The 249,259-nt window shown below is 38.2% G+C and overlaps 1 protein-coding gene and 3 pseudogenes across 4 annotated transcripts; 1 reads left to right on the top strand and 3 right to left on the bottom strand.

Moving 5' to 3' along the window:
- Window positions 1–10,765: 10,765 nt before the first annotated feature.
- UGGT1 (UDP-glucose glycoprotein glucosyltransferase 1) lies at window positions 10,766–195,412 on the top strand. Of its 4 annotated transcripts, XM_045825842.1 has the most exons (42): window positions 10,802–10,862; window positions 11,281–11,349; window positions 16,318–16,453; window positions 31,014–31,096; window positions 33,495–33,625; window positions 44,119–44,231; window positions 48,185–48,359; window positions 53,681–53,777; window positions 55,369–55,447; window positions 58,088–58,188; window positions 64,689–64,788; window positions 65,813–65,873; window positions 83,488–83,579; window positions 85,178–85,328; window positions 87,374–87,493; window positions 91,147–91,232; window positions 95,226–95,361; window positions 97,313–97,444; window positions 124,920–125,084; window positions 133,195–133,315; window positions 135,879–135,977; window positions 136,801–136,824; window positions 137,320–137,414; window positions 139,221–139,427; window positions 140,427–140,558; window positions 141,293–141,423; window positions 149,850–149,945; window positions 155,813–155,915; window positions 156,708–156,787; window positions 158,001–158,190; window positions 171,479–171,637; window positions 172,151–172,236; window positions 177,505–177,589; window positions 178,875–178,963; window positions 179,471–179,575; window positions 180,858–180,942; window positions 182,150–182,332; window positions 183,755–183,915; window positions 185,011–185,125; window positions 188,693–188,809; window positions 189,169–189,337; window positions 191,064–195,412. In XM_045825842.1, exons 3-42 carry the CDS (start codon window positions 16,332–16,334, stop codon window positions 191,087–191,089), a joined length of 4,602 nt encoding a protein of 1,533 aa, XP_045681798.1. In that variant the 5' UTR covers window positions 10,802–10,862; window positions 11,281–11,349; window positions 16,318–16,331; the 3' UTR covers window positions 191,090–195,412. The 4 variants fall into 4 exon arrangements, with proteins under 4 accessions (XP_045681799.1, XP_045681800.1, XP_045681801.1 ...); XM_045825843.1 differs by lacking the exon at window positions 11,281–11,349 and having other exon boundaries at window positions 10,766–10,862; XM_045825844.1 differs by lacking the exon at window positions 11,281–11,349 and having other exon boundaries at window positions 10,783–10,855.
- LOC123810299 lies at window positions 104,414–120,645 on the bottom strand (annotated as a pseudogene).
- On the bottom strand, window positions 130,853–131,717 carry LOC123810274 (annotated as a pseudogene).
- LOC123810300 lies at window positions 174,107–175,945 on the bottom strand (annotated as a pseudogene).
- Window positions 195,413–249,259: the final 53,847 nt, after the last annotated feature.

Below are 249,259 nucleotides of genomic sequence, written 5' to 3' on the forward strand. Positions count from 1 at the left end.
CAAAATATCAGGAAGTACAGAAACAAACAAATGACAAAAGAGTCATCTAAAATGGGGAGACAAAAAAACAACCTGCAGTCAAAAGGAATGGAAGACTCCCCACTAAAAGAGCTAAAAGAAATGAAGATAAGCAAACTATCAGATATAGAATTCAAAATAATGGTTATAAAGATGCTCAAGGAACTCACAGACAACTACATGAAACTGAGTGAGAACTACAACATTATGAAAAAGGAAATAGAAATTATAAACATAACCAGGAAGTAATGAACAACAAAATCACTGAAAGAAAAAAAATACTAGAAGGATTTACAAGCAGGCTGAATAAAGCAGAAGATCAAGTCAGTGAGCCAGAAGACAGGGTAGAAAAACCACACAGAAAGATCAAGAAGGGGAAATGAGACTGAGAAAAAATGAAGAGATGGTAAGGGAACAGCAAGACAGAATGAAATGTAATAATATCCATATAATAGGGATACAGAAGGAAAAGAAGAGCAAGGGCTAGAGAACATGTTTGAGAAAGTAATGATGGAAAACTTCCATGATTGGATGAGAGGAAAAATCACACAAATCCAGGAAACATGGAGAGTCCCAATCAAGAGGAACTCAAAGAGGCCTACTTCAAGATGCATCATGATTAAAAGGGGAAAATTCCAAGACAAAGACAGAATCTCAAAGGCAGCAAGGGAGAAACAGGAAGTAACATACAAGGGAGCCTGGATAACACTAGCAGCTGAATTCTTAATGGAAAGGCTCCAAACAAGAGGAGAATGGCAAGAAATACTCCAAGTATTGAAAACCAAAGGCCTGCAACCAAACCTACTTTATCTAGCAAGGTTCCCACTTAAAAAGGGAGGCCAAATAAGGAGTTTCTCAGTCAAAAAAAGTCTAAAAGAATACACCTCCTCCAAACCAGCTCTGCAAGAGATGCTAAAGGGAATCCTTTAAGAAGAGGAAGAGAGAGAGAGAGAGAGAGAGAGAGAGAGAGAGATGGAGGGAGGGAGGGAGAGAGGGAGGGAGGGAGGGAGGGAGGGAGAGAGGGAGGGAGGGAGAGAGGAACACAGGTACAAAAAATGGCAGTGAATAAGTACCTATCAATAATAACCTTACATGTAAATGGATTAAATGCTCTAATCAAAACACATAGAATAACTGAATGTATAAGAAATCATGACCCACACATATACAGCCTACAAGAGACCCATCTCAGAAGAAAAGACCTACACAGACTGAAACTGAAGGGCTGGAAACAAATATTCCAAGAAAATGGACAGGGGGAAAAAAGGAAAGCCAGGATAGCAATGCTCATACCAGACAAAATAAACTTTGAAAACAGGTTCATAAAAAGAGACCCAGAAGGTCACTTCATAATACTCAAGGGAAGAACCCATCAAGAAAACATAAACATTGTAAATATGTATGCACCCAACATAGGAGCACCCAAATACATAAAAAAAATCTTGAAGGACTTCAAGAAAGATATAAACAGCAACACAATTATAGTAGGGGACTTCAACACCTCACTGTCAAAAGTGGATAGATCTTCCAAACAATATATTAACAAAAATATTGTGGCATTGAACAATGTCACAGATCAAAGGAACTTAACTGATATATATAGAGCCTTTTATACCAAAGAAGCAAAATATGCATTATTTTCAAATTCACATGGAACATTTTCAAAGATAGACCACATGATTGGACACAAAACAAGCCTCAACAAATTCAAGAAAATTGAAATCATATCAAGCATTTTCTCCAACCACGAGGGACTGAAACTAGAAACCACCCTCAAGGAAAAAATTAAAAAATATTCAAACTCATGGAGATTGAATACATGCTATTAAACAATGAATGGGTCAAGAATGAGATCAAGGAAGAAATAAAATACTTTCTGGAAACAAATCAAAATGAACTCACAATAACGCAAAACTTATGGGACATAGAGAAGGCAGTCCTGAGAGGGAAGTTCATAATGATACAGGCCTACCTAAAATAGATAGAAAGATTTCAAATAAACAACCTAACTCTACATCTACAAAACTGGAGGAACAACAGCAAAGACAGCCTAGAGCAAGTAGAAGGAAGGAAATAACCAAGATCAGAGCATAATTAAACAACATAGATGCTAAAAGCACAATTCTAAGAACCAATAAATCCAGGAGCTGGTTCTTTGAAGAAATAAATAAAATCAACAAGCTTTTGAGCAGACTCATTAAGAAAAAAAGAGAGAACACCCAAATAAACACAATCAGAAATGAAAGAGGAGAGATTACAACTGATACCACAGAAATACAAATGATTGTAAGAAATTACAACAACAAACTATATGCCAAGAAATTTGAAAGCCTAGGTAAGGTGGACAAATTTCTAGAAAAATATAATCTTCCAAAGCTGAATGATGAGGAAGCAGAAAGGCCGAAAAGGACCAATAACAGCTGATGAAATTGAAGCAGTAATCAAAAACTCCAAACACACAAAACCCTGGACCAGACAATTTAATGGGAGAATTCTACACAGCATTTAAGGAAGAGTTAACCCCTATCCTTTACAGACTATTCTAAAAAATCCAAGAAGATGGAAGATGACGAAACTTTTTTTGAAGCCAGCATCATCCTACTCCAAAAACCAGATACCAACATAATAAAGAAAGAAAACTTCAGGCCAGTATTGCCGATGAACATAAACACTAAAATCCTCAACAAAATATTGGCAAACCACATTCTGCAATACATTAAAAAGATCATACACCATGACCAAGTGGGATCCATCCCACAGATGCAAGGATGGTACAATATTTGCAAATCAATAAATGTAATACATCACATAAACAAAAGCAAAGACAAAAATCACATGATCATATCTATAGATGCAGAAAAAGCATTTGATAAGGTACAGCACCCATTTTAGATGAAAATACTCAGCAAAGTGGGAATAGAGGGAGCATTTCTCAACCTAATAAAGGCCATGCACCTAGAGACCTACAGCCAACATTCTCAATGAGGAAAAACTAAAAATTTTCCCACTAAGACCAGGAACAAGACAAGGTTGTCCATTTCCAGCACTTCTATTCAACAGAGTATTGGGAGTTCTAGCCATAGCAATCAGCCAAGAAAAGGAAATAAAAGTCATCCAAATGGGAAAAGAGGAAAGAGAACTCTCATTGTTTGCAGATGATATGATAGTGCATATAGAAAATCCTGGAGACAATACTAAAATTATGAATTTGCCAAATAGCAGGATACAAAGTCAATATTCAGAAGTCAAAGGCATTTTTGTGTACCAACAATGAAATATCAGAAACAGAAATCAGGAAAAAAATTCTACTTGATATAGCATCAAGAAAAGTAAATTACCTAGGAATAAACCTAATCAAGGACGTAAAAGACCTGTGCTCAGAAAACTGTACAACACTGGTGAGAGAAATTAAGGAAGACAGAAACAAATGGAAGCATATACCCTGTTCATGGATTAGAAGAATTAACATCATCAAAATATCTTTACTACCCAAAGAAATTTATAGATTCATTGCAATCCCAATTAAAGTACCAATGGCATATTTCACAGATATAGAACCAACACTTCAAAAATGCATATGGAACCATAAATTACCCCAAATAGGTGCAGCAATTTTGAGGAAGAAGAGCAAAGTAGGAGGAATCACAATACCTGACATCAAAACTGTATTACAAGGCCAGTGTCATTAAAACAGCCTGGTACTGGCATAAGAACAGACATATGGACCAATAGAACTGAATAGAGAGCCCAGAAATAATTCCAAGTCTCTGTGGTCAATTAATATTTGACAAAGTGTGCAGCAACATAAAATGGAGCAAAGATAGCCTCTTCAACAAATGGTGTTGTGAGAACTGGACAGCTACATGCAAAAAAGTTGAGACTCAACCACCAACTTACACCATGCACAAAAATAAATTCAAGGTGGATAAAAGACTTAAATATAAGTCATGACACCATTAAAGTCCTTCAGGAGAACATAGGCAGGAAATCTCACATATTCCACACAGAAACTTTTTCACTGACATGTCCCCTAGAACAAGGGACATAAAGGAAAGAATAAATAAACGGGACCTCATCAGAATAAAAAGCTTCTGCACAGCTAAAGAAAACAGCATTAAAATGAAAAGAGAACCAACCGTGTGGGAAAACACATTTGCCAATGATACCTCAGACAAGGGTTTGATCTCCAAAAATATATAAAGAACTCACACGACTTCACTCTCAGAAGACAAGCAACCCAATTAAAATATGGGCAAAGGACTTGAACAGACACTTCTCCAAGGAGGGCATACAGAGGGTCCAGAGACACATGAAAAGATGCTCAGTATTGCTCGCCATCAGAGAGATGCAAATTAAAGCCACAGTGAGATACCACTTCATACCGGCCAGAATGGCCATCATAAACAAAGCAACAAACAAGTGTTGGAGAGGTTGTGGAGAAAAGGGGACCCTAGTGCACTGTTGGTGGGACTGCAGACTGGTGCAACCACTATGGAAAACAGTATGGAATTTCCTCAGAAAACTGAAAATGAAACTGCTTCTTGACTTGGCAATTCCACTGCCAGGATTATATCCTGAGAACCATGACACACCAATTGAAAAGAACCGATGTACCCCAATGTTCATAGCAGCACAATTTACAATAGCCAAGTGCTGGAAGCAACCTAAGTGCCCATCAGTAAATGAATGGATCAAAAAAGTATGGTACATTTACACAATGGAATTCTTGAAGGAGCTCCTACCCTTTGGGACAGCATGGGTGGATTTGGAAATCGTTATGCTAAGTGTAATAAGCCAGGCGGTGAAAGACAAATACCATATCATCTCACCATTAAAACAAACTTAATCAGCAAAACAAGGACTTCTGGCCAACATGGAAATGTAGGTAGACACACTGTGCCTCCTTGCAAAACCAAAAGGACAACAACAAATTTATTTATTTATTTATTTATTTAAATATATTTTATTGATTATGCTATTACAGCTGTCCCATTTTTTCCCCTTTATTCCCCTCCACCCTTCCCACAGCCTCCCATTCCCCCTCTTAGTTCATGTCTATGGGTCATACATATAAGCTCTTTTGCTTCTAAATTTCCTATACTATTCTTAACTCCTCTGTCTATTCTAAACCTACCATTTATGCTATTTATTCTCTGTACCTGTTCCCTCATTCTCCCACTCCCAATCCCCTGCTGATAACCCTCCATGTGATCTCCATTTCTGTGGTTCTGTTCCTGTTCTAGTTGTTTGTTTAGTTTTGTTTTTTGTTTTTGTTTTATGTGTGGTTGTTAATACTTGTGAGTTTCTGTCATTTTACTATTCATATTTTTAATCTTCTTTTTCTTAGATAAATTCTTTTAACATTTCATATAATAAGGGCTTGGTGATTATGAACTCCTTTAACTTGACCTTATCTGAGAAAGGACAATAAATTAAAAAAAATGCAAACAATCAGAACAGAAAATTGAACTGTATGTAAGTTTGACAGCCAAGGAGTTAAAGAAGAAACATTCATCCAGACCTGTAGGAGGGGTGGAGATGGGCAGCCAGGCAGATAGAACTCTCTGCAAGGCGCGGCTGGAGGACCGGGGTGGTCAAGTCAGCAGCTGGCAGACTGGATAGTCTCATATTCTCGTTCAGGTAACCTGGGAGGCACAAGTGGGAAGCGAGATAGACGGGGCAAGCTAGGGTTCCATAGTGAGGAAATAAAACCTCAAAGCCTCTGACTGAAAACACCTGTTTTCAGGGACGGCAATGGAAGAAACTCCCAGCTTCATAGGAGAGGTTGTTGGAGTGATCCACAGGGTCCTAGAGTGTACACAGGCCTACCTACCCAGGAATCAGAACCAGAAGGGCCCAATTTGATTGTGGGTAGTGGGAAACCAGCAGAGCTGAGCAAGTGGCACTGTTCCCTCTCTGACCCCTCGCCCACATACAACCTCACAGCTCAGCTATGAGGATTGCCCCACCCTGGTGAACACCTAAGGCTCTGCCCCTTACTATGTAACAGGCTTGTGCAGACAAAAAAGAAAGAAAGAAAGAAAAAAAAGCTGAAATGAAAGAACAGATCAAAGCTCCACAAAAAAATACAACTAAGCGATGAAGAGATAGCCAACCTATCAGATGCACAGTTCAAAACACTGGTTATCAGGATGCTCCAGAAACTCACTGGGTACTTCAACTGCATAAAAAAGACCCAAGCAGCAATGAAGGTTGCATTATGTGAAATAAAGAAGAATCTACAGGGAAGCAACAGTGACAGGAAGGAAACCAGGACTACTCAATTCAAGGGTTTGGAGCAGAAGGAAGAAAGAAACATTGAACCAGAACAGAATGAAGAAACAAGAATTCAAGAAAATGAGGAGAGGCTTAGGAACCTGTAGGACATCTTTAAATGTTCCAACATCCAGATCATAGGGGTGCCAGGAGGAGAAGAGGGAGAGCAAGAAATGGAAAACTTATTTGTAAAAGTAATGAAGGAGAAGTTCCCCAATCTGGCAAAGGAAATAGACTTTTGGGAAGTCCAGTAAGCTCAGAGCGTCCCAAAGAAGTTGGACCCAAGGAGGAACCCACCAAGGCACATAAGAATTACGTTAGACAAGATTAAGGATAAGAAGAGATGCTTAAAAGCAGCAAGAGAAAAAGAGAGAGTTACCTACAAAGGAGTTCCCATAAGACTGTCAGCTGATTTCTTAAAAGAAATCCTGGAGGCAAGAAGTGGCTGGAAAGAAGTATTTGAAGTCATGAAAGGCAAGGACCCACATCCAAGATTCCTCTATCCAGCAAAGCTTTCATTTAGAGTGGAAGGGCAGATAAAGTGCTTCCCAGATAAAGTCAAGTTAAAGGAATTCATCATTACCCAGACCTTATTATATGAAATGTTAAAGGGACTTATCTAAGAAAAAGAAGATCAAAACTATGAACAGTAAAATGACAACAAACTCACAGCTATCAAGAACAGAACCTAATAAAACAAAACAAAATAAAAACAAACTGAGCAAACAACTAGAATGGGAACAGAATCACAGAAATGGAGAACAGGTGGAGGACTTTCAGTGCAGGAGTGAAGGGGAAGAATGGGGTAAAAGGTAGAGAGAATAAGTAACATAGATGGTAGGTAGAATATAGACAGGGGGAGGTTAAGAATAATGGAGGAAATATAGAAGCCAAAGAACTTATATGTACAAACTTTGGACATCAACTAAAGGGGGGGTAATGCGGGTGGGAGGGGGTGTGCAGGGCAGAGGGGAATAAAGGCAGGAAAATGTGCAACTGTAATATCATAAACAATAAAATATATTTAAAAAGTAAACAAACAAGCAATGAAAATATAACCAAAGACATTGTAATGAAAAACAAACTGACAGTAATCAGAGGGGAGAGAGGAGAGGATAGAGGAGAGGGAGGGAAAGGGCAAAGGGTTTACAGGAAGAACTAAAAAGGACACATGAATAAAAACAAAGGGAGGTGGAAACAGGGAAGGGAGGTGTGGATAGCTGGAGTGTTGGGGAGGGGTGGGGTGCAAAGGGCAGAAAACTGTCCTTGAACAACATTTAAATTCAAAAGTATTAATTAAAAAAAAAGTTCTTCTACACCCTGCCCTGCATAGCCTCCTTCAATATCAACGTCCTCCATCAGAGTGGTACATTTGTTACAACTGAGGGAGAAATCATCACCCAAAGTCCATAGTTTACATTCGTGTTCACTCTGGGTTTGACAAATGTATCCACCCTAGTGTATCAGAATTATTTTACTATCCTAAAAATCTGTGCTTCAATTACTTGTTCCTTCTTCCCTGTAAACCCAATGGAGATCTTTGTGGTGCTGGAATAGTCCTGTGTTTTGATTTTGGTGGTGGTTACACAAATATCCTTGTGATAAAATGATAGAATTATACACAAACAGTGTACTAATTTCAATTTTTGGATTTTGATGTTGCACTATAATTGAGATAAAATCATTAGGGGAAAGCACTGGAGGGTACTCTCTGTACTATGTTTGTAACTTCTTGTGGTTGTGTAATTATCTCAAAATAAAAAGTTTAAAATACTAAATGTCTCTGCACTGAAAGAAAATATGGCACCAAATTTCCTGAGACAGGTTTATAAAAAGAAACCCAACTTCCTTGGGATCTCTGCTCTTAGTTGTATGTAATATTGGTAACTAAGCAAACATTGGTGGTGTCAACAAATGGTTTCTGCCACCAAGAGTTTCATTCTGGTTTTTAGTGAAGGGGTGACACCTTATTCTAGTGAAGTAGCTGAAGTGTTGCCTGCTCCATTGCTGCTGTTCTAGGGTTACACTTGAGGTTGGGGAAACTGTCCAGAACAAGTACTCCACTGAGCTGAAGGGAAGGCTCTGGCTTATACAGAGAGAAGTTACTGCCCCAGTCCCTAATTGGCCCCTTTCCATACAAAGGAGGACTACATAGCCACACAGATTCATTCAGATAGCACTGTCCTGATTGGCTGTCTCCATGTATTCTGATTGGTTGTCATGGAGCTGCTCTGATTGGTCATTGAAAATGAGGACATGGGTGCACAGCTCCAACTGGATCAGGAAGGTCTTAGTCCCATTGGTCAAAATAGGATTCCAGAAACTCCTTTACAAGTGTTGCTCAGATGGCAGGAACACAGGGCAGCCATCTCGGCAGACGGGTGTGTAGTTTTTCTGAAATGGGGAAGTTGTGAGAGGCCCCCATGAAACAACTGCTACTAGACTCTGATTTTTATTTTGGGCCCAGTTAACTACAAGAAGTCCTTCTCAGTGGGTACATTCTTTTCTCAGGGTCAGCAGTGGTGTTCCTGTATCACAGACCAGAAGACCAAATTAAAGCCAAAAAATAAATAAATAAATAAATAAATAAATAAATAATCAACCCTGTAATGTGGTGAATTAAAAAACAATTCCTTTTTTTATTGGAGGCATCACCTGAAGTTTTTTAAAGACCAGTGGAAAACACATAGTTGAAAGCTACTAACACAAATTTCACTCAAGAAACAAATTTAAAATGTTTATTTTCATTCCTTAAAATTATTTTAACTCCTTTTGTTCTGCAAGAAAAAGAAAAACCAATAGCTCTGAAGTTCTTAAACACAGTACAGGCATACAGCTAATAGGTTAAGGAAAGTGTTTTTAGTCCTTTTTCTGGCATTCACAGGGGACAGACTGTTACAAAAACAACAGTCAAAATTTTACACTTTTTATGTACTTTTTAATGTATTTTGGGTTTTAGTTCACTTTGACTTAATGGTTAAAAATACACCCTCTAAAGATATATTCATTTTGGGGTGGGTAAAATGATCTGCCCAGTATCACGTGTTCTAAAACTGTTTTACATAGTGATTTTCAAATAACTAAATAAACAAATAAGTAATTAAAAGGACAAAGTAATGCTTTCAGATTAAATTGCCCCTGCCAGCATAAAAATAAGCCATAGTATAAAATTAAATTTTTGAAGATTTTTCATAAAATTTACAATCTTCCTTTCCCTCAGACACAAGCTACCAAAATTTATGGTTTGGGAAGTATCGTCATTTTGTTCTCTATCGCACAGTGGTGTTTTTAATAGGAGACTTTCAGGAAATACGCTATGAGACGCCTCACAGTCCAAATCAGAAAGAACAATGAAACCTGTTAGGTAGAACAGATAGCAAATCAAGGCAGGGAGGGGAAGGAAGACATTAATTCATCAGTCCTGAGCTGGGTTAGATTAAGGCTACCAGAATTCTGACGATCACAAGAGACCAGGATAAACACTGGAGGAGGGGAGCCTTTGAAATTCTGCGTGTATCCTTTTTATTATCTGGGAAAGGAAGCCTTTGAAACTGTATGTTAATCCCAAAGTCTTGAGTAGAGAGGTATGGGAGCCTAAATAAAGGCTTGCTTCAACCATAAATTCCCTAAAACCCCAATAGGCAGGGCACTCAGACTAATTGGGTGCCAGTTTCCAGACTTCCTGCTCAAGTGTATTTCATTAAGTTACTTCCACATTTCCACCCTTTGTCTCTTGCCAGCAAGACAAGGAGAGAGGGAGCCCCCTAAAGCAGGTGTTCCTGATAACTTAACACACTTATCTCTTACTGATTTTTAGAGAGAAGGGAGTGAGGGAAACATCCTCTCATTCGACCAGGACCACACCGTGATCAAACCCTCAACCCAGGGATGTGCCTTACCGGGAGGTTAGGCAGAGATGAGAGAGAGATAGAGATAGAGATAGAGATAGAGATGATAAAGATAGAGATAGAGATGAGAGAGAGGGGGGGGGAGGCACCGATTTGTTGTTCAATTTAGGCATTCATTGGTTGATTCTTATGTGTGCTATGACTGAGGATTCATCTGGCAGTCTCTTGGTGTATCTAGGGGACGCGAACCCAGGACGCTCTAACCAGCTGTTTCCACAGTAGGGGCTGAAACACACTTCCATTAGGCCTCACCATCTGGTAAAGCTTGTGGGTCTCAGGGTCTGCCCCCCACCCCCAATCACCGTGCTCTACTGGCAGAAGCAGGAAGAGAGGTGGAGCCTCCTCTGGTATAAGATGGTGGCTGCGTGACGCTCTGGGCTTCACCAGCCAGTGACTCGGTAGGAGGAAGTCCTCCGGTCTGCCAATGGGAAGCGGAAGTGAAGGGCGGTTGGCAGCTGTGCTATTGCTCAGCAAGGCCAGTTGATGAGCGTAACCGCGGAAAGGCGCGTGTCGGCTCCTCACTGGCGCGGTCCCCGCCACCGCCTCCCCCCCACCCCCGCCCCGTTGTCGCCAGCGCCGTCTAGGACTGAGCACCTCCCCTGCTTGAGCAGGAACCGGACAGGAGCAGTGCGTGTGTGACGGCTGCGCAGCAGGTGACAGGTACCCTTGGAGTGGCGTGGGGAGGTCTCGTGGACGGGAAGAGGGTATGGGGCACGAGGCGACCCTGTGACTCTGTCACCTGAGCTTCTTCCCTGACTCAGTTTCTCCTCCCCCTGAGTCAGCGTTCATCTTTTTTGCGAGAGTCCGAAGCTGTCCCTCAGTGATCTTCTGTACAAAGTATAGTTTCTGCTAGCGTGGCCATGGGATCTCCTTAGCCGTTTTGAGCCTTCAGTGAAGAGCTTTGAGACTTTTTTGCCCAAGCGCACTAATATGGATGTAGACCAAGGGTGGCCTCAAGTGGGTTGAGAAACAGCAGTTTGCAGGACTCCGATTGGAGAACAACTTCAATAAAAATAGATTTTTATTTTTCCTAAAATGAGTTTGGGGGATGCATATTGGTTGCCGTTTTCATTTATAGGAGGATCTGTTGGCTGAAAATTGGGTGGTCCAGTTTCACTTTCAGTATGTGACCTGCCAGAAGAATAAGGTCTGTAGATAGGGCCTACAAGTTATGGATGTGAACTGTTCTTGATATTGGCCAGAATCTCTAGATTGCTTTACATTTCTTTCCAGATTTGAGAAATAGCATATTTTGGCATTTGAAGTTCTAAGGTCTTATGAGTTACTGTGCTACCCTATTTTGGAAGCATTTCTAATGCATTTGCCAGCAAATTTTAGTGTGGGGTTTGAAAACATTTTAAATAGCTATTTAACAACATCACAAAATTCGTTATGATTCTAGCCTTTCTATTTGGCTTGCTTTTGGTAAACTTAGCTAAAACTCATTTTTATTAAAGGAAATGAACATTGCTTTGTACAGTAGCATGCCACCTTTACAACACACATTAACTTGGGAATAAACTGAACTGTGGAGAAAATTCTATTAGATTTTTTTCCTGCAGTTACTATGATCATTTTCATATCTGATAAGTAGAAAGAAACTGCTTATATCAGAAAGTAGATTTAGCCCTGGCCCATGTGGCTCAGTTAGTTGGAGAGTTGTCCCATGTACGGAAAGGTCACAGGTTTGATTTCCGGTCCAAGCACATACCCAGGTTGTGAGTTCCATCCCTCGTTTAGGTATGTGCAGAAGGCAACCAATCTATGTTTCTGTATCTCCCTCTCTTTCTCTCTCTCCCTCTTTCTCTCTCTCCCTCTTTCTCTCTCTCCCTCTCCATCTCCATCTCCCTCTCCCTCTCCCAAATCAATGGAGAAAATGTCCTCAGAGTAAATAAATAAGTATATATAAAAGAAATTAGATTTATATGGTTTGCAACAAATGGTTTTGTGATAGGTATGTGTGTATATTAAGTTTAATTATTTGAGAATTAAATTTATGTCTAAAGAAGGCTACTTCCTAATATTTTTCCTCACTGTTGTCATATATACTGAAGCCCAGAGGCCAGCTATAAACTTACAGGGCGGGGTGTGAATTGTCTTTTAAGAGTTTGTTAGCTAGTATCTTCAGTTTAAAAATGGAAGAAGAAAAAGTTGACAGCAACTTAGAATTTTATGTCTTTTCTGTTTTCCAAAAAAGTGAAAAGCATTTTCCATGTTATAATTTCTTAATATTTTTAATATCTTATTGTAGATCAATGAGCTAGAGATAGTGTCTTTAAACTGAAGAAAATGGGCCCCAGATTAGATTTTATTGATGATACATTGGGGACTAGAACTTTTAAAATAGTGTTTTGTTTTTTTTTTGTTTTCCGTCATGCCACAAGCATTATGCCTATGGTCACTCAGTGCCACATTGCAGATTCTGACAGCTATTATTTTTCAGGCTATTCATTTTTATAAGCAACATTTAAAGACCAGTAGTGTCAGAGTGATAAGGGACCTGGTAAAATGAAGGCATCCTCAAACAAAAGTCCCCGTCTGTGAGGTTCTTACCTTTGGCTCTCTGAACAACCTTTTCCTCTGGTATTACCTATGGAATCAAAGAAGTGGGGTGAAAGTTGGAAAGTTCTTCTCCTTTTTAAAAAGATGTTATTTATATTTAGACAGAGGGGAAGGGAGGGAGATAAACATCAATGTGTGGTTGCCACTCGCAAGTCTCCTGCTAGGGACCTGGCCTGCAATCCAGGCATGTGCCCTGACTGGGAATCCTACCCATGACCCTTTGGTTTTCAGGCTGATGTTCAATCCATGAGCCACACCAGCCAGAGCAGCAAGCTCTTCTTTAATGTATAGCTTTCCTCCCTTTCTCTTCTCTAATTGGTGTATACCTTGCCCAGGAAGTCTCTCTTTCGCTGTATTTTTTGTCTTTGCTTTTGGTGCCACACTCCTTTCTTTCCAGTTTCTTTTGTTTGTATCTCTTAATGAATGAAACCTGTATTTATTTATTTTATTTTGAGAGTTTCCTATGTTCCAAAGGCAGCGTAAGTATGGATCTGGTAGGCTAGTTGGATTGTTTCTTTGGTCTCAACTTCAGATCCACACCCTTGGTTTCAGGTTGAAACTGTTCCTCTCTCAGCCTCCTGTGTACCCAAGGACTCTGTCCCTAGAAAATCCTTGGACTTGCCTTGGTTCTCACAAGAAAGCATTTTGTGCAGTGTAACTTTGCACAGTTTGAATTTTTACTCATTGTAAAGCCAGGGAACTAGGGGAGAGAGCATGATGTTATAGAACTTGTAAAAACAGGCAGGTGTGGGTTCAAAGCATTGCTGTAGATTTGTTGAACGAGTTACTCAGCCTCTCTGAGTTTCCATTTCCTTATTTTTAAGCAGGAATGATAGTGGTAGATCCATTACATGGCATATTAATAGAGTATCTACTGTTCTCCAGGCACTGCTCTTTGCTAAGGAAACAGTAGACATGCTTGCTACCCACTTTCAAGGAACTGCAGTTTCTTGTGTGGAACAACTAGGTAACATGTATGCAAAGCACCTGACATAGTGCTCTGCCCAGAGTAATTGCTCATTAAATGCTAATGTTTCCTCAGGGGCCTGTTGTCACTCTCAGTTCCCTGGAACTCCACTGTGCAGTGGTATCCAATTTCTCATCTGGAATCATTTACTTTGGCAGAATTACCCATGTAGGCCTCTTTAGGAAAAGCAGTATAGTTCATATACTCTGGATGGTTTAGAAACTTACTGACTTTGGGGAGGATTTCTTTTTCTTATTCGAATTTTTTTTCTCTAGCCACAGATTTTAGGTTTCTAAGGCATACATTTGAGGACACGTGATAACAGTGATGTATTACTCAATAATTTAGAAGATAGTTTTTAGTTTTTTCCCCTTACAATGTATTTTATTAGAATAATTCTGGTATAGTACTTGGCAGTTTATGAAGTGATTTTCATATTGCCTTTTCATTTTCACAGTGACCAGGTGTAGCAGTTACTGTTACTCCTAGTTTAGTGTCTGGGAGACTACGGGCCAGAGAAGTTATTATGGTGACATGCTTATGGTTAAACTGCTAGTAAGTAGCAAACTCAGGAATTTATCACAGGTTCCTGACTCTAAAATGTTTTCTCATTTCCATAACCATGTTTGTTCTAGCATTCAGGCAGATTTCTGAGGTTGCAGCCCATGGGCCTGTCAGAGAGGGTGTCTTTTTATAGTCCTAAGAGAGTTCTTGGGTGGTATGTAAAAGTTTGGGCCCTTCCTTGCACCTCTACGGGAAATGTTAGTAACTTCTGCTAGATTCATAAAGGGCCCTTCATCATACACTCTGCACGCCCCCAGTCCCCATTGCTACTAGCAGATTTCACTATCAAAAAGTGTAATTTGGTTAGCCCTAGTCTTTGCAAATGTTGATTTTTTAAAAAGTATTTATTTATAAATGGGACATTCATATTAATTTTCTGTTTCCAAAGAAGCTGATGGAATCTGAACTTAAAACTCACATAAAAGCAACTTCTCTAGCCCTGACCAGTGTGGCTCAGTTGGTTGGACTGTTACCTGTAACTGAAAGATTGAGGGTTTATTTCTCATTTGGGGCACATGCCTTAGTTGGGGCTTCCGTCCCCGGTTGGACTTGTGTGGTCCCTGGTCTGGGCACGTAGGGGAGGCAACCAATCAGTTCTCTGTTACATCAATGTTTCTCTCTCTCCCTTCTTCTCTTTCTAAAAGCAATGAAAAAAATGTCCTTACATGAGGGTTAAAAAAAAAGTAACTTTTCTATTTGGTGTAATTTATTTTGCTTTTTACCATTGCTCTTTAGAGATAGTGTGTTATATGAACAGGATGCCAACATAAACGATAATGCTTTTTCTAAAAGGAAGATACTGACTGGTTCCCTGCAGTATGGACTGTTTACCCCAATAACAGATTTTATAGCTAGTATTGAGGAACTGGGGAGAGCCTTTCCAGATGTTAAGGTTCAGAACAAGTTTGGTTTAGTGTTTCCTACATATTCACATCTACCTTGAGTTCTCATTAAAATAGCTGGAACTTGGATGTTGACTTTCATATAGCCCAGGGGAAGTCTGATTATGGTTCTGTTAGACAGACTTCTGGGATCGAAAATCAGATCAAAGAAGTCTGCAGCTGGAGATGTTTATCTGAAATGATCTGCACACTGTGAGGATTTCAGAGTGTTTGGGGAGGCTGCTGCTACTGCTGAGAGTTTAGGAGGTCTGCATTTTTTGGCCATGCCAATTTGCCAGTGACCTCAACTTCTATATATTGTAGGTGAGATCTTATATTTCCTTTTTCAGAACCTATTTTGAATTTACACTGAGACCCATCATATTAGCTTCTAGGGCTCCCATTACAAAGTACTACAAACCAGGTGGCTTAGAACAACAAAAATTTATTGTCTTACAGTTTTGCAGGCTAGAAATTATAATTAGTGTGTCTCAGGACCATGTTCACCCTGAAGGCTATAGGCATGATCTTTTTTTGCCTCTTCCAGCTTCCGGTAGCCCCATGTGTTCTTGACTTGCAATGTAATTCCAATGTCTGCCTCCGTCTTTACCTGGTGTTCTCCCTGTGCCTTCACATAGTCTGTCTCTGTGCCCAAATATCCTCTGTTTTATAACACCAGCCATACTGGGTTAGCGCCTACCCTAATGACCTCATTTTAAGTTGATTACCTCTGTAAAGACCCTATTTCCAAATAAGTTCACATTCTAAGCTACAGGGGGTTAGGACTTCAACATATCTTTTCTTGGAGGGGGCGGGACACAAGTCAATCTGTAACACCCATCAGTTACATTTTCATCTGTCTCAGCTTTATTTACTCTTTTGCTTCATAAAATATGGTTGTGTGCCACCTGTTGTGTCACCAACTGACTTTCATATCTCTGTGTAGTACAGATGCCTCAGGAAATGATCGGTAAGAGAAAGGGTATACAATGATCTATACAACCTTAGTATGTGTCCATCACTCAGGAAATATCTGTTGAATTATCTACATAGTAGGTGCTGTCATGTTATTTTGTACTTCTAAGTATTAAGATTCAGGTTTAAACATTTCCCTGTAGCAAAACTTTTTTTTCTTTTTCAGGGGTTTGCTATAAAATGGGACTTTTGATTTTATTCACTGGATTGTGGCTGTTTACCTCAGTAAAGGCAGATTCAAAAGCTATTACAACCTCTCTTACCACGAAATGGTTTTCCACTCCATTGTTGTTAGAAGCCAGGTAAGAAGACATTTTTTTCTTTCACATGTTTGAGCAAAATGAACACTCTACTAATGAATATTCAGGAGGTTTTTATGAAGTGAGATTATCATCATCAAATGCATTTAGTTAGAGCCTCTTTCAGTGTGTGCTCTGCTTTTAGAACATAAACTCTGTCTTAAATAACATAGGATTGTACTGTATTGATTCATAGTGATATTTAAGATTTCTTTAGACAAATATATTGAATTCGTTAAATTATTATGTTATATTCCAGGAAAAGTATATGTGGTAATAGGGGAAGAGAGAGTTGTACTTAAACCAAATTTTCTGTTTACTTATTTAAAAGGAAGAGAAAGAGCTTGGAAAGGTGTGATTAAAGAGCACATGCTCCTTCTAAAAACTTGGGAGAAGAACCTGAGAGAGTGTAGAAGGGAAGCCGAGGAAATGGCCAGAGTTTATCTCTTCTAAGATGTACTCGTTCTATATTTGAACATTTTCTGAAGAGTAGGCTATATTCTAATTAAATCAAGATGTTATCTTACAATTAGAATTGGTAGCATCTTTTCATTTTTAGTATTTCAGAAAACAATGACATGTCTCCAAATTGATAGTTTCTTTTAAAAATGTATTTATTTATTTTTATTGTTGTTCAAGTTAAATTGTCTCCATTTTCCTGTCACCACTATTCCCTATCCCACCCACCCCCCACCTCCTACCTTCAATCCCAGCCCCCCTTTGGCTTTGTCCATGGGTCTTTTATATATGTTCCTTGAAGAACCTCACCCTTCTTTCCCATATTACCTCCCTTCTCCTTTCTCTCTGGTCACTGTCACTTTGTTCCTTATTTCAGTGTCTCTAGTTATATTTTGCTTGCTTCTTTGTTTTGTTGATTAGTTTCCACTTATATGTGAGATCGTATGGTATTTGTCTTTCACTGCCTGGCATATTTCATTTAGCATAATGCTCTCCAGTTCCATCCATGCTGTTGTGAAGGGTAGGAGCTCCTTTCTGTCTGCTGCATAGTATTACATTGTGTAAATGTACCACAGTTTTTTGATCCACTCATTTACTGATGGGCACTTAGGTTGCTTCTAGCACTTGGCTATTGTAAATTGTGCTGCTATGAAGATTAGGGTGCATAGGTTCTTTTGAATTGGTGTTTCAGCTTCCTTAGGGTATAATCTGAGCAATGGAACTGCCAGGTCAAAATGCAATTTCATTTTTAGTGTTTTTGAAGAAGTTCTATACTGTTTCCCACAGTGGCTGCACCAGTGGCTGCACCAGTCTGCATTCCCACCAACAGTGCACTAGGATTCCCTTTTCTCCACACCCTCACCAGTATTTGTTGTTTGTTGATTTGTTTATGATGGCCATTTTGACCAGTGTGAAGTGGAATCTCATTGTATGTTTAATTTGCATCTCTCTGATGGCTAGTGATGCTAAGGATCTTTTTATATGTCTCTGGGCCCTCTGTATGTCTTCCTTGGAGAAGTGTCTGTTCAGGTCCTTGCCCATTTTTTAATTAGATTGTTTGACTTCCTAGAGTGGAGTCATGTAAGTTCTTTATATATTTTGGAGATCAAACCCTTGTCTGAGAAATCATTGACAAATATGTTTCCCCACACGGTTGGTTCTCTTCACTTTTTTTTTTTAAAGAATTTTATTTATTTATTTTCAGAGAGAGACGGGAGAGAAAGAGAGAGAGAGAGAGAGAGAGAGAGAGAGAGAGAGAGAGAGAGAGAGAGAGAGACATCAATGTGCGGTTGCTGGGGGTCATGGCCTGCAACCCAGGCATGTACCCTGATTGGGAATCGAACCTGCAACACTTTGGTTCGCAGCCCGCACTCAATCCACTGAGCTACGCCAGCCAGGGCAAGTTCTCTTTTCATTTTAATGCTGTTTTCTTTAGCTCTGCAGAAGTTTTTTATTTTGATGAGTTCCCATTTGTTTATTCTTTCTTTTATGTCCCTTGCTCTAGTGGACATATCAGTGAAAATATTGCTGTATGGAATATCTGAGACTTTCCTGCCTATGTTATCCTCTAGGACATTTATGGTGCCACACTTCTATTTAAGTCTTTTATCCACCTTGAGTTTATTTTTGTGTATGGTGTAAGTTGGCCGAATTTCATTTTGCTGTATGTAGCTGTCCAGTTCTCCCAACACCATTTGTTGAAGAGGTTATTTTTATTCCATTTATTTTTCTGCCCCCTTTGTTGAATATGAATTGACCCTAGAGACATGGGCTTATTTCTGGGCTCTCTATTCTGTTCTATTGATCTATATGTCTGTTCTTTTGCCAGTACCAGACTGTTTTGACGACAGTGGCCTTATAATATAGTTTGATATCTGGTACTGTGATTTCTCCTACCTTGTTCTTTTTTCTCAAAATTGCTGCAGCTATTCGGGGTCATTTTGTAGTCCCATATAAATTTTTGAAGTGTTGGTTTTATATCTGTGAAATATTTCATTGGTATTTTAATAAGGATTGCATAGAATTGTATATTGCTTTGGGTAATATGGACATTTTGATGATGTTAATTCTTCCAATCCATAAACAATGTATGTGCTTCCATTTGTTTGTGTCTTCCTTAATTTCTTCCTTCAGTGTTGTATAGTTTTCTGATTATTGGTCTTTTATGTCCTTGGTTAGGTTTATTCCTAGATACTTTATTTTTCTTGTTGCTATAAGATATGGGATATTTTTTCTGATATTTTGTTGTTTTTCTGATATTTTGGTGTACAAAAATGCGTTTGATTTCTGAATATAGAGTTTGTATCCTACTGCTTTGCAAAATTCACTCATTAGGTTTAGTAGTTTTTGGTGGAGTCTAGAGCATTTTCTATATACACTCTCATGTCATCTGCAAACAATGACAGTTTTACTTCCTCCTTTCCAATGTGGATGCCTTTTATTTCTCTTTCTCCTCTGATTGGTGTGGTAGAACTTCTAATAGTATATTGAATAGAAGTGGTGAAAGTGGACAACCTTGTCTTGTTCCTGATCTTAGTGGGAAAGTTTTTAGCTTTTGTACATTGAGTATGATGTTGGTTGTAGGTTTCTTGTATGTGGCTTTTATGGCTTTTATGATATGTTCCCTGTTCTGCCACTTTACCAAGTGTTTTTTATCACAAATGGTCCTGTACCTTATCAGATACTTTTTCTGCATCAATTGCTATGATCATGTGATTTTTGTCTTTCCTTTTGTTTATGTGATATATTATGTTTATTGATTTGCGAATGTTGTACCATCCTTGCATCCCTGGGATGAATTCCCAGGGTGTATGATCTTTTTAATGTATTGCTGGATGCAGTTTGCCAATATTTTGTTGAGGATTTTAGCGTCTGTGTTCATCAGTGGTATTGGCCTGTATGAATATACAGGTGACCATTGGCCTGGTGATTTTCTTTCTTTGTTGTGTCTTTATCTGGTTTTGGGATCAGGATGATGCTGGCTTCATCAAAACAGTTTAGGAGTCTTCCCTCCTCTTGTATTTTCTGTAATAGTCTGAGAAGGATGGGGTTAACTCTTTAATTATTGATTGATTTATTTTAAAATATTTTATTTATTTATTTTTAGAGAGGGGGAAGGGAAAGAGAAAGAGAGGGAGAGACACACCAGTGTGGTTGCCTCTCATGCACCTTCTACTGGGGGTACAACTTGAGTCACAAACTAGGAATGTGACCTGACTGGGAATCCAACCACTGACCCTTTGGTTCGCAGGCTGGTGCTCAATCCACTGAGCCACACCAGTCAGGGCGGGGTTAACTCTTTTTTAAATGTTTTATAAAATTCTGTGAAACTCTCTGGTCAGGGCTTTTGTGTCCTGGGAGTATTTTTGATTACTGCTTCAGTTTTATTAGCTGTTACCAGTATGTTCAGGCTTTCTGCTTCTATTTCATTCAGTTTGGAAGATAATATTTTTTGGAAATTTGTCCATTTCACCCAGGTTTTCACATTTCTTAGCATATAGTTCATAATAATCTTTCACCATCCTTTGTATTCCTCTGGTATCAGTTGTAATCTCTCCTCTTTCATTTCTGATTGTGTTTATTTGGGTCCTCTCTTTTTTTCTTGACAAGTCTACATAAAGGCTTGTTGATTTTGTTTATCTTTTCAAAGAACCAGCTACTACATTCATTGATTCTTCGAGTTGTGACATAGTCTCTATGTCATTTAATTCTGCTCTGATCTTGGTTATTTCCTTCCTTCTACTCGCTCTGGGCTGTCTTTGTTGTTGTTCTTCAAGTTCTTGTAGGCATAGGGTTAGGTTGTTTATTTGAAATGTTTCCATCTTTTTTAGGTAGGCCTGTATTGCTATGAACTTCCTTTTCTGGAATGCCTTTGCTGTGTCCCATAGGTTTTGGGTTGTTGTGAGTTCATTTTCATTTGTTTCCAGGAACTTTTTGATTTCTTCCTTGTTCTCCTTCTTGACCCATTCATTGTTTAATAGCATGCTATTCAATCTCCATGATTTTGACTGTTTTTGAATTTTTTTCCTTGAGGTTGGTTTCTAGTTTCAGTTACTTGTGGTCAGAGAAAATGCTTGTTATGATTTCAGTTTTCATGAATTTGTTGAGGCTTGTTGTGTGTCTTATCATGTGGTCTATCTTTGAAAATGTTCCATGTTCATTTGAAAAGAATGTATATTTTTTTTGCGGGGGGATGAAATGTTCTGTGTATATCTGTTAAGTCCATTTGATCTAAGGCATTATTCGGTGTCACAATATCCTTTTTGATGTTTTGTTTGGAAGAGGTATCCATTTTTGAAAGTTAGGTGTTAAAATCCCTTAGTATAAAAATATGTTGCTGTTTATGTCTTTCTTGAAGTCCTCCAAGATTTTTCATATATGCTCCAGTTAGGGTGCATATATGTTTATAATGTTTATGTCTTCTTGATGGATTCTTCCTTTGAGTATTATGAAGTGTCTTTCTGTGTCTCTTTTTATAGCCTTTGTTTTGAAGTCTGTTTTGTCTGATGTAAGTATTGCTACACTGCTTTTTTATCGTGTCCCGTTGCTTGGAATATTTTTTCCCAATCCTTCAGTCTCAGTCTGTGTAGATCTTTTATTGGAGGTGGGTCTGTTTTAGGCAGCATATGTGCAGGGCATGTTTTCTTATCCATTCAGCTATTCTATGTCTTTTGATTGGAGCATTTAATCCATTTATGTTTAAGGTTAGTATTGATAGGTACTCATTCATTGCCATTTTTCCCTTTTGTACCTGTGTTCCTTTCTCTCATTCTTTTCTTTATCTTCTTACAGCAGTCCCTTAAGCATATCTTGCAATGCTGGTTTGGTGGACCTGAATTCTTTTAGACTTATTTTGTCTGCAAAACTCCTTATTTTGCCTTCCATTTTAATTGAGATCCTTGTTTAGTAGAGTAGTCTTGGTTGTAGGCCTCTGCTTTTCATTCCTTGGAATGTTTTTTGCCATTCCCTTCTAGCTTGTTGTTTCTGTGAAGAAGTGAGCTACTAGCTGTATCAGGACTTCCTTGTTTATTACTTCCTGTTTCTCCCTTGCTGCCTTAAAGATTCTCACTTTATCTTTGAATTTTCCCATTTTATTTATGATGTATCTTGGAGTGGCCTCTTTAGGTCCTCTTTATTGGGACCATCTGTGCTTCCTGGATTTGTTTGACTTTTTCTCTAATTAAATTAGGGAAGTTTTGCTTCATTTCTTTTTGAAGCAGATTTTCTGTTTCTTGCTGTTCTTCTCCTCCTCCTGGTATTCCTATTATACAGATATTATTACATTTCATGTTGTCCTGCAGTTCCCCTAACCCATCTTTGTTCTTCTTGAGTCTTTTTTTCTTTTCTTTCTCTTTCTAGGAGTTGTTTGCTACCTTGTCCTTCAGCTCCCCGATTCTATCATGTACTTAACCTAGTGGGCTTTTGATTATTTCTTCAGTGTTCTTCAATTCTGAAAATGTATTCTTCATTTCCTCTTGGCTCTTGTTGATTGTTTCTATGTCCTTTTTTATGCTCATATAGTTTGCATATTTTCCTCATAGTTCCCCTGTAGTTTTTGGTAATTGACACTGAGCTCATTGATCTTCCTTACAAGCATTGTTTTGAACTCAGTATCTGATAGTTGACTTGCCTCTATTTTATTTTGCACTCTTTCTGAGGATTCCTCCTTTCCTTTCAATTGAGGATTGTTTCTTTGTCTTCCCATTCTTTGTCAGACTCTACTTGTTTGCTTCTGCTTCTTAAATGGATCTGTTTGGACTCCCTGACTTTGTGGTGTGAACTTCTATGGTAGGAGACCTGTGAGATTCAGTGGTGCAGTCTCCTTGAACTCTTGAACTTGATGCTCTTGGAATGCCCTTTATGCCATTTATGTTGTCTCTCTGGATGCAGTTGGGTTTTTGTTGTTGTTGGGTCGTTCTTTGGTGGGTTCTTCCTTCTGGCTGGTTGATTGAGTATCCCTCTGCCCTTCATGTTTTTTATGCTGTTGTGCAGGTGCTGCAAGAAGAAATCCCATAAAGCCTGGGAAACAAATCCACACCCACAAAAATAACTTCCCCCTGCAATTCCACTATCAACAGCAAATGAACCAGTATTAATAAGGCTGTAAAGAGATTAAGACAAGTACAAGAAAGGAGAGTGAATATGTGATGACCTACTGAAAGAAAAATGATTTTGAGAGGGTAGATGGAGGAGCACTAAGAAGAAAGTAATTGGGAATTCCTCCAATTGGGAATTGGAGGAATTCGAAGTAAGAAAGTAAAATTTACATCATGAATGAAAAAGGGAATGAAAAAGGTGGAATGGAGTATGAGAAGGGAAGGGTATAGTTGAGAATTTGGCTCCTAGTCATATTAGGTTTAAAAAGAAATTAAAATAAAATAAAATAAAGTGAGGGGGTGAAAAAAATAAAGGAAATAAAGTAAATAGATAATAAAAGTATAGGGGCCGAATTGGAGAGAAAGTTCCACTACAGCACTATCAACAACAAATGAGCTAAAATTTATGTAGGTGGGATGGGAATAAGAGGGAAGAAAGAAAGAAGGTAAAAGTTAAGAGATGTCTAGAGGATTGGGAACTGAATTTGAAATGATATAGTGTGAGGGAATACTAAGAGTGAGGAATGAAAAGCAGGCTAAGACAGAGAAAAGTTATAATATGAGATGAAAAGAAAAAAAGGAAAAAAGGATAAAGAAAAATAAGGGGATTCCGACCAAGATGGAGGTATAGGTAGAAACTCTTTGCTTCCTTGAACAACCAAAAGGAGAAAAACAACCAATCTAAAATCATTAAACAACCACAAGTGCCAGAAAATTAAACTGCACGGAACTCTGACAATCATGGAATTAAAGAAACAGTCATACAGAACAATAAGACTGGTAAAGCAGCATGGGTTGACTCAGAAAAGCTGCAGTGAGGTGGTGGACCCGGTGGGCAGGGCTGGCTGAGGCCAGGCAGCAGGCTGCAAGGTAGGGAGGAACTGACTGAAAGTAAGATTCAGAGGTAGCTGTGGACTACGGTGGTTGCTGAGATGGGATAAACTCCCATTTTTACATGAGAATTAGTTGAAAAGTGCACTAGAGACAGCAGGGAGCTGCATTGTTCCCTCTCTGGCCACTCCCCCACAGGTAGCACAGCAGCTCAGCAAGGAGGTTTGCCCTGTCTAGGTGAATACTGAACGCCTTACCCCTTACAACTTATCAGGGTTCCTGAGCAAAGAAATAGGTCCAAAATGAAATAACAGCAAAACCTTAGAAAGGGAGCTAAGTGAGGAGGATATAGCCAACCTGTATGATGGAGAATTTAAAACCTTGGTAATCAAAATGCTCACAGAACTGATTGAGCTTGGTCAAAAAATGAAAGAACAAATGAAGGATATCCAGAATGAAATAAAACAAAATATTCAGGGAACCAACAGTGACAGGAATAAAGCTATGACTCAAATCAATAACTTGGAACAAAAGGAAGAAATACACATCCAACTGGAACAGAATGAAGAAACAAGAATCCAGAAAAATGAAGAGAGGCTGAGGAATCTCTGGGACAACCTGAAATCTTCCAATATCCGGATTATAGGGGTGACAGAAGAACAAAACAGCAGAAATTGAAACTTATTTGAATAAATAATGAAGGAAAACTTCCCCATCTGGTGAAGGAAATAAACTTCCAGGGAGTTGAGGTAGTCCAGGAAGCCCAGAGAGTCACAAAGAAGTTGGACCTAAAGAGGAACACACTAAGGCACATCATCATTAAGTTACCCAAGATTAAAGACAGACAGACAACCTTAAAAGCAGCAAGAGGGAAGGGAAGAGTTACCCACAAAGGAATGCCCATAAGGCTATCATCTGATTTCTCAAAAGAAAGCTTGGAGGCAAGAAGGGCAGTAAAGAAGTGTTTGAAGTCATGAAGGGAAGGACCTACATCCAAGATTCCTCTATCCAGCAAAGCTATCATTTAGAATGGGAGGGCAGATAAAGTGCTTCCCAGATAAGGTCAAGTTAAAGGAGTTCATCATCACCAAGCCCTTATTATATTAAATGTTAGAGGGGGTTATCTAAGAAAAGGAAGATCAAAAATATGAATAATAAAATGACAACAAACTCATAACTATCAAGAAATGAACCTGAAAAAATGAAGAAAAACAAGGAAAACAAAAACTGAGCAAACAAGTAGAACAGGAACAGAATCAGAGAAATGGACATCACATGGAGAATTTTCAGTGGGGAGCTGGAGGGAAGGAATAGGTGGGATAAGATACAGGGAAGAAGAAGCATAATTGGTAGGCATAAAATAGGCAGGAAGAGGTCAAAAGTGGTATAGGAAACAGAACTCACAGAACTGATATGTACCACCAATGGACATGAACAAAGGTGGAGATGCTGGAGGGTTGGGGGGTACAGGGTGGAGGGGCAATAAAGGGGGAAAATTGGGAAAAAATGTAATAGCAGAATTAATAAAATATAATTTAAAATGAAATAACAAAAAACATAAAAGGGCAAGTTGAAAGAGAAAAAGAAGAAAGGAAACCAAAGAGGCTAAGATAGAGCAAAATTAAAAATTTTAGATGCAAAAAGAGTAGAAGAGGGTAGTGGTAAAATTTGAGATTTGAAATACAAAATTAGTGAAGATCTTGAGATAAAATTGAAAAAAGGCAGTAAAAATGACCCTATCCCCAACCAAATAGCAAAGATTTCTATTGTTGGAAAGAGAACGCAGGTATTTTAAGAGCAGGGGGAAAAGGATGTGAGGTGACCATTGACAAGAAAATTGGTTTTGTGAGGTTGGACGGGGGAGAAATAATAAGAGAGTGGAGTGGAAACAAGTCGTAGCAAGAGAGAAGACAAAATTTAAAATGAAAATAATGAGAAGAAAGAAGATGGTAAAATGGGGTAAGAGAAGGGAGGGGGAGATATGTAAATTGAAATAAACTGTAGTATAAAACATAGTGACTTAATTTTGCACGAACTTGATGGACCAGAAATGAATGTTAAAAGCTCTGCAGGAGAGAAAATATCACAAATCCTGGAAGACCACGGTGGATTTCATCTTGGGAGCCTCTAGTATTTACTGCTGTTTTTTCTTTCTGGATCTCCTCTGGTGATGTTAGATGTTGACCCTGTTTGACCTTAGGCAGCTTGTTGGAGACTTCGAGGGGATCTACTATCTGTGGCTGTCTCCTTCCATTGTTAACCCAATCACTCTGCACTCAGCAGTCAGGTTTAAGCACCATAGGGCAGGGCAGAATCCCTCCTGGGGTCGGGGCTATTGTTTCCCCTCAGGCTGCTGCTGCTTGGAGGGGAGTGTTGTGCCTGAGCAGGATGGCTGCTGCTGTATGTGTGATGACTCATTACTGGGATTCCGGGGTCTACTCTTTCAGTTCTGTCCCCAAAGCTTATGTCCCCAGTGTCTCCTCAGGGGTCTCTGTCCCACCCTGCCCCAGTGTAAGTGGTTGGAAATGAAAATTTGTGTGTTGACACTTTTAATGACTGTGTGCATCTGTCTCTGGCAGAGAACAACCATGCCTCTTTTCGATGATGGTTGTTATCTATATACTTTTTGGGCTCTGGTGCTCCAGGCTGGGGATCCCAGCTTAGGGTTTAGACCCCACTCTTCTCAGGTAGATCCAGCCAGCCGTTTAAGTGTCCCGCTGACCCTGTTGCCTGTGGGCACCCAGCCAGCCTTCCTCAGTCTCCATCGCAGTCCTTACAAGTCAGGTTGAGCTGATGCTGATTCTTCTGATTGTCGGAGGTTATAAGGCTTCTCTCTTAGTATTGTTCAGTTGTTTGTTCTGGGTAATATCTCCACAATTTAGTTGTGATTCCAGATTGGTTCTGGGAGAAGGTTAGTGCAACTTCCATTCACTCGCTCACCATCTTGCGTCTTGGATAATGTCTAAAAATCAACAAAATAAGATACGGTCAATGATTTTTTTGGAAATTTTGTATTCCAAGTATGTTTATTATAAATATAACCAAATACCTCTCTTTTTGTCAGTTTTTAAATGTTTATTGGTGGAAACTTATTGTATCTCAGGTGGCATATTCCTAGGACTTGCAACAGAGTCTTTGTAAAGCATAAATTAGGTAGGTTGAATTGCAGGTGCTTGGTGAGTCTCTGAATCTGTTAGTGCTAAAAATTTGAACTGTTGCATTACTTTAGTTAACTCTGTGGTCTACCTTTGTGATCTTCAACTTAGAATTTCATCTTTCATTTTCCCCTTCAGCCCTAAAACAGTGTGAATGGAAAGTTTTATGTTCATTGTACATATGAATAATTGCATCTCCTGACAAAGAAGTCTCATTTGGCAATGATTAGAGAGAAAGTGATCTCAACTTGCTGGGGAGCCTCAGAGACTTTCTGCTAGCAGACTTTCTTCTGTCATTTCTCTGTGCCTCCCTTTTCTCATCAATAAAATGCTGCTCATATTTCATAGTAATGTTATAATAACTAACTTGATAAGTGGGGTTAATCCCTCAGATATAAGAATGTTATTAGATGTAGGGTAGTTGTTAAACTGAAGTGACTAAAGGTATTTTGAGATTCTAGACTGTCAGAGCCAGGACTCTAGTAACTAACCTTTTCCCCCACCCTCTTTTTGCTAATTATTTTTGATGATTCATCTGAAGTAAATATAGGTTATTGAGATTTACTAACACTTTCTAAGTACTTTTGTACATTTAATTCTAACAGATGTTTTATGATATTCTGCTTAATATTCTTAACTGAATTATATCCCATTACTCTCACACTAATTCCTTGGTTTTTGTGCATTGTCTTTGAAGATTCTTATGGTATATAGCTGTGGACCTTAGAGGAAGTATGCTAAAATTGTCAGCCTTAATTGATCAATTTTTTTCAGTTTTTTTTTATGTCTGAAGTGAGTATTAGATACTTCATCAGCTTATCCACAAACATCTCATCTTTTCATGGTATCCTGGCCATTTGCCATTTTGGTTCACTGTTTTTAGTCCTCTTCTTCAGCTGTTTGCAGACAGTTTGCAGAAATACTGGGACATGTAGGCAACTCAAAAATGAGCTGTGCTTATTTGAAACCACTCCATACTCACCTCCAGAACTAGCTGACACCAGGTTCTTCCCTCCTAGGTCCATGGCAAGCACTGGTGCTGGGTTGCAACACTGTCCATGTGGCTGAGGGTGAAGGGACAGATTCTTTCTCCACATATTGATATATGCAGCCACAATAGACCTTTTACCTTCCTTGCATCCAGCCCTTAGAGACTAACACTATTTTCATGTATATTGTAAGAGCAGGCTTGATACCAATGATGCTTTGTAGGTATCCATGAAGTGATATATATTTAAGTGAAGTAAATCTCCAGATATGTTTGAATAGCTATAGTTACTAACAATGTTATGTAAATAAAGTACCAGTAAAAATGAAAACTTACAATTATTTATTCAGTGCTAGATAATATAATGGCTCAAGAATACAGTATGATAGAGGTATAAATAAATCAAGGAGATAGGTGCTTACATTCTAGATTTTTTACTTGTTATTTCTGTTCCTTAAGCAAGTTAGTAACTCTTCCGAATTGCAGGGTTGCTGTGAGGATTTGAGACATGGGTGAATATGCTAAGTATAGTGTCTGTTACATAGTAGACCCACCTTAAATACTCATTTCCCTTTTCTTTCTAGTTCTGTATAGAAGAGAGACCAACTCTGATCTCTCACAATAACTTTGGAAATCAAAGAAAACAAGTGTACTAGCAGACTTATGCTGTCTGGTAGATATTTGGGTTGTTTCTAGCTTTTTTCTACTTTGCCAGAGATTAAGATCTATTTATTAACAATATTTTCAGAATGTTTATAAGTGGAATACATGGTATAATCACTCTCCTTCTACCTGTCTCCCAGTCTTTACAATTATCAAGTTCAATAACCATTACCACCACCACTACTATCCTCTCTCTCCCTGCTGCAATATTTTTTTTTAAAGATTTTACTTATTTATTTTTAGAGAGGGAAGGGAGGGAGAAAGAGAGAGAGAGAGAGAAACATCAATGTGCGGCTGCTGGGGGTACATGGCCAAGGCATGTACCCTGACTGGGAATTGAACCTACGACACTTTGGTTTGCAGCCCACGCTCAATCCACTGAGCTACGCCAACCAGGCCTGCTGCAATATTTTAAAGCAGATCCCAGATATCATATAATTTCATCGGCAAAACTATAGATTTTTTCTTTACTCAATGGAATAGGTATTAGAAGCTAAAAAACAATTTCAAACAAAAATCCAACAAACTTGCATACTGTAAATAAGTGGCAGCATTCCTTTGATATCTTGCATTGTTCTTCCCTGAGTTAGTTCAGCAGGTCTAATAATTAATTTCTTAAAGATATTTTTAAATTCAGATGTTGTAAGACTTACTTTTGCCATGGAATGAAAAAATATGGTTCAAGAAGTTTTTTAGTATCTATCTGATAAGTATATATTTATTTGTGTTTGGCCTTTATAGGATGGTCTTAGCCTCACTGAATCCTTGTTCTCATCATACAGTTGATCAGTGTATTTCTTTCCCCCTCTGCTAGCTTATCTTGTTTGTGAAGTGTTAATTTAGAAATTAATGTTTATTTGCATATCATAATCTAAATATTTTAGTATCTGTCTTAGTGTACTTGCTTTCTTAGACATATAAACTATTGTAAGGTTGATATGAAGTAACTAGAAAGCCTAGAAAAATGCCACATACAAGGAAGCTCCAGACAATTTAATACATTATGATAATGGGTATTTTCAGAAACCTAATTTTAGAGAAGCTGTGCATTACTAGGAAATGTTCCTTATTCCTTCCATATTTCCCTATCTACCTGGGAAGTAGAATGACACTTGTACACCTTAGTGTTAACAAATAAGGGGCAAGTCTTCCTTTAGCTAGGTAAGCTGAGGAGAAGAGAACCAATTTATGTGAATCATTCAATTAGTACATGCATTTTGTTTTAGGGATAAATGACTCTCGAATGAAGGGAGATTTAACATAGTCATTATTTTAGGTCAGTAGTGTTAAGTTAAAAAAAAAGAAAATAAAAATGGCATTAAAGTTAAGACCTGATTTTATTAGGTCATTATTAACTTTAAACAAAAATTTGGTGATCTTGAAAGTTTTGATTAATAGATATTGAAAGATTATACCATGTTGCCTTTAGTCTCCTAGAAATGTTTCTAGGATTTATGCTTTCCTTGGGAAACCATTACATAAAACATATTTTTTGTTCTTTTTAAGGTCTTTGAGAAAAGAAGTGAGCAGAACTAGTGCTAGAATTTTCAATTTCTTTTTTTTTAATGGTAATTTTTTTTTAAGATTTTATTTATTTTTTGAGAGGGAAGGGAGGGAAGGGGGAGAGAGAGAGAGAGGGAGAGAGAGGGAGAGAGGGGGAGAGAGAGAGAAAGAGAGAGAGAGAGAGGGAGAGAGAGAGAGAGAGAGAGAGAGAGAGAGAGAGAGAGAGAGAAACATCAATGTGCGGTTGCTGGGGGTCATGGCCTGCAACCCAGGCATGTGCCCTGTCTGGGAATCGAACCTGCAATGCCTGGTTGGCAGCCCGCGCTCAATCCACTGAGCCACGCCAGCCAGGGATCCAATTTCTAAAATTCTGTTTCTGCTACTGATAGTATTTTATGAATGGAATTTCATTAGCCTTTTTTATATCGAGACTTCTCTGTTGTTACAACATTTTTATTATTGTAGTGTTTTTAAAGGAATGTCCATTAAACTATTAAGTTATTAATAGCTAATTCACTAGTAAGACTTGCTTGGCTCAGTTGGTTGGAGCATCATCCTGTACAACAAAAGGTTGCTGGTTTGATCCCTGATCAAAGTGTGTATGGGACACAAAAATAGATTTTTCTCTCTCACATTGATGTTTCTCTCTCTTTCCCTTCTTTTCCCTTTAAAATCAATAAACATGTCCTTAGGTGGGGATTTAAAAATATATATATAAGTATATATATTAAGCATGCTTATATAATAGGTTTTATAAATTGAAAGTCAAACTATGGACATTTGGAAACTTAAAAACCTACTAATAGAGCTTACATTAGAAGATTTTTATTAAGTTGTTTTATTTCTGATATTTCTCCCTTTTCTCCCAGTGAGTTTTTAGCAGAAGAGAGTCAAGAGAAGTTTTGGAATTTTGTAGAAGCCAGTCAAAATATTGGATCATCAGACCAGCATGGTAAATTGAAGCTAGTGCTTCTTTGTCTGGGAAAATACTGGGAAAAAATGTCTTTCAGAGCATCTGTGGCATGGCAGTTAATGGGATACACTTTTTTAATGACTAGAGTTATGATGGCAGCCAGCAGAGTCAACACCGACTAATAATTATTTTTGAAGCAATTTATAAATTTGGCTATAAGCACTATCCTTGACTTTTACCTCCTTGTTTTTTTTTGTATTTATTTATTTTTAGAGAGAGGGGAAGAGAGGGAGAGAAACATCAATGTGTGGTTGCTTCTTGCACACTCCCAACTGGGGACCTGGCCTGCAACCCAGGCATGTGTCCTGATTGCGGGAATTGAACCGGCAGTCCTTTGGTTCGTAGGACAGCGCTCAATCCATGGAGTCACTCCAGCCAGGGCATTTTTGATTTTTTTTTAAGTTATGTATAAATACCCCTGACTGGTGTGGCTTAGTGGGTTGGGCATTGTCCCTCAAACTGAAAGGCTGCTGGTTTGATTCCAGTCAGGGAACGTGCCTACGTTGTGGGCCAGGTCTGAGGTTGAAGGCGAGAAAGAGGCAATCAGTTGATGTTTCTCTCTCACACCGGTGTTTTTCTCCCTCTTCTTCTCCCTCCCGTCCCCTCTTCTAAAAATACAGATAAATAAAATCTTAAAAAAAAAGAAATAAAAAGTATGAATGTTGTCTGGAAGTTAAATTCATTTAAAATCATTTAGTATTAATGTAATAACCATCAGATTTGATTCACTCTTTTTGTTATGGATCAGTTACTTAAATGATATATTATCTGTTTAATTTTTTATTTTTAAGTTAGTGTCATCAGAGTGTTTTTTATTATGCCTGCCAGGCACCCACAACTTGAGTGTGAAAGTATGAAATTAATTATGGTGTAGTCTCTTATTTGTTTATAGATTATGATGTGTTTTCATAAACATTTCTAATTCAATGTAAGCTATATCAAGTATAAGTATTAATAGTCAAAGTTGATGATACATGTACAGCTAAAACCTTGATATACAGGCATAAGTCCTTATTGAAGAGAGAATTTGTGAAAATTTTGTGACTGATGTTAATATTGAACTGAATTGATTTTTAACTTTGATTTTAATACTATTTTTTAAAAAAGTTATGTCTGAATTTTTTGTGATATGAGTACGTAAAGGTTTTGAACAAATATCTGCAAGTTTTAGTTATGTAGAATCAACTAGAATTGCTTGGGTTATCCAAAAAAAAATCCTTTTAGTTTATGATTTCCTGAAACAAATTTATTAAAGTGAGTTTTAATGAATTTGAACTCTGACATATAAATGAGATATCTTCAATATAAATGATAATATGCATGAGTATGAATTCTTGGAAGTGATCATAAAAGTATGTGAGCCATTTTATTTGAACTAGAATATAATCTGTAGCCCCACTACCCAAAGATATTTACCATTAATATTCTGGCAAAACTTTGCAGTTTATACTTCTGATCTTTTTTTTTTTCACTTAGAAGATGATAGTGTAGTATAGAACCTTTTATGTTTTGCTTTTTAAAATGTTGGTTTCTTTTAGAAAGTTATATACAAGTCTGTACTTACAGAGAAAAATTTTGTTGCCTCCCTTCTTTGTTTCTTCTGTTTGTTTTTGTTTTTTTATAAGCATTTAATTTATTTAGCCTTCAGTGTATTTTTTTACAACAGATACATATGTATTCTTATTTCTCTTTCTTATAGTAAAAAAGGATAGTTTAGTATATACATTGTTTTGTACTTCGTTCTTTTCATTTAACAATATCCTTGGAATTTTTTCATACTGGTACATGTGTTTTTTCCCCTTAGAGAATTTGTTCCAATTGTTTGTTTAAATGCTTTGCCTCAAAGTACAATTGCATCATTATCCTTTAATACTGGGCACTTCCTTGTCACATTACTCAGTTGCGTTGGGTTATTTGAGTAGATAACGTGCCAGGTGCTGGTGATACTAAGAGAAATAAGGCATAGTTTCTGCCTGTGGAGGCTCAAAGTCTATTTGGGGAGGAGTAGATGGTGAAGAAATGATTTAGTAAGTGATGTGATGAGTGAAAGGAGTAAGCAAGAAGTATTATGAAGAGGAAAGAAGAGATGTACACGATCCATTGAGGCATGGGGTGGGGCTTGGGGGTGCCTTCCTGGAGTAGGTGACTACCAGTCTATGGGGAGGGAAGAGTGGACAGAGGAAAGAAGGGAGGAAGAGTCCAGTTGACTTGTACACTCTAGGGAATTCTAAACATTTGACAATAGTTCAAGATAGTATGGTGGTAAAATTTTGTTCTCATATGCCATTGTAACCAATAGCTTTATACTTTGTAAACTATCTTATTTGGATATCTCTTGCCATAAATGATTATTTTGGTTAATGTTCTTCCTTGATAGATACTGATTATTCCTATTATTATGCAATATTGGAAGCTGCATTTCAGTTTCTGTCACCTCTACAGCAGAATTTGTTGAAATTTAGTCTGTCTCTCCGTTCCTACTCTGCTACAATTCAAGCCTTCCAGCAGGTGAGTTCAGTGCTTACACATAACAATATTTTTTAAGGGCTGTATAACATGATAATGGATATATTGCAGTTTTCCTGGCATTGTATTACATAACTGCATGTTACTTTTCTGCATGAAATTTTCTAGGATTTATGATTCATTTATAAAGAACAAGCTAAGTTGTTCAGTCTTCAAACCATAGATTATAAAAATATAATTTGTACTTATTTTCATTTAAGAAATAAAAAATAATATGCATACAAAAAAGAGACTACCAGACTTCATATACAACACAGCCTAGGAGGTACAGTCTTGCTAAACCAATTGACCCTGACTCTGATTGTAGCCTGTAGATCTCAGAGCAGTTCACAGGAAATAGGAGATGGGGCAGTATCGCAGGGGTACAGTCAGGAAAATCCAGCACGGAAGGGATTTTGTAGTAAAATGATTTTATCTCTTCAACAAATAAGTTAAAAGGAAAATGAAAGAGGGAAGGAGGAACTTCAAGAGAGACTTTAAAATTTTGCCAGCTTAATGCAATTTTGGATCTTGTTGGATTTTGAGTTAAACAAACTTCTATTGTAAAAAAGAGCAAGAGAATCAAAGGTGTGTACACCAATTGTATATTTTATATAAAAGAAATGCTAATTTTAAAACCATTTTTTATTATAAAGTAATACAAGTATAGAAAATCCCTGACAAGAACTATAATAATGAATTATGACAAAGTTACAAAATTCCTCTTGTAATTTTTACCCAGTTAAAGATCTAGAACTTAGATACCCTGCAAGGCCTTCATGTGCTCTGTCCTCATCATAGGTGACATTAGCCCTCCCAAAGGAACCACTTTCTTGATTTTGGTTCGTATCTCTTGCTGTGTTTATCATTTTATTGCCCAAGAGTACATCTCCACAAAATAGAGTTTAGTCTTGCCCATTTAAAAATGTTTTGATAATTTATAGTTTCTTTCTCATTCCCTTTCTTTTTTGTTGAGTAACTTGGACTGTTTGCCCTATAAATTTTTTCATAATCTACATTTTGTTGATCACATATTCATGATGTGGTTCAGTTTATTCCTCTGTTCCCTGAAAATTGGTAGCTGGATCCAGAGGCTTGATCGGAACTATGTTTCATTTGTTTGGCAAGTCTGTAGGTAGTATTCTGTTATTTTTTGAGGAGGCACCGAATATCTGGTTTCTTTGCTTTAATTTAGCAACCATTGTTGCTCTACGCTTAATCCATGAATTCTTGAGGATTATAAAGTAGGGAATCTCTGATTATGTTGTCTCTTTTTCATTTGTTCTTGGAAAATGTATGTAAAAAAGCTCATACCCTTCTTATCTAGTATGATGTTGTGGTGCTGTTCATGTAGAGCAGGCAGAATATATGTTTGATTCTTTACTTTTATTTCCCAGGTTTCTAAACAAGTTTGATTCACTAGCATCCTTTTTGTTATTCTTGGAAGAACATATTTTTTAAAAAAAATTAAGTTTGGGTGACTTTGATCAATATAACATGTATTTTATTTTGAATTTTTAATTTTTTATTAAAAATTTTTAAATTATAGTTTACATTTAATATTATTTGGTATTAATTTCAGGTGTATAGCATAGTGATTAGCCAATTACGTACTTTACGAAGTGTTCCCCATTATGTTTCCAGTACCCACCTGATACCATACATAGTTATGACAATATTATTGGCTATGTTTCCTATACTGTACTTTACATCCCCATGACTATTTTGTAACTACCAATTTGTGCTTCTTAATTCCTTCACCTTTTTTACCCAGTCCTTTGAATAGCCTTCCCCTCAGGCAGCCATCAGTCTCTTCTCTGTATCTCTGCTTTTGTTTATTTGTTAATATTGTTCTCTAGACTACACATATAAGTAAAATCATGTAATATTTGCTTTCTCTGACTGACTCTATTTCACTTAGCCTAATACCCTGTGGGTCCATCCATGCTATTGCAAATGGTAAGATACTGTTCTTTTTAATGGCTAAGTGATATTCCATTGTATATAGGTACCACAGCTTTTTTATCCACTCGTTTATTGATGGGTACTTGCATTGCTTTCATAGCTTGACTATTGTAAATAATGCTGCTATGGACATAGAGGTGCACATATTGTTTTGAGTTGGGTTTCAGGATTCTTAGGATATATTCCCAGAAGTGGAATTGGTGGGTCATGAGACAGTTCTATTTTCAGTTTCTTGAGGAACTTCCATGTTTTCCACAATGGCTACACCAGTCTTCATTCCCACCAACAGTGCACGAAGGTTCCCTTTTATCCACATTCTCAGCAACATTTGTTTGTTGATTTATTGATGATAGCCATTGTGACAGGTGTAAGGTGATATTGCCTTGTGGCTTTAATATGCATTTATCTGATGATTAATGATATTGAGCATCTTTTCATATGTTTTTTGGCCATTTGTCCTCTTTGGAGAAGTATCTGTTCAGGTCCTTTGCCCATTTTTTAATTGCATTGTTTGTTTTCTTGGTGTTGAGCTGTATGAGTTCTTCATAAATTCTGGATATTTGCACCTTATTAGATGTATTATTGGCGAATGTGTTCTCCCATTCAGTGGGTTGTCTTTTCATTTTGTTGATGGTTTCCTTTGCTGTGCAATGACTTTTTAGTTTGATATAGTTCCATATTTTTATTTTTTCCCCTTGCCTGAGGAGATAAATAAAAAAATATTACAAAGAGAAATAATATTTTACTGCTTATATTTTCTACTATAATTTTTATGGTATTGAGTCTCACATTTAAGTCTTTAATCCATTTTGAGTTTATTCTTGTGTATGGCATAAGAAGGTAGTCTAGTTTCATTATTTTTGCATGTATCTGTCCAATTTTCCCAGCACCATTTATTGCACCGATTGTCTTTACACTATCATTTATTCTTGCCTCCTTTGTCTAGTATCAAGTGACTACAGGCATGGGTTTATTCCTGGTCTCTTTATTCTGTTCTACTGATCTATATGTCTGTTTTTATGCCAGTACCATGGTGTTTTGATTACTGTGGACTTGTAGTATAGTTTGATATTAGGTAGTATGATTTCTCCAACTTTGTTCTTCTTTCTCAAGATTGCTGTGGTTATTCAGGGTCTTTTGTGATTCCATGTAAATTTTTGAATTATTTTTTCTAATTCTGTGAAATACATCATTGTTATTTTGTTAAGAATTGCATTGACTATATAGATTGCTTTGGGTAGTATGGTCATTTTAACAATGTTAATTTTTCCTATCCATCAGTACAATATGTGTTTCCATGTATTAGTATCTTCTTCAATTTCTTTTTTCAGTGTTTTATAATTTTCTGATTACAGGTCTTTTACTCCCTTGGTTAAATTTATTTCTTAGTATTCCATGTTTTTTGATGCAGTTGTAAATGGGATTGTTTTCTTAGTTTCCCTTCCTAATAGTTGACTAGTGGTATATAAAAATGCAACTGATTCACTGTCATCCTTTTTTTGACCAGTTAGTTTTAAACTTTTTTTATTGTGGTAAAATATACGTAAAATAAAACTTATTGTTATATCCATTTTGAGTGTTCAGTTCAGTGGTATTTAATACATTTATATTGTTGCATAGTCATCACCACCTCCACCTCCAGAACTACTTTTATCTTGTAAAACTGAAATTCTGTACCCATAAATCCTTATTCCCTTCATCTTCCCTCCAGTCCCTGGCAATCACCATTTTACTTTCTATCTCTGAATTTGCCCATCCTAGATACTAACTAAAAGTGGAATCATACATTGTATATCTTTTTTTGTCTGGCTTATTATATGATAATGTTTTTCAGGTTCATCCATGTTGTAGTGTGTATAAGAATTTCATTTCTTTTTTGACGGAGTAATAGTCTATTCTATGCATATAACACATTTTGTTTACCCATTCCTCAGCTGATGGACATATGGATAGGTTCTTGCCTTTTGGCTATTGTGAATAATGCTTCTATGAAACATTGGTGTACAAGTATCTGGTTTAATTCCTGCTTTCAATTCTTTTTGTTATGCACATGGGAATATAATTCATGGATCATATAGTAATTCTTTGTAACATTTTGAGGAACTACCAAAGTCTTTTCCAAAGGAGCTACACCAGTAATGCACCAGGATTCCAGTTTCTCCATATTCTTGCCAAGACTTGTTATTTTATTTTTTTAATAATGGCTATCCTAGTGGGTAAGACACTTCTGAATGAGTTTGATTCACTAGCATGTTTTTGAACATTTAGTGTCTTGTGGTTTTGATTTTTTTCCCCAATGACAAATGATGTGGAGCATCTTTTCATAAGCCTGTTGGCCATCTTGATATTTTCTTTGGAGATATGTCTATGTAAGACCTTTGCCAATTATTGAATTGGACTGTTTGTTGTTGTTGTTTAGTTGTAGGAATTCTTTATATGCTCTGGATATTAATCACTTATCAGATATATACTTTCTGAATATTTTTTCCCATACCATGAATTTCTTTTTCACTGTTAATAATGTCCATTTATACACAGAGGTTTTTAATTTTGATGAAGTCCAATTTATTCTTTTGTTGTCTGTGCTTTTGGTGTTATATCTAAGTAATCATCACCCAATCCAATGTCATGAAGCTTTCCTCCTATGTTTTTTCAAGGAATTCTGTAGTATTATCTCTTAAATTAAGTCTTTGGGCCATTTTGATTAATTTTTGACTAAGGTATAGAGTTAGAGTTCAGCTTCATTCTTTTACGTATAGATAATCAGTTTTCCCTTCATCATTTTTAAGTTGGTCCTTTCTCCATTTAATGGTTTTGACATTGTTGTTGAAAATCAATTGACTGTATAAATGGGTATTTATTTCTGTGCTCTGTATTCCGTTCCATTGGTTTACATGTTTGTACAATATTTAGGTTAGTAGTATATTGTTTTGATTGCTAACTTAGTACTACTTTGGGAAATCAGGAAGTGTGAGACTTTTGAGTTCTTTTGATACCACCCTAGTAGTTTTCATTGCTTCTTTGCTAACTGGTTTCAGGTTCATTTTTTACATCTCTGGCCCCAGATAGTGACTCACTATGTTCTTAGCAATTCAGTCTGTGTGCTGTGGCACACTGGTGTGCTGCAACAATTTTTAAAACATCAATACTTGACTATTTAGTCAAAGGCACTTACCTCTTTTCCCTTAAATTGTCAAATAAAAAAATGACAATAGCCAACACAGCAATGACTGTCCTGTGTGAATGAATCAAAATTATACCTATTTTTGTCAGATTGGCAAAAAATAGAATATATTTTTTGGTGTGCCACATAGTTTTAGTTATTAGTTTATGTGTGCCATGAGATATAAATGGTTGAAAATTGCTGTCCTAAGAGGCTCATTAAAGGGGTGGATTGGAGCCCTGGCTGGCATAGCTCAGTGGATTGAGCACAGGCTGTGAACCAAAGTGTCACAGGTTCAATTCCCAGGCAGGGTACATGCCTGGGTTGCAGGCCATGACCCCCAGCAGCCGCACATTGATATGTTTCTCTCTCTCTCTCTTTCTCCCTCCCTTCCCTCTCTAAAAATAAATAAATAAAATTAAAAAAAAATAAGAACCATAAAGGGGTGGATTGGGGGTTTGTAGTTTAAGAACACATCTAGGCATTAGGGATATTCATTGCCAATGGGTTGTTAATTGTTCTTAGGCCTTATAAATGGGCAGAGATAGGAAAAAACTGTACATATCTATCTAAAGACCAAATATACAAAGCTATGTAAAGATGAAATACTTCATGAGTTCATACTAATATTTTCAACTTAAATAAGGACTACTTTGTTACATGTATGTCTCTTTTCTCCCATATTGAGAATTTTAGTTCTCATGTATTTAAAGGGATGATAGAATTAGACTATCTCAATAGTACTTATTTGTTTTATCTATATTACAGACACAGTAGCACTAATAACAATAGTCATATTGTTCCCACAATAACATTTACTGAGAACAGTAAAAAAATTTTCTTTGACTTAGTGATCCCTATTCTTCATCCCCTCTTCTAAAAAATGAATATATTCTACCTAGAACATAGATGCTTCATTTCATATTATATTCTCTTTAATCTTCATTTAGTTTTGGTTCTGTAAACCAGCCCTTTTGCCAAATGTCTCTAGTCAGTTGTCTTTTCTGATGTTGCTAACAGGTAGGTTCCACAGGAAGGGGTCATGGAAACAGTATTTCTTCAGGTTCCACATGTTTATAGAACAGTCTAGATATAAAATACTTGGTTCAAATTTTCCTTTTTTGACTGTCTTATACATATTATTTCATTTGCTTTTAGTATATGTCTTTCTTGCAGAAAGATGACCATTATCATCTTTTTCCCTTAGAAGTCTCTTGCTCTTTTTGTCTAGAATCCTTATGGATTTTTTTCCTTTTTATTTAAAGTCATAGTTTACTAAAATATAGCATAGAAGTAATTGTTCTGGGTCAGAATTTTTAGATATACAGTATTTTTTTTAATTCTTGCCCAGGGACATGGTTATTGATTTTAGAGTGAGGGAAAGGGAGGGAGAAAGAGGAGAGAAACATTGATGTAAGTGCATCCATTGGTTGTACTTTGTGTGTGCTCCCACTAGGGACCAAACACACAACACAGGCATGCGACCTGATCTGGAACCAAACCCATACCCTTTTGGTGTACGGGATGACACTCAACCAACTGAGCCATATTAGCCAGGGCTATAGTATGTTTTTCTAATATAAAGTTTCAAATCTTGTTTTTTTTTCATTTCCAAAAAGTTTCTTTAAAAACTTAAATTTGTTCTGTTTCCTTGTTTTGGAATTGGTATTATCTATATGTTGAATTTTCTTTGCCTAGCTTTATTACTTTTTCCTTTCTCTTGAATCTCTTATTGATTGATTGAAAAATTTTTCCTTCTTTCCTATTTATCTTAAGTCATTACTTATATTTGTTTTGTGCTCATTCTAGTTTAGTCTTCATTTCTAAAATGATTTTTCTTATTTTTTGTTGAGCTTGTTACCTCTTTTTTCTGTTTCTCTGATTATGACTTAGGTTATTCTTTACATCTTACATAATTTCCTTAATGTATTTTTACTTACTTGAAATAGTAGGTTACATTTTTATCTGTCTCCTGACTATGTATTTCTGACATGGTTTTTGGACTGTAGCTATGCTGTCCAGTATAGTGGCCGCTAGCTATATATAGCTACTTATTATTTCACTTAATTTTAGTTCATCTGTACACTACTAGCCAGTGGTTGTAGATAACCATTTGCTTCGTGTAAAGAACTTAATTTTAGTATAAACTGGTGCTGGGCAGCATTGGTGATCCTTTTTCTTGAGCTGTAGCTGCTGTAATTGTGAATATTATTAACTGAGATAGTGAAACATGGTGTCCAGTTTTCTACTGCATTTTTGCAAATGGAAAAGTTAACTAAATGGTTGACATACAAATTGGTGGAGAAATTGTGCATATGCCAATTTTTTTCCAAAATTGTTGCGCGTGGGTCACCGGCCAGCAATGACCACGGAACGCTGTGGATGGCTCAACGAAAAACATGTGAGAAAAAACACATGCACAGAGACCAACTAGTTTCTGTGGGGAAGTAGGGATGAAATGGCCACCCCCCTAGTAGGGAGCGCGCCGATTTACAGTCCATGCTTTTATTGGGCTCATTTTGCATAATAATTCAGGTAAAGTACAGTACTCATTAGGGGGAAGTAAGGAACCATAGAAAACAAAGAACTCTGCCGGTCTATTGAGTCGGGGTCAAAGAGCTGTAAGACTGAGGAACAAACTATGTTTCTCCTTGGACCCCTCTCATTCAACTGAGAGCATTCTAAACAAAGAAGGTTTCACAGTAATTTACATATTCTTTCTTACTCCTGATCAGCCTGGGGAATCTGCACTTCTCAGCAGAGCTGCACCACCCTGTCATTGTTTCAGGCTTAGGTGGAGCAAGGGAACTAAGGCAACTGGGAGACAAGGAGGTTTTTTCCCAGACACTGAGAACTCAGGCTATGTCAAAGCCGAGGAGTGAGGGTCCATCACTCCCTTTTGCTGCAGCCCCCCAAGTCCTTCTTTTGGGGGGCCTCCCAAAGTGATCATGCCTGTCTTAGGTTGTTCCCCCCGTGGGGAGTCTTACCCGTCTTTGGCTAACCGACCAAGCTTTTTGGGGTTCAGCAGCATAAGCAGCATTCCTGCCAGGGAGATAAGCTTTTGTCTCCTTGCTGGCTTACGGTTCCAAGGGCGTTCCCTTAGCCTTAGCCTAGGTGGGGGTTTCAGCTTCTGATACCAGTCAGGGCGGTTCCCAACACAAAATCTTTTACTCTGAACTATACTGCTTTGAGATCTCATTTCAGAAGAATGGCATGAACAGTATTCAGCCATAGTTGTGATGGTTGTAAATGTCACATATTCTTAGGTTTTATTCATCCCTGGGAAAGGGGGTGTAAGTTTTTCACTTAAAACATTCTTAAAATTGTTGGCTTCTTGTTTGCAAGCCCACTGGTTTGGTAATAACCAAAGTTTCCAGTGTTTGAACATATGAGAGACTGCCTACTAACCTGTGCTAGAAGTAACACTATCTAAATTGAAGACTTAAGCACTGGCTGGTGTGGTTCCATGGGTTGGGTACTGTTAGTTCAACTGAAGGGTTGCTAGTTCAGTTTCCAGTCAGGACACATGACTGGGTTGTGGACCAGTTCCCTGGTTGGGGGTGTTACAGAACAGAACAAGGGGGGCCTGGGACGATATACTATTATTTAAAAGGCCCCCAGGTCCGTCATGTCCGCCGCCTGAGGAAAGACGTCTCTCAATGCCAGAGATTCATGAAAAGGAAAGGAAATGTTTATTTAATGCTATACAAACTTAAAGTAGTGACCTAATGTGTTTATCAAAAATCCCAAAGTCCTCCAAAACACCCACAAACAGACACAGTCCTTCCTTCCTTCCCCCTTTGCCCAGTCCAGAGTACCGTGTTTCAGGGAAGGAAAATGAAGTCCATGGCTCAGACAGTCCTCTGGTTCTTAGTTAGTCCTCCTTCTCGACTGGGAGACCTCCCTGGGTTCCCGGCACCCTCGGCTGAGTCGCAGGATCTCTGCTAAAACCAGGTGGTGGTTCCCCCTTCTAAAGCTGCGGGGGTCCCCGCTCTGTCCAGGCCTCGTGGTTCTCCCTTTCAGGGCTGCGGGAGTCTCCACTCTGTCAAGGCCGCGTGGTTCTCTCTCCTAAAGCAGCACAGTTCTCCCTCAATGGCTGAGGTCCTCCCTATTCTGCTAAAGCCACATGGTTCTCTCTCTCAGGGCTGCGGGAAGGGGAGAGTACCCACTCCGTCAAAGCCGCGTGGTTCTCTTTCCTAATGGCCGCCAAGTCTGGGTTTTAAATCCCCGTGGCCAATCTTCCTCTGCAGCTTCATTTCTGACTCCTCCCACACTCGGCTTCACTTGCCAGAATTCATATCCTTCCAGCTTTACTGCGCTGCCATCATGAGTCTGGGCAGGCGTGGCCCCATGTCCTGGAGCCAATCTTCTCCGAGCTCCCACGCAGGCGCTGTACCTTGGGGGATCTGCCCCCAGTCACGTGTTGGTGGGGAAGTTATTTCCATTCCCCTGGCTCAGAGATGATCACAGCTATTTAACATATCTAAGCGACCAGCCAAAGGCTATAGATATGTTAAATGACCACGCCAGAGAGTAGCTGCAAGGCTGTTGCTATGCAAAACAGATCTCAATGGCCTTGCTCCATTTGTCCCTTCCCCCAACCCACACCCTGGGTGGGGGGATGGAGACATCTTAAAATCTCCTGGACACCTTAAGTTCTGGACCCCCTTTTAAATGCCCATTTGGGGTCCCCCCTCTTGGCTGCACCCTGTAACAGGGGCATGTAAGAGGCAACTGATTGATGATGGTTCTCTCACACATCTATATTTCTCTCCCTTTTTCTTCTCATCCCCCTTCTCTAAAAAATAAATAATAAAATCTTAAAAAAAGTAAAGACTTAAAACTTTTAGTGACTATTAGGTTATCCTTAGGACTCTGAATTTGCTCTATAATGTTCTTGGAATAAAAAAAGCATATTTCTCACAGAAGTTTAGTTAACATCTTAAACTGAAAGTGTATGTATGTTGCTTAGATAAATGTAAACACTATATTAATTTGAATATTATATTTAATTTGCATAGTATATTGAATTAGGACTGCATTCTTGTACTTTGGCACTTAAAATTGACATTCATAAGCTTCATTTTACATTGTATTGCCTGGATGTCCTTAGATATCTTCTAAGATAGAATTTTAATGCTCTGTTTTGGGGCTATTAACACCTTCCCCATAGAGTAATATTGGGAGGAGCTAAATGAAATTATGCAAGGAAAGCTCTTACTTTCTGTCACATAATGGGTGTTCAGTAGATGTTAATTTTTGCTTTTACTGATGTTGTTTTGTTATTTTATTACCATCTTAGAATGTTCATGTCCTTGTCTTGTTTTGGTTAGAAATTATTTTTAAAATATCTTGTCTTAAATGACAGATAGCCAGTGATGAACCTCCACCAGAAGGATGTAATTCATTTTTTTCAGTGCATGGAAGGAAGACCTGTGATTTTGATACCCTTGAGACTCTTCTACTAACAGCACCTGAAAGGTAGATTGTGTGTTTCTCTCTAGAAATATCATGTGTTCATTGGGGTTTCTTCTATATGAAGTCTACTTTCTGATTTTTTAATGGGTTTTGTAGTCTGTAGGTATAGTGGTCTAGAGTATGGATTCTGGAACCAGACTTTCTAGATTTGAATTCCAGCTCCATTGCCTAAAATGTTTTGTGAACTTAGCCATATTACTTAAACTTTCTTTTCTCATCTCATTTTAAAATGGACATAATAAGAGTACTTAATGTTATTGTTATTTACTAATGACTGTATTTGAGAAATAACATAGACTTTGTCATCAGTTGAGTAAAGAATACTCTGTGTAGACTTCAGCCAAGATGGAGGTGTAGGTAGACACACTGTGCCTCTTTGCACAACCAAAAGAAGGACAACAACAAATTTAAAAACAAAAAAACAACCAGAACTGACAGAAAATCAAACTGTATGGAAGTCCAACAACCAAGAAGTTAAAGAAGAAACATTCATCCAGACCTGTAGGAGGGGCAGAGATGGGCAGCTGGGTGGAGAGGACTCACAGCAAGGCAGCAGCTGGAGGACTGGGGCGGGTAGGCGGTGGCTGGTGGACTAGGCGAGGCAGTGACTTGCAGAATGGACAGTCCCACAGTCCTGTGCAGATAAACCGGGAGGAACAACTGGAGAGCAAGATAGACCACACAACCTAGGATTCTATTGCAGGGAAATAAAGCCTCAAAACCTCAGAGTCTCTGACTGAAAACACCTGTGGAGGTTGATGCGCCAGTGGGAGAAACTCCCAGCCTCACAGGAGAGTTTGTTGGAGAGACCCACAGGGTCCTAGAATGTACACAAACCCACCCACTTGGAATCAGCACCAGAAGGGCCCAATTTGATTGTGGGTAGTGGGAAAGTGACTTAAAAACCAGCAGAGCTGAGCAAGTAGCACTGTTCCCTCTCTGACCCCTCGCCCACATACAGCCTCACAGCTCAGCCATGAGGATTGCCCCGCCCTGGTGAACACCTAAGGCTCTGCCCCTTACTATGTAACAGGCTTGCGCAGACAAAAAAAAAAAAACAAAAAAACAAAAAACCGAAATGAAAGAACAATCAAAGCTCCACAAAAAATACAACTAAGCGATGAAGAGATAGCCAACCTATCAGATGCACAGTTCAAAACACTGGTTATCAGGATGCTCCAGAAACTCACTGGGTACTTCAACTGCATAAAAAAGACCCAAGCAGCAATGAAGGTTGCATTATGTGAAATAAAGAAGAATCTACAGGGAAGCAACAGTGACAGGAAGGAAACCAGGACTACTCAATTCAAGGGTTTGGAGCAGAAGGAAGAAAGAAACATTGAACCAGAACAGAATGAAGAAACAAGAATTCAAGAAAATGAGGAGAGGCTTAGGAACCTCTAGGACATCTTTAAATGTTCCAACATCCAAATCATAGGGATGCCAGGAGGAGAAGAGGAAGAGCAAGAAATGGAAAACTTATTTGTAAAAGTAACGAAGGAGAAGTTCCCCAATCTGGCAAAGGAAATAGACTTTTGGGAAGTCCAGTAAGCTCAGAGCATCCCAAAGAAGTTGGACCCAAGGAGGAACCCACCAAGACACATAAGAATTACGTTAGACAAGATTAAGGATAGGAAGAGATGCTTAAAAGCAGCAAGAGAAAAGGAGAGAGTTACCTACAAAAGAGTTCCCATAAGACTGTCAGCTGATTTCTTAAAAGAAATCCTGGAGGCAAGAAGTGGCTGGAAAGAAGTATTTGAAGTCATGAAAGGCAAGGACCCACATCCAAGATTTCTCTATCCAGCAAAGCTTTCATTTAGAATGGAAGGGCAGATAAAGTGCTTCCCAGATAAAGTCAAGTTAAAGGAATTCATCATTACCCAGACCTTATTATATGAAATGTTAAAGGGACTTATCTAAGAAAAAGAAGATCAAAACTATGAACAGTAAAATGACAACAAACTCACAGCTATTAACAACTGAACCTAATAAAAAAACAAAAAAGAAAACAAACTAAGCAAACAACTAGAATAGGAACAGAATCACAGAAATGGAGATCACAAGAAGGGTTACCAGTGGGGTAGTGGGAGGGGGAGAGTGGAGGAAAAGGTACATAGAATGAGTAGCATAAATGCTAAGTAGAAAATAGGGGCAGGTTTAGAATAATATAGGAAATATAGAAGCCAAAGAACTTATATGTACAACCTTTGGACATGAACTAAAGCGGGGAATGCAGGTGGGAAAGTGTGTGCAGGGCATAGGGGAGTAAAGGGGGGGAAATGGGACAACTATAATAGCATAATCATAAAGTATATTTAAAAAATACTCTGGATATTAAAGCCAGTGCCTGAAGTAATTATATTAATAATAATGGTTTCTCAGGATAGTGTTAGTTTCAAACAAAGAAAACTATTTAAAGGATAATTTTAGGGCTAATTTGAATATTAAATTGACGATTAGTAGGCTAGCTTTTTGCTTACAGGTCGATTTACTTTAGTGGATAAATATTGGGTTGGCCAAAAAGTTTGTTTTTTTCCATAAGATGGCTCTAGTAGTGCTTAGTTGTCTTTAACTTCATTTAAAACAGTTTTCTCAAACAGTTTTGTTAGATTGTATTGTGACAACTGCCATATCAGCATGTATTAAAAAAAGCATCAAAATTGGTGACGTTTTGTGAACCATTTTGATATTGAAGGAAGAAAATATGTAACATTTTTGGCACATTATGCTTTATTATTTCAAGAAAGGTAAAAGTGCAACTGAAATGCAAGAAAAAAGATTTGTACAGTGTTTGGAGCTAGTGGTGTGACAGATGGAATGTGTCAAAAGTGGTTTGCAAAATTTCATGCTGGAGATTATCGCTGGATGATGCTCCATGGTTGGCTAGATCATTTGAAGTTTATAGTGATCAAATTGAGACATTAATTGAGAACCATCAATATTCTACCATGTTGGAGATAGCTGACATACTCAAAATATCCAAATCAGTAAAGTTATTGGTGAAAATGTAAAATGTGTCTTTTGTTTTATAGAAAAAATCAGACTTTTTGGCCAACCCAATATGCTAGACCTACCTCCTTCTCTCTGGCTAGGGCGTTCCACTTTGTACCTTGTCTACTGGTCTTATGAATAGGATAGCAATGATCTTTCTCTGTGGTGTTGTTTTGCTGTATCAGAAGTGCTAAGGGTGTTTTCAGTGGGGCTAGTTCTTTGGTTAGATTATCTGCCCAGCACTTGTTCTCTGCTCACCCAATGACATGAGTGCTTCTTACTCAAGGTAACAACGAAAATACCCAATGTGCATTCTAGCCATATCAGGTTTGAGGTAGCTGTGTGATAAAGTGCTCCTTTAGGGACAACAGACTTGATTAATTTAAAAAATTGTTTAATTTATAATAATAACAGTGATGCAGATTTTATAAAGAGAAGAATGACAATGTATCCTCTTCGAGAGGTGATAACTATTTTTAATGTTTTGAGTTATATCGTTTTAGAATTCTTTCTATGGTTATAAATTTATACAGGTAGGTTTGTTTTTCCTGGAGTCATTTTCCTTTAGTACATGAGGTATAACTCATTAAGAGAGATTGATAGGTTATAAAGTCTGTGTATTAATATTTATTCATATCTTGGTGTTCTTAGAGAAGTATTTTTGGGGGTTAAGTTTTAAAATTTATGAGGAAAGCATAAATGTTAAATCTATTAATGGGAAGATAACAGTAAGTAGTAAAGATGGTAGATGCTTTTATGGCAAGTTATACACTTGAAGTATTCCTCTGCTTTTTTGCATTATTTGTACTTATGTTTTCAGATAAAAGGAAATTATATTCTATATAGTAGAATAATTTATTAAAGTTTTGTATTATGAGATTTTGGTATATATATTTTTTTCTGGCTTTCCTCCCTTCTATAGGAATTGTTAACAGTTATTAATCAACATCTGCATTCATTTTCAGACCCAAACCCCTATTGTTTAAAGGTGATCACAGATACCCCTCATCTAATCCTGAGAGTCCAGTGGTGATATTCTACTCTGAGATCGGTTATGAGGCATTTTATAATTTCCACCGCCAGCTTCTGTCAAAAAGCAATGCAGGCAAACTCAATTATGTATTCAGACATTATATATCCGTAAGTATGGATTTGTTTTATGATTGTTTTAAATTTTATTTTGTCCAGCATGCTCATAACACATAAGCTAATAATTTGCCCCACTTATATAGAACTAGTTTAGAATTATTTAAATTAGTTTCTTGAGAAGTGAAATAGTTTTTCATAAAATGTTATTTGCACATACGAGGTGCTTTACTTGCCTTTCTGAAGAAATGTAAAACAATTATGCCTAAAAAGAGTTTAATAGCCCTGGCTGGTGTGGCTCAGTGGATTGAGTGCCAGCCTGTAAACCGAAGGGTCACCTGTTCGATTCCTGGTCAGGGCACATGCCTAGGTTGTGGGCCAGGTCCCCAGTGGGCGCTAGTGGGAACCACATGTTGATATTTCCCTCTCTCTCTCTCCCTTCTCCTCTCTAAAAATAAATAAGTAAAATCTTTAAAAAAATGTTTACTACAATTTATATCTTATTTAAGAATGAACCATGTAAATTATAATTAATTTGGCCCAGATTAAAGCTGTCATTGCTATTGACCCTGCTGTGGTTTTTCTGCAGTTTTGCTCCTGTTGGTCCAGTATCTTTTTAATTTTACTTCAAACCTCATAATATAATCTTCCATTTTCTTACTGATTGTTTCCATCACTCTTCCATGTTTTACTTATGTTTTAACACATTGTTTGCAAGTAGTTTTTATTGCGCGTTCTACTACCAGTCATTGTAAAACGCATAAATATGTTTCCCGCATACAATGTGTTAAATTTTGTTCTCTCGCTTTTTTTGCCTCAGTTATATCCCTACTCTTATCAATTTTCCTCCCTCTTTCTACTCAATAACATTTCCCCCTTGTGTAGTCATCTCATATTGCCTTTGTCATATCTTATAATATTCGTAATCTCTCTTCACCTTTAATAATCTTTGCTTGATTGCAGTGGAGATCACTGCTGTGATAGGGGGGTTCTTCTAATGGCATAGGTTTAGTCGTCTGGTAATACTGCTTTGTTTACCAATACCTATACAACAGCATTTAAGACAAGGTGGGTGTTGTAACTACCAGTAAGCCCACTGGAGGGGAGAACACACCAACAAAGAAGCCATAAACAAATAAAGCCCAAGTTCAACAAGAGAGCCTACTCAAACAGTCTCTCTGATGTCCTTGTCTTATTGCAACCCTAGAGCATCCAGAGAAGGAGATTAAAGAGACTGCACCACTCAGTCCCACAGAACTACCACAGAGGTCCACCCCACAAAGATGGGCAGGCAGAGCAGAACACCAAGACACAGAAACAAAAAAAAGAGTCACTTCAAATGGGGAAACAAAGAAAGAACCCTCAGTTGAAAGGAATGGAAGAATCATCAGTAAAAGAGCTAAATGAATTGGAGGCAAACAATCTAACAGACATAGAATTCAAAAGAATGGTAATAGGGATGCTCAAGGAACTCACTACTACAAGGAATTGAGTGGGAACTACAACAGTAAGAAAAAAGAAATAGAAACTATAAACAAGATCCAGAAAGAAACGAAGAATACACTATATGATAAAAAAATACACTAGAAGAAATTATAAATAGGCCGGATGAAGCAGAGGACTGGATTAGTGATCTGGAAGACAAGATAGAAAGAAATACCCAGGCAGAGCAACACAAAGAAAAAAAGACTCAAAAAGTATGACGGTAGCCTAAGGGAACTGCAGGACAACATGAAATGTAGCAACATTCACATCATAGGGATATCAGAAGGAGAAGACAAGAAGCAAGGGATAGAAAACCTGTTTGAAAAAGTGATGACAGAAAACTTCCCTAACCTGGAGAGGGGAAAAGCCATGCAAGTTTAGGAAGCACAGAGGGTCCTAATCAAGATGAACCTGAAGAGGCCCACTCCACAACACATCATAATGAAAATGTCAAATTTTAAAGACAGAGAGAATCTTAAATGAAGGAAGGAGGAAATAAATGGTAACATACAGGAAGCTCCCTTAAGGTTAGAAGCTGATTTCTGAACAGAAACACTACAAACCAGAAGGGAATGGCAAGAGATATACTGAGCAATGAAAAGCAAAGGCCTGCAAGCAAGACTATTCAGCAAGACTCTCAGTTAAAATGGAAATCAAAATAAGGAGGGTCCCAGAAAAAAGGGGGTTAAAAGACTATACCTCCACTAAACCAGTGTTGCAAGAAATGCTAAATGGACTGCTTGAAGAAGATGATGTTTAGAGTGAGATTGAGAGGAACACAGGTACGAAAGGAAATAATGCCAATGACTAAGCACCTGTCAGTAGTAACCATGAAGGTAAATGGATTAAATGCTTCAATCAAAAGACATAGGGTAGCAGAATGGATTGGAAAACATGACCCACACATATGCTGTCTACAAGAGACCCACCTCAATAAATGGTGTTGGGAGATCTGGACAAGTAGATGGAAAAAAATGAAACTAGATCACCAACTTATATCATGCACCACAATTAAAGACTTAAATTTGTGACCCTGTAAAAGTCCTAGAGGAGAACATAGGCAAGAGAATCTCAGACATTCCACACAGCACCATTTTCACTGATATATGCCCCAGGGCTTGGAATATAAAGGAAAGAATAAACAAATTGTGCTACATTAAACTAAAAAGCTGTACGACTAAAGAAAAAACATCAACAAAATTAAAAGGGAACCAATTGTGTAGGAAAACATATTTGTCAATGATTTCTCAGACAAGCGTTTGATCTCAAAACTATATGAACTCACTTGACTCTACACTAGGAAGACATACAATCTAATTAAAAAATGGGCAAAGGACTTGAACAGACACTTCTCCAAGGAGGATATACAGAGGTCCCGTAGACAGATGAAAAAATGCTCAACACCAGTAGTTTTTAGAAAGATGCAAATTTAAACCACAATGAGATACCACTTCACATCAGTCAGAATGGCCATCAAATAAATCAACAAACAAGTGCTGGCGAGGTTGTAGAGAACAGGGAACCCTCTTCTCTTGTTGGTGGGAATGTAGATTGGTGCAGCCACTGTGGAAAACAGTATGGAATTTCCTCCAAAAAGTAAAGATGGCACTGCCTTTTGACCTGGCAATTCTACTGTTGGGATTATACACTAAGAATCCCAAATCACAAGTTGGAAAGAACCTATGCACCCCTATGTTATTTACAATAGCTAAATGCTGGAAACATCCTAAGTGCCCATCAGTAAATGAATGGATCAAAAAAAAAAACCTGTGCTACATTTACAAAATGGAATACTGGACAGCAGTAACAAATCCTACCCTTTACAACAGCATGAATGGAACTGGAGAGCATATGCTAAGTGAAATAAGCCAGGCATTGAAATATCAAATATCATATGATTTCACCTTTAAGTGGAGCCTAATCAGTAAAATAGAACCAGAGACTTAGAAATAAAGAATAAACTGACAGTGACCAGAGTGGGGGAGTGTGGGGAATAACTGGTGAAGGAAGGGGAAGGGCAAAACAAAGGAACATGAATAGAGTACTCATGGGCATGGACAATGGTGGGGGATTGACTATGAGAGTGGCAGGGACAGGATAGGGGAGAATAATGGGGAAGATGTGGGACAACTGCAACTGAACAACAATAGAAAAATAAAAATGAAAACAATGGAAAAATTCAATAAACATTTCCTTGAGTTACAAAGAGTGTGATCCAGATTTAACATGGTCACATCATATGGAACTGATTGTTTAATTCTGTTCTTTTCCAAACCTTTATTTTTTTTTCCTTTTTGAAACCTTTTCATAAGATTGAAAAGGAAGGATTTCTAAAGGTAAAATCAGGCAGAATTCATTGAAAATGAAGCTTTTATATCCTTGTATAACATTTAGCATTTAAATTATTTATATTTAGAGATTTTTAGCCTAAAATTTCTGTGTCCTAATAAGCTGGATAAATATTGGGTGCTAAGTCCATGCAAGTAAAATAAAGATTTTGGATGAAAACTTGTATGAGCAGAAAACAATTTATTAATATCTAATTTTTGACAACTGTTTTCCTTTCCTCTGTACACAGACTCTGTTTCTGTTATCAAAGATTAAATGTCTACAGGACCATCCTCATTCAGGGTGGTGATAAGCCTGTGACATTTGATTAGCTCAAACCCTGACATAAGACATTTGAATTCAATAAAAAATATAAACACGCACATATTTACACCCATGGTCCCAACAAAGCACTTCTGGGTTTGAAACTACACTAATTTTCAACACTGCTATGTAGGTTATGGAACTCTTTTTCTGTTTCTCCATTTTGTTACATGGTTTGGTTATTTTTGCTCTTTCAACTATTTTCCTTCATCTGTTTTTAGTATTATTATTAATATTATTGCTATTGAATCCTCAACCCGAGGATATGATTATTGATTTTAGAGAGGTAGGAAGGGGGAGAGAGAGAGAGAGAGGGAAACAGTAATGAGTTGCTTCCCATTCACACCCCGACCAGGAATCAAACCCACAACCCTTTGGTGCATGGGAGGATACTCCAACGAGCTGAGCCACTTGGCCAGGACCCTTCACTTGGTTTTGCTTCTAACTTGGAATCCCCATTCTCATACATGTGGATATAAAATGTAAAGTAGGCTAGGATTCCCGTGGAATTTTAAGTGTATTTTGAGTGTGTAATCCTAGGTGTTGTATTCCATTGTGTAAACGTACAATGGAATTCTATTCTGCAGAAAGAAAGAAGGAACTCTTACCTTTCGAGGCAGCATGGATGGAACTAGAGGGTATTGTGCTAAGTGAAATAAGCCAGGTGGTGAAAGACAAATACCATATGATCTCACCTTTAAATGGAACCTAATCAATAAAACAAACAAGTGAGCAAAATATAACCAGAGACATGGAAATAAAGAACAAACTAACTGTAACCACTGTGTGTGTGGGAATAATGGGAAAGAAGGGGAAGGATTGTCCAGGAATATGTATAAAGGACCCATGGACAAAGATACAACAACAGGGAGTATTTAATGTGGAAGGTGGGGATGGGTAGGGTGGGGAAGAGTAATGGGGGAAAATGGGGACAAGAGTAATTGAACAACAATAAAAAAATCTGAAAAAAAAAAAAAAAGATGGGGAAGGGCCTTTAAGAACAAGTATAAATGACCCCTGGATATAGACAACAGGGTGGGTATTGACTATGGGAGTGGGGTTGAGTGGAGCAGAGGAGAGCAATGCGGGTAAATTGGGGCAACTGTAATAGAATGACCGTTAAAATAACAGTTAAAAATCCTAGGTGTTGGATACAAGACATTAACATGGTCATATTCTGTATAATATGACATGTAAAGAGCTCAGTAGTAATGTTTGAATACTTGTTCTGTTTGCAGAATCCCAGAAAAGAGCCTGTTTATCTCTCTGGCTATGGTGTGGAGCTGGCCATTAAGAGCACTGAGTACAAGGCCAAGGATGATACTCAGGTGAAAGGTGAATTTGTAAATTAGACCCAAGTGGTTTTTTTTTTTAATTTGAGTTAAAGGGGAACTTGTTTCCTTAATAAAAAGAATAGATTTTTTAAAAAGATTTTATTTATTTTTAGAGAGTAGGGAAAGGAGGGAGACAGAGTGGGAGAAAAATCAATGTGTGGTTGCCTCTCATGCATCTCCTACTGGGGAACAGGCCTGTAACCCAGGCATGTGCCCTGACTGGGAATTGAATAGGTGATGCTTTGGTTCTCAGGCCCAGGCTCAATCTACTGGGCTACACCAGATAGGGCAATAAAAAAAAAGAATAGATTTAGGAATCTGATGAGCTTGTATTTGAATACTTGTTCTGTTACATCTGAGTTGGTGACATTAAGCAAATTCTCTAGATCTAATATTTTTCTGTATAGAGTACAGATAATGATATATATCTTTTAAAGTATTTGTGAGGAGCCTGGTGATGCAGCTCAGTCGTTGAGTGCTGGCCTGTGAATCAAAAGGGTGCTGGTTCAATTCCTGGTCTAGGGCACATGGATGAGCTTTGGGTGTGGTCCCCAGTGCAAGGTGCACGGGAAGCAACCACACATTGATATTTCTCTCCCTCTCTTTCTCCCTCCTTCCCCTCTCTAAAAATTAAATAAAATCTTTAAAGCATTTTTGAGGAGAAAATAAATGTATAGGTAAGAAATTAGCACAGTTTTTTCGCACAAAAAAATGTTTAATAAATTAAGTAGCTATTGTTGATGATATGTAGTTTACAAATAACCATTAATTATGTCCCAACATGAAATCTTAAACTATCCTATAATTAATGAACAATTTAATGCTTTTTATTATTTTCCATATTTGGAAGAGTTTTGTATAGATACTTGTTATCATACTCTAGGGTTTTGAATTTATTATTTTAACTACAGCTTTTATGTACAATCTTTTATATTTCTTTTGAGCTCATTTTAATGATAAAAAGGATTGGCTTGGGTACATGGAAGATAGCCTAGTAATGCATTATAGTTCTCAGTAATTCTGTTTAGGATTAAGTTGTTTAGATGTATATTCTTCAGAATTTTGATGTTGAAAAATCCATTGTTTGTAATATTAAAGGTATTAACCTCGGGACTTTTAACATGTTATTTTCCAACGAATAAGGGGAAAATGTATTCTTTATTCAGAAACATAAGATGTATTATAAACACATTTCTTCTCTCTGTTTATTACCATTGCAAAATTAGGTATTCAACATTTTTAAAAAAATATTTTATTTTATTTATTTATTTTTAGAAAGAGGGGAAGGGAAGGAGAAAGAGAGGGAGAGAAAACTCAGTGTATGGTTGCCTCTTGCATGTCCCCAATTGGGGACCTGCCCCACAACCCAGGCATGTGCTCTGACTGGGAATCAAACCAGTGATCCCCTGGTTCGCAGGCTGGCACTCTATCTATTGAGCCATTCCAACCAGGGCAGGTATTCAGCATTTTAAATGGTATCATAATTTCACGTGTTTCTCAATTTTAAAAAAATATTACTCAGACTTATGAAATTAATAATGTTTTTATTTCTAATATGAGTGATTAGACATGTGTTTGTTGTGCTTTTATAGGTGCTGAAGTAAACACCACAGTGATAGGTGAAAATGATCCTATTGATGAAGTTCAAGGATTTCTCTTTGGAAAATTAAGGTATGTATATACTTTTCGGAAGTGGTCTTACTGTATTTAAACCTCCAGGCTTCCTCACACTATGAACATCATCTTTTTCATTGCTATCTAAGTTACAGAGTTGCCAACAATATTTCATATGTTTGATCTGATATGAAGAGATGACCGCTTAATTATAGGACAGTTTATGATATCCACTCATTCAGAGCACATATTCTTAAATGATACAGTGACTACCTGTTTATGGGTTAAATTGATTTTCTTTTCTGGGCTTTGCAATTGATGGCACAAAATATACAAGCCATTATTTGATTCATAATAGGAGAAAGCTAACTTCTTCAGTCAGTCTTCCTGAGAAGATCAAATGTATTTTAAGTTAGAGAAGTCATAGCCTGTAACTTAAGTCATAGCTTCATTTATTTACTTATGCTAAACATAGTCTGAAAAAAAGGCAAAAGAGGTGTGTCGAATCTGTAGACTTTATACCTTTTATTAGTGTTTATTCTGTATGAAAAAAGATAGAAAGTAGTTTTGTTTTGAAGAAAATTTCATAACAATTTCACAAAAGTAGCATAGGATTTTAAAGTTGAAAGGTCTTCATAGCTCTTCTTTTAAAAGTTGCAATTACTTCTGATATGACTTGATAATTGTTCAGAACCCTGAATTCTGCTTTATCTGAAAGTATTAAGATATCTATGGTGTACTTTTTTTTTAAGGAAGGAATCATATAGAAATAATATATATAGTCTTAGTTTCATATACTTGCTTTAATGTTTGGCTGAGTGAAATGCCTTAACCAGACTGACAATTTAACAGAGATGACTTAGTTCATGTTAAATTACTGTGGGCATGTTGTGTTCATCGTGTGCATATGTACGTTTCTTTTTGCTTAACATCAGTTTTGGCTTCAGTAGTATGTGAACAGATTCCTTCCCGCCCCGCCCCCCCAGGATTCCAGAATTCCTTTAAATATTCATGTGTTTAAGTTTGTTTTTTGGATAGCATTATGATTTCTTGTATTTATAGCACAAGGTAGTATGTAGAATATTGAAGACATTTATTCTTTTTGTACATTCAGAATAGTTATTTAGCTACCTAAAGCAATTGGACCATTTTTTGATATTTTTATCATGAAGAAGAGTTTGTAGTGACTGATTGGAAGTGGATTTGCTGGATGGTAAAGGACCTGAGTAAATATACTTTCTGCATGTTGTATTTAAGAAATTTTGGTGCTATACATCTGAAACTGGTGAACAATAGTATTGAATGTAAATTGAGGTTGAAAAATTAAAAATATATAAAAACAAAATTTTGAGATTCTAGCATTTGAAAGAATAGAATGATTCTACCAGCCATCTGTCTCTGTCTAAATGATATATCTCTTCTTCTTACAACTTCTGTTGTACTAGCTTTAAATAGAGTATACTATATTTCGAGATGAAACTGAACAAAACAGTCTTGGTTAGCTTGAATTGTATTCATGTGACCAAAGGATTTATCAGTATGTAGTGGAAAGAAATTCATTTGAGAACCAGTAGTGATATAGAGCCAATTTTACTTTTAGAAATTATAAATACTCAGAAAAGGACGGAAAATAATATAAGGGGGGACCCGTCAAAACAGGAATTATCCTCTGGAGGGTAGGCCCTTTGTGGTACAAGCTTTCCCTGTTAGACATGTGTTCTAGGAACTCTTCTGTATCAGTGTACCAGCTGGCATTATTGTGTGAGTCTGTGTTTGGCTTTAGTGAATTTTTTTTGAAGACTCAGTACATTTGCCCATTTTATGATACTTGACTTCGGAGCACACTTACTCAGACTGTGCTGAGTGCTCAGCAGTTTTTGACCAAAAACAGCATGACCCCTGTGCACCACCCTCCCTATTCACATGTTATCTGAGCAACTTTATTTTTTGTTTCCTTGGATGAAAAAAGTCCTCAAAGGGAAATGTTCTGTTGATGTGGAAGAGGTGAAACAAAACGTGGCAGAAACACTAAAAGGCATCAAAATTGAGAAATTTAAAAACTGTTTGGAGCAGTGGAAAAAATGTCTTGATAGGCATATTGCATGAAACAGAGAGTACTTTGAAGGTGACTGAAGTTTAAACATGTAAGAATAAATGTACAATATTTTATAAAAAATAAATTCTGGGTTTTTAGTGTTCCCCTTGTATACCCATGGGCTGTACTTACCACCCAAAATTGATTGTTGCTATCATGCTTGCTTTTCTGTACCAAAGAACTATTTATGAAGTTTTTTCCCCCAATCTGTGTGTGCATTTATTTAAAAAAAGAAAGGAAGCAAGGAAGGAAGGAAGAAAGGAAGGAAGGAACATGGCGAGTGAAACACTACAGGTAGAGAAGAGGTCCCTTTTGTTCCCCACTCCCACTTCCATTCCTCTCCCTCCTATAACCTAGAGAATCACTGTTGTACTGATTTATGATTTCATTTGTAAATTTTAGGGTTTTTAAAATTAACTAATACTTTTCTATATCAACTTACTTTTTAAGAAAAATAATTATACTTTAATTTTTTTCCTATATTGTAGGAATTTTCCTAATGATAAGATATGAAAATCATGGAGATAAAATTGGAGCCAACTTCTGAGTGGCTTCGAGAAAGAAAAGACACATGCAAGGGACTGATTTTATGTTTCTTACAGAGACCTGCATCCTGATCTGAAGGGACAGTTGAAAGAACTCAGAAAGCATCTTGTGGAGAGCACGAATGAAATGGCACCTTTAAAAGTTTGGCAATTGCAAGGTAATAAAAATAAAAATGTAATCACTGACCTACTTTTTGACTAAATTTTGTGGTATTACAAAAAGGTAGAATTTGAATGTGATTGTATTGATTCACATGATTCAGAAGTTATCACAGATTTTAAAGATAGAGTGACTAATTCTGATTAATCAGAAAAGAAGTCCATCTTGGGGATCCAAGATGGCCACAGAGTAGCTGTAAGCTCGGTCTGTTTGCTCCCAGCACTGGACTGGCAGTTAAACTGCAGAGCAATCAACTTGAAAAACCATTTGAGTGTGTGTGAGAACATGTGTGAGTGAGCATGTGTGCTGGTATGTGCATGCATTTGTGTAGTGTGTAAGTGTCTCTCCATCTGTGTGAGCACTCAGGGGCAGGTAGGTAGTCTGGGCTCTCCTGGAGGAGCTGCCACCACCACTGCCTAGCTAGTGGTTCTGAGTGCAACAGGCTTGGAGCTTGTGTCATGTTGTGAAATTTTAAACATCCTCAGGAAGAAGCCAAAGGATTGGCTGCACCTTGGTGACCAGCCTTGCCACTGTGCCCTTTGTGCCAAGCTGGGCCATGGGCCCTCTTGGGAGCCAGGGTCCGGGGACTGCAATATTTGCTGCGGGGGGCGGAGGGCTGTTGCCTCCTCAGCCCTGGGCACCCCTGGAACTATGAGTTGGACAGAGTCTGACTGAGGAGGCTGTGGAATGGTTGAGGAGCCAGGATTGCTGAGGCAGAGAGGCAAGAATGGCACTGGGTGTGGAGGCCTTCCTGGGAGTGCAGTGGTAGGAACCTGAGTCTGAAACTCACCTGAAAGAGTGGCGCAGGTGCTGCACCATCATCCCATTTACAGTTACAGTTTTGTTGTTGGACTCTTGCCCTCTTCCCCCATCCCATCAGGATGCTATGAGACTTGAAAAGAGGATGCATATAGGGTATATTCTATTGATTTGTGTGTTTGTGAGACAGAGAGAGAGAGAGAGAACTGTTGGTGTGAGAGAGAAACATCCATCAGTTGCCTCCTCTGGCTACAGATCCATCTGACACATAGAAGCCCTCATGGCTGAGGCAGATCCTAAGGTGACTTGGGACATTTACTGGTATACCCTGGGACCCAGTGCTGATACAGGCCAGCTTTGTAGAGCAACTTGGCCCACCCTGGGAACAGCCAAGCCCGGAAGAATCAGCCACAAAATTCGAATGGCTTGTAGCTTTGAAAAGGCTGTGAAGGGCCATATGTGGAGAGTACGTAACATTGGCTCACACCAGAATCAGACATAAGATTGACATCTAAAGGGAGAAATAAGAAGATGAGCACCAAACTCTGCTGAGACCAATCCACTTGGTTCTTTTTAATTATTTTTGCTATTTTTCATTTTCACAGCCTTATTATTTTTGTATTTATTTTTCTTTTATTTTTGCTGCTCTATTTTTTCTTTCCTATCTCCTGTTTTACTCTTAGCTTTGATTACTCCATTGTCCTGTTCCTCTCTACTTTTATTATTTATATTACTTTCTCTGTGTTCCTTTTCCCTGTTTTCCTTTCAATTTATTAATTAGTATTCTCCCTGGCTGGCGTAGCTCAGTGGATTGAGCGTGGGCTGGGAACCAAAGTGTCCCAGGTTCGATTCCCAGCCAGGGTACATTCCTGGGTTGCAGGCCATAACCCCCAGCAACCGCACATTGATGTTTCTCTCTCTCTCTCTCTCTCCCTTCCCTCCCTAAAAATAAATAAATAAAATCTTAAAAAAAAATCTTAGAATTAAAAAAAAAAATTAGTATTCTCTTCCCCATGTCTCCTTTCAAAATTACTTTTCTTTCCTTTGGTTTTCTTGTATTCTTTTTCTTTTCCCTCTTTATGTACTATTCTATTTCTCTTCCTGCTTTTATTCTTTGCTTTCTGGTCATTGATATTACTGTTGTGGTTAGGGGAAGAGCTTGCATGTTTTTGTGGTGTCTTTGTGCTGTTTTACTTTGATCTGCCAGCACCTATATAGCAGCATACAAAATGTGGTAGGGCTTGAGCCTCTTAGCCAGCCAGAAGGGAGTTCCTAAAGAGTAAATGGGACAATAACAGTCAGGACTCATAAAACAGGAGAGTCCACATAACCCACACAAAAGACATTCCTCGAGCATCCAGATCAGGAGATCAAGGAGTCTGCACTACTGGGTCCCAATACTGGAACTCCTAACATATAAGGCCCCTCCACAAGACAGAGAGTCAAAGCAGATCAATATAATACATAGAAACAAACACAAACAGACAACTAAAATGGGGAAACAAAAAAACCCTAATGAAAGGAAAGGAGGAATCCTCAAAACAGAGCTAAGTGAAATTGAGGCAAGCAATTTATGAGACATACAGTTCAAAGTAATGGTTATGTAGATTCTCAAGGAACTTAGTGAGAACTGCATGGAAGTTAGTGGGAATTACATTTTCGTGAAAAAGGACATAGAAACCTAGAATAAGAACCAGTTGGAAATAAAGAATGTGATACCTGAAATGAAAAATACACTAGAAGGAATTAAAAGCGGACTAGATGAAGCAGAGTATCGAACTGGCAAGTTGGAAGACAAGGTAGGGAAAAAAACACCTAGTCAGAGCAACAAAATGAAAAAAGACCAAGAAGAATGACAATAGTTTAAGAGGGCATTGTCTTCCCCCTTAAACATGGGGACAACATGAAATATAATAGTATCGCACCATACAGATACCAGGAGAACAAAGGGAACAAGGGATAGAAAACCTATTTAAAGAAATAATAACAGGAATTATCCATATTTGGTGAGGGAGAGAGTCACAGGTTCAGGAGGCACAGAGAATCCCAGTTAAGATGAACCCTAATATCTAAAAGAATCAGAGGAAAAATGACCAGCAAAGCCCAGAGTTAGTAGAAGGAGGGAAATTATGAAGATCAGAGCAGAATTAAATGACATAGAGACTAAAAAAACATTTCAAAGGATCAATGAATCCAGGACCTGGTTCTTTGAAAAGATAAACAAGAATGATAATCCCTTACCAGACTCATCAAGAAAAGAAAAAGAGAAGGCCCAAATAAAATCAGAAATGAAAGAGAAGTAGCAAATGATACCACAGAAAGGATGTAATCCTTTATAATACAAAGGATTATAAGAAATTACTAAGAACAACTATATGCTAAGAAATTGAAAAACCTAGGTGAAATGGAGAAATTCTAGAAACATAGTCTTCCAAACAGAATCAGGAAGAAGCAGAAAACCTGAATAGACCTTTAACAACTAGAGAAATTGAAGCAGTAATCAAAAAAATCCTGGCACACAAAAGCTCTGGACCAGATGTCTTTACAGGCAAAATTTACCAGACATTCAAAGAAGAACTAACGCCTATCCTTCTCAAAACATTGCAAAAATTTGAAGAAGAGGGAATACTTACAAACTCTTTTTATGGGGCCGGTATTATCCTAATTCCAAAATTATCTCATAAAGATAGACACTAAAATCCTCAAGAAAATACTAGCAAAGTGGATCCAGCAATACCTTAAAAAGACCATACACCATGATCAAGTGTGATATATCCTGGGAACTTAACAATGGTACAATATTTGCAAATCAATAAATGTGACACCTCACATAAAATGAAAGACAAAAACCACATGATCATATTTATAGATGCAGAGAAAGCATTTGATAAAATCTAGCACCCATTTATGATAAAAACTCTCAGCAAGGTGGGAATAGAGGTAGAGAACTTCAACATAATAAAGGCCATAGACAAAAAACTACTGCCAACAACACATTCATGGGCAAAAACTAAAAAGCATTTCCTTTAAGATCAGAAACAAGACAAGAGTGTCGAGTTTCACCCTTCTTATTCAACATAGTACTGGAAGTCCTGGCTACAGCGATCACACAAGAATAAGAAAGAAAAAGCATCTAAATTGGAAAGGAAGAAGTAAAACTGTCATTATTTGTAGACAACAAGATAGTATACATAGAAAACCCTATAAGTTCCAAAAAACTACTTGACCTAATAGGTGTATTTGGCAAAATTGTGGGATACAAAGTCAATATTCAGAAATTGATGGCCTTTATGTATGCCAACAATGAACTCTCAGAGAAAGAAAAAGATCTTTAGCACCAACAAAATAAAGTACCTAGGAATAAATTTAACCAAGGTGTTAAAAGATCTGTATTCTAAAAACTATAGAACACTGAATAAAGAAATTGAGGAAGATACTAATAAATGGAAGCATAGACCATGTTCATGGATTGGAAGAATTAACATCATTAAAATGTGCATACTACCCAAAGCAATCTATAGATTCAATGCAATTCCTAATAAAATATGAAAGGCATATTTTATAGATCTAGAATAAATATTCTAAAAATGTATATAGAACCAAAAAAGACCCCCTATAGCCTGAACAGTACTGAGAAAGAAGAACAAAGTTTGATATCACAATTCTTGATATCAAACTATACTAAGAGACCCTTATAATAAAAAGTCTAGTACTGGCATAAAAACAGACACATAGATCAATGGAACAGAATAGAGAGCTCGGAAATAAACTCATGTCTTTAGAGTCAATTAATATTTGACAAAGGGTGCATGAGCATACAATGGGAGTTAGTCCCTTCATTAAATGGTGTTGGGAGAACTGGACTAGTACGTGCAAAAAAAAATGATACTAGGCCTCCAACTTACAGGACACACTAGAACAAGTTCAAAGTGGATAAAAAAACTTAGATATAAATTGGGATACCATAAAAATCCTAGTGAAAAACATAGGCAGTATAATTTCAGATATCTCACATAGCAGTATTTTTGCTGATATATCTCCTAGGGCTAGAGAATTAGAAGAATAAATATAGACAAATGGTTCTACATGAAATTAAAAAGCTTTTGCATGGCTAAATAAACTATTATGAAAATAAAAAGGGAACCAACTGTATTGGAGAACATATTTGCTAATGATACTTTGGCAAGGGTTTAATCTCCAAAATATATAAAGAAGTCACATGACTCAACACCAGGAAGACAATTAATCCAATTAATAAATGGGCAAAGAACCTGAATAGACACTTCTCCAAGGAGGATGTAGAAATGGCACATAGACATATAATAAGGTGTTCAACATCACTAGCAATCCGAGAGATGCAAATGAAAATCACAGAGAGAGATCACCTCACACCTGCCAAAATGACTATCATTAATGAATCATCAAACAACAAAAACTGGTGAGGATGTGGAGAAAAGGGAACCCTAGTGCACTGTTGGTGGGAACCGCAGGCTGTAGTACACTATTGGTGGGAATGCAGACTGTTATAGCCACTGTGGAAAACAGTATGAAGTTTTCTTAAAAATGAAAAATGGGACTGCCTTTTGATCCAGCAATCCCACCGCTGGGATTATCTGCTAAGGATTCTAGTCACCAATTTGAAAGAATTAGGCACTACTATGTTTGTAGCAGTGCTATTTACAATAGCCAAATGCTGGAAACAGCCCAAGTGCTCATCAGTAGAGAAGTGGATTAAAAACAATCATGATACATTTACACAATGAAATGCTATGCAGCAGTAAAAGAGAAGGAATTCCTGCTTTTTGCTACAGCATGGATAGAACTGCAAACTATTATGCTAAGTGAAATAAGTCAGTAGATGAAAGACACATATCATGATCTCACAAGAGGAATCTAATAAGGAAAATAAACTAATGAGTAAAATGGAACCAGAGACATGGAATCATGGAATAGACTGACAGCTGTAAGAAGAGAAGGGGGAGGTGGGGACTGATTGAAAGAAGGTGAAGGTATTAGTCAACTAACATTCATGAAGGACCCACGGACATGAACAACAGTGTGGGCATTGACTGGGGATAAGGGTGTTGGGCTGGATGGAGGGAGGAGTTGGGGGAAATAATGGGACATCTGTTTAGTATAAACTATAAAAAATTAACTATGAAATAAAACAAAACTCCTTTTATAGACATAACAGAATGGAGAAGTAATACATGTAAATGAGTGCCAGACCTTTCTTTGACCAAATGCATAAGCTTATAGTATACAAACATATTTGTCTTGGTCTTCATTTATCTTTATACATTTACTAAACAATGTATCTATCAAATGCCAGAGTCCTTTTAGTATGGGAGAATGTATGTTTGCATTTCTTGTACAAAATATCAAGTATTTTATCAAGTATTTTTTTCTCAAGATAATTTACTAAAAACTTTCATTATACTTTTTGAGGTTTGTTGTAAATTCAGAAGGAAAAGGATGTGAGATGGATTTATCCTGTGCCAAATGTTTTCATATGTGCCCTATTGTTTTATGCAGGTGGATCAAAAAATGGTTATAATAAACACCCTAGGTCCGAGGAAGTCAATAAAACCTGAAATTATATGATGGGCACTCTTCAAAAAGGTTTTATTCTAAGGCATTCTTAGTTACCAAGAAAATAATGGGAGATAAATGTGTTTTTTTCCTATTTCTTATTGCATTATATTAATATACTTTATATTGTATTTGCCATTGTTACAGATCTAAGTTTCCAGACTGCTGCCCGAATATTGGCTGCTCCTATTGAATTAGCTTTGGTGGTTATGAAGGATCTTAGTCAAAATTTTCCTACCAAAGCCAGGTAATATAGAATAATAAGGTTTTGAGGCATTCATCTCCTGAACATATTCCTAATTAGCTTCACGTTCATATCCAAAGTGAATCAATTAAAATACACAAGTGCTCAGAGAAGGAAAGTTTTCTTACTACCAACACCATACTGCTAATGGTACTCTCCTTCTGAGAAGGTGGCCAGATTCTGCATTGTGTGGTTGATGAGACCCATATTGGTTGTATACCTGGCACGACACTTCCTAGTTGTATGAACTTTGTAAATAAACACTTTCCTAAGCAGTGAAATGATAATAATGATAACTGCCTTTCTGGATTGGATGAGTTAACAAAATCTAATGTGTTGAGCATAACCATTCTAGGGTCTCACATGGATGGTAATGTTTTTCTTTCTGAAGAGTTTCATATATATCATTTTATTTAATCTTGATGAAGAAAATGGTTTATAGAGGTTGACTTGTTCATAATGACAGAGTAAGATTTTGAATACAGTTTTCTGGTATTGCTTTCAATTGTGTAATTGTCCTCTACATCTCCAATGCAAGGCAAAATTGTTTTAAAAGCCAAATTTTTAGAATTTCTTTGTTTGATTAGTCTTGAAAATACTTCTCACACAGGACTTATAAATCATGTAGTATGTTCTCCTTTATTCCATCTTCACCACAAGTTCTTAAATGAAATGAGCTGTCTGTTTCCTTAATTTATTTAACATTATTGTCTAACCTGTGAGCTGTAGAGATCATATACAGGAATAGAGTTATATATACTTAACTAAGATCTTGGAAATAACTGCACTTGCACTAAAGTGCTGTCATTACTACTACTTTTCCTTGGTATTGTAGCTTATAATCATGAAAAAAATACACATCAGAGAGGAGAAATACATTTATCAATTATAAAAGTTTAAAGTTTTTTTTTCATTGGGTTTTTATAATTTATTAATCAATTTATTATTTCATACTTAAATATAGGGAAATTGAAGATGTTGATGTCAAATATTAACCTGAGCACTAATAACGTTTTTATTTCCTTAGAGCTATAACAAAAACTGCTGTGGGTTCAGAACTTAGAACCGAAGTGGAGGAAAATCAGAAGGTAATAACCAATGGAAAATAGTGGGCTTTTTGTTTTGTATTATATCTTTAAAGATGAGTAAATCTGAGTTAAATCAGTGACATTAATAGTTTTAATCTTGTTTGATCAAAGATGGTGCTATTTTGATTCATTTCTGTAATCTTTTTTATGTTTTTAGTTTTTAATGAAAGTAGAATATGAATATAATTTAAAGCACCAAATGGTGCCACCTGTTTATTAACAAAAATAGCCCCCCCAACGTATATTACTCCATGTCGCATCCCTTTTCCCAGAAACATCTGCTTCCAACTCTTAGCTGATTCTTCAGACTTGTAACACCCTTAAATTGGTACTTTATTTTTGAGCTTCAAACCTTGTTTATTGACTTCCTATTATAAAGATGAGGTTTAACTTTCACTGCGCCCTCCCATGCATGTCTAAAACAACTCCATGTTGGCACTTTGTCAAACTCTTTACTTTCCCTGTATTGTTATATATTGATTTTATCAGTTTTTGATCTTCTCTTTTATGGACTGGTTGTTTGTATCTAGTGCATAGCAGGTATCATGGGGACCTCCCTTTAGCCTCTTTTGTTGGATCTCTGATTCCTTTAATTCCAGGTCTTCTTTGTTTTTGGTTTATTTTCCTATTTTGGTACAGCAAATCATTCTTTAAAAAAAATTTATTGTCTTTTTTTCCATTACCATTTAGTCCCCTTATACCACCTCCCCCTGCAATCACCAAATGTTGTCCATGTCCATGGTCCTTTTTTCTTTTTGCTCAATCCCTCCACCTCTTAACCTACCCACCCCCTTCTTAGCTGTCATCCTGCTCTTCATCTGTGAGTCTGTCTCTATTTTCCATGTTACTTCAGTTTGTAGATTAGGTTGCACATATGAGTGAAATCAAATGGTATTTGTCTTTCTCTGATTGGTTTACTTCAGTTCTCATAATGTTCTTCATGTTCATCCATAGTGTCACGAAGGGTCAAATTTTCTTCTTTTTTTGTGGCTGAGTGGTATTCCATTGTGTAAATGTTCCATAGTTGCTTTATCTACTTATCTACTGATGGACACTTGGATTATATCTTGGCAGTTGTAAATAATGATGCAATGAACATAGGGATCCTTATGTTCTTTTATGATAGTATTTTGTGTTCCTTCAGACATATTCCCAGAAGTGAGAGGGCTGGTCAAAAGGCAGATTCATCTTTAATATTTTGAGGTATCTCCATATTGCTTTCCACAGTAGCTGCACCGGTCTGCATTCCCATCAACAGTGCAAAAGGGTCCCCCTTTTTCCACATCCCCACCATCACTTGTTTGTTGATTTATTGATGATAGCCATTCTGATGGGTGTGAGATGATACCTAATTGTGGGTGTAATTTGCATTTCTGTGATCGTTAGTGATGTTCAGCATCTTTTCATATGTCTATTGACCATCTGTATATCCTCTTTGGAGAAGTGTGTATTCAAGTCCTTTACCCATTTTTAATTGGGTTCATTTTTTTGGCACTGAGTTTTATAAATTCATTATGAATTTTGACTATTAACATCTTGTTAGATGTATTGACAAATGTGTTGTCCCTTTCCATGGGTTGTCTTTTTATTTTTTTGATGATTTCCTTTGCTGTGCAAAAACTTTTTAGTTTGATATAGTCCTATTTGTTTACTTTTTCTTTTGTGTCCCTTGCCTGGGGAGATGTACCTGATAAAATGTTTCTACGAGCTGTCTGAGATTTTGCTGCTTATGTTTTCTTTTAGGATTTTTATGGGTTTGGGTCTAACATTTAAGTCTTTAATCCAGTTTGAATTTATTCTTATGTGTGGTTTAAGAAGTCTAGTTTCATTTTTCTGCACATAATCTGTCCAGTTTTCCCAGTACCATTTATTGAATCAAGTATCTTTAGCCCATTGTAAGGGCTTGCTTCCTCTGCTGAATATTGACATAAAGGTGTGGGTTTAGTTTTGGGGTCTCTTTTCTGTTCCATTGATCTATGTGTCTGTTTTTATGCCAGTACCATGTTGTTTTGATTATTATGGCCTCATTGTAGTTTGACATTAGTCAGCGTCATTCTTCTAATTTTGTTCTTCTTTTTCTAGATCACTTTTACTATTCAGGGTGTTTTTTGGTTCCATACAAATTTTTGGAATATTTGTTCTAGTTCTATGAAAGACATCATTGAAATCTTAATAGGAATTGTGTGAATCTATAGGAATCTGTGTTGCTTTGGGTAGTATGCACATTTTAATGATGTTAATTCTTCTTGTCCATGAACACAGTATGTGCTTCCACTTATTTGTGTCTTCTTCACTTTCTTTCTTCAGTGTCTTATAATTTTCTGAGTACAGGTCTTTTGCATCTTTGGTTAAGTTTATTCCTAGGTATTTTATCTCTTTTTGAAGCAATTGTGAATGGGATTGTTTTCTTAATTTCCCTTTCAGTTAGTTCGTTATTGGCAAATAAAAATAACAGCTGATTTCTGAATATTAATTTTGTATCCTGCTACTTTGCTGAACTCATTTATAAGTTCTAGTGGTTTTTTTGTGAAATCTTTGGGGTTCAATATGTATAGTATCATGTCATCTGCAAATAGAGACAGTTTTACTTTTTCCTTTCCAATTATGATGACTTTTGTTTCTTGTTCTTGTCTGATTGCTGTGGCTAGGGCTTCTAGTACTATGTTTAATAAGAGAAGTGAAAACAGACATCCCTGTCATGTACCCAGTCTTAAGGAGAGCTTTTGTAGTTTTTGCCCATTGAGTATGATGCTGGCAGTAGGTTTGTCATAAATGGCCTAATTATGTTAAGGGGTATTCCCTGTATCCCCACTTTGGTGAGAGTTGTTTTTTTTTTGAATCTTTATGGGCACTTTATTCAGATGGCAGGTAATCTGAGAAGATGGGATTTTTACCCAAACAGACCATCTTTGTTTTTTTAATATATTTTATTGATTATGCTATTAGAGTTGTCCCATTTTCCCCCCTTCACTCCCCTCCACCCTGTACACCCTCTCCCACCCACATTCCCCCCTTTAGTTCATGTCCATGTGTCACACTTATAAGTTCTTTAGCTTCTACATTTCCCATACTATCCTTACCCTCCCTCTATCTATTTTCAACCTACAATCTATGCTACTTATTCTCTATACCTTTTCCCCCTCTCTCCTCCTCCCACTCCCCTGTTGCTAACCCTCCATGTGATCTCCATTTCTGTGGCTCTGTTCCTGTCTAGTTGTTTGCTTAGTTTCTTTTGGTTTTGCTTTAGGTGTGTTTGTTAATAATTGTGAGTTTGCTGTCCTTTTACTATACATGTTTATTCTTCATCTTCTTTTCCTAGATAAGTCCCTTTAACATTTCATAAAATAAGGGCCTGCTGATGATGAATTCCTTTAACTTGACCTTATCTGAGAAGCACTTTATCTGCCCTTCCATTCTAAATGAGAGCTTTGCTGGATAGAGCAATCTTGGATGTAGGTCCTTGCCTTTCATGACTTGGAATACTTCTTGTTAGACCCTTCTTGCCTGCAAGGTCTCTTTTGAGAAATCAGCTGACAGTCTGATGGGAACTCCTTTGTAGGTAACTGTTTCCTTATCTCTTGCTGCTTCTAGGATTCTCTCTTTCATTTTTATCTTGGCTAATGTAATTATGATGTGCCTTGGTGTGTTCCTCCTTGGGTCCAACTTCCTTGGGACTCTCTGAGCTTCCTGGTCTTCCTGGAAGTCTATTTCCTTTGCCATATTGGGGAAGTTCTCCTTCATTATTTGTTCAAATAACTTTTCTACTTGTTGCTCTTTCTCTTCTCCTTCTGGCACCCCTATGATTCAGATGTTGGAATATTTAAAGTTGTCCCAGAGGTTCTTAAACCTCTCCTCATATTTTTGAATTTTTATTTCTTCATTCTGTTCTGGTTGAATGTTTATGTCTTCCTTCTCCAAAGCATTGATCTGAGTCCTGGTTTCCCTCCCATCACTGTTGGTTCCCTGTGCATTTTCCTTTAATTTACTTTTCATAGCCTTCACTCTTTCCTCTATTTTGTGACCATACTCAACCAGTTCCTGGAGCATCCTGATTACCAGTGTTTTGAACTTTGCATCTGATAGGTTGGTTATTTCTTCATCACTTAGTTGTATTTTTTTCTAAAGCTTTGATCTGTTCTTTCATTTGGGATATTTTTTTTTTCTCTCGGTGCATGTATTACATAGTAAGGGATAGAGCCTAAGGTATTTAGCAGGGCAGGGAAACCCATGTCAGCTGTGTTGTGGCACTGTATGAGGGGGAGATGGCCTAGAGGGAACAATGCTGCTTGCTCAGTTCTCTGAGGCTTTCAGTCTCTTCCCCTACTATCCACAAGCAAATCGGGTTCTTCTTGTGGTGATTCCCAGGGGGGTAGTTTTGTGTACATTCTAGCAGCCTATGTGTTTCTTTAACAAATACTCCTGTGAGGCTGGGAGTTTCTCCTGCTGCTGCAACCCCCATTGGTTTTTTCAGTCAGAGATTTTGAGGCTCTATTTCCCCATGCTAGAACTCTGGGTTGCGCTGTCTGTCTTGCTCCCCAGTAGTTCCTTCTGGTTTATCCATACATGGTGTGGGACCACCTGCACCTCGGGTGGCTGCTTGCCCTCCACGGTCCTCCACCTACTGCCTTGCTGTGAGTCCTCCACCCTGACTGCCCATCTCCGCCCCTCCTACTCGTCTAGATGAATGTTTCTTCTTTAACTGCTTGGTGGTTGGACTTCCATACAGTTCAATTTTCATGCAATTCTGTTTGTTTTTTGTTTTTAAATTTGTTGTCCTTCTTTTGGTTGTGCGAGGAGGCAAACCTATGCTTCCATCTTGGCCAGAAGTCACTCCCTTGATTTAAATTATAGCCTTGCTAGTTAAGGTAGCCCTGGTTGTAGATACTTGCTTTCTATCACCTTGAATATTTCACGTCACTCATATCTGGCCTGACATGTTTTTGTTGAGAAATCAGATGACAGTCTAATTGGTGTTCCCTTGTATGTAACTACCTGCTTTCTCTTGTGGGTTTTAGGATTCTCTCCTTTTCTTTAATCCTTGCCATTTTAATTATGATGTGTTGTTGTTGCCTTCTTAGGACCCAACTTGTTTGGGACTCTTCACTTCCTGGAAAATGTGTCTTTTTCTTCACCAGATTAAGGAAGTTTTTGGTCATTATTTCTTCAAATAGGTTTTCAATTTCTTGCTCACTCTTTTCTCCTGGTATTTCCATGATGCAGATGTTGTAAAACTTCATTTTGTTCAAAATGTTTCTTAAGCTCTCATTTTTTAAAATTGGTTTTACTTTTTGGTGCTCTACCTGTTTGTATTTTTCTACCTTGTCTTTCAAACTGCTGAATCAATCTTCTGCTTCATCTAACCTACTGTTTCTTCCTGTCAGTATATTATTTATTTCAGATATTGCATTCTTTATTTCTGACTGGACCTCTTTTATGCTTTCCATGTCTTTTTTCATTCTGTTCAGTGTCCTTATAATTATTAAACTATCTATCAGATAAATTGTTTGCCTCCATTCATCTAGTTCTTTTTCTTTGTTTTTAAACATTTTATTTATTTATTTTTACAGAGAGGGGAAGGGAGGGCGAAAGAGAGGGAGAGAAACATCAATGTCTGGCTGTCTCTGGCACATTCTCTACTGAGGACCTGGCCCACAATCCAGGCATGTGCCCTGACTAGAAATTGATCCGGTGATCATTTGGTTCACATTCTGTCACTCAATCCACTGAGCCATAGCAGCAGGGCCACCTAGCTCTTATGGAGAATTTTCTTCTTTCATTTGAGATCTGTTTATTTGTCTTCCCATTTTGGCTGCTTATTTGTATTTGTTTTTATGTATTTTTTAATTTAAATTCCATGTTTTCTTTTTATTTAAATTGTTGTTCAAGTACAGTTTTCTGTCTTTTACTCACATCCCAGCCAACCTCCCCAGCCCTCTCCACCTCCCTCCCACTTCAACCCCACCTGGTTTTTCTCCATGTGTCCTTTATACTTGTTTATGTAAACCCTTTCCCTTTTCCCCTGAAATTCCCCCACCTCTCCCCTCTGGTCACTGTCAGCATGTTCTCTATTTCAGTGTCTTTGGTTATATTTTGCTTGTTTGTTTATTTTGTTGTTTAGGTTCCTGTTAAAGGTAAGATCATATGGTATTTGTCTTTCACTGCCTGGCTTATTTCACTTAGCATAATTCTCTCCAATACCATCCATGCTGTTGCAAAGGGTAGGAGCTCCTTCTTTCTTTTTGCTGCATAGAATTCCATTGTGTAAATGTACCATAGTTTTTTGATCCATTCATTTACTGATGGGCACCTAGGTTGCTTCTAGCACTTGGCTATTGTAAATTGTGCTGCTATGAACATTGGGGTGCCTAGGTTCTTTTGTATTGGTGTTTTAGTGTTCTTAGGATATAATCCTAGCAGTGGAATTACTCGGTCAAAAGGCAGATCAATTTTTAGTTTTTTGAGAAAGTTCCATACTGTTTTCCATAGTGATTGTACCAGTCTGCACTCCCACCAACAGTGCACTAGGGTTCCCTTTTGTCTACAACCTCTCCAGCACTTGTTGTTTGTTGCTTTGTTTATGATGGCCATTCTGACTGGTTTGTTGTGGTTTTAATTTGCATCTCTCTGATAGCTAGTGATACTGAGCATCTTTTCATGTGTCTCTGGATGCTCTGTATGTCCTCCTTGGAGAAGTGTCTGTTCAAGTCCTTTGCCTATTTTTTAATTGGGTTGCTTGTCTTCTTAGAGTGGAGTCATGTAAGTTCTTTATATATTTTGGAGATTAAACCCTTGTCTGAGGTATCATTGGCAAATTTGTTTTCCTGTACAGTTGGTTCTCTTTTTATTTTAATACTGTTTTCTTTAGCTGTGCAGAAGCTTTTTATTTTGATGAGATCCCATTTGTTTATTCTATCCTTTATGTCCATTGCTGTAGGGGACATATCGGTAAAAATGTTGCTGCGTGTAATATCTAAGATTTTCCTGCCTATGTTCTCCTCTAGGACTTTAATGGTATCATGGCTTATATTTAAATGTTTCATCCACCTTGTATTTATTTTTGTGTGTATGGTGTAAGTTGGTACTCGAGTTTCATTTTTTTGCATGTAGCTATCCAGCTCTCCCAACACCATTTGTTGAAGAGGCTATTTTTGCTCCATTTTACATTGCTGCCCCCTTTCTTGAATATTAATTGACTGTAGAGACTTGGGTTTATTTCTGGGCTCTCTGTTCTGTTCCATTGGTCCATTTGCCTGTTTTTATGCCAGTACCAGGCTGTTTTGATTATAGTGGCCTTGTAATACAGTTTGGGATCTGGTATTGTGATTCCTCCTACTTTGCTCTTCTTTTTCAAAATTGCAGCAGGTCTTTGGGCTTGTTTATGGTTCCATATAAATTTTTTGAAGTGTTTGTTCTATGTCTGTGAAATATGCCATTGGTACTTTAATAGGTATTGCATTGAATCTGTAAATTGCTTTGGGTAGTATGGACATTTTGATGATGTTAATCCTTCCGATCCATGAACACAGTGTATATTTCCATTTGTTTGTGTCTTCCTTGATTTCTTTCTTCAGTGTTGTGTAGGTTTCTGAATACAGATCTTTTACCTCTTTGGTTAGGTTTATTCATGGGTATTTTATTTTTCTTTTTGCTATATCGAATGGGATTCTTTTCTTGATTTCTGCTTCTGCTGTTTCATTGTTGGTATACAAAACTGCCTTTGATTTCTGGATATTGACTTTGTAACCTGCTGTTTTGCGAAATTCATTTATTAGGTCGAGCAGTTCTTTGGCCAACTCTATAGGATTTTCTATGTACATTATCATGTCATCTGCAAACAGTGACAGTTTTGTTTCCCCTTTTCCTATTTGGATGCCTTTTATTTCCTTTTTTGTCAGATTGCTGTGCCTAAAACTTGCAATACTATATTGAATAGAAGTGGTGAATGTACTTCCTTGTGTTCTTCCTGGTCTTAGTGGAAAAGATTTAAGTTTTTGCCAGTTGAGTATGATGTTGGCTGTAGGTCTCTCATATATGGCCTTTATTATGTTGAGGAATCCTCCCTCTGTTCCCACTTTGCCGAGCATTTTTAGGACAGATGGGTGCTGTACCTAATCAAATGTTTTTTTCTGCAACTATTGATATGATGGTATTTTTGACTTTTTTAATGTGATGTATTATATTTACTGATTTCCGAATGTTGAACCATCCTTGCATCCCTGGGAGGAATCCCACTTGGTTATGTGTATGATCTTTTTAATGTATTCTTCGATGCGGTTTACCAATATTTTGTTGAGGATTTTAGCATCTATGTTCATCAGTGACATTGGCCTGAAGTTTTCTTTCTTTGTTGTGTCTTTATCTGATTTTTGGGATTAGGATGATGCTGGCTTCATAAAAGAGTTTGGGAGTCTTCCATCATTTTGTGTTTCTTCGAATAGTCTGTGAAGAATAGGGTTTAGCTCTTCCTTAAATCCATTGTAGAATTCTACTGTGAAACCATTTAGTCCAGGACTTTAGTGTGTGGGGAGTTTTTTTATTACTGCTTCAATATTATCTATTGTTATGGGTCTGTTCAGGCTTTCTGCTTCTTCTTCATTGGGTTTTGGAGATTATATTTTTTAGAAATTTGTCCTTTCACCTAGGTTTTCAAATTTCTTGGCATACAGTTCTTCATGGTAATTTCTTACTACCTTTGTATTTCTATGGTGTCAGTTGTAATCTCTCCTCTTTCATTTCTGATTTTGTTTATTTGGGTCCTCTCTCTTTTTTTCCTGATGAGTGTGCCTAAAGGCTTGTTGATTTTGTTTTTCTTTTCAAGGAACCAGCTCCTGGACGCATTGATCCTTATAATTTTGCTTTTATTCTCTATGTCATTTAATTCTGCTTTGATCTTGTTTATTTCCTTCCTTCTACTTGCTCTGGGCTGTCTTTGTTGTTGTTCCTCCAGTTCTTGTAACTGTCGGGTTCAGTTGTTTATTCGGAATGGTTCTATCTTTTTTAGGTAGAACTGTATTGCTATGACCTTCTTCTCAGGACTGCCTTTGCTGTGTCCCATAAGTTTTGGTTTGTTGTGAACTCATTTTCCTTTGTTTCCGGAAACTTTTTGATTTCTTCCCTAATTTCATTCTTGACCCATTCATTGTTTAATAGAATGCTAGTCAAATCCATGATTTTGAGTGTTTTAGGTTTTTTCCCATGGGGTTCGTTTCTAGTTTCAGTCCCTTGTGGTCAGAGAAAATTCATGGTAGGATTTCAATTTTCCTGAATTTGTTGAGGCTTGTTTTGTGTCCTATCATGTGGACTATCTTTGAAAATGTTCCATGAGCATTTGAAAAGAATGTGTATTTAACCTTCTTTGGGATGAATGACTCTATACATATCAGTTAAGTCCATTTCACGTAGAGCTTTGTTCAATGCCACATCTCTGTTGATATTTTGTTTGGAAGACCTATCCATTTTTGACAGTGGGTGTTGAAATCCCCTACTATAATTGTGTTGCTGTCAATATCTTTCTTGAAGTCTTCCAAGATTTTCCTTATATATTTTGGTGCTATGTTAGGTGCATATATATTTACAATGTTTATGTCTTCTTGATGGATTCTTCCCTTGAGTATTATGAAGTCACCTTCTGGGTGTCTCTTTATGGCCCTTTTTTCGGAGTCTATTTTGTCTGATATGGGTATTGCTACCCCAGCTTTTTTTTCCATGTGTGTTTGCTTGGAAAATTTGTTTCCAGCCCTTCACTTTCTGTCTGTGTAGGTCTTTTGTCTTGAGGTGGGTCTCTTGTAGGCAGCATATATATGGGTCTTCCTTTTTTATCCATTCAGCTATTGTATGTCTTTTAATTGGAACATTTAATCCACTTATGGTTAAGGTTATTATTGATAGGTTCATTGATTATTCATTGCTATTTTTGTGCCTGTGTTCCTCTTTGTCTCTCTTTTTCTGCCTTTCCTTAAAGTAGTCCTTTTAGCATCTCTTGCAGAGCTGGTTTAGAGGAGGTGTATTCCTTTAGACTTCTTTTGTCTGGGAAGGTCCTTTTTTGGTCTTCTATCTTGATTGACAACCTTGCTGAATAAAGTAATCTTGGCTGCAGACCTCTGGTTCTCATTACCTGGAATATTTCTTGCCATTCTTTTCTGGCTTGGAGTGTTTCCACTGAGAAATCAGTTGCTAACCTTATTGGGGCTCCCTTGTATGTTACTTCCTGTTTCTCCCTTGCTGCCTTTAAGATTCTCTCTTTGTCTTGGAATTTTGCCATTTTAATGATGATATGTCCTGAAGTGTGTGCCTTTGGATTCCTCTCCATGTTTCCTGGATTTGTGTGACTTTTTCTCTCATCAAATTATGGAAGTTTTCCATCATTACTTTTTCAAATAGGTTTTCTATCTCTTGCTGTTCTTCTCTTTCTGGTATCCCTATTATACAGATAATATTACATTTCACATTGTCTTGCATTTCTCTTAATCCCTCTTCATTCTTTCTGAGCCTCTTTTCCTTTTCTTGCTCTTTCTGGGTATTTTTTTTGTACTTTGTCCTCCAGCTCAGTGATCTGATCTTCTTAATCGATCCTGCTTTTGATTCCTTCTACTGTGTTCTTCAGTTCAGAAATGGTATTCTACATTTCCTCTTGGCCCTTGTTGATAGTTTCTATTTCCTTTTTCATGTTGATATAGTTTGCAGTGAGTTCATTGTAGTTTCCCTGTGGTTTCTGGTAATTCTTTGTGAGTTCATTGACCTTCCTGATAAACATTGGTTTGAACTCAATATCTGATAGTTGAGTTACCTCTATTTCATTTCACATTCTTTTTGAGGCTTCCTCCTTTCCTTTCATTTTGGGATTGTTTTTGTGTTCCCATTGTTTGTGAGACTGTTCTTGTTAACCTCGGCTTCTTAAATTGATCTGTTCTGGCTCCTTGGATTTATGGTGTGAACTTCTGTGGAAGAATACCTGTGAGATTGAGTGGTGCAGTCTCCTTGATCTCCCGAGCTCACTGGTCTTGGGCTGCTGTTGAAGTTGGGTCTATGTTTGTCTTTGGGTTTTGATTGTTGTTGAGTCTTTCTTTGGTGTCTCCTTCCCACCAGCTGGTTAACTGAGGGTCACTGTGTCCACCACCTGTTGTATTTTGTTGTGCTGATGAGGGCAGGTTGTGTTGAAGCTGGTTATTCCATGTTTACAAGGTTTGGAGGATTCTCTCTTGCTCTTCTTCAGTTGTTTGTAATGGGTAATTTCTCTACTATTTATTTGTTTTTCCAGATAGGTCCTGGATTGAGGTTAGTGTACCTTTCATTCCCTCCTTCCCCTTCTTTGTTGTTTTCTGTTGGTTCTTTTGTTGTTGGGTTTCCTCTTCCAGTGGGTATCCTGGTGTTCACTGCTTCCTCATACTCTTTTTTGTAATCATTGGAGAGGGAAGGCAAAATGGTTTGAGATAGCAGGAGAGTTTCTATGCTATTTACAGTAGCAGGCAGTAGAGAAGAGACAGGAGATCCTTTTGCTATGTATAGCATTAACTCTGATGTTCCACCCAACTAGCCACTTTTCAGAAAGGGTGGGAAGAAGATAAGACCCTTGTTAGGTTGGGAAGGATTTTGAGTTGTATCTAGAAAGCAGTGAGGTTGTGGAGGTCAGATTCTGAGGGAAGGTGAGAGTAATGGATAGTAAATAGTTGTAGTGTGATAGAATAGAGTTAACCACTAGAGTAATAGAGTTCAGGAAATTGTGAGGTGGGCTAAGATCTGGGAGGGGTGTTGTGAAGTATTTACAATTGTGTGTAACAGGTATTATTTACAGTAATATTAGGGCAACAATCATATGACACAATCTATGTGATCTGGATAAGAAGAATAGGGAGTATAGGACCTTGAGTAGTGTGCTAATGGAACACAAATGAAGTAAAGTGAACATTTCATAGCAATACACTATGAAAGAGAGAACAGGGGAAACCTGGCAAATGATATAATATCACCAGCCAAGCAAAGAAGACTGTAGAGGAGGAAGAGGAATACATAAATACTATTGAAATAAAAGATGTAAGAAGAATAAAAAATAATAATACAAATATGCAATAACTTGCAGGTTCTCTGTAATAGCAATGTGAAATTTGTCTCAGTGCCTCAGGTGTTGGGTTGCCCCCTCTTTGGGTCCAACTGGGGTCTTCCACAGTTCGAGGTTTTTTTTTTGTCTTACTTGTGGGTATTTAAAAAAAAAGCAGAAGAAGGAAGGAAGAAGAGATAAATTTGGAAGGCAAGGAAGAAGGAATAAAGCAAGAAAGAAGGAAAGAGAGGAGAAAGGAATTGAAAGATAAAAAAATAATAAAAATTAAAAAATTACTTAAAAAAATAAAACCTCTTGTTGCTTTCAAACTGGCCAAACTGTTTTTTCTGGTTTTGCTGGCTGCAGCAGGATGAGGGGCGATTGGTATTGCTTTTCTCCCTTCTGAATCTACACTCAGTCAGCCTCGCGTGCACTCTCCCCATAGCTTGCCTGGCGCCTCTCCCCAGCGCCTTGGGTGTGGGATCCAGGCCTTCCTCAGAGTGCACTTTCCCCAGGGTTACCACTGTGGGCTGAGGCGCGGGCACGCGTGTGCTTGGCCAGCCTGCGTCCGTCTTCCGGGTTTAGGTGCGCCCCTTTCCCAGTGCAATGGGGGTGTGCAGGGCATTCCCTGCAACCTTCCCCGCAACCTCGGGATCGCTGTACGGCCGGGTGGGGAGGAGGCCAGAGTGATTGCTACAGGAGAATTCCCCAAACAGTGTATACCTGTTTTCACGTTTTTTTTTTTTTCCTTGAGATATTCCTCGTACTCACGCCTGCTATGCTGTACAGTGGCCTGGCCTCTCGCACAGCACAATTCTCCATCCGGTCCAGTGACTACTGGGGTCAGGGCCCGTTGCTGTGCGACTCTCAACTCTCCCCAGCCGGCATCCATAGATTGCACTGGTGCTCACAGCGCTTGTGTGTTTTCCGCTTAGGCCTTGTTCCCCTGTCTGTGACTTGAAACAACCAGGTGTCTCCTGGTGCTGCTTAAACCTTGTTTGGCAGGGAAAGGAGGAATTGACCCAGCTCTCTCCCAAGGACTCTGTGGCAGACCGCGTGCGCCAGGCCTGGGGCTGCAGCTGCCTTGGTCCCTGTGCCCTTATTGTCCTGAAGCACTCTCCTCACCGTCTGGTTTTTCAGTGTCTGCTACAATTTTTGGTCTCTTATTTTCATATATGCTGGGGTACTGTTGGCTGTTTGCTCTGTTCCTCCATAGATCGGCTAGGTTTTTCTCCCATGTGTAGGGGAAATTGGAATCTGCTCCCTTCTACCTCACCACCATCTTCCTCTTCCTGTTTTTATGTATTAAGTAGATCTCTGAAGATTCTGGTGTAGGCCTTTGTCATATGTTGCTTGTGACTGGTCCTAGGCAACCTGTTTCAAGCCATCAGTGATCCACAGAGTTTGGTTTTTTCTGTTGGGCATGTTTTTGTGCAGAAAGAACCAGGCTGTACACCAAGTCTCCCTTTTACTAGCACAGGGTACCATTAGCTAAAGTCTCAGAGCTCCCAGAGTTCCAGCTTAGTTGTTAAACTTAATCAGTGATATAGCCTCAAGGTGTACACAGCAGCCTAGCTTAAGCTCTACAGGGTAGGGCAGAGTAATTTTTGTTCATGGGGCTATTGTTTCTCTTTAGGCTGATATCACTTTGAGGGGAGTGCTCTGCAGTATGGGGCATGACTCGGCACAGGGATCCTGGTGGCTGTTAATTTAGTTTTCTCCCCTGAACCACCAACCCCAGACTATTCTCACGCTTCTGTAGTCCACTCTGCCAGAGCCCAGGATAAGTGGCTGCAAACCAAATTTTCTGTGTTGGCACTTGAAGAAGTTTTCTGTATCTCCAGCCATCTCTTTCTGGAGGACAGAAACCCTGTTGCTTTTTACAGCCATATGTTATTTGGGTTCTTTTCCAGGCTCTGGTGCTTTAGGCTCGAGAGCCCAGGTTGGGCTTTAGACCCAACATTTTTCTGAGGAAACCCCTGGCTGCTGAAATATCCCTCTGGCACTTCAGCTGCTGCCTGTGGGAGCCCAGCCAATCTGGTCACGCCTCCTTCGTACTCCCTCCGAGTCTCGTTGTGGTGAAGTGGTTTTATTTTTCCCCTATGTATCCTTGTTTATAAGGCTTCTGTCAAACTGGTGTTCAGTTAGTACTTTTGGATGATTTCTTTACAATTTAGTTGTAATTTCAGATTGGTCCTGGTTGAAGGTTAGTGTAGCTTATACTTCATCCTCTGCCATCTTGGGTCTTGATTCCAAATCATCATTCTTCATGAAAAAAGTTGCATGCAAGGCAAATTTCAGACTCTGAGAAATCAGATTTTCATTTTTTTATTAATAGTTTGGCTGGGTATAGAATTTTAGTTTGGAAGTAATTTAGATGTTTGAAGTCATTGCTACTTATAATTTTAATTTCCATTCTGGCTATTGAGAAGTGAAGCCTTTGTATGAGATCTTGTTTTTCTTTCTAGAATCATTTAGGATCTTTTCTTTTACCCTAGTAATCTGAAATTTCACAATTATATGTCACTTTAAAAAGTCTCTATACTGTTGGGTGGTTGGTAGGTCCTTTAAATCTGCAAAATCATTCCTTTTTTTTTTTTGAGACCATGTTTATTAAAGCTGGGGACAGTGAAACAAAGAAGGACTTAGGATAGAAAAAGCAATAGGAGAAAACCTAGGCGAGGCTACTTTGACTCTCTGGAAATATTGGAGGAAAGACATGATCCAGGTGAGGCTGCTTTGGCTCACTGGAAAGGCCAAAAAAAAGGGGGCCTTAGAGGCAGGTACAAGTGATTAACCTGAGAGAAGCTGCATCTGCCCATTACTCCCCTGGTTGCAAGTCTTGTGGGGACCTTTATAGGTTACAAGATACATGCTTGAGAAGGAAGAGAGGCGTGGTTGTGCTCCCAGCTGGGAGAGTGCCTGGAAAATAATTTTGTTTAGTTTTGGGACTTTTTTTCCTATTTTCCAATTCTTTTGTCTTTTACCTTTAAATATTCTGGGAAAGATTTTCAGTTCGTTGTTTGAGATTTTTTCTGTAATTGTCACATTTTTAATGTCCAAGGGTTATTGTTCTTGTATTCTTTTTTTAAGGGGTTCTCATATCTTTCTGAATATAGCAATGGTGCATGTTTATATTTTTATTTCTTTGCATAGTCTGTTTCTTCTTAATGATCCTTTCTTTTAGTTTTGATCTCTTATCTTGAATGTTAGAGGCTTTTCAGGATCTCTGGTGATTGATGACAGGCTGCTTATATTGAAGAATGAGGTAGTCAAGAGCTGATTGGAATAACTAAAGATAAGGGTTTTTGACTGTAGGCTATCCTGGAATGGCCTCTTCTAAGGGAATGCCCGTGACAGTATATATTCTTTTAAGCCTCACCCAAGGATATGTTTATAGATTTTAGAGTGGGGGGGTGCACAGAGAGAGAGCAGCTTTGATCAATTGCCCCCTGTATGCACCCTGACCGAGATTCGAACCCGCAACCTAGGTATGTACCCTGACCAGGGATCAAACCTGCAACTTTTTGGTATATGGGATGATGCTTCAACCAACTTAGCTGCCTCGCTGGGGCCCCAGCGACAGTATCTTTAAACTTTTTCCTTCAAGCTGTTTGGTCTCCAGAAAAGGATTTTCTAGTCTTCCATCTAAAGGATGAAGTCAGGCTGCCAGAGTGGTAGAGGTCTAGTGTGGAGGAGCACTCAGTATTTCCACTCAGTACCCGATTTTCAGTGTGGGATTCCCAACCTTAGTTGCGTTTCATTTCTCATAGTTCCCATTTTCTCTGTTTTACTCTTTCCAGGATGAGCCTCCATTTTTTTGGAGTAGAGGGATTCATGACACCATTCACCTACTATGTGGAATCAGGAGAATCTAAGTGTTGTTATTTTAAAAAGGCTTTCTGTCAGAACTCATTTTTAGCCTAATGATTACCCCTCACACATGCATTCTTTGTGCTCTCAATTCCTGGTGTTTCTGTTGGCTTTTTCCGCTGTCAACCTAGCATTCAGATTTCTCAGGATTACTAGGACACTGCTATTCACATGTCTCTTTTCAGCTTCCAAAATTAGTTGCCCTTTTTATTTTCTATTCTATTTGTCATTGTGGATTTATAACTTTAAGAGAGTCCCTATAAAAACAACAACAACAGACATTTCAAGAAAGTTTCAAAAGGGAAGAAAAAGGGCGTATGTTCAATCTACTATTAGGGATCCCTCACCCCCAGGAAGATAAAACATTAAATTATATAGGTCATATCTTGATATATCTTGAATTTTTAAAAAAGACTTTATTTATTTATCTTTTAAAGAGAGGGGAAGGGAGGGAGACAGAGAGGGAAAAACATCAATGTGAGAGAGAAACATCAATTGGTCACTTCTCACATGCCTCTAGCTGGGGTCCTGGCTCGCAACTCAGGCATATGCCCTGACTGGTAATTGAACCAGCAACTTTTTGGTTTGTGGAATGACACCCAACCCACTGAGCCACACCAGTCAGGGCAGTACATCATGAATTTTTTGTTGTTTTGAGTAAAATACTTTATTAAAGTATAAAATATAAAACACATACAAAAGTGCACAGAATTTTAGTGTGATGAATTTTCAGAAAGTGAACCCACCTGTGTTACCAACAGCCAGATCTACAAATAAATGTGAGCTGTGTTTAACAGGTCAGAGTCTACTGTTCTTACAGTCAAAGGGTTTCATACTCACTGCCTGGGAGTTAGTAGACATGGAGTTTTTCTGTTCCATGTAAGAAATTTTAATTCTAATTGATACAGATCTTCATTATCCCCTTAACCTTGCTTGACATTTAATCTTGGTGGTGCAAAGAAGCACAAGCCATGGCTTCCTCATTGTTTTTTTTTTTTTGTTTTGTATTTCTCCCATGCAATATTAGATCTTAAGTTTATTTCTCTCAGTCTACTGACTGCTGGGGAAAAGGAAGGAGCTCAGAAGTCCCTGTCCTTCCTCCCCCCTGTGAGAACCAGGGTGGCCAACAGTCTCAGGGAGCAGTAGTTGGAGAAAATGCTCCCCTTTCCGTCATGGAGGCCAGGTTTTGGGGAGGTAGATTGCAAGTAGGTGCTATTCTTAGTACAGCAATTCACAGTTCCTTGGTGTGCCTTAGTTTGAAAGTTGAAGGGAGGTATGGAGTTTTGAAACCCTTTTGATAAATCCCTGGACTTTATCAAGAGGGCTTAGCTGTTATTGATGTTGTCACTACCTTGTTTGGCATCACATGCAGGGAAAAGTAAAAGTCCTCTATTATGAAAAGTGACTAGCACGTGGCTAATTTACTGCCCCCCACCCCTGTGATAGGAAACAGTTGTATTAATTAATGTTGTGAGGAGGAAGGGAGGTAGAACGGAGGAGGGGTGTATACCACATAAACCAGCAGTTTTACTAGAGAGTATAGTAAATCCGAATGGGAGTGCATGAAAGGAAATCTTTGTCCAATCTTAGGGTTTACTATGGTACATTAGAGGATACCAACATTTGTACACATAATAAAGCCAGAAACATGCAAATTTCAGTTAAACATTCTCTTTCTGCTCCTTAATAATTTTAAAAATATTTTAGTATTTCAAGGGAACTTTAGGATTACAGCCTGGAGATTCAGCACTGTTCATCAATGGACTTCATATTGATTTAGATACGCAGGATATATTCAGGTATGGATAATATTTCCCATTCTCTGAAAAGTTTTTATAATGTACAGTTCCTTGTGGTGCATTCAGATTGTTCTCTTTGATGTGGCATGTTGCCAAGCCTGATGGCTCACCAGGCTCAGGGGGAGTGCATTTAAGTAAGGTCTGTGTTCTGACTGGAATGAGTAGGATGACACCTTGCCATTTTTTTTTTTAACATGATGTTCATTTAAGGCCCTGGTCATTTAAGGCTCAAATGTCTTTCAGGAATGCCTTTTTAGAAGCTGTAGTTTTCCTGTTAACTAGGAAAACAGAAAAGAGCAGCTTTTTTGCTCTGAGAATGGGGTAAAGTAGGGTTATTCCAATTGCAGCCTCTGCTGTTTCAGCAAGTGTTCTGTCTTACATATATTTTTTTAATACATACTTTTTTGTTTTGTCAAAATGTGACTTAGGGCTAAATTGCTCTAAATAGTTCTAATGAATTTTGGGAGGGGTTGGACAGTCAGGTGGAATTCAAGTTTTATCCTTGGAATTAAAATTGACAAAGTTGACACTGTGGCTTCATAATAGTAAAGACAAAAGCTATTGCTGGTGTTTCAGCAGAAATAGTTTCTCCAGTATGATATTGAGCTTTATGTTCACATACTGCTTTGAAACAGAACTAGTGAATAGTTAGTAAAGGACACTTTGAAAGATTTTCTATATTTGTTTTTCTTATTTTTATTAAAAATGTATATGTTTTAAATTTTTAGAGTATTACAAACTGAATACTTGCTCATTAAAAACAATTTTAAGTAATATAGAAAAATAAAGGAACTAAAAATAAAAGTCTATCCTGTCTTCTTCACTTCACCCCCACACCCCTAGCAAACCTCTATTGGGTGTGACTTCTTTTTCTTTTATTTTTTAAGACTTTATTTATTTAGTTTTAGAGAGGGGAAGGGAGGGAGAAAAAGGGAGAGAAACATCAATGTGTGGTTGCCTCTCATGCATCCCCTACTGGGGGGACCTGTCCTGCAACCCAGGCATGTGCCCTGACTGGGAATCGAATCAGCAACCCTTTGATTCATTTGCAGGTCGGCGCTCAGTCTGCTGAGCCACACCAGCCAGGGCATGTTGGGTGTGACTTCTTCCAGACCTTCTTCTGTGGTCATATGTCTGTGTGCCTGTGGAAATTGATACATTGAAACATATGTTAAACATATGTAATCTAGTATTTCTTTTTTTGGTGTTTTCCTCTTAAGCCCTTTGGAAATAAGTGTAGATTCATGTGCAGTTAGTTGTAAGCAGTAACATAGAGAGATTACCATAGTGTTTTTAAAAATGTGCAATGTAAAATCCAAATTTAGTATTATTATCGCCCTCAAATTGTATGTTTATATTAGAGATAATTTCTATACAAATGTATGTGTTGATAAGTATAAATAAACATGAACCAAGAAGTAAGTCCTATCTGCTTTGTTGTACTTACTTTGACAAGATGAAGCAAAGGAAAGAGTGCCCTTTTTTTGGTATCTCAACTAGTCTGATAGGAAATTGAGTTTGAACTGACAATTATTTTTTTAATGGAAAGGATTTTTAAAAAAAATCTTTTTCTGCTAACTACCTTTTTTTTTTTCCAGTCTGTTTGATGTATTGAGAAATGAAGCTCGGGTCATGGAAGGTCTACATAGATTGGGAATAGAAGGTCTTTCTTTGCATAACATTCTGAAACTAAATATCCAGCCCTCTGAGGCTGACTATGCTGTAGACATCAGGAGTCCTGCTATTTTGGTAGGTATTCTGTTAGAGTGTCCAGGTGCATCTGGCCAGGTATTTTGTTAGGGTTTTCTCACTTGTCTTTTATAGAAGAGGTAAGTTATTACTGCCATCTCTTTTGTTCACATCAAACAAAGACTTACCACAATTTCTTATGTGGGACTATGTGTGTGTAATAAATTAGGCTCTGAAATCCTCCAAACAGTTCAGTTAATATGTTTAATATGGTTAAGATGGTGACTTTTGTACTTTTGTAGCTCCCTGTGATTCAGTGGATCATGTCTTAGGAAAGAGTATTTAGTTTGTATTTTCTCAGTTGTATACAAGTCTTGAATGATTTTGTTTAGAAATATTTTTTAGCTAATAAACTTCCTTAAGTGAAATTTAATATTTTATATTGGGAAGGCTTTATGTAGGTTAATATCTGCTATATGATGCCTATGGGCCTTTGTCTTCACATCTATAAAAGAAAGCGGTGGAAATCGAGCTATCTAGGGCAGTCAAGTGAAAATGAGATCAGTGTTGGAGATAAGCTTATACACCCTTGACACTCCAGTCCTTTTTTGTCTTTTGTTTCCATTCTGCATTTATTTTAGGGATATTTTTTTGAATGAGAAATAATATAGAACCTAGATGGTCATTATTTGAGTTGTCACCTGGTGATATAACTGCTATTTTGGTGAATACCTGTGTTATTTACTTTTCCGTTAAAAATGTTTTTAATTACCAAGAGTAAAAAGATTAATATAATTAATAACCAATTAATAACCATGTTTAACATAAAGATCTTTAACAATAATATTTAACCAGATTAACATAATTAACAACCCATCATCATACTTACTAAATGTTAACATTTATTTTGTGTCAGATGTATTGTTTACTTGGAAGAAAATAATGTTTCAAAGCCCCCTTTGTATCTCTCCCAGTTCCACTCCCTCCTCATTGCAGGTTCTGAAGTTGGTGTGCATTTCTTCTGTTCTTTATTTTATCATTTTATTCCCTATTATATGTTTTAAAATTTTGAAAATGCATTATCAGTATCCTTCATCAGTTTCCTTCATTATTCAACGATTTTTTCAAGACTTATGTAGGTTGATACATGTAGATCTATCTTTGTCAGATGAAGTTTTATATGTTACTGATTTTTAAAAAATCTTTTACATATTCAAAATTTAAAATTTAAGATATACAAAGGAGTTTATATTGAAGTCACATCACCCAGCTGTTCAGTTTTTCTCCCCAGAAGCAACAGGTATTTTCAGTTATTTGTATATCCTTCCAGAAATACTCTGTTTACATGAGCAAGGTATTTATACTCATACTATTCCATTCTGCCCTTTTTGTATGAATGGCACGTATCATTTTATTATCCACAGCTCTCTTTATGGGCATTAAGTGGTTTGTAATTTTTGCTGTTATAAGCAGTACTATAATGGCTCTTTTTGTACCTCTCTCTTTGTGTTTGCATGTAGACTTTATATGGGGTAGAACTAGAGCTAGAGTATTTAATAGTAGAGTAGTAATAAATTCTTCAACATTATTAGGTCTTCTCTAAAGTGACTGTTCCAGACACTGGCATTGGTTGAGGATTCTCAATGCTCTGTATCCTTGCCTATACTTGAATCTTGATCAACTTTAAAATTTTTTTCAGTTTAATGAGTGTGAAATTTTATTGTGCTCTCAGTTTATATTTCTCAGATGACTAGTGCCAATGTACATCTTTCCTTGTGTTGATTGACCATTTGAATTTCTTCTGTAAATTTCTTATTCATATTTGTCACTAATTTCCATTTCTCATATATTGCTTGCCTTTTGTATTGATATATTAACATTTCTGTACATGTTCTTGACACTGGTCCTTTATTGCTTTTGTAGGTTGCAAGTATATTTTATTCTTGGCTTGTTTTAGTCACTCATTTTTCTGCTTGTTAATATTTTTGAAAATGGTCTTTTCCAGTTTAATTCTTCTCAAAATATTTTAAAGTCTTCTAATTTTTTTCTGCAGATTTCACTAATGCTGACTAAAGTGTATGTACCATGTTGTTTTGTTTTTCTAGTGGATCAACAATCTGGAGGTTGATGCCAGATATAATTCATGGCCTTCCAGTCTACAAGAGTTGCTTCGACCTACCTTTCCTGGTGTTATCCGGCAGATCAGAAAAAACTTGCATAACATGGTGAGTAAAACTCCTTAGTGTCTGGATGTGAGCGCTGTGTCTGCCTTGCCTTCTATCCTAGCTTTTTGTCATATCTAGAATGTTCAGTTCTCTGCTTTACCAACCACTTCTCCCCATAACTCCCATTACTAAATATACTCTATTTCTAGCACCATATTCACACTTGAAGGATTTTGAAATGTATTAATCATTTGTAGGCCTGTGAGATGTTAGTGTATTAGCAAATGCTTCTCATCCTTAACCTGAAGATATAGGTGGTGTTATTTTAGTTTTAAAATAGTTCTCCTTTTTTACTAAGATGAGTATGCTGCTACTGTTTTTCTTGAATATCTTAACCCCTAAAATTTAATAGTTCACTTTATTCCTTTAAGTAAGTCTTTCTGTCAGCTTCTATTTGTTATTCCTTATTTCATGGCTTTGAGTAGACAGTTGGAAGAGGGTTCTTAGTTGGCCCTCTGTTTCCCTCTCATTTCTTTCTCTTGCCTTATTAGCTCCTAAAGAGATAAAGGGCAGGTTAGTGCGAAGGCTGGCTTCTACGGTACTTTCAAGGGTCACTATCATCTATACTTTCTTTACTCTTGAAACCTCTTTTCTTTCCCAGTTAAAATTTCAATGTTTCTCCTTACCATATGTCTGAACTTTGTTAAGTGAGATAATATTTTTTAAACCACATGAAAACTTAATGATAGCTATTATTTTTTAAAAATTGAATTCTAAGTTCTAGCTAAGATAGAACTAAGATTGGTGTAGGTAGAAACCCTTCACTTCCTCGCACAATCAAAAGGAGGATAACAACCAATCAAAAATCAATAAACAGCCCTGGCTGGCATAGCTCAGTGGATTGAGCATGGGCTGCGAACCAAAGTGTCGCAGGTTCGATTCCCCATCAGGGTACATGCCTGGGTTGCAGGCCATGACCCCCAGCAACCGCACATTGATGTTTCTCTCTCTCTCTCTTTCTCCCTCCATTCCCTCTCTAAAAATAAATAAATAAAATCTTAAAAAAAAAGGTTCTTTAAAAAAATCAATAAACACAAGAAGTGCTAGAAAATCAAACTGCATGGAACTTGGACAACCAAGGAATTAAAGAAACAGTTAACCAGAACAACCAGATAGTAAGGCGGTGGACAGAGAGAACCCACGGCGAGGTGGTGGCCTGTGCAGGCAGGGCTGGCTAAATGGGAAACAGACTCAGAGCTGACTATGGACTATGGTGGTTGCCTTCGTGGGAGAAATTCCCAGTCTCACAGGAGAGTTTGGTGGAAAGGGGGGCTAGAACTGTATTGTTCCCTCTCTGGCCCCTCTCCCATAGGTAGCGCTGCAGCTCAGCAAGGAGGGGCCCTGCCATGGTGAATACCTAAGGCTCCACCCCCTTACAACTTAATAGGTGTGCCGAGACAAAGAAATAGGGACCAAATGAAAGAACAAAGCAAAACTTCAGAAAGAAAGTTAAGCTATGAGGAGATAACCAACCTATCTGATGGAGAATTTAAAGCCCTGGTAATCAAAATGCTCACAGAACTGATTGAGCTTGGTTGAAAAATGAAAGAACAAATGAAAGATACCCAGAATGAAATAAAGCAAAATATTCAGGGAACCAATAGTTAACAGATAGGAAACCAGGACTCAAAGCAATGATTTGGAATAAAAGGAAGAAATAAACATCCACCTGGAACAGAATGATGAAACAAGAATTTAAAAAAGTGAAGAGAGACTTAGGAACCTCTGGGACAACTTGAAACATTCTAATATCTGATTTATAGGGGTGCCAGAAGGAGAAGAACAACAGCAAGAAATTGAAAACTTATTTGAACAAATAATGAAGGAAAACTTCCTCATTGTGGCAAAGGAAATAGACTTCTAGCAATTCCAAGAAGCCTAGAGAGTCCCAAAGAGGTTGGACCCAAAGAAGAACACACTGAGGCACATCATCATTAAGTTACCCCAGATTAAAGATAAGGAGAGAATCTTAAAAGCAGCTAGAGGAAAGGAAAGTGTTACCTATAAAGGAGTGCCCATAAGATTGTCAACTGATTTCTCAAAGTAAACCTTGCACGCAAGAAGGGGCTGGAAAGCAAGAAGTATTTGAAGTCATGAAAGGCAAGGACCTACATTCAAGATTGCTCTATCCAGCAAAGCTATCATTTAGAATGGAAGGACAGATAAAGTGCTTCCCAGATAAAGTCAGGTTAAAGGAGTTCATCATCATCAAGGCCTTATTATATGAAATGTTAAAGGGACTTATCTAAGAAACAGAAAATCAAAACTATGAGCAGTAAAATGACAACAAACTCACAACTATCAACAAATGAACCTAAAAAGAAAAGAAAAATAAAACAAAAACTAAGCAAACAATTAGAACAGGAACAGAATCTGAGAACTGGACATCCCATGGAGGGTTTTCAGTGGGGTGGTGGGGGAGAGAGGAATAGGTGGGAAAAGGTACAGGGAAGAAAAAGCATAATTGATAGCCATAAAATAGATGGGGAGAGCTCAAAAATGGTATAGGAAACAGAAAACTCAAAGAACTTATATATACAACCCTTGGACATGAACTAAGGTGGGGGGGCATGCTGGAGGATTGGGGGATGCAGAGGGGAGGGGATTTAAAGGGATAAAAATTGGGATAACTCTAATAGCATAATTAATAAAATATACTTTAAAAAATAATAAAATTTTGACTTGGAAAAATTTTTAAAAAACTGAGTTCTTAATGAAGTCTGAATTCAGAGAACCTTAGAAATCTAATGTGAATTTTTGGTGTGGGAATGTTAATAAAACTTGGGTTTTTTAAGGTGTGGTAACAGAGTAGGAGTTAGCAATCTGGACTATAACTCCCATTTCACTAGCATAGGCCATAAGGAAACCCCGTATCCTTTCAATGCCACATTCTTTGAACTAAAAGGAGGGTGACTGCTATTAGTGTGATTCTTGTCTTATGTGGTTCAAGAATAGATAGAAAAATATGGCCTTCAAGTGTAAAGATTAAGGATATTTCTCTTGGCCCAGAGACATGTTATTTATTTATTTATTTATCATTTCTTTATTTATTTAATTTTAATTTAAATTTTTCAGTTTCATAGCATTTATTCTGTGCTGGGCCCCAGACAGAGAAAAGTAAATGAGACAGGGTCCCTGACCCTGCAAAGGGTCACATCTAAGAGATGGGGGAGAGTAGGAGGATGGTGTTTGGGCTTTACACAAGCCTGGGTTGACTTCTGGCTCTATTCTGGGTAAGCTGCTAACCCCTCTGTGCCTTGGGCTCCTCATCTATAGAACAGCAATAATTCTAACAGCATCTGCAGAGTAACCTGTGGTCAGGACTGAATGGTACATGCATGAAGTGCTGATCCTGCAAGATAGTTGAGTGAGCACTGGGAAATAAGCTGTAGATTGCTCAGGGCTGTACTGCCAGCATTCGCAGAGCCACTGAAATAGGAACAGGCAGGATGCGGCTGGCAGGGGATGGTAGAGAGAGCAGGTGACATTTGAGTGGGGTATTAAAGGGTATGTAAAAACTGTCTAGGCAGAAGAGGACAGGCATTCCAGGCAAAAGGAAGGACCGCAAAGGTCCGGAGGTGGGAAAGACAGGCCTATTTGGAGAACATTTTAATAAATGCCATTTCATGTGTTCCTTTCCCTTTCCCCTACAGGTTTTCATAGTTGATCCTGCTCATGAGACCACAGCAGAGTTGATTAGTACAGCTGAGATGTTCCTTAGTAATCATATACCACTAAGGTAATACTGGTATTGGTTTGATGAGATATCTAAGTAAGCTGCAGTTTTGTTTGTCATTCTTAAACTCAAGTATGGTGCTACTAAATTGTAAGATAATTAATAGTGGGGATTGTTAATATCAGCTTTATCTTTTGCTCAGTGTGAAGCCAATTTCTTTTGGGGTAAAGAATTTGATTCTCAGAAATAGAAGCTTAGTGCCATTAAATTATTAATAAAGAAGTTGTACAAAAATAGTTTGTGGTCTGAGCTTGCTTTCCTGTGAAAGGGAGTTTTCCTAAGTAAATGTCTGTATCACAAAGCCTATTATCATTTTCAGTGGAGATTAGTTATAAGTTCTTCAGAATTTCAAGGAAAGAAAAGGTTTTAGACTGAGATATTTGGGCATGATTAAGGTTTCCTGGAAAAGTTGGATTTCACATAGTCTTTGAAGAACATAGAGGGTTTTCATTGATAGAATAGCAGAGATTTTGAGTTTAATAAAAGTTTTAAAAAATATTTTATTTATTTATTTTTAGAGGGGGGAAGAGAGGGAGAAAAACATCCATGTGTGGTTGCCTCTTAATGTGTCCTCAACTGGGGACCTGGCCTGTAACCCAGGCATGTGCCCTGACTGGGAATTGAACTAGCAATTTTTTGGTTTGCAGGCCTACACTTAATCCACTGAGCCACACCAGCCAGGGCATTGAGTTTACTGAAATTTTTCATTTAAAACATAATACTGGCTAGATGGAGGATTAAACTACTGGATTACAGCCAGAGCTATGTTTTGATTAAAAGGGAAATAAAAGAACACAGAAAAAGTTGGCTCTTGGTACATAATGAGCACTAATTTATTGAATTGCACTACGGGACAAAAAGAAGAAATGTGGTCTTCAGATTGCATTGGTAAGTGAGGGGAAGACACTTAACTCACAGGCAGTTGAGAGGCATGCTGTCCACAGTTGGTAGAGAGCCCCCAAACAGACAGGCTATTGCTTTACTCCTTGAGTTGATATGGCACATACATTGAGCTGTTGATAGGGTCAAGGAGAGGAGGGGGCAAATCTGAGAGACTCCCTAATGATACTTGATGGACTGGGGGAAACAGTGTAGCTAACAAAAACTCATACTCTTTACAGAGGCTGGAAACCTGGGGAGGGGAGATACTTCATGAGGAGATAATTAGGCTCTAGTCCTTATTTTTGTTTTTATAAGAAATAATATTTGGGTTGTCTCTGTGTGGAGTCTATTAATGATTTCTGTCATAGTGGGATTTTATAAAACAAAGAGAGTTACCATCTAAAAACAGACCCTCTTGCCAACCCCATCCACATATGCACACATTATACACAAACCTCCTGAGAGCTCGATATTTGTTACATTTTTAAATTTTCTTCTACTTTTAGGCTATAGCTTTTTAAAAATTAATTAACCTGTATTGATAACATTATTATTAAAAGTCCATAGTTTACATTAGGGTTCATTGTTTAAGTTATATTATATGGGTCCTAATAAATGTATAAGGGCATACTTCCACCATTACAGATTCATATAGATTAGTTTCATTGCCCTAAAAATCCCTTCTTCTTCACCTATTTGTCCCTCCCACCCTCATTCCCTATAATCCCCTGGCAACCACAGGTTTTTTCACTGTCTGTGGTTTTGCCTTTTTTCAGAATTATAACATACAATGGGGTACCCCCCAAAACAGAATTATCTTCTGGAGGCCAGGCCCCTTGTAGTACAGGCTTCTCCATTAGGTCAGTGTTCTAGTAGCCTATCTGTATCAGCGTACCAGTTGGCATTGTTGTGAGACGCTGAGTTTGACTTCAGTGAGTTTTTTTTTGAAGACTCAATGCATTTGCCATTTCATGACAGGTGATTTAGGAGTGCATCTGCCCACATTGTGTTGAGTGTTCAGCAGACCAAAAACAGCATGACCTATGTGCCCCACCCTCTCTATTCACCTGATCTTTGCTGCAAGTAACATTATTTTTGTTTCCCTGAATGAAAAAAGTCCTCAAAGGGAAACTCTGCCAATGTGGAAGAGGTGACACAAAAAATGGCAGAAGCACTAAAAGGCATCAAAATTGATGGGTTCAAAACTGTTTTGAGCCGTGGAAAAAATGTGTTGGTAGGTGTGTGTTGTTTCAAATGGAGAGCACTTTGAAGGTGACTAAAGTTTAAACATGTAAGAATAAATACACAATTTTTAATAAATTAATTCCTGTCTTTTGGGGTATTCCCTCTCCTGTATAACTTCTTCAGATTTTCTTCTTTCAGTTAGTTTGCATTTAAGGTTTCTCCATGTCTTTTTGTGCTTAATAGCTATTTCTTTTTCTGACTGAATAATGCTCGGTTGTATGGATGTACCATGGATTTTTAAAAAAATCCATTCACCTGTTGACAGACATCTTGGTTGCTTACAAGTTTGGGCAGTAAAACTGCTATAAACATCTGTCTGCAGCTTTTGGTGTGATAGTTTTCCATTCATTTGGGTAAATATTCGGAGCACGATTGCTTTACCTAATTGTAAAATTATATTTAGTTTTATAAGAAACTGCTAAACTGTCTTCCAAAGTGGTTTTACCATTCTGCATTCCCACCAGCAGTGAATGAGAGTTCTTGTTGCTCCACACCCTCTCCAGCATTTGGTGTTGTCAATGTTTTCTATTTTAGCCATTTTAATAGTTATGTCTCATTATGGCTTTAATTGAAATTGCTTAGTGATATGTGATGTTGAACATCTTTTTGCATATTTATCTACCATCTGTATGCCTTGTTTGGTGAGGTGCCTATTCAGACTTTTTGCCCTATTGTAACTGTTTTTTATTGTGAGTTTTAAGAGTTCTTTGTCAGATATTAGTTCTTTATCAGATATGTGTTTTACACGGATTTTCTGCCAGTCTTTGACTTGTCTTTATTCTCTTAACAGTTTCTGTTGCAGATCAGAAGTTCTCAATTTAAATGAAGTACACATTATCAGTTATTTTTTTGTCATGGGTCGTGCTGTTTTTCTTAGATCTGAGACAAAGTCATTGACAAACTCCAGATCACCTAATTTTTCTATTTTATTTTCTAGGAATTTGATTTTTTTTGTAGTTTGCATTTTTGTATATGATCCATTTTGAGTTCATTTTTGTGAAGGTTACAAGATCTCTGCTTAGATTTATTATTTTGCATGTGGATGTTCAGTTGTTTTCAGCACTGTTCATTGAAAAGACTGCCCTTTCTCTATTTAATAGCTTTTGATCCAATATGGAGGCTACTGGCCTGTATTGGCCAGTGCAAGTTTTCTTTCCTCCAACCTTTAAATGTGTTTTGGTACATCTTTGTACTTTATTCCTTTATTTAAATTTTAAAATGTAATAAACTCTAACCTTATTTGTAGCTTTTTTGGTGAAGGACAATAGTAGATGTTTTTATGCATTTTTCATTTACTCATGATTCTTATATTGCATATGTTACATCTGAAAATCCGTCTCTCTTTTCTATGTATTTTCAGATTCTGAAAATTTTCACTTTTCCTAATTTTTGCTTATAACAGAATAAAATTTTTATGTAGAACTATAGTAATACCCATCATGTCAGTAAAGGTCTCATTCCACAATGTGAAAACAACTTGTTTTAACAGTTGAAAGTCTAAGCCACCTTTGGGAACCTGCTTTTTTATTCTATATAACTGAATATTATATAGAATTATATTTTTTTTATTCTATATAATTCTACTTATAATTGAAGTCATAGGGTATTTGTCCTTCTCTGTCTGACTGACTTCATGTGCATTCTGTAGGTCCATTTATACTGTTGGAAATGATAATTAATTTTTTTTTGTGGTGGAGTAGTATTCCATTGTGTAAATGTAACACAGCTCTTTTATCCACTCGTCTGTTGATGGGCACTTGAGTTGTTTCCATAGCTTAGCTATTGTAAATAGCACTGCAGTGAACATAGGCATTCATTAACCTGTTGCATTCTTTGAGATGTTTCTTTATTTTTTCTTCTTTCCCTCAGAATTGGTTTAATCTTTGTGGTTAATGATTCTGAAGATGTGGATGGGATGAAAGATGCTGGTGTGGCTATTATGAGAGCATATAATTATGTTGCCCAAGAAGTGGATGGTTATCACGCCTTCCAAACTCTGACACATGTATGTTTTCATTCAAAATGGCCAATAATTTTTTAAATCTAACTTACTTTAAGAATCAATATGTGGTAAAGGGATTCAGTAGTTCTGTAAAGAGAAAAAAGTAAGAAATTATTCACATAAACTTTGTGTTTTATATTTCAGGAGTTGCTTTTATTGATTCACTGATGTTAATAGATTGCTGTGATTTTAGCTAAGATAATCTTCCTTAGGAGCCCTACTAATGTGTATTAATTAGTCTTCTGCTTTCTGGTGATTTGAAATCACTAATTAATGTCTTTTGGTAAATGTTATGTTCTCTACCTGTTTAAAAAATGTTTGCTTTTTTCCCCTTTAAGACCATCTTGATATTTTCATTAGGATTCAGTTTACTATTCAAGTCATAAAATTCTTATTGTCTGTTTTCTCCATTTTAACTGAAAATTTTAAAATGCCCAATTTTTATGTATCTTTAAGATACTTTCTCAAATTCAAACAAATAACTGTCCTTATCTTTTCTATTTTTGAATATAAAATACTTCATATTCAATACATTTAAAATTATATTCAGAAGTAACAATTATTTTGTTTATAGATCAGTGATAATTATTGAAAAGCCATCTTTGAAGGAATTGATTTTCACCACTTTTATTTTACTTGTAAACATGAAATCATTATGCTATTTATTATTTTTGTTGTGTTTATTGTTTAGAATTCAGTCAGGGGTATTTTTTTAATAGTTAAAATGCATTATTTATTTGGCTAACATTTGCCAAAGACCCACCATTTACCAGACCTGGTATTAGATGTGTGGGATACAAAGAAGAGTAAGATATCACCTGCGTTCTTAGAGACCTTACAGTCTACTGGGGACACCTCCAAAGACATGTTTCAATATAGTGCGGGAAGCACAGCTGGCTATGGCAGCACTAGGATCTCAGATTACTATGGATGGCCACCGGCATGTTTTATAGAGTGGGAAGTTGTCCCAGCTGAGTGTAGGAGGAAAAGCTGGAGTCAGTTGAACAATGGCTGCAAATCAGAAATAGTGATTCTAAGCTGTTAGTCTGACTTGAGTGAGAGCAGAGTGGAAAGGGCACCCTGATCACTGAAGCCATTAGGCTAGGTAACAGATGTCCAGATCACAGAACTTAAACTCCAATAAAAAAACATCATTCTGATGCACATATAGAAATGAATCTGTTGAAGGTTAAAGAATGTGGCAGGGATACCAGTTGATGAGCTATTACTGTGATCTCTTGAGCAATGATAATGATGGGAGTTAGCAGTAAGACTATGGAGAATGAAATAAGTTCAAAAGAAGTTGCCGAGGATAGTATTTTAAAGTCTGCTTTTAAAAGTTTTTCCCCCTTATAGATATGTGAAGGAAAGGATAATATGAATTTTCATTTCTTTTTGTTTGTTTTAATTGCCAAAGTAAAATAAAATTTTGTTATAATTTTTTTCAAATATTAAAGTGTATCAATTAAATATTTTCTCTCTCTTCCTTAATCCTGTGTCTTAAAGTTAATCACTATTAAAAGATCACATTGTATCCTTGTAGCTATTTAACTGTACACTACAGACACAGTTTTGTGATTTGTTTTTAGTCTGCTTTTTAAAAACAGGGATTATGCCATATATATTTTGCAGCTTGTTTCCTCTAAACATCAAGGACATGAGATCTTATTTCAAGGAATACTAATAAATTTTCAGATTTTTAAAAATTTAACACAGTTTTGCATTTGGGACTTAATATGAATATGAACTGATTGGGTCATTTTAGCAATATGTAATTTGTAACATAAAAAGGCATCTTGCGGTATATGGAAAAGAGAATTGCTATTTCCATTTGACCCCATTTAACCTTTAAAGAAAAATAGTCATGTTTTCCTTTACATTTAGAAATCTTTTGTAATGAACACTCTGGTTTTTAAATTTAAAAGTGTTGTTTAACTGGTTTTTCTGTCTTCAGATATATAACAAAGTAAGGACTGGAGAAAAGGTAAAAGTTGAACATGTGGTCAGTGTCCTGGAGAAGAAATATCCATACGTAGAAGTGAATAGTATTTTGGGGATTGATTCTGCTTATGATCAGAATCGGAAGGTAAACATTCTTTCTCACTTCTCATTTCCCTGCAACATTATACTTTTCTTATCTCTCTCTTTTTTTTGAGGTTGTTGTTATTGGTGGTGCTGGTTAAAGTATTGCTATTTAGGTACTTAGCATTTACAAATTTAGAAACCAGATCATGTTTTTGTGTTTGCAAATGTAGCTTATATTTCAGTTTTGTGAATATATCATTGATTTCTAACTGGCATATTAAGTATTAACTTGAGAAGCCATTTCTTTTTATATAGTGAAATGGTAGTACCTATATGATACATGAGGTCTGTCCAGAAAAAGTCCAGCCATTATTAATATAACAAGAATGGGTTGCATGACATCGATGTTACCTGCCAGCTGAGGAGAGAGGACTAAATGCGCATGTGTGAAAAATGATGACTTCACTGTACTAGTCATTGGGGGTGGTAGACACTGTTGAGTGAGCATGTGTACTGTGTGGTACTCACATTCAAAATGACTGAGTGAGTAGAGCAATAAAATCTGCATCAAATTTTGCGATACACCTGAATGTTCTTCCACGTAAACTATTTGAATGATTCAGAAGGCCATAGCTATGAGCAACTGGAGATTGGCAGATTTATCACGACAGCGCATCACTCATGTATCATGTCTCATGCAGAGAGGTTTGGAGAAACAACAAATCATTCAGGTGACTCAGCCCTCCAACCCAGCCCAGATTTGGCACTCTGTGACTTCTGGCTTTTCCCAAAACACAAATCACCTTTGAAAGGGAAGAGATTTCAGACCATCAACGTGATTCAGGAAAATATGATGGAGCATCTGATGGCGACTGGGAAAACTGTGACATCCCAGAGTGCCTACTTTGAAGGGGACAGAGGCGTAATTGTCCTCTGTACAGTGTTTCTTGTATCTTCCTCACTAAATGTCTCTATTTTTCATATTACATGGCTGGATACCTTCTGGACAGACGTAATATGTTCCGGTTACAATCTATTGGGAGTGTGATGTATGATTACCAGAATACTAGGTATAGCTTAATATGTATTGTTTATAGTTGTTCAGGATCAAGATGGAAAGAAATATCTTAAGAAATGAAATGAACAGAATGACAAAATGTGGATTTACAGAAATATTTTTAAAATTTCATTTAAAGGCAGTAGTGTTCCTTGAACTATATTAAGTACAGTAAAGGGCTCCTACCTATTGCAGGTAGGAATGAGGTGGTTGGTTACTTGAATATAAATGTTACGGCAATGAATCAAAGTATATTTCCAAAATATTTGAATTTAAAACAGTAAAAGGGTATTTGTTTAACAACTTTATTCCTTTTTTCAAGTGAAGGACAAGGCCTTTTGTTCTTCTAATTGTAAAAAAATTAGCTATCATTTCTTTAGAAATCATACCCAAAATGAATTGTTTCTAATTTCTCTTTCATCTGGGTACAGAATCCTTTGAGATTTTCTTAACCTTACTTCCTTTTTTTGTAGATGTCCACATCTAATTCAACATCAGTTATTTTTCGGTTTCTACCTTTTTCAGTTTTTCTAGCCTTTCAATTTGTTTTCTTGTGGAACCCAACTTTTCCTATTTGCACTCAATTTTATTGGCTGTATAATATTAAATTAGATTGTTTTACTAAGAAAAATGGTTGGGGACAGACATGCTGATGTTGGTAAACATACAGCTCAAATGAGGGGAGCAAATGTGTGTGCATTCTAGAGAGTAGCTTACCAGTGTAGGAACTGAGCATGCTTATAGAAAGTCTTTGATGTATTGGACTTCAGGCTAAGATGGAGGTGTAGGTAGACACGCTTTGCCTCCTCGCACAACCGTAATAAGGATCACAACTTCAAAAGTAAAGACAACTACGTTGCCAGAAAATCAAACCATATGGAAGTCTGACAACCAAGGATTTAAAGAAGAAATATTCATCCAGATGGCCAGGAGGGGTAGAGCTGGGGTGGAGAGGACATGGTGTGGCAGCAACAAGGTGGCAGCATTGAGGCAGTGGTGGTGGGCGGGGGAACAGGTAGTCCCACATTCACGTGTGGTTGACAAAAACTGTGAGGGACACCTGGGAAGCTAGCGATACCAAACCCAGGCCAGACTGCTTAGCCCAGGGTTCCAGCACCAGAAATTAAAGCCTCGTAACTTCTGCTATAAAAATCAGTAGGGGTTGAGGTAGTGGAAGAAACTGCTGGTCTCTTAGGAGAGTCTGTTTAAAAGACCCGCATGGTCCTAGAATATACACAAATGTACCCACTCTGGGATTCAGCAACAGGACAGCAGATAGAAGGATGCCAGTCGTATATGGGAAGTAGGGGAAGTGACTGGAAATGGGGTGAGAGCAAGCCAAGCAGATTGTTCCCTCTCTGACCATTTTATAGTTCATAGTTTTGATCTTTCTCTTGGATAAGTCCCTTTAACATCTCATACAATGGTTTGGTGATGGTGAACTCATTTAGCTTTTTCTTGTCTGGGAAGCTCTTTATTTGCCCTTCTGTTCTAAATTATATCTTTGCTGGGTAGAGCAATCTTGGCTGTAGGTTCCTGCTATTCATTACTTTGAATATTTCTTTCCAGTCTTTTCTAGCCTGCAAAGTTTCTTTTGAGAAATCAGCTGACAGTCTTATGAGAACTCCTTTGTAGGTAATTATCTGCTTTTCTCTTGCTGCTTTTAAGATTCTTTATTTTTAATGTTTGACATTTGAATTATAATGTGTCTTGGAGTGGGCCTCTTTGCATCCATCTTGTTTGGGACTCTCTGTGCTTTCTAGACTTATATATTTATTTCCTTCATGAAATTAGGTAAGTTTTCTTTCATTAGTTTTTCAAATAGATTTCCAATTTCTTGTTTTTTTTTTCTTCCCCTTCTGGCACCCCTATGATGTGAAAGTTGGAACACTTGAAGTTGCCCTAGAGGCTGCTTATACTATCCTCTTTTTTTGATTTTTTTCTTCTCATTTTTTTTGCCTTCTTATGTTCCAAATCATTGCTTTGATTCTCAGCTTTATTCACTCTACTGTTTTCTCCCTGTAAATTGTGACACAATCTCCCCTATCACCCAAACTAGGTATTTAAGGTGTGTCCTTCGTGTGGGCTATACACATTCTCCTCTTGTAGTTGAGCCTTGGTTGCTATTGCTAGATTAATTGGAGGGATTTACCCAGACCAGTCAGGGGGAAGGATTGGCCGTGACCATTCACCACCATCCAGGGAGGATCAGCTGTGCAGGGACAGGGTGGTGGTGCTTTGATGTGACCTGTAGCTGTCCACTTGGTGCACAGGTCATGGGGTTTCCTGGATGGTGCAGGCCAAGGTCAGCCTCCACCTTTGTTTTGCCCAAGGCCACTCTCCCTGAGTTATAGAGAAATCTGTGATTGCTGCTACTTGTGCTGGGCTTGCAGATTCCCGGGTGAAGCCAAGCTGTGAATATAGGCTGGCTGTTCCTAGTGCAATGCCTGGGGCCACTTACCAGGAGGTTTGGGGAGTGGGGACTCACTGAGGCCAGCTAGTTTAAAAGGATTTAAGAAGTTGTGAAGCATCAGCCAAGACCAGCCATTCATATGGAAAAGGTACTGTTAACAGGTATGAAATGGGTGGGATGGAGCCCTGGGATCTTCAGTGTGGTGCAGACAGTGTGTGCCAGGTTGATGGAGTCCCAGATACAACACCTGCCTGCTTGCCTTTCTGTTTGGTAGAAAGTTGTCCCTCAGCTCTCTCCTTGATGCCAGACACTTCAGTTTCTCCCTGTGTGCCACTGGTGCCTTTGAAGTCATTACCCTGGTCCTGGAGCTCAGAGGGAATGAGTCTGAGTAACTTCGTGTGTGGGTTCTTTAAGAGGACCTACTTGGGACTCCAGAAGTTTCTCCCACCAACTCAATCTGTACTGTTTTTTGCAGCCACACGTTATGAGGACTTATCTTCCTGGCACTGGTAACCTGGCACTCCTTGCTCCAAAGATATCCCTCCTGAATTCTTATCCACCCACGTGTATGTCGTAGCAGCCCATTTTGTGTCTCCGCCCCTCCTACCTGTCTGGATGGATGTGTTTTCTTTAATTCCATAGTTGTCATACTTCCTTTCAAGATTTCTCCCAGTTCTGAGTGATGGTTGTTATATAATTTAGTTGTAGTTTTGATGTTTGTGGAGGTGAACTGTGTTTACCTATCCTGCTATCCTGATTATAACTCCAGGCCTTATGTTTTCATATTTAGTCTATTTTCTGTTAATTTTTGTGAGTGGTGTACTATAGGGGTCCATTTTCATTTTCCTGTGTGTCTTTTTAAACAGTTTTCTCATTACCATTTATTGAAGAGACTGTCCTTTCCCCATCGAGTATTCTTGGTTCCCTAGCCAAACATTAGTTGACAATATATGCATGGTTTTATTTCTGAATTCTTTTTAAATTTTTTCTTCTATTTGCTTCATTTTTAAGTATTTTTATTGATTATGCTATTATAGTTTTCCCAATTTTTTCACCCTTTATCCCCCCATCACCCTGCCCCCAACCCTCCAGCATTCCCCCCAGTTCGTGTCCATGGGTTGTACATATAAGTTCTTTGAGTCCTCTGTTTCCTATACCATTTTTTATCTCTCCCCATCTATTTTATGCCTACTAATTATGCTTCTTCTTCCCTGTACCTTTTCCCAACCTTTCCTCCCTTTTCCCTCTCCACTGAAATCCCTCCATGTGATGTCCATTTCTCTACTTCCTTCCTTTTACTTGCTCTGGGCTTTGTTTGTTTGTTTTTCAACATGATTACTAAGTTTAATTTAACCTTTGTACCCAGTTCTGCCTTGTGAAAATAACAAAATGTTCTTATCAAAATTACATCGTCATGTAAGTACAGTTTTGTTGTTGTTTTTGATACAGCTCTTGAAAAAAGTTGGCACCAAAAGCACATAAAGTTCTAAGGCTTAATAAAAATACAGACTGGTAATTTCTCAAGCAGCTTAAAGGTTGAGATCAGGATGCTAATAGTTAATCGATCTTCCAGATACAGACAGCTCTAATGTCTAGAGCATTTTCCAAATACAGATGACCATCCCCATCGGGCTCACAGCAGCAGAAACTCCTCTTCTGCTTCTCTCAGTGACCAGACTATGGAGACACTGGAAACACACTCCTATGGCCCCAGGGAGGAAAAGGGAATAAAGATGAGGAGAAAAGACTAGAGTTGTTACTGTTGCCCAGAGGCTCTTGCTGTAGCTCATGTTTTCCTTATCCCCCCAGGCCTCTCTTCCCATCTTCGGTTTCCCCATCTCCACCCCAGAAATCCCTGCCAGTAGACAGAGGTAGAGTTCTTCCTGTCATTCAGCTGACAGTGGGGTTGAAAGCACAATGGCCAGCAGTACGTCAGGGTCTTCCTAGCAACCCAATTTGGAACTCACAAATCATTTTCTTGTATATGAAAAAAAATGTAGTTATAAATGGCAGCTCATTTCCACCATTAGCACATTTCATTTTGAGTTAAACAAATTAGTGTATTTGGCCTTAATAGCTAACCACCACTTATGACATTTTTTAATGTGGGAAAAAAAGCTGAGTTCCAAACAAATTTCTTTAAAAATGACTATTTGAAGCATGGAGACAGGAAGTACTTGATAAAGTCGCATGGAACAAGTATTTCTTTGCTGCAAAGTCAGCACAACAAATGAAAGGAGGGAAACACTTTGGTTGACAAAGCCACATGCGGATCCCCTCAATGTGCCAGGTGTGGGAAGTGGGGTTTGGCAGGCAGCTCCTGCAGGCACTTAGTGTCTCAGTCACTGTGAGTATAATTAAACAGATGTTTCTTTCCTTAATTTTAAGAATGATGAAAACATTTGTACCACCTGGCATTTGCTCTGTAGGCACTCCTAACAAAAGCTATTATGACACAAATCCTTTCTCCTGTTAACTGTTGGTCCAGCATGAGTGAATGGAAACTATACCCTTAGGAGGCTAAATGCAAGAAACTTCTTCCTGACCAAGTAAAGCCAGCTGGGCTTTGCTGCCAAACTAGTAAATCTCTTAGCCTAAGGTTTCCAGGTCTCTCCTGGAAAAGAAGTATAGTCCACAGGTTCTACAGAGCTTTATAAAGCATAGCCTAAGCAAACTTTTCTTCTTTGGTATACCTGAGTAACTTTTTCCTAGAAAGGTGTCACAAATAGACCAGTCAATAGTCACTTATGTAAAGCTGCTGTTTAAGAATAGCTCTTTAGGTATTATTAAAGAATTCAAACCTAAGAATTCAAGGTTCTCAAGCATCTCTCCTACCCACTGTCAACAGGAATAAAATAAGACACATGAAGGATTTAAATAACCCAGTTACCTGGATGTATCTGGGCAGTTTTAGTCTTGCAGAAGTCAGTAGGCCTTGCAGATAGAGGAACTGTCCACATCGCTGGTAAAGGGCAAAGGTCAAGACTTAGGGATGAGAGAAAAAAAGAAACAATTCACAAGCAAAACCAGTCTGTGAATAGACCAAGACCTGTCCCTTGTGAGTAAAAGGCAGATTCCTGTCAGATCACCACAGAGGATTGGGGTAAAAATCTCTCCATAAAGCATAAGAATTTAAACAACTTCTTGGTTTATGCCCAATGTTGTTTCTAGATTTCTAAGGCATTAAACTCTGCTGCTATGTTAAATGATTTCTAGATAGCACTGGATGGCAGACTACTGAAGCCACAAGGACATGGAAAATCCCACCTCATCAGGCTCCCGTGGCTTTGCACCAGCTCCCCACCTGCCATCTGAGAATTCCCCACATCCAAAATTAGAATGTTCACCAAGGAGTCACAATTCCCCAACAAAGATATGTTTCTCAGCAGTCTGGAAGGCATGGTCCTCTGCGGCTCTTACGGTGGCAGTGGAACCTGAGCATCAGCTTCAGATGCACAACAGACCCTTCTCCCCACCCCCATTCCTTTGGACTAAAGGAAACTATTTGAAATCCTATCTTTTGAGTTTCTTATCTGGCTACAGCGGAAGCAATAGCTTCTCTAGTAGAAGGAGATGCTGGATTTGCCTCTAGGTGATTCAGGACTTTGTTGTGAGATTGAGGCCATGGGCCCAATCTGAGTTTGTGGCTGTCAAAGGTGGGCAAGGGCTGGGGCTCCTGAGCATGGTCTACTTCTCTTTGGCCACCTTTCTCACCCAGCTCTTCTCTGGGCAAGGTGCTTGTTGTGGCTTTAAGGTCCAATTTTGGGTCTTCCTCACACAAGAGTACATGGTTCTTGGGTTTGTTTGGGGGTGCTAAGGGTAAAGTGGCAGTCACTGGTGACCAAAAATGTTACTAGAACCTACCCATCTGGTAGGTTCAGACACTGTGGAGTGTGCACAGGTGTTGATTCCTCAAAGATACCACTTCCTTTTCCCCTGGGGGGTTGGTTCTCTTAGGAATGTTCTGAGGTTCTTCAGTTGGTCGAAAAATACTCAATGCTATCCTCTTGGGTCAGCTTGAAGGAACACCTTCTTCTGGACTTCCAAACAGATTGCTTGATGCTCCTCCCAGAGGCTTCATGGCCCTCCAGCCCTCAGCCGAGATGCTGGTGGACGTGGGAGCACATCTGCTTGTTTGCCCATCCCGCCAATGTGGAAGCTGAGTCTGCGGCTCTGTGAGGTCTCCCTGCTGGCCGTGCCCACACCCACACCCATGTTACACCTGGAGCAGGTTCGGTCACCTTTCCTCTCTGAAACCTGGGACATGTCGCTGTTGCTGAGCCCCTCATTGTCTGGGCTTTGTTTGTTGTTGTTCCTCCCATTCTTGTAGACGTAGAGTTAGGTTGTTTATTTGAAACGTTTCTTTTTTAGGTAGGCCTGTATTGCTATGAACTTCCCTCTCAGGACTGCCTTCGCTGTGTCCCATAAGTTTTGGGTTGTTGGGAGTTCATTTTCATTTGTTTTCAGAAAGTTTTTGATTTCTTCCTTGATCTCATTCTTAACCCATTCATTGTTTAATAGCATGCTATTCAATCTCCATGAATTTGAATATTTTTGATCTTTTTCCTTGAGAGTGGTTTCTAGTTTCAGTTCCTTGTGGTCAGAGAGAATGCTTGATATGATTTCAATTTTCTTGAATTTGATGAGGCTCGTTTTGTGTCCTATCACGTGGTCTGTCTTTGAAAATGTTCCATGTGCATCTGAAAAGAATGTGTATTTTGCTTATTTGCAATGGAAGATTCTCTATATATCGTTAAGTCCCTTTGATATGGGACATTGTTCAATGCTGCAATGTCTTTGTTGATATTTTGTTTAGAAGATCTATCCATTTTTGACAGTGAGGTGTTAAAATCCCCTAGTATAAGTGTGTTGCTGTCTGTATCTTTCTTGAAGTCCCCCAAGACTTTTCCTTATGTATTTGGGTGCTCCTATGTTGGGTGCATATATGTTTATAATGAAGTGTCCTTTTGGGTCTCTTTTTATGGCCCTTGTTTTGAAGTCTGTTTTGTCTGATTTGAGTATTCCTATACCAGCTTTTTTTTTCTGCCCATTTGGTTAGAATATTTTTTTCCAATCCTTTACTTTTAGTCTGTGTGGGTCTTTTGTTCTGAGGTGGGCCTCTTGTAGGCAGCATATGTGCAGATCACTTTATCTTATCCTTTCAACTGCTCTATGTCTTTTGATGGGTATATTTAATTAATTTATATTTAAGCTTACTATTGATAGGTATTTATTCATTTTCCCCCCTTTGTACCTGTTTTCCTCTCTCTTTTTCTTCCTCTTCTCATAGCAGTCCCTTTAGCATGTCTTGCAGCACTGGTTTGGTGGAGGTGTATTCTTTCAGCCTTCTTTTGCCTGTGAAACTCCTTATTTCATCTTCTATTTCCATTGAGAGCTTTGTTGGGTAGAGTAGTCTTGTTTGCAGGTCTTTGCTTTTCACTACTTAGAATATTTCTTGCCATTGCCTTCTGGCTTGGTGTTTTTGTTGAGAAATTGGCTCTTAGCCTTATCGGAGTTCCCTTGTATGTTACTTCTTGTTTTTCCCTTGCTGCTTTTAAGAATCTCTTTGTGTCTTTAAAACTTGGCATTTTAATTTGATTTGTCTTGGAGTCGTCCTCTTTGGGTTCATTTGGTTGGCACCCACTGTGCTTCCTGAACTTCAGTGGCTTTTCCCCCCTCTAGGTTTGGGAAGTTTTCTATCATTTTTCTTCAAAGAGAGTTTCTGTCCCTTGCTCCTTTTCTTCTTTTTCTGGTATTCCTGTGATTCAAATGTTGTTGCATTTCATGTTGTCCTGCAGTTCTCTGAAGCTATATTCATAGTTTTAAGTCTTTTTTCAGCAGCAGCTCTACCTGGGTATTTCTTTCTATCTTGTCTTCCACCTCACTAATTCTGTGCTCTGCTTTATCCAACCTGCTTGTAATTTCTTTGTAGTGTATTTTTTATTTGAGAAATTGTAATTTCCTTTCTCCCTTGTTCTTGTTTAGTTTCTGTTTCCTTTTCATACTGTTGTACTTACGACTCAGTTCCTTGTCTTTGAGTTCCTTGAGTATCCTTATCACCATTCTTTTGAATTCTATATCTGACAGTTTGCTTGCCTCCATTTCATTTCGCTCTTTTACTGATAGTCTTCCGTTCCTTTTGATTGAGGGTTCTTTTGTTGTCTCCATTGTAGGTGACTCTTTTTGTTTGTTTCTACAATTCCTGATGCTCTGCTTTGCTAGCTATCTTAGTAGGGTGGATCTCTGTGGTAGGCATTCTGTGGGACTCAGTGTTATGGTCTCTTTGATCTCCTTGTCTGGATACTCTAGGATTGTCCTTTCTTCCAGGTGTATGGACTCTGTTGTTGTACTTGGTCTTTACCTGTTGATGGCTTCTTTATTGGTGGCTTCTCCCCTCCAGTGGGTTTAGTGATACTCATAACTCACTCCTTGTCTTGTCTGTGATCAGCATCAGGTTGAAGGTAAAACAGGGGAAGAAAGCAGGAGAGTGTTCTATGGGATTTAAAGTACTAACAAGTAGGGAACAGATAGGAGGTCCTTTCAAGAAGTACAGCAATAACTGATATTTCACCCTAGTAGCCACTTTTTTAAAAGGTGAAAAAGAGGTAAGACTCTTATTAGAAGGGAAAAAGAATGAGCTGACTTTAGAAAGCAGAGCACTTATGTGAGGTTAGATGGTGAGATATAGTAAGAGTAAGGGATAGAAACTTGATGTAGTGTGTGAGAATATAAAGTTGACCACAACAGTAATTAAGCTCAGTAAGATGACAAAATGGATTAAGACCAAGTAGGATGCTGTGTTAGATATGGAATAACAATAATATGTTTAGAAATATATAATTTGAATAAAAAGGATAAAAAGTAAGAGATCAAGAGTAGTGTGTTATTGGAATATGAATGAAGTGAAAGAAGAAAAATTAAAATGCAATATGAAGGAGAGAGTAAAGAAAACCAATCAAACAATGAAATCAAACGAAGAAAACTAAAAAAGATAAACAAAGTAGAGAAATAAAATAAAAATTAAAATTAAAAAAAAATAATATAAATAAAATGCAGTTTCTGAAGGATAGCGAAATGAAATTTGTCTCAGGTTTTGGTTTTAGCATTTTTACTTCCTTCTGGATCTGTCTTTGGTCTTCTCAGAACTCCAGGTCTTTTTGTCTTATGCTTAGGAAAAAAAAAAAAGAAAGCATCTCTCTGAGTGTAAACCTGACAAGAGAATTTTGCTGTTTTCCTAGATGCTGCAGGCAGGGGGATCTGGGCTCTTTTTTTTTTTTTTTAACTTTCTTGTATTTCTGCAAGGGTGGGGCTTAGTCTGGACTGGTACAGTGTTCACGGGTGCCCAGTTTCAGGCCCACGCCCTCAGATTGTTATGTGGCTCACATTGGCCACTGCATATATGCACCAGGCCGGCGCCTCTAATCCACCTCATTGCTCAACCCTTTGATTAGTCCATGAGTGCACTGAGTGGGAACAACTCGCACCCCTCCTTCTCCCTCTTTGTTTGCCTGGGTCTGCCCATGCCCAAAGTCCCTTTGGGGCAGTTAAGTTGCCCTATTTGAATTAAGTCTCTCTGGGCACTGCTACCTCTCTGAGCCCCTAGTGTTCCCCTTTGATCAATCTGTGAGGTGCTCTGTGTGGGAGCAAATCATGCCCCCCGCCCACCCCCCATCCTCCACACACACACACTTCACTAGCCTGGCAACTTAGGGCTAGAGGTCCTTACACAGAGGCTGAAAGACCTCTTTTTTTTTTTTTTTTTTTTTTTTAAAGCGAATTCCCCTCATTTGCAGGCTGTTCCTATCAAGTTCCCAGCTTTCCACACCAACCTACTCTCTTACCAGTCCAGAGACTGTTTGGGTCATGGACAGTCACGGTCCTTCTCTTGTCCCATCTCCAGGTGTCATCTGGCTCCCCAGTTTCTCTGGTACTGTCCCAGCTGTCAGTCACAGTCCCAGCCATGCTGCCAACTGTGTATCTCTTACTTTGTCCTAATCCCCTCAGTGACTTTAAGGGTGCAGGTCTTTCCCAAAGCAGTCTGTGAACTTGCAGGTTTGGGAGGGTAGGAACCAGGAAAGTCACAATGACTGACCCAGTTCTCTGCCAAAGCTTCTGTGGGAGCTGTGGTCTGCGGGGCAGGGCTGGGGAACTGTCCCGTGGGCCCATCAAATCTCTTTACTGTCTATTTTTAAACATGCTCTTCAACCTTTGGCTTCTAAACTTCATATCAGCAGGAATTCTGTTGGCTGTTCATTATGTTCCTTGGAAGATTGGCTGGGTGTCCCAGTTGGGTGCACCTCTCAACTAGGAGCAAGTGGGTTCAGCTCCCACCTACCTTGCTGCCATCTCCCCCTCTCCTTTTTTTTTTAAATCAAAGTCTTATAGTTTTCAGTGTACAAGTCTTTTACTTCCTTGGTTATATTTATTCCCAACTATTTTATTGTGTTTGATGCTATTGTGAGTAGGGATTTTTTTCCTTAGATATTTTGTTGTTGGTGTATGAAAAGGCAAATGATTTGAATGTTGATTTTTCCTGCAAGTTTACTGAATTGGTTGATTATTTCTAATAGGTATTTTTTTTGGTGGACTCTTTAGGATGTTCTACATATAAGATCATATCATCTGCACACAAAGGCAGTTTATTTTTACTTCTTTATTACTGATGTGGATTCCTTCTATTTCTTTTTCTTGCTTGATTGCTTTTGCTAGGACTTCCAGAACTATACTGAGTAGTAGTGGTGAGAGTGGGTACTTTTGTGTTCTTCCTGATCTTAGAGGAAAAACTTTTAGTCTTGTGACTTTGAGTATGATGTTATCTGTGGGCTTGTTATATGTAGCCTTTATTATGTTAGGTAGGTTCCTTTTGTACTAATTTTTTCATTACTTTTTGTCACATGCTTTTTTTGCATCTGTTGAGATGATCGCATGATTCTTTCATTCTATTAATATGGTACATCACATTTATGGATTTGCATATGTTGACTTATCCTTGCATCCTTGGGATAAATTCCAGTTGATCTTAGTGTATGATCCTTTTAATGTACTGTTGAATATAGTTTGCTAATATTTGGTTGAGAACATTTGCATCAATATTCATCAGGGATATCAGCCTGTAGTATTCCTTTCTTATAGTGCCCTTATCTGTCTTTGGTGTCAGGGTAATGATGGCCTCATAAAATATTTTTGGGATCTTCTGTTTTCTTTAATTTTTTGGATAAGTTTGAGAAAGACTGGCATCAACTTTTCTTTAAATGTTTGGTAGAATTCTCCAGGGAAATCATGTGATCCTTTTCTTTGTTGGGAGGTTTTTACTGACTAATTCAAATTCCTTCTTCATTGGTCTATTAAGCTTTTCTGTTTCTTCATGATTCAGTAGGTTGTATGTTTCTAGGACTTTTTCTATATCTTCTGGGTTGTCCAGTTTGTGCATATTTGTTTATGGTAGTCTCTTATGATTTTTTGTATTTCTTTGGTATCAGTTGTAATGTCTTTTCTTTCATTTTTTATTTTATTTATTTGATTTTTTTCTCTTTTATTCTAAGTTAAGTCTAGTTAAAGGTTTGTCAATTTTGTTTATGTTTTCAGGAAACCAGCATATAGTTTTGTTGATCTTCTTTACAGTTTTTCTGGGTCCATTTCTTTTATTTCTGCTCTAATCTTTATTTCCTGATGATTTTCTGATTTTTTTTCCTGCCAACTTTGGGCTTATTTGTTCTTTGTGTAGTTCCTGGACATGTAAAGATAGGTTGTTTATTTGAGATCTTTATCTTTTCTTTTTTTTTAAGATTTTATTTATTTATTTTTAGAGAGGGAAGGGAGGGAGATAGAGAGAGAGAGAGAAACATCAATGTGCGGTTGCTGGGGGTCATGGCCTGCAACCCAGGCATGTACCCTGACTGGGAATCGAACCTGAGACACTTTGGTTCGCAGCCCACGCTCAATCCACTGAGCTATGCCAGCCAGGGCAAGATCTTTATCTTTTCTTAATGTAAGCATTTATCCTTGTAAACTTCCCTCTTAGAACTGATTTTGTTGCATCCCATAAGTTTTGGTATGTGGTGTTTCCAGTTTTGTTTTAATATATTTTGTACCTTTTTTTTTTCTTTTTGATTCATTGGTCATTTAATTTGTATATATTTGTGAATTTTCCAGTTTTCTTCCTGCTGTTGATTTATAGAATGCTTCTTGTGTGCTTGGGAAGAATGTGTATTCTGCTTCTGTTGGATAAAATATGTAATGTCTGTTAAGTCCATTTGGTCTGAAGTATGGTTCAATCCCACTGTTTCGTTATTGATGTTATGTCAGGATTGTTTATCCTTTGTTGACAGTGAGATGTTGAACACCCCTCCTAATGTTGTTGTCCATTCCTTTTCTGAGATCTATTAGTATTTGCTTAATATATTTAGGTGCTTTGATGTTGGGTGCATGTATATTTACACTTGTTATATTTTCTTAAATGAATTGAACTCTGTATCATTGTATAATGACCTTTTTACTCTTGTTACAGTTTTTGACTTAAACTATTATTTTGTCTGATATAGATATAGCTACACCTGCTCTCTTTTGGTTTCCACTTCCAGAGAACCTTTTTTCATCCCTTCACTTTGAGCCTATGTGTGTCCCTAAAGCTGCAATGAATCTCTTATAGGCTCATATACTTGGGTTTTTATTTTTTTTTTAGAATCCATCTAGTCATTCTTTACCTTTTGTTTGGAGTATTTAATACAGGTACATTTAAGGAAATTACTCTCAGGTAAGGGATGTACTGATGCCATCTTATTTGCTATATTGTGGGTGTTTTGTAGTTCTGTTGTTCATTTATTCCTTTTTTTTGTTATCTTCCCTGGTGAATTGATGATTTTCTGTGGTAGTATGCTTTGATTCCTTTATCTTTTGGGAGTCTACAGTTGATTTTTGCTTTGTGGTTACTATTGAGGGTTATGTAAAACATCTTATATAAGTCTGTTTTACTTTGGTAAAAACTTAACTCTTGTCACATACAAAAACTCTGCCCTTTTATTCCATTCCTTTTTCTGTTTTTGATTTCACAATTTACCTCTTCTTATAGTTTGTATTCATTAACAAATTACAGCTGTAGTTATTTTTAATACTCTTGTCCCTTAAATTTTATACTAGTGTTAAATGGTCAACATACCACCTTATTACAATATTAGAATATTCTGAATTTCACTCTCTGTTTACCTTACCAGTGTATTATATGTTTTCATGTAACTGATTAGCATCCTTTCATTTTAGCTTAAAGAACTCTTGACATTTCTTGTAAGGCAAGTTTTGTGGGGATGAATTTTCAACTTTTGTTTGGGAAAGTCTTCTACTTTTTCATTCCTAAAGGATAACTTTGCCAACAGAGTATTTTTAGCAGGCAGGCTTTTTTTTTTTTCTTTTCAGCAATTTGAATATATCATTCCACTCTTCTAGCCTGCAAGATTTCTGCTGAGAAATCTGCTGATAACATTCCCTGGTAAGTTACAAGCTTCTTTTCTTTTGCTGCTTTCAATGTTCTCTCTTTGTCTTTGACTTTTGACAGTTTTATTGTAGTATAATGACTGTTGCAGAAGATCTCTTAAGTTGATTTTGTTTGGTGACTTACGAGCTTCATGAACTTGAATATCCAAATCTTTTCCCAGGTTTGAGAAGTTTTCAACCATTTTTTAAAATAAGCTTTCTGTTCCTTCTCCATATTGTCTGTTTCTGACACTTCAATAATTTGCAATTATCCATATACCAGTTCTTTCTTTCATTCTATTTTTTTTATTCTCCTGAGCCTGTAAAATTTCAAAGTCCCTATCTTCTAACTCAAAGACTTTTTTCTTCTGATTGATCTAATGTTAATGCTATTTCATTTCTTCACTTCATTCATTGTATTTCTTAGCTCCATAATTTGTTTGGTTCTTTTATTATGATTTCTCTCTTTTTGTTAAACTTCTAATTTTGTGTATGTATTGTTTTCATTATTTTATTGACTTTTCTTTCTATGTTTTTTGGTAGCTCATTGCATTTCCCTTAAATAACTATTTTGAATTCTTCATTGGGTAAATCACAGGTCTTTATGTCTTTGGGATCCCTTATTAGAAGATTATTCTGATTCTGTAATGACGTTATGCTTTCTTGATCTATCATATTTCTTGTAGTTTTGCATTGCTCTCTTTGCATTTGAACTAGCAATAACTTCCTCTAGTCTTTTCTAAATACCTTTGGGAGAGAAATACCTTTCTTCAAGCCTCTTAGGAATTCTGAGATATTCTCTCTGTGGATATACCAACTCCATACTCATATTCCCTCTTGTACAGAATCCAGGATGTTTGTGTAAATTCTCTTGATTATACAATGCCCAATGTTGGATGCTGACCAGCCCTTTTTTGGTTTTCCCTAAGGTGGCACTGAAGATCAAATTGTTTGTATCTTTCTGGCCCACATAATTGGGCTCACTTTCTGTACATGCTCACTATCCATCTGGCAAAACTCAGTCTTGCTGCCACTGTCAGGAGTGTACACTGGGAGCTAGCTATAGGATAGGGGTGTGTGTGGGTGAGGTACATGGAGCACAAGTGCTATGAGCCATTTGGGGAAATCTGTCAATGAGGTGTCCTTGTAGCTCATTGGGTGTGTATCTTGATGCAGTCAATAAGATCTGCCTCCATTAAACGCCCTATGAAGCAGTATCTGCTGTTCTCCCAACCTCTTTCTACTCCCAGTTATGCAGCTCACAATTCAGCACTCTGGATGGGGTGAGAGAGGAATGAGCCTCTATGGCAGCATGCCCAATAGCTGGGGAAGCCAGTTACATACTCATATGCTCTCATTTTCCCCTGCAGAAGAAATTATGGACACAGAAGATCTCTTTGGACCCTAAGCTGTACTGTCTTGGGGGAGGGGTGATATGGGTAAAGTCATACTGTTTCTCTTACCCTCTTTAGTGTGTCCAAACTTGCAGTTTTTTGTTCCAGTGGTATCCTGGAAACCACTGGTATCCAGTGGTATCCCTACTGGAAAACTGGACTTCCACAAGGGCTCTCATGTTCATGACTGATTGCTTAAGACATCTTTTTCCAGGGGTTTCCAGGCCTGTGGCCAAGAGGGGCTGGAGCCACTTCATTGGCCAGGCAGGGTCCAGAGCCAGGGCTGAAGTCTGTATGCTTATCACTTGATACACTGGTGGGCAAACTTTGCCTGGGTTACTTGGCATATTGTGCTGGATGCCAGAGCTCTCACAAAGGCACTTTTGTGTGTGGATGGAGATAAACTGTTGTTGTGGGAGAGACATCTTATGCAGCCATGATCCTGATATTAATTCACTTTAGTGCTATATCTCCTTGTGTTATGATATATAAGGTTAGGTGTGGAGTTGAAGCTGGTTATGAGATCAACTCAGTTTACACTGAAAATGGTTCTATCATATTGCAGCATTCTGTTTAGTCACTTACCTTTTATGGGTTTTTTGAATAAAATAATACTGATATGGACACCAAGTGATTTTTTTTCACATTTTCACAAGCAGCAAGAATAGTAGTATGTACAAAAAGAAAAGGTGAAATAAAAGAAGTGAGGAACCACTTTGGGAATAACAAAGATTGGAGGGAATTAACGGAATTTTATCTATTTCACTTTTGGAAAATGTTTAATTCTAGTTTTCTCTATCCTATTGAAGAGAATATTAATGTTGCCTTTTTATTGGGATTTTAATTGCTATATCAAAAGTATTTGCTTAAAAAGAATGCAATACAGTGGACAAATTGGCAAAAAGGGTAATTTTGCATTTTGTCTTTTATGTGTTGAAATCTTTTTTTTTTTTTTTTTTTTGCTAGAGAATCAAACGGGTATATCACAGATAGAGCTACTCAGGAATTTCCCAGACTTGGCTATTTTCTTTGCTTGTACTGATTAGCGACTGATTCCTGTTTACGAGATCATATTATTTGTATATACTACTTAATTTTCTAACTATTTGAGTAGACATGTACTCTCAACAGAAGGATGTTATGAGATTCCTTGAAGGTCTAAGAATCTAATGATTTAGTAAGATTTTTTTTTTTTAACTTGCAGGAGCCTCACTGCCATGCAAAAAAGCCCAAGAAAATAGATTTTTTTTAAAAGGAGAACTGAGTGCATTTAGCAAATGTTATTACACTTAAGTATTTGTACCTTTGTTATAAATCTGAAGTTATGGTATCTTTTCAGATATTTGAAAGAAGTAATTATTTCTAAAAATGAGCAGTACAATTAAAGTAGAACTTTTATTTATTTATTTATATTTTTCAGTATATTATATTGATTATGCTATACGGTTGTCCCATTTCCATCCTGTGTTCTGCTCTGCCCTGTACCCTCTCACTGGCACTTCCCCCGGCCCCCTTAGTTCATGTCCATGGGCCATACATATAAGTTCTTTGGCTTCTCCATTTCCTATACTATTCTTAACCTCCCTCACTGTATTTTGTACCTACCATTTATCCTTATTCCCTGTACCTTTTCTTCCATTCTCCCCCTCCATTGATAACCCTCCATTTGATCTCCATTTGTGATTCTGTTCCTGTTCTAGTTGTTTGCTTAGTTTTTAATTTTTATTTATTTTTTTGTTTAGGTTCAGTTGTTGATAGTTGTTGGTTTGTTGTCATTTTACTATTCATAGTTCTTGATCTTCTTCAATTTCTTAGATAAGTTCCTTTAACATTTCATATAATAAGAGCTTGGTGATGATGAACTCCTTTAACTTGACCTTATCTGTGAAGCACTTGATCTGCCCTTCCATTCTGAATGATAGCTTTGCTGGATAGAGTAACCTTGGATGTAGGCCCTTGCCTTTCATGACTTCAGATACTTTTTTATAGCCCCTTTTTGCCTGTAAGGTTTGTTTTGAGAAATCAGCTGATAATCTATGGGAACTCCTTTGCAGGTAGCTCTCTCCTTTTCTCTTACTGCTTTTAAGATTCTCTCCTTATCTTTCATCTTGGGAAATGTAATGATGATGTGCCTTGGTGTGTGCTTCTTTGGGTCCAACTTTTTTTGGCACTCTGAGCTTCCTGGACTTCCTGGAAGTTTGTTTCCTTTGCCATATTGAGGAAATTCTCCTTCATTATTTGTTCTAGTAAGTTTTCAATTTCTTTCTCTTCCTCTTCTCCTTCTGGCACCATTATGATTTGGATGTTGGAATGTTTAAAGTTGTCCTGGAGGTTCCTGAGCCTCTCCTCATTTTTTTGAATTATTGTTTCTTCATTCTGTTCTGTCTGAATGTTTGTTTCTTTCTTCTGCTCCAAATCATTGATTTGATTCCTGGTTTCCTTCCCTTCAGTGTTGGTTCCCAATTTTTTTTCTTTATTTCACTTCGCATAGCCTTCACTCTTCCTCTATTTTTTGACCATACTCAACCATTTCTTGATTACCAGTGTTTTGAATTGTGCCTGACTCTCCATTACTTAGTTCTATTTTTGGAGCTTTGATCTGTTCTTTCATTTGGGCCATTTTCCTTTGTCTGGGTGCAGCCATTACATTGTAAGGGGCAGAGCCTTAGGTATTTGCCAGGGTGGGGCAACCCACATTGCTGTGTTGTGGTGCTGTGTGTGGGGGAGGTGTCTGAGAGGGAGCAGTGCTGCTTGCTGGCTCTTGGGCAGCTTTCAGTCACTTCCCCTGCTACCCAGAAGCAAATTGGACCCTCTGGTGCTCTTCCTGGGTGTGTGGGTTTGTATATGTTCTAGGACCCTGTAGGTTTCTCCAATAAACTTTACTGTGAGGCTAGGAGTTTCTCCTGTCACTTCGACCCCCACAGGTTTTTACCACCAGAGGTTTTGAGGCTTTATTTCCCCACACAGGCACGCTGGGTTGCACAGTCTGTCTCACTCCCCAGTTATACCTCTTGGTTTATCTGGATGCAAATGTGGGACTACCATGGTCTGTCAGCCACTGCCTTGTGGCACATCTTCTCTACCTGACTGCCTGTCTCCGCCCATCCTCCTAGGCTGAATGAATGTTTCTTCTTTAACTTCTTGGTTGTCAGATTTCATACAGCTTGATTTTCTGGCAGTTCTGGTTTTATTGTTTTGTTTTTAAATTTGTTGCTGTCCTTCTTTTGGTTGTGGGAGGAGTCAAAGTGTACTTACTTATACCTCAGTCTTGGCTGGCAGTCTCTAAAGTAGAACTTTTAAACTTAAGAGAGCATCTTCTGATAGGTATGTATCTTTTAAAGCCAGTAAGATAATAGTAGTTAAGAAAAGTTCTAGATTACACATGCATACATTCTGCATTTGGCATATTAACCCTGAATCTTTATTAATCTCAGTTATCATTTGTGAGTGGCTCATTCATAAAGCTTTTCCTATAATTAATGTTTTTAAATTGTTTATAATTAATATATTTTGTGATCAGTTGATAGGAATTCTCATATATAATTTTTAAACTTGATTCTTTGAGCCTGGTCTGGCATGGCTCAGTGGATTGAGTGCCACCCTGTGAACCAAAGAGTTGCTGGTTCAGTTCCCAGTCAGGGCACATGCCTGGGTTGTGGTCAGGTCCCCAGTGGGGGACACATGAAAGGCAACTACACCTTGATGTTTCTCTCCCTCTCTTCCCTTTTCTCTAAAAGCGAATAAATAAAATCTTTAAAAAATATAAAATATAATCTTGATTCTTTGATATTTGGGCTGCATTTTTGTTAGTTGGTTAGATAAACTATTTACAAGCTATAGAAAGGGAAAGTGGGTAGCAAATCCTTTCTCTCCCATTCTGTGACTTTCACTTAGTTGCTATTTCCAGATACCAACGATGTTACTTACTTTTTGTTGTTACTTAGTGTTAGAATGTGGGTTGTGTTTTGTTGGGAGAATGGTTTTCAAATCTCAAAGTATATTAAAATTGAGGTTTTATAAATGCTTTTGAACAGCTGAGATGTCAAAGAATATGTAAGGTTTTCTTAGACCCCGCCAAGGAAATAAACAGCCAATTAGCCATGGAAATAGGCAGATAAGTTTTATTTTGGAAGTTTGTGCTCCCGGGCGATGTTTTTTTCCACCTGGAGAAAGGGCTAAGAAAAGACCACCGGAGAAGGGAAAGGGTGGGAGTTTTATATGGCTTGACTTCACTCAGGAGCCAAGGATTGGTTCTTGGTGAACAAAGAAGCAACATATTATTGGTGGTTCCTGGTCTGACGTCAGTCACCTCTTCTGGGTCAGAGTTCAGTCGCCATATTACTTGTAGTCCAAAATGCTAATTGTAACTAGGTTCCCAGTTGTCCTACCCTGCCCATCCTGACATCCTGACCTCTTTGGTATAATAGGGACAAGGAGACGACGTGGTCTATCTGGCTTCTTCTGGCTGTCAGAGGGGCGTAGAGGGGAGGGGCGAGAGGTCGGCCGCCAGGGATGGGGAGGAGTAGTTTTGGGCCTGAAGCAGCATCTGGTTGAAGGTAACCCCGGAGGCTTCACGAATTTTTCCTGGAGAAACTTCTGGAAACAGGGGCCAAACGTTAATAGTATGCAGATTATGAGTGGTCCTAGGACCGGGGCCAGGGTGGTAAAGAGTAAAGAATGCCACCACGGGGTTATTGCTTTGAGAGAGATAGGCTCCTGGCATAATTTGTCCCTGAGATCCTGTAGGGTATTAACATTTCCCTCTACTAGGCCACTTTTATTTACATAGAAGCAGCAATGTCCCTGCAGAAAGACATGTCCCTCCTTTTTTTGCTGTTAGTAGGTCCAGGGCTCTGTGATTCTGGAGAGCAACCTGGGCTACTGAGGTTATCTGTCTCTGCAAAGATGCTAGAGAGGTGGCAGAGGCATTAAGGGCCTGCTTTAACTTAGCCCATAGTTGGTAAGTGGCTTAGAGAGTGTGTGCTAACCCAGCGCTGCCTATCTCAGCTGCTGGCAGGGTTGTGAAGGTTATATCTACTAGTATGAGCAGGAAGACTGGCCCGTTTTTCTTTATGCCTGGTTAGTTTGTCCCTGAGCTTCCCCTCTCCATAAAACATAAACTGTGGGGTCAGCATGATCAGGAAGCAGGGGAAGGCAGAGGCAGAGTTAACAGTCCACAGCAGCATTTCATTGCACCAAAAAAAAACATGTACCGGGGGGCTGGTGGTGGTTCCTGATATAGGAACAGTTTGATTGCAGGAGAAGGTGCTATTAGTGGCATAACATACCTGCAGCTGGCGTCCAGGATCTTAGAGAAGAGGTACATCCTTTAAGAGGAAAGTTGTGGAGGAGTCGGTGATATTGAGAGGATTAGGGATGGAGACCGCTGCGATCAGAGAATGGTGGAGATAAGCACATAAGAAACAGTCAGTAATATTTCCTATATCAGTAAGGTTTAGGAGGAAAATACCTTGATGTAGGGTTTTAATCCATGGACCTGGAGTAAGAGCTCAGTATATTTCAATGGAACTCTGGGGATGCGAATAGGAGAGTCTTTGGTACAGTTTTCCCTTTACTCCCTGCTCCCATTTGGAGTCCTACGGGTTATTAATAGCAAAGCGCCAAGGCTGGAGAGTACTCCATCCATGGTATTTGCAATAGTAGTAGGGGCAGCCTTCGTATGTGTCTGGCCAGAGTTTGCAATTACTACCCATCTGATTATAGAGGAAATAGAGAGCATGCCATCCATACGGGGCAATCCAGTCTAGCCCTTTAAAGCTACTTTTAGAAGCAGAGAGAAGGATGGATGTAGAGCAACCGGAGGGAGGGCAATCCGCGCAAGTGACTGGGTGAGAAACCATCCGTCCACCTTTGTTACAGGTCTTACATACGAAGAATCTCCAAATGTATTTGTTTTGTAGTTTAGGAATGGTTTCTGACAGGCATGGGTGAGCAAGGAGGAGGAGGATCAGTAAAAACTTAATCAGGAGAACCTTGTGTTTGAGTAAAGCAGACTCAGGTATTTCCTACGGAGCTGCGCTGACCACTTTTCTGAGGCAGGGGCCGGCTTAAGGCAGACTTTGACTGGTTGGGCAGTGCTGGCCTGGGCAGAAACCTGAGTTTTAAACTTAAGGGATTTACTTTTTGTAAAATCTGCGTTGGGATATTATTTTCCTTCTTGTTTTTACAAGCTAGCATAATTATAAGGACCTTATCTGAGGCTTCCTGTAACTTTAAAATAGTTTCCTGTCTGGCCAAGAGGTTTTGTCCTAGCAGTGGTATAGGGCATTGTGGAATAATCAGAAAAGAATGCTTAAAAACTTTGGCTTTTAAACTGACAAGTGATAGGGGGCATGTTGGAGTTCCATCAACCCCCATGACTGAGATCTGGGAAGGGGTAAGGGGACCAGAATGTGATGGCAAAACTGACTAGGTAGCTCCCGTGTCCACTAGGAATGAGGTAGACTTACCCACTATTTGTAGCATTACCCTGGACTCGGCGAGGGTGATGAGTGTCTTTGAGTTTGGGCCGCGTCAGTTGCCCATGAAGTCAAGGAGCTTTAAGGCCGGACAGGAGTCCTCACCTTGGCTGGCTGGTCCCCCGAGTAGAGGCACCGGGAACGAGCCTATAAGGGGACAGGCATCTCTTTAACGGCCGAGCTGCCAGCAGTTGAAGCAGTTTGGTGACCAGTTGAGGGTTTGGACATTGGCAGGCCCAATGTCCTTCCTTACCACATTCGAAGCAGGCTCCTGGCAGAGTTTCTTTCAGTGGCCCGGACTTTGACTTGGTCCCTGGGCTGATGTCCTGGGTTTTCAGCTGGCCTCAGGGCCGCTACTATAGCCTGGGTCTGCAGGGCTACCTTCCGTTGCAGGCGTGCTTGGCAAGCAGCCTCAGCATTTTTGTCCCAGTTATTAAAAACTTTAAATGCCATGTTTACCAGATCTCGGATGGGGGTTTGAGGTTTGCCCTCTGCCTTTTTTAGTTTTTTCGAATGTCTGGGGCTGACTGAGTTATAAAGTGTTGACGTATTAATACCTGTCTCTCTGGAGACGATGGGTTTATATTAGAGTATTTCTGAAAGGCCTTTACTAGTTTGTTGCGGAAGAGTGCAGGGTTTTCTTCCCAAATTAGTTAGAACTATGTAAAGGTCTTTCCAGGCCATATTAAAGGCAAGGGTTAAATATGGAAGTTACTGATGAGTTGCAAGGGATTTTTAGAAAAGTTTCTTAGCCTTTCCTTGTACTGCTGCTCGTTCCGAGTTTGGCCCTATTTAAAGGAGGGAAAAAAAACCACCATAAGCTGCTGTTTCCCAGTATTACGAAAACTCTGGGTGCTGCGGTGCCCCACCCCCTGCTCTGCTTAGGAGAGAGGCTGGGAAAAAACAAAACAAAACAAAACAAAAAATGCAGATATATCAGGCTTAGGACTCAGGCACAGCTGGAAAAAGAAAACCACCTCAGTTTAAAATGTTACCTTCTCCACAGCACTGGAGAGGCAGGTACCCCGCTGTTTTGAGCAGCCAGTTAATTACTTTATTGTTTTGAGGACCTACAGTAGCTTCCAGGTTTAGAAGTTTACAGTGCTCCAAAGACTTAATTCCTCAGTTTCCTTTCTGAGTTTTACAGTTAAGGAGGGAATGAGATTTTCCCTTTTTGTACCCTTGTTTCTAGGCAATGTGGGCATAGTGGGGCCAAGCCCAATATGAAGCTGAAATTGAATTCAAGGCTTGGGTTAGGCAGGTAAGGAATATCATCATCTCCTGCTGTGCACGCAATAAGGATTAAAGGCATGGTTTTACAGATTAGATGGTTGTCTGGCTAGAAATAAACACAGCAATTACTTGGTAAAGCAGACAGGCATGAGAGTAGCCAGAGATGCAAATATAGTCAGAAATGAGAAAATACTTGAGGCAAATTCGAACAAAAAATACCTAGTTAGGAGAACAGAGCCTAGAAAAGGCAGGACTTCTACTACAGGCTAAAATCTTGCTCTCTCTTCTTAAAGACTACACCTAAGTGGGGAATGTACAACAGGGATGAGACCATGTATGCTTTTACAGTGTGCCTCTAGCTGCGTGGACATTCGCTTGCAGTTGGCAGGAAACTTAGTCTTCTTTCTCAGTTCATGTTTAATGTAACCTCCCACGGGTGTTTTTGTTGCTGCGAGCGCCCTTGTGGCTTTTAAATGCTTGACCTGTGCCTGCGGGGTGCAGCGATTTTTTGAGAGAGAAAGCAAGACATTTGCCTAGCGGACTTAACACTGTCCAGCCCCTTCAGTTTTTGCAAGGGGTATTTGGATGAAAATTGAGTTGTTAGAAGTCACCTGGGGAGAAAGCTGCTGCAAGCTCACAACAAGCTAATGATTCAAACTGACTTTTTCCTGGTCAGGTTTGGAGGTCAGAAAAGGCTAAGGAATCCAAGTAGTAGGTTAGATTGTGTTGCTTATGTGCAGGGCTTCCAAAAGCCATTATTCCTTTGGTTATCCCTAACTTTTTACATGTTTTGGTTTCTCCCCTAACTGTCTAATACAGCCAAGGGGGGGCTTGGAGTGCTGGGTGACCAGCCGGAGTTTAATTACTGTGATTGGAATTCCCTTTGAGGCCCCTGCACGTTTCAGGGATTGACCTCAGACACCCCAGCAAGGCCCCCACTTACGTAGGGACCACTCAAAGATTTGGGCTGGGGGCGGGGGAGGGGGGCTGCCTCTTTTCTTTGGAGCCAGGGCAGAACTGGAGCACTCATTTCAGATCTCATTGTTTTTACTTCCGAACACAGGCGTAGCACTTTGAAGTTCTCCACCCCCACAGCACAGCATTTCCTTAATCCCGAAAGTGGGAAAGGCAGCCTCGGCATTTTTTACTGGCATAGGCCTCTGCCAGTAAAAGGCCACTGGCTGGTGGGAGCTGGTAGGGAGAGGGGAAAGGAGGAAGGAGAAAGGCCTTCAGAGGGAGGGGGAGAATGGGGAGGGAAATAAGATCTTCAGGAGAGGCAGAAAGAGAAGGTAGGAGGCTCCGGAGCAGTTAGTTTTGGAGAGACGGTGCAGATTCAGAATTTTTCCGGGGCAAGAGGACTTGCACCATGGAACAATGGGTGCACAAGTCCGGGCGGGAGCACAAAGTTCTGAAGCTCTGAATATGGGGACCTTAGACTATTTTCCCAGTCCGTCTGCAAGAATTATTTAGGTCAGTAAGGGTAATGAAATCAAAAGTGCCTTCAGGGGGGCCAGGTTTTGCAATTACTGAACTGATATAATGGCCAGGCCGTATTGGACAGAAAAATCAGTCATTTCTGTTTGAGGCCAGACACCCTAGAGGTGACTTAGGGTCTGGTTTGAACCCCTGTCCTCCCATTCCTGGTCCCAAGGACGGAAGATCAGTTACTGAGAATTGGCATCTTGCAACTCAAGTCACAGACCAAATCAGACAGAAAGGGGATCCAAGACCGAGGAACGTCTTCACTTGTTCTTGAATCCCGGGAGAACACTATCTCCCTGAAGGGCTATCCCCGATGCAGCACCACGATTTTCGGTTAGGAAAGCAGCCTTTCCCAGGGATGGGGACCCAGAACAGAATCCAAGGACCAGAAAGTTGAGGGACGGCGGCACTTACCCTGATTTGGTGCTCAGACTGGTGGGGTAGCCATAAGGCCTCCTCGGGAAGCTGGGAGAGGAGCAGTCTTCAGCAGACAATGACTCCTCCCGGGTTGCGGCACCAAATGTAAGGTTTTCTTAGACCCCGCCGAGGAAATAAATAGCCAATTAGCCATGGAAACAGGCAGATAAGTTTTATTTTGGAAGTTTGTGCTCCTGGGCGACGTTTTCTCCTCCTGGAGAAAGAGCTAAGAAAAGACCGCCGGAGAAGGGAAAGGGTGGGAGTTTTATATGGCTTGACTTCGCTCAGGAGCCAGGGATTGGTTGTTGGTGAACAAAGAAGCAACATATCATTGGTGGTTCCTGGTCTGACGTCAGTCACCTCTTCTGGGTCAGAGTTCAGTGGTCATGTTACTTGCAGTCCAAAATGCTAATTGTAACTAGGTTCCCAATTGTCCTACCCCACCCATCCTGACAGAATAGAATTAACATGGTTACAATATTGGGAGTGTAAATTTTAAAAGTTTAAACAATGCTATGGATAAAAGGCAGAAATCAAACCAGAAAGCCTTTTTGCCTGTGCCATCTTCGGTCCCTTAGATAGGTTTGTACCATCAGTTGCTACTGTGGCTCGATCTGATTAGGAACTAAGCAGTCTTCGGCTGCCAATTAGTTTTAGTTACCCAATTGAAGATACATCTCTGGGCTGTCTAAAAAGTTTACATTTAAAAGATATCCGCTGCTTTCAGAAAATTTCAGTTAAGAGATGTTTGACAAGAAAGTTGTAAGGAACTTTTAATATCTTACATAGTAATATAGTTTTTACTCTGAAAACTTAGTCTTGGGTCTATGGTTGATATCTGGACAATGTACCTATGTTGACAGGGGAAAATATAATTATCTGTTATATTTGCCATTTTGTTGGCCTGATATTTCCCTGCCAAGGGACCTCTTTTATTCTGGAGAAGGGAAAGGTTGAGCTCAGTATATTGTAGAGAAGTTTTTGAACACTGTTTTTCCACCAACTTTGGTTTTTTTGCCTGTGGAATTTCTTTTTTAGTGATATAGGCCCTTTTTAATTTAGGATTGGATGTAAGTGTTTCTTCTTAGGCTATCTGCCCAAGAATGCTAATAATTTATGTGATTCTGTTGCTGTACTGCCCATTATAGTAGTCTCTAGCCACATGTGTCTCTTAAAATGGAAATAATTAAGTTCAAGTTGTCACATGTACTTAGTAACTACTGTATTGAACCAGGAAAGTAAAATATCTCCATCATTGCAGAAAGGTCTGTTGTATAGTTTTGAGTATAGTATGTGTAATTCAGGTTTGGTAGCTTGGGATGCTTAAAATTACTCCAACCCCCACCCCCAAACCGCTTCTCATTTGCCAAGTTTTGTGTTTTTATAAAAACTCAGTAATTTAATCTCAGATTTACCCAGTAGGATGTTAACTATGCAATAATCTGTGATATTTTTTAAGATAAATTTCATTAGTTATTTCTTGGTGACCATATTTCTATTGATTTTTTGTTAGAATTTGTATGTATGAAAAATATGCTTTGTTTCATTTGTCTAAGAAGAACAAAAATGTGCTGTTTGTGGTCCATTTGTTTTAGGAAGCAAGAGGTTACTATGAACAGACTGGAGTTGGTTTGTTGCCTGTCGTCCTGTTCAATGGAATGCCCTTTGAAAAGGAACAGCTAGATCCTGATGAGTTGGAAACCATCACAATGCATAAAATCCTGGAGACCACAACCTTCTTCCAAAGAGCAGTGTACTTGGTGAGTGGTATTAGAAGGCTGATTTTGAAAGAGAATGGTTTCTTTACATATTTATAGTAGGCAGTAAAATTATTGAAGTAGCACTGTTTTCTATACATTATTCATAATTGATTTGCAGATTTCCAGTAAGTTTCACTGTAATGAAAAAATTCATGAGACTTTCCATATATTGTTTTTTAAATAGCTAATTTTATTGGTTTCAGTATTAAATTTTAAAGATTGTTAGGAAGGTAGTCATTCTGGGAGACATTTGTTCTACTTGTAAGGATTTTGACTTGGAAATGGTTAAAATATTTCATCATATAATTATTGTTGAGCTATAACTCATATGCCATAAAATTCAACCTTTTAAAGTGGACTACTATTCATTATTTTTTAGCATATAAAAAGTCATGAAACTGTCATTTCTGTCTAATTTTAGAACATTATCATCACCCCAAAAAACCCAACACCTAGTAGCAGCTACTCTCCATTTTCCCTTATCTTATCCCTGTCAACCATGAATCTGTTTTCTCTCTCTGTGGATTTGCTTGTTTGGGACACTTTATATAAATGGATTGATACAATTTGTGGTCATTTGTGACTGATTGCTTTCACTTAGCATAATACTTTCAAGGTTTATCCTTGTTGGAGCATATGTCAGTACTTCATTCCTTTTTTTGGCCCAATAATAGTTGCTTGAATAGATGTAGTGCCTTTTGTTTATCCATTTATCATATGATGCATATTTGCAGTTTACATGTCTTGGCTACTATGAATAATACTGCTATAAATAGTCATGTACAAATTTTCTTGGGTATATATCCAGTAGTAGAATTTCCTTTTTATTATAACCGTTTGAGGAACTAGCACTGTTTTCTAAAGCAGCTGCACCATTAAACAGTTGTGCCAGCAGTGTATCCAGGTTCCGCTTCTCCACATTCTAGCCAAAGCTTGGTATTGTCTATGTCATTAAATGTAGCCTAGTAGTTGGTATCTTATTGTGGTTTTGGTTTGCATTACTCAAGCATAAATGATGTTGGACATTGTTTTCTGGGCTTACTGACCATTTATATTTTCTTTGCAGAAATGTCTGTTCAGATTAATTGCCCATGTTTAATTGGGTTATTTGTTTTGTTTTTGAGCTATAAGAGTTGTTTATGCATTTTGGATATGAGTCAGTTATATGTATCATCTTCAGGTATTTTTTCCTCATTTTATGATCTGTCTTTTCATTGTTTGTTGATGTCCTTTAATGATCAAATGTACATTTTGATTAGGTTCAATTTACTTTTTTTCTTTTGTTGCTTGTGCTATTTGAATCATATGTACAAAACAATTGCTTAATCCTAGGTCATGAAGATTTATGTTTCCTTCTGAGCATTTTAAAAAAATTTTTATTTATTGATATTGGTAGAGAGGGAGGGGGAGAGAGAGAGAGAGAGAGAGAGAGAGAGAGAGAGAGAGAGGGAGACAGGGAGACATTGATTTGTTCTTCTACTTATTTATACGTTCATTAGTTGATTCTAGTATGTGCCCTGACTGGTGATCAAACCTGCAACATTTACGTACTGGGATGACACTCTAATCTAGTGTTCCCCAATCTTTTTAGTTAGCACTTGGGACCAGTTTCTTGAAAGACAATTATTCTCCACAACTAATGGGAGTGGTGGCTCCATGGCTGGGGGTTGGGGACTCTGCTTTAACTGAGCTACCTGGTTAGGGCTCCTTCTGTATTTTATAGTTTTTTTCTCTTAACATTTAATTCTTGATCCATTTTTAGTTAGTTTTTCTATACAATGGAGGTAGGAGTTCACTGTTTTTTCTATATCTAATTTGACATGCAATTGGATATCTTTTGGCATAGTCATTTATCTCAGCATCATTTATTGAAAATAATACTCTTTCCTCATTAAATTGTTTTGGCACCTTTGGACTGGCTATTGTTTTCCATTGACCAGTATATATTTTTTTATGGAATCATAGACTTGATTACTGTTGTAATCAAGTGTGAATTTTCCAACTTTGGGTCTTTTCATCCCTACCTTCCTTCCATCCATCCATCTATCCATCCATCCATCCATCCATCCATTCTAAATTTGTGAATCTTAAGAGCAGCTTGCCACTTTTTGCAACAAAAGGCTAATTGGGATTTTGATAGGAATTTCACAGAATCTCTAGATCAATTTGGGCAGTATTGATGTGTTAACAGTATTGAGTCCTGCAACTCAAGAATACAGGATATGTTTTCATTTATTTTGGTGTTACGTCCTTCAATGACATTTTGCTGTTCTCAGTGAAGTTTTACACTTTTTTTCTTAAATTTATTTCTTGGTATTCTTTTTGAAGTTACTGTAAATGGAATTGTTTTAAAATTCAATTTTTGGATCATTCATTGCTAGTGCATAGGCATGCATTTGACTTGTATATTGGTGTTATATGTAGCAACCACTTGTTTATTAGTTCTAATAGTATTTTGTGGATTCTTTAACACTTCCTATACAGAAAATATTGTCATCTTGCCAGTATCTCATCTGTAAGTAGAGATAGTTTTGATTCTTCTTTTTCAGTTGGCATCTTTTACCACTTCTTTCTTTTTTCTTGCTTAATTGCCTGCTTTCTAGTACTATGCTGAATAGAAGTAGTGTTGAGTGATCATCCTTGCTTTGTTCCTGATCTTAAGGGGGCAGCTTTCAGTCTTTTACCAGTAAGTATGATATATTAGCTGTTGGTTTTTTGCAGATTGCATTTATTGGTTTATAAAATTTTTTTTTCTTCTTTGTTGAGTTTATTTTTGTCATGAAAGTTTTTTGGATTTTGTCAAATACCTTTTCTGTGTTTATTAAGATGATCATGTGGTTTTTGTCCTTTATTTATTAATATAAAATATTATGTTGACCTACCTTTGAATTTCTGGGATAAATCCTACTTTGTTATGGTATATAATTTTTTAATATAGCATTTATATAGTTGCTATATTTTTTATACCAAGTTAATTTCAATAGTATAGGAAAACTTTGTTTTTCTATAGCTTTATTTAGCCTCTTCTTTATGTTGTTATTGATGTACAGATTACATCTTTCCACATTATATGCCCATTGGCATTGATTTATAACTGTTCCCTTTTATAGTTGTCTTTTAAGTGAGATAAAAAAAAAGAGTCGTGACCAAAAAATGTATGTATATTTTTTATATTTACATATGTGGTTACCTTTACTTGTGCTTTTAATTTTTTTTTAAAGATTTTATTTATTTATTTTTAGAGAGGGAAGGGAGGGAGATAGAGAAACATCAATGTGCGGTTGCTGGGGGTCATGGCCTGCAACCCAGGCATGTACCCTGACTGGGAATCAAACCTGAGACACTTTGGTTCGCACCTGTGCTCAATCCACTGAGCTACGCTAGCCAGGGCTGCTTTTAATTTTTTTGGTGGACTTGAGATATTGTCTTATGTTCTTTCATTTTAGCAAGGAGAATCCCCTTTCATTTTAGCAAGGAGTTCTGCCAGTGAAAAAGTCTCTCCATTTTTGTTTATCTGGGAATGTGTTTATTTACCCTTCATTTTTGAATGATAATTTACCTGGATATGGAATTTTTGGTTGACAACCTTTTCTTTTTAGCACTTTGAATATGTAATTCCATTAAATATGTAATATCAATTGCATATTCATATTCATTGAATTTGAATATGTAATTACATTTTCTTTTTATATCTGAGTTATCTCTCCACCTTCTCTGGAATTCACAACATGGCTGAGAACTGGAGTCAGGTCCTTGCTGGAGCTCTGACAGCCACAATGTGTTGCTGCCTGAATGGACATTTCCAAAATAATACACTCATAGGTCAGACTTTTTCCTTCACCTCTTTTTTCTTTCCTCTTTCTTAAATAGGAGAGTCTGACAACTCTGAGCCCTTGACAGTAGACACCCCCAGCTTCAGCTAGGGCAGTCATGGGGTGGTTGCTGTTCAAGGCATCCAAACATCTAAGTTTCCCTTAACAGACACTGGTAGAGATGTCTGGCGAAGAAAGGGGAGGGAACGTCCAGCTTCTAGCCCTTGCCTGGGCCCCTCAGGGTTGAAGGAAATAATAAAATTAGTTGGGCTGTGGCTCTTCTTCAAGTACTAATTATTCCCTAAGGAGAGTATTTGTCATACTTATATCCATAAAAGGGTATACTAAAGAAATTATATAGCAATATACATCTGAAACCATTTCTCAAAATTCTTATTTAGCTTTTTAAATTAATAATTATTTCTACTTTTGACATTTTCCAAAAAGTTTAGCTTCTTTGTTTTCTGCTACTTTAGTTTAAATCCCTTATCAAAGATAGAAAATTATTAATGTCATGTGAGCATAAAAGGAAATTTGTGAACCAGAAATGTATTCTGTGGGAACCAACCTTTAAATGACTGAATAAGTTGTATTGCTTTCCCCATTGAGGCCCTGAGATAAAGCTGTGTCTGAGTCAGGGTTGTTTGCCCTAAGCATCACATGTCACCAGACACTGTCTGGGGACCATGGCCATCACCCTGAGCCCACCTTGCCCAAGCCTGTCCAGGAGAGGACTGGCAGGGAAGGCCAGGTGGCAAGCAAAGCCCAGGGCTGATTTCTGAGGGCTTGTTAATTGTGTACTGATGGAAAGAATGGCAGGTTTGGAAGGAAGAAATGGATTGTAACAGGCTCATCATATATTGTGAACCACAAAGTGGGGTTAAGGAAAAAGTTGCTTCAGGCCCAGACCCCTGGCTGGAACATAGGTCCCTTGTGGATCAGAGAGAGGCCAAGTTCATCAAGTCCAGTGTACTGTTCCAGAATCGGCCAATGCAGACAGGTCTTCAGCTACTGCTGGGGTACCAGCCTCCTGCTGTTCACAACTCACCCATCACCAGGCACGCATTTGTGCCTCCTTATATAACCTGGCATTGAACTACATTCTGGGAATATGGTAGCACATGCTATTACACCAGGTCTTGAGACTTCAGAAATACGTTAGCCATTATGACCAAATCCCCTCATTACTATGACAGCAAGGAACACTTTCTTCCAGTTTTTTAAAGGTTTTAAAGTTAAAATGAAAATGTTGTTGAAGAACTACTCAGCAGAGTGGGATGAATGCCCTACTCTGCAGTGGAGGCTACTCTGTATTCCTCCTTGGAGAGCATCTGCAGACATCACCAGCAAGGAGCACACCTGTCCCTGTTCTTTTAGATTTCTTTCTTTATTTATTTTTAGAGAGAGGGGAAGGGAGAGAGAAAGAGAGGAAGAGAAACATTGATGTGTGAGAGAAACATTGATTGGTTGCCTCTCACATGCCCCTCACCAGGTACCTTGTCCTCAACCCAGACATGTGCCCTGACTGGGAATCTAACAGGCAACCCTTTGGTTTGTGGGATAATGCCCAACCCACTGAGTCATATCAGTCAGGGCATGCCTGTCCCTGTTCTGCAGGGACTCTGCCATCACAGTCTCAGCCACATCGTCAGTTGGGTGTGGAGGGCTCCCTACTATCCCCAGGACTTCACTTTCCAGCAAAGCTCAAACTGCTCTTACCACTGCCCTTCACCCCTAAAGAGTAGCAGGGAAGTCAGGACTCATAAGAAATTTTGCTTTCTGAAATGATCTTGCCAATAGCATTAAGAAATCTTGATGAATTTCAAAGAAAAGGTCTGAGGTGCCTGCTGGGAGCAGTAGCCTCGAGGAAATGAGGAAGAAGGTGACTGATTCGAGGGGTCAGGTCCATTTCTGGTACAGAATAATTGAGAAAAGCAGTTGAGCTCCCCTCCCATGCTACATCCTGAAGAGTTTCAGCGGGAAGTTCTCCATGAGGTGATTGCTGTGAAGCAGCACAATGTGTTAACCTTAAATTCCGCTTTAAAGTTAGTGGTCTTGAGTGTGGGGCAGGTGAACAGCCAGGGGAAGACCATGTACGTGGGGACCGAGAGGCTCTGACAGACATCCTCATCACCATATGAATATTCTAAATGTCTGTGACATCATGGGAATACCCTTCTCTGCACCCACAGGTGTCCATGAGGGCTAGCTGCAGCTCTTTGCTTCTGAGAGTGGGCTTCCCCACCAGCTCACCTGTGAATGGCTGTGTGATGACACAGTTGATCGTGTTCAGATGTCCTCTGATCAGAAATGTGGGGAGCAAGGCTCTCTCTTTGACATTCTGTAAGGTTTCAGGTGTGATAGTGAAGTTTACAGGACTTGGAGTTAGTTTTTCCTTCTGAAGGGCAGAGTGAATGATGAATTTACACATCTTTATCAAGTCTTTAGCCAGCAGAGACCGCTTCATGTCACAGCACAGGATATACTGAATGTTGACAAACATGCCATGATGTCTCATACAGAACTTTGTTACCTTTCTTGTGCAGAGGAAATTCAAAGAAATTTCAGTTTTGCGACTTGAGAACTTTTCTGGCTTCACATTGTGATGGGGTTGTTGATAATTTGGATGGGCTTAACTGAATTATAAAAATCTTCCAGTATACCACGATCTTGGCATTGAGTAAAAATTCCTTCCACCATCAAAAATATGCCCTGGTACTGAACACAGTCCTTCCCACATGACTACCACATCCAAGAGCATTTCCCCAGCCTGATAAACTTTGTTTGCTCTTTTAATCTTAATGTCCAGGGAGGTCCCCATCTTGAAAACCCTGCTGCAGGTACCACTTCTCACCACCAGTGACTCTTCCATTGCCTTTGACCTCTGGTTTTTTATTCTGATTCAGGATTGGGTGTGTGTGATGAGTTTTTTCTCTCTTTCTCCTTTCAGGATCCTCTCTTGGTTAGTTTCAGGATCTTTTGGGATCCCCTTTCACTTTTGACATTTCATAATTATGTCTAGGTGTGGAACACTTGAGTTTTTCCTACTTGAAATATGTACATTTCCTTCCTTCCTAACAAACTACAGTTGACTCTTAAGCAATTTGGGGTTTGGGCCACTGACCCCCATATAGTCAGAAATTTGCATATAATTTTTGACTCCCCAAAACTTACCTACTAATAGCCTACTGTTATTGACTGGAAGCCTTACTGATAACATAAAAAGTCTATTAATACATATTTTGTATGTCATGTGTATTATATACTGTATCCTTATAATAAACTAGAGAAAAAATGTTAAGAAAATCATAAGGAAGAGATGATATATTTACATTATTTAGTGAAAAAAATTACATACTGTGGAACCTGGACCCATGTAGTTCAAACCCATATTTTTCAAGAGTCAGCTGTATAAGTATTTCTATAATGTGAGGGTACAAAAGATAAGAATAAATAATAAATTACTTTTCTTTCTCCCACTGTAATTGTGACTCTGGAAATATAGGGTTACTTGGATGCCTGATATTGAAAAAAGCTTGGAGTGATTTTTATTACAAAGTATATTTATTAACTGCTTGAGGGAATTCATGTAGCTTTCTTCTTTAAGAGAAGCTAACAATGACAGTATTTCCTCTTTTCTTAAGCCTGAGTAGTTTCCAGAGGGAAGGCAGATGGGGACATGGGTGGTGGAGGGAGTCTAATATATGGTGATGGAAGATGGTTTGACTGTAAGTGGTGGGCACATAGTGCAATATACGGATCTGGTATCATAGAAATGTATACTTGAAACCTGTATGATCCTATTAACCAATCTCACCCCAATAAATTTAATAAAAATTATCTTTTAAAAAAGAAGCTCACAATAAGCAGATGTCAGAATAAATTTCTGATTGTTTTAACTAATTTGAAGAGCTTGCTTATTTCTGGGGAAGCACAGTAGTATGTGTAGAGATAAAAAAATGTGGATTTGTATTTTATATTCACTTCTTATTAGCTCTGTGACTTTGAGTTAGATGTTTAGCCTTCTGTGCCACAGCTTACTCATCTTTAAACTGGATCTCAATAATGTCTGCCTCATATTGTTGAAAGAGTTAGCATGATACTGTGCATCATACACCAAGTTATGCTTGGCAATGACAGGGATCTATAATATGGGGACTTTTGTTTTTAGCTGTTACTGGTACCTGAAAAGATAATATAATATAAAGTTAATTATTTGTTAGTTTCTAATAACTTATTATTGATCATATTTGTTTAGCACTTACCCTCCACATACCTTGTTTCTTTTTTTTCTATAGGGTGAACTGACCCATGATCAAGATGTGGTAGAATATATTATGAATCAGCCGAATGTTGTTCCACGAATCAATTCTAGGATTTTGACAGCTGAGCGAGAATACCTGGATTTAACAGTAACTAGTAAGGAGCATTTTGGGAACAACTTTGGGCTGTTTTTGATTTGTCCTTCAGAATCTTTGCATTTACTAGATTGTGATATTCAGAAGCTAACCCAAGATCGTGACACAATTTTATGTTTAAATTCATTGCATCTGGAGTTCCTAATACAAGCTTCTAAATTCAAAAGAATATCCTCCCAAAGGAGAAAAATTCTTCCAAATTTTGAAAAATATTCAGTGCCTTTTAAATACCACCTTAATGAGCTTAGATGATTAAAAAAAATAACCTGTATTGTTGACTTTCTTAGTTATATAGCTCTTAAGCAGCTGTCTTCTCTTCATCATCATTCTGGGATCAGTCAGCAATAATGTCAACAAATACCTTAGGTAGTTTTTCTCTGAGAACATAAAAATGATGTTCTAAAAAATAAAGCTTCATTGAGAAATAGTGTTATGCCATAAAAGTAAATCTTTTAAAGTGCACAATTTAAAGTGTACAAGTTTTAGTATATTTCCAAAGTTGTGTGATCATTACCACTGTCTAATTTTAGAACATTATCATCACTCCCAAAAGAAATGATATAACCATTTGTAGTCATTTTCCATTTTTCCCTTTGCCTATCCTCCTACAACCACTAATCTAACTCATGTTTCTGGGGATTTTTCTATTCTGAGTATTTCATATAATGGGAAGTTTTTTTGACTGGCTTCTTTCACTTAGCATAATGTTTTTCAGGCTTATCCACATTACAGAATCTGTCAGTAGTACTTCATTCCTTTTTATGGCTGATTAATATTCCATAGTATGGATAGTACACATTTTGATTATCTATGCCTCAGTTGATGAATGTTTGGGTTGTTTCCACGAGACTATCTTTTAAGAGGTAGATAGGTTAAGCCCAGGTGCATTTTGTTTCTTTTACCTTCCTGAGAGATTCTAAAGAGCATTAGCAAACAGATGGAAATAGGGAGGAGACATCACCACAGGAAATCTCACTGCATTGGTGTATTGGTGAGGTGAAAACCAAGTATATTGTTCATGTTGAGAATGAATATGTAGGTTAGTTATGGTTATTACTTATGGAAACTATCTTCTAATCTAACTTGAAACTGAATGTCTTTTTGGCAGAGGAAAATGCACATATATGCTTATATTTGAAAGAGAGTAGTCAGAATGTAAGCTACATTGTTTCTCTGCACTAGGTTTTAGCTTTTCACCAGAAGTTTTAATAGAGCAAGGTGAACAGTATTGTGAGTCTTTATCTTGAGTTTTTGTTTTTTTCATAATTTTAAATTAAACTGTTAATAGTTATCTTTGGAGTAGTCATGATTAAGGAACATAAAAATAGTTCTGTGTTTTGGGTACCTTTCTCCACTGGGTGCTATAGTAATCAGCTGTGAAACAGTGCTAGTCCACAGAGGCAAAGCTCCAGACTGTTGGGTGAGTGTTTGGAGGTATCAGTGAAGGAGCAGCTGGCATCCTCTTGACCCAGTGGTCATAGCTTCATTACATGTGCTGCTTGTGGCCTGTGCTGTCAGTGAAGGAGCAGCTGGCATCCTCTTGACCCAGTGGTCATAGCTTCATTACATGTGCTGCTTGTGGCCTGTGCTGTCCCAAACTTTTTTTAGAGAATACTAAGTTTAAGGCCACAGTACTTTCTCCCCAACTTTACATGATGCTATGGGCCATTTCTGTCTTATTTACAATTGCTTTCCTTTACTAGAATATTGACTGAAAGGATCATAGGCCTTTAGTATGTTTAGTTGAATGAAAGTATCAGGTAGGTGAGTGGGTAGACAAATAGATGAGATGGTGATAAAGCAAAGTGTGCTTGGAGGACAGTTCGAGAAGAATGGTGTTAATGTTGGGGTATTATAATGCATAAGATTGGGGAGATTGCTGAAGATAGAGGGTTTATGATACTAGGCTGGAGTCAAGTATCATACCTTTTCTAGGTAGGAAGAAATTACTGGGTAGTTTAGAGCAAGGGAATGACTTGATGAAACTGTAATTTTAGCAAGAGTAGTCTGAGGGGGAAATGATTAATGAGAGCATTGCCCGTGGACATTTAATCAGAAAAGCTGTGTATCTGAAAATAACCTTTTGTTTCTTCTGGGGCTAAAAATAATACTATTTTCTGACACATGAAAACATTAAAATGAGAGTTTTATTTTATTTTTTTCTCACATTCTTGACCCCTCCTACCTCCAAATAAGATAAGGGAGAGCTTATTGTGGTAGATGGACAATGGAAGAGAGAGATAAAGTTAAGGGGATATTTTTAAGAGATTCTTCAGTTGTAAAGTAATAGAAGTGGGAATAGAATAAATATAAACCATTAAAATGACACATACATATATGAGAGTTATGTGAGATATGTACATTTTTATTAACTGTCTTGAAATATGTTTAATGGGATAGGGGTCAATACGGTTGTAAAATTGTTGAATCAACATGAAGCAATATATGTCATTCATGCATTTTTTAGAAAACTTACATTATGGTCATACCAGATTATCAGTTGAATATTAATATTAGATTGAGTTTAGACACATTAATTATAAATCTACTTCAATATTTTTCAGATAACTTTTTTGTGGATGATTATGCTAGATTTACTGCCTTGGATTCTCAAGGCAAGACTGCTGCTATAGTCAATAGTATGAACTATCTGGCAAAGAAAGGTAATGCACTCTCGACTTATCTCGGATTCAACATCTTATTTTAATTATTTGCAAAAATTTCAATCATTAATATCTGTTGGGAGAGAGACACCATAATTTATTTTATTTATTATTTTTTATGATTTGAGTATAGAAAATACCTGCTCATAATTTAATTAATATGTTTTTGAAAATTTAAATGCTGTCTTTATACATTTTAAATTAAATATTAAAGGAAAATTTTTCATTATTCAAAATAGGAAAACATTTTTTATGTTAATGGATTAATGGGTTGGAAACTGGCTTGACTTGCCTCATCAGTGACAACATTGGGTTTATTTTTTAAAGATAAACTTGGTTCTGGAAATACTTGTGTAAGTTTCAAAATTAATTTTTATGGAGTTATTTATTTAGACTAAGATTGTGTGAAATGATGTCCTTTAAATGGCAGACAGATGCTTTTCCTCTGTGGTCACCCTTTCAAAGCACTGACTGTCATTTAAGGCAGATGTTTTTATCCCCACTGTAATCTCCCAGAAAGAATGTGTGGTTTCCCAGGTATATTTAAGTACAGTTATTGCTCCATTTGATTACTTAAGAAACTGGTTTTGAGGGGAACTGGAACAGTGCTAAACACTAGTGGAACCAGGGAGTAGAAGGAGGCATAGATCATGTTAGGCATTATTTAAAGTTTGATAATGGACAACAGTGGAGAAAGGAGTATAAGGGGAACAAATGGAAGTGGTAATGAAAAAAATGCAATAAAAAATTTAAAAATTTGGTAGTAGGCAATAATTATAGAAATGACATTTTCTTCTACTCTTTTTCCTTTACCTTTGCCTAGGAATGTCCTCCAAGGAAATCTATGGTAACTTTAAATTTCAGAATGTTCTGTTCCTCTTCTTAATTATTTTTTTCAGGCACTGTTGTAATTCAGAATTTATTAATCCTTTATTGGGATGTTTCTGGAACCTGTGGGTAACAGTGGATATTTTATTCATTCAGATAAATCGTATATAAATGTTTGCAAAGAAGTATATTTCAGAAAGTTACAAATTAATATGATTAAAGACTATGTAACCCACATGTTCAAAGACTCTTTTTCATTTTATATCCTAACAGATGCCCAAACCATAGTAAAATTAGTAAGTGCATGTCCCTAGTTTATAATTAAGCCACATGGAATGTACCTTGCTTTCATTCTAGTATCAAAATTTCACTACTTTTGCCTTGTATCTTTATTTAACTTATACTTTTATTTGTTTTGCATGGTTTTCAGAAATTGTTTGGCTTAATAACAGTATTGAAGCATAGAATGTGCCTTTTTCTCTCCAACTCAATATGTTGTTTTATTTTTCAACAGATGATTCTTTTATTAGGCCAGTAACTTTTTGGATTGTTGGGGATTTTGATAGCCCTTCTGGAAGGCAATTATTGTACGATGCTATTAAACATCAGGCGAGTGTCTAAAACTTCATTTTGTCCTTATGGGCCTCTGCATGCTGATATTCTTGTTCTGGTGGGTAGGCCAGGTCCTGCTTTTTTAGTCTTTGAAGGAAAAGAGCATTGCTTCTTCAGATGTTTGCCAGCCAATAAGAAAACAGAGAAGACTGCAATAGTCTAACTTTATTTAAGGGGATAGATTCTTTTAGAGGAAAAAATAATAAGGTTATCATAGATAAGTTTTTATTGTATGACTGCTCCTGTTCTTGCTGCAGAGAAGCTGCAAAGATTGTGTTGAATATTGTATGGTAGGGGCAGGGTCCTTACACTGAGACAGGTCCAGGTGTGGAGGGGGGAAATACCATGCAGGCAGATGAGTGTAAGTTTGATAGAAACAGGTCTCGGCATGCAGAGGGGTGCATGTGCCATGGTCTGAAAGCTGTGTGTCACGTCATCGTTGGGCTTGAGTAAATGGCACTGGGGGATGGTGGAGAGTCTCATTGTCAGAGAATGAGATGTTCCATTTCCTTTTCACGAGTAGTTTTCAGATTGGATCTTCATCCAGATTTCATACCCCTCATGTGTCCCCTTGGCACCCTGTGTCTCCAGGAGACTTACTGAATTATTGTCATATCCAAGTGATTTCAACATTATTGATGCACTGAGTGCCTTATTATTTAAGGGAGCAGCTTAGTTGCTGTGGTTAATTCAAAGTTAAATTAGGAGTAGTTGTAGTAAAGGATGATAGATATATGGGTAAGGCACTCTAACTCAAATTGATTAATGCTCAAGTTGTGGTAGATTAGGAGAACAGGAAGGGAGGGAGAGTTGAATATTTTAAATAAATGCTTTAATTGAAGTAGAATATAGGTTCAAAAGAAATGCACAAATTGTAGGATACACAGTATTTCAAAGTGAGCATACCCATGTGATCACCACCAGGAAAAAGAGAAACAGCAAATTCCTAAAAGCCCTTACCCACTTGTGGCTATATCAGGACCCCCTAGCCTTTCTCTCTTCTCACATCATAGAAAGGTTTGCCTATTTATGACTCATTTAAATGGAATCTTATAATACGTATTCGTGTTTGGTTTCTTTGCTCAACATTTTTGAGATCCATGAAATCACAAATAGTAGTAGTTCTTTTTCATTGTGTAGTTTTATATCATATAACTATCACAAAGTTTTGTTTAGTGTATTTGATGGATATTTGAGTTGTTTCTAGTTTGGGGCTATTGTGAAGAATACTGCCGTTAATATTATACATGTCTTTAGATATACATAAGTATGAATTTCTGTTTATTATGTTCTTGATACGAGCCCTTTTTTGGTTTTATGGGTCCCAGATGTATTCTCTCACATGGATTCTTGTCTTTTTACCCAGAGAGATTAATTTTTACTAGAAATCTGGAAAGGCCATGTGAATGACGAAGGGTTTGAGCAGAACCCTGAAGAATGCTTGGGACTTAAGGAAGCAAAGATGAGTGTACTTGGAGTTTACTTGCCAGTGTGAGGCATGATGTGTATTAGAAGAATACAAAATATGTGAGGGAAGTGTAGGGATCTGATGGTTTATAATGTATGCTGTATTTACAGGATGATAAGAAATGACATTGGAAAGGTAGGCTAGGGGACAATTTCATGTAGGGGTTTGAATGCCTTGTTATAGCATTTTTTATTTCATTCTGCATGCAGGGGAGAACTGCCAAAGACTTTTAAGAGAGGTAGTATTTTGTCTTTATAGAATATGACTGATATAAATGCCTCTTTTTAACTTGAAAACATCTATCATATAACCCTTATTTCCCATTTTCTAAATAGAAATCAAGTAACAATGTTAGAATAAGTATGATCAATAATCCTAGTGAAGATATAAATTATGAGAACACTCAGATCTCCAGAGCAATCTGGGCAGCTCTCCAAACTCAGACCTCAAACTCTGCTAAGAACTTCATCACAAAAATGGCCAAAGAGGAGACTGCAGAGGCCCTGGCTACAGGAGCTGATATTGGGGAGTTCTCTGTTGGGGTGAGTCTCTGAGCAGGGCAGGAAACTGCTTCTCTCTGTTATTTGCCACAGAAATTTACTTTCATGGGCTGAAGTGTCCTATTCTTGATCAGGATTTGTGATTTCAGTTTTGAGTCTCAGGATTTTTTTTTTTAGTTGGAAGAATATTTTTAAGAAACAACAGTTCTACCACATTCCCTTGATTGCTTTTAAACTTGCTAGGTTTCAAGATATAAAGGATAAAAGTTTATGTATGTTTTAAGCACAAGCCATCTATTTTGTATAGTTTTAAAAATTAGACAATATTCATATGTTGATAAAGCAAAAAACTGAGATTTAAGCCAGTTAATGAGTTAGAAGCTAATGTTTTCTTTATGTTTTTTTTTTTTTCGGTGTAAGCCCATATCTATTCATTTGTACATAATATATTTTTACTGTTTTTTAGTCTTAAAATTTATTATAAAATGATGAGTATACTTGATGTTTTAGTTAGAAAAAAGGTTCTCACTTGGAATTAAAAATGTTTTTTTCTTGTTAAAATTTTATTTATTTATTTTAGAGAGAGGGGAAGGGAAGGAGAAAGAGAGGGAGAGAAACATCAATGCGTGGTTGCCTCTTGTGCGCCCCCTACTGGGGACCTAGCCTACAACCCAGGCATGTGCCCTGACTGGGAATCAAACCAGTGACCCTTTGGTTCTCAACCCTTGCTCAATCCACTGAGGTACATCATCCAGGGCAGATTTTTAAATGCAGAATAAAGGTATCATGAATACTAGTTTGTCAGTTGAGGAATCACTAAAAAGAACAGGAAAAGGAAATAAGTATTACTTAATAGTAAGTATTACTTGAAAGTACTTATTGAGAGGATGGGGAGATGGGAAGGAGAGTGGAGACATAATAAGGTTAATTATTAAAATTAGTTATTACTTTCCAATAAAATAGCATTTTATAATTTATTATGATTATCCATTTTATGATCTAATAACAATCACTTTTCCTTAATAACAATTACTTTCCTAGGGCATGGATTTCAGTCTTTTTAAAGAGGTCTTTGAGTCTTCCAAAATGGATTTCATTTTGTCTCATGCCATGTACTGCAGGGATGTCCTGAAGCTGAAGAAGGGACAGAGGGCAGTGATCAGCAATGGAAGGGTGAGGTCTTGTCCTGAGACAAGCTTGACTTCAAATTAGATCAGTGAACAGTCTTGGCAGCATTCCTCTCTGAAGGTAGTAAACTCTTTGAACAAAGCCACTCTTTCCGGAGGTGATTAGGGCTTATGTGGTGGTGATGATTGTTTCTGTTCTATTATTTTAAAGGAAGGTGCTCATTTTGACATGTGTTCTGCATCTAGTTTTGTCCTGATATTGTGTAAGTTGGTGAGAATGCAGTGGTTCTCAGAACATGTCAGTGAGGCCTATACCACATGAAGCATTCATTCCCTGCGAGGTCCATGCTTTGTACATCCTGTATGTATTCAATTGGGTTAGGTTTATACTATTTTATACGATCTTGAAATAAGACTGTGGTGGACATTTTAAACTTTAAAGTCTTAGCACATAGTGTAAAATCTTTGTTATCAACTGCTATATTTCTATTTTGACTTTATTATTTATATTGAGTGAGGCTTAATGAAAATTATTTTACTTCAGCCTTTGTTTACTGTAAAAATAGTGTGAAATATACAAGTCTACATTCTATGTAGTTGAGGAATTGATAAGTAAATTAATGAGTTCACTGGGGTCTTATTTTTACATTTTTATTGACTGTTCAGACTTAAACATGGCTTGAGTCTTTAACTTGATTTGGTTCATAAGCTAGCCTCAGGATGACAAAGAACTTCTTCAAAGCTTGCAGATTTCCACACTGACCAACCTATTCTTTATAGATCATTGGGCCACTGGAGGATAATGAAGTCTTTAATCAAGATGATTTTCACCTCTTAGAAAATATTATCTTAAAAACTTCGGGACAGAAAATTAAATCTCATATTCAACAACTTCGCAGAGAAGAAGATGTGTAAGTTACACATAGAAGAAATTTGTTCATGTCTTAAGGGCTATATATATTTTTAATCTGTATTCTTTTAATTTATTTTTTAAATTTAATTTTTCAGTTGCCATTGACATTCAGTATTATTTTATATTAGTTTCAGATGTACAGCATAGTGATTAGACATTTATGTAACTTATGAAGTGATGTTCCCCATTAAGTCTAGTAGCTAGCTGACACCATACATCAGGGGTGTCAAACTCATTTTCACTGAGGACCACACCAGCCTTGCAGTTGCCTTCAAAGGGCTGAAAATAATCTTAGGACTGTATAAATGTAACTACTCTTTAACAGTTAAGCGAGAGCGCAGGGCTGCCACCGGGTAGAAACAAGGTGCCGGTCCAGATAAAACAAGATGGAGGGCTGAATTCAGCCTGTGGGTGGGCCTTGTGTTTTCCACCTGTGCCATACATACTTATTACAATGTTATTATATACCAAATCTTCTTTATCATATCTTCAGTATTGTAAATAATGCTGCAATGAACATAGAAGTGCATTTGTGTTTTTAAATTAGTGTTTCAGGTTTCTTTGTGTATATATACAGAAGTGAAATTGCTAGATCATACAATAGATCTACTTTTAATTTTTTAAATTTAATTTTAATTTTTTCATTTTAATTGCTGTTCAAGTACAGTTTTCTGTCTTGAACAACAATTTCTGTCTTTCTGTCTTTCTTTCTCCCATCCTAGCCCACCTCCCTCCCAGTTCCACCACCTCTAGTTTTTGTCCATGTGTCCTTTACACTTGTTCCTATAAACCTTTCCCTTTTTCCCCTGAAAATGTCTCTCCTCTCCCTTCTGGTCACTTTTAATTTAATAGTGGCTGCACCAAACTGCATTCTCACCAACAATGCACAAGGGTTCCCTTTTCTCCATATTCTTGTCAGTACTTCTTATTTGTTGATTTATTGATGATAGCCATTATGACAAGTGTGAAGTGATGCCTCCTTGTGATTTTAATTTGCATTTCTCTGATGATTAGTAACATTGAGCATGTGCTCATATGTCTAGTCGTCATCTGGGTGACCTCTCTGGAGAAGTATGTATTCAGGTCCTCTGCCCGTGTTTTACTCAGATTGTTAGTTTTTCTATATTCAGTTCTGTGAATTCTTTATAAATTTGGAGTATTAACTCCTAATCAGTTCTATCACTGGTGAATATCTCTTTTTTAATTTTAATTGTTGTTCAAGTACAGTTTTCTGTCTTTTATTCCCATCCCAGCCTACCCCCCCCCCCAGGCCTCCCCACCTTCCTCCTACTTCCGCCCCCCGCCACCTAGTTTTTGTCCATGTGTCCTTCATACTTGTTCCTGTAAACCCTTCCCCTTTTCCCCTCAGATTCCCTCCCCTCTCCCCTCTGGTCACTATCAGCCTGTTCTCTATTTCAGTGTCTTTGGTTATATTTTGCTTGTTTGTTTGTTTTATTGTTTAGGTTCCTGTTAAAGGTGAGATCATATGGTATTTGTCTTTCACTGCCTGGCTTATTTCACTTAGCATAATGCTTTCCAGTTCCATCCATGCTGTTGCAAAGGGTAGGAGCTCCTTCTTTCTGCTGCATAGAATTCCATTGTGTAAATATACCACAGTTTTTTGATCCATTCATTTACTGATGGGCACCTAGGTTGCTTCCAACACTTGTGCTGCTATGAACATTGGGGTGCATAGGTTCTTCTGGATTGGTGTTACAGGGTTCTTAGCATATAATCCTAGCAGTGGAATTGCTGGGTCAAAAGGCAGATCTATTTTTATTTTTCTGAGAAAATTCCATACTGTTTTCCACAGTGGTTGTACCAGTCTGCAATCCCACCAACAGTGCACTAGGGTTCCCTTTTGTCCACAACCTCTCCAGCACTTGTTTGTTGCTTTGTTTATGATGACCATTCTGACTGGTGTGAAGTGGTATCTCACTGTGGTTTTAATTTGCATCTCTGATAACTAGTGATACTGAGCATCTTTTCATGTGTCTCTGGATCCTCTATATATCCTCCTTGGAGAAGTGTCTGTTCAAGTCCTTTGCCCATTTTTTAATTGGGTTGCTTGTCTTCTTAGAGTGGAGGCATGTGAGTTCTTTATATATTTTGGAGATCAAACCTTTGTGTGAGGTATTATTGGCAAATATGTTTTCCCATATGATGGTTGGTTCTTTTTATTTTAATACTGTTTTCTTTAGCTGTGCAGAAGCTTTTTATTTTGATGAGATCCCATTTGTTTATTCTTTCCTTTATGTCCATTGCTGTAGGGGACATATAAGTAAAAATGTTGCTGCATGAAATATCTGAGATTTTCCTGCCTATGTTCTCCTCTAGGACATTAATGGTGTCATGGCTTATATTTAAATCTTCTATCCACCTTGAATTTATTTTTGTATATGGTGCAAGTTGGTGCTTGAGTTTCATTTTTTTGCATAGCGGTCCAGTTCTCCTAACACCATTTGTTGAAGAGTCTATTTTTACTCCATTTTATATTGCTGTCACCTTTGTCAAATATTAATTGACCATAGACACTTGGGTTTATTTCTGGGCTCTGTGTTCTGTTCCACTGGTCCATGTGCCTGCTTTTATGCCATTATGAGGCTGTTTTGATTATAATGGCCTTGTAAGACAGTTTGGTATCAGGTATTATGTGATCCCTCATACTTTGCTCTTCTTTCTCAGAATTGCAGCAGGTCTTTGGACTTGTTTATGGTTCCATATAAAGTTTTGAAGTGTCTGTTCTATGTCTGTGAAATATGCCATTTGTACTTTAATAGGTATTGCATTGAATCTGTAAATTGCTTTGGGTAGTATGGACTTTTGATGATGTTAATCCCTCCGATCCAAGAACACAGTATGTTTCCATTTGTTTGTGTCTTCCTTGATTTCTTTCTTCAGTGTAGTATAGTTTTCTGAATACAGGCCTTTTACCTCCTTGTTTAGGTTCATTCCTAGGTATTTTATTTTTCTTTTTGCTATATTGAATGGGATCTTTTTCTTGATTTCTGCTTCTTCTGTTTCATTGTTGGTATGCAAAAGTGCCTTTGATTTCTGGATATTGACTTTGTATCCCACTGTTTTGCGAAATTCATTTTTTAGATTGAGCAGTTTTTTGGCCGACTCGATAGGATTTTCTATGTACACTATCATGTCATCTGCAAAAATTGACAGTTGTGTTCCCTTTTTTCCAATTTGGATGACTTTTAGTTCCTTTTCTTGTCTGATTGCTGTATCTAAAATTTCCAATACTATATTGAAAAGAAGTAGTGAAAGTGTACACTCTTGTCTTGTTCCTGATCTTAGTGGAAAAGACTTAAGTTTTTGCCCATTGAGTATGATGTTGGCTGTAGGTCTCTCATATATGGCCTTTATTATGTTGAGGAATGCTCCCTATATTCCCAGTTTGGTAAGTGTTTTTATCATAAATGGGTGCTGTATTTTATCAAATGTTTTTTCCGTATCTATTGATATGATCATGTGTTTTTGTCTTTGCTTTTGTTTATGGTGGTGTATTACATTTACTGATTTCCAAATGTTGAACCATCCTTGTGTCCCTGGGAGGAGTCCCACTTGGTCATGGTGTATGATTTTTTTAATGTATTGTTGGATGTGCTTTGCCAATATTTTGTTGAGGATTTTAGCGTCTATGTTCATCAGTGACATTGGCCTGAAGTTTTCTTTCTTTGTTGTGTATTTATCTGGTTTTGGAATTAGGATGATGTTGGCTTCATAAAAAGAGTTTGGGAGTCTTCCATCATTTTGGATTTTTTGGAATAATCTGTGAAGGATAGGGGGTAGCTCTTCCTTAAATGCTTTGTAGAATTCTCCTGTGAAACCATCCAGTCCAGTGCTTTTGTGTGTGGGAAGTTTTTTGATTACTGCTTCAATTCCATCTGCTGTTATTGGTCTGTTCAGGCTTTCTGCTTCTTCATTGAGTTTTGGAAGATTGTATATTTCTAGAAATTTGTCCATTTCACGTAGGTTTTGAAATTTCTTGACATACAGTTCTTTGTAGTAATTTCTTACAATCCTTTGTATTTCTGTGGTATCAGTTGTAATCTCTCCTCTTTCATTTCTAATTTTGTTTATTTGGGTCCTCTCTCTTTTTTTCTTGCAGAACCTGCTTAAAGGCTTGTTGATTTTGTTTATCTCATCAAAGAGCCATCTCCTGGATTGACTATCTCCTGGATCCTTAGAATTGTGCTTTTAGTCTCTGTGTCGTTTAATTCTGCTTTGATTTTGGTTATTTCCTTCCTTTTACTTGCTCTGGGCTGTCTTTGTTGTTATTCCTTGAGTTTTTGTAGGTGTAGGGTTAGGTTGTTTGTTTGAAATGTTTCTATCTTTTTTATGTAGGCCTGTTTCCTCTCAGGAGTGCCTTTGCTGTGTCCCATAAGTTTTGGTTTGTTGTGAGTTCATTTTCCTTTGTTTCCAGAAACTTTTTGATTTCTTCCCTAATTTCATTCTTGACCCATTCATTGTTTAATAGAATGCTGTTCAAGCTCCATGATTTTGAGTGCTTTGGGTTTTTTCCCATAGGGTTGGTTTCTAGTTTTAGTCCTTTGTGGTCCGAGAAAATGCTTGGTAGGATTTCAGTTTTCTTGAATTTGTTGAGGCTTGTTTTGTGTCCTATTATTTGGTCTGTCTTTGAAAATGTTCTATGTGCATTTGAAAAGAATGTGTATTTAGCTTCCTTGGGATGAAGGGCTGTGTATATATCAGTTAAGTCCATTTCACCTAGAGCATTGTTCAATGCTACAATATCTTGGTTGATATTTTGTTTGGAAGATCTGTTCATTTTTGACAGTGGGGTGTTAAAATCCCCCAGTATAGTTGTGTTGCTGTCACTATCTTTCTTGAAGTCTTCCAAGATTTTCCTTATATATTTTGATGCTCCTATGTTGGGTGCATATATATTTACAATGTTTATGTCTTCTTGATGGATTCTTCCCTTGAGTATTATGAAGTCACTTTCTGGGTGTCTCTTTATGATCCTTTTTTCGGAGTCTATTTTGTCTGATATGAGTATTGCTACCCTGGCTTTTTTTTTTTATGTCTGTTTGCTTGGAAAATTTGTTTTCATCTCTTCACTTTCTGTCTGTGTAGGTCTTTTGTTCTCAGGTGAGTCTCTTGTAGACAGCATATGTGTGGGTCATCCTTTGGTATCCATTCAGCTATTCTGTGTGTTTTGATTTGAGCATTTAATCCATTTATGTTTAAAGTTATTATTCATAGGTACTTACTCATTGCTATATTTGTGCCTGTGTTCTCTCTGTCTCTCTTTTCCTTCCTGTCCTTAAAGTAATCCCTTTAGCATCTCTTGCAGACCTGGTTTAATGGAGGTGTATTCTTTTAGACTTCTTTTGTCTGGGAAGGTCCTTTTTTGGTCTTCTATCTTGATTGAGAGCCTTGCTGCGTATAGTAGTCTTGATTGCAGACCTCTGGTTCTCATTACCTGGAGTATTTCTTGCCATTCTCTTCTGGCTTGAAGTGTTTCCACTGAGAAGTCAGTTGCTAACCTTATTGGGGCTCCCTTGTATGTTACTTCCTGTTTCTCCCTCACTGCCTTTAAGATTCTCTCTTTGTCCTGGAATTTTGCCATTTTTATGACAATGTGTCTTGAGGTGGGCCTCTTTGGGTTCCTCTTGATTAGGACTCTGTGTTTCCTGGATTTGTGTGACTTTTTCTCTCATCCAATTAGGGAAGTTTTCCATCATTACTTTTTCAAATAGGTTTTCTATCCATTGCTGTTGTTCTTCTCCTTCTGGTATCCCTATTATACAGATAGTATTATGTTTCATATTTTCTTGCATTTCTCTTAATCCCTCTTCATTCTTTCTGAGCCTCTTTTCCTTTTCTTGCTCTTTCTGGGTGTTTTTTTGTACTTTGTCCTTCAGCTCAGTGATCCGATCTTCTGCTTAATCGATCCTGCTTTTGATTCCTTCTACTGTGTTCTTCAGTTCAGAAATGGTATTCTTCATTTCTTCTTGGCCCAGTTGATAGTTTTGTTAATAGTTTCTATTTCCTTTTTCATGTTGATATAGATTGCAGTGAGTTCATTATAGTTTCCCTGTAATTTCTGGTAATTCATTGTGAGCTCATTGAGCTTCCTGATAACCATTGGTTTGAACTCAATATCTGATAGTTGAGTTGCCTTTATTTCATTTCGCATTCTTTCTGAGGCTTCCTCCTTTTCTTTCATTTTGGGATTGTTTTTGTCTTCCCATTGTTTGTGAGACTCTTCTTGTTAGCCTCAGCTTCTCAAATTGATCTGTTCTGGCTCCCTAGATTTATGGTCTGAACTTCTGTGGTAGAATACCTGTGAGATTGAGTGGTGCAGTACTCACCTCAGCGGGGCTGTAATGCCTAATGAGTTCAACCCTTGGGTGTGTCACTTGTGGTAGTATTTTGGTGTGATCTTGCGTGGTCTGAAACTGACCACTCAGTGCTCTGGCTCTGGGGCCCACGTAGAGGTGTATGCTAAGATCAGCTGCCACCTGTACCCTGTCCAGGGCCACCTGGCATGAATTACAGAGTGATCTGTAGGTGGCTGCAACTTGTGCTGGGCTTGGAGGTACCTAAGAGAGGCCAAGCTGTGAGCCTTTATGAAATTTATTGTTGGGCTGCTTGGCCCCGTTCACAGAATCAAGTGTACCTTGACATGTTTATGACTATGTTGACACATCCCAGGAAACAATTGGCCTGTACTTAGAGTTTGTATTTAGGGTATGTATTTAGAGTGTGTATGTATTTAGAGTTAGTATTGAGAAGTACCAATAGAGCCAATTTGTTGTAGATGCTTGGTTCAATAGAAAATATGTAGGCTTGATTCTAGTGCAAGTGTTCTCAGAATTCTTAGAATTTAGTCCTTGGTTCAGCAGATTAAGACATTATTTAAAATCTCATGATTTAGTTGAAGATCTTCCTTGTTTAGAAATCAAGTTTAGAATGGGCAGGGAAAGCAGAAATGCTTTTGTTGGTTGTTTACTAAAGTGTTGATTATAATAGTAAAACAGGAAACCATTGAGATGTTCAATAGCTGATTGGTTTAATAGATTATGATGTACCACAAAACCTAATATTATGTAGTCATTGATAATACTGATAGGCTGCTATACATGTTTACCAGCAAAAGGATGTTTATAATATATTGTTAAATGAAAAAACTGGTTACCACATAGTAGAATCCCACTTTTGTTTGTGTGTGTATATATATGAATACATATATATGTGTGTACATATACATATGTGTGTATGAGGTATGTCTGGAAAATGTCCAGCCATTGTTAGTGAGAATGGTTTGGGTGACATCACTGTAACCTGGCAACCAAGGAGAATAGACTGGAATGTGCATGAGTGAACAATCACGACTTCACTGTACTAGTCCATGGGGGCAGTAGACGTCGCTGAGTAAGCATGTGTACTGTGATGTGTACATCACATTAAAAATGACTGAGTGAGTAGAGCAACAAATCTGCATCAATTTTACATTAAGTTTGAATATTCCTCTGTGGAAACTATTTGGATGATTCAGAAGGCCACAGCTATGGGCAACTGGTGATTGGCAGCTTCATCACAACAATGCACCCGCTCATGCATCACGTCTTGTGCAGAGTTTTTTGGCGAAACATGAAATCACCCAGGTGACTTAAACCCCCTTCAGCCCAGATTTGGTGCCCTGTGACTTCTGGCTTTTCCCAAAACTCAAATCACCATTGAAACAGAAGAGATTCCATACCAATAATGAGATTAAGGAAAATATGATGGGGCAGCTGATGGTGATTGGGAGAACTGTGTGAGGTCCCAAGCTGCCTACTTTGAAGGGGACTGAGGCATCATTGTCTTATGTAAATCTTTCTTGTATTTTCTTCAAGAAATGTCTCTATTTTTCATATTACATAGCTGGATACCTTCTGGACAGACCTCATATATATTTTTTTAATATACAAATAATGAACCAAATGTTTAGTGCTTATTTCTTGATAATGGTATTGTTTGTGTCTCAGAATTCTCCCTATGTTTTTTTCCCCGAATGTTTTCCAATAAATTGTTACTCTAACAATCATAAAAAGTACTAAAGTTATTAAGAAGAGGTGAGAGAATGTAAATAACACTGACTGTCTGCTGTGGGGCAGACACTGAGCTAGATGCTTTATGTTTAGCCAGTGCAGTATTTACAAGACCCATGTGAAGTTGGCATCATCCCCATTTCACATATGGAAAAATCGGCACCTTTCCCAAACTTATAAAACTAATCATTCTTAAAATCAGTACTTTTCTCATGTATGTTGGTACCAAGTTCATGGTTTCTTTAAACTATCTTGTAAGTATCCAGTGCTTTGGCTGATTATATTATGTTCAGCAATAATTGGAAAAACCTTCAGGTTAAAGAGATGCTGAATTGTCACCAACCATGTCTTTTAGGGCAAATGACTTGGTAATGAAAGTGGATGCTCTTCTGTCAGCTCAACCAAAAGGAGATGCAAGAATTGAGTACCAGTTTTTTGAAGACAGACACAGGTATAGGAATAATGTTGAATTTGTGTATATTCTTAAATATTAAACTTTCTTTTAATGAAGAAGTTGAATGTTTTATTATTAAATTGTTTTCCTATATAAGGCTATTGCTTTCCTGTATAAAAATAGCACCAGCAAATATGGTATGTTATAAGATTGACATAGTTTTGTTCATCATCTGACACTGTAGAACTAACAAAAACCTTTATTCCACTGCCAGTTATTTCCAATGGAAAGATCATTAAGTATTTTGACCCAAATCCAGAGATGTATCTAAGCAAGTTACAGTGTTATACAAGGCTTAAGATAACAATGTTATCCTTGGATTACATAATTTTTATAACTAGATTTTACCACAGATAATTTCAGGAGTTCTGAATGTTATAACTGTAGCCTAGCCTAAAAACCATAGGATGTTGAGGAAAAGATGTATGATGTGTTTGTTTACAATTATTAGAAAGTTAAGGGGTATTTTCCTTCAGTAGCACTGTTCTAAGTAGTTTCTTTTTCCATCGTTATTAGTAAAAGTTGCTATTTTAAATCTTCTATTCACCACTGATTTGACAATTTATGCTAGATTAAGTTGTTTCAGACTACTTTATTTAGGGGGTTCCATTTTTCACTCCTTAATAGATTTTATGTGTTTATCATATGTTTTTTCACTCATTAGTTCCTATAGTTCTGATGGGCCAGTCAGTGTAATCTTGATCAGCCAACCATCTTCATAACAAGATTTTTTTGACTGGGCCTGGATTTTCTGCAAGAGCTTCATTAATTTCAGTTACTTCTCCTGATAGAGGATAATAGGGTTCATGAACAACTTTCACACTTTGCAAAGTATCAGACTCCTCATTTGTTAAATTTTGTTGCAATTTAAAGCAAACTGTAGTAAACAACATCCCTCAAAGCTTCCTGTGCAAAATTGCTGATTCTCACTGTTCTAGTACCATTTTCTGTTGTTACCTACTTGTGTTTCTCTGTGGACTTATGTATAGAGAGCAGCTGGGGGCCAGTACACAGCATCTGGGTGGCACTGAGGCAGTGCGCTGGGTGCAGCTGCCTGCAGACCATCTTGTATAGTAAATCTTCAGGCTGCCTTCACCTCAGATTGCTTATTTTTTTCATATGAAGCAGGGGTGTCAAACTCATTTTCACGGGGGGCCACATCAGCCTTGCGGTTGCCTTCAAAGGGCCAAATGTAATTTTAGGGCTGTATAAATGTAACTATTCCTTAACTAGGGGCAAGGAGCTCAGCACTGCCGCTGGGTAGAAATAAGGTGCCAGGCAAGATAAAACAAGGTAGAGGGCCAGATTTGACCTTGTGTTTGTCACCTGTGATATGAAGTGTGTTTATAAATTCTTATATGAATGGAAAATTTGTCTGGCATGTGGTTTTCACATATATTCATATTCTTATTTAAAACTCATACAGCCCAGGCTGGTGTGGCTCAATGGATTGAGTGCCAGCCTGAGAACCAAAGGGTCACTGGTTTGATTCCCAGCTGGGGCACATGCCTGAGCTGCAGACCACATCCCCAGTTGGGGACATGCAAGGGGCAACCAACCATAAATTGATGTTTCTCTCCCTCACTTTCTCCCTCCCTTCCTCATTCTCTAAAAATAAATAAATAAAATCTTTAAAAAATAAAAATAAAATAATAAAACTCATACAGACCTCAGTTATGTAAAAGTTGACGTTTATTTCTAAGTAGATCTGAAATAGTTCTGAATACATCTGCAATAGTTTTGAATGCACACTTTTAGAAAACAAAGCATTTTGCCCTCGTTGGTGTGGCTCAGTGGATTGAGTGAGTGCTGGCCTGCGAACCAGAGGGTCTCTGGTTCAATTCCCAGTAAGGGCACATGCCTGGGTTGCAGGTCAGGTTCCCCGGTGTGGGGCATGGGAGAGGCAACCACACATTGATGTTTTTCTCCCTCTCTTTCTCCCTCCCTTCCCCTCTGTCTAAAATTAAATAAATAAAATATTTTTAAAAGCCCAGAAAGCATTTAATGAAGTGGATCAGCTATAATTTTCTGATACTCAAGAATAAATAGAGGTTATTTGAACACTTGACTTGTTCATCTTTAATTGAAAACTGTTTTTGTTTTCAATAAAATAAAAATAAATGTAGCATTATGAAGAAGTCTTTGCCTTTTATTTCCAGATTTTTATTTTGAAAAGTTTCAAACCTAGAGAATAGCTGAAAGACTGTTATAATGAATACCTAAATATGTTTAATCTAGATTCACCAATTGTTAACAAATGTTACATTTATCTGCCATCTGCATGTGTATCTATATATAATACATATAATGTATATTTGTGTGTTTGCATACAAACATACATGTACTCACATATTTTCAGAAACATTTGAAACTATATGGCAGACATATTTATATATTATGCCTAAATTCTTCAGCATATATTTCCTAAGTACTAAGAGTTTCTCCACAGTACTTATTTGCATACTTCAGCAATTTAATCATAACATAGTAATATTAAATAATACATGTTAATATTCAAATTTCTCTATTGCCCTAGGAAAGACCTTTTACAGCTATTTTGTTATTTATTGTGGTCAGTCTCCTTTAAACTGGAACAGTTACCTGTTTGCCTTCCTTTCTTTCTGTCTGCCTGTCTGTCTTTTATGACATTGACTTTTTCAAGAGTCCAGAGCAGTTGTCTTGTGGAATGTTTCACAGTCTGGGCTTCCTCATGATTAAACTTGATATTAACTTGTCTTTAGGAAAAACCTATGTTAATCTATGTAGCCCTTGCCTTACCGAGCATGTATACACTTTAATTGCACCTTAGAATCACCAGGGAAGCTTTAGATATAGAAGCCTACATCGTGCTCCTTGTATGATTGTGATTTAATTAGTCTGGGGTAGATTGAACTTTAGTTCAGTTGACCTGTGCTTTCTCATGCCAGTCCTTGTGGAGATCAGATTTGAACAGACTATTTGACAGTTCCAAGCTAGAATGGAAACCCTCTTCTTTCTCTTTGGCCGTGTCTCCTAATTTCTTTTGAATATTTTTTATTGTTGTTCAAGTACAGTTGTCTCCATTCCTCCCACCCCGCCCCCCCACCACTCCCTTCAACCCCAGCCATCGCCACTTCCTACCCTTGATCCTACCCTTCTTTGGTTTTGTCCATGTGTCCTTTATACATATTCCTGAAAACTTTTCCCTGTTTTACCCTTGTTACCCCTCCCAACTCCCCTCTGGGTACTGTCAGTTTGTTCCTAATTTCAATGTCTTTGGTTATATTTTGCTTGCTTGTTTGTTTTGTTGATTAGGTTCCATTTATAGGTGAGATCATATGGTATTTGTCTTTTACCACGTGGCTTATTTTACTTAAGTGTAATGCTTTCCAGATCCATCCTTGCTGTCTCCTGATTTCTTATGTTACCAGTGAATGAAAACTTCTGTAGCTCCTTCTTCTCATTACTCTGTATACTTTCAGGGAATAACTTATTATCTAGTTACTGCCACAGGAAACATATTTCCTAATTGATCAGAAATCTTGTTTTCCTTTCATGGCCAAGAGAGTGAATCCTGAGCAAGAACTCTTCCCTTTCTCCATGAGTCTTATATAATTAAAATACTCTAATTACAAATTCTATTATGATACAAATTATAATTAGAGAAACTCTTATTGGCATTGTGTTAGGTTACATGAGATCTGCTTGATTTATATCAGAAATTACTTCTTTTTTTTAGTATTAATTATTGGTATGCATACCCTTGCCCTTAAACTGTGGTTCTTGGAACAGCAGCAGGATATCATTTGGGAGATTGTGGAAATTCTGTCTCTGACCCTAACCTAGACTTCCTGAATCAGCATCTCTTTTGTAACGAGGTTACCCCAGGTGATTCCTGTGTACATTAAGATTGGTGAAGCACTGTATCCTTTGACATTTGCTATGCTCACCTCACAAAAACGTGTGTGAATCCCAAATATTGTTCCTTTCTCTGTCACTTTTGGCCTTATTCTGGTCTTTTTTTTCTGACCAAATGCAGCAAGTATATTTAAACATAACAATGTTAGTTTATATTGCTCTCTATTTCCACACCAATATTCTTCTTTTCTTGATTTTTGTCTTGCTCTCTTTCTTCTTTTTTGTTTTTTTTTCATAGAGCTTGGAGGTGATTAAAAGACCTCCATTGTCAGTTTCTGAGTATGCCAGTTGGGTATCATCTAGAATACTGCCTCAGAACATGAATGTGTCAAAAAGAACCGTATCCCAAAGTACCAGGGTTCCAGTTGTCAGCGTGGGCAGGCCTGACTTAGAGGACTCTTTGAGGCTCTGCTTCTTGTTCCCTTCATGAGACTCTGTACTATGCTATTTTCTTATGTGCTTTTCCTTCTAGAGTTCTAGAGTCACATGGAAGTCCAAATTATCTGAGGGCAATGGTTCTCATATTTTTACTTAGCGAGTTTGTTATAATGCAGTTGGTCAGACTTACTGCAGTTTCTGATTCAGTCAGTCTGGATTGGGGCCCAACAGTTTGTTTTTACAAATTCCCAGGTGAAGCTGATGCTGCTGGTTTGGATACACACTTTGAGAACAGTTGTGTTGGAATGAAAACATTTTGTTATATTGCAGTAAATATCAGAGTGAAAGCATTTGCTGTAGTGTTGTCACAAAGCCACTCTGATGGTTATTCCCAAAGCACCTCATCACCATTTAAATTATGATTACCCAGTTTTTTATCAGTTATGCTCTCTTTTACTTGCAGAAAAGTAGTGGTTAGCGTTGAAAATACATTGAAATATTGTTCAGAGTGGTAAACATTGATTTAAGCTATAATGTTCTTAGAAAATTGGATATATTTTTAAATCCTTTAAAGTATATTCATTTTAAAAATGTACTACACATAGGAAAATGCATCTCTCCCCAGAAATCCTAGAAGTGCGCACTGAAACCTAACTGCTATTGCTCTTCTCATATTAAGAAGAGATAAAATATGTGTAACTTAATGCTGACAAGATATGAAGTTCATTTTTTGACCTTATAAATTTGTTTAGTTCTTCAGCAAACGTGGTTGACAGTCTATATTAGACACAAACATATTTGTATTCTATGACTCAGTAATCTCATGTCTAGGACTTTGTTGACTCTTAAGAAATTTCCAAGTATGAAAACAACTGATGTACTAAATTATTTTAGAGACTGAAAGTCATATACATGCCTTGCAATAAGGGATAGCTTAAGTAAGCTATGGCAAATTTACTTGGTAAATAGACGATTACTTCTTATTTGGGACGTTTAATGTATAACAACATGGAAAAATATTTATGATAATGTGGTGGGGGTAGGAAGGAAATTGAATACTCTGTAGGTATAGCTGGTAAGAAGGACTACATAGGATATGCCCTACAGTAGTTGCCTTGGGATGGTGAGATTTTATGATTATTTATTTTCCTTGTCTGTCTTTTGCAAGTAATCTTTAATATTCTTAAATTCCTTTTATTATGTAAAAAATATTTTATTTTTTCTCTCCTCATACCTTTTTTGCCAAGAAATAGAAATTGACAATCTGTAAATGTCAAAAACAAACATCACAAGCTTTTAGCAGTTTTTGGCTAAATACAATGTGAAGCTGGTTTTCCTCTCAACACACATCTTTCAATCCATTTTCAGCGACCTGAGTCTTTAGAGGGTTTTGTGAACTGTGAGATAGACATATACACATACTTGAACACCATGTAGCCTTATTGTTCTAGAGCTAAAGTTTATTTTGAAATTCTAAGTGGGCTGATAGGTTATACAGGACTGCACTCTTCCCCCCACTGCCGCAAAAACAAATTAAGTTTGTTTCTTGTTTTCCTCCAGATTAATATTTTATCTTTTGTTCTCTGTAGTGCAATTAAACTGACACCGAAAGAAGGAGAGACATACTTTGATGTCGTGGCTGTTATTGACCCTGTCACCAGAGAATCACAGAGACTTGCCCCATTGCTCTTGGTAGGGACAGCTGCAGAGACAGTATACATCATCTTTATCTGAAGTGATTACATGCCCTGTGATTCTGAGATGGCCAATATTCCCTTAGTTCTCTTCAGAGGGCATTGGAAAGCCCTGTAAGGCATCTTGGGAGAGCTAATGTCTTCATAAAGATTGGTAATGGCTTGAAAACAGCTTTATAACCTTAGTTGGTATAGGTTTTCTTGGTGAGCTCATGTAATGAAAAAAAAATGTATCCTTATTTAAAGTAAAATGCCTTTGAGTTAAGTTGATTTATGCCGTATTTTAACTTATAATAGTGAATAGGTAAAAAAGGTAAAAGAATTCTTCTTTATCACTTTCCTCATATAATAGCATGTCTTCTAGATATGTGTAAGGTATTCGAATTTTGAGGAAATTGAAAAGAACTCTGCCTGAAACATGGTTGCTTCAACTTTTGGTTTTGCATTGTATTTTTTTTGACAAAAGCTTGAATGGAAAATATCCACTAACCTTTTTTGTGGATATTTTATGTGTATTTGTTTTCATACTATAGTATATATGCTGCACTGTTGAATCTTTAAACTTTTTCTTGTGTAAACAGCCCCCTGTTATCTTTCTGCTGCTTCACCACATGTGTGAAGGGCAGTGATCTCCAATGGTGTACTTGCCATGTTTTGGCCAAGTGATGTGTATGTGATTTAGATTGTGCATTAGAGTATATACCTTTTCTTGATATTAAGAAATGTTTTCTCTCTAAACTCAGTATCAAGTGATTAATTTATGCTTTTTTCATCTGGTTTACTCCTTTAGGTGTTAACTCAGCTGATCAACATGAATTTAAGAGTATTTATGAACTGCCAATCTAAACTTTCTGACATGCCTTTGAAAAGGTAAAATAAACTGTGTAAGAAATCAACAGTTGGAAAAAAATCTGAAAGCTGGGTTTATAGATGGGTCATCATATTTGAAAAGATCATTTACTGAATGTTTAATTTTGCTAAATTTCTGCTCTAATCAGAAGTTCTGAGAGCTTACTGTGAGCATGGAAGTGTTTAGGTAGCATTAACCCAGGCTCCTTGCACTTGTACTTTTCTTTTTGGTCAGAATTAGTAGTTCCCCAATTCTAGAGCATTTGGATCAATGTAGGTATTAAAATTATATGTTAGTTAAAATGTGCTATGGTGTGGAAAGACTTGTCTGTTCTTTTTTACCTAAAAAAAAATAACAGTTATTTCAAGTTGGAATGTGTATGTCAGATGAAACTTGAGACCCATTAGCATGTATCTTGAAAAGGAGGATAGGCTTGCTCTCTAAGTTTTGAAATGGTCATTTATGAAAAAAAAAAAGCAGTTAATAGTGATAGCATAGCACATGTTGGAGCTATGGGAAATTACTAATTTACAAATGTGCTGTGTTCCATAGGTTAGATTCTCAGTGAATTTAAACAGTTTTGAAAGGGACAAAAGGGTTCCCAGCTTCTACCATTGTCCTTGTACAGAAGAAATGTTTAAACTATTACATACAGTGTTTTCAGGACTTGTCTGAGAACCCAATCGCCATATAGGACTTTGTAGGAGAAAAATGAGTTTTTCTCACTGAAGGGAGGCAAATACTCAGGAAATGCCTGAGACCCCCAGTAGTACCCACCCATAATAGTACAGGAAGGGGTGACCTTCCTCCCAGTCCTGTCCTTCTGGCTCTTCTCTTGCACCTGCAACAACCACAGAGGTTTAGTTAAGTCAAGAGATGGTTTTAGAAACACTTCCCCAATATGGAAGGAAATCCTTCCAAACCTAGTTTGTTGTAAGCCAGTTGTTTACTTGTATTGGAGGCCTGTAATCTGAAGGACTGTGATTGTGTTTAGAAAAAAAAAAACTAGCCCTGGCTGGTGTAGCTCAGTGGATTGAGCTCGGGCTGCGAACCAAAGTGTCGCAGGTTCGATTCCCAGTCAGGGTACATGCCTGGGTTGCAGGCCATGACGCCCAGCAACCGCACATTGATGTTTCTCTCTCTCTCTTTCTCCCTCCCTTCCCTCTCTAAAAATAAATAAAATCTTTATTAAAAAAAAGAGAAAAAAACTAACATTTTTCTTTTTAATTTCAGCTTTTACCGTTATGTTTTAGAACCAGAGATTTCTTTCACTTCAGACAATAGGTTTGCAAAGGGTCCAATAGCCAAATTTTTGGATATGCCTCAGTCTCCTTTGTTCACTCTAAATTTGAACACACCTGAGAGTTGGATGGTAGAGTCTGTCAGAACACCATATGACCTGGATAATATTTATTTAGAAGAGGTAAGAATATCATTGCTTCCAAGTATCTAATCATGTGTAGAACTTCCTTTAGATGTAGTGGTCATAGTCTCTGATTAAACAGATTGGATCACAGTCTAGACAAGTCTTTGTGACATCAATATTAGGCATAATTTTATTTTATTTTATTTTAAAAATATATTTTATTGATTATACTCTTACAGTTGTCCCATTCCCCCCTACCCTGCACACCCTCTCCCACCCACATTTCCCCCCTTTAGTTCATGTCTATGTGTCATAAGTTCTTTAGCTTCTACATTTCCCATACTATTCTTGCCCTCCTCCTGTCTATTTTCTACCTACCACCTATGCTACTTATTCCCTGTACCTTTTCCCCCCTCTCTCCTCCTCCCACTCTCCTGTTGCTAACCCTCCATGTGATCACCATTTCTGTGGTTCTGTTCTACTTGTTTGCTTAGTTTGTTTTTTGTTTTGTTTTAGGTGTGGTTGTTACTGATTGTGAGTTTGCTGTCATTTTACTGCACATGTTTTTTATCTTTTTCTTAGATAAGACCCTTTAACATTTCATATAATAAGGGCTTGGTGATGATGAACTCCTTGAACTTGACCTTATCTGAGAAGCACTTTATCTGCCCTTCCATTCTACATGAAAGCATTGCTGGATAGAGCAATGTTAGATGTAGTAGGTCCTTGTCTTTCATGACTTAGAATACTTCTTTCCAGCCCTTTGCTACCTGCAAGGTCTCTTTTGAGAATTCAGCTGACAATCTTATGGGAACTCCTTTGTAGGTAACTGTCTCCTTTTCTCTTGATGCTTCTAGGATTCTCTCCTTCATTTTTATCTTGGGTAATGTAAGTATGATGTACCTTGGTGTGTTCCTCCTTGGGTCCAACTTCTTTGGGACTCTCTGAGCTTCCTGGACTTCCTGGAAGTCTATTTCCTTTGCCAGATTGGGGAAGTTCTTCTTTATTATTTGTTCAAATAAGTTTTCCACTTGTTACTCTTCCTCTTCTCCTTCTGGTACCCCTATAATTCGGATGTTGGAACGTTTAAAGTTGTCCCAGAGGTTCCTAAGCCTCTCCTCATTTTTTTGAATTCTTGTTTCTTCACTCTTTTCTATTTGGTTCTTTCTTCCTTCTGGTCCACTCCATTGATTTGAGTCCCAGTTTTCTTCCCATTACTATTGGTTCCCTGTGCATTTTTCTTCATTTCACTTAGCATAGCCTTCATTTTTTCATCTAACTTGCGACCAAAAGCAACCAATTCTGTGAGCATTCTGATTGCCAGTGCTGTGAATTGTGCATTTGATAGGTTGGCTATCTCTTTGTTGCTGAGTTGTATTTGCTGTGGAGCTTTGATCTGTTCTTCTGCTTGGGCCATTTTTTTCTTGTCTTGTCGTGCTTGTTACGTAGTGAGGGGTGGAGCCTTTGGTGTTCACCTGGGCGAGGCCACCCAGTTGCTGTGTGACACTATATGTGGGGCAGGGGTCAGAGAATGAACAATGGCGCTTGCTCTGCTCTCTGTCGGATCCTAGTCCCCTCTGCTGCTCCCCCCAAGCAAGCTGGGCCCTACTGGCTCTGATTCCTGTCCAGGTGGGCCTGTGTACCTTCCAGGACCCTGTGGGTGTCTCCAGCGAACTCTCCTGTGAGTCTGGGAGTCTCGCCCTGTGCCTCAAGCCCCACAGGTGTTTTCAATTGGTGTTTCGAGGCCTTATTTCCCAGAGATGGGACCCTGGGCTTCATAGCCTGTCTTGCTCCCCAGCTTGGTTTATCTGCGCTCGAATGTGGGACTGACTGGTCAGCCAGCCACCTTGCGTTCAGTCCCTCATTTCACAATCGCTGCCTCCCTGGGTCTGCCTGTAGCCATCCTGCTCCCGGGGTCGGCCAGTCGTTGCCTGTGTGCCCAGGGTCCGCCCGCTGCTGTCTTGTGTGCCTGGGGTGCCTTGGGCGCCCGGTGCCACTGCTTTTTGTGCCGAGATCCCTCTCTGCGCAGCCGGCTGTCTGACTGTGCCCCCGCCTGCTGGTCTGGATGAATGTATCTATTTTAACTCCTTGCTTGTCAGACTTCCATGCAGTTCAATTTTCTGTCAGTTTTGGCTGTTATTTTCTTTCTAAATTGTTGTTGTCCTTATTTTGGTTGTGCGAGGAGGCACAGTGTGTCTACATATGCCTCCATCTTGGCCGGAAGTTCCTATAATTTTATTTTAAAACATAATAGCTATATTGACGATTCCCAGCCAGGGTATATTCCTGGGTTGCAGGCCATAACCCCCAGCAACCGGACATTGATGTTTCTCTCTATCTCCCTCCCTTCTCTCTCTAAAAATAAATAAATAAAATATTTAAAAAAAACATAATAGCTATATTGAGATCTAATTCATATATCATAAAATTCACCCTTTTAAAGTATATAGTTCAGTAGTTTTAATAAATTCACAAAGTTGTGCAACCATCATCATTGTCTAATTTTAGAATGTTTCCATCACCCCTTAAACTCCACACCCATTTGCAGTCATTCCCCATTCTTCTGGCCAACACTAATCTACTTTCTGTCTATAGATTTGCTGTTCTAACATTTCATCTAAATAGAATCATATATTTTTATGACTGCCTTCTTTCACTTAAATTATTTATTTTCAGAATTCATCCTTGTTGTAACATGCATTTGTACTTAGTTCCTTTTTATTGCCAGATAAATATTCCATAGTATGAATATACTACATTGTTTATCCATTCATTTGGTAGATATTTTTTGTGTTTCTACTTTTCTTCTGATTAATGCTGCTATGAACATTCATGTACAGATTTTTGTAGATATGCTTTTATTTCTCCTGGGTATAACTTAGGAGTAGAATTGTTAGATCATATGATAATTCTATGTTTGACCTCTTGGGATTGCTGAGCTTTTTTCAAAAGTGACTGACCATTTCCATTCAAGACCCAATGACAAACGATGTTAAGGATGTTTTTTATGTGCTTATTGGCCATATGTATATCATCTTTGGAGAAATGTCTATTTAAATTTTTTGACTATTTTTAAAATTTTCTTGTCTTTTTGTTGTAAGAGTTCTTTATATAGCCTAGATATGAGTCCCTTATCAAATATATTATTGGCAAGTAAGTTTTGTTCATTCCATGGGTTGTCTTTTCACTTTTTAAAGAATGTCCTTTGAAGTTCAAATTTTTCAAATTTGATGGAGTCTAATTCACCTCTTTTTTCTTTTCTTGAATGTGATTTTGGTGTTCTACCTAAGAAGTCATTGTATAATCCCATATCACAATGATTTGCTCCTATCTTTTCTTCTAAGACTTTCAAAGTTTTAAACTTTTATATTTAGGTCTTTTTTTCCTGCATATTTATAGCCTTGCATAAACATTTTTTATTTATCTTTAAAAGTTATTTTATTGTGGTTCAATTACAGTTGTCTGAATTTACCCACCATCACTCCCTCTGCACCCCAGCCAAACCCAGCTCCCTCCCTTGCTTCCAAGTCCCCTTGGTTTTGTCTGTGTGTCCTTTGTAGTTTGTTCCTGCAAACTCTCCCCCCCGACCCCCGATTATTCCCTCCCACCTCCCCTCTAGTTACTATCAGACTGTTCTTCATTTTAATGTCTCTGGTTATATTTTGCTTGTTTTTTTCTTTTGTTGATTAGGTTCCAGTTATAAAGGTGAGATCATATGGTATTTGTCCCTCACCACCTGGTTTATTTCACTTAACATAATGCTTTCTAGTTCCATCCATGCTGTCACAAAGGGTAGGAGCTCCTCCTATCTCTCTGCTGCATAACATTCCACTGTGTAAATGTACCATAGTTTTGTGATCCATTCATTTACTGTTGGGCATTTAGGTGATTCCTGCACTTTGCTATTGTAAATTGTGCTGCTATGAACATTGGAGTGCATAGGTTCTTTTGGATTGGTGTTTCAGGGTTCTTAGGATATAATCCTAGCAGTGGAATTTCTAGGTCAAAAGGCAGTTCCATTTTTAATTTTCTGAGGAAATTCCATACTGTTTTCCATAGTGATTGTACCAGTCTGCAATTCCACCAACAGTGCACTAGGGTTACCTTTTCTCTGCAACTTCTCTAACACTTCTTGTTTGTTGCTTTGTTTATGATGACCATTCTGACTGGTGTGAAGTGGTATCTCATTGTGGTTTTAATTTGCATGTCTCTGATGGCTAGCAATACTTAGCATTTTTTCATATGTCTCTGGGCCCTCTGTATATCCTCCTTGGAGAAGTGTCTGTTCAACTCCTTTGCCATTTTTTAATTGGGTAGTTTATCTCCCTAGAGTGGAGTCATGTGAATTCTTTTTGTATTTTGGAGATCAAACCCTTGTGTTGAGGTATCATTGGCAAATATGTTTTCCCATACAGTTGGTTCTTTTTCCATTTTAATGCTGTTTTCTTTAGCCATGGAGAAGCTTTTTATTTTGATGAGGTCCTATTTGTTTATTCTTTCCTTTATGTCCCTTGCTCTACGGGACATATCAGTGAAGATGTTGCTGCATGGAATGTCTGAGATTTTCCTGCCGATGTTTTCCTCTGTGGACTTTTATGGTGTTACAACTTATATTTATGTCTTTTATCCACCATGGATTTTATTTTTGTGTATGGTGTAAGTTGGTGCTCAAGTTTCATTTTTTTGCATGTAGCTGTATATATCTTCCAACACTATTTGTTAAAGAGGCTATTTTTACTCTGTTTTTTGCTTCTTTTCTCCATTGTCAAATATTAATTGACTGTAGAGACTTGGGTTTATTTTTGGGTTCTGTATTCTGTTCCGTTGGTCTATGTGTCTATTCTTATATGACAGTACCAGGCTGTTTTGATTATAGTGGACTTGTAATACAGTTTGATATCAGGTATTGTGATCCCTTCTACTTTGTTATTCTGTCTTAAAATGGCTGCAGCTATTGAGGGTCGTTTATGATTCTACATATATTTCTGAAATGTTTGTTCTATATCTGTGAAATATGTCATTGGTACTTTAATAGGGATTGCATTGAAGCTATAGATTGCTTTGGGTAGTATGGACATTTTGATGATGATAATTCTTCCAATCCATGAACATGGTACATGTTTCTATTTGATTGTGTCTTCCTTAATTTCTTTATTCAGTGTTGTATAGTTTTCTGAGTACAGGTTTTTCATCTCTTTGGTTAGGTTTATTCCTAGGTACCTTATTTTCTTGTTGCTGTATCAAATGGGGTTTTTTTCTTGAATGTTTATTTCTGATATTTCATTGTTGGTGTACCAAAATGCCTTTGATTTCTGGATTTTGACTTTGTATCCCGCTGTTTTGTCAAATTCACTTATTAGGTCAAGTAGTTTTTTTGGTGGAGTCTATAGGATTTTCTGTGTATACTATCATGTCATCTGCATCAATGAGAGTTTTGCTTCCTCTTTTCCAAATTGGATACCTTTTATTTCTTTTTCTTGTCTGACTGCTGTGGCTAGGACTTCGAATATTATGTTGAACAGGAGTGGTGAAAGCAGACATCCTTGTCTTGTTCCTGATCTTAGTGGGGAAGCTCTAAGTTTTTGTCCATTGAGTATGATGTTTGCTGTAGGTCTCTCATATATGGCCTTACTTATGTTGAGGAATGCTCCCTCTATTCCCACTTTGATGAGTGTTTTTATCATTAATGGGTGCTGTATCTTATCAAATACTTTTTCCGCATCTGTTGATATGATTATGTGATGTTTGTCTTTGCTTTGTTTATGTAATGTATTATGTTTATTGATTTGTGAATATTGTACCATCCTTGCATCCCTGGGTGGAATCCCACTTGGTCATGGTGTATGGTCTTTTTAATGTATTGCTGGATGCAGTTTGCCAATAACAAAGTATTGAGGATTTTAGCATCTTTGTTCATGAGAGCTTTTGGCCTATTATTTTCTTTCTTTTTTGTGTCTTTATCTGGTTTTGGGATTAGGATGATACTGGCTTCATAAAAAGAGTTCGGGCATCTTCCATCTTCTTCGATATTTTGGAATGATCTGTGAAGGATAAGGGTTAGCTCATCCTTAAAAACTTTGTAAAATTCTCTTGTGAAACCATCCAGTCCAGGGTTCTTTTGTGTCTAGAGTTTTTTGATTACTTCTTCAATTTCATCAGTTGTTATGGGTCTGTTCAGGCTTTCTGCTTCTTCTTCATTGAGTTTTGGAAGATTATATTTTTCTAGAAATTTGTCCATTTCACCTAAGTTTTCAAATTTCTTGCCATATAGTTTTTCATAGTAATGTTTTACAATCCTTTTTGTTTCTGTTGTATCAGCTGTAGTCTGTTCTCTTTGATTTCTGAATGTGTTTATATGGGTCCTCTCTCTTTTTTTTCCTGATGAGTCTGCTTGAAAGCTTGTTGATTTTGTTTATCTTTTAAAGAACCAGCTCCTGGATTTATTGAATTTTAGAATTGTGCTTTTAGTCTCTGTCATTCAATTCTGCTTTGATTTTGGTATTTTCTTTCTTCTACGTGCTCTGGGCTGTCCCTTTTGTTGTTCCTTGAGTTCTTGTAGATGTAGGTTTAGGTTGTTTATTTGAAATATTTCCATCTTTTTTAGGTAGACCTACATTGCTATGAATTTCTCCTTGGGACTGCCTTCTCTGTGTTCCATAAGTTTTGGGTTGTTGTGAGTTCATTTTCATTTCTTTCCAGAAACCTTTTGATTTTTTCCTTGATCTCATTCTTGACCCATTCATTGCTGAATAGCATGCTATTCAATCTCCATGATTTTGCGTGTTCTGGGTTTTTTTCCTTGAGGTTGGTTTCTAGTTTCAGTCCCTTGTGGTCAGAGAAAATGCTTGATATGATTTCAATTTTCTTGAATTTGTTGAGGCTTGTTTTGCATCCTGTCATGTAGTCTATCTTTGGAAATGTTCCATGTGCATTTGAAAAGAACGTGTATTTTGCTTCCTTGGGATGGAAGTTCTATATATATCAGTTAAGTTCATTTGATCTAGGACATTGTTCTATGCTGTAATATCTTTTTTTTTTTTCTTTGAAGATCAGTCCATTTTTGACAGTAAGCTGTTGAAATACCCTAGGATGAATGTGTTGCTCTCTATAGCTTTCTTGATGCCCTTCAAGGTTTTCTTTATGTATTTGGATGCTTCTATATTAGGTGCATATATATTTACAATGTTTGTGTCTTCTTGATGGATTGTTCCCTTGAGTATTATGAAGTGACCTTCTGGGTCTGTTTTTATGGGTCTTTTTTTGAAGTCTGTTTTGTCTGATGTGAGTATTGCTACCCTGGCTTTTTTCACCTGTCCATATGCTTGGAATATTTGTTTCCTGACCTTCACTTTCAGTCTGCGTAGGTCTTTTGTTCTCAGGTGGGTCTCTTGTAGGCAGCATATGTGTGAGTCATGCTTTCTTGTCCATTCAGCTATTCTTTGTCTTTTGGTTGGAGCATTTAATCCATTTACATTTCAGGTTATTATTGATAGGTACTTATTCACTGCCCTTTTATCATACCTTTGTTCCTCTTTCTCACTGGTTTTCTTCCTGTTCTTAAAGCAGATCCTTTAGCATCTGGTTGGAAGAGTTGTGTATTCTTTGAAGCTTCTTTTGTCCGAGTAGCACCTTATTAGGCCTTCTGTTTCTCTTGAGAGCCTTGCTGAATAGAGTAGTCTCGATTTGAGGCCTTTCGTTTTCATTACTTGGAATATTTCTTGCCAATCCTTGTGGCTTGGAGCATCTTCATTGGGAAGTTAGCTGCTCGTCTTATTGGGACTCTCTTCTATGTTACTTTCTCTTTCTCTCTTGCTACCTTGAAGATTCTCTTCTTGTTTTGGAATTTTGCCATTTTAATTATGATCTTTCTTGAAGTGGGCTCTTTGGGATCCTCTTGATTGGGACTCTCTGTGTTTCCGGGATTTGTGTCACTTTTTCTCTCATCCAATTTTGGAAGTTTTCCATCATTACTCTTTCAAACAGGTTTTGTATCCCTTGTTCTTCTTCTGCTATGGATATTATTACATTTCATGTTGTCCTGCATTTACCTTAACCCCTCTTCTTCCTTCTGAGCCTCTTTTCTCTTTCTTACTCTTTCTGGATGTTTTTTCTACCTTCTCCTCCAGCTCGCTCATCCAGTCCTCTGGTTCATGGAGCCTGCTTTTGATTCCTTCTACTGTGTTCTTCAATTCAGAAATTGTATTCTTCATTTCCTCTTATCTGTTGTTGATAGTTTTTATTTCCTTTTTCATGTTGATTTAGTTTGCAATGAGTTCATTTTGTTTCCCTGTAGTTTTTGATAATTCTCAGTCAGCTCACTAAGCTTCCTTATGACCATTGCTTTGATTTCCTTATCTGATAGTTGACTTGCCTCTATTTCATTTAGCATTCTTTCTGAGGCTTCCTCCTTTCCTTTCATTTGGGGATTGTTTGTTTGTCTTCCCATTGTTTGTGAGACTCTTCTTGTTAGGCTCTGCTTTCTCAAATTGATCTGTTCTGACTTCTGGGTTTATGGTTTGAACTTCTATGGTAGAAGACCTATGAGATTCAGTAGTGTAGTCTCCTTGTCTCTTGAGCTTGTTTGCCTTGGCCTGTCATTTATTTTGGCATTCTGTATTTCTTGGGTTTCCATAGTTGTTGGGTCTTTGTTTGGTGGGTCCTTTTCTCTAGCTGGTTAAGTGAGGGTCACTCTGTCCACTACCTCTTGTATTCTGTGGTGCAAGTGTGGACATGTTTTGTTGGAGCTGGTTCCTCTCTCTGTACGATGTTCTGAGGCTTCTCTCTCACTATTGTTCAGTTGTTTGTTCTGGGTAGTTTCTCCACCATTTAGTTGTATTTACAGATCGGTCCTGGAGAAGGTTAACCTCCTGGTGGAGGTTAATGTGGCTTCCACTCACTCTTCCATCTTCTTCCATCTTATCTGTTGGTGGTGCCTTCGTTGGTGGTTTCTCTCTTCCAACAGGTATACTGGTGTTTACAGCTCCTACCTACTCTTTTATGTGATCAATTGGAAGGGGAAGGGAAAGTGGTTTAAGATAGTGGGAGTGTATTCTATGGTATTTAATGTACCAACACATAGAGAAGAGATAGGAGATCCTTTGGATGTGTATAGTGTGAACCATGATATTTCACCCCACTAGCCACTTTTTAGAAAGGGTGGAAAAAAGATAAGACTCTTGTTTGGCAGATGGGGGAATGATTGTAAATTGGATCCAGAAAGCAGTGAGCTTGTGGGAGGTCATATTATGAGATATAGTGAGAGTACAGGATAGAAATTAGGTATAGTGTGAGAGAGAATATAGTTAACTGCAATAGTGATAAAGTTCCAGAAAACAATGAACCTGGCTAAGATCAGGAAGGGGTGCTGTGCAGCATTTACAGTTGTATGGAACAACAATTATTTACCATAATACTGGAACAACAATCATGTGAGAGAATCTATGTTATCTGAATAACCAGAATAGGAAGTATACAACCTACAGCAGTGTGGTATTGGAACACAAGTGAAGTGAAAGAAGGAAAATTAAAAATACACTATGAAAGAGAGAACAAAGAAAATGTGTCAAACAATGCAGTTAAACAAAATGAAGAAAACTGAAGAGAAAGAAGAGAAACAAAAATACTAATAAAATAAAAGGTGTAAAAATACAGAAGAAATAATAATACAAATATATAGTAACTTGCAAGTTCTCTGGAATAGCAAAGTGAAATTTGTCTCACTGACTCAGTTGTTGGGATGACGCCTCCTTGGGTCTAACTCTGGTCCTTTCACAGCTCCAGGTTTTATTGTCTCACGTGTGGGAATATATATTTATTTATTTAATTTTTTGATATATTTTATTGATTATGCTATTACAGTGGTCCCATTTCCCACCCTTTATTCCTCTCCACCCTGTACACACCATCCCACCTGCATTCCCTTCCTTTAATTCATGTCCATGGGTTGTAGATATAAGTTATTTGGCTGCTACATTTCCTATACTATTCTTAGTATATCCCTATCTGTTTTCTACCTACCATTTATGCTCTGTACCTTCTTCCCGTCTGTCACTCTCCCATTTCCCCACTGATAACCCTCCATGTGATCTCCATTTCTGTGATTCTGTTCCTGTTCTAGCTGTTTGCTTAGTTTGGTTTAGATTCCATTGTTGATAGTTGTGGTTTTGTTTTCATTTTACTGTTCATAGTTTTGATCTCCTTCTTTTTCTCAGACAAGTCCCTTTAACATTTCATATAATAAGGACTGGGTGATGATGAATTCCTATCTTGACCTCATCTGGGAAGCACTTTATCTGCCCTTCCATTCTAAATGATAGGTTTGCTGGATAGAGTAATCCTGAATGTAGGTCTTTGCCTTTCATGACTTCAAATACTTCTTTCTAGCCCCTTCTTGCCTGTAAGGTCTCTTTTGAGAAATCAGCTGACAGTCTGATGGGAACTCCTTTGTAGGCTTCTGTCTCCTTTTCTCTTGCTGCTTTTAAGATTCTCTCCTTATCTTTAATCTTGTCTAATGTAATTATGATGTGCCTTGATGTGTTCCTCAGGAGCCTCTAGTATTTACCACTGTTTTTTTCTTTCTGGATTCCCTCTGGTTGATGTCAGATGTTGACCCTGTCTGACCTTAGGCAGCCTGTTGAAAACTTCTATGGGATCTACTGTCTGTGGCTGTCTCCTTTAGTTGTTAATCTAGTTACTCTACACTTAGCAGGCTTAAGTACCATAGAGTAGGGCAGAATCCCTCCTGGGGTTTGGACTATTGTTTCCCCTCTGGTTGCTGCTGCTCAGGGGACTGGACTGCCTGAGCAGGATGGTTGCTGCTGTATATGTGATGACAGCACTGGGATCCCTGGGTCTACTCTCTTGGTTCTCTCCCCAACCTTACATCCCCAGTGTCTCCTCAGGAGTCTCTATCCCACTCTGCCCCTGCCTTTGTAGGAGCTCAGTATGTGTTTGGAAATGAAAATTTGTACATTGTCCCTTTAAATGGCTCTTTGCGTCTCTAGCTGCCCATCTCTGGCAGAGAGCAACCCTGCCTCTTTATGCTGGTGGTTGTTATCTGTGTACTTTTTTTGGGCTCTGGTGCTCTAGGCTGGGGATCCCAGATTAGGGTTTAGACCCCATTCTTGTCAGGGGGATCCAATAGGTCACTTAATTATCCCACCAGTGCTGCTGCCTGTAGGTGCCCAGCCCACCTTCTCAAGTCTCCACTCTCCACTACACTCCTTACTAGTTGGGTTGTGCTAAAACTGATTCTTCTGTCTATCTGAGGTTATCAGTCTTTTCTGTTGCTATTGTTCAGTTGTTTGTTCTGGCTGATTTCTCCACAATTTAGTTGTAATTCCAGATTGGCCCCGGTTGGAGGTTAGTGTGACTTTCATTCACTCTTCTGCCATCATGCATCAGTCATTACTTTTTCTTATAGACTCTTTAATTTTAGTAGTGATGCTCCTGTTTCCTTGATGGTTTCAGTAAGTTTGCTCTTCTTGTTATTTCCTAGTCATTCTAGCTACAGGTTTGTCAAGTTGTGGATATGTTTGAAGAACCAGCTTTTGGCTTCATTGATTTTTCTGGTTTTTTTTGTTCTTTTCATTTATTTTCATGTAACTGTATTTTGAGTTTCTAAGGTTAGTGATCCACTTCCCCTAATTCAATTTCAAAGATTGAAAGCTCATTGATGTCACTTCATAGCCCTCATTCTCTATCCCTAGGTTTTTAACAAAGCAGTCAAAAGACATGGTCTTTTATTTTCAAGAAGCTTAAAGCTTCTCAGAGTCCCCTTTGAGCATTTGTCTCTGTGTCTGTCCTAAATATCTCCTGCTACAATTGAATCCCGTTTCCTGATTATGTCTTCTTGGGAATTGGGAGATCAGGAACTTAAAATAGTTTCAAGTATTTCTTGGTCTTTTTTTATTAGGCTAAATAACTCTAGTTTCTTTAAGAAGGATCCTTTAGGTACTACATTAGGGAATAGTGTGTGTATACACCATGCCTTTTTCCGCACCCCAATCCCATCCACCGTATTTTTAAGAAATAGGAAATACAGTCTTTGCCCTCAAGGAACCAACTTTTATTGAAGAAATTATAAAACAACCACAAAAAGCACTAAATACAGCCCTGGCTGGTGCGGCTCAGTAGATTGAATGCCTGCCTGCAAGCCAAAGGGTCGCTGGTTCCATTCCCAGTCAGGGCACATGCCTGGGTTGTGGGCCAGGCCCTCAGTAGAGGGCACATGAGAGACAACCACACATTGATGTTTCTCTCTCTCCTTTATTTTCTCTAAAACTAACTAAATAAAATCTTTAAAAATATTTTTTAAGCACTAAGAACAGTGAAAGGAAGTACAGAATTCAGATGCAAAGCAGGGTTTCTTTAATAACTTCAGAGCTTCTGCTGCTCCTTTTTAGGCTTTTTCTAGTTTCTCTGCTTTCCACTACAACTACTGCACCTGAAACTTGGTGAGCGGGTCGAGGTTTACCTCTTAGCTGTTATTACTATACTTTTGGACTTTAGATTAACATTGCAGTAACCTTTTAAACACCAAATAGTACATTATTAGCATTAGCTGGGGTTACAAAGCCATGCCTGCAATAGAAATTTGTTAATTAGCTAAATCCAAGCTGCCCCAATACATTGCAGTTAAGTTTTCTGCAAGGAATCAGTGAGAGCTACTCCAGTTGGCATAGAACATGGATGACTCTATGCCATTTTGAAGCCATTAGTATATTTTAAACATTTGCATTTAGAACAGTAGTGTTTCAGCTATATTCTATAGGCCAAGATGAATTTGCATTTTTCTCTGATGTTTTTTGGATTTTTCTCATTGTTTCTGTTATCTCATGTAAATTAATCCTTGTGCGATTGTCTGTTCTATTTTCTCCATTATTTAGCTTTTAGATCTATTTTTTGACAGTTTATTTTACATGTTTTTTCCTATACTATCTTTCTATATTAGAATCTTATCTTCTCATCTGTACTTTTGGAGTTACCTCTGTATTATTTTTATGTCCTTTTTCTTTACTCTCTTTTCAACCCACTCAAGTTTCAAAAATTGTATAATTTTTAACTATGAGCACAATCAAGTTACAGAGAATTCCATCCACCCTAAAGGTTCACCTCTGCCCCTTTGCAGGCAGTGTCCATTCTCCAGGCAACTATTGATCTACTTTCTGTCACTACAGTTTTGCTTTTTCTCAAATTTCTTATAAATGTGGTCATATGGCATGTCGCCCTTTATTCACTTTATTTACTTTGCATGATCCAGTTGGGATTCATCCATGATGTTGCATGTAGTTTGTTTCTTTTTATTGCTAAGTAGTCTTCAAGTAATTTAATTGGGACATTGCAGGTGGATGGCATAGTGGCTGCTGAGTATGAACTGGAGTACCTCTTACTAGAAGGTCACTGCTATGATATCACCACAGGCCAGCCTCCACGAGGACTTCAGTTTACATTAGGAACTTCAACCAATCCAGTCATCGTGGATACCATTGTTATGGCCAATCTGGTAAATAATTAGTACATTAGATGGTGATATTGAGTCATGTTGATTTGGGTACTATAATTTATGATGGAGCAATCAGCATTCTGAACATGAGTGAGATGAAAATTTATGATTAACTTATAATAAAAATCCTAAATTTAGTTAAACTTATAGGTTGTAATTACATGTCACCTTAAAAGAAAACACTTTAGAATCTTCTGCTCTGAACCAGATTGTCCCCTGAAAATGCAATGCTTATGAGGCGACAACATCTTTTCATTAGAGGTTTTGCTGCTTTTTCACACATTAACATTGATTTTTCACTGAAGTATGGCTAAAGGGCAGGTTTCTTGGCTTCTAATATGTAGATTTTCTAATGTGTTTCTAATATGTAGATTTTTTAAGCTGCATTGATTTGTTAACTATCTTATTTAAATATAGATGACTGATATTTCAAAATAATAAATAACTGTCCCTCAGAAACAGCATTTTAATGTTTTAGAGAGAACTAAAATTTGTCTTTTCTTCTTGTTCTAGGGTTACTTTCAGTTAAAAGCCAACCCAGGAGCTTGGATTCTCAGACTAAGGAAGGGACGTTCTGAAGATATTTATAGAATCTATAGGTAGGATTAAGTGATGCAGGTGCATTTTTTTTTTCCAGAGCATTTTGCTCTGAAAATCAGCTTGAGTTGCATACTACACTGGCAGTTAGCCAGGGAATAAGAATTTAATTTATATTCATATATGTGATGAAACATTGCTTTTCCTGGAAATTAAACATGGAAGAACTATCAGAGTATAATTAGATAGTAATACTATCCAATAATAATAAGTATGGTCAGGTTTCAAGACTAATGTCAGTTCCATTTATTCTTTATACAAGTATTTTACAGTTGTATTAAACCATTGGGGCCTGGTAGTTTAAAAAGAGAAGTTGTGGAGGGAACTGGAGAGCATTATGCTAAGTGAAATAAGCCAGGTGGTGAGGGACAAATATCATATGATCTCACCTTGAACTGGAACGTAATCAACAAAAGAAAAAGGCAAACAAAATATAACCAGAGACACTGAAATTAAGAACAATCTGACAACAGCCAGAGGGGAGCAGGGAGGGAGCAGTGGGGGGAAGGGTTTTCAGGAACTACTATAAAGGACGCCTGGACAAAACTGGGGTGGGGGAGGGTGGAAGCAAGGAAGGGAGGTGGGATTGACTGGGGTGTGGGGGAGTGGTGGAGGGAAAATGCAGACAACTGTAATTGAACAGCAATAAAGTAATTTAAAAAAGGAATAAAGAAAGAAGCTTTATAGAAATTATATAGAAAGAAAGGTATTTATTTTAATAAGAGCTTATCAATAAATTCATAAAAAATAAAAAAGAGAGAAGTCTCTATTCACTAGCTGCTAAAGATGCTAAAGACAAGAGGCTCAGCAGTTACTTCTAGGGGTTAGTGTAGCTCCCCCATGCAGGGGACCATAGAGAGGAATCCACATTGCCTCCTCATCTTCCTCAGTCTTCACCTTGCAGAGGTACTATAGGGGAAGAATTTATGACACCCTCCCATAGAAACATTTCAAGAATATAGAAAAGGCTTAAGATAACACTATATTTTCTCTTTGCTAGAAATTTGGAAAGACAGCAATTTCCAAACCAACTCTCTAAAAGACTTAGCTCAATTTCTACTTGCAGGTCTTTTTAAGAGGAGGGAGGACCTGTTGTATTCACTGCATCCCTCATTCCATTTCTCTGTCCTTCCACCAAAGGCCCCAGAACAGAGCCCTTGATCTGATCCCATCTGGTCCCTTCTAGACTCATTCCACAAATGAGCTTTCCTCCTACTCCACACCCAAATACTCTCTGTAACAGTTGACTGTGGTGTTCATGAGAACCCTAGATAATGATGCCAGCATTCCTGCAGGCAGGGTCACACCCAGGGAAATCAAGTGACAGCTAGGAGAGGTCTCAGAATGATAGAACTGTGAGTATCCCACCCAAACTCATCTCTACTCAGGTAGTCCTGACACACCCCAGACTAGATTTAGTCATCACAGAGGTGCATGGTAGAACCGCCTACACACACAGCTGCCCAAGGAAGCTATGCTGTTATCAATTCCTAGCAAAAGAGGGAGAAAGAACAGCCATTACAAATATGATCGACTCTATCAGAAATGTCAGCTGATGACAGTTACACTCTATCTCTGGGTCCTACTCAAAGAGTAGCACCAAGAAAGGGCATGATAAGCAGAGAGATCTGTAGCTGGATGTGCAGCCCTTGAATTGCCAAGGGACTCAGGGAAACACAGCTCATTTCCCTGTGATTATGTAGGAACTAGAAGACAGACTGCCCACCCCTACATTGAGACCGCTCCTGAAAAGCCATAAACACTTTTATGGTTATCAGTCATCCCCTTAGTAGGCCCATTTGGGGAGAAGGAGGCACAACCAGAGTGGGGTTTCCTCCAGGCAGACACTCAGAGGGCAGCCGATCCCCACTGTCACTGGGGCAGGCCAAACATAGCTGAGAGGGTAGACAGATCCTGGGCATCAGCAACCCCATAGACATCACTCAGGCTTAACATAGTGCCAAATACAGGGTGCTCCAGATATTCTCTAACATGGCACCCCCTTCAACCTTAGGGCCCTGGCTTTTCTTCTGCATGTTCAGGGCCTTCACAAAGTGTTCCAAAGCCTCCTGGTGAGCCCATAGTTGATGCTGCTGATGACCAGGTCATAGTGGGACCATATATAGCCAGACTGTAGTTTGGGGGCACACTGGTATGCACTACTACTTCCTCACTCTGATTTCCATTGGCCAGGGTAGCTCCTAGTTTATTCCATAGCAGATAGTCATTGGGACAAATGTTGAGGGCTGCTGTGAAAGAGTCCACCACTTGTTACACTCCTCACTCAGCTTGAAAAGGACCCTCAACCCACAACCCACATGAGTGTGAATGGATGTGAGGGTCCAGGCACTCAGCTACCAGGAACTGCTCTTTCACCTCAAGAAACAGGAAGTCAGACAACAAAGATTCCAGAATGCTTTTGCTGACGCCCAGTCCTGTGCCACTAGCCCCTTCCCTGGCACCACCAGATGGGCATAGGCCATTGTGTATAGCACAGCCTATCTTGCAAGCTGTCACAGGCCTGTTGCTGCAGCCAGTGCAATCAGTGCTGTCCAGCTATCTGGCTTTACCTCCAGATACTTCTTCAGTGTGTTGATGGCTAATAGTTCTTGTTCATTCTCTGCCTGGCTGCTACCCAGATCCTGCCAGTCATGTGCTTAAGGTCCTGCTGCACAACCACCTCAGAAAGCAGAACAGCACCCGGCAGGACCCTACTGAAGTCACTGAAGCCCTTCCACGAAAAGCTGGGGGTGGTCACAAAGGGGCTTCTCCTCTTCAGTTTGACACCCTTGTCATAGGACACATCAATGAGGTCACGATGGTCAGAAACCCAGGGGGGAGCCTAGGCATCCCATTGGACCATCTCCTCCAGATCTGCCTATAACTCTGTAGCTGAACTCAGCTGGTCAAACTCCTTATCAAGGTTACATGTCTTTATAGGTCTTGTGAACCAGTCAACCCAGGCATCTAATGTACCCTCAGAGTTAGGCAATTTGGGGTCATATACCTTGACCACAAAGTCACTTTGTGCTACAGATCCTCCTCAGGGTGATGTTCATCATACCAGCCATCAGTGGCAGCTGTTTTCTGCAGTTTCTCCCAGCCACACTTCTCTGACTGTTCCAGAGAGTCTTCAGCCCAGCAGGCAGGGGCACAGACAAAGGGTCTGTAACTTGAGATATGAAATCTTGGGATCAGTCAGTCTCGTAATAATTACATCCACATCTCTAGCTGTAATGTCCGCCTCCCCCCCCCCGCCACCCCCGATCTCAGGCCCAGTTCTCAGACAAGGCCAAATCTGCCACACCAGGGGCTCTCTGGGATGCCAGGCAGAAACTTGACTGTTCTGTCTCTGGCATCTCTGCCCAGATGTCATCCTTCTTGAAGGTTTGAGTGTCATGGGATACAAGTGGTGCAATCTGGTCCTAGAGGAATTTGCCCACCAACTCAACTTCAGAGGCTACTCTTAGATACCATTTCAGAAGCTAGGCTTCCTGGCCAGGGACCAAGCCTTAACACCTCTTGCCAAAGGGCCTCGTCCTGGGTCAAGTGCACAGCCAGCTTCATGAGTGGGTTGACTCCCCCACATTCGGCCTTTGTTTGCTCCCACATGGCCAAGGTGACTGCTAGTGCTTGCATCATGCCACTCTGCATGACCTTCCAGGGCACCTGGTGCAAGCTGAAGAGGGAGAGGAAAAATGGGGCCCTCATGTTTCATTTTTCAGTCATTCTTTCTGCTACCAGTATTCCACAATCGGACCATCTATTACTGTGATGAAAACCATAGGCAGATGAGAAATTGCGTCATTTTAAGAAAGGAGAAAGGAAATGAAGAATAGTCATACTTTTCTGCCTAGACACTTTATTTCTCAACCCTGAGTGAGTTATAGGTGAGCAGTATTTGTGTGCTTAAGCCATGAAACCTTGGTGCTTACACTGGTCCTTCCTGGTCTGTAGTAGGGTAAGGACTTCCGGAGCATTTTGTCAGGAGCCAGGTTTTCACTTTAAGGTTTGCTACAAATGACTCTTATTTTTAAAAAAATCATACTACCTTTAAAAAGGTATGGTCTACGTTCTGCTTAACACAGTTTAAATTACTTATAAGCTATGTGAAAAGACTTTGTGTCAATTTATTTAGGGAATGATTTCCATTAGAGTTGTTTGAACACCCTCTTGCTATGTCTTCGTCTTAGCTCCATAAGATCTTACCTGACATGTGAAAGCCATGTGAATTCTTACATGTTTCCCCAGGAAATAAAAGACTTTTGTCTTATAATAACATCTTCATTGTAAACAGTAGATTTTCCTCCAAATGGTGTTACTCCCAATAGGGTTTTGCGGAATTTTAATTTGTTATAGGAAGTTTATCTGCTTTTCTAAACCCTTTTTTTTCTGTGTGTCCTTTCTCTGGACACTCTCCTCACTCCCTAGTAGTGTAGTAACCTTCTCTCTTCCTGCTGTATCGGGCTCCCTGCCTCTTGTGCTTCCCGTTGGATATTCCCAGCCTCTAGAGTGTCTCCTGTGCTCCCTTCAGAATCTTACCTTCACCTGAGAATCCTGCTATCTGTGGGATAACAGTGAATCTATGTTCTATGATGACTTTCTGCAGTTAACACCTTGAAAATCGGTATTTACAAATTTTAGGTATTACAGTTCATTAGTAGGGAAATGTTTTGCCTCTTCTGCACCATCTGCCAGCAAATAGAGCTTGTGATAGGTCTTCCTCCAGAGTGTGGGCACCAGCTTGAGTGTGGGGCCTAGACTGGCTCATGTGCCTCCAGGCAGAAGAGAGGAGATGCCTTTATGAAACTCTGAGGTAGAGCCATGCTTTGTTACTTGCCCAATGAAAAGAAGAAAGAGTGTGTTTCTGGTGATTGTGCAGAGTGGCCCATGGCCCAGGCACTCCTTCACTGAAGGTCTTGGACTTGGCTCATACCTTGTACACATTGATGGTGGTTAAGTATCCATGATGCACTTGTCAGCACTGGTACTCTCACTCTGTGAAAGGTAATTTCAGGGAACTCAAGAAGGAAGTTTGGGCTGTGATTGACTGACTGGAATTCTCGATGTTTAAAGGATAGAGATTTTTGGCAAGTGCTTCTCTCTACCCTGAAGTGTTTCCTGCAGGTTGTGAAACATTAATTTGTTCTGAGAAACTCCTTTATGATAAAATGATGGACAAGTATAGTGGATTGATGTCAGAGCACCTACTGCATTTGAAAGCTGTGATATGTAACATCCATCTTAACTTTCTCCCTTTTCTCTCTAAGCCATGATGGGACAGACTCTCCACCCGATGCTGGTGAAGTTGTTGTTGTCCTCAATAACTTCAAGAGCAAAATTATTAAAGTGAAGGTGAGTTTGGTATATAAGGCAGCTACTCTTTTATAGTTGGTAAAAGTAGCAGCATTTTGGTATTCAGTAGCTATTATCTAAAAATATGTCTTGAAACCAGCCCCAAACTTTGTGAGTAATGGATTGGTTAACTCCAATAATAATGCTATTGTGATAATCATTTCACAATATATGAGTATACAGAATCATCATGCTGTATACCTTAAACTTATACAATGTTATGTGTCAATTAAATCTCAGTAAAGCTGAGGGGGAGAGAAAAAGAAGCCTAAGACTTTTAATTCATCTTTGGAATTTCACTGTAGTGTATATAAAAACATTGTTGTAAATGCAAAATGTCTTTTCTAAATATGCATTTGTGGCTTCAGCTCAGAGAGTGCACGTTTTGGGTAACCTTAGTGAGCAAAACAAGTCTCATTTTAGAAAAAATGTTTTTATAGATATTGTGTTCTCATATAACCACAATTTACATTGTTATCAATGACTATTCTCAGAAAATCAAGAATGCCAATGAAAATTTTACCAACAGTTATAAATGGTAGCTCATTTAATTTCTTTTCACTTCTTTCTATTCTCAGAGTTTTAAAGTCCTTAGTGCCTTAAATTCAAAAGCTATCAAAAGGTATTGTAGAGTAAATGCAGACATACCTTGTTTTATTGCACTTTGCTTTCTTGTACTTCACAGGTGTTACATTTTTTATAAATTGAAGGAAGATCCTTCACCAGTAAAAAAGATTTTGACTCACTTTATTGAGCTACTCACTTGATTGTGGGTGGTCAGGGTCTGAGCCCAGTTTTTACACACAGTAAAACCTAACATAGACCATACATGGTTGATCTGAAAAAATGATCACTATGCCATAGAGAAGGTTCTCCTGGCTCTTTACTATTAAATCCTGAACAAAGACTGTGATGTGAAATGACTTTTTCCCAACAGAACTCATGTAGGCTGCACTTACACCCTAGAACTTAAACTGTGTTAGTTTAGTGAATTGTACTTGTATTTTTACTCAGACTATATTTCCTATACAATTGCTTGAGGTTCTTCATACTTTTTTCAAACTAAAAACAGTTATTGTCTAATTAAAAGAGGTTGCTGTCTTCTTACTTAAGGTTTTATGTGATATGATGAAGATACTTCTGCTGAATATATCTGGCCTCTGAGTGGGTTGTACCTGCTTGCATGAGAAGTAGTTCCCTATTGTTGGTAGTGCCCACAATGAAAACCAGTTTAATGCCTATTAAACCCAATAGGAGGAATAAGATTCTTCATATATGACTGCAGGTTCAGAAGAAGACAGACATGGTGAATGAAGACTTGCTGAGTGATGGAACTAATGAGAATGAGTCTGGATTTTGGGACTCCTTCAAATGGTATATTGGCATAATAAAAAAGTATTATGTTTAGGAAACATTGTAGTATAAGCAGCATCTCTCCCTTCTTTTGAGCATAATGATTCTATCTTGGGCCTTTCAGATTTGGTGCTCTGTGCAGCCAAAAATTGCACTTAAATTTAGTGTGCATGAGTATTTCCTACTGATAACAAAAAATTAATGTCCCCACACAGTGAAGTGCCTTCTGCTCCATTTGTTGACTCTCATTGGTTGTGCTTGCTCTTTGGAGGCCTGACTGATCATTATTCTGTTGACTCTCCATTGAACTCCCTGCATTCTGTGGAAAAGCCTTTGTTCACTCTTCTCCCAAAGTTGTTCCCCTGTGGGGTGGTATCTTAGCTGTGTGTTCTCTCTTTCTCCTCAGTGTAAGGGTCACCTGGCACCTGGTCCTTTACACTGGTTTCTAGGGAAGGAGCGGAGATAGGAAAATGCTGTCTCTTTAACTCTCCCCTGCAAGGGCTGTGTGTCTTACCTTTATTGTTACAGGGGCTTCACGGGAGGACAGAGCACTGAGGCAGCGAAGCAAGACAAAGATGACATCATTAATATTTTCTCTGTGGCATCTGGCCATCTCTATGAACGATTTCTTCGGTTAGTCATGTTGATTATTTCAATATTGACAAATGAATTTGTCACAGTGTTCTTTTTTAGAGAGTAAAAGTTTTATGGATTCTTCCATTATACTTCTGTTTATTTGAAGCACTCTGAGGGTTATGAATAGACTACCATAAATAATTGTACTTGTTTTGATATGGCTAACAGCATGAACTCAAGCTATATAGTAAATGCATCTGTATGGATATTGCAAGGGTATAAATTTTTAATATCACTCTGCATACATTATAAATAGTGGTGTTTAATTGGTCTCCAAGCATTGCTTAAACTACAAATTAAGAGGTTAATATACAGAATCAAAGTGGAACAGTATCATGGACCTGCCTTCTAAAGATTCATAGGATTTTAGAGTTGGAGCAGGGTGGGAGTGATCTTAGTTCTCATATAAGAGCATCTCTGTTTTATAGACACAGACTCAGGGTGAAGGGACTTGCCTGAGGTCACAGAGCCAGGGCCAAGGAGAGGCCACTGGCTGGGGCTGGTTGATGAAGTGGTTGCCAGGGGGAAAGGCTGTCAGGAGTGCTTTGTGGTCAGTGATCAGGAAGGTGCTTTTGCCTGGGAGTGACTTTCCTAAGCCAGGACTCATTACTTTAAATCTCCCACTGCAAATCTAGTATAGCAAATAATCGAAATGTCATTTTACTCATGTTTTAGACCTTCTGTTTCCAAGGAATAATATCTGACCTAAAAGAGTAATGTCATATGTTAGTGACAATTGAATTTAATTAAATTCCTTTACTCAAAAAGTGTTTTTGTGTGTTTTCAAAATAGGGACTTCTGAAACTAGCCATTTGCCATTTTTTTACCTTCTCCTTGGCAGAGGTCTCCAGTACAGGCTGTGAGGGGCAGGCCAGTTCCACAAAACTGCTGTGGCTTTACAGACTTTCTTGTTACAGTGATGTGGGCTGTAAGCCAGAACCTCCGTTATTAATTTGTATCACAGTTAATATATCAGTTCATGAAGCAGTTTATTTGAAGATGTAACATAATTAAAACATTTGCCTTTATCAGTTAGGTATATTTTTGTAGTTGAGAAATACTCCTTTCTCATTCAGTGATATATTTACAAGAAGGAATAAGTGCAGTTTTCCATTACTGAGGGTCTCCCTTTCCCCAATTAAGCCATCAGTTAGCTCTGCCTTAAAGAACATTAGCTCTGCCTTAAAGAACATTTAGTGATCTTGTAATTGACTACTTGATTTTGTTGAAATAAAAACATGTTGGGAGATTATTTATATTATTTGCTTTTCTCTGGCAGCATAATGATGTTATCAGTACTGAAGAATACCAAGACTCCTGTGAAATTTTGGTTTTTGAAGAATTATTTGTCCCCCACATTTAAGGTTTGTTCCTTAGGGAAAAGGAAAACATTCTTAGATTAAGGACATATGTGCTGCACAATATACTTTTTACTACTTCTGTGTTATCTGTATAATTTTTAAATTTTCTTTTTATAAAGTTATTCTGATTCAATTGCATATTTCTATGTTGATTACTCTTCCAGACTGATCCATTTTGAGATAACAGTTATAAAACTGAACACAAAATTATGTCCTATTTGAAGACTAGGAAGAGAGTCCATATCATTTGCTTTGATGAAATAACATTCTTTTCTTCTGAGCATGCATGTCTTAGTTTAATTAGAAAATGTGATACTGGTTTTCACTAAGAAAGATGATTAGTTCCATCATGAGCAACTACCCAGTGATCCATAGAAGTAATCCTTCGTCTGTATAAAACAAAAACATACTTGGAAAGTATTCTGCTTTATATATATGTTAGTATTTGTCACCTAAATTGATTTATTTGCATATTTTTTATTGTTGTTACTCTGTAGAATTTACTAAACAACTTTTAATATATTCAGTAATTTCTCTTCTATATAAATAATTCATGTCTGGTCCACTTGTATTTAGAATAGTAAAGACTTAATGGCAATATATTTGTTCAGTTTGGGTTTGCCCTATCATCCCTTGGGTTATACCTAGCTGAGAGATAGGCTTAAAAATCAAGCTCAAACATGTTTTATTGATCAAGTTTAGACAAACGAAGTTTATTTCTCTTAAATGCACATACACAAATGAAAATTAGTTATCTAAAAGCCTTCACCTAAAGATTGCTGCTGCCAGAAAGGAGGCTGCCCACTTACCTGTTATGCACCACATGTGGGGAGCTTGGCGCTAAACTATTCAAAGAGGACCTGCTTCTGGGTCAGGGTTTTGTACTTAGCAGAGCAGCTCCCTTGCTGCAGTCTGTTGAAAGTCAGCCCTCTCGACACAAGGGTTTGTAAAAGAAAAAAAATTATTAAAAAAAGAAAATAAGAAAAGAGAAAAAACATAAAAGAAAAAAGATTTCTGTCATTTCATGTAGTGCTCAGAAGTCATAAAGAAATGAGGATTTGGCAAAAGTTTATATGTCCTTTTTTATGTAGTCACGAGTTATGGTAAATGTTTTACTTGTGCCATAATCATGATAGTTGTCTTATGATTATAAAGCCCATTTTCTTCTCAAAGTAAATGGTTATTTGTTGTTCCCTGTGTCTAAAAATAGGAGTTTATACCTTACATGGCAAACAAATACAATTTCCAATATGAGCTTGTTCAGTACAAATGGCCCCGGTGGCTTCATCAACAGACTGAAAAACAACGCATCATCTGGGGTTACAAGATCCTTTTCCTGGATGTGCTCTTCCCACTGGTTGTTGATAAATTCTTGTTTGTAGATGCTGATCAGGTAAGCTTTTAAAGGCTACATTTAAACAGTTTGTATTAAAGGCATTAAACTTTTTCTTCGTTTTTGAATGGTTTTATTTTTCCAGTTATAGAAAAATACATGCTTTACATTTATTTTACATTTTACATTATTTAGAATCTATGGAAAGGTATCACCCAGATGTGATCACCTTTAAAATTTGCATTTGATATATCTCCTTTTTGTATTTTCTTATGTTTCTTTACATTGTTGTCATTATGTTGGGTTGGCCAGAAAGTTCATGTGGTTTTTTTCCACAAGATGGCTCTAGTAGCGCTTAGTTCATTCAGAACAATTTTGTTAGATTGTATTGTGACAGCTGTCATATCACTGTGCATTTACAAAAAAGAACATCAGCCCTGGCTGGTGTGGTTCAGTGTATTAAGTGCTGGCCTGTGAACCAGAGGGTCACTGGTTCAATTCCCAGTCAGGGCACATGCTTGGGTTTCGAGCCAGGTCACCAGTAGGGGACATGCGAGAGGCAACCATACATTGAGTTTCCCTTTCTTTCTCCTTCCCTTCTCCCCTCTCTAAAAATAAATAAATAAAATCTTTAAAAAATAGAAATAAATAAGAGAACATCAAAATTGGTGAATTTTGTGTAGCCATTTTAATATTGAAGATAGAAGAAAATAAGCAACATTTTTGTCATATTAGGCTTTATTTTTTCAAGAAAGCTAAAAATGCAACTGAAACCCAAAAAAATGTTTTGTGCAGTTTATGGAGAAGGTGTTGTGAATGATCAAACATGTCAAAATTGGTTTGCGAAGTTTTATGCTGGAGATTTCTCCCTGGACAATGCTCCACAGTCAGGGAGACCAGTTGAAGTTGATAGGGATCAAATGAAAGCATTAATTGAAAACATTCAATGTTATACTACATAGGAGAGAGTCAACATACTAAAAATATCCAAGTAAATAAAATTATTGGTGAAAGTGAAAGATGTGTCTTTTATTTTATAGAAAAATCTAAACAAACTTTTTGGCCAATCCAATATCATGTATGCAGTTTTATCTCTTAATTCATTTCATATAGAAACTAAAATGGGCATTGTTTCACATATGTCCATGTATTAATTCATATAAACCTCCCAATAGCCCTGTGTGATCCCCATTTTACAGATGAGGAAACTGGGTCATGGAGAGGATAAGCAATATAAATTTATTTCTACTTTTTTTTGACTACTAATACTACTATGTGCCAAGCATGAAGCTAAGTGTCTTTCCTATTAGTGAGGGCAGTCAGCTAATCAGTGGAGGAATTTACATTCAGACTGGGCCTCCTTCTGGAGCCTGTGCCATTTACCTGCTGCCCTCCAGGATTCCTTCAGTGAGCTACTCTCTGTTTTCAGGAAACTGCTATCTACATGCTTGTTTAACAAATGACTTGTGATCTTTTCTCCAGATCGTACGAACAGATCTGAAAGAGTTAAGAGATTTCAATTTGGATGGTGCCCCTTATGGTTATACTCCTTTCTGTGATAGCCGAAAAGAAATGGATGGCTACAGGTTCTGGAAATCAGGATACTGGGCCAGTCACTTGGCTGGGCGGAAGTACCATATCAGGTACTGAAAAGGAACTGCTCCTAACACTGTTTTTTTAAATTTTCTTTTCTTTAAATTAATATTGTATATTTAAAACAAATAGGTAATACATTAACACAATTCATAAATTTAAAAAAATTAGAAAAACTATACAGTGGAAAAAAATCTCAATCTTGTCTCTTTCACCTAGTTTTCATTTCACAACAGATAACTTTCTCTGCTAATTTACTGTATGTCCCACAGAGTGTTTTTAATTCCTACATAAACAACAACTATGACTCCCTTTTTGCACAAAATATGAATTATTTTTTACACAAAATACACCATCCTATTTACAGTTTTATTCCTTGCTTTTTTAACTTAACATCTCTAATAAATATTATATGTATAGAGAGATCTTATGTCTTTTTACATCTACATATTGTTCCAGTAGTGTTGTTATATTTATAGTTTTTTGCTCTAACATACATTGTTGCACTGAATAATTAAATACATTATCTTGTATATTTCAATATACCTGTAGGATAAATTTCCAGAAGAATAACTTCTAGGTCAAACCAAATGTATGTGTTTCATACTTTTCTGACAAACACTATATGATCTTCTCTGGGCAAATTGTGATTTGGTAGATTTGTAGGGTTGGGGACCTGTAGGAAGCAACATATACAGAGATAAACATTGGGATATAGTGATATCAGTATTAAACTTTATGTTTATCATCCAAAAAATAACTTGTGTTTTTCCTCTGCAACATTTAAAACATTATTAGGATATTTTTGACTAATGGTTATTTAACAATTACTATAGCTTTTAATACCCAATCTGTTGATATTGGCTAGAAGTCTTTTGTCAGAGATTATATTATTTCTTTTGGAAGGCAATTACATAAGGAAGAATGACAAACTGAGTTTGTGGTGGCAGCATATGGGTTTTGTAGTAATTTTCTTAGTCATTTCTAAAGTAGCATAATACTGACCCTCAGGTCCACCATCAGGCCTCAGCTCACTTTTTCAAAGAAAAGCCAGAATGTTTGCCTAGTAACCTGTTCCATTATGAAGTGCTCTTCCTTTTTATGTCATAAACCATGGTTGTAACAGATGGATCTTCTCTATCCAGTGCACTGTATGTTGTTGATCTGAAGAAGTTTAGGAAAATAGCTGCTGGTGACAGACTCAGAGGACAGTACCAAGGTCTGAGTCAGGATCCTAACAGCCTTTCAAATCTTGATCAAGTAAGCACTTTTTTTTTTTTTTTTTTGGTGAACACTTCTAATGATGGGTATACCATGTTGTGTCAGAAAATGATGTATTATTTTCTTCTCTGTTCAGTCCTCTTGGGACGGTGTTTTGTTTCTTCATGGGAAAGAATTTTGTATTTCTGTGTGTGACATTTTTATCTGTCCTCAAAAGAAGACATACCAGTGGAAAATGTCAAAGGCCTGATAAGGGGGCTTTGCTCTGAGCCATGCTGGCTTCTCAGTGATGTTCCCCCATCTGAGTGGTAGAGGTGCAGGTGCGGATGGTGTCGTCCCCCGCCTTCTTGGCCTCTGCACAAAGCCTCTTAATGAGGCCCCATTCCAGCCCCATTCCAGCCCCTTCCTGGACTGCTCAGAGAGTGAGTTCACCTCCTGTGTGGTGGGCTACCAGGCAGGATCCTGTAAACAGCTCACCATCTGGATGCTGCCCCCATGTAAATCAGCAGGAACTCCTCTTGTGGCGCAGAAACTTGGACAAAATGCTGAAATGGAGAGGGTCTCCATTTATGTTTTTGTTATTCATTTCTATCACATTTATTCTATTATCTGAGAATGAATTCTGTGTGATTTCAGGCATTGAAGATTATTGAGATTTGCTTTTTGACTCACATATGGTCAGTTTTGGGAAACATTTCATCTGACTTTATATTCTGTACTTGTTAGATGTAATATTTTTCTATATGTGTTCATGTTTAGCAATACGTTACATGTTTTTTGTCTCTTTTCTATTAGTTACTAAGATAATTGTGTTAAAATATTTTATTATAAAATTTTTCTTGTTTTTGGTTTTGTCAAATTTTGCTTTATGTGTTTTGAGACTGTTATTGAGTGGCTAGAAACTTAGAAGTTAAATGCATATTTCTGAAAAATTAACCTTTTATTATCTCTGGTTATACCTTTTTCCTTTTGGGCCTTAAAATGTTCTTCTTCTAATATTAGTGCAGCTACATTACTTTTCCTTTTGGTTAGTGTTACATTATATATTTTTAAATTGTTCTATTTTTTATCTTTTTTTAAATTACTTTATTGTTGTTCAATTACAGTTGTCTGCATTTTCCCCCCACTACTCCCCGCTACCCCAGCCAAACACACCTCCCTCCCTTGCTTCCACCCTCACCCTTGGTTTTGTCCGTGTGTCCTTTATAGTAGTTTCTGAAAACCCTTCCCACCACTGTCTGTTCCTCCCTCCCCTCTGGCTATTGTTGGATTGTTCTTAATTTCATTGTCTCTGGTTATATTTTGTTTGCTTTTTTCTTTTGTTGATTATGTTCCAGTTAGAGTTGAGATCATATGGTATTTGTTCCTCAACTGGCTTATTTCACTTGGCATAATTCTCACCGGTTCCATCCATGCTGTTGCAAAGGGTATAAGCTTCTGCTTTCTCTGTGCTGTGTAGTATTCCATTGTGTAAATGTACCATAGTTTTTTGATCCATTCATTTACTGATGGGCACTTGGGTTGCTTCCAGCACTTGGCTATTGTAAATTGTGCTGCTGTGAACATTGGGGTACATAGGTTATTTTGGATTGGTGTTTCAGGGCTCTTAAGGTATAATCCCAGCAGTGGAATTGCTAGGTCAAAAGGCAGTTCCATTTTTAATTTTCTGAGGAAATTCCATACTGTTTTCCATAGTGGATGTACCAGTCTGCAGTCCCACCAACAGTGCACTAGGGTTCCCTTTTCTCAGCATCCTCTCTAACTCTTGTTTGCTGATTTGTTTCTCTATCCTTATGTTTTAGTTCTGTTTCTTACAAATAGTTTGTATCTGTTTGTTTTTTCATTGGGTGTGACAGTCATTTAATTTGAACATTTAGCTAATTTATAGTTAATGTAATTACTCATAAGTTTGGCTTTTCTGTATTAATCCTACTTATTACACATTCTATATTTTTTTCTCCTTAGTTTCTTTGAGATTGATTGAGTTTTTATAATTTCATTTCTCTCAGTTAGCTTAAGCTATACATTCTTTTACAATTCTTTTTAATGATTATTCTAGTAATTATAGTAAGCATTTATGACTTTGCAAAGGCTAATATTAATTAATATATTTTACCTACCTACCACATAGTGCAAAACCATCAGAACAGCACTTCTCAAATTTTGGCATACATAAAAGAAACACCTGGAGAACTTACCAAGGCATTAATATCTGGGCCCTATTTGCACAGGGTGATTTAGTAAATAAATTGTTGGGCCCAAGAACCTTCATTCCTTTCAAGTTCCCTGCGGCAAGTCTGCATACCATGTTTTGAGTAGCACTGCCTGAGAATTTGTCAACTCCATTTGTCCCAACCTAAATGCCTTGTTGCCTTGTATTTTAGATCTGTCTATATTTTAAACCTCAGAAAAAGTTATTATTCTTGTTTAGTACAGTCAGTATCTATTTAGATTTAGATTTACTCACGTAGTTACCCTTTTGGTTAGATGCCTTTTTCCCTGTATTTGTGGGCTTCCATAAAGAGTCATTTTCTATCTGCCTGAAGAATATCCTTTAATTTCCCTTAGTGTGAGTTTTAGTAACAAATTTAATTGTGGTAAAATATATGTAACATAAAATTTCCTGTTTAATTGTACAGTTCAGTAGCATTAAGTACATTCATAATGTTGTATAACTGTCCATCTCCAGACTTTTTTAGTATCTCAGACAGAAACTGTGCACCACCCCTTTTCTCCTCCTCCAGGCCCTGGTAATCTCTATTCTGTTTTCTTTCTGTCTGTATGAATTTGCTCATTCTAAGTACTTTTGGAATCATACAATATTTTTCTTTTTTTTTTCTGGTTTATTTCACTTAACCTGTTTTCAATGTTCATTGATGTTGTAGCATGTATCAGAATTTTCTTCCTGTTAAGACTGAACACTGTTTAATTGTATGTGTATACCATATTTTGCTTACCCATTCATTTGTTGATGGACATTTGATTTATTCCCATCTTTTGACTATTGTGAATAATGCCTCTGTGAACATTGGTGTATAAGTATCTGTCTGAGTCCCTGCTTTCAGTTCTTTTGTGTACATACCCACAAGTGGAATTGCCAGCTTATATTGCTATTTGTGTCTTAGGACAATCAAACATTCTATTGTGTCAAACTCAAAAGGTTTCCTGAGAAAAAAGCTTCAAAGCATAGAGAACAGTTGGCTAGAAAACATGTGATCCATTTGGGATCAGGCCTCAGTAGACAAGATGAATTCAAAGTTTCCTTTAAGCAAAACTGAAATATAAGAACCAAACTCTATTTTTAGTTGACTTTAAAAGGCAGGAGTATTTTTTCTTAGAATTACCCTCATGGTGGAAATTCTAGGTACAGGCTATTTGAGAGTGTTAAGTTGAAGATTTTCAGGTGCTTATTATGGGTAGATATTTTATGAGTCCTCTAAACTTTGTGGTTTTCAAAGCATCAAAATATTTCAGCTTCTCTAAGGTTTTTGGTAAGGACTTGCACATTTCTAAAAATTTGTAACTGGCACATGTTATGTTATGAACAGCTAACATCACTAATTTACTATGCATTTATTTATCTATATATTTATTTTTACCAAATAGGATTTGCCCAATAACATGATCCATCAGGTGCCAATTAAATCACTCCCTCAAGAATGGCTTTGGTGTGAAACGTGGTGTGATGACGCCTCTAAGAAAAGGGCAAAAACGATTGATTTGGTGAGCTGTCTGAGCTTCTTGGTGTCTTAGTCCAGGGGGGTGTATTACTAGATAATTATTATACACAGATTCTTGTGTAGTCTTTCTCTGCAATTGTATAGTCTAGAGACTGTACATCTTACAGTAAGCAAATACCTCTCCGTGCTTGCAGCAGAAAGCCAGTCATCTAGTGTCTGATGGGGCTGTGTTCACTATTTACAGTTAGTGGAAGTACTACTTTTGCTTCTGCTAATCTATCTTTTGGTTCCTCAGTGGCGTTTCTTTTGTCCAGTTAGAACTTGAAACAGAAACATCTTTGAATTTCATATAATGTACCCTTTCTTCAACTCAGATGAAGTATGCCATTTTGGTTTTCACAGTGTAATAATCCCATGACCAAAGAGCCCAAGCTAGAAGCAGCTGTTCGCATTGTTCCAGAGTGGCAGGACTACGATCAAGAGATCAAGCAACTACAGATTCGCTTTCAGAAGGAAAAAGAAGCAGGAGTACTGTACAACGAGAAGATGACAAAAGAGCCACGCCAAGAAGGTAAGGACAAATTTTTGCTTTGAGTAAGTACTTCTTCTCAGTACTGATTTCTGTTTGTTGCAAAAATGACATGATAATGAAGAAAAGGAAAAGAAGAATCACTTAATAATTCTTCCATCCTGACATTATCCAGTGTATATTTTTCACTTTCCTTTTTTAGTTTGGCCTATAAACAATAGTATTTATTAATGTAGTTGCTGCTCTTTTCTTTTTTTTAATTTTTAAAACTTTTAAAGATTTTATTTATATATTTTTAGACAGAGGTGAAAGGTGGGAGAAAGAGAGGGAGAGAAACATCAGTGTGTGGTTGCCTCTCACGTGCCCCCTACTGGGGACCTGGCTGGCAACCCAGGCATGTTCTCCAACTAGAAATTGAACCAGCGACCCCTTGATTTGCAGGCTGGCTCTCAATCCACTGAGCTATCAGCCAGGGCACTGCCCTTTTCTTTTGTTCGCCTTTTTTTTTTTTTTTTTTGAGAAAGGGTGCTTTCATTGTGATATTGTTATTTTAGGTTCATGAGTTTTGTGATACATAAATAAAAACCAAACATGACATTTTATTGGGATCTCTTGCCAGATTCCTTGTTTTTTGTGTTGTTTTTTTTTTTTTTCATTAAATCTGTCTAGGTATTAGTAAATGAACACATTTGAGATTGACAGATACATTTGTATTTAATTTAGGCTAATAATAGAAAGGACTAAGTCTGCATATAGTGCTTTTACTACTATGTCTATATCTTTAATGGTAGCCATTTGGAAAAAATCAGCAGAATACAAAAGTGACCTTTATATTAATAAGCTGGACTCTATCTAACGTTTATTCAGCTCAAAACTAATTCTAAAAAAGCAATCATAGGACATGGCTCTTGAGTGATTCACTTAGATATCCTAAAGACTCTATCATGATATTAAATATCACACCTAAAAGTTTGGGTATTTACCATAAAAATAATTAGTTTAAATTCATTAGTAAAACCTCAGGGATTTCCATAGCTGAGCAAAGAATGTAGACATACTATTCAAATAAGAGGAAAGTATAAATAAATGAATTTGAGGAAATAGTAATGAGATTGAAGTAATCCAGCATCCATTCCTATGCACCACACAGGAAAATATTCATATTGATGAGGCTGTTGTTGGGGAGCTGGTGGTAAAACTACCTGGGTCTTCCAGTGTGTTATAGCAGCTCTTGTTAAAAAGCTATAAATCAGTCACCAGGCATAGTTAAAATGTTTATACATCAAAATTTTCTCTCTTGTGACTTTACCTTAAAGAAATAATTCAACAGATGAAAAAAAGTTATATACATGAAGAAATTATTTTACTGATACTTATAAACCAAAAGTGTTGAAAGCAGTTTAAACATCCAAGCATAGTGAATGGTAAGTGAGCTATATAGGAATATGTTTATATGCTATTAAATTTTAAAAAAAGAAGAATCCTGACTAAAAATGTACATTTCACTGGAAGTGAGTACTGTACTTTGAAAACAGTTCACATTAAATAGGATATGTAGATAATTTCCATGTAAAAATAAAAATATTTTTTATTTTTACTTTAAAGCAGACCAAACCAAAGTTTATAAAAATTTTAAAAGAAAGAAATGCTGATTTAAAATGCCAATATGGGCACAAATAATAGGTTACAGTACTAGAAAATGCCCAGTTTGTATTTTTATAACTTGAGAACAGCCCACTTTCTCTTCAATTATTCTCTTTTTCTGTAGGACCTCAGAAACATGAAGAATTATGATCTCCACAGAAGGATGTGAAATTGCACCATTTGAAAAACACTTTTTATATTAAAAGCTAGTTTTTTCTGATCTGTCTATACAACTGCTGATGAATTGGCTGAGCAGGTGTGCCCAGATCCTTTTGATGCTAAGCATTTGACTTTGGACTCCTGCACATTGGCAGGCTGCGTGCGGGTCTTTGAAATTGAGACTTTCTTGGATCTATACAACGGAGTACAGTGAGTGGCTGATCTTTGGGGACACTGTAAAGAGCAGTCTTCTAACCCAAAGGGAAAATGGCAAAGGCAGTGGGAGCAAAACAAGTCCTGTGCACCCCCACCCAAGAGCACACTGTGTACCATACTGTCATAGGAACCAACCAGCCAGAGCCGCCACATTCTTCCTTGCCTCTGTTGACTGGCAGCAGAGTCTGTCTGCAGCGTGCATTGTGTGCAGGTACCACTTTGAGTTGGGCTGGCAGGAGCTTGGTCCAGCGTCTACACACCTCGAGGTTTACTCCAGTGCATTTCTGTGCCCTTCCTGCATTCTTCCCCTTATATTAGTTCACTGTTGAACTGAGACCCAACCATCAGTTTGTATCTTTAGGGTTAGCTCAGGATAAGTAAATTATGGGCAGGATAAGGGTGGGTTAGGGAGAGGGTATGGGAAATATCAGGAGCAGGAGGGCTCCGGGTTGTTGCAGGAGAGATGAGGAAAAACGGAAATTTGCTGTTCTTTCTTATAAACCATTAGCACCAGTGTGACTAATTTGAAATGAAAACATTATTCTGACTCCCCGCCCAACTTTACTGAATCTTTTAGGTAATTATTTTGTAAATGTTTCTATTTGTTAAAGTATTTGCTTTTTCTTTCCACTTTCTAAAGAAGTGTCGTTATTGATTTCTTTACTGGATATAGCCATAATAAACCCTCTAGTGACATATCATGGAGCCTCAGGGCTACCTCTTCTCCTTCAAGGATTTTTCTCTCTCAGACACAGGGAAGTTGGCTTTGACTTTTCTCTACAAAAGACTCTGAGATATGAGAGCAGCAGGGGGTTGAACAGTGTAATTCATGTGGTTTTTACACTGTTCCATATTTCTTTTAGATTCGTGCTGTGGGTGGCCTTTGGCTTGCAGAAATTCAGCACTCCACCAGTCCTGACTTTAACATAGTTATATCTTCAAGCCATATTAGCCCTTTAGTCATGGCTTTCTGTGTTTCTACCCAGAATGGCCTTCTGGAGCAGTATGTCCTGGTGAATGGGCAATGCTGGGAGGCTCACATGAGGAGCGTTCTGGTGTGTGGCCGGCCTGTGGGGTGCAAAGTCCCAGGTCCTCCACTCACCTTCCCAGAGGCAGCAGCAGGATCGTAACTGCGAACTCTCGTGTTTGCCCGCTTTGTAAAAAATAGGAGGGGTACAAATGGACAGCTAAATCCTCAGTCTTCTAAACCAGGTAACATTGATTTGCAGTCTTCTTAAAAAAAAATCAGTCTTAATGACAAATTTCAAATAATGTCTTTTTTCCATATTCACATGCAAAAATAAGCTTAGGAGTCTCTCAAACATTCTGATGGAGCTTTTGATTTTGCTTTCATAATTCCATTAAAAATTGATTAGAGATCTCAGAACATTTTTAGATAAATTGATTCACAACTGAAAAAGTCCCTTAGAATAATTGCTATTGATAAAGACTGTTGCATGAGTTCCTGCTGCACAGCTCCTTACTGGGGCAGAGCAATTAAAGGGATAGAATCAATGACAATAAAAAATGTTTATGCAACTTCATCTTTGAGTTATATAAGTTTTTCTAAGACTTCTGCTGCTGCCACCTCTGTCTACAACTATGGGCAGAATTGTGCATTTTCGCAGTTTATTTTTGGGGAGATTGAGCAGAAAATACCAAAGTCACTTTTCAAATGTTAGTTCGCTTGGGACGTGAACCAGACCACCTTTCTCTATGTCTTTCTGCCAGGTCTCATGCACATTTCACGTAAGGTACAATGTGAAATCTGTTCTCTATGTGGTATGTGTGTCCTCATTGCTCTTATCTGTAATCACCCCAAATGAGGTCTTATTAATAGTGTAATCTAAATACGTAAGACCCAGCTTGCTTCTGAAATGGCCTAGGGCCCTCCTCCTGCCAGTAATTCTTGATTCATGAGGCATACGCATCTTTCAAAATTACTTCCTAGGAAATGATGTTACCACTAAAATTTGGTTTTGGTCAGCTTTGTCTGTTGACTCTATTGTGTGAAGGCAAATTGTGACTGAAAAGACAGGTGGAAGAGACTTTTTCCCCAAAATGCAAGGACTGACTACATTGAAACACCCAAGCTTCTGGAAACTGATCACAATGCATTGTTTTAAACCACCATTTATATGTAATGGGTTTTCTCCTCTCTATTTATGCCATAATAGAAAATTTTCTTTCTGAATCAGTGTCAAAATGATATGAAATAATGTGTCATGCCAGAATAGCCATGGTACAGTGTGACTTTTTATGTTCCATGAACAGTGGTATTTGACTGAGATCAAAACTCATGCACACAGCCTGCTGCTAGGGTTGTGGGGGCATTCCTATGTTGTGTTTTAAAATTGTACTCAATACTGACACACTGAGAATGACAGCATGTTTATTTTCCATAAGATTGATAAAGTGTTGAATCTGTCAAAATAGCATTTCAAATGGAAACAGATGTTTGCCTACCCACTGAGCATGCATGCATTGTGGTAGGCCCATGAATTATGTGAACACAGTTCTTGGGAGAACAAAGATTTTTCATATACTAAGAAATGGTTTCCAAGAATAGAGCTTAATTTACTCTGCTGTCCTTTAAATTCCTCACATTCCGAACCTTGTTAAAGTTTTGCCTGGATGAACAACTTTAATCTGGTTACAGGGACTAAGTCCCTGGGTGAAGGACCGAAAGCTAGGGATGGCAGTATAGTTTTTGGAAGAGACTAGGCCCAGTGATAGGGGAGAAGGAAATCCCAGTATCCGGTAGCTGGGAATTCTACTTTACTGATATATAATTTGGGATTGTCAGATACCACCCTCATAGCAATGAGTATAAAATTATTCCTTTTCCCCAACATGTCCCCTATAAGGACTTGAAAATAGTCCTTTTCTAATATTGCCATGAATTATTAATAAAAATAATTCAACTAAAGAGTTACAAGGGACTATCTAGTCCATTTTTCGGAATAAACTGTTAGTACTATGGTATCAGATTTCAGGGAAATGTAAATGTTTTGGTAAAGCCACCTAGTGGAAACTTACTTGGTAACACAAATAGAGCATACATTGTACAAGTTATTTAAATTTATATATCACTGTGTAATTGTTATAATTAGCTTTTTAAAATATTTGATTTTATAAAGGGGAAAATTTGGAGGATAATTAGAGTTACTCAACTTAAATATAGCTGTCATGTGTCTAGTTTGGTGGGATAACATTTTAAATTTAAATTCATGTTTCCCCTGTTTTGATGTCATGAGGAGGTATCTTCATCAGGACTTTGGTAATTATGTGATTGAATTCAAGCCAATTAGACTCATTAACTGGAGTCATCATTGATATTTCAAAGTATCTCTGCAGGATACCAGTTTCTCTTTTATTATTTGGTCTTTGATCTCTTGATCTGATATAGACAAGGCACTTCAGGGTGGCAGCGAGACAGTGTGCTAAGTAAAGGATCCCTCCCCCTCAGTATCCTGACAATTTACAAAAACACCCACAAAATCAGTTTTAAACAACTGCATGCTCTCCAGAAGTAAGTAGTTCATAAAGTTTAAACTCTCTGGTGATGATTTTGCAGGCTAGAGGCCATTTCTTGAGTCTTTCCCAGTTAGCAACAGTAAAAGCCAAATGTGGAAGATTTAATTAAGTAGGATAAAGATTAAGGTATAAGCTAAGGCACTGTCTTACTTGTCATGATTTAGGTTTCCAAAGCAATGGGCATAATTCCTCTTCAGAAAGAAAGTGTCAGAATACAGTAACCTAAGGTCAACAATTTGAGGAAAAGGTTATCAAGTACCATGTTTTCCAACCAGTTATCCTTGGTAATAACAATGTAAGCATGGAAAAACAAAGAAAAATGTTAGAATTTAAAAAGAACTATGTACCTAGAAAGAAAATCCTTCATGATAAAAACTATTCTATTTTACTGTAATTCTATTAAATGCAACATAGGTCCAGGTGCTGCCCTTGCTTGGGAACAAGCATCGGGGCTCAAATGACTGCAGGAGCCCTTGGCACCCAGGTGAACTGTGAATGAGTTTCCTGCTACTGTAATGAAAATAAGATCTGGTCAACACAATAAACTTTTTTTTCTCTAAAGCTTTCTGGTCATTCAGCTTTTAAGTTTGGGAATGGCAGAATGTTAGAACTCAAAGTTTCACCCTTTATCTGACAAAAGAAGCAGTCACAGATAGGCGAGAGACCTTTATCTGAATGTCTTGAGTGGTGATGGATCTGGGTCCAGTTGCAACCAGGCCTCTTCTAGGTCCCCAGCCTTGGAGAACTGCCCTAGGCAGTCTGGGAGGCAAGCTGCCTCAGCAGCACCATAGCAGGAAGGATAGCATGGGCTTTGTTCATTTTGTACTTTCTCTGAGCTCCTTCTCTGGGACTAGATTTGGAGTTGTGGTTTCTTCTGACGGGTTCTCATAGGACACTGCAAGCTAGTGTAATGGGTGCTCTTACTGAAGTAAAGGTTGTGGAGGGGAGCCTCCTGGCTATGAGAACACAGCAAAGGGCACCTAAGATGTAGTTGAAGAGGGATTTAGTAGTCAGGAAAAGCTTGTATAAGGAGATGCTGGTTAAATTGAAGCCTGGAAAATAAGTAGGCATTATTCATGTAGAGTGAGGGAGACAAGGATAGAGGAAGGAACAAGAGCTATTGTATCTCATTTAAGGAGTTGTAGGTGAGTTTATGTGACCAAGTCATGGCCAGGAGAGAGATTCCAGAGAGGAGGTCTGGTTTTGATCCCATGCCACAAGAAAGCCCCTGAGGGGTTTTTACCTGGGTGCCAACATGAAAATGTTTTATTCTTATAACAAACTTTTTTATCAATTTATAGCAAATGTTGACACAAGTACATAAACATGCACCTTGGTAGATTTTTAAAGTGAACACACTAGTATAAGTATCACCCAGATAAAGAAATGAAGTTGGATTTTATTTTATCTTAACCTTTAGACATCTGGTTACAGTCTTGCAACCAGTAATGGCAAGAGCACCTTATACCAGACTAACCCTCCTCCCAATAATTATCACACTATAGAAATGTACTGGAAAGTAACCAGAGACCCACAAAAGCTGGGAGAGGCTCAAGCACTTGAAGAGAAACACATTGGGTAAGATCAGCAGTTAAGTGACTATTTCTTATATGGCCCACCAGGAACAAAACAAAATTGGAAGTCTTACTGGGCGGAACAGCTAACTCAGAGTGTGCACTCTCTGTACAGCTGGAAATTAGAAGGGGAATCCCAGAAAGAAGGATGCCAACAGAACCTTGAATGTACCTTACTTACTCCCTAAAACCTGACTGACTCTCTAAATTATGGATGAACAGGGCGGGATTCCAGGAGGCCCAACAGAAAGCAACAACTGGAAGGCTGGAAAAGCTCAGCAGAGATGTTGGGTGCTGGGGAGGGAAAATTTGAAATTTTATATCCCACCAAATTGAAGAGACTTGGTAAACATTTTGGGCTTTCTATTGAAAACCTAAAGGACCACACTACCTTAGAATTAGAACCACATCTCAAAACTCAGGTCTAGACCTTTGGTCTAAGGGCAAAACTAAAATAGATTCAGTCTAATAAAGCCTAAAATCAAGTTTTTAAAGAATCAAAATGATCTTCTAGTAACTGTCTACTAAAACAAAACCCAATAAGTTTCATGGGGAAAAAAATGACTGAATCCAAAGTCACTATAATGAGTCATTCAGACTGTTCAGCATATAATCAGAAATAGGAGACATAAAAAGAAACAGGAATGTATGACACACAAACAAAAGAATAATCAACAAAAACAGACCCACAGAATCAAAGATGTTGAAATAATTGAATAAGAATTAGAAGGGAGCAGTTACTATATTTCTGGTTGGCATATATTGCCAATTTTTCTCTTACTTTTACTTAAAAAAATAAAAATAATTAAAAATGTTAAAGAATCTATAGGAAATGATAGATACAGAGGCTAAATATATGGGGTAATTTAAAAGATGAAATTTTTGAAAACTAACTTCATGGGTGAGCTTAAAAGAAGATTAAACACTGCAGAAGAAAGGAACAGTGAATTTGCAGATAATTTAAAAGATAAAAATTGAAGGGCAAAGGGGAAAAAAAGATTTAGAAAAATAACATGCAAACTGACAATGACCAGAGGGGAGGAGGAAGTGTGATAACAGCAGAATGAATGGGAACGTATACAAAGGACCCATGGACAAGGACAGTGGGGTGGGGATTGTCTTTGGGAGCAGGGGTTGGACAGGGCAGGGGAGAACAATGGGGAAAAATGGGGACAACTGTAACTGAACAACAGCAAAAAATAACTTTAAAAAATGGATACAATAAACTATGAGGCAGTATCAAGTAGCATAACAAATATGTTCAAAGGAGTCAATATTTCAAGGAAGAAGTATTGGGAGAAATACTGGCCAAAATTTTTCACAATGTGATGAAAAATATCAACTTGTATCCAACAAAGTCCATGACATCCTGTAATATGGTTTCTTAAAAATGGTGTCTTCCCTTGCTTTGATGCCCTGGCTAGAGGCCAGTTATCCTGAGTACCTGATTAAATCCACACCTTCAACCACCTCACTTATTTGACTCTCACACTTTGTGCCACTGTACTGAGTTCTGTTTGGAAAAAGTCCCACCATTGTTAATATAATGAGAAGGGTTTGCATGACATCAGTGTAACCTGGCAACCAAGGTAAGTGGACTGGAATGCTCATGCGTGAACTGATGACTTCACTGTACTAATCAGTGGAGTCAGTAGATGCCACTGAGTGAGCATGTGTACTATGTGGCCATTGCATTCAAAATGACTAAGTGAACAGAGCAACAAATCTGCAACAGATTTTGTGTTAAGCTTGAACATTTCTCAATGGAAACTATTCAGATGATTCAAAAGCCTGCACTATGGGCGATTGGTGATTGGCAGCTTTATCACAACAACATGCCCACTCATGCATCACATCTCATGCAGAGTTTTTTGGTGAAATACCAAATCACCCAGGTGACTCAGCCCCTCCACAGCCCAGATTTGGCACCTTGTGACTTCTTGCTTTTCCCAAAACTCAGATCACTTTTGAAAGGGAAGAGATTTTAGACCATTGATGAGATTCAGGAAAATAGGATGGGGCAGCTGATAGTGATTGGGATAACTGTGTGAGGTCCCAAGCTGCCTACTTTGAAGGTGACTGAGGCATCATTGTCCTATGCACAATGTTTCTTGTATCTTGTATCTTCTTCAATTAAATGTCTCTATTGTTCATATTACACAGCTGGATACTGTCTGGACAGACCTCGTACACCTGCCCTAATCACACAAGGCCAAATACCAACCAGGGACAGCTCTTCTGCCCCAGAGCCTACTGGAATTAATCAAATTAGCTACTCCTAAGCCTTCTTACCTGCCTCACCCATTAATTCTTAGGAAAACCACAAGAAAGGCTCTTGCCCACAGTTTCTACCTTGCCTATTTTCTCGTGACCAACCCTTGTGCTTCTGAGTGGTCCTGTGTGGTGGGATTAAAATGTAAGTATAACAAAACTATAAAACTCTTCTGTTTTCTTTCTCTTCATCTGCGTCTGACCTCACCATATGCCACCTCACTTCCTGAGAACAAGATAGGTATAAAGAAGGCCAAACAAAGGTACATGTAGTCAAATGCCAAGTTTTCATTAGGAAAAAGAACAGATGGCAGTAGAATAACATTTTAAGAATGCTGAAAGAAGGAAAAGCTTCCATTCTATATGCAAGGAACATATTCTTCAAAAGTGAAAATGAAATAAAAATTTAGGGTAACTGAATGCTGTGAGAATTAATTGCATGTAGACCTGGACTATTAAAACATGGTAAAAGTGCCCTGGCTGGTGTGGCTTAGTGGATTGAGTGCCGGCCTGCCAACCAAAAGATCACAGGTTTGATTCCCGGTCAGGGCACGTGCCTAGGCACGTGCAGGCCACATTCCCCAGTTAGGGGTGTGCAAGAGGCAACCAATTGATACATCTCTCACACATTTATCTTTCTCTCCCTCTCTTTCTCTCTTCCCCTTTCTCTAAGAAGTAAATAAAATCTAAAAAAATTTTGAAAAGGTGAAAGTTCTTCAGGCTACAAGGGAAGCAATGTCAGAAATTGATATCTACAGGAAGAAAGATTACTGGAAATAGTAAATATGTGGGTACATATACTCTTTTTTATCTTAAAGTAACTATTGATTGCATAATGCAAAAGTAATACCTACACATAATGTTGTGGAACTTACAATGTGTAAAAGTAAAATGTATGTCAGTTGCACCCAGGATGGGAGTTACAAGGCTCTATAGTACATGTGAATTGGTGTGATGGTAATGCAAAATAAATTGTGATGATCTGAAGAAAAGTATTGTTTTCCCTAGAGCAACCGTTTTTTAAAAATAGTTATAGCCCCCACAAATAAAGAGAAAAGGAATGCTTAATTTTTTTTTAGTATTTTTTTATTTTAATTGTTCAAATACAGTTTTCTGCCTTTTACTCCCATCCCAACCCACCCCCCGCCCAGCCCTCCCCACCTCCCTTCCATCTCCACCCCGCCTTGTTTCCGTCCATGTGTCCCCCACACTGGTTCCTGCAAATCCTTCCCCTTTTCCGCTGAAATTCCCTCCCCTCTCCCCTCTGGTCACTGTCAGCACACTCTATTTCAGTGACTTTGGTTATATTTTGCTTGTCTGTTTGTTCTGTTGATTAGGTTCCTGTTAAAGGTGAGATCATATGGTATTTGTCTTTCAATTCCTGGCTTATTTCACTTAGCAAATGCTTAAATTTCTTAATTAAAAGAAATGTAAAACTCCATCAACTCAATAGAAACAGGAAAGGAGAAACAAAGAAACAAGTACACAGAAAATAAACACTAAACAAATGGATAAAACAATGGACTTTAAATTGAAAATAATTTCATATATTAATGGTTTAAAGCATTTACTAAAAGGCTAAGATTTTCAAATGTATTTTAGAAAGCAATTTATGAGAGATGCACAATAAATAGGGTAAAACTAAAATATAGTCCATAAACACTAATAAAACTGATGTGGCTATGTTAATACCAGAGTGAACTTTAAGACAATAAGTGTAATCAGAGAAAAAAGCACATTGTATAGTGATAAAAGTCAATAAATTAAGAAGGCATAGACAATCCTAAATATATGTGCATCTAATGATTATTTTAAAATACACAGCAGGAGTAACAACATGCAAAATGGCAACTATAAAGATCTGGGGTCACTTACTCCACTAAGTCAACCACTAAGCTGGAAAGAGCAATTGGAGTCAATGATTTTAGAACCTTGGGAACATGTTTGCACACTTATAACAACCAGGGGGAGTGCTTCATGAATGGAGAGGCTTCTAAGTCTTCTATCCACCTTGAATTTATTTTTATGTATGGTGTAAGCTGGTGATGAAGTTTTATTTATTTATTTTTTTTCATGTAGCTCTCCAGATCTCCCAACGCCATTTGTTGAAGAGGCTATTTTTACTCCATTTTATGCTGCTGCCCGCTTTGTCAAACATTAATTGACCATAGAGACTTGGAATTATTTCTGGGCTCTCTATTCTGTTCCATTGATCCTTGGGTCTGTTCTTATGCCAGTACCAGGCTGTTTTGATTACAGTGGCCTTGCAATACAGTTTGATACCAGGTATTGTGATCTCTCCTAATTTGTTTTCAAAGTTGATGCAGCTATTGGGGGTTATTTATGGTTTCACATAAATTTTTGAAATGTTTGTTTAAATCTGTGAAATATGTCATTGGTACTTTAATAGGTATTGTATTGAATCTGTACATTGCTTTGGATAGTATGGACATTTTGATTATGTTAATTTCTTCTAATGAACATAGAACATAAAAGTGGGAGATATGGTTTCAGTTTTCTTGAATTTGTTGAGGCTAGTTTTTTGTCCTATCATGTGATTTTTGAAAATGTTCCATGTGCATTTGAAGAGAATGTGTATTTTCTGGTCAGAATGGCCATCATAAACAAAGCAACAAACAAGTGCTGGAGAGGTTGTGGACAAAAGGGAACCCTAGTGCACTGTTGGTGGGAGTGCAGACTGGTACAACCACTATGGAAAACACTGTCGAATTTTCTCAGAAAAATGAAAATGGATCTGCCTTTTGACCCAGTAATTCCACTGCTAAGATTATATCCTAAGAACCCTGAAACACCAATCCAAAAGAACCTGTGCACCCCAATGTTCATAGCAGCACAATTTACAATAGCCAAATGCTGGAAGCAACCAAGGTGCCCATCAGTAAATGAATGGATCAAAAAAGTATGGTACATTTATACAATGGAATTCTACACAGCAGAGAGAAAGAAGGAGCTCCTACTCTTTGCAACAGCATGGATGGAACTGGAGAGCATTATGCTGATTGAAATAAGCCAGGCAGTGACAGACAAATACCATATGATCTCACCTTTAACAGGAACCTAAACAACAAAATAAACAAACAAGCAAAATATAACCAAAGACACTGAAACAGAGAACAGGCAGACAGTGACCAGAGGGGTGAGGGGAGGGAATTTGAGGGGAAAAGGGGAAGGGTTTACAGGAACAAGTATGAAGGACACATGGACAAAAACTAGGGGGAGTGGAAATGGGAGGAAGGTGGGGAGCACTATGGGGGTTGGCTGGGATGGGAGTAAAAGACAGAAAACTGTAGTTGAACAACAGTTAAAATAAAGAAGGATGTTTTAAAAAGTGTTAAAACAAAACATAAGAATGGCATAATCTAATTTGTAACCCCAGTGGCTGATTAAAAAAAGTGCTCATCCTTATTAGTAAAAATTAAAATGACCAAAAAAAATGTGTATTTTGCTTCTTTGAGATGAAAGGCTCTATATATATCAGTTAAGTCCTAGGATCTAGGACATTGTTCAATGCCACAATATCTTCGTTGATATTTTGCTTGGAAGGTCTGTCTACTTTTGACAGTGGGGTGTTGAAATCCCCTATAATAATTTGGTTGCTGTCAATATCTTTCTTGAAGTCTTCCAAGATTTTCCTTATATATTTTGGTGCTCCTATGTTGGGTGCATATATATTTACAATGTTTATGTCTTCTTGATTGATTCTTCCCTTGAGTATTATGAAGTCACCTTCTACGTGTCTTTTTATGGCCCTTGTTTTGCAGTCTATTTTGTCTGATATGAGTATTGCTACCTCAGCTTTTTTTTTTCCTGCCCATTTGCTTGGAATATTTGTTTCCAGCCCTTTACTTTCAGTCAGTATAGGTTTTTTGTTCTGAGGTGTGTCTCTTGTAGGCAACATATGTGTGGGTCATGCTTTCTTATCCATTCGGCTACTCTATGTCTTTTGATTGGAGCATTTAATCTGTTTACATTTAAGGCTATTATTGATACGTACTTATTCATTGCCATTTTTTGTACCTGTGTTCCTCTCTCACTCTTTTTTTTTTCCCTTAAAGTAGACCCTTTAGCATTTCTTGCAGTGCTGGTTTGGAGGAGGTGTATTCTTTGAGGCTTCTTTTGTCTGGGAAACACCTTATTTTGCCTTCCATTTTAATTCAAAGCCCTGCCTGAGAGAGTAGTCTTGATTTCAATCCTTTGTTTTTTACCTCTTGGAATATTCCTTGCCAATCTCTTCTGGCTTGAAGTGTTTCCATTGAGAAGTCAGCTGCTAGTGTTATTGGGACTCCCTTTAGTGTTATTTCCTGTTTCTGCCTTTAAGATTTTCTCTTTGTCTTGGAATTTTGCCATTTTAATTATGGTGTGTCTTGAAGAGGTCCTGTTTTGGGTCTTCTTGATTGGGACTCTGTTTCCAGGATATGTGTGATCACTTCATCAAATTAGTGAAGTTTTTCATCATTACTTTTTCAAACAGGTTTTCTATCCCTTGCTCTTCTTCTTCTCCCTCTGGTATCCCTATTATATGGATATTATTACATTTCATGTTGTCCTGCAGTTCCCTTAACACCTCTTCATTCTTTCTGAGTCTTTTTTCCCTTTCTTGCTCTTTCTGGGTGTTTTTTTCTATCTTGTCATCCAGCTTGCTGATTCGATCCTCTGTTTCATCTAACCTGCTTTTGATTCCTTCTATTGCATTCTACAATTCAGAAATTGTGTTCTTCATTTTCTCTTGGCCCTTGCTGATAGCTTCTCTTTCCCTTTCCATGTTGATATGGAAGGGACTCCATGCAGTGAGTTCATCATAGTTTCCCTGTAGTCTCTGGTAATTGTCTGTGAGCTCATAGAACTTCCTGATAACCATTGCTTTGCACTCAATATCTGATAGTTGAGTTGCTTCTATTTCATTTAGCATTCTCTCTGAGACTTCCTTCTTTCCTCTCACTTGGGGTTGGTTTGTTTGTCTTCCCATTGTTTGTGAGACTCTTCTTGTTGGCCTCTGCTTCTTAAATTGATCTGTTCTGACTCCCTGCATTTATGGTGTGAACTTCTATGGTAGGAGACCTGTGAGATTCAGTGGAGTAGTCTTCTTGATCTCTTGGAACTTGCTGCTCTTGGGCTTTTGTTTATGTTGGCTTTCTGGATGTATTTGGGTTTTTGATTATTGTTGGGTCTTTGTTTGGTGGGTCCTTCCCTCCAGCTGGTTAACTGAGGATCAGTCTGCCCACCACATCTTGTATGTTGTTGTGCAGGTGTGGACAGGTTGTGTCAAAGGTGGTTCTTCCCTCTGTCTGAGGTTTTGAGGCTTCTCTCTTGCTATTGTTCAGTTGTTTGTTCTGGGTAATTTCTCCACTGTTTAGTTGTAATTCCAGATTGGTCCTTGGTGGAGGTTAGTGTGACTTCCACTCACTTCTTCACCATCTTCCTTTATTATTTGTTGGTGACTCCTTTGTTGGTGGGTTCTCTCTTCCAGCAAGTGTACTGGTGTTCCCAGTTCCCACCTACTCTTTTATGTGATCAGTTGGAAGGGGAAGTGAAAATGAATTAAGGCAATGGGAGTATATTCTATAGGATTTAAAATATCAACCTGTAGAGAAGAGATAGGAGATCCTTCAGATAAGTATAGTGTTAACCGTGATATTTCACCCAACTAGCCACTTTTTAGAATGGGTAGAAAAAAGTAAGACTCTTGTTAGAGTGGGGAAGGGTTGTCAGTTGAATTCTGAAAACAGTGAGCTTGTGGGAGGTCATATTATGAGATATAGTGAGAGTAAAGTATAGAAAATAGGTGTAGTGTGGGAGAGAATAGAGTTAACCACAACAGTAATAAAATTTCAGAAAATAGTGAAATGGACTAAGATCTGGGAGGGGTGCTGTGTAGTATTTACAATTATATGGAACAACAATCATATGACAGAATCTGTGTGATCTGAAAAACAAGAATAGGAAGTACACAACCTAGAGCAGTATGCTATTGGAATGCATGTGAAGTGAAAGAAAGAAAATTAAAAATACACTATGAAAGAGAGAACAAGGAAAACCAGTCAAACAATGCAATTAAACAAATGAAGAAAAGTGAACAGAAAGAAGAGAAATGAAAAAAACTAATAAAAGAACTAAAAATAATAATACAAAAAACAATAACATGCAAGTTCCCTGGAATAGCAAAGTGAAATTTGTCTCAGTTTCTCAGTAGTTGGGATTATCATTGTGATCCCTCTTTCTGTCTGACTCAGGTCCTTTCAGATCTCCAGGTCTTATTGTCTCACTTAATAGGTGGGGGGAAAAAGAAGAAAAAATAAAGAGAATCCTCCTGCTGAAAAAATAAAGGAATCCTCCTCCTTGGCCTTAAACTGGCCAAGCAAGTTTTGCTGGTCTTGGCTGCAGCAGGCTGAGGGGGTTTGGGTTTTGCTCTTCTCCCTTTTGGTTTTGTGAGGATGGGGGCCAGGTCTGGGCCACACTCTGCACAGTTGCCCAGCCTCAACCCAGTCCCTCAGTTTGCTGCGGAGATCCCCAGTGCTCTTTTGCGCCAGGCTGGCAACTTCAAACCATCAGTTTGTCCTCAAGGTGCACCAATTAGGGGCAACTCACGTACCCTCTTCCTGCTCTTTGCTGTCCTAGGTGTTAGGCACTCTCAAAGTATCTTCAAGGTAGTTCAGCTCCCCTACTGAGTTAAGTCTTTCTGGAGACTGCTTAGTCTCTGAGCTCTGCTGCTCTCCTCTGTGGGGGGTGCCTCCTCCTTCCTCTTAGTGAGCCAGTCTGGCCCTGTGGGGCACAGGCACTGCTGCAGCTGTAGCGATGGGGTGAGTGGCCTCCGCCCCTGAATGGTGGGCAGGGAGTGGCCATCAGGGGCGGGAGCATGGCCAAGGCATTGGCGGCAGAGGCAGGGATTGGCGCTGTGGCTGCTCAGGCTGCAGTGGTGATGGGGGCAGGGCCTCTACCTTTTTGGTGTCCAGGTCCCTGCCAGCATTATGGCTGCTGGGGTGGGTGGGGATGGGGGGTAAGGGATTGTGGGTGGTGTTGTGGGAACTGCTGCTGTGAAGAGTTCCCTAAACAGCCACTGAGAACCTTTTTGATGAACAAAATCTTCCTGGTAAAGCCTGCCACTCCTAACAAGTGCCCAACCTCTTACACAACCCAACTTTCCAACCAGACCAGAGACTATCTGGGTCAGGGTCCATCATGGCCCAATTCTTTTCTCTTCTCCAGGCATCACCCAGCTCCCCAATTTCTCTGGTAATGACCTAGCTGGTGTCCCCAATCTCAGCAGGTGAACACTGCCCCTGAGGGTCTGCCACTTCGTCTTTATTCCCCCCAGGGACTTCAAGCATCCAGGTCCATTCTGGTACTGCTCTATCCTCCATTTTGCAAGGGAGAGTGCTATTGATTTGGCTCTCTTCCATGGTTCCTGCAGCCAGCCTGGCAGGTACTGGGCCTGGGGCTGCAGCCGCCCTGGTCTCTGAGCAGATCCCAGGGACCTTACCATCCTAAAGTGGTCTCCTTAGTATCTGTTTTTCAAAGTCCTCTACAATTTTGGCCTCCAACCTTCATATATGCTGGGATACTGTTGGCTGTTCACTCTGTTCCTCAGAAGATCAGCTAGGTGTTTCACCTGTGTGTAGGAGGAAGTGGACTCCTCTCCCACCTCCCTTGCTGCTGTCTTCCCTTCTGACCCAAGTACCTGTTTCTTAACACCATTTCTTATCACCACATCAGTTAAGGGGGCAGCAGCCAATGTTCTTAGAGTGGCTGGCTGGTAAAAGTGGGCAGTGTGACCTTATCCTCAAAATACTTGGATTTGTGTATTTGGGCTGGTCTAGTGATGCCTGAGGACCTGCCACTGGTTTTTGGCCCTCTGTAGAGTGGCTTACCCTTGTGTCTTCAGAAGATTTAAAGAGACAGGACCCTTTGTTTTTCTTGTTGGAGATAGACAAATAAATTGTCCTCAGGATAATGGAACAGAAATTTCAGGAAATACATCAAGGAATGCAGGAATGCATATTTTGTAATAATAGTTTGAAAAAGTCACAAACCATGACTCTACCCTCAACAAGCCAAAATCACCAATTCCCAAGAACGGAGAGAATCAGATTTGCAGAGTTAACTTATTATGACATGCAGAATGTCCATTTGTCAATAAAAAGTTTTTTTTTAAAAATATAAGAAAATGGGAAAGCATGGTGCAAACACAGGAAAAAAAATTGACAGATACTATCCCCGAGGCAGCCCAGATATTGGAATCATTTTTTTTTCTTTTTTTGGTTTTCAACCTTCATATGCAGTCTCTAATGTAAGGCAAAGCCTTTTGCACTGGCCTTCTTCCCTTTGACCTTTCTTCAAGACCTCCTCCTGCTCTTTCTCCACTAATAAAAGGGTAAGCCTAATTTTAATAACCTTTCTTCAAAAGATACAATTACTCTTGCCCTATAACAATTTATAGGCTCACTAGGTCAACCAAATACTTTTCCTCATGTTTCTGATACTCCAAGCCTTTATGCCTGGACCTAGAGACCACTGGAGGCCCTTAGCCTATTTGTTTCATTCTACAACTCTGCAGATTAGGGTATAATGGGTAGGTGAGAAATTCATAAAAGTTAAAAATATAACAAAAAAGCATTTTTGGACCATGGACCAAAATGGAGCATGAGTCCATCCATGGTAGACACTGCAAAGATAAAAGGATATTAAATGAAAACCATTGTTTTATTCAATCTGGAGAATTATACCTGGTTGACTAATTGACTTTACAGTGGTACTAATGTCTATATAAATACCCCTTCTCTCACCAATTGTTTACTTTGTTACTGGATAATCCAATATCAGTCATTTGGACATTTCAATATTGGGGCTAAGATTATTCCTTTAGTCATCTATCTAATTTCTCTTACTAAACTATAAGCCCCTGGAAAGCAAGTGTCATGTATTATACTACTTTTAATATCCTTCCCCCATCTAAGGTGCAATGCTATACACTAGCACCTCATAAAAAGTTTACTAGGGAAACACTTGCTGTTTATATTCATTACTAGGAGTTGAAAATATGCATGTGTGGTGGAGAATGGTTTCCTGTACGGAGCTGGGAGACAGAGTTAACACCCTCTTACAAGGAAGCTGATAACTAATGTTTGGGGTAGAGTAGAGCCTGTAATTGTGATGGTTGTTTTATGTTCAGGGAAGCCTCCTGGCTAATTCTAATTCAGAGCAAAGGTAATCTGAAAGGGAGAGGAAGCATGGGGTTTACTTTGTTCCAGCCTTCCTCTGTTTGTCTTTGTGTTTTTATTGATTCAAAGTGCCACTAGGAGATCTGGTCTCTTTATGAGCCGTCTGCATACTCTGTGACATAGACTTTTCTTTAAGTCCTTATCAACTTTCCTATTTTACTCTGTTCTTAAGTAAAGAGTCCTCACTAAATTTGCCTGTGATTTTCAGATTATTTGAAGTCTAGTAACCAAAGACTGACCATGGGGAAGGGAACAGACTCAAAGGTACTGCACCCTAAAGAGGGCTTTTGATATCTCTGCCCCCACATTACAGCTCTCAGATTCTTAGGCTTCAAGGGCAAAAAAAGGAGGTGAAAATTGGTAATGAGCATGATCCCAGAGGAGACTGAGAGATGGTGGCCAGCAGGGAAAGCTGGCAACATGGAAAGAAGTAGAGAACCTGGTTACCCACCTCAACTGCACACAAGGAAAAAGAATGAGGTGGAGAGCCTGGGACTTTGAAACCATGGAGAGGATCGACAAGGAGCCTCTGGAGACTGGGAGGAGAGGGGCAGTCAGAACGCTGAAGGAAGTGGCAGAGATTGAGTGAACAGGGCTGGAGGGAGGGTACAAGTGGGAAGGGGAGAGTCCCAAAGAGTCAAGGGAAGAGGAGATGAGGGCAAAAGCCTGGGATGAACTGAAGACAGTGGCAAGAAGACACTTACCAGAGGCCCAAGGCAGGCTGGACTGGATATTTAAATTATTTGAGAAAGACATTGAATCAACTGATTGAATGTGCTCAATGAGCTAAATTCAGTCATGTACAAACAACTAATGGAAATCAAGAAAATAGCATATGATCCTCTATATCCTTCTTGGAGAAGTGTCTGTTCAACTCCTTTGCCTATTTTTTAAAATTGGGTTGCTTGTCTTCTTAGAGTGAAGTCATGTGAGTTCTTTATATATTTTGGAGATTAAACCCTTGTCTGAGGTAACATTGGCAAAATGTTTTCCCATACAGTTGGTTCTCTTTTTACAGAGGATCCAGAGACACATGAAAAGATGCCCAGTATTGCTAGCTATCAGAGAGGTGCAAATTAAAACCACAATGAGATACCACTTCACATCAGTCAGAATGGCCATCATAAACAAAGCAACAAACAACAAGTGTTGGAGAGGTTGTGGACAAAAGGGAACCCTAGTGCACTGTTGGTGGGATTGCAGACTGGTACAGTCACTATGGTAAACAGTATGGAATTTTCTCAGAAAACTAAAAATGGACCTGCCTTTTGACCCAGTAATTCCACTGCTAAGATTATATCCTAAGAACCCTGAAACACCAATCCAAAAGAACCTGTGCACCCCAATGTCCATAGCAGCACAATTTACAATAGCCAAATGCTGGAAGCAACCAAGGTGCCCATCAGTAAATGAATGGATCAAAAAAGTATGGTACATTTACACAATGGAATTCCATGCAGCAAAAAGAGAGAAGGAGCTCCTACTCTTTGCAACAGCATGGATGGAACTGGAGAGCATTATGCTAAGTGAAATAAGCCAGGCAGTGACAGACAAATACCATATGATCTCACCTTTAACGAGAACCTAAACAACAAAACAAAGAAACAAGCAAAATATAACCAAAGACACTGAAATAGAGAACAGGCTGACAGTGACCAGAGGGGAGAGGGGAGGGAATTTCAGGGGAAGGGGAGAAGGGTTTGCAGGAACTAGTATAAAGGACACACGGACAATAACAAGGGGGAGTGGAGATGGGAGGGAGGAGGGGAGAGCTGGGGTTGGGTGGGCTGGGATGGGGGTAAATGACAGAAAACTGTACTTTAACAACAATTAAAGTTAAAAGAAAATAGCATATGACCAAAATACAAATATTAAAAAACAAGACATAGAAATTATAAATAGAAACCAAACAAGTTCTGGAGCTGAAAATACACTAACTGACATGAGCATTTACTAGAAGGGTTCAACATCAGATTTGAGTTGGCAGAAAAAAAAATTAGAGAAATGAGGATTAAGACAATTGAAATTATCCAGTCTGAGGACCAGAAAAAAAAATAATGTCCACCAAAGTCTGATGGACCATTGTATGCATCAAAGAAGTTGTAGAAGAGAAAAAGTGAAGGAAAAGCATTTGAGAAAATATTAGTTTAAAACTTTCAAAATCTGTTGAAAAACATGAATCTATGCATTCAAGAAGTTTAATACAACAACGTGAATTCAGATAGCCACACCAAGATACATAGTCATTTTTTGGCAACCCTAAATCAGAATTTAAAAAACAGCAAAAGAACCAACTCATCACATATAAGGGATCCTCCTAAGATAAACAGTGAAATTCTCATCAGAAACCATGGTTTCCAGGAGACAGTCAGATGACCTATTGATGTCCTTAAAACAAACAAAACAAAACTCTCAAATAAGAATTCGATATCCAGCAACTATCTTTGAACAATTAAGGAGAAATTAAGATGTTTGTAGATAAAAAAAATTCATTACCAGTAGACCTGCCCTACAAAAAAGGCTAAAGAGAATAGTTCAGACTGAAATGAAGACACTAGACAGTTATTCAAAGCCATAAGGACAAACATTGTTCAAGGTAACAACATAGGTAAATATAAAAACCAGAATTATTAACTTTTTAACTTCTTGTTTACCTATATAATTTAAAAGACTAATACATAAATAATTAAAAACACGTTAGTGAGAACAAAATGTGACAATAGGAGGAAGTACAGAGATGTATAGGAGCAGAGTGTATACTATTGGAATTAAGTTGCTATTATTCAAACTAGGTTATTATATAAGTTTAACATATTAATAGTTTTTCCCAAGGTAACCACTGAGGAAATAATTTACACACACACACACACACACACACACACACACACACACGGAAAAGGGAATGAAACTGGTTGCACTTCAAAATTTAAATAATTCAGTAATGGAAGAATTTATCAAAAAGTACGACATACAAGAAATAACTAAATGGCAGAAGTAAATCTTTCTTAACAGTATTTACAAGTAAATGAGTTAAACTCTTCTGTTAAAATGCAGAGATTGACAGATTGGGAAAAAACTAAATTTCTCTATATGTTTCAACAAGAGACTCACTTCAGATACAAAGAAACAAATACATTGAAAGTGAAATGATAAACAAATGGTACTCCACGCAAATAGTAACAAAAAGAGGGCTGGAGTGACTATATTATGATCTGACAAAATAGACCTTAATTCAAAATTTATGAGAAAAGGAAGGACACAATATATTGATAAAAGGTTCAAGCCATCGAGAACATATAGCAATGATAAACTGTACACACCTAACAACAGAGCCTCAACATATATAAAGCAAAAATAGCACTGGGAGAAACACAGTTCTGCAATAATAGTGGGACACTTGAATACCCAAATTCAAAAATGCATAGATTAGCCAAACAGAATATTAATAAGAGTACAGAAATCTTGACAAACATTATAAACCGATTAGACCTACCAGGTAAAGACAATACTCCATGCAATAGTAGAATACATAGTCTTCTCCTAGGATAGTTGAATGGATAAGAAAGCATATGCAGCCTGCAACAGACCACACTCAGAACAAAAGACCTACACAGACTGAAAATGAAGTGTTGGAAAAAAATTCCAAGCAAATGCACAGGAAAAGAAAGCCGGGATAGCAATACTCATATCTGACAAAATACACTTCAAAACAAAGGCCATAAAAAAAGACAGAGAAGGCCCTGGTAGGTGTGGCTCAGTGGATTACAGGCTGGCCTGCGAACCAAAGGTTCACTAGTTCAATTCCCAGTCAGGGTACATGCTTGGGTTGTGGGCCAGGTGCCAAGGACGGGTTGTATGAGAAGCAGCCACACAGTGATGTTTCTCTCCCTCTCTCTCTCCCTTCCCTTCTGTCTAAAAATACATAAATAAAATCTTTTAAAAAATTAAAAATGACAGATACAGAAGGCCCTGACTGGTGTGGCTCAGTAAATTGAGCACTGGCCTGTGAACAAAAGGGTCTCCAGTTAAATTCTGAATCAGGGCACATGGCTGAGTTGTGGGATAGGTCCCCGGTAGGAGGTGCATGAGAGGTAACCACAAATGGACGTTTCTCTCCTTCTCTTTCTCCTTCCCTTGCCCTCTCTTTAAAAATAAATAAAATCTTAATAAAAGAGAGAGAGAAACAGAAGGACACTTCATAATACTCTAGGGAAGAATCCATCAAGAAGACATAAACATATATATATCCAACAGAGGAGCACCCAAATATAGAAGGAAAATTTTCAAGGATATCAACAAAGATATACACAGCAACACACTTAAATATACTAGGGGATTTTAACACCCCACTGTCAAAAATGTATAGATCTTCCAAATAAAAAAATTAACAAGGATATTGCAGAATTGAAGAATGCCCTAGATCAAATGGACTAAACTAATTTTATATATATATATATATGTATATATATATATATAATTATATATATATAAACTTTCTCTCCCTCTCTATATATAAAGTTTATATATATATATAAACTTTCACTCCACAGAAGCAAAATACACATTCTTTACAAATGAACAGGGAACACTTCCAAAGATAGACTTCATGAAACAAGCCTCAAAAAATGCAAGAAAATTGAAAGCATATCAAGCATTTTCTCTGACCCCAAGGGACTGAAACTAGAAACTGACCCCAAGGAAAAAACTCAAAAACACTCAAATTCATAGAGCTTCAATAGCATGCTATTAAACAATGAATGGGTCAAGAATGAGATCAAGGAAAAAATCAAAAATTTTCTGGAAACAAAATGAACACACAACAATCCAAAACTTATGCAACACACCAAAGGCAGTCCGAAGAGGGAAGTTCATAGCGATACAGGCCTGCCTAAAAAAGACAGAAGGATTTCAAATAAACAGCCTAACCTAACATCTACAAAAACTGGAGGAAAAACAACAAAGCCCACAATGTGCAGAAGGAAGGAAATAATCAAGATCACAGCAGAATTAAATGATATTAGAGACTAAAAGAACAATTCTAAGGATCAATAAATCCAGGAGCTTGTTATTTGAAAAGATAAACAATCAACAAGCCTTTTTTAAAATATATATTCTATTGATTATACTCTTACAGTTGTCCAATTTCCCCCCTTTACTCCCCTACCCCTGCACACTCCCTCCCACCCACATTCACCCCCTTTAGTTCATGTCCATGTGTCATAAGTTTTTTAGCTTCTAAATTTCCCATACTATTCTTGCCCTCCCCCTGTCTATTTTCTCCCTACTGTCTATGCTACATATTCTCTGTACCTTTTCCCCCTCTCTTCCCCTCCCACTCCCCTGTTGCTATCCCTCCATGTGATCTCCATTTCTGTGGTTATGTTCCTGTTCTATTTGTTTGCTTAGTTTGCTTTTGTTTTAGTGTGGTTGTTAATAACTGTGAGTTTGTTGTCTTTTTACTCTTCATATTTTTTATCTTCTTTTTCTTAGATAAGTCCCTTTAAGACTTCATATAATAAGGGCTGAGTGATGATGAACTCCTTTAACTAGACCTTATCTGAGAAGCACTTTATCTGTCCTTCCATTCTAAATGAAAGCATTGCTGGATAGAGCAATCTTGGATGTAGGTCCTTGCCTTTTATGACTTAGAATACTTCTTTCCAGCCCCTTTTTGCCTGTAAGGTCTCTTTTGAGAAATCAGCTGACAGTCTGATGGGAACTCCTTTGTAGGTGACTGTCCCCTTATCTCTTGCTGCTTCTAGAATTCTCTCCTTCATTTTAATCTTGGGTAATGTAATTATGATGTGCCTTGGTGTGTTCCTCCTTGGGTCCAACTTCTTTGGGACTCTCTGAGCTTCCTGGACTTCCTGGAAGTCTATTTCCTTTGCCAGATTGGGGAAGTTCTCCTTTATTATTTGTTCAAGTAACTTTTCCACTTGTTACTCTTCCTCTTCTCCTTATGGTACCCCTATAATTCAGATATTGGAATGTTTAAAGATGTCCTGGAAGTTCCTAAGCCTCTCCTCATTTTTTTTGAGTTCTTATTTTTTTCATTCTTTTCTGATTGGTTGTTTTTTTCTTCATTCTGGTCCACTCCATTGATGTGAGACCCAGTTTTCTTTCCTTCACTATTGGTTCCTTGTGCATTTTTCTTCCTTTCACTTAGTGTAGCCTTCATTTTTTCATGTAATTTGCAACCAAAATCAACCAATTCTGTGAGCATCCTGATCACCAGTTCTTTGAACTGTACATCTGATAGGTTGGCTATCTCTTGGTCACTTAAAAAGTATTGGCTTTGATTTGTTCTTCCATTTGAGCCATTTTTTTTGTGTGTGGGGGAGGCGTCTGGTCTCACCTGTTAGTGAGGGGAGGAGCCTTAGGTGTTCACCCGGGCGGGACAACCCATGTTGCTGGGTTGTGATGCTGTTTGTCGGGGCGGGTAAAAGAGGGAACAATGGCACTTGCTCCACTCTCTGTTGGATTTCAGTACCCTCTTCTGCTTTCCACAAACAAATTGGGCCCTTCTGGTGCTGGTTCCTGGGTGGGTAGGCTTGTGTATGTTCTAGGACCCTGTGGGTCTCTCCAATGAACTCTCCTGTGAGGCTGGGCGTCTCTCCAGGTACCTCAACCTCCACAAGTGTTTTCAACCAGTGCTTTTAGGCTTTATTTTGCAGCACTGGAACCCTGGGTTGCATGGTCTGTCTCACTGCCAGTTTTCACCTGGTTTATCTGCACATGAATGTGTGACTGTGGACAGCCAGCTGCCTTCCTTGCCTCACTGGGTCTGCTGATTGCCTCCCCATGCCCGTGCCAGGGGTCTGCCACCGAGGTCTACTAGCTGCTGCCTGTGTCCTGCGCACCCAGGTCTGCCAGCCACTGCTTTTTCCTGCCACAATCCCTCTCCACCCCTCTTACTGGTCTGGATGAATGGTTGTTGGGACTTCCGTGCATTTCAATTTTCTTTGTGTTCTGGTTGTTTTTTTGTTTCTAAATTTTTGTTGTCCTTAATTTTGGTTGTGCGAGGAGGCACAGTGTGTCCACCTATGCCTCCATCTTGTCCAGAAGTCCCTAAATCAATAAGCCTTTAACCAGGTTCATTGGACAAAAAGGTATATTAGACAAATAAATAAAATCAGAAATGCAAGAGGAGAAATTACAACTGATATTACAAAAATACAAAGGATTGTAAGAAATTACTGTGAACAACTATATGCCAACAAATTTGAAAACCTGGGTGAAATGGACAAATTTGTAGAAAATATAATCTTCCAAAACTGAATGAAGAAGCAGAAATCCTCAATAGACAAATAACAGCTGAGGAAATAGAAGCAGTAATAAAAAAAAACCTCAGCATTTGATAAGGTACATACCCATTTATGATAAAAACATTCAGCAAAGTGGGAATAGAGGAAGTATTCCTCAATACAATAAAGGCCATATATGAGAGATCTATAGCCAACATCATGCTCAATGGGCAAAAACTAAAAGCTTTCCTATTAAGATCAGGAATAAGACAAGGATGTTTACTTTCACCATTCTTATTCAACATAGGATTGGAAATCCTAGCCACAGCAATCAGAAAAGAAGGATAAATAAAAGGCATCCAATTGGAAAGGAGGAAAGAAAACTGTCATTATTTGCAGATGACATGATAATGTCCATAGAAAATCCTATAGACTCCATCAAAAAACTACTGGACTTAATAAGTGAACTTGGGAAAACAGTGGGATACAAAGTCCATATTCAGACATCAAAGGCATTTTTGTACGCCAACAATGAAATACCAGAAACAGAAATCAGGGGGGAAATCTCATTTGATATAGCAACAAGGAAAATAAAGTACCTAGGAATAAACCAAACCAAGAGTAAAAGACCTGTACTCAGAAAACTACACAACACTGAAGAAAGAAATTAAAGAAGACACAAACAAATGAAAGCCTGTATCATATTCATGGATTGGAAGAATTAACATCATCAAAATGTCCATACTAGCCAAAGCAATTTATAGATTCAATGCAATCCCTACTAAAATACCAATTACATATTTCACAGATATAGAACAAACATTTCAAAAATGTATATGGAATGATAAAAGACTCCTAATAGCCTCAGCAATTTTGAGAAGGAAGAACGAAGTAGGAGGGATCACAATACCTGATATCAAACTACATTACAAGTACACTGTCATCAAAACAGTCTGATGTTGGCATAAGAACAGATACACAGATCAATGAGACAGAATAGAGAGCCCAGAAATAAACCCATGTCTCTATGGTCAATTTATACTAAACAAAGTGGGCAGAAGCATAAAATGGAGTAATAATAGCTTCTTCAACAAATGGTGTTGGGAAATCTGGACAGCTACATGCAAAAAAAAAAAAAAGGAAAGAAAGAAAAGAAAAGAAACTGCACCACCAAATTACACCAAAAATAAACTCAAGATGGATAAAAGACATAACTATAAGTAATGACATCATAAAACTTCTAGAGAGGAACATATGCAGGAAAATCTCAGTTATCCCACGCAGAAATATTTTCACTGATAAATGTCCTGGGACAATGGACACACACACACACACTAAAATAAAATAAAATAAAATAAAATAAAATAAAATAAAATAAAATAAAATAAAATGGAGTTCACCAAATTAAAAACTTTTGGAATAGCTAAGGAATATATCACCAAAATATCCCCTATGAAAAGGGAATGGACTCTATGGGAAAATATATTTGCCAAAGGTATCTCAGATAGGGTTTGATCACCAAAATATATAAAGAATTTACACTAGCCCACACCAGGAAGACAAGAAACCCAATTTAAAAAATGGACAAAGGACCCGAACAGACACTTCTCCAAGGATCACATACAGAGGGTCTGGAGACACATGAAAAGATGCTCAGCATCACTAGCCATAACAGCATTGCAAATTAAGCCCACAATGAGATGCCACTTCACACTGGTCAAATGGCCATCGTAAATAAAACAACAAACAAGTGCTGGCAAGGTTGTGGAAAAAAGGGAACCCTAGTACATTGTTGGTGGAAATGTAGACTGATTCAGCCACTGTGGAAAAGAGTATGTAACTTACTCAAAAAACTAAAAATGGAACAGCCTTTTGACCTGGCTGTTCCACTGCTGGGATTATACCCAGCAGAATCCTGAATCACCAGTCAAAAGAATATAATCACCCTAATGTTCATAGCAGCACAATTTACAATAGCCAAATGCTGGAAACAGCCTAATGTCCATCAGTAAATGAGTGTTTCAAAAAACTGTTGTACATTTACACAATGGAATACTACACAGCAGAAAGGAAGAAGGAACTCCTACCCTTCACAACACCATGGATAGATCTGGAGAGCATTATGCTAAGTGAAATAAGCCAGGAGGTAAAGGAAAAATACCATGTGACCTCACCTATAAGTGAAACCTAATCAACAAACAAACATATGAGCAAAATATAAGCAGAGACATTCAAATAAAGAGCAAACTGACAATAACCTGTGGGGAGGGAAGAAGGGGGAAAATGTAGGAAAGAAGGGGGAGGGTCTTTAAGAAACATGTACAATAGTCCCATGGACTAGGACAATGGGTAGGGAAGCATTTAATGTGGATGGTGAGGGTTGGTAGCATGGGGTAGAATAATTGGGGGCAAATATGGACAACTATAATTGAACAATAAAACAAAATAAATTTTAAAAGTTATATGTGCACTCCTGTATTTATTGCAGCTGTATTTACAATAGCCAAGATTTGGCAACAATCCAGTGTCCATCAGATGAGTGGATACCAGTCTTTCTGGAAAATGTCCACCATTTTCAATATAATAAGAATGGTTTGAGCCCTGGCTGGTATAGCTCACACTGAGCGTGGGCTGCAAACCAAAGTGTCACAGGTTCAATTCCCAGTTAGGGTACATGCCTGGGTTGCAGGCCATGACCCCCAGCAACCGCACCTTGATGTTTCTCTCTCTCTCTCTTTCTCCCTCCCTTGCCTCTCTAAAATAAATAAATAAATAAAATCTTAAAACACAAATGACAAAACAAAAATTAAAAAATTAAAAAAAAGAATGGTTTGCATATTGATGTAACCTGGTAGCCAAGGAGAGTGGACTGGAATGTGCATATGTGAACAATGGTGACTTTTTTATACTAATCAGTGGGGGTGGTACATGATGTTGAGTGAGCATATGTACTGTGTAGTTTTTGCATTCAAAATAGCCAAATGAAGAGACCAAGGAATCTACATCCAATTTTGCATTAAGCCTGAACATTTCTCCACAGAAACTATTTGGATGATTCAGAAGGCTTTGGATATGATGCAATGAGTGCAGTGGAAATAAAAGTGTGGCACAAATGCTTCAAAGCATTGGGAATGCTTTGGGAATGCTTTGGGGGTGGTTGGGAATCTGTTGAAAATGACTTATGTTCTAGAAGGCCTGCAACAGGCAGAAACCCTGAGTATTTTGAACATGTATGGGCTGTAATCAACAAATATTGGCAACTGAGAGTGCAAAAAATAGAAGCTGATCTGGGAATTCCAAAAACTCCTGTGTCCAAGATTTTGATGTAGGATCTTGGCATGAAGTGTGTCATGGCAAAATTCATTCGACTATTAAGGAAAATATGATGGGGCAGCTGATGAAGATTCCAACAAAAGATTTTGCAGAGTGTTTTAAACACTAGAAGATACACTGGGAAAACTATGTGATGTCCCAAGGTGCCTACTTTGAAGGATATTGTGGTGTCATTATCCTATGTACAATGTTTCTTGGATCTTTTTATGTATTTATTATTCAGTTACAATTGTCCCACATTTTATCCCCTTGCTCTTTCCTACACCATTCCACTCCACAGTCAATCCCCATCCCCACCCCACCCCAGCATTGTCCAAGGCCATGAGTCCCTTATTCCTGTTCCTTTTCTTGCTCCTTCTCCTTTCTTCCCCCATTATTCCCCTCCATACTCCCCTCTGGTCACTGTCAGTTTGTTCTTTATTTCAAACTCAGTTCCTGATTCTTTTTAAAAATTTATTGTTGTTCAAATACAGTTGTCTGCATGTACCCCCCACCACTCCCTCTCCACCCCAGCCATCCCCACCTCCCTCCCCTGCTTTCACCCCCTACCTTGGTTTTGTCCATGTGTTCTTTGTAGTTGTTCCTGAAAACGCTCCCTTTCCCCCCCCCCCATTATCGCTTCCCACCTCCCCTCTGGTTACTGTCAGATTGTTCTTAATTTCAATGTCTCTGGTTATACTTTGCTTGCTTGTTTGTTTTGTTGATTAGGTTCCACTTATAGGTGAGACCATATGGTATTTGTTTTTCACTGCCTGGCTTATTTCACTTAGCATAATGCTCTCCAGTTCCATCCATGCTGTGGCAAATGGTAGGAGCTCCTTCTTTCTTTCTGCTGCATAGTATTCCATCGTGCAAATGTACCCTATAAGTGGAACCTGACCAACAAAACAGACAATGCCGCAAAATATAACCAGAAACATTGAATTAAAGAACAAACAGATAGTAACCAGAGGGGAGAGGGGAAAGGGGTAATGGGGGAAAGTAGGGGGAGGTCCATCGAGGAACGTGTATAAAGCACACATGGACAAAGCCAAAGGGGGTAGTTTCAAGGATGGGAGGTGGGGATGGGTGGGATAGGAGGCCAAGGTGGGATGAAATGGAGACAACTGCATTTGAATAACAACAAAAAATGTAATTTTAAAAATAAAAATATATTTGTTTTCTAGCTCTCTGAGCCATCCTTGTAGAAATAAAGTGCAGTGGCTGAAGCTGTGTGCACAGGGAAGGTAGCACTGCCCAGAAGTGGGAGAAAAGTGACTGCTCACCTCTGAGGACAGCTGAGCAGATTACAGCCATCCACACGTGGAACTGTAGGCAGCCACAAAAAAAACACTGCAGTAGGAAATTTCATAGGGATTTTTATTAGATACCATTCGTTGTTTGGGAGAATCAAGATGCAGAAAATTGTGAAATAGGATCCCACTTTGTAAAGCAAATGAACCAAACCCTCTACCTACACATGTGTATAGTTGTACATATGTGTTAATATGCATATGTGTGCTGGATTATTATATGTGAGTGTGGAATTAAAATATGAAAAATCTATGGAATACAAATTAGGTTATTAATGTAGAATGTGTGGGAGACAAAATGTAAATGAGAAAAAAGTGGATGTGGAACCAAGCAAAGAAGGAAACAAAAGAGGATTAAAATAAATTAAAACAAACCTATTCTTATGCATTTCTATAGTGCTACATGCATATGTACATTTATATACACATATGCATACAGACATTTTTATGTAACTAGAGGTGTGTACTATATGAACAAGGCAGAGTGGGATTACAAGCATGTTGTAATCCTATATGTTGTAAATATAGTGGCAGAAAAAAAGTATATATTTATGCTCGTAGAGTCTGTGTATCAGGCACTTTCAGAAAAGCTCATTTGGGCACTTGGTGTCAGCTATTGGCTGGCGCTGCAGCCATCTAAAGACTCAGGGCTGGAAAACCCCCATTCCAAGGTGGTGCACTCATGGCTGGCAGTGCAGTGTAGTGCTGGCTGTTGGCTGGGGCCATGGTTGTTTTCTAAATGGGCCTCTCTCTGGAGCTACTTAAATATCTTGCTGGCAACATCTTAGGTGGCCACACATAAGCTGCTTTAGCAGGAAATCAGCTACAGATAGTGCTGAAAAAATGTGTGTGACTGTGTTCCAATAAACCATATTTATAAAAATTGACTGTGGGCCAGATATGGCCTGTGCGATGTAATTTGGTCACCCCTGACATGCAGCATTATGGGCCATGCTTAATACTTTGACTTTTCCCCCGAGGGACGTGCAGAGCCTCTGGAGGATCTTGAGCACAAAAACAATGGCTCAGTTTTGACAGGGCCTCTCTGGCTGCTGTGGAGAAGACATTTGGATGGTTCAGAGGGAGGCGAGACCCAAGGAAGAGGCCCTTGCCATGATCTAGGGAACCAGGATGCTGGTGATGAGAGTGAGGAGGGATTAGCTGCTTTGAAGCTAAACAGATTGGTTGATTGATTAATTCACTTAGAAAGAAATACAAATGCAGACACCTTGTTAGTCCTCAGGCCTGTGTGGCTGTTCTGAGTTCAGGGGGAGTGTTGTGTTGGCCACTATTGACTGTGATGTGGCTGCTGTGCCTAGAGATGGAGTGAGCACTTCCCAAAAGAGTGAAGTTCAATTCTACCCCAGAGGGAGGCTGAGTGGCTGTGTGGGGAGAGGCCTGGGGCTAGAAAGCCTAACCACTGGGACTGGCCTGCAGGAGGCTGTCTGTGGCTTTTAGTTGTATGTGTGGCAATATGTCAGGTCTAAGAGGCAGGGTAGTTACTCCTGCAGGACTGGCAGCAGGGCCGTGCACCTTGAATGGGCCACAATGGACTGATGATCCTAGGCCCTTGAGCACTGCTCTGTAAAAAGAAATATATGTACACATGTAAATAAAAATGAAGTTGTGGGTTTTCTGATTTAAGCTAGTGATTCATGTTCTTCAATAGTGTTACATTTAAATGAAACTGCAGATCTAGCATTTTTTGCTCTTCTGAATTTTTTCTATCTGTATCAAAGTTGAAAAATTAGGTAAACTAACACCCATACACCCACTACCTAGATTCAACCCTTAGCTTTTACTCTAATTAGGGCACACTTGAAGTCTTCCTTTTGCCCACTGTAAAGCTTTCTCACTCTAAGTTGCCTTTGAGTCTTTATCAGAAGACACCAATGATGGTTGCTGACTCACTTGCTATGGTAACCTCTGAATAAACAACCTTTGCCTGTTCTCATTTGGGCTGTCTTCATTTCTTTCTTTTCCCCCCCAACTTTTCTGTAAGTTTGATTTTATTTGTCAATGAAAAGCTGCAATGAATAAAAAAAATCAAGCCAGTGTCATTTGTGTGAAAGTGTGAAACTTCTAAAAATGTAGATGTGAAAATTTCTGTAACAATTGACAGTCTTCTAAGAAATGCTTGAAAAGGCATATCTTAGTTTATATATATGTCAATAAAGAAGGGAAGCAGAGAGCAGTCATATAGAGATTGTTATCAACACCACAAAAATGTCCATTTACACAGTAATGCTGCTTAATATCCAAATATCATGCTCTAAGTAGATCTCTTCTTTTTGTTTAATTTCTATTTTTTAATGTTTTTTAATGTAGTTCAAGTATAGTGGTCTCCATTTCCCTGCCACCACTCCCACCCACCCCTCTCAACCCTGCTTCCCACCCTTCATTCTACCCCCTTTGGCTTTACCCATGTGTCATTTAAACATGTTCTTGATGACCCTTCCCCTTTTTCCCCATTATTCCACTCTCCCCTCCCCTCTGCTAACTGTTAGTTTGTTCTTTATTTCAATGTCTCTGGTTATATTTGCTTATTTATTTGTTTTGTGATTAGGTTCCACTTATAGGTAAGATTGTATTATATTTTTCTTTCATTGCCTGGCTTACTTCAATTAGCTTACTGTTCTTGAGATCCATCCATGCCATCTTGAAGGTTAGGGACTCCTTTCTTTCTGCTGCATAGTATTCCATTGTGTAAATATACTACAATTTTTTGATCCACTCATTTATTGATGGACACTTAGGTTGCTTCCAACATTTGGCTCTTGTAAATTCTGCTGCTACAAACATTGGGGTACACAGGTAATTTTGAATTAGTTTTTCAGGATTCTTAGGGTATAATCCCAGCAGTGGAATTGCTAGGTCAAAAGACAGTTCCATTTTCAGTTTTGTGAGGAAATTCTGTTTTCCACAGGGGCAGCACCAGTCTGAATTCCCACCAATAGTGTACTGGGGATCCCTTTTCTCCACAACTTGCCAGCACTGGTTTGTTGATTTGCTTATGGTGGCCATTCTGACCAGTGTGAAGTTGTATCTCATTGTGGTTTTAATTTGCATCTACCTGATGGCTAATGATGCTGGGCATCCTTTTATATGTCTGTGCCCTCTGTATGTCTCCCTTGGAGATGTGTCTGTTCAAGTCCTTTGCCCATTTTTTAATTGGGATGTGTCTCTTACTGGAGTGGAGTCATGTGAGTTCTTTATATAGAGAGACCAAAGTCAATATCTGAGAGATCTTTTGAACATATATTTTCCCACATAGCTGGTTCCCTTTCCATTTTGCTGATGCTTTCTTCAGCCATGCAGAAGATTTTTGTTTTGATGAAGTCCCATTTGTTTATTCCTTCCTTTATGTCCCTTGCTCTAGGGGACATATTGGTGAAAATAATTTTGTGTGGAATATCTGAGACTTTCTTATGTTCTCTTCTAGGACTTTTATGTTATCATGACTTATATTTAAATCTTTTATCCATCTTGACTTTATTTTTGTGTATGGTCTAAGTTCGTAGTTGAGTTTCTTTCTTTTCTTTTCTTTTTCTTTTTTTTTTTGCATGTAGCTCTCCAGATCTCCTAAAACTGTTTGTTGAAGAGGATACTTTTACTCCACTTTATGCTTCTGCCCTCTTTGTTGACTATAAATGACCATAGAGACTTGGGTTTATTTCTGAGCTCTTTATTCTGTTCCATTGATCTATGTGTCTATTCTTATGCCAACACCAGACTGTTTTGATTACTGTGACCTTGTAATATAGTTTGATGTCAGGTACGGTGATGCCTCCTACCTTCTTCTTTCTCAAAATTGCTGCAGCTACTTGGGGTCATTTATGGTTCCATATAACTATTTGAAATGTTTGTTCTATATCTGTGAAATATGTAATTGGTATTTTAGTAGGGATTGCACTGAATCTATAAATTGCTTTGGCTAGTATGGACATTTTGATGATGTCAGTTCTTCCAATCCATGAACATGGTACAAGCTTCCATTTGTTTGTGTCTTCCTTAATTTCTTTCTTCAGTGTTGTGTAGTTTTCTGAGTACAGGTCATTTACCTCCTTGGTTAGGTTTATTCCTAGGTATTTTATTTTTCTTGTTGCTATATCAAATGGGTTTTTTTTTCCAGATTTCTGTTTCTGGTGTTTCATTGTTGGTGTACAAAAATGCCTTTGATTTCTGAATATTGACTTTGTATACTATTGTTTTGCCAAATTCACTTATTAAATTGAGTAGTTTTTTGGTGGAGTCTATAGGATTTTCTATGTATACTATCATGTCATCTGCAAACAATGAGAGTTTTACTTCCTCCTTTCAAATTGGATGCCTTTTATTTCTTCTTCTTTTCTGATTGCTGTGGCTAGGACTACCAATACTATGTTGAACAGAAGTGGTGAAAGTGGACATCTTTGTCTTGATCCTGATCTTAGTGAGAAAGCTTTTAGTTTTTGCCCATTGAGTATGATGTTGCCTGTAAGTGTTCCATACATGGCCTTTATTATGTATATTATGTGTATGGCTGGCTCTACTCCCACTTTGCTGAGTGTTTTTATCATATATGGGTGCTGTACAATACCAAATGCTTTTCTCACATCTATTGGTATGATCATGTGATTTTTGTCTTTCCTTTTGTGTGATGTATTACCTTTATTGATTTGTGAATTGATGTATACCTTTATTGATTTGTGAATATTGTACCATCCTTGCATCCATGGAATGAATCCCACATGATCATGGTATATGATGTTTTTGATGTATTGCTGGATGTGGTTTGCCAATATTTTGCTCAGTATTTTAGCATCTATGTTCATCAGCGATACTGGCCTGTAGTTTTCTTTCTGTGTTGTGTCTTTGTCTGGTTTGGGGATTACGATTATGGTGGCCTCTTAAAAAGAGTTTGGTAGTCTTCCCTCTTTTTGGATTTTTTTTGAATAGTCTGAGAAGGATAGGGGATACCTCTTCCTTAAATGTTTTTAAATTTCTCCACTGAAATCATCCAGTCCAAGGCATTTTTGTACTGGGATTTTTTTGATTTCTGCTTCAGTTTCCTCAGTTGTTATCAGTCTGTTCAGGCTTTCTGCTTCTTCTTCATTTAGTTTTGGGAGATTATATTTTGTAGAAATTTGTCCATTTCACCTGGGTTTTCAAATTTCTTGGGATATAGTTGTTCACAGTAATTTCTTACAATCCTTTGTATTTCAGTAGTATCAGTTGTAATTTCTCCTTTTTCATTTCTGATGTTATTTATTTGGTTCCTCTCCCTTTTTTTCTTGATGAACCTGGTTAAAGGTTTGTCAATTTTGTTTATCTTTTCAAAGAACCAGCTCTTGGATTTATTGATTCTTTGAATTGTTCTTTTAGTCTCTATGTCATTTACTTTGCTGTGATCTTGATTATTTCCTTCCTTCTACTCATTGTGAGCTTTGTTTGTTGTTGCTCCTCCAGTTCTTGTAGATGTTAGGTTAGGTTGTTTATTGGAAATGTTTCTGTCTACTTTAGGTAGGGCCATATCACTATGACATCCATCTTAGGACTGCCTTTGCGGTGTCCCATAAGTTCTGGACAGTTGTGTGTTTATTTTCATTTGTTTCCAGAAAGTTTTTTATTTCTTCCTTGATGTCATTCTTTTTTTTAATGTATTTTATTGATTATCCTATTACAGTTGTCCTGTTTTCCCACCTTTATTTCTCTCCACCCTGCACGGGTGCATTCTGCATTCCTCTCCTTTAGTTCATGTCCATGGGTCATACATTTAAGTTCTTTGACTTCTACATTTCCTATACCCTTCTTAACCTTCCCCTCTCTATTCTCTACCTACCATTTATGCTACTTATTCTCTGTACCTTTTCCCCCTGTCTCCCCCTCCCACTCCTCTGCTGATAACCTTCCATGTGATCTCCATTTCTGTGATTCTGTTCCTGTTCTAGTTGTTTGCTTAGTATTGTTTTGTTTTGTTTTTAGGTTTGGTTGTTAATAGCTGTGAGTTCGTTGCCATTTTACTATTCATAGTTTTTGCCCTTCTCTTTCTTGGATAAGTCCCTTTAACATTTCACATAATAAGGGCTGAGTGATGATGAACTCCTTTAACTAGACCTTATCTGGGAAGCATTTCAACTGCCCATCCATTCTAAATGATAGCTCTTCCGGATAGGGTAATCTTAGATGTAGGTCCTTGCCTTTCATGACTTCAAATACTTCTTTCCAGTCCCTTCTTGCCCACAAGGTTTCTTTTGAGAAATAAGCTGATAGTCTAATCAGAACCCCTCTGTAGGTAACTGTCTTCTTTTCTCTTGCTACTTTTAAGATTCTCTCCTTATCTTTAATCTTGTCTAATGTAATTATGATGTGCCTTGATGTGTTCCTTCTTGGGTCCAACTTGTTTGGGACTCTCTAGGTTTCCTGGACTTCCTGAAAGTCTATTTCCTTTGCTGGGTTGGGAAAATTCTCCTTCATTATTTTTTTAAACAAAATTTTATATTTCTTGCTCTCCCTCTTCTCCTTCTGGCACCCCTATGATTCAGATGTTGGAATGTTTAAAGTTGTCCCAGGGGTTCCTAAGCCTCTCCTTATCTTTCTGAATTCCTGTTACTTCATTCTCTTCTGTTTGAATGTTTATTTCTTCCTTCTGTTCCAAATGTTTGATTTGAGTCCCAGTTTCCTTTCCTTCACTGTTGGTTCCCTACATATTTTTCTTTATTTCACTTTGCATACTTTTCCCCTGTTTTGCAATGATACTTAACCATTTCTGTGAGCATCCTGATTACCAGTGTTTTGAACTCTGTAACTGATAAGTTGGCTACCTTTTCATCACTTAGTTTATTTTTGGAGTTTTGATCTGTTCTTTCATTTGTACCATATTTTTTGTCTCGGCACAGCTATTATATTCTAAGGGGCAGAGCCTTAGGTATTTTCTAGGGCATGGCAACCCACTTGCCTATGTTGTGGTGTTGTATGTGGGAGAGGGGTCTGAGAGGTAACAATGCTGTTTGTTCAGCTCTCAGCCAGCTTTCAGTCACTTCCTTCACTACCCACAAGCAAATTGGGCACTTCTGGTGATGATGCTCAGCTGAGTGGGTTTGTGTATGCCCTAGGACCCTGTGGGTCTCTCCAACAAACACTCCTGTGAGGCTGGGAGTTTCTCCTGCCACTGCAACACCACATGTTTTTACAGACAGAGATTTTGAGGCTTTATTTTCCCATGCTGGAACCAAGGGTTACATGGTCTGTCTTGCTCCCCAGTTGTGGCTCCTGGTTTATCCACACACCAATGTGGCACTGCCTGGTCCACCAGCCACTGCCTCACCTACCCAGACATGACCACCACCTTGCCGTGTATCTTCTCCACCCCAGCTGCCCATCTCTTCCCCTCCTACCAGTCTGCATGAGTGTTTCTTCTTAAACTTCGTGGTTGTTGGACTTACATATAGTTCAATTTTCTGTCAGCTCTGGGTTTTTTTTTGTTTTTAATTTGGTGTTGTGTGGCAGATCCTGCCCTGCAGGATCTGTGTATGTTGTGGCTGCTTGTAAACAAATGCATACAGACAATAGAAGTCCTGTGGAGAAAAAGGGGATGGCACAGCCGCTCTCTAAGTCAGAGAGAGAGGGCCCTGATCCCGACCTAGACAGGCTTTTATTGTTTTCCGGGGTACATTACAAAGAGGGTAGTCTTCATTTACTATGCACAGGTTCACATTAGGTGGTTACCTTTTACAGAAAACAAAGAAGACGATGTTGCTAATCACATCAAAGAAGAAGGACATTTGCAAATATAAAGGGAAAAGCAGTTGGATTGTTAATACTCCATACTCAGGAGGTTTAGCTCAGATTTTAGGAAGTTGCAGTAATCCCTTGCTGCCTCAATTCAGGGTGAGGGAGTTTTAACAAAAGCAAGCCTCATAGTGGCCTAGGTACAATGCAGGCCTGATTCTCCATGAGAGAACCTATCCGTGTTTGTGGTCTGTTGGGAACCGCCCTGACTGGTATCAGAGGCTGAAACCCCCGCCTAGGCTAAAGCTAAGGGAACGCCCTTGGAACCGTAAGCCAGCAAGGAGACAAAAGCTTATCTCCCTGGCAGGAATGCTGCTTCTGCTGCTTTATTCATAACTGAACCCCCCAAAAGCTTGGTCGGTTAGCCAAAGACGGGTAAGATTCCCCACGGGGGAACGACCTAAGCCAGGCACGATCACTTTTGGGAGGCCCCCCCCAAAAGAAGGACTTGGGGGGCTGCAGCAAAAAGGGGGTGATGGACCCTCACTCCTCGGCTTTGACAAAGTCTGAGTTCTCAGCGTCTGGAAGAAAATCTCCTTATCTCTCGGTTGCCTTAGTTCCCTTGCTCCACCTAAGCCTGAAACAATGACAGGGTGGTACAGCTCGGTACTGAGAAGTGCGGATTTCCCCGGGGTGATCAGGCCTAAGGAAGAACATGTAAATTACTGTGAAACCTTCTTTGTTTAGAATGCTCTCAGTTGAATGAGAAGGGTCTTAGGAGGAAGTTAGTTTGTTCCTCAGTCTTACAGCTCTTTGACCCCAACTCAATAGACAGGCAGAGTTCTTTGTTTTCTATAGTTCCTTACTTCCCCTAATGAGTACTGTACTTTACCTGAATTATTATGCAAAATGAGCCTAATAAAAGCAGGTACGGACGGTAAATCAGTGCGCTCCCCACTAGGGGGGGTGGCCATTTCGTCCCTACTTCCCCACAGAAACTAGTCTGTCTCTGTGCATGTGTTGTTTTTTCTCACGTGTTTATCGTCGAGCCATCCACAGCGTTCCGTGGTCACTGCTGGCCGGTGACCCACGCGCAACAGTGGTCCTGTGTGCCAGCACACACCCCACTGGTTTCCCACACAAGGGCTGAGCTACATTTCCACGGCATGCAAAACTGTTTCCCACAGTGTGGTACTTCTATTGGTTGAGTGAGGAGGCAAAGTGTATCTACCTACGCCTCTATCTTGGCTGGAAGTCTATTATTTTTATTTATTTTGTATTTATTTTTTTTATTTATCTTCTTTCTGTTCAGGTTTCCTTGGTTTTTTGTTTGTTTGATTTCATTGTTTGATTTGTTTTCTTTATTCTCCCTTTCATATTGCATTTTAATTTTTCTTCTTTCACTTCACTCATATTCCAATAAAACACTACTTTTGGTATTTTGCATTTTATTCTTTTTATTCAGATTATATAGTTCTTATTATATTACTGTTATTCCAAATCCCACACTGCATCCTTCCCTGGTCTTAATCCACTTTGCCATCTCCTGAACTCTATAACTGTTGTGGTTAACTTTATGCTCTCAGACACTACATCAAGTTTCTATCCCTTACCCTCACTATATCTCACCATCTAACCTTGCATAAGTACTATGCTTTCTAAAGTCAGCTCACAATCTTGTCCCCTCTAAAAAGAGTCTTACCCCTTTTCCACTTCTTATAAAAAAATGGCTACTTAGGTGAAATATCATGGTTATTGCTGTACTTCTCCAAAGGATCTATCTGTTCTCTACTTGTTATTGTCTTAAATACCATAGATTTTTCTCCTGCTGTCTTATTCCATTTCATCTTTGCCCTGCTGTTGATTACATACAAGACAATGTGGGAGTTGTGAACACCAGTAAACCCACAGCATACTACAATAAAGGAGCCAAAAACAGGTAAAGACAAAGTACAAGAAAAAAATTAACACAAATGGAAGAAAGAGCAATCCTAGAGCATCCAGACAAGGAGATCAAGAAAATAACACCACTGGGTCCCACACAACTACTACCACAGAAATTTACCCTATGAATACAGCTGGAAAAGCAGAGCTTCGGAAATTGCAGAAACAAATAATAAAGTCACCTACAATGAAGAAACAAAAAAGAACCCCCAATCAAAAGGAAAGGAAGACTCCCCAGTAAAAGAGTGAAATGAAATAGAGGGAAGTAAACTATCAGATATACAATTCAAAAGAATGTTTATAAGGATGTTCAAGGAACTCACAGAAAACTACAAGGAACTGAGTGGGAATTACAACAGTATGAAAAAGGAAATAGAAATAATAACAAGAACCAGGAAGAAATGAAAAATACAATATATGAAATAAAAAATACACTGGACAGAATGACAAGGCTGGATGAAGCAGAGTATTGAATTAGTGAACTGGAAGACAAGGTAGAAAGAAATACCCAGGTACAGTAGCTGCACAGAAAAAGATGGGGAAAAAATGAAGATAGCTTAAGGAAACTACAAGACAAAGAGAGAATCCTAAAAACACAAAGGGAGAAACAAGAAATAACATATAAGGTAACTCTGATAAACTTAGCATCTGATTTCTCAACAAAAACACTACAAGCCAGAAGGGAATGGCAAGAAATATTCTGAGTAATGAAAAGCAAAGGCCTGCAACCAAGACTACCCTACCATGAAAGGCTAAATAAGGAGTTACCCAGACAAATGTAGACTGACAGAATACACCTCCAGCAAACCAGCACTGCAAGATATGCTAAAGAAACTGACTGCTTTAAGAAGAGAAATAAAAAGAGTGAGTGAGAGAGAGGAACACAGGAACAAAGGGGGACAAGTCAATGTACCTATCAATAATAACCTTAAGTATTAATGGATTAAATGCTCCAATCAAAAGACATAAGGTAACTGAGTGGATAAGAAAACATGACCTGCACATATGCTGCCTAGAAGAGTCCCACCTCAGGAAAACAATCCTACACAGACTGAAAGTGAAGGGAGGGAAAAAATATTCCAAGCAAATGGACAGACAGAAAAAGAAAGCTGGGGTAGCAATACTTACATCAGACAAAATAGACTTCAAAACAAAGGCCATGAAAAGAAGCACAGAAGACCCTCACTGGACTGGCTAAGTGGATTGAGCACTGGCCTGCAAACCAAAGGGTTGCTGGTTCAATTCCCAGTCAGGGCTGATGCCTGATAGCAGGCCAGGTCCACAGTAGGAGGCATGTGAGAGACAACCATAAATTGATGTTTCTCTCCCTCTCTTTCTCCTTCTCTTCCCCTCTCTCTAAAAATAAATAAACGAAATCTTTAAAAAAAAAGACACAGAAGGATACTTCATAATACTCAAGGGAAAAATCTATCAAGAAGACATAAACATTATAAACATATATGTACCCAGTACAGGAGTACCCAAACATATAAGGAAAATCTTGGAGGACTTCATGAAAGATATACACATCAACGCATTTGTACTAGGGGATTTTAACATCCCGATGTCAACAAGGATTGATCTCTCAAACAAAATATCAACAAGGATATTGTGGCATTGAACAATGCCCTAGATCAAATGGACTTAACTTATATAAGAAACCTTTCATCCCAAAGAAACAAAATACACACTATTTATGAATGAAATGGAATATTTTCAAAGATAGACTTCATAATAGTACACAAAACAAGCATCAACGAATTCAAGAAAATTGAGATCACATGAAGCATTTTCTCAGACCATAAAGACCTAAAACTAGAGACCAATCTCAAGGAAAAACCTCAAAAGCACTCAAATTCATTCAGATTGAATAGCATGCTATTAAAAAATGAATGGGTTAAGAATGACATCAGGACTTCTGGCCAAGATGGAGACATAGGTAGACCCATGTGCCTTCTCCCACAACTAAAAGAAGGACAACAACATATTTAAAAACAAAAACAATCAACTGACAGAAAATTGAACTGTATGGAAGTCCAACAACCAAGGAGTTAAAGAAAAAAACATTCAGACAGACTGGTAGGAGGGGCAGAGACAGGCAGCCAGATGGAGAGGACTCACAGCAAGGCAGCAGCTGAAGGAACAGGGTGGGCAAGGCAGTGGCTGGCAGACTGGGTGAGACAGTGGATTGCAGACTGGGTGATCCCATATTGGTGTGCAGATAAACTGGGAGGAACAACTGGGGAGTGAGCTAGACCGTACAACCCAGGATTCCAGTATGGGGAGATAAAGCCTCAAAGTCTCTGACTGAAAACACCTAGAGGGGTTGAGGCAGCAGCGGGAGAAACTCCCAGCCTTACAAGAGAGTTAATTGGAGGGACCCACAGGGTCCTAGAATGTACACAAACTAACCCACCCAGGAATCAGCACCAGAAGGGCCCAAATTGATTGTGGGTAGCAGGGGAAGTGACTGAAAACCAGAAGAGAGCAGAGCAAGCAACACTGTTTCCTCTCAGAACACTCCCCCAAATACAGATGCAGTGATGTGGGTTACCCCACCTTGGTGAACACCTAAGTCTCTACCTCTCATAACAGGTGTGGCAAGACAAAAAAAAAAGGTCCAAATGAAAGAACAGATCAAAGCTCCAGAAAAAAATACAACTAAGCAAAGAAGAGATAGCCAATCTATCATGTGCACAATTCAAAACACTGGTAATCAGGATGCTCACAGAAATGGTTGAGTATCATTGCAAAATAGAGGAAAAGTGAAGGCTATGCAAAGTGAAATAAAGGAAAATGTACAGGGCACCTACAGTGATGGGAAGGAAACCAGGACTCAAATCAACAGTTTGTAGCAGAAGAAAGAAAGAAATGTTCAATGAGAACAGAACAAAGTAACAAATATTCAAAAAAAAAAAAAAAAAAAGAAGAGAGGCTTAGAACTTCCAGGACATCTTTAAATGTTCCAACATCTGAATCATAGGGGTGCCAGAAGGAGAAGAGGGAGAGCAAGAAATATAAAATTTTGTTTAAAAAAATAATGAAGGAGAATTTTCCCAACCCAGCAAAGGAAATAGACTTTCAGGAAGTCCAGGAAACCTAGAGAGTCCCAAACAAGTTGGACCCAAGAAGGAACACATCAAGGCACATCATAATTACATTAGACAAGATTAAAGATAAGGAGAGAATCTTAAAAGTAGCAAGAGAAAAGAAGACAGTTACCTACAGAGGGGGTTCTGATTAGACTATCAGCTTATTTCTCAAAAGAAACCTTGTGGGCAAGAAGGGACTGGAAAGAAGTATTTGAAGTCATGAAAGGCAAGGACCTACATCTAAGATTACCCTATCCGGAAGAGCTATCATTTAGAATGGATGGGCAGTTGAAATGCTTCCCAGATAAGGTCTAGTTAAAGGAGTTCATCATCACTCAGCCCTTATTATATGAAATGTTAAAGGGACTTGTCTAAGAAAGAGAAGGGCAAAAACTATCAATAGTAAAATGACAACAAACTCACAATTATGAAGAACTGAACTTAAAAAACACAAAAGGAAAAACAACAAACTAAGCAAACAACTATAACAGGAACAGAATCACAGAAATGGAGATCACATGGAGGGTTATCAGCAGAGAGGGGAAGGAGGGAGAATGGGAGAAAAATTATAGGGAATAAGGAAGTTAAGTGTTAAGTTCAAAATAGACAGGGCAAAGTTAAGAATAGTACAGGAAATGGAGAAGGCAAAGAACTTATATGTACAACCCATGGGCATGAAGTAAGAGAGGGGAGTGCTGTTGGGAGGAGGGCGTGCAGGGGCAGAGGGTAATAAAAGGTAGAAAAGAATTGAGACAACTTTAATATCATAAACAATTACAAAAATTAAAAAAATAAATAAAATGAAATTTCTGAAGGATAGGAATGTGAAATTTGGTTTAGCTGTTGGTATATGCTTTCTGACTTCTTTCTGGATCTGTCTCTGGTCTTCTCGTGTCTCCAGGTCTTACTGTGTTACACATGAAAAAAGAAATGCAACAACAACAAAAAGCCTCTTGCTGACTTTAAACCTGCCAAGTGGGTTCTGCTGGTTTTCCTGGATGCAGCAGGGAAAGGAGTGCTGGTGTCTGTTTTTTCCCTTTCCTGTGGTTTTGCGTGGAAGGGGCCTTGGTCTGGGCCACAACATTCACAGGCGTGTGGTTTCCAGCCCATGCCCCAGGGTGCTGTTGTCCACTCGGAACACTTGTGCCAGGCCAGTGACTACAATCCATCTTGTTGTGCAACATTTTGATCAGTCCTTGAGGTGCACTGAGTGGGAGCAGATTGCACCCCTCCTCCTCCCTCTCCATTGGCCTGGGTGCTGGGTACACACAAAGTCCCTTCAGGGCACTTTAGTTCCCCTATTGAATTAAGTTTCTCTGGGTACAGCTACCTCTCCAAACCCCTGATTAATCCATGGGGTGCCCTGAGTGGGAGCAAATCATGCCCCTTTGCTGGCCCAGCTGCTGTACACCAGAGGTCCTTGCACAGCAGCTGAGAAACTTTTTTGAGTGAATTCCTCATGGTTGTAGCTGGCGTTCCTGACAAGTGCCTGACTTTACATGCAGACCAACTCTGTGACCAGTCCAGAGACCATCTGGGTCATGGCCAGTCATGGCCCATCTCGTCTCTCATCTCCAGGTGTCACCTGATTCCCCAATTTCTCTGATATTCTCCCAGCTGGGGACCATAGTCCCAGCCTGAGCTCATAGCCAGCTGTGTGTCTCTTACTGTGTCTTTATCCCCCAGAGACTTTAAGCGTCCGGGTCTCTCCTGGTGCCAGTCTGTGACTTACTGGCTCTGCGAGTAGAGGGGGCAGCCAAACTACAGTCACTGACCTGCCTCCCCTCCAAAGCTCCTGCAGCAGCGCAGGCCCCAGGGACCTTCCACTTGTCCTACAAAATTTCCCTATAGTCAGTTTTAAAACATCCTCAGCAACTTTTGCCTTCCAAACTCCACATCCATGGGGATTCTGTTTGCTGTTCACTCCGTTCCTTGGAATACCTGCCAGGTGTCCCAGCTTGGTACATGAGCAAGTGGAAGAAAGGTAGTGGCTCCCATCTACCTTTCTTCCATCTTCCATCACCTCCTCTAGGTTATCTCCATTTATTTAATAATGGGATTTACTCTCCTTCTGGGTGAAGGAGAGTAAAGATGTACTTAAATTTATTAAGTAAATCTACCTTTTAAAATCAGAGAAGAGCCCTGGCTGGTGTGGCTCAGTGGATTAAGTGCTGGCCTGTGAACCAAAGGGTTGCCAGTTCAATTCCCAGTCAGGGCACATGTCTGGGTTGCAGGCTGGATCCACAGTGAGGGGCATGTGTGAGAGGCAACCACACACACTGATGTTTCTTTCCCTCTGTTTCTCCTTCCCTTCTCCTCTCTATAAATAAATAAAATTTTAAAAAAATATCAGAGAAGAGATGGTAGTCCCAAAACTTGGACAAAGTGTCCCTAGAACATGAACAGATGTTGTGGGTGGGGTGTCAGAGAAAAGGGGACTTGACTTGGGGCTGGCAGTGCTGAAGGGATCCTATTTTCCAGGCTAGTGGGCAGGAGGGATGGCCCAGCTGTATGATGGGGCTGCACTTTGTGTATATCTCACTCACCTGCCTTCCAGCCCCACCCCAGATGTGTGGAGTGAACCTCAGCCTATACAGGTACTGTTTCACTCTGATTAGGCTGCCATAACAAAATGCCAGAGATTAGGTGGCTTAAATGACAGAAATTTATTTCTCACAGTTCTGGAGATGGAAAGTCCAAGATGTGGGCAGGTTTGGTTTCTCCTGAGACCTGTCTCCTGGTATGTAGTTGGATGCCTCCTCACTGTGTCTTCATATGGCCTTTCCTTTGTGTATATGCATGCCTGGTGTCTCTTCCTCTTCTTATAGGGACATCAATCATATTGGATTAGCACCCCCCCTTTATGAACTCATTCAAACTTAATTACCTCCTTAAAGACCCTATGCCAAGTATGGTGGTCATATTGAGGGGGTAGGGTTTCAACATATGGATTTTGGGGGGACACAATTCTGTTTGTAATAGGCATCAAATGTGGAGAGCTGCCTCCCTGTTAAAGGTGAGGATCTATGACATAGGCCCCAGGGTGTCCATGAGTAGTCCCAGTTCAGAGCACTTATCATTCACTGGTTTATTCTCTGCCATACTCTAGTTGAACAGGTTGTCCCACTGCCTGGACGGGATGCTATCTGGTATCTGTGGTCCTAAATGGAAGTGACATACTGTGGAACAGGTGGGCTTCTTGGTGGCAGTGAACCCTGAGGCTGTACACATATTTTGTTTTCTTTTTCCAGGGGGAAGGTCAACAGTTTTCACTTGATTCCCTGAGGCATCCAGGTAGGGGTGGGAGAGCCTGGGCCTTGCTCTGGTGGCTCAGTGCAAATCTCTGAAGATGGCAAGGCTGTGACCATGGCCCTTCAGAACACTACACAGCTGAACAGAATCTTTTAATGCCTGTGTCACAGAGATGCTGAAAACTTGCCTGGAAGTGACATACAAGGCCCTTCAAAATCTAGTATTTTATTGATCCTCAGTAATCTGGGGCCAGGCAGGTACTATTTCTAATAGACTCATATTTCAGAGGAGGAATGAGGCTCACAGGAGTAACGACCCAGGATAATTCTTCCTGGACCTGAGACCCAGCTCCTGAGCCCAGGGATTGTATGTCTTATATTGCATATACATCTAAATAAACTACTTTGTTTGCTTTCCTGGCTGGCAGGTTTGGCTTATATTTCAATCTATTTGTATCTCACAAACCTATTTCTATTGGTCCATTCTCACCAGAGGGCAAAGCTGAGCCACCTAGTCATTATGCCGACACTTTCTTTTTATTTAAAAAATTTATTATTATTATTTTTAACATCTTTTATTGTTGTTCAAGAACAGTTTTCTGCCTTTCCTCCACACCCTTCCCCAACATCCCAACCCCCCCTGCCTCCCTCCCTAGTTTCCACCCCCCTTGTTATTGTCCATGTGTCCTTTATTATTGTTCCTATAAACCCTTCATCCTTTCCCCCCATTAACTGCCCCCCTCTCCCCTCTGGTCGCTGTCAGCCTGTTCTCAGTTTCAATGTCTTTGGGTATATTTTGCTTGCTTGTTCATTTTGTTGATTAGGTTCCTGTTAAAGGTGAGATCATATGATATTTGCCTTTCACCACCTGGCTTATTTCGCTTAGCATAATACTCTCCAGTTCCATCCATGCTGTTTGTTGCAAAGGGTAGGAGCTCCTTCTTTCTTTCTGCTGAATAGAATTCCATTGTGTAAATGTACCATAGTTTTTTGATTCATTCATTTACTGATGGGCAGGCACATAGGCTGCTTCTGTCATTTGGCTTTGTTCATTGTGCTGCTATGAACATTGGGGTGCATAGGTTCTTTTGGATTGGTGTTTCAGTGCTCTTAGGGTATAATCCCAGCAGTGGAATTGGTGGATCAAGAGGCAGTTCCATTTTTAGTTTTCTGAGGAAATTCCATACTGTTTTCCACAGGGGCAGTACCAGTCTACATTCCCACCAACAGTGCACTAGGGTTCCCTTTTCCCTTCATCCTCTCCAACATTTGCTTTTCGGTTTGTTTATGATGGCCATTCTGACTGGTGTGAAGTGGTATGTCCTTGTGGTTTTAATTTGCTGCTTTCTGATGGCTAGTCATGCTGATCATCTTTTCATATATCTCTGGGCCCTCTGTATGTCCTCCTTGGAGAACTGTCTGCTCAAATCTTTTGCCAATTTTTGAATTGTTCTTTTTGTCTTCCTGTATTGGAGTCCTTCCTGTGTGAGTTCTTTATATATTTCAGAGATCAAACTCTTGTCCAAGGTATCATTGGCAAATCTGTTTTCCCATATAGTTGGTTCTCTTTTCATTTTAATGCTGTTTTTTCTTAGCCATGCAGAATCTTTTTATATGATGAGATACCATTTGTTTATTCTTTCCTTTATATCCCTTGCTTTAGGGGACATATCAGTGAACATGCTGCTGCATGGAGTGTCTGAGATTTTCCTGCCTATATCTTCCTCTAGGACTTTTATGGTGCCATGACTTATATTTAAGCCTTTTATCTATGTTGAATTTGTTTTTGTGTATGGTGTAAGTTGGTGCTCAATTTTCAGGGGTTTTTTTTTGCATGTAGATGTCAGATCTCCCAATACCATTTGTTGAAGAGGCTATTTTTACTCCATTTTATGCTTCTTCCTCCTTTGTCAAATATGAATTGACCATAGAGACTTGGGTTTATTTCTGGGCTGTCTGTTCTGTTCCATTGGTCTATGTGTCTGTTTTTATGCCAGCACCAGTCTATTGTTGTGACGGTGGCCTCGTAATACAGTTTGATATCAGGTAATGTGATCCCTGCTTTGTTCTTCTTTGTCAAAATTGCTGCAGCTATTGAGGGTCATTTATGGTTCTTTATATATTTCTGAAAAGTTTGCTCTATATCTGTGAAATATGTCATTGGTATTTTAATAGGGATTGCACTGAATCTGTTAATCACTTTGGGTAGTATGGTCATTTTGATGATGTTATTTCTTCCAATCCATGGACACAGTATATGCTTCCATTTGTTTGTGTCTTCCTTAATTTCTTTCCTCAGTGTTGTATAGGTTTCTGAGTACAGGTCTTCTACCTCCTTGCTTAGGTTTATACCTAGGTACTTTATTTTTCTTGTTGCTATATCAAATGGGTTTTTTTTTCCTGATATCTGTTTCTGATGTTTCATTGTTGGTGCAAAAATGCCTTTGATTTCTGAATATTGACTTTGTATCCCACTGTCTTACCAAATTCATTTATAGGTCGAGTAGTTTTTTGGTGGAGTCTATAGGATTTTCTATGTATACTGTCATGCCATCTGCAACAACAATTTTACTTCATCCTTTCCAATTGGGATGCCTTTTATTACTTTTTCTTATCTGATTCCTGTAGCTAGGACTTCCAATACTATGTTGAATAGGTGTGGTGAAAGTGGACATCCTTGTCTTGTTCCTGATCTTAGTGAGAAAGCTTTTGGTTTTTTTCCCATTGAGTATGATGTTGGCTGTATGTGTTTCATGTATGGCCTTTATTATGTATATTACATATATGACTTGCTCTACTCCCACTTTGCTGAATGTTATCATAAATAGGTACTGTATCTTATCAAATGCTTTTTCTGTGTCTATTCATATGATCATGTATTGTTTGTCTTTGGTTTTGTTTATGTGGTGTATTATGTTTATTGATTTGCAAATATTATACCATCCTTGCATCCCTGGAATGAATCCTACTTGGTCATGTGTATGATTTTTTTAAGGTATTGCTGGATGCTGTTTGTGAATATTTTGTTGAGGATTTTAGCATCTATGTTCACCAGCAGTATTGGCCTGAAGTTTTCTCTCTTTGTTGTGTCTTTTATCTGGTTTTGGGATTAGGATGATGCTGGCTTCATAAAAAGAGTTTGGGAATCTTCCATCTTCTTGGATTTTTTGGAATAATCTGTGAATGATATGGGTTAGCTCTTCCTTAAATGCTTTATAGAATTCTCCAGTGCAGCCATTCAGTCCAAAGCTTTTGTGTGTTAGGAGTTTTTATGTATGTATGTATGTATGTATGTATGTATTTATTTCTGCTTCATTTTTTGTCAGCTGTTTATGGTCCTTTCAGACTTTCTGCTTCTTCTTCATTCAGTTTCAGAAGATTATAGTTTTCTAGAAATTTGTCCATTTCACCTAGGTTTTCACATTTTTTGGCATATAGTTCTTCATAGTAATTTCTGACCATCTTTTGTATTTCTGTTGTAGCAGTTGTAATCTCTCCTCTTTCATTTCTGATTGTGTTTATTTGTGTCCTCTCTCTTTTTTCTTGATGAGCCTGCTTAAAGGCTTGTTGATTTTGATTTTGTTTATCTTTTCAAAGAACCAGCTCCTAGATTCATTCATCCTTAGAATTGTGCTTTTAGTCTCTGTGTCATTTAATTCTGCTGTGATGTTGGTTATTTCCTTCCTTATACTTGCTCTGGGCTGTCTTTGTTGTTGTTCCTGGAGTTCTTGCAGGTGTAGGATTAAGTTGTTTATTTGACATGTTTCTATTATTTTTAGGTAGGTCTGTATTGCTATGAACTTCCCTCTCAGGACTGCCTTTTCTGTGTTCCATAAGTTTCAGGTTGTTGTGAGTTCATTTTCATTTCTTTCCAGAAACTTCTTGATTTCTTCCCTAATCTCATTTTTTACCTATTCATTGTTGAATAGCATGCTATTCAATCTCCATGAGTGTGTGTTTTGGGGGTTGTTTACTTGAGGTTGATTTCTGGTTTCAGTCTATTGTGGTCAGAGAAAATGGTTGCTATGATTTCAATATTCTTGTATTGGTTGAGGCTTGCTTAGTGTCCTGCCATGTGGTCTATTTTTGAAAATGTTCCAAGTGCATTTGAAAAGAATGTATATTTTGCTTTTTTGGGATGAAAGGCTCTGTATATATCAGTTAGGTCCATTTGATCTAGGCATTGTTCAATGCCACAATATCTTTGTTGATATTTTGATTGGAAGATCTGTCCATTTTTGACAATGGGTTGTTCAAATCCCCTACTATAATTGTGTTCCTGTCAATATCTTTCTTGAAGTCCTCCAAGATTTTCTTTATGTATTTGGGTGCTCCTATGTTGGGTGCATATATATTTACAATTTATGTCTTCTTGATAAATTCTTCCCTTGAGTATTATGAAGTGACCTTCGAGGTCTCTTTTTATGAAGTCTATTTTGTCTGATATGAGTATTGCTACCCCGGGCTTCATTTTCTTGTCCATTTGCTTTGAAAATTTGTTTCAAGTGCTTCACTTTCAGTCTGTGTAGGTCTTTTGTCCTGAGGTGTGTCTCTTGTAGACAGCATATGTGTGGGTCATGTTTTCTTATCCATTCACCTACTCTGTGTCTTTTGATTGGAACATTTAATCCATTTACATTTAATGTTATTATTGATAGGTATCTATTCATTGCTGTTTTTTCATACTTGTGTTCCTCTCTCTTTCACTGTCTTTCTTCATGTTCTTAGAGCAGACTCTTTAGCATCTCTTGCAGAGCTGATTTGGAGGAGTTATATTCTTGATGCTTCTTTTGTCTGGGAAGCTCCTTTTTTGGCCTCCATTTTAATTGAGAGCCTTTCTGGATAAAGTACTTTTAGTTGCAGTCCTATGGTTCTCATTATTGGGAATAGTTCTTGCCATTCCCTTCTGGCTTGGAGCATTTCCATTTAGAAGTCAGCTGCTAGTCTTATTGGAGCTCCCTTGTTTTTTACTTCCTGTTTCTCCCTTGTTGCCTTTATGATTCTCTCTTTGTCTTGGAATTTTGCTATTTTAATTATGATGTGTCTTGAAGTAGGCCTCTTTGGGTTGCTCTTGATTGGGACTCTCTTTGTTTTGTGGATTTGTGTGACTTTTTCTCTCATCAAATTAGGGAAGTTTACCACCATTACTTTTTTAAAGAGATTTTTTTATCCCTCCCTCTTCTTCTTCTTCTCCATCTGGTATTCCTATATCATGGATATGATTACATTTAATGTTTTCCTGCGTGTTCCTTAACCCCTCTTCCTTTTTTCGGAGCCTCTTTCCCTTTTCTTGCTCTTTCTGGGTGCTTTTTTTTTTCTTCCTTGTCCTCCAACTCACTTATCTGATCCTCTGCTTCATCTAGCCTGCTTTTGATTCCTTCTACTGTGTTCTTCAGTTCAGAAATTGTATTCTTCATTTCTACTTGGCCCTAGTTGATAGCTTTCATGTTGATTTAGTTTACAGTGAGTTCATTGTTGTTTCCCTGTAGTTTTTGGTAATTCTCTGTGAGCTCATTGAGCTTCCTTGTAACCATTGCTTTGAACTCAATATCTGATAGGCAACTTTCCTCTATTTCATTTAGCATTCTTTCTGAGGCTCCCTCCTTTCCTTTCATTTTGAGATTGTTTCTTTTTCTTCCCATTGTTTTTGAAACCCTTCTTGTTAGCCTCTGCTTCTTAAATTGATGTGTTCTGACTTCTTGGGTTTATGGTGTGAATTTCTATGGTAGAAGACCTGTGAGATTCAGTGATGCAGTCTCCTAGATCTTTTGAGCTTGTTTGTCTTGGCCTGTCATTTATGCTGGGTCTCTGTATGTCCTTGGGTTTTGATTGTTGTTGGGTCTTTCTTTGGTGAGTCCTTCCCTCTACCTGATTTACTGAGGGTCACTCCACTCACCATGTCTTGTATTCTGTTGTGAAGAATTCTGTGGGCAGGTTGTGTTGAAGCTGGTTTTTCCATGTTTACAAGGTTTTGAGGCTTCTCTCTTGCTCTTGTTCAATTATTTGTTCTGAGTAAGTTCTCCACCATTTAGTTGTATTTCTAGATTGGTCCTGGGTTGAGTTAGTGTGGCTTCCACTCCCTCCTTCACCTTCTTCTGTTGTTATCTGTTGGTGGTTCCTTTGTTGGTGGATTTAGTCTTCTAGCAGGTATCTTGGTGTTCACAGCTCCTACCTACTCATCTGATTTTTCAGTGTCCCATACAGTTTTTCATCTCCAATCTTCATCTGTTCTGGGATACCATTGGCTGTTTGCTCTGTGCCTCAGAAGATCAGCTAGGTGTTGTACCTGCACGCAGGGGAATTGGCCTCCACTCCCACCTATCTCACCACCCTCTTCTATGTCTTTTGATTGGAGCATTTTATCCATTTACATTTAAGGTTATTATCGATATGTACTTATTCATTGCCATTTTTTTTTGTACCTGTGTTCTTCTCTCTCTCACTCTTTTCCTTCCTTTTTTTAAAACAGTCCCTTTAGCATCTCTTGCAGACCTTGTTTGGCAGAGGTGTATTTTTTGGACCTCTTTTGTTTGGGAACGTCCTTATTTGGTCTTCCATCTTAATTGAGAGATTTGCTGAGTAAAGTAGCCTTGGTTGCAGGGCTCTGGTTCTCATTACTGGGAATATTTCTTGCCATTCTCTTCTGGCTTGGAGTGTTTCTATTGAGAAGTCAGCTGCTAGTTTTATTGGGGCTCCCTTGTATATTACTTCCTGTTTTTTTGCTTCCTGCTTTAGGGTTTTCTCTTTGCCTTGGAATTTTGCCATTTTGATTATGATGTGTCTTGAAGTGGGTCTCTTTGTGTTTCTCTGATTGGGACTCTCTGTTTCCTGGATTTGTGTGACTTTTTCTCTCATCAAATTAGGGAAGTTTCTCATCATTACTTTTTCAAACAGGTTTTCTATCCCTTCCTGTTCTTTTTCTCCTTCTGGTATTCCTATTATACGGATGTTATTACATTTCATTTTGTCTTGCAGCTCTCTTATCAACTCTTCATTTTTTCTGAGTCTGTTTTCCTTTTCTTGCTCCTTCTGGGTGTTTTTTTGTTTCTTGTCCTCCAGCTCACTGATTCAATCCCCTGCTTCATCTAGCCTGCTTGTAATTTCTTCCAATGTCTTTTTTATTTCTGAGATTTTATCATTGATTTCTTTCTGGTTTTTGTTTATATTTCCTTTTCATGCTGATGTAGTTCTCATTCAGTTCCTTGTGGTTGTCTGTGAGTTCCTTGAGCATCTTTATAACCATTATTTTGAATTCTATATCTGATAGTTTGGTTATCTCCTTTTTGTTTAGCTTTTTTAGTGGTGCGTCTCCCATTCCTTTTAATTACATGTTTTTTTTTTGTCTCCCCATTTTAGATGATGCTTTTTGTTTGTTTCTGTGCTTCCTGATGTTTTGCTTTGCTAGCTGTCTTTGTAGGCTACACTTCTATGTTAGGAATGCTATGAGGTTTAGGAGTGAGGTCTCTTTGATTTCTTTGTCTGGACACTCTAGATTTGCCCCTTGTTCTGTTTGTGTGGGCTTTCTTTTTTACTTGGGTTTTTACCTTTTGGTGGTTTCTTTGTTGGTGGTTTTTCTCCTCCAGCAGGTATACTGATGTTCCTAGCTCGAACCTATTCTTGTATGTGATCAGTGGCAGGGGGTAGGCAAAATGGATTAAGACAGCAGGAAAGTATTTATGGCATTTAAAATACCATCAAGTGGAGAAGAGATAGGAAGTTCTTCATATAAGTATAGCCATTAACTGTGATGTTTCACCTAACTATCCACTTTTTATAGAAGGTGAAAGAGAGATAAGACTCTTGTTAGAGGGGAGGATGATTGTGAGCTGAATCCAGAACAGAGAGCACTTGTGCAAGGTTAGATGATGAAATATAGTGAGAGGAAAGGGTAGAAAGCAGGTGTAGTGAGATAGAATGGAGTTAACCACAATAATAATAATGCTCAGGTGTGAAGCGAAGTGGGCTAAGATCAGGGAAGGTTGCTGTTTATTATGTACAATTGTATGGGACAACAATTATTTACAGTAGTGCTGGAACAACAATAATATGATGAGAAATATATGATTTGGATAATCAGAATAGAAAGTACCCAGTCAAGAGTTGTGTGTTATTGGAACACGGATGAAATGAAAGAAGGAAAATTAAAATACAATAAAGAGAGAATAAGGAAAAACAGTCAAACAATGAAATTAAACAGAGAAATAAAATGAGGAAAACTAAACATAAGGAAGAGTAACAAAAATACTAATAAAAGTGGTAAAAATAATGACAAGATAAGTATAATACACATAAACAATAAAATGCTAGCTCCATGGGTTAGCAAAGTGACATTTGTCTCAGTTTCTAAACTTTTGGGGGTTAGCCTCATGCTCCTTTTGATCTGTCTCTGGGCCCTTCGTAATGCCATGTCTTATTGTCTCATTTTGGGGGAAGAAAAAAATAGTATCCAGAAAGAAAAAAAATAATAAGCCTCCTGCTGACTTTAAACTTGTTCATGAGTTCTGCTGGGTTTCCTAGATATCACAGTAAGAGGGGGGCTGGGCTTCACTTTTCTCCTTTCTTATGGTTTTGACAGGATGGGGACCATGTCTGGGTCCCAATTTCCCTGTACCTGCTGGCCCAGGTTGTCCATGAGCTGCCTGGCTCAAATCAGCCACTCAATCTTTGGCTGCACAGCGTGAGACAATCTCAGGCATGAAGTTGGAGGCAAGCCGGGGGTGAGTGGTTCTGCTGAGCTATTCAGTCTCCAGGCACACAGCTGAAATCTCCCTCCAGGAACAGCCGCTGCTGAGGGTTCTTTACAATGTAGCTTCCTGACATTCTTAACAAGTGCCCTGCTTTTCACACAGCCCAACTTTCCAGCCAGTCTGGAGACTATCTGAGTCAGGGTCTAACATGGACTATCTGCTCCCTTCTCCAGGTGTCGCCTGGCACCTCAATTTCTCTGGTGCCAGTGTCCACAGTCTCAGCAGATTTGTACTGCCTCTTTGTGTCTCCCACTTTGTCTCTATTCCCTCCAGTGACTTCCAACATCCAGGTCTCTCCTGGTGCCAGGCTGCCTTGCCTTCTCTGGTAGGGGAGGGAGCTGGTGATCTAACTCTCCTCCCCGTATCCTGCGGCAGGTGCTGGGCCTGGAGCCACAACAGCCTTGGTCCCAGCATAATCTCCTCACCATCTATTTTTCAATGTCCTCTGCAATTTTTTCTTTTGCCTCCAAACTTCATATAAGCTGGGATTGGGTTGGCTGTTCACTCTATTCCTCAGAAGACCACCTAGGTGTTTCATTTGGGCACAGGGAGAACTGGGCTCTGTTCCCATGTATCTCTCCACCATGTTCTCCAGGTCTATGCCCACACTTTCAGACTCAAAATAAAACATTGATTTGAAGCACCAGTTTTCAACCTTGACAGCCCTTGGAGCATCCCCTGGGGAGATTGCATTCTATCTGAGAAATGGGCTTCCTGGGCCCACTCAGGCCCAACCTAAATCATGGGCATTTTCACTTTCATAAGCTTACTAGTGACTCTGATGGACAATGAAAATTAAGATCTGCTGACTTAGAGAAATTTTGAAAGTGAAGTGAAAACAGCAGAGTAATTAATGAGTCTGCTAACTGATCTTTGTTTATATATCAGCTATGATTAGGTTCAGCTATGAGGAACAAAGTCCTTGAAAAATAGAGGCAAAAATAAGATAGAAGTTTATTTCTGTCTCATATAAAAGAAGTCTGAAAGTGTTACAGAATGGACCTGTGGGGGCAGGGGGACAAGATACCGAATGGATCCTACCTCTCCTGGGTCCCTCTGTACTAGGTTCACCTTGCCCGCTGCCAGAGAATTATAATAGCTCTCAGTGCTAGAGTTTGATGAAAAGGAAAGGAAATATTTATTCAAAAGTAATACAGACTTAGAGCAATGACTTAATGTCTGCATTAAAATACCAAAGTCTCTTAAAACACCCACAAACACACAGTACTTCCTTCCCCCCTTTTCTCAGTCGAGAGTCTGTATCTCAGGAAAAGAAATGGAAGTCTGTGGCTCAGGTAGCCCCTGGTTCTTCCCAGTAATCCGTTCTTAGCTGGCAGGCCTCCTGCGGTTCCTAATACCATCAGCTGTGTCTCTACCACTACCTCCAGTTCTTAACCCAAACCCGCATGGTATCTTCTCATGGCCCACTAGCAGGAGTCCCTTTACCCCTTTCCTTCCCGCGTATCTCCTGCATTCTTCCAAACTGCTAAGAGAGAGCTCTGCATCACTGCTATATCTTGCTTTCCTGCTTCCTAAGCTGTGTGGTGAAGAGAGCCCCAAAACCATGGGATTAGCCTCCAAAACTGTGTGGTTCCACTCGAAACTGTGTGGTTCTCCTGCACGGCCACCACATCTGGGTTTAAATTTTGGCACAAATCTTCTTCTGCATCCCCAATTCCTGACTCCTCCCACAACTGGCAACACCTGCCAGCATTCTCCTATTTTCCTGGCTTTTCTGGGCCACCATAGTAATTTGGGGCAGGTGTGGCCCCATGTGGTGGAGCCAACCATCTCCAAGCTCTCATGCAGGTGTCTCCCAGTTATGTCCTAGGTCAAAGTCATTCTTGTCTCCCTGGTTCAAAGGTTGGCCACAGCTACTTAACATATCTATGAAACCAGTCAAAAGTTAGAGATATGTGAAATGTTCTTTTTTGCAGTTATTTGCAAAACTGTTGATATGCAAAATAACTCTCAATGGTCCCATCCCCCAGTTCAGACTTGTGGTAATGAGGGCATCCTGTATTTTTTGGACATCCTGAGTTCTGGATCCCATTACAAGTCTCTCTGGGGGTGGGGGTGCTGGCTGCATCCTGTTATAAAAGTAGATAGTTTTAGGGTCAGTATGGTGTCCTCATGATGTCTCAGGCTCTTTTTATTTTGTGGCTTCCATTTCCAAGATCACCTCATTGTCTAAGATGAATGCTTTGTACCAACCATCATATTTGTGTTCTAGGCAGCAGTATAAAGAAAAGTGAAGGGCATTCCCTATCATTGTCAGGAGGCTTCCTGGAAGTCTTATGTAACATTTATAGTTTCATTTATTTGTCAAAAAAAGATATAAAAACTAACCACAAAACAAAAAAATTAGTAATATAGGTTTTATTAAAATTGAGAACTTTTCATCAAAAGAATTCATCAAGGGAGTCAAGCCAAAGACTAGGAGAAGGTATTCAAAATACATGCTTCTGACAAAGAGTTCCTATTAAGACTATATAAAGGATTCCTACATATTAGTAAGAGAAAGACAAAACAACCCAATTTTTAAAAAAGTTGAGCAAAAGACACATTTCACAAAAAAAGATATCCAAATACACATAAGCATACAAAAGGGTACTTAATATCATTACTTATCTGGGTAATAAAAATAAAAAATCACATGGGATACAGCAAGACCTCACTTAACATTGATAGATTCTTGGAGACTGTAACTTTAAGCTAAACGAAGTCTAACAAAATCAATTCTCCCATAGGCTAATTAATAGTAGAGTTAAGTTCCTATGGCATATTTCTGGTTACAAAAATTGAACTTCTAAATTAAGATGCATGACACTACTAATATTAAACCCCAAAATAAATGTGTGCTATATATACATTTAAGAAAAATTAATAAAAACAAGTAAGAATGATTTTCCAGTTCAGGATCTCAGGTGGCTAGAGGATGTACTAGCAGCTCAGGGTGCAAGACACACACATATACACACATACATACTTGCTCACACTCACACATACAAATGCATGCACTTATACACATACACACATGCATGCACGCACAAAACACACATGCTCACACACATGCTCTCACAAGCACACATGCACACCCACACATATACATGTACACTCACCCCCACACATGTTTACACATGCACACCACCCACATTGATAATACTCACGTGCATACTCATAAATACAAATACATACACATACACAATCATACACACAAACACATAAACATGCACACATACATGCAAACTCACAAACTCTCACATACACACTTACACTCACTCACTCATTTGAGACAATGAAGACCCACCAGTTCACTTCACATACATGTCATTGGGATGTGGGAGGAAACCAGAGTCCTTGGAGAAAACCAATACAGACATGTGTAGAACAAGTATATTCTACACAGACAGTGGTCTCAGCCAAGAATTGATTTTCTTCTCATCAATAATATAATAAATAAAATTATTTAATTCAATGAACTACTGTACCTCTGTTCAACTACTAGAATGACTGAAATTGAAGATTGACATCAACAAAAGTTGGCAAAGATGTGGAGCAATGGAAATGGTCATCCACTGCCTGTGGGGGCTCAAATACTTTGAAAAACTGGAAATTTGTTATAAAGTTAAAATATAATTTTATATGGACCAGAAATTCCAGTCTTTAGTATTTACCCAAGAGAAATAAAAATATATGTCCACATAAATAATTTAATAGCAACTCTATAAATAGCTAAAAATTTGAAGCAACTCAATGTCCAACAATGGGAGAATGGATGAAGAAATTATGATATATTAATATGACAGATATGAAAAAGCAGTAAGGTCCCTCACTGCAGGCCATGTGCTCTCCAGGGCCAGCTAGTAGCACAGTCTGCCCTCCTAAGAGGCTCTGAGCCTGGCCTGGGATCTTTAGCAGCAACCATAGCTGGGAGTAAAGGACACTTAGAGCTAGAGAGGGCACCTGCTCCTGGGAGACTCAACCCACCAGTATCTGTGACGAGTTATAGGTAACACACATGGTGTATAACATGTATAGAGTGGAATACATATAATATGGAATACATAGTGTAAAACACACACAACATGTAATATTTAGCATGCACACACACAACACACACACACATAAAACACAGGGCATACTATGCACAGCATATAATATACAACATGTAGTATGCAGTAAATTATATTAGTGTATTATTCACAGAATATATATAGCATGGGGCATAAAATACATTATACATATAACACAGTACACAGTACTGTTTAACATATAATACAGTACATGCTATAGCTACACACAGTATATAACACACGTAGCCTGTAACACATATCAGTCACACATGTATGACATATAACATGCACAGCATCTAATGTGTAGCATGTAACAGCACATAATATGCATAACATTTAATATATGAAGCATGAGGCATGCAACATATATAGCATGTGCATATGAGTGCATGGCTATTGTCTGCTGTTCTACAAGGCACATCTTTCAGTGGACTAGCCTAAGGAGGAATAGCTTTTTCTAGTGGGTATAACTAGGCTTGTTTTGCCCCACCCTTCACCCTCTACCTTTATTTTCCCTTTGAGGCCTGGCCTGAGTAAGCTGGGCTACAGAAGGGGGTGCTTCTTTAATGTGGCTTTGAGCAGAGAGAACCCACAGGGTTCTATTCTTCAGTAGCCTCTGGAGCCATTGTTGGTTGGTC

Source organism: Phyllostomus hastatus, unplaced genomic scaffold (assembly GCF_019186645.2).
Source record: "Phyllostomus hastatus isolate PE091 unplaced genomic scaffold, TTU_PhHast_1.1 phas_scaffold_60, whole genome shotgun sequence".
NCBI classification, from domain to species: Eukaryota; Metazoa; Chordata; class Mammalia; order Chiroptera; family Phyllostomidae; genus Phyllostomus; species Phyllostomus hastatus.

Coding starts and splice junctions, on each gene's coding strand:
- UGGT1 (XM_045825843.1), top strand. CDS start 16,332: ATGGGACTTTTGATTTTATTCACTGGATTGTGGCTGTTTACCTCAGTA. Junction 155,916..156,707: donor GACTTGCCCCATTGCTCTTG/GTAGGGACAGCT, acceptor TTACTCCTTTAG/GTGTTAACTCAGCTGATCAA. Junction 185,126..188,692: donor GCCTTTCAAATCTTGATCAA/GTAAGCACTTTT, acceptor TTTACCAAATAG/GATTTGCCCAATAACATGAT.